Here is a 243793-nt window from a genome sequence, read left to right on the forward strand (position 1 = left end):
TCTCTCTGCCTCTCTCTGCCTTGGGATCTCGCCATTACATTTATTGAATTGTATTGAATCCACATGTCGTGGAAGAGTCGAGTCAGGTGGGACTCTACCAGATGGGTCCCAGTGGGCAGAAAAACAAACCAGACAGCCTGGCTAAAAGTTGTCATTGTCCATTACTCATGTTAATTGGAGCTAATTTCCTTCTCCCAGCACGTGCCGTTTCTTGCCATTGTCTCACAACAGATGGCTCTATCATGTGCTTTTGAAATTCAATGGATAGGCCATCCCCGGGTAATGAAAGGGTTCCGTTTTTACAAATGTCCATAGGTTGATTTTGTCCATGAATTGGAAAAATGACTCGGTAAGGTAACCATAACTCCACAGTACTGCAACGAATGGCATCAGAAGCACATAAAACTGATAAGAAAGAGCAATTACTAAAAGTAGAGAACATGTGGAAGCTAGTTCTGCCATTCTAAACAAAGGCCGTGTGTGCATAATTTCAGACTTTTGAATTTAATGGGATCTCATTCACATACAGGGGTGCCCGTAAGTTGGGTATTTGTGACCTGGGATTACCTGTAATACTAAGGAACACATGCATTGCATCTTAAAATTCCTTAATTATTATAATTTTTGTTTTAGATTGCAGAATATAAAACAGAATCGCACAGTACAGACCCTTCAGCCCACAATGTTATGCTATCCTGTATGAGCCACTTCTGCCCTGGATAAAAGGTACTGGCTGTCCTCCCTATCCCAGTACAGTGCATCCCATTTATTTATTTATTGAGATACAGTGTGGAGAAGGCCCTTCTGGTCCATCCAACCACATTGTCCAGCAATCTCCCAGGTTAATCCTAACCGAATCACAGGACAATTTACAACCAATTAGCCTGCCAACCAGTATGTCTTTGGACTGTGGGAGGAAACACTTGCAGTCGCAGAGAGAACGTACAAACTTCTTACAGGCAGCAGAGGGAATTGATCTTGGATCACCTGTACTGCAAAGTATTATGGTAAGAACTACGCTAAAATTAAATTTTATTATTTAAGTCTGCACCTTTCCCTTCATGTTATTTTTGAGGATTTTCCTCTGATTAAAAACCATCAGCAATTCCTGTGAGGGAGAGTCATCTGACAGGGGGAAAGCAGGTGAATGGGCTGGAGAGGGATAATAAATCATCAAATGGTAGAGCAGACACGATGGGCCGAATAGCCTAATTCTGCTCCCTTGTTTTATGGTTGTTTGGGCTGCAATGTACTTTGCGTGAGCAGTGAATCATAGAGGCAAAAAGCTGAGGTGCTTGGGTCATCAAGTCCATTTTGTCCATCACTCATTGTATATTGATCCCAGAAAGTCTAGAAAGAAAGCATTCAGTCCATTGAGTCAGTACCGTTGTTTGCACTACCACATTCCAAAAAAAATGTGTGGGTTAGGATTAGTAAGTTGTGGTCATGCTAAGTTGGACCCGGAAGCATGGTGACATTTGTGTGGGGCAGATCAGCCGTTAGGGATAGGGTTAGGATTAATGCTCATCAAGAACCTTCAGCACTCAGGGCATGCCCTCTTCTCATTGCTACCATCAGGAAGGAGGTACAGGAGCCTGAAGGCACACACTCAACGAATCAGGAACAGCTTCTTCCCCTCTGCCATCAGATTTCTGAATGGACACTGAACCCATGAACACTACCTTACTACTTTTTGATTTCTCTTTTTGCACTAATTATTTAATGTAACTTTTTAATATATATGTACTTACTGTAATTCACATTTTTTCTATTATTATGAATTTGCATTGAACTGTTGCCACAAAGACAACCCACTTTATGACCTGTGCCATGATATGAAACCTGATTCTGATTCTGATCACATTGAAGGATGGGGTAGGCTTAAGTGGCCAAGTGGTTTACTTACTCCTGATCCTATTTTCTTGCTGTGTTTCTCACCAGCATAGGATAAACCTGATTGCATGATCTGTACCTGACCAAAATCTAACCACATCAAGCCTTTCTTAAAGGCCTCGCGGTTGCTGATGTGGTAAAAGAAGCTTGACACAAGTCAACACCCCACCCTCAGTCTCTGACAATGCTGTCCTTATCTCTGTTCCTCAAGTTTCCTCTTTCCCTTTAGCTCATTTGTAATTTGCGGAGATCTGGTCTGAAAACAAAAGAGAAGGTACACTTACACAAAAATAGTAGGTTGTCACATCTGACATGGAATTCAAGAGAAGATGTAAGACGAACAGGCCCATACATGTAGGACTTATGTATTATTGTTGTGGGAAATGACTCACCCAACCACCTTTTATTTCTGCTCTTTTCTTCACAGAACAGTTGCTTTATTGAGTAAATACTGTATATATATATGTATATTTGTTATATCACAGGATCATTGTACTTACTGCAGAGTTGAAGTGCTGTGGTGAATCTCTGGAGAAATGGTCATTGAAATTATTTTCTCAAATAGAAAATTGTCTAAAAGCAAGGAATCAGATTGCCATAAACCAGTTGCCTTGGACTTCCACACCTAGTCAGATGCATTCCAAGGAATAGAGAGCAGGAGGGGAGAGAGACAGAGTTGGAGAGAGATTCAAGGATCTGTTGTAGATAAAGAAAGCTAGCTAATAGCTCCAGATTCAGCCCAATTATGTATCCAAAAATGGGAAGCATTCAGAGAGTAGGTGGGGGGGGGGGGTTAGAATCTGAGGGGCGCTAAAGGGAACACCTACTGACTATTGAAAGACCTAGAGAGAGTGGATGTGGAGAGGATGTTTCCAATAGTGAGAGAGTCGAGGGCCAGTGGGCCCCGTCTCAGAATAGAAGACCGGAACAGAGATAAGGAGGAATTTCTTTACCCAGAGAGTTGAGAATATGTGGAATTCATTGCTTTAGATAACTATGAAGGCTAAGTCATTGGGTGTATTTAAAGCAGAAGTTGACAGGTTCTTGATTAGTATGGACGTCAAAGATTCCAGGGAGAATGTAGGAGAATGGGGTTGAAAGGGGGAGAAAAATCAGCTATGATAGAATAGCAGAGCAGTCCTGATGGGCTGAATGGTCTACTTCTGCTCCTGGGTCTTATGGTCTTATGGAATATGGAGAGAATGAAATGAGTTCTGGTAGGATTGGTGTAAATGGGTTGTGGATGGTGAGTGCAGACATGTTGAGGTAAAGGGTCTCTTTCCACAGTGCACTTAATTTTGACTCTATGCCCAGTCCATTCCAGACTGTTTCGGTGCTGTATCCATAAAATGGCAGCTGTTTCACTTTTAGGATCCATTGTGCTGCCTTTGAAGTTCAGCCTGAAAGCCAGACAGTGCTGGCATCACCTAGAACGAAGCCACTGAGACAGCAAGTCCCTCTCTTCTGCAACGTCGCCCTGCCGTCTGTCACAAAACCACATGAATGTGCACTGGAAGCTGCCGACAGGCTGTCTTGTCTGCAGGCACCTGATGACATGCAACGCGCAATGTCTCCAGCAGCACCCTGCACCTCCTCAGGCGTGGCCCGTGACTCCTCAGCTCCACCCCTCTTCTGCAGCACTTGGATTAACTGGTCGACCTGTTTTAATTCTGCTGAGCTGGGTGGAAGTTCACAGTGAGGTTTGCCCAGTGTTTTGCACTTACACCTCCGGAACCACTCTGCACTTCGCTCAGCCACAGCTGCTGACGAAACCCGGAGCCCTACGTTTGCTTCACCTGGCCTTCGCTGTTCCAATGCTGGCGATGCAGAGCTCATCCAAAATGGGACCTGAGCTCACCCAGGTCCCCTTCTCCCTTTACACCTTGGCTGGAGTTCCATTGTGGGTTCTGGTGATGTAGTGGATGAACAGAGAGAGGGTCTGAGTCCCACCAGGGCTGCTGGAGAAATGGAATTAATTATACAAATCTGGAATTAAAGTTAGTGTCCCACTAACTCAGTTAGTGTTCTCAGAGTTATCTAACTCTTTATTATTTTTATATTTGCATAGATTAGCTTCTTCTGCACATTGGTTGATGGTTCAGTCTTTGTGTACAGTTTTTCACGGATATTATTGCATTTCTCTGTTCCACTGTGAATGCCTGCAAGAAAATGAATCTTAGGGTAGTATATAATGACATAAATGTACTTTGTTAATAAATTTACTTTGTACTTTGCAGCGTCAGTAATGGTAACCGCAGCACAGCCAGACTGCTGTTAAAACATATCTGCTTCACTGATGTATATCTGTCATCCTATATGTAACTCTATTGTTGTTGTTTTCACGCATCCTCCCTTCAGAGACAACGAAGGGTAGACAACAAATGATGGCATTATGGATAGGTAATAAATGCTTTTGGCTGGCAGGGTGGAGACATGTCTCTACCAAAAGAGATATAAGATGTTTCCTTCCACTAGCCTGCTTAGACGCCTGATCGGGGTCACATGAAGTCATGGGAATAGATGGTGGATGGTCGTATGAGCAGCATGCGCACATCACAAGCCCTGGTTTTGTGACCACTGATGCCAGGCAGACAATCTCTGAAGAGTGTTGATAATAGCTGAGAGCATCTGTCTTGTAAAGACACTGCCCAGAAGAAGGCAATGGCAAACCACTTCTGTAAAAACGTTTGCCAAGGCCATGTTCGCCCATGTCATACAATGCAGCACATGCTAATGATGATGATGAATAAATGCTGGCTTTATGGATAGCCAATAAAAACAAGGAGAAACAAGTGGTTAGGAAGACAAGTGCCGTATTGGCCATATTGCAAGGGAATTGGGTTTAGAAATTAGGAAGAGTTGTTACAATTGTACAGAATGATGCTGAGGCTACACCTGGAATACTATACCCAGTTTTGTTCCACTCAGCTAAGAAGGGGTATACAAGCACTGGAGACACCCCGAAAGAGATAAATTAGGCTTTTTTTGTGGGATGAGAGGGTCATCACAAGTAGCTAAATCTATAGGATCTGTGTTCTGTGAAGTTTTGAAGAATCAGGGGAGACTTTACTGAAACATGTAAGATCCTAAGGAGGTATGGCAGGGTAGATGTTGAGATACTTCCACTATTGGAAGAGTGTCAAATGATGGGACAATGCTACAAGGGCAGGTTAGGTTAGTTAATACTGAAGAGCATAGCAACTTCTTCTGACGGTGGAGTTGAGGGAAGGTAGGGGTTAGATCTGTGGAGTTCCTACTCTAGAAGGCTGTGGAGACTGTATCACTGGAGTACACTGGAAAGGCGGATATGTATTTGAAAGATCAGGACTTCATGACTACGCAGAACTGGTACAGAAGAGTGAGGCTTAGTTCCATGATCATATTGAGTAGTACGACGCATTTGAGGGGCCGAATGGCCTGTTGCTGCTCCTATTTTCTGGTTTGCTCCATGCTTGCACCCTGCAAACTACCCCTCCCAAGCACCTTTGCCTCTCTCTTCTTTAAGACATGTAAAACCTACCTCTTTGACCAAGCCCTTTGATGATGCCATTCACTTTCAACTTTCCAAAATCTGATGGTACATCCTGGCATGTATTTTAAAAGGGATTCTACAGATGTTAGAAGTCTTGAGCAGCACACACAAATGGTGGAGGAACTCATCAGATCTATAGAGGGAAATAAACCCTTGACGTAATGGCCCGAGACAATTCATCAGGGCTGGAATGTCAGGCGCCAGAAGCCTTTTAGCTGCCAATGACCTTAGTGAAAAACTGTTCAGTGATCACCATCACCCAGCTACACCGTAGCTCAAACTATTCCTAGCCAAATAGTGTGAAGCTTAAAACTTCAAGAGGTTAGGGCAGTACCTACTGGTTTAACCCTTGAAGAGTAGCCATTCACACCCAGACACCTTCTTCTGAGGTCAGCCAGTCAGAATCAGACTCAGGTTTAATATCGCTGGCAAATGTGAAACTTGTTAACTTCGTAGCGGCTGTACACTACAATACATGATAAACATAGGAAAAAAATCAATTACAGTAAGTATATATATATATGTATATCAAGTAGTGCAAAAACTGAAATAATTAAAAGAAATGAGGTAGTGTTTATGGGTTCAATGTCCTTTTATAAATTGGATGGCGGGGGGAAGAAGCTGTACTTGAATCACAGAGTGTGTGCCTTCAGGCCTCTGTACCTCCTTCCTTACGGTAACAACGAGAAGAGGGCCTGTCCTGGGTGGACATCAGGGGAGGGATCTCCCACTGACAACTCCTTAGCATATGGCAAGCCTCCAATGCTGTTCCTGACAGCAGGTGACAGACAGAAAATAGTCAAGGGAAGAGTTAGCTTTCGGGTGCCAGCCTTCTTTGCTTAGTGGAATAAACACCTGCGGATATTAAGAATGGGATTAGATGCAGACGTGATGCTTCCCAAGGTTGCTTAGTCCACTTTTTCTGAATGTCTAATTTTCCACAAGGAATGACCGTAATAACTTTTGAAGTTTATCTTGGCAAGAGCAGTGCAGCTCATAGACAGACAATTGGGTAAAATCAAGTATTATCATTAGAGACTTGAGGTGAGTAATAAGGAGACTGAATTAACTCATTACAAGATGCCTCCTGTCTAAAAACCTGTTTTTCCTGCCTGTTGAATAGTGTGGGGTCTGGCAAATCCTGTGAGTTTCTACCCTCCTGGGCACCACTCCAGGTATCAGTGGAACAGGATGAGTCAGTCTCTGCGGGTGTTCAGTTGCATGGCTAAACCACCTTTTGAGTTGTTAAAGCTTCTTTCAAGATCCCTTCCCTCTACGACTCTCTCCTCGACGTTTCACTTTCTTTCATTAGCAATTAACTGGAGGAAAATGGCCGCATTTATTTATTGAATGCAAAGAGAATCAAGAGCTTTGGTGGGATTTTCTGGAGGCCACCTGTTTCAGTTGGACTTTCCATTCCCGTTCCGATATGTTGGTCCATGGCCTTCTCTACTGCCATGATGAGGCCACTCTCAGGTTGGAGGAGCAACATACTCCGTCTGGGCAGCCTCCAACCAGATGGCATGAACGTCGATTTCTCTAACTTCTGGTAACTTCTCTCCAAACCCCTTCTCTCTTTTTTCATTCCTCTTTCTGGGTCCAATCTCTTTCCCTTCCCTTTCTCTTCCCTTGTCCTCAGCCAGCTGTCACTTCCTCTGGTATCTCTCCTCCTTCCCCTTTTTTTCCATGGTCCACTGTCCTCCCCTATCAGATTCCTTCCTCTTCACTCCCTTACCTCTTCCACCTATCACCTGTCAGCTTCTTACTTCATCATTATAAGCAACTGATTCACTTTTATCTAACTTCAGTATAATTGTCCAAGAATAATGATTTAGTTACACCACAAGGATCCAAATTCCGTACTTAATGTAAACACTTCAGACAAAATTACACAGCAATACGAATAACACTGATACAATGCAGAGAATTTCAAAGAGTGCTCAGAGATTTCAATCAGTTTACACAGAGCTTTTTACAGGTGTTGGTTCAAAGCACACACTACCTCATGAAGATATACTGGTTTTGGAGGTGGTGCAGAGGAGACTCACCTGGCTGATTCCAGAGATGAGTGGAGAGATTGAGTCACCTGGGACTGTACTCGCTGGACTTCAGAAAATGAAAGGAGATCTTATAGAGACATATAAAATTATGAAAGGGATAGATAAGATAGAGGCAGGAAAGTTATTTCCGCAGATAGGTGAGACTAGAACTGAGCCTCAAGATTTGGGGAAGTAGATTTAGGACGGAGATGAGTAGAAGCTGCTTTTCCCAGAGTGTAGTGAATCTGTGGAATTCTCTGTCCAATGAAGCAGAGGAGTCTCCCTCAGTAAATATATTTAAGACAAGGTTGGGTAGAGTTTTGCATAGTAGGGGAATTAAGGGTTATGGAGAAAAGGCAGGTAGGTGGAGATGAATCCATGGTTAGATCAGCCATGGTCTTATTGAATGGCGGAGCAGGCTCAACGGGCCAGATGGCCCTCTCCTGCTCCTAATTCTTATGTTCTGTGAGTCGCTTTCAGAACGTTTGATTATTTTAAGCTGTGCTTTTTTTGCTGAATGCACCACTCCTAATGAAGCGTCGCGGCTTGAAATATCAACTGTTTATTCCCTTCCATAGATACTACCTGATTTGCTGAGTGTCTCCAGCATTTTGTGTGTGTTGCTCTAGATTTTCAGCATCTGCAGAATCTCGTGTTTATGGATCATATACAGACTTGTGGGGATGAATAACTCTTTACTTGTCTTTCTTAAGTTTGCAAGGATTGCAGTTTTTGCTAAGGACCATAAAAAAATTACACACACTGATGCACCATCAACAACTCTCTGAGATGTGTGGCGAGATATAGGCTTTTATTGGCTTGAAGAAACAACAAGCAGCAATTGACCACCACACTGCATCCTGGAGACTGAGGCCGGGGCGGTGTCTCCAATCGCCTTTATACCGGGGTCCGTGGGAGGAGCCACAGGAGCAGTCAGCGGGGGTGGGGGGGGGTGTCCAGACAGGTATATGTAGTTCCCCACACACACTCTTCTCCCCGATGGCAGAGTTATCTATAACCAGGGGACTTAGATTTAAGGTCAAGAGCAAGAGATTTAGAGGGAACATAATGAAGAATGTTTTCAGGCAGAGGTAGGTTTGAATTTGGAAAGCACTGCCTGGCAGGGTCCTTGAGGCAGAGGCTCTCACACAACATCTAAGAGTACCTGGATGGACACTTGATCTGCCAAACCACTGGGCAGCAGGGTAGCATAGTGGTTAGTGCATCACTTTGCAATGCCAGCTGTAAGATTGGGGTTCGATTCCTACCACAGTCTGTAAGGAGTCTGTACGTTCTCCCCGTGACTACGTGGGTTTACTTCCATGTTCCAAAAATAAGAGGTATGGTTAGGATTAGTGAGTCATGGGCATGCTGTATTGGCACCGGAAGTGTGGAGACACTTGCAGGCTCCCTAGCACAATCCTCGCTGATGGATTTCACTGTATGTTTTGACGTACACATGACAAATAAAGCCAATCTTTGATCTTTAAGGGCTGGTAAATGAGATTAACGTAAATAGCTACAATAGCTCAATCATTGGCGTGGACTTGGTGGGTCTGAATTTGTGCTCTGAGATTTAAGTGAAAAACAAAATCTGAAACAATTTAAGAACAGACAATGTTGGAGCTGTTCAGGAAGGCAGTTAGCATAAATGGGGTCTTTGGAGGAATCAGGCCTGAAGAAGGTGCAGTCAAGGTGGCTGTGGGAGACAGTAGGCTGTCTGAAAATAGCTGTGTTGTTTTTGCTGAGACAGTCGTGTGCAGTGGCTGGATGAGGCACTGGTTATCATCGATAGCCTGGTCATTGGTGTGCCCATTTGGCCTCTCGCCCTGATTGCTTGATGAAAGGCTAAGTCGAAACACGGACAGAAGGATGTGATGAGAGTGATTGCCTCTGACTCTTAGTTTGGCATCAAAGAGTCTTGGTAAAACTGATATTTTTATTTTTATTTATTTTATTTTATCGAGATAAAGCGTGGAACAAGCCCCTCTGGCATATCAAGTCATACTGCCCAGCAATCTCCTAATTTAATCCTAGCCTACTCATGAGACAATTTACAATGACCAATTAACCTACCAACCGGTACATCTTTGGACAGTGGGAGGAAGCCTGATCACCCAGAGGAAACACACACCATCAGGGAGAGATCATACAAACTCCTTACAGGCAGTGGCGGGAATTGAACCTGGATGTCTAGTACTGTAAAGCATTGTGCTAACTACTATGCTACTGGCCCACATCAGTTGTTAAATGGGAGGGGGGAGTGGTGTCAAAGGAAAGATTGCCAATGGCTGAAGCCATACCTCATGAAAGGACGATGATAGTTATTGGGGGCCAGTCACCTTAAATCCTGGGATTATTGAAGGTGGTCCTCAGGGCAGTGTTGTGGGTCCAATTAGATTCAGATTATGGCTGTATCCATCTATATATTTATTTATCACATGTACATTGAAGCATGTAGTGAAATGCGTTGTTTGCATTAACAACCAACACATCCTCAGCACGTGCTGGGGCAGCCTGCAAGTGTCATCACCCACATTCCAGCAGCAACGCAGCATGCCCTCTATGTTCAACAGGACAACAGCAACAAAACAAGCCCCTCGTCCCCCTCCCACCCATCCACTCACCCGCTCACACAGTCCACCAATGGGACTTCAGCCTCCATTGCACCCGCGGGCTCACAGCCATCGGCCTCCGACTTCCCAAGCCGAGTCGCAGACTCGGGCTTCAGCCACTGGGCTTTGACTGTCAAGCTCACGATCGATCTTTGGTATCGATCCTAGCTTTGCCAGTCATAGGACCCCAAACTGCAGGTCTCAAACTCCGGACTTGCTGATGAAGGACCCTGAACTCCAGGCTCACCAACCGGCATAGCTAGAGGGTCACTGGCCCTTCAGCCAGTCCTGCTGACCCTGCCAGGTACTCACTGACCTGGGGTGGGAGGAGGTAATGTGTAGTATCGTTAGCAAATTTAATCAGCAGATTGGAGCTATGGGTGGGAACGCAGTCATAAGTATACAGGATTAAAGGAGGGGGCTTAGGACACAGCCCTGAAGGGTACCTGTGTTGAGGATCAGAGGAGCAGAGGTGAGGGAGCCCACTCTTACCACCTGACAGCGATGTGACAGGAAGTTCAGGATCCAGCTATACAAGACAGGGTGAAGGCTGAGGTCTCTGAGCTTCTTGTCAATCCTGGAGGGAATTATGGTGTTGAATGCTGAACTGTAGTCCAAGAACAGTATTCTCACATAAGCATCCTTCTTCTCCAGATTTGTAAGGACGCTGTGTAGAGCTGTGTCTATTGCATCGTCTGTCGATCAGTTGAGTTGATAGGCGAATTGGAGGGGTTCTAGTGTGGGTGGTAGTATGCTGCAGATGTAGTCCTTGACCAGCCTCTCAAAGCATTTGCTTATTATTGAGGTGAGTGTGACGGGACGCCACTCGTTCAGACATGTTACCTTGATCTTTTTAGGTACAGGAACAATGGCGGATGTTTTGAAGCAGGAGGGCACCTTACACTGGGAGAGAGAGAGATTAAAAATGTCTGTAAATACAGCTGCCCGTTGTGCTGCACACATCCCGAGTACCCCCCCCCCCCCCCGAGAAGCCGTCTGATACCACAACCTTATGGCTCTCCACTCGCAGAGATTGGTGCTGAGAAGGATAATGGATCAGCCAATGACCGAGCAGGCTCGATGGGCCAAATGGCCTAATTATGCTCCTGTATCTTATGGTTTACAGTCTATTCCCCTCATGAATTTATATACTATCGTAAGATTACCTGTAATGCTATGCTATAAGGACTACAGAAGCGGCCTGTCTATTCTCTCTCACTAAAACTCAGGCCCAAGGGTCCTGTAAATCTTCCTAACACTATTCCCGGCTTAATGATGCCTTTTCTATAACAGGGTAACTAAAACCGCACACAGTAATCTGGGTGTGACTTCACCAGTGTCTTGTAGAACTGTCGCATAAAGTCAGAGACTTGAGAAGCTGCACTAAATGATTCACCTCCAGACACCCAGAGCTTTCCACACCTGTGAGGCGCTGGTGAAGAATATGATGAAATATGGGCCTCTGTGAGTGCATTTCTGACAAAACTTGAGAAACTTGGCAACAATTGTCATCCCATTCATCACCCTAAACATTCACCCCTACTACTGCTGGTACACAGTAGCCTTTATAGGAATAACATCACCAGGAGAACTACAGATACTCTGTCTGCTTGAATCTCTATAAAGGAGCACTGTAATTAATCCTATTCCTCAATCCAGCGGTCACTTTATTAGATACCTCCTGCATACCTGCTTGTTAATGCAATTATCTAATCAGCCATCACTCAATGCATAAAAGCATGCAGACACGGTCAAGAGGCTCAGTTGTTGTTCAGAGCAAACATCAGAGTGGGGAAGAAATCTGACCGTGACCGTGGAATGATTGTGGTGCCAGATGGGGTGGCTTGAGTATCTCAGAAACTGCCAATCTCCCGGGATTTTCACGCACAATGAAATAGTACAAAGAATAGTGCAAAAAAAATCAGAAAAAACATCCAGTAGGAGACTGATCTGTGGGTGAAAATGTCTGGTTAATGAGAGAGGTTAGAGGAGAATGGCCAGACTGCTTTGAGCTGACAGGAAGGTGACAGTGACTCCAGCAGAGTGCAAAAGAGCATCTCTGAATGCACAACACGTCGAAACCTGAAGTGGGTAAGTGACAGCAGTAGATGATCATACACCTACACTTAGTGACCACTTCATTATTAGATACAGGAGGTACATAGTGAAGTGGCCACTGAGTGTGGAGTGCTGGGATCATTAATGTTTCTCACTCTCTGTTGTCTGTGTGAAGACTGATTTGCCTTGGTGGCCTACTGCAGCGCCAGTTCAAGGTTCACGTCCCGGAGTGAAGCTGGAGATTTACCACTCGTGACGCAATGCAAACTTGCTGCAATAGATGTGTTAATTGTCAGGTGAGCTAATTCCAGAAGATGATGACAATCCCGTGTAAAGTTCCAGCTCCTGCCTCTGACTCATGACTGTGAAGCCGGTGAGGGGAAGGACCACAGTCTGGGTTCTTTCCGCTACTGCACACAGATGGGCTGAGTCTGGCCAGGAAGCCCTTAATTGTTGAAATAGTGCCCCACCCCAGGGAAAATAGAGTGGCTACACCACTATGTTTTAAAACAGAAATTGAAACTACTCAATTTATTGACCACCAATGTAAAAGGGTTTGTATTATTTTTCTTTTGTATTTATATTTTTATTATGAATAAAGTTGAATTTTGAAATTTAAAATATTCTGTGAAGTTTGAGAGTTTTACCTTACTGACTGGCAAACCTGCCTGCTGTTCCTATTTGTGCACTTTAGTGAGTGAAGGAGGAAAGCACATCGATCCACATTTTTCCGAATTTGTAAATTAAAAAGCAGAAACTTGGCAGTTCAGGCAGCATCTGTGGAGAGGAGAGGGAAGAGGGGAAGAGGGGAGGGCAGGGAGGAGGGGAGAGGAAGAGACAGAGAGTGAGAGAGAGAGAGTGTGTGTGTGTGTGTGTGTGTGTGTGTGTGTGTGTGTGTGTGTGTGTGTGTGTGTGTGTGTGTGTTAATAATGTAGGTAAATAACCCTTTATTTTATCTCAATTATTTTTTCTCAGCTCCTGCTTCATTGTCTCATCGGTGAATTTATAAAGCACAATGAAAGGCAGTTTTAGGAGATACAGCCTCCTAGGGCCTAACCCCTCCAGCAAGATAGCGCCAGAGTGTGGTACCTCATTGCAAGCTACCCTCAGTAGAACCTCCCATTAAATCATTTTCCCTCGTACCACTTCAATGTGCCGGGCACAATTTTACAGTGACTGGAGGAAATTCTAGGGGAGATGTTATGTTTTTGGATCTCCAAAACATTAAACTAATTGAAAGAAAGAATCAGAGTTTGGGGATAATGTGTTTGTACTTTGCTTTACTTATAGTGAGGCGCGCAAGGTAGTGTAACGACATATGCCATTCACGTATTTTTACATGTAACCTGTAATGAATTATGTAAACAACAAAGAATGCTTAATCAAACAATGTATTTACAATATTACTCAAATATTAGATACACAACACTCCTCACCACTTAATTATAAACTCCAACTCAATATAGAATGCATCTCAACATAATTTGTATATATGAACAGTATATATTTTCAGGCCTGAAGATTTAATCACTGTGGAGGGTTTCTTATTCTTGTGGGATAACATCTTTCAGGACTGGGTGAGTCACTCTGCTTGGCAGGTGAGACTTGTGGCTGTGAAGCAATATCAAGTTCTGGAGCCTCCTCTGTGGTGGTTGCAGGAATTGACTCTGGGACTGGAAGAGGTGGTTCTGACAGCTCTGAACACCTTTCTTTGCCAGCAATTGACTCTGCTCTTCTCAACTCTAGACTCACCTCAATGTGTCATCTCCAGACGCAATCTCCACTGTGCAGGAGAGTGGTCCAGTTTTCTCCTTAATCTTTTCAAGGACCCACTTTTGCTCACCTCTGTAGACCCTCATCAGGACTTCTTGTCTAGGAGTGCAACATCGAACATCCTTGTTCAAGGAGCCCTCAATTTATCTCAGCTGTTTGTCCTGCGTACTCCGTCTGGGATTGGGTTTGAGGAGATCCAACTGTGAGTGCAGGGGACAACTCAGGAACAGCAAAGCCGGGGAGCTGTTGGCTGTGGAGTGTGCTGGATTGCAACAGGCAAGGAGGAAATTGGGAAGCTTCTGATTCAGTGTTAGTACAGTGCATTCTGCTGACATTGCTCACAGTGCTTTCTTTAGCTCTGAACAAAGCCTTTTGTAGCTGGGTGGTACAGTGCAGACGTAATATGTCTCATTCCAGTCACTTTCGGGAATGACTGAAACAGTTCTGCAACAAACTGTGGTCCATGGTCACTGACTAAATGATCTGGAACACCAGTCCTTGAGAAGAAGCTTCCCAACATGTTAAGGGTGTGCAACACTGTATTGGAGACTAATGGGAACACGTCTGGCCACTTAGTAGCAGTGTTCACTACTACCAAGAAATTTGAGGCCATGAATGGCCCAGCAAAATCCACAGGAATTCTCTGTCATTCCCAGGGATAAGGAGGCGCTGCTCTTGGCATCTTCTGGATGTGTTGGCATCCTGGACAGTGCATGGCAAGGTGCTTGATTCATTGATCTATCCCAGACCACCAGACAAAGCTGTGAACCAATGCTTTCATTTTGACCACACTTAGATGGCCAGCAGGTAGCTCCACTAACACAATAGCTCTCAGTTTGGATGGTACAACAACTCTGAATACCCACATCAAGCACCACATCAAGGGCAAGTTCATACTGGTGCTGGTAAAATTGCGGGAACTGGAATTTCTGTTGCAAATTCCAGCCATTTTGCATGGCCATGTGGACCTGAAACAGTGTGGGGTCTTCCGGTTTCCCTTTGGATCATTTCTGTTGTAAAAGGGAGACATTCGATTTCTGTTAGGGAGAGTACAACAAGAGCTGGGTCCGCCTTAGTAAATTTTCTCAGTTATTTCCTTTTTCAAGGGTAAATGGGACAATACATCAGCATTTCCATGATCAATTGTCTTCTTAAACTTGACATTGTAATTGTGTCCTTCAAGAAACAGAGCCCATCTCTGCAAGCCTGCCCATCTCTGTTAGTAGAACACCCTTCTGTGGATTGAAAATGGACACCAGTGGTTGATCATCAGTAATGAGGGTAAACTGTCTCACAACAGAGTACTGGTTGAAACATTTCACACCCCAAATAGGCTCAAGGCTTCTCTGCCAATCAGTGCGTAACTTTTCTCTGCAGTGGTAAGGAAATATAATGCAAAGGCAATGGGGCGTTCATTTCCATCGCTCAATACATGTGACATGACTGCATGTAAACCATAAGGCAAGGCTTCGCAGGCAAGCTTCACTGGATGATGTGTTAGTACAGTGTCTGACGTCACCATTTCCTTTACCTCTTTGCAAGCCACACCACACTGCCTTGTCCATTGCCATTTATTCCCAATCTGTATTAATGAGTTCAAGGGATGAAGTCAAGAGCCAGGTTTGGCAGGAACCTGTTACAGTAATTGACAAATCCTGAAGGAGCCACAACTGTGACATGTCCTTTTCCCTTGGGGCATCCATCACTGCCTGAATTTTCTCAACACACTTGTGTTAATCCTTGTTCATCAATGATGTGACTACAGTAATTGATGCTTGGTTAAAGAATTCACACTTTTGCATCATGCTTTGAGCCCATAATCTTCTAATCCTTTTAACACAGTCTTGAGGTTTTGGAACACTCACAAAATGCTGGTGGAACACAGCAGGCCAGGCAACATCTCTTGGGAGAAGCACTGTCGATGCTTCAGGCTGAGACCCTTCGTCTCGGCCCGAAACATCGACAGTGCTTCTCCCTATAGAGGCTGCCTGGCCTGCTGTGTTCCACCAGCATTTTTGTGTGTTGCTTGAGTTTCCAGCATCTGCAGATTTCCTCGTGTTTGCATGAGATTTTGGAGATGTTCCTTGTCATCATTAATGGTAACAAGGACTCAGAGGGGTGGAGGAAAGTCGAGATGGCGCTAAACGGTGACTCCTTTGTTTGCATCTTTGGAAACAGCTTTATTTCTATCTTTGATCTCTCTTTTTTTTCTTTTTCAAGGTTCTTTTTAAGACCCTGACCTGGAGTTACACTCTGATGTTGGTTCTTTGTGGAAATGGGCCACGTTCTCAGGGCCTCAGGACCCGCCGCTTTTTGATATCCCAAGGCCACGGCCTGGAAGACTAGCGTGCCTTCAGGGTTCCTGATTTTCATGGCTTTTGAGGCGTGCTGTTTCTAGGCCGGTGTCCCTGACTGAAGCATTGCAGGAGAACACAGAACATCGGGAGCAGTGGGTTAACAGCCGTGCATTGTGTGTCCAGAGATCTGTGCCTTTCTGGGGCCAACTCTCTGAGAGCAGAGCTCGGAAAAAGCAACGCAACAGACTTTTAACATCGTAAGTCAGTGAGTTGTTTGTTATGTCTCCCCTCTTGCAGTACAACAGGGACACCTCTTTTTCCCCTTTTATGGGGAGAGAGAGAGAGCCTGTGGTATGTTGAATTACCGGGTGAATGAGTAGTTGTTGAGGTACTGCGAGGCCGTGTCTTTATTGTTGTTTGCAGCTCGTTTGAGTGCTCGGTGGAGGGAGCTGATGTTTGTTTGCTGGTGGAGGTGGGGGTTCATCGCCTTGCTGCTGCTTGTGTGTGGGAGGGGTGAGCTGGGGGGTGCTTTGGGGTTCTAACATCTAACTGTCATTCTTTCTTTGGGACTGTTTTCGTGGATGTTTGTGAAGAGAAAGACTTTCAGGATGTATATTGTATACGTTTCTCTGACATTAATGTACCTACTGACCAATCCAGGTAACACTGAGCACCTGGATGCTTTCACAGCACCTGGACAATAGTTTACTGCCAGGGTGCAGGTACAGATGCTACTCTAAAAATAAGCCTGTTATAGCGATAAAGCCCTTGGTGAGTGTTCATGCTGAGAAACACTTTGGACACTTCTTCCTCTCCATCTGTAGGTAGGCATCAGCTAAGTCCACTTTGCTGAAGTGCTTCCCTCCTGAAAAGTTTGCAAGGATATTCTCTATCCTGGGCAGAGGGTACAGTACGGGTCTGATGGCGACCTTGAAATCACCACAGACCCCGATAGACCCATCCTTCTTGGCCACTGGACTCCACTTGGAAAGAATTCCTTCAGCCTCCATATGATGCAGCTCACTGGCTATTTTATCAGAGGTGGTATAAGGAACCGGATGGGCTTTGTAAGACTTGGGTGTGGCATTCTCATTTAACACAATTTTACCTTTGACATGTTTTGAGTTTTCCAATGCCGCTTCTCCAATACTTTGCATGCTGGATGGTGGGAGGTTGATGCTTTTGCTGGAGCAAGTTGGGGGGAGGGTTATGGGGTAGGGCTGATACTTCTGCCTGTGTGTGGGAGTGGGAGGGGCTTTGGGGTTCTATCATTTTAATAGAATAGTTCAGCAAAGTACAGGCCCTTCGGCCCACAATGTTGTGCCGACCCTTAAACCCTGTCTCCCATATATCCCCCCCCCACCTTAAATTCCTCCGTATACCATTTTCTGTCATTCATGCTTTGGGATTCTTTTCTGTTTCACGGATGTCTGCGAAGAGTAAGAATTTCAAGATGTATACTGCATGCATCCTCTAATATTATATTGAATCATTGAATCTTCCTTGAACACATCATCCAGTACCTTTCTTAATTTGCTTTCGGTTGACTCTATTGCAGGTGATGTAGCATGCAAATGGTGGACAGATCTCCAGTTAAATTGTAGTTACCTCAGCCAGTTGCAACCCCACAATGCTGTTTTGTTAGTTGTTGTATTTCACTGTTGCAAATGTCATTCCCATAGGATTTTTTTTCTCCATTATAAGTTCTTATTTGGATATCTTCAGGCTTCAGTTCAGTTTCTTTGAAATACCATTCAAACTCATTTTGTGGAATGATTGAAACAGCTGAGCCACTGTCCAATTCCATTTTAAATAATTTACCATTCACTTCTATTGTAAGCCATATTGCTTGTCTCTTGCTATTTTTCACACTGTAAACCTCAAGGCTACTCAGTCCTGTGTCACTCTCATCGTTATCCAATTTTTCATCACAAGTATGCAGTTTTGTGCCTTTTTTTGAAACTGCAGCTTGAATTTTCATCTTTTTCTCTTCCCTGTGTAGTCAATTTATTTTTGTCTGCCTGACATGCTCTTTGTAAGTGTCCTACTTGATTGCATTTTCTGTAAATTTCAAACCTGCATTGGTCTGGGGTATGCGAGCCCCTGCCACAAAGTTAACACAATTTGTCTGCCCATGCAAGTTTCTGTTTAGAAGTTGCAATTTTGTTCACGTTCACTTTCATTCCTGACTGCAACTCACTTGTGTCTCAGTTTACTGTTTCCATTTATACAGTAATTTCAACTGTCAATTGTGCTTCAGTTAGAAGCCATTTTTGAATGTCTTCTTGTAAGATTCCACAAACTAAACAATCTCTCAGTCCATCATGAAGCCCATCATTGCATTGGCGATACTCAAACCATCCCTTTATATCAGCTATGTAAGCTAAAATGGAGCAACACACAAAAGAGCATCTATGCTCCTTCCACCAGAACAAATGGGATCTCCCAGTGGCCACACATTTTAATTCCACTTCCCATTTCCATTCTGATATGTCCATCCATGGCTTCCTCCACTGTCAGGATAAGGCCACACTTAGGTTGGAGGAACAACACCTTATATTCCACTTGGGTAGCCTCCAACCTGATGGCACGAACATTGATTTCTCAAATTTCCAGTAATATCTCCATCTTCCCCCACCATTCACCATGTCCCATCCCTTTGTCCATCTCTCATGTTATCTCCTTGCCTACCTCCCTCCATCACCTCCCTCTGGTGCTCCTTCACACCCCCCTTCTTCTTTCTTCCATGTCCTTCTGTCTCTTTCACCAACAACTTCCAAGCGCTGTGCTTCGTCCCTCCCCTTTCAAGTTTCATCTATCATCTAGCATTTCTCTCTCCCCTCCCCCTCCTTTCAAATCTACTCCTTAGCTTTTTCTCTACAGTCCTGTCGAAGGTTTCGACCAGAAACATTGAGTGGCCTGCTGAGTTCTTCCAGCATTTTGTGTGGGTTGCTCGGATTTCCAGCATCTGCAGATTTGCTCTTGTTTGTAAGCTAAAAAAGAATTCATTTCCTTTTGGTTCCACTACAATAAATAATGGTTTTGGTTCTCACTGGTGCTGCATTACTTTCACGACATCAGCAAACCTCATTTTGGCTGGTCCGGTTGGAGCAGTCAAACTTCTGGGCAAACCATATGCCTTTTCACCGAATTCTGTCAGCAAAACTGGCACTTGTTTTTAATTGACTATATCATGTGTTTCAAAATACTGCTCAATTTGCTCAGTATACAAAATCCAGTTTTCTGTTGTGCAATCAAACACATCCGTCTTTCCGAAGTAGCCAGTCATTTTGACCTTTAATTAATTAATTATTACCCAATACTCAGTGCTTGTGCAATGAATTTTGTTCATATTCTGCCTTTTGTTTAAAATCTCAACTGTCTTCTCCTTTTCTGAAGAAAAAAATTGTGATATGCTTCTTTTTTAAACTCTAACTTCTTACCGCACTTCAACAGGTAGGTAATTGTCTCGGGTTCGTTTCAAAACTTACTCGTCAATATTGTTATGTTTTTGTCACTCCAAAAACAAAAACTGATCAGAAGAAAATAATCATGGAGCTGGGGATAATGTGTGTATAGTACTTCATTTTATTTTTAGTGGTGCACACACTTGTGATGTGGTAGGATTATGATATCTTCCATTCACATACGTAATTTTACATACGAGGTAGGTAGGTTGTGCGGTCGAGTCCAGTTTAACGTACAAGGTGTTCAAGAGTCTGATAACAGCAGGATGGAAACTGTCCTTGAGCCTGGTGGTACATGCTTTCAGGCTCCTGTATCTGCTCAATGGGAGAGGGGAGAAGAAGGAATGTCCGGGGTGGGTTGAGCTTTCTGATTATGCTGGCTGCTTTACTGTGGCGGTGAGAAGCACAGACAAAGTCCATAAACGGGAGGCTGGTTTCCTGGGATGCGTTGAGCTGCGTCCACAACTCTCTACAGTTCCTTGCAGCCATGTGCAGAGCAGTTGTGCGCTGACCTGCTCAGCAGGTCAAAACTCCAGCGTTTTGTGTGTGCTACGCCCGAACTTTGATCACCGTCTTTCTGAGATGTCATGCGGAGTAAGCGGCATGGACAGAGAGGGGGTGGGTGCCTGCTGGCTAATGCGGAGCTGTGCACCAGTGAGAGCCGCTGGCCTCTGGGGCAACGGACGGAGAAGCTGAAGGAGAGGTGTCGCAACCTGGCCATGGGGCACCGCGCGTCAGACCGACTGACGTCTGGTGCAGACAGCAAGTGTACCAGGAGCAGGTACTTCGCTGCAGGAACATGTCAGAACAGGAGGACCTGGCGTGCAGTGTGCTGACAAAGCTCAGGTGCTTTTCTGCAGATGACATCATGTTGAGACAGTGGGAGAGAATTAACCCTCTCAGCACAGGTGGCAAGTGGAAGAGCTTTCCCACTTGTCTGGCAGATATTTGGCCGTTTTCAGCACGTCGCAGTCTGATTTGAATTAGAATATGTTGCACTGATCAATTGACAAAATGATAGTACTCCAATATAAAGGATTTTTACTGTAAACTTCTGGATACCACAGTGGATGGGCCTTATTACACTTTAACAGTGAAAGGCTTGCATCAGATTAAGATCTGGATGTGCAGGGAATGGAGAGATGTGAACCATGTGTAGGTAGAAGGGATAGATGACAATAGTACAGCACTTTGGGCAGACGGGGCTTGTCAGCCGTGGTTGGCAGTTCACCTAGGAGAAGGAAAACTGATTTCAAACCTCCACTGCCTTATGGCTGTATCCATTCACAGGGAAGGCTTCGGGAGTAAACCCCCTGAGGGAAAATCCTGAGCTGGAGTCCCTGAGGCAGTCCACGTTGAGTTCAGCACTGACGGGTAACTCCTGCGATGCCGCAGGTGCCAAACTGCATCAGTGTCTGCCGTCTCTGTGGATTCATCAGCTGCATGGGGCGGGGGGGGGGGTGCTGTTGCGAGGGTAGCAGCTTGATCTCCGTATCGCACAGCCCTGGGTTGCTGACGTAGATAGCATAGGACGAAACATCCATGGTCAAACCCCGGCCAATGATGGCCTCACAGTTCAGCACAGATTTTGTGGGCTGAAGGGCCTGTTGCTGTGCTGTACTGTTCGAAGGATAGTGTGGTTGAGCCTCTCTGCTGCAGGAGTGCAGGACCAGGTATGACCTCCAGTACCAGTCCAAGGGTTTATGAGGTTATTGACCTGAACCTGACAGGTATCAATACTCATGTTCTGAGACTTGTTAAGACGAAAACACAAACACTCCAGCCTGAAAACACACTCTTCACGCTTGCAAGAACAGCTTTTTCCTCTCTACCAACAGGTTTCTGAAAGGACACTGAACCTATGAACATTACCTCACTATTTTTGTCCACTCTTTTTTCACTGCTTATTTAATATTATATATTTATAGAATACATCATACATTGCACTGTACCGCTGCCACAAAACAACACATTTCATGACATGCAGTACAAGGGGTGATTGATAAGTTTGTGGCCTAAGGCAGAAGGAGATGAGTTATACAGCTCTCGTTACATGCACACGCAGGTCAACTCTTTGAGTGATTATGCAGAAAGTTTGAAGTTAATAACTCATCAGGGGTGATTGATAAGTTTGTGGCCCAAGGTAGAAGGAGATGAGTACCTACCGTAGGCCACGAACTTATCAATCACCCCAGCTGTGGACACTTTCTGCAGGTCCGAGGTCCGTATGCTCCACGACCGCTGGACTAAGTGTGTAAATGCAGGAGGGGACAATGCTGAAAAATAAAAACTAGGTTTTCTAAAATTGAGTCCGTCTACCTCAGGCCACGAACTGATCAATCAACCCTCGTATGTCAGTGGTACTAAAAGGGACTTTGATTCGGTGCACAAACGCATGTATTTTTTCTCTTTCTCTCTCTCTGTCTGTCTCACATTCTAACTCACACACACACACACACACAAATCAAATAAAAGCTCCAGCTCCCTTTCTTCTGGCAGACAATGTCTGCAAGTGCCGCCCTTGCCTGAGGTCTGAACAAGCGCAGGTTCAGTGAGCCGAACCCGCGGTCCGTGCTGCACTTGTTGAGGTCGACGCTGGTGGTCCAACTCTGCTGAGTGTAAGCCCGGCGGACTTCAGCCCGTGGTCATGATGATCCCAAAGTTCAAAGTAAATTTATTATCAAAGAACCTATCTGTACCCTGAGATTCATTTTCTTGCAGGCATTCACCACAAAGCAAAGAAATACGATAGAATCAATGACAAACTACACACGAAGACTGACAACTAATGTGCAAAAGACAAACACTGCAATACTACTAAGTAAACAATACCGAGAACATGAGTTGTGGAGTCTGTGAAAGTGAGCCCATATGTTGCAGAATCAGTTCAGAGTTGAGATGAAATTACCCACGCTGATTCAGGAGCCTGATGGTAATAACGGTTCCTGGACATGGCGATGTCCATGGCTTCTGTACCTCCTGCCTAACAGTAGCAGCAAGCAGAGAGCATGGCCTGGATGATGGAAGCTGGTTTCTTCCGACATCACCCCTCCCAGTCATGACCTTTCCTGCTGGCAGATCCAAGTGGACCTAAGAAGATCTCCCTCAGTATTTAACCCTAAACCAGTATAAGCAGGAAATTAGCTTGGTGCGAGTACATCGTTGCTTGTGGGAGCTTGTTGTAACTGAACCGCTTGTTACTTTCTTAATCCACCAAAGACTGGATTCCGAATATAGCACATCGTTGGCTATCAAGTGACTGGTGATGTTCTGAAGTTGTCTAAGGCCCTATATGAAAGCAAATCTTCCAGAGCAAGGAGGTGGTCTTCTGAGGCGTGTCTGGCTGGCTGTTGGGTGGCATGGAAGCGTAGGGGCAAGCGCAACGCCTTTACAGCACCAGCGACCCAGGTCCATTTCCGCCGCTCTCCGTCAGGAGCTTGCAGGCTATCAGAATCAGGTTAGTTATCACCGCCACGTGTTACGAAATTTGTTAACTTAGCAGCAGCAGTTCAATGCAATACATAATATAGAAGAAAAAAGTAAAATAAGTAAGTACACCAATTACAGTATATGTATATTGAATAGATTAAAAATAATATATATTAAAAAGTGAGGTCGTGTTCACGGGTTCAATGTCCATCCAGGAATTGGACGGCAGAGGGGAAGAGGCTGTTCCTGAATCGCTGAGTGTGTGCCTTCAGGCTTCTGTACCCCCTACCTGATGGTAACAGAGAGAAAAGAGCATGCCCTGGGTGCTGGGGGTCCTTAATAATGGACGCTGCCTTTCTGAGACACCGCCCCCTGTAAATGACCTGGGTACTTTGTAAGCTCTTACCCAGGATGGAGCTGACTAGATTTGCGACCCTCTGTAGCTACTTTCGGTTCCGCGCGGTAGCCCCCCCCCCCCCCTCCCCAATACCAGACAGTGATGCAGCCTGTCAGAATGCTCTCCACGGTACATCTATAAAAGTTTTCGATGTTATAGATAACATCTATGGAAGTTATCTCCATAATCGCACAGGTTTTCTCCGGGTGCCTCGGTTCCCTCCAGATTCCAAAGATTTACAGATTTAATTGGTCACATGGGTGTAACTAGATAGTACGAGCTAGTTGGGCCAAAAGACCAATTACTGCGCTGCATCTCCAAATGGATAGATAAAAAAATCAGCCCAAAGCATGACTGATAATTATTGAAAATACTTTTAGCAAAATGTTCCACGTGGATCAGCACAAGAAATTAGGTTTTCCTTAATGCGTAATGAAAAATCTGCCAGATTAACAGTAAATTCTGTACCAACTTTTCTCCCCCAAAATGTTTCCAGTGCCTGTATTTACTCAAGGATTTCCAGAGGTTCCTGAGAAAATAGGGCCAAAGTCCTCAGCTTCGTGGGAAACACTGCCACCCAGCGGCGAACATTAGAGAGCGCATCACCCTTGGGATTTGCACAGGACGGAAGCTGTGTTCACTGGGGGTGTTTTGAGAACTTTAGTGGAGATTTTGACTTCACCCGCCTTTGATTATGAAACCGGGGGAGGTTTCAATCAGAAATTCAAAGGCCGAACACCCGCGATAAGGAACAGACGATGAACTCACTGACAGCGATAATATGCACCGGTTTTCCTGGGCTGTAAAAGCCACCGACGATTCAAACACCCGTTACAGGCAAGCACAGAGAGGCGGAGCGTGGAACAATTCTAAAACCACCTCAGCTGTGACATGTGTCCACTTGACTCCATTCCACTGCAGCCGATTCAACCCAGCTGCCATTTCACCGTGACAATGCTGGGTCTTAATGCACTTAAGAAGCCCGCACGCTATTAAAGAAATATATTCTTTGTTTACTAGCCTGCTTGAAACAACAATGATCCCTCTTTGAGGTATGACGCTTAAACAACGCCTGTATGTGTTTTTTCCCCCCTGTTTGGAGCCAATTCGCTGCAAAACCCCAGCTCACATCCTGTGCTGATGTTTTGGTGTTTCGATGCTCCGATTAATATTGCCCATGGCCGAACCGCTTTTTCTTCTTCACCTGAAGTGGGTGAAATTTTGCATCCGCTCTGATTCTGTGGGTTCTGAGGCCCTGACGAGGCGAGGGAGAGTCGGACAGACTTTGCCACAGTTGAGGCTGCGGGCTGTGGGCATACTGCTTACACCGTGGTTTTGTGAACTGCCGGTACCTGGTTCAAGGCCCCCCCACCCCGCCTTCCGAAGTGCCCCCCCCCCTCCATCCTGGGAGATCACGGTCTGGGCAACTCACTGGTGCGCTGGACTGGTTAGTTACCCAAGGCCACTGCCACCAGCTCCCTTCGTGGACCCTGCTGTGGAGGGTACACTGTAGCTGAAACTGAGGGGGGGGGATCAGAGTGGGGGAACATCTGGGGAATCGAGCAAAGGAAGAAAGGGAAAGAGTGAGCACACAGAGACAGCGATAGGATCCAACACGTCCCTCCATTATTGCTCCCCTCCTGCCACAACAACCCCAACCCAGCACCTAAACCACCTACAAGCATCATAGGCAGAGTCCCATACAGGCCACCCCTGGGTTACGAACTCCCCACTTGTAGACGTGCCAACACATGAATAAGCTCCTAAAATAACATTATACAGTGTTGAGAATCACGAACATAGAAAATCTTCAGATGCTGAAAATCCAAAGCAACACACACAAAATGCTGGATTATTATTTATTCTTATTGTAATTTATAGTCCCGAAGAAGGGTCTCGGCCCAAAACATCGCCCGTTTACTCTTTTCTATAGACGCTGCCTAGCCTGCAGAGTTCCTCCAACATTTTGTGCGTGTTGCATTAAATTGAGAAATCCCTTTAGGTATGTTCGTTCTTATGAACAACAGAACTCACACTTTCTCTCTCTCTCTCTCTACTTTCAGTAATTGTTTTTTCATATGTGTTTCCTTTCATTAATTAAGGCCTCCCGCCACGTCACCATCTCGGTCACGTCCTCTTCACGCTACCATCAGGGAGGAGGTACACGAGCCTGAAGACACACACTGAACGTTTTAGGAACAGTTCCACTCCCATTTGGCATCAGATTAACAAACAGTACCTGAGCCCATCTCTTTTTGTTCCGTATACACATTTTTATTATAATTTATAGTAATTTTAGCAATTTTTACGATTGTACTGTATCACTGCCACAAAACAACAAACTTGGTGACATATGTCCATGATGATAAACCCGGTTCTGACTGACGCTCTCTTCTCACTGCTGCCATCAGGAAGGAGGTAGCGCAGTTTTAGGGTCCTGAGCCAGCAGGTTCAAGAACAGTTATTCCCCCTCAACCATCAGGCTCACCCAACACTGAACTGATTCCACACCCTATGGACTCACTTTCAAGGGCTCTACAACTCATGCTCTCAATGTTTAATATTTTAACTTGCTCTTTTTTTCTCATTTGCACAATTTGTTCTGACACTGGTTGCTTGCCAATCTTTGTTGTGTGAGTTTTTTCATTGATACAACTGAGTTTCTTGTATTTACCGGAAATGCCTGCAAGAAACTGAATCTCAGAACTTATTTTCAACTTTTGATTCTGCTTCTGATTTGCATGTCTTCCCTGACAACACAGTGGTGATATGGTTACCACGTCACGTGATTCTTTGTCTACTTCCCGACTTAGGACAAAATCCACTTGCGAACATCTGTGAGAATGGACGTTGTTCCTTACCCAGGGATGGTCTGTACGCTGTAGTTAGCAACAAGCACGACGCGAGTCAGTACTTCCTTGCGTTAAGCCCCGCAGTTATTTCAGCAGGTCCTCTCTCAGTGCTGCCACCAGCTTTTTCCCCCAAATTTCTCTGTGGTTGGCTGATGCTTTACAGCTGGTCCAGGACATTGCAGCCAGCGTCAACCCTTATTTTGCGATTGCCCTGCCTACCGTGTTCAGCAGGTAAATCTCGGTAACACCGGCACACTTGGCGTGAAAGGTGGCTAACTGTGAGAAGGCAAGGGTTTCAGTACCAACCCTGCCCCGTACTCGGTAATATAGGGAATTACAGCTGATTTCACTTTCCTTGGGACTGGACATAGAGGTGTATAAGATGATGAGAGGCATTGATTGTGTGGATAGTCAGAGGCTTTTTCCCAGGGATGAAATTGCTAGCGCTATAGGGCCTAGTTTTAAGGTTCCTTGGAAGTAGGTGCAGAGGAGATATCAGGGGTAGGTTTTTTACTCAGAGTGGTGAGTGCCTGGAATGGGCTGCTGGCGACAGTGGTGGAGGCGGATACGGTAGGGTCCTTTAAGAGACTCCTGACAGGTACATGGAGCTTAGAAAAATAGAGGGCTTTGGGTAAAGCCGAGGTAATTTCTCAGGTAAAAGCATGTTCGGCACAACTTTGTGGGCCGAAAGGCCTGTATTGTGCTGTAGGTTTTCTATGTTTCTATGGACAAGGACAAAGGCAGCATTTCGAGGAGCATCGAGGAAATGAACTGCAGACTCCAACTGGACGCACCCAAGTACAGCTCAGTCAGTGGGGCCATCCTGGGTGGTAAAAATCCCTCGGTTCTGCTTCGAAGAAGGTTAGGTGGCAGAGTACTTCCCGGAGTATCCTGGGCCAGGTTAACCCTCAGCCAAGCTCTCTGAATGACCTGAATGTTGCATCGACGCTGGATCCAGACTGGGTATTAGTTTTACCACACGCACGTCCAGGGAACAATTCAACGAGAGGGACTGAGCGAGCACAACTCGCCGTACAGAGCTTGCAGCAGCTCAACCCCTGACCCTGACGTTCCATTCCCTCCTTTCACATTTCAGTTGGGAGCCCCGGCTCGGAATCAGGGCCGCGAAACCTCGGAACCCCGAAGGCATGCTCGTCTTTTCCTCCGCCACCTGGTGATGTCGACAAGCGGCCGGGCGTGAGCCGCAGCACAGAGTGTCACTCCAGGTCAGCAGAACCCCATCCACCCCGAAAAGGAACAGGAGAGACATCAAAGGTAGAAAGCAAGCTGGTGTTTTGTTCTTTTTAAATGAACACGAAGGAGTCGCAATTTAGCACCACCATGATTCTGCCCCCACCTACGTTGCCCATCAGTCATTATGTGCTGTGTTGTATGATGTAGGTGATCGTGGTCTTTCCGCGACCATGATTGATCTTGGCAAATTCTTCCGCAGAAGTGGTTTGCCATTGCCTTCTTCTGGGCAGTGTCTTTACAACGCGTACAACACGCTGGAGGAACTCAGCAGGTCGGGTAGCATCCGTGGAAACGAGCAGGTCTGGGTCTCGGCCCGAAACGTTGACTGCTTCTTTCCACGGATGCTGCCCGACCTGCTGAGTTCCTCCAGCTTGTTGTACGTGTTGCTTTGACCACAGCATCCGCAGTGCCCTTTGTGTTTAGTATCTTAACGGGATAGATGACCTCAGTCATTGTCCAACACTCTTCAGAGATTAATTGCCTGGTGTCAGTGGTCGTATAACCAAGACTTGTGATGTGCACCAGTTGCTCATACGACCACCCACCACCTTCTCTCATGGCTTCCCGTGACCCTGATCGGGGGAGGGGGAAGGCTAAGCAGGTGCTACACCTTGCCCTAAGGTGACCTGCAGGCTAGGGGAGGAGTAGCTTGCGCCTCCTTTGTCAGAGACATATCTCCACCCCACCACCCAAAACTCTGGCAGAGAAAAGGCAATTAATGCTCTGGTATAGAACAAGACCAGCATCATTGCATTACAGTGTCGGGGGTAATACTGCCCCTGAATAAGGACATAAGACAATATGTCATAGCAGCAGAATCAGCCCATTCGGTCCATCTAGTCTACTCTGCTATTCCATCATGCCCTTATTATTATCCTTCTCAACCCTATCCTTTATCCTCATAAACTTTGTCACCATTGCCGAACAAGAACCGATCAGCCTCTGTTTTAAATCAACACCAGAACGGGAGGTTTTGAGATTGGGTAGGCTGGGACTTCTTCCCTGTAGTACTGTAAGAGGCTGAGGGGTGACCTTACAGCGTGAGGTGCATAGAGGAGCTGTGTGGCGACAGTCTTTTCCCCAGGGTAGGGGATTCTAAAACTGACGTGGGAAAGATACGATTTAAAAGGAACCCGAGAACCCATCTTCTGATGCAGGGGTTGGTAAGAACAGGGAACGAGATGCCAAAGGAAATGATAGAGGCGGGCATAATTACAACGTGTAAAATACGTTAAATACGAGGGATAAGGGTCAGACATAGGAAAACGGATCAAGCACAGGTCAGCATGGATCAGTTGGGCCGAAGGGCCTGATTCCGTGCTGTATTACTATAACATTAAGTGAAGGCAAACTTACAACTGAGGAATAAAACTCGTTTTAGCACCACTGGGGTATTTGAAGGCGTTCAATGTAAAATGGTTATTTAATGGGGTAAATCAGTAAGAGGCAAACATGAAGCAGTTGTCAAGAGCAGGAATTCGGTGTCGGAGCAGGGCAGATCCCTCCGAACTCAGGCCAGGGAACGCAGCCGCCCGGGGACTGGTTGAACCGCTGCTTGTTGACTGCTGTTTAGCTGAACTGGTTCCGCCTCTCTCATAGATTATTCACGTCCTTGGTAATTAAATATTCAGCATGGTACAGACCCTGCGGGATTCGGTCAGGAACCGGCGCCGGAGCAAAATGGTCACGCGCAAAAAGTGAAGCGTCGGAAGGAAATGATAATCGAGTATTTGAACAAATACACAAGAGTATAAAATGGTTCTGGACCCCTCGCTGGTCGCTGCCAGGAACGGCGACCTGAAAGCGTTGCAGGCGCTGCAAAGTAAGGGCGCCCTCCTGCAGAAAGTGTCCGATCACCTCGGAGCTTCGCCGGTGCATCACGCCGCCCGCTCCGGGAGGCTCGACGCCCTGAAGTACCTGGTGGAAGAGGCGAGACTCGCCGGGAATCAGCGTGCCAGGAACGGGGCGACTCCGGCGCACGACGCGGCTGCCACCGGCAACCTGTCGTGTTTGCAGTGGCTGCTGTCAGCGGGAGGATGTCAGACACAGGTAGGGAGACTGTGGGCGGCGAGGCCAGGAGAGCTTGTTTTAGTTGGAGTTGATGTCGTAACTCTGGGCTCTAACGGTGGAGTCTGGGGCCGAGGGGCAGTCGGGTTATTATCGAAAGTGGGAGGACATAAGACGGGGAAACAAGCCTGGAGGTCCAGAGTTCCCATCACCTGCACATCCTCTGAATGTGGAGGAGATGAACGCATTCCTTTGGAATATCTCTGCCCACGTAATGAGTTCACCCTCCGTAACGGTAATGGGATCCTCTCGCGTTCTAGTGTTTCCATTAGTCCGCCTCGTGCTAATTACAGTGTGGACAGCAGTGAAAATATACAAAGACTATGTGGCCACTGAAAGAGAGGACCAGGCCATTCAACGTTTTTTTTTGTACTGTGAATGCTTAAGCGTCCAGCAAGTGGAATGACTGGAGTCTGAGAGAACTGGTTATAAAGAGTTTACTCTCCAAGCTGCTTTTCCACTAAGTTAATTTACTTGGTTTATACAATCTTGACCTTACCGATGAGTGAGTCGGCGCAGAAGATGGACACTGAGTGGAACTTGGGCAAAACCAAGTGTCTGCTCCTATTAATCATTTGAGGCATCTCTTGCCGTTTCCCGTTGCGTTCTGCGTTACTTTCCCTTTGATTCTTAAAGTTCTCTTCTCCAGTGCTACGTTTTCCTTTGTGAGATGCCCTCCTGGGTTTCATTTCTCTTTGTAAATCTTCACCCTCCAGCTCCCTGCAAGCTCGCCACATTTCGTGTGACTCCCTGACCTGCTTCCATTATTTCCCATGCAGCTCCCACCTATTGGTTAATAACTGCCTCCTGAATGACCCCCAATCCTGCCCCTTATTTCATGCAGTTCAAGTTCTCATCCCTAGAGTCATAGAAAAGTACAGCACAGCAACAGGCCATTCAGCCTATCTAGTATGTGCTGAGCATTTTAAACGGCCTGCTCCAATCGACCTACACCGGGACTATAGCTCCCGCCCTCCCCCCCCATACCCCTAACATCCATGTACCTATCCAAACTTCTCTTAAATGTTGAAATCAGGCTTGCACGCATCACTGTCGCTGGCAGCTCCTTCCACAAACTCTCAGTCCTCTGAGTGAAGAAGTTTCCCCTCATGTTCCATTTAAACTTCTCACCTTTCACCTTTAACCCATCTTTTAGCCTGCCGGTTACTGCCATCTCCTCCAACATTTTATTTCCGGACTTTCCAAGTTCAGACCTCCTCATCATCCCTGACCCTGTGCCTTCAACTATCAAGACCCTGAAGACTGGAAGTCACTCCTTCAATAAATGATTCCATGTTTAAGAATGTGGACTCTTTACTTAAAGAATTTCTTTTCGGGCAGCCCTAAAAACAAGAGATTCTATGGATAACACACAAAAAATGCTGGAGGAACTCAGCAGGCCAGGCAACATCTATGGAGAACAGTACAGTTGACGTTTCAGGCTGAGAGTCCACATCAGGATCCTGCTGAAGGGTCTCAGCTCGAAATGTTGACTGCAATCTTGTCCATAAACGCCGCCTGGTTTACTGAGTTCCTCCAGCATTTTGTGTGTGTTGGTTGGATTTCTGGCATCTGCAGATCTTCTCTTGTTTGAGATTCTGCAGATGCTGGAAATCCGGAGTAACGCACACAAAGTCCTGGATGAACTCAGCAAGCCATGCAGTGTCTTTGGAGAGGAATTAGCAGTTGATATTTTCTGCTATGAGCCTTTGTCAGGACTCGCTGATCAAGATATCCATGACCATATACTTCCTACCCCATATTCCATCTGCCATTTTGTTGCCGATTCTCCTAATCGGCCCAACTCCTGTGCATTCCCTACTTCATTCACATTATCCTGCCCCTCCCAACTATCTTTGTATCATGGATCTGTATCATGGATGGTCCTGGAAGTCGTGGATGTCTCTACTCTGCTCCTATCCTGTAGCTTCTGCCATGGCTGATGAGGCCAAAGTGGGACCTATAGACTCTGCCCACAGGTGGAGCATGAGGTGTTTCTCGGGACAATTGGCGTGGCAGTTCGGGAGGTGGTACACTTATTCAGCTTCTCTGTGTTTCCAAATAAAGATCACAAGCTTCTCTATCCCACCCGAAATATTCCTTCTCCAGTTGGTGCAGTCATTGCCCAGGAATTCTCGCAAGTTAGTGGGTATAGAACATAGAGCATATGACATTACTGCGCAGGCCCTTCAGCCCACAATGTTGTGCTGACCTTTTAATGGACTTTAAGATCAATCTTGTACTTCACTCCTGCGTGTGCCTATCTAAGAGTTTCTTAGATGCCCCAAATATATCTGCTTCTACCACCACCTCCACTGGCTAGGTGTTCCTCAATCCTACCACTCTTTGTGTATTAAAAAAAATTCCCTCTGAATCCCCCCTATACTTTCCTCCAGTCACCTTAAAATTATACCTCCTCGAATTAGCCATTGCTGCCCTGTGTAAAAGTCGCCAGCTCTCCACTGAATCCATGTCCCTTACCATCTTTTGCACCTCTATCCAGTCGCCTCTCATCCTCTTTTTCTCCAAAGAGAGAATTCCTCACTCGGCCTTTCCCCGTAAGGCAATGTACATTTCCAAGGAAGCTTTGGGAACTGCCTCAGTGCCTGGTAATAGAATGAAGCAACTAGGACTTTAGAACATATCAACAGGTTTCTTTGTCCAACAGTGTTCTGTTCCAAACAAAAGAAAAATATCACCTTCCTTCCCCTTATCCTAACAACATTGTCCTTCCATCCTTGCTCACGGCTTGCTCCATCTCCTCCTTCAATGCGTAAGTCAACATTTCACAAGGGTTGATGTTGGGTCTGCTGTTTCACATGCTATATGTTAATGGTCTGCATGCCAGAACTGATGGCCTTGTGGATGATACAAAGGTAATTGGAGGGGCAGGTAATGTTGAGGAAGACGGGGAGTCAGCAGAAGGACTTGGACAGATTTGGAGCGTAGTGGTTAGCACAATGCTTTACAGTACCAGTGACTCGGGTTCAATTCCTGCCACAGCCTGTAAGCAGTTTGTGTACTCTCCCCGTGACCATGTTCCTCCCAGAGCCCAAAGACGTACTGGTTGGTAGGTCAATTGCTCATTATAAATTGTCCCGTGATTAGGCTAGGGTTAAATTTCGGAGATTGCTGGGAAGTGCAGCCTAGAAGTGTTGGGACGACATGTTTTTCGCTGTACTTCAATTTAAAAAAAGATCAGGAGTGGCAGATGGAATACAGTGTAGGAAAGTGTATGGTTATGTACTTCTGTAGAAGGAATAAATGCAAAGATGATTTTTTAAACGGTGTGAATTCAGAAATTGGAGGTGCATAGGGTCTTGGGATTCTCTAGAGGTTAACTTGCAAGTTGAGTCAGTAGTAAGGAAGGCACTTTACTGCATATTATTTTTCACGGCCTGTGAGAACTTATTGAGGTGTTTACAATTTGGGAAATGGTACAGAAGTATGAAAAACAGGCAACATAATTATTTACCTGTGTTGTGTTGAACACTTGCTGGGTTTCATAAGATATTTTGCAGTTACACTCCCTGTGGGATATTGTATCTTAAAAGCAGTCAAATCTACAGTTGAGATGTAAGAGGAATCATCCTTTAGCTAGTCGGTGACTATAGCTTCAGAGGGATATGGTCCAAACACAAGCAAATGTGACTAGCTCAGATGGGCAACCTAGACCATAAGACTTGGGAGCAGAATTAAACCATTCAAACCATCAACCCTGACATTCAATCCTGGCTAATTTATTTTCCTTGTCTATCCCATTCTCATGCCTTCTCTCCATCATCCCTGATGCCCTTACTAATCACAAGCCTAACGATGTCAGTTTTAAATATACACGATGGCTTGGCCACATTGTTGTCTGTGGCAATGAATTCCACAGATTCACAAGTTTCAGTGAAATCCGCCCCCTCATTCTTTTAAATTCCAGTGAGCTCAGGACTAGAGTCATCAAAAGCTCCGTATATTTTAATTCTTTCATTCCTGGGATCAGCATCTGGACCCTCTCCACAGCCAGCACAATCTTCCTTCGATTGTTTGTTTGTTATGTACCGTGTCGTATGACATGGGTGATCATCATCTTTCCATTGATCATAATTGTTCTTGGCAAATCTTTCTACGGAAGTTTTCGATTTGCCATTGTCTTCTTCTGGGCAATGTCTTCACGAGATGGGTGACCTCAGCCATTATCAATACTCTTCAGAGATTGTCTGCCTGGTGTCAGTGGTCACATAACCAGGATTTGTGATCTGCATCGGCTGCACAAATGACCGTCCACCATCTGCTCCATGGATAACTTCACATGACCCTGATCACATGGGGGTTGGGGCAACTAAGCAGGTGTTAGATCTTGCCCAAGGCTGACCTGCATCTAGCCAAGGGAAGGAACACCTTACACATGTCTCTACCCCACCACCCACTTTTTAGATATGGGACCCAAAACCTCTCACAGTACTCAGCATTATATCCCTGCTTCTTTATTCTAGTCCTCTGGAAATTAATGCTAACATTGCATTACCTTCCTCACCGCCACCAATGTTGATACAGAGCTAAGGTACTCCATCGGGTAGAGAAGAAAAGGCCATAAGAATTGGACTGGAACTCTTCCAACTGCCTAAGTCATCCCTCCTACACTATCTCTCTTCCCCAACCGTCTCACCGGCACTGGGCACACGAACGTCGTCACCAGCTCAAACTCTCACTGCCAATGGGGGGCTTTATGATGACTTGCTGTAGTTTTAATTTGCTCATATCCCTACCAGCTAACTCTGCAGTTTAGTGCTTGTAATGTGCTGATGACACATTACTAACTGTCAGGGTAATCTACTTTACCTATATATAGTTGCCTCCAAATCCTCCATAATGCAGTCTACACTAAAGCAGGATATTGGTTAATGGCAGGATTACACAAAGCAAATTAGTTTCCGAAACCTGTACTGTTTCTTCACTGCCTTGTGTATCTGCCAGACATATGCTCAAACTTAAACGTGACGCACTTTAGAAATTAAAACAGCATCGATACGGTCACCCACTTTTCCCAAAACCCATGTAACAGAATCAGGCTTATTATCATCGGAATGTGTTGTGAAATTTGTTAACTTAGCGACAGCAGTTCAATACAATAAATACTAGAGAAGAAGAGGGGGAAAGTGAAATAATAATAATAAATATATAATTAAATCAATTACAGTATATGTATATTGAATAGATTTTAAATCATGCTAAAACAGAAATAATATATATTTAAAAAGTGAGGTAGTGTTCACGGGTTCAATGTCCATTTAGGAATCGGCAGAGGGGAAGAAGCTGCTCCTGAATCGCTGAGTGTGTGCCTTCAGGCTTCTGTATCTTCTACCTGATGATGAGAGGAGGGTATGCGCTAGGTGCTGGAGGTCCTTAATAATGGACGCTGCCTTTCTGAGATGTCCTGGGTACTTTGCAGGCTAATACTCAAGACAAAGCCGACTAAATTTACAACCCTCTGCAGCTTCTTTCAGTCCTGTGCAGAATACCCCACCCCCCCCATACCAGACAGTGATGCAGCCTATCAGAATGCTCTCCATGGTGCATTGATAGAAGTTTTTGAGTGTTTTGTTGACATACCAAATCTCTTCAAACTTCTGATGAAGTATAGTCGCTATGTTGCCTTCTTTATAATTGCATCAATATGTTGGGACCAGGTAAAGTCCTCAGAGATCTTGACACCCAGGAACTTGAAACTGCTCACTCTCTCCAATTCTGATCCCTCTATGAGGATTGATAGGTGTTCCTTCATCTTACCCTTCCTGAAGTCCACAATCAGCCCTTTGTAAGGGGTGATTTCAGAAATTATTCGTTGGGATTTGGTAAATCAATGCTGCATTTAAGTTGGATGTCAATTAGTCTATCAAAACATAGTCAAAACCTGCCCTCAGTGCCCATTTCCTCTGCAAACTGCTTTGTAATGTGTTGCTCTGTCCTAAGTTCTGCACAAGTTGTTCCGACTGGAAGTTTAGTCACTCAGCCCTACTGTATTTCAGGACTGACCTACTTCTCTCATCTGGCTTTAGCCAGATACTAATTGAAACAGAGGGCATGTTAATAAGTTCACTTTTTGTGTCTCTTCCCCATGCTCTCTCTCTCCCACACAGTCATAAACCTGCTCCAAGCTCCCTAGACCAGTGATTCAGTCACAATGTAACAGAGCTGAAATTGGCTTTTATTGTCCAGTAATATAGAGGGATTACATTGCGCTAAACTTGATCGCTTGCTTAAATTTTCCTTCCTCAAATTTTGCAAGGCTTCAACCAATAACTGTGTGGATTGATTACCTATTTTCAGTAATAAAATTCAGAGAGCAGAGGAACAGGCCATTCAGCCCATCAAGTATCCATTTACACTAATTTTGAATTATTCCCATTTTTGTTCTCTCCACACTCCCACCTACACTGCACTGGTTTGGTAGGTCTTACACTTCATTCTGCATTATTGTTCTTTTACCTTATTCCAGCTCAAGGCCCTGTGTGTAATGATCTGATCTCTCTGAACAGTATGCAAGGCAACCTTATCACTGGATCTTGCTGCACATGACAATAATATACCAATACCAGTTTTTACCAATGGACGAGGGACTATTTACAGTGGATATTTAACCTAATGCACATATATGGGATGTGGCAGTAACTGGAGCTGCTGGTGAAAACACAGGGAGAATATCGAAAGCTGTACGGATAACACCAGTGGCCAGGATTGAACCAGGGTCAATGAACTAGTGAAGTAACTGCAGTCCCTGCTGCCTTCCTGTGCTAATCTTTGCGCCAGTAACTAATAGTAATATTAATCTCTGGGTTGGGTGTCCTGGGAAGGGTAGCATCTCTCGAGGAGGGCTTGTTGTGTCCATTCCGGGGCAGCTCACTCACCTTTGGTCTCCACTGACACTCAGCTCTCACCTGTGAATCTAAGCAGCTGTTTGCATGCCCCATCCCAGCACAGTGTTTCGACAGGTGGGCCTCATACTTCAGTGAGATAGGGACATGCCTGCCCTAGCATGTAAAGTCAACTCTGGCGGACTGGCCACATGAGATCAACGTTGAGATCCAACGCCCAGGAAGGCAGTTCTCCAATGCTGTGTGGAGAGCAAAGGGCATGACAAGGAATACCAGACATCATGGTTATCCAGTGCAACCAATGAAGACCCCAGTTGTGACAACTACTGGACTTGACCTTCCGAGATCGAGAGAGTGGAACTGCCCCAGTGCAATGGCTCTTCTACTTTAAAAGCTCTCCTGTACAGGCTTCCTTTCATTGTTTGATATGACTGAAAACCAATCAATCTTTGGGTTTTCAGATCAATTATATCAATATTATTATCTGTATCCACACCCTTTTACACTCTATGTTTGCATTCTCACTTTCTAACTATTTCATTAACCCATCATCTTAAAGACTTTGATCATTTTATTCTCATGGGAACGTGGGCCTTGTCTTTCACAGTTACCTGTCCCTCACCCTTCTTCTCTACAACTTCTCTCTCTTCTTGCGTTGTGACAAGACATCTTCGACCCGAAACCTGAACTGTTTCCCTTTCCGCAGGAGCTGTCGGACCTGCTGAGTGTTTCCGAAGCTCGTTTTTCCTGATGCAGGAATCGGGGCTGAATTAGCTAGTGTCCAATCCCAGGGAAGCAGCCTCTCCCACCACGTGCATGCACCAGCACACCGTGAGCCCACTTCCACTTGAGAGGGTGGGAAGGACTTTGAGAATCAGCATCTCCTTGATTACAGTGCAAAACTGAGCTACTGAAAGTCTGAAGTAAAACAGAAAATACTGGGAATATTCAGTCAGTCAGCCAGAATCAATGAAGAGAAAATAAGATGACACATGATCGTTGATCAAGAACATTAATTTGCTTCTTGCCCTACAGTGTTTAACTGAACTGCGACGTATTCCCCCACATTTTCTGTTTCCTTTCTGTCAGTGTAGTGTGTGTATGTATGTGTTTTCTATTTAGTTCTAGATTGGTGGCTTGCCTTCTTAAACTTTGAATCATAAATTCATACAGCACGAAAACAGGCCTTTGGCTTTAACTCATCCATTCTGAATGTTGATGGCTTTGTAGCCAAGTTAGTGGATGAGATAAAGATGGGTTGTGCTGCAGGCAACGCTGAGGAAGCGGGATATCCGTAGAAGGGCTTGGCAAGGAGAATCGGCAAAAAAGTCAGAATGTAATGTCGGAGCTCAGAGTTCAATTCCGTCATTGTCTGTAAGGAGCGTGTATGTCCTCCCAGTGGAAGGACTGGGAGGGGACTGTGTTTCCTCCCACAGTCCAAAGATGTACAGGTCAGTAGGTTAATTGGTCGTTGTAAATTGCCCCGTGATTAGGCTGGGGTTAAATTGGGGGTTGTTCAGCATTGTGGCTGGAAGGGCCTGTTCCATGGTGCATAAATTTAAAAAATATATACATCAAAACATTAAAACATACAGTGAAATGTGCCAATGACCAACACAGTCTGAGGGTTGTGCCGAGGCAGCATTCCTGCGTCCAGTGCCAACATACTGTAGCGTGCCACAACTTGCTTACTAACGCTAACCCATATGTAAATGGGATGCGGGCCTTTGTTGCTAGAAGGATTGAGTTTAAGAGCAGGGAGGTTATGCTGCAACTGTACAGGGTATTGGTGAGGCCATTCTAGGAGTATTGTGTGCAGTTCTGGTCTCTTTACTTGAGGAAGGATATACTGGCTTTGGAGGCAGAGCAGAGGAGGTTCACCAGGTTGATTCCAGAGATGAGGGGTTAGACTGAGGGGAGATTGAGTCACCTGGGGCTGTACCCACTGGAGTTCAGAGGATGAGAGGAGGTCTTATAGAAACACATACAATTATGAAAGGGATAAATAAAATAGAGGCAAGAAAGTTGTTTCCACTGGTAGGTGAGATTAGAACTAGGGTACATAGCCTCAAGGTTTGAGGGAGTAGATTTAGGATGGAGATAAGGAGGAACTGCTTTTCCCAGAGGGTGGTGAATCTGTGGAATTCTCTGCCCAGGGAAGCAGTGGAGGCTACCTCAGTAAATATATTTAAGACAAGCTTGGATAAGTTTTTGCATAGGAGGGGATTAGCAAGGGTGAGGGTGGGTAGCCCTCTCAGATCAGCAAATTTTCAGCAGATTCCGGTACCTGAGTTCCATTCAGGCAGGAGGTGCGAGAGCCGGTGATCGCCTAGGTACACGAGTCAGCGAGAGTGGCATTTCGAGGCCGCTAGTTTGGGGTCTCATCATCGGCAAGTATGGAACTCGAGGCCTGGAGTTTGGGGTCCTCATCCAGGGGCCTCATTTGCCTTCAAAGATTGAAACCCAAAGGTCGCTCAGAATCTGGAAGTGAAGGCCCTGTGTCTGGACGCTTGAGTCTCCGAATCCACCTGTGAGTCCGCTGGAGGCTGGAGGCGATCTGTCCTGGGGTTGGAGGACTTTGTGTGCGTGGGTGGGTTGGTGGTAAGGGGGAAAGGGGCTTGTTTACATGGTGTTGTACTGCTAAGCATCGTGGGCATGCTAGGTTGGCATCAGAATATGTGGTGACACTGACGGGCAGCCCCCAGCTCATCTTGGGTTGTGTTAGTTGTTAATGCAAATGGTTAATTCACTGAATGTTTCAATATAAATGTGATAAATAAATGAATCTGATCTGATCTATGACTCTAGGGGTTCCTCAGGGCAGTCATCTTCGCCTGCTTCATCAATAACCTCCTTTACATTACAACGTCAGAAGTGGGAATGTTACCTGATGATTGCAAAACGTACCGGGGTGGCACTGCAGTACAATTGCTTTACGGTGCCAATTGGGGTTCGATTCCCACCACAGTCTGTAAGGAGATTGTACGTTCTCCCTGTGACCGCGTCCGTTTCCTCCCACATTCCAAAAGATGTACGGGTTAGGATTAGTCATTGTGGACATGCTATGTTGACGTTGGATGTATGGCAACACTTGGACTGTGCTGGTCATTGATGCAATACAATCCATTTCGCTGTATATTTCGACATCCATGTTTCCAATAAAGTTAATCATTAAATCTGTAGTTGCACATGTCTCCTCCTTGAAGTAGGAGGCATAGTAGCATAGCAGTTAGCACAATGGTTTTACAGTGCAGGTGACCTGGGTTCAATTCCTGACGCTGCCTGTAAGGAGTTTGTATGTTCTCCCCATAACTGTATGGGTTTCCTCTGAGTGCTCTGGTTTCATCATACAGTCCAAAGATGTACCGGTTGGTAGGTTAATTGGTCATTGGAAATTAGGCTAGGGTTAAACTGGTGGGCTGCAGTGCACTGGGGCTCAAAGGGCTTGTCCCTCACCATCTCAATGAATAAATAAAACAAAGAATAAAAGAAAAAATCTGGTTCAGACGCTGGAATGTTTACTTGTAATTGCTGAACTTGGGGTTGTGTCCAGTCTTTGTGCCCAGTCTTAACACATCAGCGAACATGGGGGAGGGATTTATTTGTGCAGCTTCTATGGGGGAGGTGAGTTCTATCCCTCTGTGGGCCTCGATTATCCACTAATTCCCAAATGGTAAACTGTCACTTGGGTTGACTGAGGACGTCATGAATGAGTCAACGGTACAGAAGTGTTTGACGAATTTGGTCGGATTTATAAGCATTCAAAGGCAGGAAAAGATGCTGTCATTCATCCAACTTATTCCACAGATTTCTGATGCTTCCTGCGCTGCTCAAAGCTATGAGATCTCGGGCAATAAAAGTCAAAAAGGTATGACAGTTTGGGAGGAAACAGATAAAGATTAGCTTTACTTGTCACATGTACATCGAAACTTACAGTGAACTCCATCATCTGCTTCAATGATCACAGTCTGAAGATGTGCCTGGGGCAGCCTGTAAGTGTTGCCAAGCTTCCGGCCCACAACTACTCACCCTAACACGTCCATCTTCATACTGTGGGAGGAAACTGGAGCACCCAGGGGTGGGGGGGGGGGATGGGGAGCACATGCAGCCCTAGGAAGAATGCACAACTCCTTACAAACAACAGCGGTGATTGAACCCTGATCGCTGACTGCTCGTACTGTAAAGCATTACGGTAACTGCTATGCTACCATATGGTGAAATAGATAGTGATCCGATTATAATTTTTCAATATTTGTTCACTCATTATGTGCCAAGTGATATAATGCAGGCAATCATGGACGTTCCATGATCATGATTGTCCTTGGCAAATTTTTCTACAGAAGTGGTTTGCCATTGCCTTCTGGGCAGTATCTTTACAAGATGGGTGACCCCAGCCGTTATCAATACCCTTCAGAAATTGCCTGGCATAATGGTTGCATAACCAGGACTTGAGATATGCACCAGCTGCTCATACAACCATCTACTATCTGTCCCCAGGGGTTCACATGATCAGGGTTGGAGAGGTGGGGCTAAGCAGGTGCTACACCTTACTCAAGGGTGACCTGCAGGCTAACGGAGGGAAGGAGCACCTCACACCTCCTTTAGTAGAGATGTATCTCCACCCTGACAACCAAAAAATATTAGATGAAAACAAAAGGTTTTAGATGCTGAAAAGCCTTAGCTTCCTTAGGAGTTTGTGAAGACTCGGCATGACACCTAAAACTTTGACAAACTTCTATAGACGTGTAGTGGATTGCATATTGAGTGACTTCATCACAACCTGATATCGAAATACCAATGCCCTTGTATGGGAAGTCCTACAAATCATGATGGGTAAAGCCCTCCCAATCATTGAGCACATCTTTATGAAACACTGTTGTAGGAAAACAATGTCCATCATCAGGGACTTCCACTGCACAGGACATGCTCTCTTCTTGCTGCTGTCATCAGGGAGAAGGGACTGAGCCTCAGGACTCACACCACCAGGTTCAGGAACAGTTATTACCCCTCAACATCAGGCTCTTGAACTAAAGGGGATAACTTCACTCAACTTTATTTGCCCCATCATTGAAATGCACCCATAGCCAATGGACTCACTTTCAAGGACTCTTCATTTCATGTTCTTGTTATTTATTACTATTTATTTATACTTCCATTTGCACAGTTCAATGTTTTCTGCATTCTGGTTGAATGTCCTCGTTGGGTGGTCTTTCATTGATTCTGTCACCATTCTATAGATTTGTTGAGAATACCCACAAGAAAATGAATTTCGGAGGTGTTTATAGTGATATATATGCACTTTGATAATACAATTTACTTTGAACTTTGAAGATCAGTAAACTAAGGATTAGGAAATTTAAGAATTCAGTAAAGAGAGCAAATGCATTGGCAGGGAAAAAAAAACTAAAGTATGCTAATGTGAAACAATCTTCTTAAGCCCATCACCCCTACAGGGGCATAGCTGCCGACAGCAGCTCACCGGTGTCCTCAGTCCTGGGTTATTCTCCCATGTTTTCTTTCAGGTGTTGTCCATCTTCTTGGTGCATCCTTGCTGTCCAGGGATGGGACCTTTGGAGCTTCTGCTGACGGTTTCAGTAGCTCTGAATTTTTATGGGATGGGGTTGCCATCTCCAAACCCTGCTCTCCTCCTTTCACAGCTGGGCTTGTGTCCGTCTGTGGCGGAGTTAATGAGAAACAATCACAGACTGTAAAACTATCCATGGACATGTGAAAAGCAAAAATACAGTTGTAGCATAATTAGTGGGTTGGAATAGCTTTTTGCTATTTCATTTTTTATTCTGCATCATGTGGTCTTTAAGATCTAAAGACCACCAGTCCAATGGCTTTTTAATTACTTTCTCCCTGTCCTTGACATTTTAGAACTATGAATATGAATTCCTAATTCTATTTGGCCTCTTTTCTTATGCGTTGGATGGAAATACATTTATTTTCATGAGGGAATGAGAGAAACGCTAGAGAGAGCATAAGCACAAGAGATTCTGCAGATGCTGGGAAATCCAGAGCAATGCTGGAGGGACTCAGCAGACCAGGCAGCATCAATGGAAAGCAATAAAGAGTCCACTTTTCAGGCTAAGGAAGGGGAAAGAAGCCAGAATAAGAAGGTGGGGGGGGGGGGTTGAAAGGAGTACAGGCTAGAAGCCAGCTAAAGGGAAGGTGAATGGGTGGCGTAAGAGGAGGGTGGAATTAATTGAGAAGCTGGGAGGTGATGGGTAGGAAAGGTAAAAGACTGAAGAAGAAATCTGATAGAAAAGGAGAGTAGAGCATGGGATAAAGGAAGGGCATCAGAGGGAGGTGGAAAGGAATAAATAGTCAATGTTTATTCCCCTCCATAAATACTGACTGACCTGCTGAGTTCCTTCAAAACTGTGTGTGTGTCATTCGTGAGGGAACATTGTGAGGAATATCTGGTCATCTGAGAAATATTCTTGGAAATTCCTTTTCACTCCCAAAGATAATTAAAACTAATTGTGATGTGAATGGTTTTATTCTGTATTTAGTGTAACCTGGTCTCTATTGCACACTAAAACAGCTCCAAATTCCCTTTAAAAGAATTCTGTAAAATGCCCATCCACCTCAGGTTGAATTTTGGAGATTTGACCCTGCTTTGGATAAAATCCTCATTCCCTCCCCACCCCCCCAGCTTTAATTCTTGCTTCTTCCCCCTTCCTTAGCCTGAAAAGTGGACTCTTTATTCTTTATTTCTTCCCCCTGCTTCCTCAGTCTTGAAGAAGGGTCCTAGACTGACATATTGACTGTTTACTCTTTTGCATAGATGCTGCCTGACCTGCTGAGTTCCTCCAGTGCTCTGTGTGGTTTACTTAGGATTTCCGGCATCTGAAGACTTTCTTGTGTTTGGGCCCTTTTAGCCCAGCATGTTGACTAGGGTTCTGCAGACAGTGGGCTTTCTGTACACCTTCTTTGAAGCCTCAATGTGGCGCCCACATCATTTTAATTGAAGTGTTAAGCAGCCATTTTGAAAAGAATCTGAGATACTGACGGATTTATTTTTTCTCCCCCTCCACTCTCTGCAGGATAAGGACAGCTCTGGGGCCACAGTTCTGCACCTCTCATCGTGGTTTGGGCATCACAGTGTCACAGAGTGGTTATTGAAAGAGGGGGGCAGTGACCCAAGAGCAGCAACGGATACCGGAGCCCTTCCCGTGCACTACGCTGCAGCCAAAGGTGACCTTCAGTCACTACGACTGCTGCTTGGACAATGTCCCAAGTAAGTAATCATGGAAGACAGACTGAGGCTAATTGCTTGCTGCACTATGGTTGAATCAAAGACTCAAGATTGTTTAGTGTCATTTCCAGTACTTGGGTATAAAGAAAAACAAAATAATTGTAACCCTGGATCTGATGCAGCACAAAAAAGATTAAGAACGCCGCAATAAAAGCACAATAAATATAAATACATAAGATAGCTTATATACATAGATTGATTGTATGTCTACAAAGTGATGCTAGGCACAGGAGTGTCTGTTGTAGGGCGACACTAACAGGAAATGTTTATGTAGCAGTGGTTATGGGCGTGGAGGGGTGAGTTAGTGGGTGGAGGTGTTGAGGAAAGTAATTGTTTTTGAGTCTGGTGGTCCTGGTGTGGATGCTATGTGGCCTTCTCCCTGCTGGAAGTGGACCAAACAGGGTGATTAGGATCCTTTATGATGTTACTGGCTCCTTTCAGGCACCTTTTTATATATATATATATATGTCCCTGATGGGGGTAGGCTGATGCTGGTGATGCATTGGGCAGTTTTTGACTCTCCCTGTGTGCACTGCAGTATGGTTTCTGTACCATGCAGTGATCCAGCTTGTCAGGGTGCTCTCTTCCGCACGCCTGTAGAATGATGAGAGTATGGATGCGCAAAGTCCGGCTGTCTTCATCCTCCTCAGGAAGTAGAGGATTTGATAAGCTTTCCTGACTGTGTAGGATGTGTTCTGTGAGATGTGCATTTCCAGGAGTTGTAAAACCTTGGTTATAAAACCTACAAGCTTCACTGTCTGTTTCTGAGGTGAGCCAAGTCTGGTCAAGTGTAACGACTCTGCATCCTTGCAGTTTGAGACCCATTCGGATCTTGGGCGTTCCATTCAAAGTGGAGAACAAAGCAGAGACTCTGATTTTGGTGCAGCGCTCTATGGAGGAATAAGGACATTAGCAGGGATAATGGCGTCAGGTTAAAGGAATCGGAGAGGTGAATGTGGTTTGGACGGTAACGTGGTTCTGCTTCACCGTTTGGAGTTTAACTGCTCGTTCCTTCAGCAGAGCCTTTTAAAGTTCTATCCATGTCACGAGTTTTCATCTGGACCACATTACTACCCTCTCAAAATCAGAATCGGGTTTGTTATCACTGACACAGTCTATCTCATGAAATTTGTTGTTTTGTGGCAGCAGTGCATTGTAAGACATTAAAAAATGATTATTAGTTCAATAAATTGTGCAAAAGAGGAATAGTGAGCTGGTGTTCATGGGCCCTTCGAAAATCTGATGGCGGAGAGGAAGAAGCTACTCCTAAAATATTAAGTGCCTTTATTAAGGCTCCTGTACCTTTTCCCTGATGGTAGTTATAAAAAGAGGGCATACCCTGGACGGTGAGGGTCCTTCATGATGGATGCTGCCTACCTGAAGTGCCACATTTTGAAGGTGTCCTTGATGGTGGGGACATTAGTGCCCATGATGGAGACGGCCTAGTCTACAACCCTCTGCAGCCTTTTATGAATCATATACTTTGGAGCCTCTGTACCATTTGGTCATGCAACCAGTCAGAATGTTCTCAACGTGACACCTGTATGAATTTGCTAGCCTTTGGTGGGACTCCTAATAAAGAATAGCTGCTGGTCTGTCTACTTCATGATTTCACTCCAGTCTTAAGGATTTGATCTTTATGCCGGTCCAGGCAGGCAACACAGCTCTTATGGATGCAGAGAAATTATCATAAATTCTATTCACTTTCTTGCTGTAAATTGGCTGCAAGAAAGTGAATCTTAAGGTAGTATGGATTGAGTACCCATGTTCCGAAAATCCAAAATTCTTTTTAGTGCTCACAAGATATCACAAATGAAAAATCCCACAAGGTGCAGAGAAGGTTCCCAGGTGATGAACAGGTCTCTGTGCACCACGGACAGTTCTGAGAAGTGACCTGACAAAAGTACTGAACAGAAGTTAATGAAAAATAGGCAAATGCTGCCTAAAGCGAAGAATGAAGATCTCGGTCGAGTATTGAAAGAGGGGATTCCTCAGTGTCGGAGTGAACATATGCTGCTTAATGGTGTGCTGTTCATGAAACAAGCAAAGATCTATCACAATAAAACTGAAGATTGAAGGTATTTGTGAATATTCAGCAGGCTGGTTGCAGAAATTTAAGAAAAGGCATGGCATTTAAAGACTTGCTGTGATAAAGCATCTGCTGATCATGAAACAGCAGAGAAATTTATTGATGAGTTTGCCAAGATCATTGTTGATGAAAGTCTAACATGTTGAGTGGCTGCATCAGTACATATACGTGTTGAACAGGTATAAGACAAAGACTGCTTACCAGTACACTCAAATCCAGAGCCATAAATGATGGCAATTCCAAGTTATCTCATTATATATTCCAAAATACAAAAAAATCCAAAATCCAGCCCTAAGCATTTCAGATAAGGGGAACTCAGCCTATATATTGTAAATGCAACTTTGAGGAAGAGCTATCAAAACTCAAAGCACAACCGAATGGGACTGATTGTTCTCTACAAAATCCAGTGTAGTGACAGCAACAAGTACTACATTGGTCAAACAAAAAGCATGACCCGCTGGTATCAGCTCATGAAGACGAAGAAGGACATCATTTCAACTGGACAGCCAGAGTCTTAACTCAAGCAAGAACTAAAACAGAATGAGAATTTTTTGATGTGTGGTTCTCTACCATCAACGAACACATCAACTTCAATCCAGTGTATGAACCCTTACGGAGAAAAGACAAACAATGACACCAACAATCAATGAATTGCTAGTAATCTAGGGATCTGGAGAGCAAAGCAAACACTTCCAGCGGACCTCCCTTGAAACTAGCCAATCAGAATCTGTTAAACTGTCTGGTGTTTTGAACCAGCCTACCAGATCACGATGTCTCATCTATATCCATTTGGACCCCAGAGGAGTATATAAGCCAGGTTTCTGAGGAGACAACACCCTCAACTGCGTACTGGTGATGGCTTCTCAATTGGAGCCAAAACATCTGAAAGCATGTTGCCAAGCTCGGTGATCAACCACACTTCCAAATATTATAACGTATACGTACATTGATAATAAATTTACTTGACTTGACTGGACTTTACCTGGATCCACAAAATTGTCTCACTGTAGTCATAGTCTCCTGCCTCTCTTCACTAACCAATTCTGTAGGAATTAATCTGCGGCTGTGATTGCTTCTTGAAACAAAATGCCCCCATAATTATCCTCCTCCCCGGGGGATTGCAGTGTCTGAACTTCACATTCTGAGTCTAATTTCCTCAAGCTTCACGCACTAAATCAAAACTTCCAAACTTTTTTATGCCATGGACCCTACCATTAACCAAGGGGTCCATGGACCCTAGTTTGGAAATCCCTGCACTAAATGCAGACTTAGTTGCCATGAATCTGAATGTCTTATATTATCTCTCACATACTAAAGTTGAAAATTAGAGGACTTAGATTGAAGGATGAGACGGGAAAGATTTAAAGGTGTCCTGTGGGGCTCCGATGCTCAGAGGGTCATGGGTTTAAGGAACTAACTGCAGGGGAAGATGTAGAGTTGGGTGCAGTCATAATGCTTAAAACCATTTGGAGAGAAACATGGATAGAAAATACTTAGAGGAATGTGAGCCAAATATTGGCAAATAAGACTAACATTATAGGCATCTTACAGTCATGGAATTACAGACTCCAACAGCATCCATGCCGACCATAATGCCCACCAGCCCCATTTGCCTGCACCTGCCCAATAACCCTCTAAACCCTCCTATCAATATTTATAGAATGTTCTAATGGTACCTGCTACAACCACTTTTTCTGGCAGCTCATTCCATGTAAGCACCTTCCTTGGCATAAAGAAGTTGACCTTCAAGTCCTTTATAAATCTTTCACCTCTAATCTTAAACTTATGCCCATATTTTCTCTGGGGAAAAGACCGTGTGCCCGCACCCATGGTTGGCATGGATGAATTGGGTTGAAGAGCCTGTTTCAGTACTGCTCTGCCTGGCTTAATTTCAGTTATTTAATCTATAAATATTAAATATTAAACTTTGCTGTTGTCTGTAGTTCAGTGAAGTCCACAATCCATATTCCATGAAACTTATACTCAGTTGGTAATACATGGATTTGACTTTATGCATGAGTGAAAGAAGAAGTGTGTGTGTGTGTGTGTGTGTGTGTGCGCACACACATGCACGTGTCTGTGTCCATGTGCATAGGTGAGTGTGTGTGTGTAGGTATGTCTGTGTATGTAGATGCACAGAATTATCAGATGTGTACATGAGAGAATGAATTATCATCTTGTGTGCATGTGTGTGTGAAAGACTTTCACAGGAACAGGGTCAGCTGGAGGCCTGATGGCTGGCCAAATACTTCCCCTCAAATGCATTTACCTGGCTGAACCCCAGAAGGTTTACCAAAACCCTACCTCAGACTCCATGGTATGCAGTTACTCAGCAAGTAGATCCCTTCCTTAAATCAGGAAGGGGGAGGACTGCTTGTGTGTACCTACGAGTTCACATGTCAGAGAGGGAGAGAATTTGTTGAGGGCACATGTGAGAGAGACAGAGGGTGGGGAAGAGTGTTTGTGTGAAATGCTATGCTGGAAAATTCCAGCTGTCAACAAGTCCTCTTGTTGCACTTTGCTTTGCTAATCATGAAAACAAAGTAATTCGCTAACTCACAAGTGACATCAATCTGTTTTGTTTTCACTGCCCTGAGTTCTTTACGTGGCCTGGCCGTCTAGGCTTGAGAATTTTGCAGGGATCCCCAAGCTAGGCCAAACCTTTGCACCATTCATAATAAAGACAATTTGTTTCACCTGGCCCTGCTCTTTGCTCTGTTCCTTCTGGACAAGGACTTACCTCCATATTCTTTCCAGATTAATTTTCTTCTGGAAAAGTCAAATTCTCACCCAGTGAGACACACCGAGAATGCTTCCTGTTTTTCATTCTTCTAACTGGACTCCTGAGGGATTTTGATGAAGCTTCTGCAACCTCCTGGTTTGATTTTGGCAACATTCCCAAAACTTACCCAGCCCTGTCTCTCTAAGGTTTCCACTGATGTTACTAAGGGTGATATCCTTTGGGATATTAACAATGAATTGGTCTGTAACACATTAACAGTTACCTGGAGCTTCAACTGTCTCTTCTTGCGCTTTCGAAGATCTTTCTTTAGCGGAAGAAGGAAAGGTGGTGTGGCGGCATGGTGGTGTAGTGGTTAGTGCGTCACTGTACTGCAGCAGTGGTCGCCATTTAGGGTTCAATTCCCGCCACTGCCTGTGAGGGACTTGTACATTCCCGCCGTGATCACGTGGGTTTCCTCCGGGTGCTCTGGTTTACTCCCACATTCCAAAGACATATGGGTTAGGGCTAGTGAGTTATGGGTATGTTAGGAAGCATAGCAGCACTTGCAGACTGTCTTCAGCACAATCCTCGCCTATTTGATTTGACGCAGATGATACCTTTCACTGTTTGATTTGATGCACGTGTGACAAATAGAGCTAATCTTAGCCACGCCATTGAAATTAGATGAAGGAAGAAAGGCCCAAATCATAGAATTCCTCACTTCATTTTCACAGCTCTACTTGGGAACTGATTTGCAAGGCAGATCACAGGAGAGAAAATCAGTGTATACTTTGTGATGAAAGTGGATTCGTGATGCACAAGCTCTGTACGTGGAATGAGAATTCTGAACTGACTGCCAGATGAAATGTTAAAACAAAACTCCATCTACACTTAGAGAGATTGTACGGCATTAACTTGATAAAGATGGAATGACTTCTCTTTTGTATCTTATCCAAAATCGTTCCCTTAACCAAGATCACAAAACATGGGTGCTCTGATGATTACACATAAGCTCAGTAGAGTCAGACAGCATCCATGGAGGGGAATGAAGTTTATGGAGTGTTAGCTTTCATAAGTCGAGGGATAGAGTTTAAGTGTTTAAGAGTCGCGGGGTAATGATGTAGCTCTATAAAACTCTGGTTAGGCCACACTCGGAGTACTGTGTCCAGTTCTGGTCACCTCACTATAGGAAGGATGTGGAAGCATTGGAAAGGGTACAGAGGAGACTTACCAGGATGCTGCCTGGTTTTGAGAGTATGCATTATGATCAGAGATTAAGGGAGCTAGGACTTTACTCTCTGGAGAGAAGGAGGATGAGAGGAGACATGATAGAGGTATACAAGATATTAAGAGGAATAGAGTGGACAACCAGCGCCTCTTCCCCAGGGCACCACTGCTCAATACAAGAGGGCATGGCTTTAAAGTAAGGGGAGGAAAGTTCAAGGGGGATATTAGAGGAAGGTTTTTCACTCAGAGAGTGGTTGGTGCGTGGAATGCACTGCCTGAGTCAATGGTGGAGGCAGGTACACTAGTGAAATTTAAGAGACTACTGGACAGGTATATGGAGGAATTTAAGGTGGAGGGTTATATGGGAGGCAAGGTTAAAGGATCAGCACAACATTGTGGGCCTTACTGTGCTGTATTGTTCTCTGTTCTATGAAGAAACAGTCAATATTTCATGCCCAAACACTTCAGCAGGATGTTTGCTGGCCTGCTGAGTTCCTCCAGCAATTTGCGTGTCTTCCTCTGGATTTCCAGCGTCTGCAGTGTCTCTCATGGTTATTATCTCATGGACACGCCAATACTGTTTGTGGGACCTTTCTGTGCACAGATTCCGCTGACTTATTTCCCTGTTATTCATTGCTGATGCTTTACAATATCCTCGGGTGATGGAAATTCCATCTTACTATCCATTTCTCCCAATCTGGGCCAACTTACTCTACCTCATTATAATTTATGCATTGGATCATAGGACATAGGAGCTGAATTAGGCCATTTGACCCATCGAGTCTGCTCAGCCATTCCATCAATGCTAACTTATTAGCCCTATCAACCCCATTTTCCTGCCTGCCCCTCGTTTCTGTTGACTGTCTTATTAAAAGCAAACCTATAAGCTCCACTTTAACTATATCCAATAGCATGTCCTCCACAGCCATCCATAGCATTGAATTCCACAGATTCCCACCCTCTGTCTTAAGATATTCCTCCTTATCTCTGTGTAAAGCGATGCACTTGTACCGCCACCTTCTGTCTAATGAAATTCCTCCTCATTTCTGTTTTTAAGTGATGTCCTTGTATTCTGAGGCTATGCCCTCTGGTCCTAGACTCCCCCACTGTAGGAAACATCCTCTCCAGATCCACTCAGTCAAGGCCTTTCAACATTCGATAAGTTTCAATGAGATCCCGCCCCCCCCCCCCCATTCTAATTTCTAGTGAGCACAAGCCCAGAGCTTACATTGATTATTCATTCCAAGCACTCTGAAGACCAATATTCCTCAGGCTCATCACACATATTTTTGAATACAATAATTTTGCACTGTGTTTCTCAGAGTGTACCAAGCCTGTCTTTAGGCCCTGCCATGCAGGACCCTACCTTATTCCAACAGCTTTAAGATCTCTCTAATGTTTTGGACCAGGAAGGAAAGAGTTACTGATGTTGTTGCAAAAGGAGCCAAATGGTATTTATTGTCAGTTACTATCTGGACATGTGTTCCCACTGTTGTACTCCGCAATCAGTCTGTTTTCAGTGGTTGCAGAGCTCTTGTGGTGCAGACAGATAATGGTTCTCTTTTTGTTCATCCTTCAGTCATGTAAATAGCTTTATGCTCCTGAGGTAAAGGGGATTGTTTGAACATAAGAGAGACCCAGCTTTCTCATAGAACCAAGATTGAATGTGAACGGATCATTTCACTTCCGTCTGTCGGCCTTAATAACAAAGAGAAGTTTAAAGATTAGTGTTATTTTCACGTACGATGAAACATACAGTGAAATGTGTCATTTGAGTCAGCGACCAACACAGTCCAAGGAAGTACTGCCATACTTCCCAGTTGAGTGGGCTTGGCCTCTTTTCCTTGGAGCGACGGAGGATGAGAGGTGACCTGGTACAGGTGTATAAGATGATGAGAGGCATTGATCATGTGGATAGTCAGAGGCTTTTTCCCAGGGCTGGAATAGCTAGCATGAGAGGGCACAGTTTTTAGGTGCTTGGAAGTAAGTACAGAGGAGATATCAGGGGCTTTTTTATGCAGAGAGTGGTGAGTGCGTGGAATGGGCTGCCGGCGACGGTGGTGGAGGCAGATATGATAGGGTCTTTAAGAGATTCCTGGACAGGTACCTCGAGCTCAGAAAAATAGAGGGCTATTGGTAACCCTAGGTAATTTCTAAGATAGGGACATGTTCGGCACAGCTTTGTGGGCCAAAGGGCCTGTATCGTGCTGCACGTTTTCTATGTTCTATGCTCACTGCTCACTGACCCGTATGTTTTTGGAATGTAGAGGGCAGTACCCAGAGGAAACCCGTGCGGTCACAGAGGGACTGACCAAACTCCTTACCAACAGTAGCAGGAATTGGACCTGGGTTGCTGGTGCTGTGACGGTGTTATGCTACCACCCTGTGTTGTGTTTAAGTGCTTGGAGTACTGCAGTAATTAAAGCAGTACTTCATCATCTTTCATTTTGACCACAGTTTCAGGTCAGCACCAACTTGGGTGTGTGAGCCCCTCAGGATTGTGGGTTCAAGTTCTTATCCAGAATCTTGAACACTTAAAGCTGGGCTGATGCACTGGTGCAGTGTTTAGGGAATTTGTTTTGTCTTTCAAATGAGCTGTCAGGGGAAATATTAACTGCCCTGTCTTGTGAATATCATATATCTCAAGCCAATATTAATTAGGAGTCTATGGAAGTTATCCACCTCTGCCTAAATCCTTCAAGGAACATGAACAAGAATCAAAATTAGGTGATTATCACATTGCAGTTTACAGGAGCTTGCTGAGTACAAAATGGCTGCCATGTTTTCTACATTTTATCCCAGCTTGTCATTAGAATACCTTACACATTCACTCATTCATACCGAATTGTGAAAGGCACCATAAAAGTGTAAACTTTGCTCATTTTTCAGAAGATTGACTATACTTTGACTGAAACTTGTCTCATTATTTAACACTGGGCAGCACAGTAGCACAGCGATTAGCGTAACACTTCATGGTGCCAACTGTACGACTGGGGTTCAATTCCCACCACTGTCTGTGAGGAGTTTGTACATTCTCCCTGTGACCACGTGGGTTTCCTCTGGGTGCTCTGGTTTCCTCCCACATTACAAAAGACGTACAAATTGAGTTAGTAATTTGTGGGTGTGCTGGGTTGACCCCAGAAGCACGGCAGCACCCCAGAGCATATTCGGACTGCATTGGTCCTTGACGCATTTCACAGTATACTTCAATGTACGTGTGACAAAAAAAAATGCTAGTAAGAACCGGCGATCAGTTTTGTGGTCTGTTGCTGGAAGAGACAAATGGGAAGATCCTTTTGGAATGTGGTAAAGACAATGCAAGCACCCTGGGACCTGGATACAGTTGGCAAACATAACATGTATTCCTGATTCCCCTGAGTGTTTTGGACTGAGATTAGGTCACAGCTCCTGCTCTCTATTTAAGATCAAGTCATCTTGGAGGCAGGACAGGCTTTTCACAAACAGGAGCTGCTGGAAATCCAAAGCAACGCATATAAAACGGTGGAGGAACTCGTATGATGTTCCCCTACGGGGTTATTCCCCTAAGGGAGAACGCCTCTGTGTGACTTTGTTTAATGTGAGGAGGCTGGTGCATGGGTAGCCACTGCGCAGTCCTTGACAGATTGGGGTCAAAGTGCAGTGGAATGGAATGCAAGACGTGCAGGGACTTTTCAGCGTCCTTCCAACTTCACTGCCGTCACGATGTGTCGTCATCTTCTGCCGGCTCCACCCTTGAGGTTTCGGTTGGATCGCTCTTTGAAACCTTCCCCTTGATCTTACCCCCAGGGGTGACCCTATCGTGACCTAAGCTCCAGAAGGCACATCTCTCACGTTCTCAGGAACTCACAAGCATCTCCACCACGACAAGGCGTCAATCCTCAGAGGAGCGAAATCATAAAGACATTACAACCTCAGCGTGTCCCAAAGCATTTGCAGATTTCTACTTAAAATGCAGCACCCCTGGAATTGAGAATTACGGCAGCCAATTTGCACACATCCCTATGCATGTTAAAGTTGCAAGCAAGCTGTTAAGTCCTTTCAGATCTCTGTGAAGCAGGAAAAATGGTAATTACAGGATCAGCAACACTCTTTTAGGAGGTGACAAATTTCCAGATTCAGTCATAAGCAAGGCCATTGGTTATTTATCTTCAGACCAGAACCAAATGGAATTGTACATTACAATCAGCTCTTATATCAGTATGCACATATAATTACTGAATTATTAATTCCAAGGGCTGGACTAATAATGTGAGTTCAAATTCATTATGGATAACCTTGTTTTTTGCTCAGCAAAATAACTAGAAGGAATTTGTGAATAGTTCAAATTTTAAAGTATGCAGTTGCATATTATTCCTCAAGGCTTCAGTACAGACACGATGGGCTGAATATCCTCATACTATGGTGTAACAGTTCCATAGTTCTTTAGATAATTGGCTCGATCATAATAAAGCGATTTTACATGAGAACGTCTCATGTGAAAGGTGCAGCTCAAAGCTACAGAAGGCAGGAGACGGTGAACATTAATGCAGATATAATAATGCATATTCTAATGTGCAATCCCATTTGGTTCTGCTGTGAAGATAAATGGCCTTGTTTACACCTGAAACTGGAGATTTGTCACACCCTAAGTGAGTGTTGTTGATGCTATGATTTCCATTCTTCCTGCTTCAGAGATCTAAAAGAGTTTGACATCTTGCTTGTAACATTGCTGAGCATAGGGACTTTGGAGAGGGATTATAACTCAGCCATGATGGAATGGTAGAGCAGACTCGATGGGCCGAGTGGCCTAATTCTGCTCCTCTGTCTTATGGGAAGAGATTACTGAAGCAGCAGGAGCGATGGGGATCTTGTGCTAAAGCAGGCGGCAGAATAAAATACATGCACTCACTGAGTGTATGTTCATGGTCTTCTGCTGTAGCCCATCCACTTCAAGGTCCAAAGTGCTGTGCATTCAGACATGCTCTTCAGCACACCACTGTTGTGATGCATGCTTATTTAAGTTACTGTCAGCTTGACTCAGTCTGGCCATTCTCCTCTGACCCCTCTCATGAAGAATGCATTCACACCCACAGAACTGCTGCTCACTGGATGTCGTTCAGTTTCTCGCACTATTCTCTGTAAGCACTGGAGACTGTCGAGCGTGAAAATCCCAGGAGATCAGCAGTTTCTGAGATACACAAGCCACCCTGTCTGGCACCAACAATCATTCCACAGTTAAAACCACTGCAATCACATTTCTTGCCTGGTTTGATATTTGGTCTAAACAACAACTGAATCTCTTGACCATGTCTGCATGCTTTTACGCATTGAGTTTCTGCGTTGTGATTGGCCGATGAGATATTTGCATTAACGAGCAGGTGTACCTAACAAAGTGGCCACTGAGTGCACGTCTAAAAGACCTGTCAGTCTAGCTGAATAAAATATCTCTTTTACAACTCATTGAGGTGACGTAATTTACAACTAATGTAAGTTTTGAGATTTCTGGAATTATTTTCACTTTATCGCCGCTGAAGCTGGTTTTGCTCTTTCGTGCCCCTCACCCACCTCATACAGAACTTAGATTAATTATTCAATGATCGGTTATTTCTGCCGCTCTGAGCAGCTGTGATGGGACAGTTTCAGTTACTAGATCTGGAAACTTGAGTGCAGCTCCTCTCTCTCTGCCTTGTGGTTACCAGAAGTTGTGCAAACAAGTGTGTGTGATCACATTTGAACCATTCAGTTTCATGTGGCGAGCATGTAAGGAGTTAATTAAAACATAAAAAAGTGCCCGAACCGCGTGTGGAGAACATTTGGCAGTACATCACAAGCAAATCTCATTTAGGTTGGGCTTATTACTCAACTGGCCCAAATTGCTAATGCTTTTGATTGGAAAATGGTGATATTGTGAATACTCTGAATTCCAGTTAAGGTAGTTGACTCCAAGAGACAGCTGGCTGTGTGTCACTAATGTTCACTGCTAAAGTATTAATTAGGCTAGTTGCAAGTTTGAAACTCCTGATAGAACATTTTAAGTGTTGTATCTGATGAAAGGTCTTGGCCCAATACATCTGTCGTTAATTTCTTGCCATAATTGCTGAGTTCCTCCAGCATTTTGCGTGTGTTACTTTGTGATATGGATCAGCATGGCTGTGGTAAAGACCCCTTCACTGCAGCTGGCTTTTTCACCCCCTTCCAACTTTCAAACTACCCCTCAATGCCCCGCTTCACCTGGTGAATTCTGAAAGTCTCGGTGCAGATTCCGGCTGCCCAATTCTCACTGAGGCTAAAGGTCTCCATGTAACACAGTAAAAAGCTAGAACCTATTTGTGTGAAAGGATATTGCTGAAAGTAATAAACAGAAGAGATTCTGCAGATGCTGGAAATCCAGAGCAACACACACAAAATTCAGCAGGACAGGCAGCATCTGTGGAGAGGAATGTGCAGTTTCAGTCTGAGGCTGTTTATTTGGACTGGAATGGAAAGGGGGTCTGGCTCAACCCCCTTCCATTCCAGTCCTGATGAAGGGTCTTGGCCTGAAACACTGACTTTTTATACCTTTCCATGGATGCTGCCTGACCTGCTGAGTTTCTCCAGCATTTTGTGTGTGTTACTGAAATGGAAGTCAGAATCATGTTAATTGTCACTAAAATATGTCGTGAAACGTGTCATTTTGTGTCAGCAGTAAAGTTACAATAAATAAATAACAAAAAAAAACACAGAAAACTACTAACTGCTTTATTAACCACTTCTTCCGGTAAATGGTCATTGAATTCAATACCCCATAACTTTCCTTTCAGAGTTCAGCCTGTGCGACCTGACATTTTTGTGATGTGAATCGAAGTCTTGAAGGTGCAGCATGGTTATGAAGTGGCACTTACAGGCCGAATCGAGGTGGCTTGGCCCGGGCACGAGAGCAGGGAATGAGCCAATGTTTGCCCATTGTTGGAGTGAACTTGGAAGTGCATGAATGCGGTAGAATCGAGTCGAGGCAGAGCCTGGGCCCAAGAGCAAGGAAAGACCTGATGTTTGATCATTTTAGTAGCAGGCTGAATTGGAAAGGTCAGATATGGGCTGAATTGAGGCGGCAGGGCCCAGCCCCAAGAGCAAGGAACGATCTGAGGTTTGGACGATTTAAAAACTGGGCCAGATTTAAAGGGTTAGGGTGTCGGGACAAGAGGTGAGGGATGGGCAGGTTCAGCTGGCTGTTCCGCAAGGTTTACTCATGTCTGTGCTGAATTGAAACTATGCCCTGCAACTAATGGACTCCTGGATCAGCTGCTGGCTTCATATCTGTGAACTCACCTTTCTGAACTTCAGTTCTGAATGCTATTTGCTTACTTTTACTGTTTGCAATTTGGTTTATTTTTCTGCACACTGGGTGTTTAACAATCCTTTAAAATCGGTTCTATTGGGTTTCTTTATTTGTGGCTGCCTGTAAGGAGACGTATCTCAAGGTTATATAACGTGCACCTACTTTGATAATAAAAGTAATTTGAACTTTGAAACAGTGCGAAAGAGGAATAGTGAGATCATGTTCAAATGTTCCTGGGCCGTTCAGAAATCTGATGGTGGAGGGGAAGAAGCTGCTTGTGAAATAGCTTCCATTCATTGGAGCACAAGACTTACAGCGGTTAACAATTGTCAGTACAGCTGAATTGCCTTTCAGATAGGACATCAGATTCAGATGTTTTTTCAGCTGCCACAATAAGGACCTGGTAACAGGACAGACAAGGGTAATAGGAGAAAAAGAGTGGGCTATGTGTTAACTTACATTTGTTCTGCCCTTCATTTGTTCATGAATGAACACTTACGCCAACCCCACACTCCTCATCTATTTTCAAATCTCTTCCTCTCAAAAGGTCTATTAATCACCGGTTTGAATGCACTCAATAATACATCTAAAAGCGGTTTGTACGTCTCCCTGTGACCATGTGGCTTTCCTCCGGGTGCTCTGATTCCGTTCAGATTCCAAAAACGTGTTAGTAAGTTGTTGGCACTGGAAGCATGGCAACACTTGTGGACTGCCCCAGGGCAGTCCGAGGACTGTGTTGGTTGGTGGGGCAAACAACGTATTTCACTATATTTTGATGTTTTGATATACATGTGAGAAATGAATCAAATCTCTCTTTAGAAGAGGCTCAGTACTGTAGAAATTTTATGTATTGCTTCTGCTGCAAAACAAATTTCATGACATATGTGAGTGATGATAAGCCTGATTCTGATATGGGTCTCTATTGTGGACTGAGAGTGGGAAGGGGGCAGGGAGAGGGGAATCATGGTTGGGAAAAGGGGAAGGGAAAGGGAACAGAGTGGGAAGCACCAGAGAGACACACTGCAATGATCAATAAACCTGTTGTTCGGAATCAAATGACCTAGCCTGGTGTTTCTGGGCTGGGTGTGTCTGTAACTGCGCCACCTCCCATCCCTGGAACTCCTTCTCTGCCACCTGTCCCACACCCCTCTTGCCAGCACTCCACCCTCACCATTCCCAACATCCTTTGCTCCCACTAGGTCTACAAATGTGTTCCCAGCTCCACCTTGACAAATACAGTAGGTACAGAAGTTTTGGGCACCTTTGCTATATATGTGTGCCTATAACTTTTGTGCAGTACTGTAGATATCTCCAGTATGTGATCCCAAGTTATCAATTCTTCATCTTCTATTTGCCCCTCTGTGGGCACACAAAAGCCTGCTGCACCACCTTGTGAGGAGAAGATGGAACTCCCGCTGTTCCTTAGCCGACATTTCTCCCTCAACCAGCAAAAACCGAGCAAACAACATCTCTGCCTCCCTGCTCTGTGTGGGACCTTGCAGAGTGGATGCCGTGCTTCTCGACATGATGGTGACAGCATTTCAGACTCAGTAATCAATCTGGTGCCCTGCCAGCATGACGGGTCCTGTATCAACAATGGCTCGATCTTCCCGCTGCAGTCATCCACAGTCAAATGAAAATCTAAAGTCTGACAGGTGTTAGTGCAGCAGATTAACACTCTACCATTCAACACGCTGACCTCTCTGTCTCCATTGATAACATTGAAGTAGAAACTGTAATCAGAAACTGAAATAGTAATTAATCAGTGTCGTAAAGGAATACAAACCAGGACTGTCACAGCATCAAACAGCATGCAGAAAGGGAAACAATTTTATCGCAGTTCTGCAGTAGTTGTTTAATCCTGCAGTTGGTATCAGTATAAATGCCATCAATTTAAAACGAGGGGAATGGTTTATAACCCAAAGTAACCCATACAGGTGACTGATAGTTTCTGTCTCTGTTCCAGAGTTTTGGTTTACTGTGGCATTCAGAATGTTATAGCATAATCTGTTTGTCCAATTTTGTGGCTAAAGGAGACGTTTTGGAATTGTACAGAACTGTTATACAGTATACGGTTTCTCTGGACTGTCAGAATGGGTGCCAAACATCTTCATTCAGTACACAAACTGCTGCAGGAACTCAGCAGGCCAGGCAGCATCGATGGAAAAGAGTACAGCTGGCATTTCAGACCAAGACCCCTCAGCAGTCCAGATGAAGGGTCTCGGCCCGAAACATCGACGGTACTCTTTTCCATCGATGCTGCCCGGCCTGCTGAGCTCCTCCAGCATTTTGTGTGTGTTGCTTTGGATTTGCAACATCTGCAGATTTTCTCTTGTCTGTGATCTTCATTCACTGCTCAGTCAGCATTTTCAGACCAATTATCAACTAATGTGTATTAATCCACCAAAACTAGATGGGTTCTCTCGTTCTCCCCACCATTCTCAGCCCCTCCGCTCACATTTACTGCCTTCCTCTCTCCTGATTAGATTAAAGATCGGCTTTATTTGTCACATGTACATTGAAACTTACATGAGATCTATCGTTTTGCATCGACAACCAGCATAGTCCTATGCTGTACCTGTACCTGGGGCAGCCTGCAAACATAGCCACACTTCTGGCACTGACATAGCATGCCCACAGCTCACTGGCTTATTGCGATGCAGCACGGAACAGGCCCTTCTGACACCAGCAACCTCCGATTTAACCCTAGCCTAAGCACAGTACAATTTGCAATAACCAATTAGGAAACCCACAGGATCGCGGGGAGAACATACAAACTCCTTGCAGGCAGCAGCAGGAATTGAACCCGGGACTCCTGGACTGTAACGCATTGTACTAACCACTATGCTACCAATCCGCCCTATAGTCTGAGCTGCACTGGGAGCAGCCAGTAAATATCGCCACACCCTAGCACCAACGTAGCATGCTCACAACTGACTAACCATAAACCTAACCATATGTCTTTAGAGTGTGAGGGGAACCTGGAGTACCGTGGGGAAACACACACGATCACGGGGAGAACATGTAAACTCCTTAAAGACTGCATCAGGAGTTGAACCCTGATTGGTGGACACTGGCACAGGCACTCCTGCACCTGCAGAATCTCTTGTGTCCATTGAACTGGAGTTGGGCATCACAGTAGCGTAGCAGCGTAATCCATTACAGCGCTAGCAATCCTGATCGGGCACTCCGTGACCATGTCGATCTTCTCTGGGTACTGTTGTTTCTTCCCACATACCAAAGACACATGGATTACGTTCAGTAAATTGCCAGCACGGTATGTTGGTGCCGGAGGCTTAGCGGCACTTGCCGGCTCCCCCCAGCTCATCCTTGGACTTTGGGGTTTGTTGACGCAAAACAATGCATTTCACTGTATGTTTCGATGTAGAAGTAAGAACTAAAGCTGATCTTTAAACCTCTAGTTGTATGTGGGATTATCAAGGGATCAACACTGGAAAGGTGAGCAATTTCAAGTTCCTGAGTGTCAACATCTCTGAGGATCTATCCTGCAACACAGCGATGCAGCTACAATGAAGGCGTGACAGCAACTATATTTCACTTTGAGGAGATCTGGCATGTCACCAATGGCACTCACAAATTCCTACAGATGTACAGTGGAGAGCATTCTAACTGGCTGCATCTCCGTCTGGTACGGAGGAGGCTACTGCACAGGACCGAAATAAGCTGCAGGAAGTTGTAAACTCAGTCAGCTCCATCATGGGCACCAGCCTCCCAAACATCCAGGACATCCTCAAGGAGAAGGTCAGTATCCATCATTGAAGAGCCCCAATTGCTCTCCTATTGCTACCATTGGAGGAGGGACAGAAGCCTGAAGGTACACACTCAACAATTCAGTAACAGCTTCTTCCCCTCTGCCATCTGATTTGTTGAACCTATGAATGCCCCTCACTACTTTTTCCCTCTTTTAGAGCTATGTATTTAATCAAACTTTTAAAATATTTATAGATATGCTTACTGTAACTTTTGGGTGGCAGGTTAGAGATACACCTTTACAAAGGAGGTGTAACCCTCAGTTAGCCTACAGGTCACCCTTGGGCAAGGTGTAGCCCCCCCCCTCCACCCCCCAAATCAGGGTCACATGAAGTCATGGGAGCAAGTGGTGGATGGTCGTTTGAGCAGCTGGTGCATATCACAACTCCTGGCTATGCGACTGCTGACTCCAGGCAGACAATCTCTGAAGAGTATTGATAATGGCTGGGGTCACCCATCTTGTAAAGACACTGCCCAGAAGAAGGCAATGACAAACCACTTCTGTGGAAAAATTTGCCAGGAACAGTCACGGTCATGGGAGGACCATGTTCGCCCGTGTCACACGACATGGCACTGAATGAGCGACTGAACTGTAATTTACAGCTTTTTTTATTATTATGGATTGCAATATACTGCTGTCACATAACAACAAAAATTTCACAACATCTGCAAGTGGTATTAAACCTGATTCTGATTCTGTTGCAGAGCCTAGGAGGCTGCTGCATGGTTGGATCATTACAGACCTGTGTGTCTTTGGTGTTGAAACTAACTCCATTCCTTGTCCACCCTAATAAGGAAGATGGAAATGCACCCTCAACCCCATAAATATTCCCTCGATCGTGACTTTGACTCTGTTGTTCAGTACAGGAGGTGGCCTCTTGTCCACTGCCTCTGTGCAGACCGACTGAAAGTGTTTCCTTAGGAGCCACACTCGTGTCCACTTTTCCCATTGTCCTGACATGTTTATTCTTTCAAGCACTTGTCCAACACCGTTTGGAAAGGTGGCGCACCGGTGTGGTGTTTAGCACAATGCTTCACAGTTCCAGCGACCCAGGTTCAATTCTGGCCACTGCCTGTAAGGAGTTTGTACATTCTCCCTGTGACCGTGTGGGCTTCCTCCCAAAGACATACCAATTGGTAGGTTAATTGGTCATCGTAAATTGTCCCATGATTAGGCTAGGGTTAAATCGTGGGTTGCTGGGTAGCATAGTTCGAAGGGCCGGAAGGGCCTATTCCACACAGTATCTAAATAAACAAATAAATATATAGTTAGTTAGATAAATAAATTAATTTCTGGGTTTGCTCCCACTTTCCTTTCAGACAAAGCATTCCAGATCATTTCAACTCATTGAGTAAGGATCTGAAATATTTCTCTCTTTATTTTCCTATATCTGTGCTTTCTGGTCACCAGACCTTGCCTGTGAGAACAGTTTGCCACCATCTATTCAATCAAATGTTCTATCAGTATTTAACACCCCTATTGGTCACACATCTAACTCCTTTAGCTTTGTTACGAACCCCGTAACTGGGTCACTTACCAGGAAAGATAGAGAGGTCCGTTGAAGTCTGATGGTACTATTTTTAACAGTATTTATTGGTAAAAATACACAAAAATAATATCAATGCAAACATACAGATACTATACGTCGTCAGTACTAAATCTAAAAGTGCGGGTATAATAATAATCAATAAGAAATAGCTCTATCGTTGTCTAGGGGATAATGTATTGTCCGATGGAAATATAAAAGTCACTCAGTTCATTCAGGCTGCAGCCTTTGGTTGGAGAGAGTCAGATTTTAGAAACTTGCTGGCTTTCTTTTATCCGATCTTGATCCATATTCATCCTTTAGCGAGGCCGTTCCGTGGAAGACTCGTCATCCGGGCAAGGATGGACACACACACAAGTCCCCACCGGTCTCATGCGTTTCTCCTGGTTGTTCCCCAGACCCTCTTTTATCCTTACTCACGGGGTCTCAGATGTCAGTCAGGTTGGGATGATGCAATCCCTCAACCAGCCCACTCTGGTCGTCCCCTGAGGGCTTCAATGAATAGTACAGTACTCAATACACAATTCCGCCTCCAAGAGACAATGGCTGTTATCAAGGGTTCCGCCTTGCTGAGGCCAGGATACATTCCAAGCCTGTGTATTCTGGATGTCTCTCTCTCATTTCCTGGGCCCTTGACCTGAATTAATAGCGGTCTTGCGATTCTCAAAAAGGAGGGGGCTACTTTGTACCCTTCGGCCCCTCAGAGTTGTGGCACATTCGTAACAGCTTGTTCAGCCTTTATTGCAAGAGGGTCTGAAAAGATTGAAGATTACCCCCCTTTTGACCATACCTTGCCTAAGGAAACAGCTTCCTCCTTTTGACATGTAGAGGACCCTAAGAAGATACATCAGACATTCCTATGGGGACTGACACCTTGTGGTGCCAACTCCCATGAATCCAAAAGCTGACAGCAGATTGGGTCACCAAGACTCTCTAAAGGTGGTGAACAGCAACAAGTGTACTGCAGGGGATTGGACTGGCCTGTTTGTTGGGCCTACCTTGTCAAGCCCCGTGAGACTTTTTAACATTTCAATGAGATTGCCTCTCATTCTTCTCAACTCAAGATAACATTAAAGCTTAAATAATTAAAAAGAAGTTAAGAACATAACATACACACTCATATAAATACACAGTCAAAAAATTTAAAAATAAACTAACTTAAATGTTACATGTCTCATGAAGATAGGTTGAGTGAGCATATCTGATGAAGATAGGTTGAGCGAGCACGTCCGATAAAGATAGGTTGAGTGAAGATGTCTGATGAAGATAGGTTGAGCAAGCATGTCCGATGAAGATAGGTTGAGCGAGCATGTCTGATGAAGATAGGTTGGGCGAGCATGTCCGATGAAGATCGGTTAAGTGAAGATGTCTGATGAAGATAGGTTGAGCGAGCACGTCCGATAAAGATAGGTTGAGTGAAGATGTCTGATGAAGATAGGTTGAGCAAGCATGTCCGATGAAGATAGGTTGAGCGAGCATGTCCGATGAAGATAGGTTGAGTGAAGATGTCTGATGAAGATAGGTTGAGCGAGCATGTCTGATGAAGATAGGTTGGGCGAGCATGTCCGATGAAGATCGGTTAAGTGAAGATGTCTGATGAAGATAGGTTGAGCAAGCATGTCTGATGAAGATAGGTTGAGCAAGCATGTCCGATGAAGATCGGTTGAGTGAACATGTCCGATGAAGATAGGTTGAGTGAAGATGACTGATGAAGATAGGTTGAGTGAACATGTCCGATGAAGATAGGTTGAGTGAAGATGACTGATGAAGATAGGTTGAGCAAGCATGTCTGATGAAGATAGGTTGAGCGAGCATGTCTGATGAAGATAGGTTGGGCGAGCATGTCCGATGAAGATCGGTTAAGTGAAGATGTCTGATGAAGATAGGTTGAGCGAGCTGGGACTTTTCTCTTTGTAGTGAAGGAGGACAAGAGGTGACTTGATAGAAGTGTAAAGATGATGGGGCAAAGATCGAGTGGATAGCTGGAGACTTTTTCCCAGGGCAGAAATGGCTACTACAAGAGGGCATAATTTTAAGGTGATTGGAAGAAAGAATAGGGGGATGTCAGAGGTAAGCTTTTTACATATAGAATGGAATGTCCTGCTAGTGGTGGTGGTGGAGGCAGATACTATGCAAAAATCTTATTTATCCTTGCTGTGTATATGTGCCTAAGACTTCTGCATAGTACAGTATACACACTATTATAATAAATTTACTTAGATTTCCAACAAGCAAAAATATGTGCAAATGCTGGAGGTACAAAGCAGTTCAGGTAGCATCTATGGAAAGGAATAAATGGTCAACGTTTTGGGCTGAGACCCTTCATCAGTCCTGATGTGTGTGTTTCTCTGGATTTCCAGGATCTGCAGAATATTTTGTATTTATGAAATATTGGAAATGATAATTAAAAGCAAAACCTCTGGAAGTTTTCAGTGGTCAGGCAACCTCTATGGAGAGGAATATGGAGTTAATGTTTCAAATCAATGAACTTTCATCAGTTCTATTGTGCACCTACTCTCTTTGTTGGTAATCTAACAGATTAAAAGATTTCAAAGTACATTTATTATCAAAGAATGTGCAAATTAGACAAGCTTGAGATTTGCTTGCTCACAGGTAGCCTCAAAGCAAGAAACCCAAGAGAACCCAATTAAAGTAAAAAATAAAATAAGACCAACACCCAATGCACAGAGAAAGGGGAAAAAAACACAAATCATGCAACTTATAGAAGCAAGTAACAACATTCTGAATTAAAATGAGTCCTTAGATCTGAACAGCAGAGCAGCCCAGAGTAGGCCCAAGCTTCAGTATCAGTCCATCATATTAGCGGACCTGGAGCTCAACAGCCAGGGGCAGTCTTCATACCCTCAGCGGCATGGATAAGGAAGCGAACATCATGGGAGAGCAAGCAAAATCAGCACTTGCCTCTGATCCCAATGCCCTGTTTTTCCAGTATATCATTTAAATTGTCCAAACAATGTATTGTACCTTGCAGCTGGGCACCATTGCAGAGAATGGCTCCAGACCTAGAACACTCTGCCTGTTGCCTTTCTCCAGGCCCAGATTTTGCTGCCCAGCCCAAGCCGCTCTTGGTCTCTCCAAAATCGGCTTGGTGATCCAACCTTGCACCTGGACCAGTTATAGGAGCATTGGAACTCCTCAGCCTCAACTTCTCCTTGGTGATAACTTACTACAATTTACTTCAGAAAATACGTTATTAGTAATGTTTTCATCAAATTTTACACCTGTCACATGCATTCTGTAGCATCATGTTAAACCGCAAGTTTAAAATGTCCCTTTGTCTGCTGCCATTATGAAGGGGTGGGGAGAAGGTGATGTTAAACCAGATACTTACTATGACTTTAATCACAGTGTCACTTCAGGTGACAGATTTCCACTGAATGGATAAGTTAGGTGAAATTACTATGGCCCATGAACAAATTCCAAAACACAGTCAGTGCACAAAAAAAGTTATTGCAAGCCATTTCCTTTCTCTAATATATAGAGATAGTAAAATATTTCTTCTTAGAATGAGCTAGATGTGACTGGTCTAACACTTTAAAACCATATCCCTAATGATATATAAAAACTAGAGATTGTGCAGATGCTGGAGATCCAAAGCAACACACACAAAATGCTGGAGGAACTCAGCAGGTCAGGCAGCATCTATGGAGAGGAATAAAAAGTTTATGTTTTGAGCCGAGACCCTTCATTAGGACTGAGAAAGAAGGGAGAAGACATAGAATAAAAATATGGGGGGGAAGGGAAGAAGGTTTTTTGAGAAGGCGAGGAGGTGATAAGTGAAGCCAAGTGGGTGGGAAAAGTGAAGGGCCGGAGATGAAAGAATTTGACGGGGAGGTAAAAAGAAGGAGGAAGGGACCCAGGAGAAGGGAATCCTTTTTTTAATCAATATTTATGCCATCACCTTGAAAGCTACCCAAATGGAACATAAGGTGTTGTTTCTCCACCCTGAGCATGGCCTCATTATGGCATAAGAGGAAGCCATGGACTGACATATCGGAACGGGAATGACAATCGGAATTAAAATGTTGGGCTACCGGGAAGTTCCACTTTTGGCGGATGGAGCTTAGGTGCTCAATGAAGCGGTCCCCCAATTAACGCCGGGTCTCACCAATGTATAGGTGACCACACCAGGAGCACCAGAATAGAGGAGGCGGCATTGGTAGTATCCTGTATAGGTCAGGATATACAGGGAGCTCCTGATCCTCCTGTAAAAATTCAAAAGCTGAGAGGTGCCAAGAAATCCTGTCACTTTCGAAATACAGAAGATGTAGGCTCCAGTTATGTTAGAAATATGTCTAATAAAAATCATATTTACATAGCTATTTGAACATGGTGACAATCCTAAAGATTAACATCAAAATTGTGCTGATACAACTTATCAAGAGACCTCTTTTCTTTAGAAAAGAGGAGGCTTGTTGAATCTGTTTAAAGTTATGAACTACTTCAATAGGGTAAACGGAAAGTAAACATTTCTTCTCGTGAGTAAATCTAAAATCCTGGTCTGTAAAAATGGGTCATTAATAAACCGAGTGAGAGAGTCGGATGAAGTTTCTTTAACCTGGTGAGGAAGTGAAACTCTGTCACGTAGTAGGCAAGTAGCTGAGGTACACAGTATTTAAAAGGAATCACAGTAGCAGCACGGGAAAAGAATAGATGGAAATGCTGATAGTACTAGTGGGAACTGCTTGTGAAGAGCATGAACACTGTTTCTGATTCATGTTTTGGTTTTGATATTGAATGAATCAAAAAAATCAGTTTGAAAGAAAATTTAATTGGAAGAATTCATTGGTATTACTGATTGCCTTTGCTATTCAATCCTGCTATTGATCATTTGTTGCTATTATTGACCTACTGATAGAGGGAGCATTTATAGAGACACTGATAGGTTCAATAACCAATCAATACCGTTATTGGTTGAGTGAACACTCAATGCTATTAACTCATTGACCATTCTACATTTTGCCGATATTTTTAACATTACAGATCAATTAGGAATTTAGTATTGGAAGCATATTGATTATTGATTTATTCAATTACATCACTGATTAATTAGGAATTCAGTAGTGTTAATATTAGCAATTATTATTGATTGAATTTTTACTGAACGACACATCTTTTTTGTTACTCGTTGATTACACATGCAGTGGTTTGCAAAATCGCTTGACACTGCCAGCTATCATCGATTGAGGATCAATTCCTGCCACTATCTGTAAGCAATTTTTATGCTCTTCCCTTGACTGCTTGGGTTTCCTCTGGGTGCTCCAGTTTCCTCCCACTGTCCAAAGTCGCATGGTTGCGGGTGGGGTTAGTGAGTTGTGAGCATGCTCTGTTGGTGCCGGAGGCGTAGTGACACTTTCGGGCTGCCCCCAGCATATTCCTTGGGCTGTGTTGGTTGTTGATGCAAAACGCCCGATTTCACTGTATGTTCCAATGCTGCTTCAATTAATTGATAGATTAATTATTGTTGTTTCTGATGACGTATTGATAGTTCTATAATTTGCTGTTCAGTACGAGTTATTTCTTGAGTGACTGCCAATTCAGACCCGTCAGTCAATTGATTGATATGTTTAACATTCATTGCTGTTAACTGATTTAATTTTAATATTGCCATGTGAAATATTGGTCTTTAGAATTACTGTATGTTGCCCTTAGATTGATTGTCTTCTTTGCTGCTGATGATTGAAAAGTTGTCTGCTCAACACCATTAATAGGGAGGTGGGGGGGTGAGGACTGCCTTTGGCTGTTAGAAGAAAGTATATCGAGGAATGAGGGCATTAGATTGCACGGGAGCAGGGGGTGTTAAATAGGAGGGAATTAACTGACAGGCTTAGTTTGTGAATGTACAAAGTGAGTTACATTTGTGATCAGCTACCACAGATTGTCATATTGAAACACTGTAGATTCCAGTTAATTGGGATACATCAGGACCAGTACATTTTTGCTGAATTATGCGGCTGCCCCAATTAGCTGAAGTTTCATGGAAATAGTTTAAAAAGGTTTAAAAACAAGACAAGCTGAGTGACAAATTATATATATAAATGAAATACTAAACAAATTAGAACACTACTGAACTATAGAACTGTATTAGCTCCTAGTACTTTAATGATGGAAGAAATAATCTACATTGCATTATTTTGACTAAATGACCAAAATCAGTGCCAACACCCAGTACAGATAATGGACTGCCTTCATCTAATGCTTTCGGGTAGATGATTGCATCCTCTGAATCTTCATTTTCATTGTAACATTCAAGATGATTGTTGAAACCAACAAATTCATTATAGTTTCAAACATGTTGAAGTACTGAAATTGTTTCTTTTTCATTCCCGGCCATTTTTAGCATCTCCAGTCCTGAATGTTTGAAACTGCAGTGAGCAAAACGGTTCTGAACTGTCTTAATGCTTAATGATTGCCAACTATCAGTGACAAAAATCACTGCTTTTTGACATGAACACATGTAACTGACAAAATTTAAAAGCTGTTCGCTCAAAGCATGGTGTTGTGTCTAACCATCACGCAAGTGCACGCAACTGTTACAAGTTTGGCAACAGTCTGCTGCCACAATTAAGCAGCATTGTGTCCCAAATAAACAAAGGGAATCACAGCCATTTTCTCAGTTAGATTTTGTTCTCCAAGATTTGTCCCAAGTAAGCAGCTACCCTCTAAGTCGACGGCCAGTTAACCTGAATCCGCTGTATATTGTAGTTGCAATATTTGAAACATGGAGGATGGAATTGGGCAATTCAACTTCCTGGAAAGCAGGTGCTCAGTAAAGATATTATAGTGACAGAGAGGCCATGGGATCTTAAGGCATTTAGGTTGAGTCTGCTCCACCATTCCTTCCTGGCTGATTTATAATCCCTCTCAACCCCAGTCTCCTGCCTTCTCCCTGTAACCTTTGATACCCTTACTAATCAAGAACCTATCAACTTCTGCTTTAAATGTAGCCAATGACTTGGCCCCCACAGCTGTTTGTGGCAATGAATTCCACAGATTCTCCACCCTCTGGCTGAAGCAATTCCTCCTCATCTCTGTTGTACAGGGACATTCTTCTATTCTGAGACTGTGCCCTCTGATCCTAGACCAGGGGTGGGCAAACTTTTTGACTTGTGGGCCACAAAGGGTTCTAAAATTTGACAGGGGGGCCGGACCAGGAGCAGATGGACGGAATGTTTTGGTAATACACCTCATAAGAGAAAATAAAATATCATGGGATATGTAGAAAACATGTGCTTTAATTTCAATTGAAAATGAACAAATGCATTACAACAAAATATCTGTCTTTGAAGTCCCATGGTATTTAGCTATTTATTGAAATGATTTTTAAAACACTGAAAATTAAATGAATAAAATACAGCTTTTTTTAATAGTAACAGTTATTATTTTAAAGCACTGAAAATTCTGTTATCCTTCAAGATATTATCATCATCACTCTCCTCCTGACTGTCTTTATTTCAAAAACAGTAGGAGATGCAGGTCTACTTGTCCTGCTCCTTCTTATTCAATTGTCCCCTGTGCCAAAACTCAACAACGACCGGCACAAGGACAGAACAGTGACAGCGCTCCAGTATGCAGAGCGCGTTATTTGATCTGGAGCGCATTTTTTATTTTGAGAACATACGTGCACCTGCGCACTACTCATGTCCATCACTTTACAGAAATGACATGTAACATGTAAGGCTTATTGAAAAAAATATTTTCAAATGCATTTTTTACATAACACAACGAAGAAACTTATTTTTAATTTCAGTGGGAACAGTGTTGTTGGTCTCCCTTTTTAGCCAGCGCATCAAAGTCTGGATTTAGTTTTGTTATGACGATTCTCAGGATGGATCTGAGGTGTTGGTCAGTTAACTTGGATCTGTGGTTGGCTTTGTTGATGTTCATGACGCTGAACGCCTGTTCACACAAATAGGTCGAGCCGAACAAAGAGTAAAGCGCAAATGTGGAGTAATACGCTGCACCTCAACAAAGGTCAATGTATATAGAGTGCGTCATCTATTGGGAAAACGCCAGAATTGCGGGGAAAAAACGTTAACAAGGTTTATTAATATAATTTCATCAAGTTCTGCGGGCCGGATTAAAAAGCTTAACGGGCCGCAAATGGCCCCCGGGCCGTAGTTTGCCCATCCCTGTCCTAGACTCTCCCACTCCAGGAAACATCTCTCCATGTCCAATCTATCTAGTCCTTTCAGTACTTGGTAGATTTCAATGAGATCCCCCTTCATTCTTCTGAACTCCAGAGAGTACAAGCCCAGAGCCATCAAATGCTCCCCTTACATTAATGTAAGAGTGGATGTAATGGATTTGTCAAGGTTATATTAGGCGATTGATCTTTTTGTGCCATTATTGATTGATCATTTGATTGGCTGCTGTTATTGATCAAAATTCATCTAACAGTGTTACTGATAGTATTCTGATTCATTAAGCGTCCTTTCAGTGTTGGTACTGAGTACTTCATTGTCTGAAAGTTCGTCCTGAACATTGAAAGCTCTTATTGCTCGATTGGACATTCATTGTTGTTACGTGCCAACCAATCGGCATCTCTCACTGACACCTCTGAATTCTTACTGTTTATTTCCCAGAGCTGGGAACACAAGGGAATGTTTTTGAATGCTTTGTCCTGCAAGCTGAGATCTATTGCTTGCTGTCGGAATGAATGAAGTCAGTGTGGAGGTCAGTACTCCAGCACAAAGCGACACAGTTTAAGGACAGGGACTGATTTCTGTTACTGTCTTGAATTATTAATCTAACTGTGCTCATTATCAGCAGACACAATAACTAATGCTCTCCCTGCTGAAACATTCAGTGGTTTCTTGGGGTTTTTTGTTTGGATGGAGAGCTTAGCAGGTCGGGTGAATTTTGGTATTGAGAGATTTCCTCAAGGATTCCTGGAACGTGTGCAAAATTCACACATAGTTAATCCAAACAGGATGCTGCCTGGATTAGAGAGCATGTTCTATAAGGATAGCTTCATGAGGGATGTGAGGGGAAGTTTTTTTACACAGTGTGGTAGTACACAGAACTGAGAAGGATGGTAGTAGAGGCAGATACATTAGGGACATATAAAAGATTTTGATAAGCACAGGGTTGAAAGAAAAATAATTGGGTGGGTCAGGGGAAGGGATTAGATCAAACTATGAGTAGGATTAAGGGTCAGCCAGCACAGCAGAAGGCCTACACTGTGCTGTATGGTTTTATGTTCAAGTTCACATGTATAGATTTAACCACTTTAAAGCTGGTAATGCATTACATACAATGCAGAATGGTCTACAAAAAGATTATGATGGCTCCCCAAGCTATCTGTCTCGTAAAGGACAAAATATTATCAATATACACATACATTTGAAGTCTTCTTTGAATTGAATTGACCTTATTTCTTACATCCTTCACATGCATGAGGAGTAAAAATATTTACATTACTTCTCCATCCAAATGTGCAATGTGCAATTTATAGTAATTTGAAAAAAATAGTATGTTCAACAGGACAGTCAATATAACATAGAAATACAATCGTATCAGTGTGAATTAATCAGTCCAATGGCCTGAGAGAGAAGGCTGTCCTGGAGCCTGTTGGTCCTGGCTTTTATACTGTGGTACAGTTTTCTAGATGGTAGCAGCTGGAACAGTTTGTGGTTGGGGTGACTGGGGTTCCCAGTGATCCTGCGGGCCCTTTTTACGCACCTGTCTCTGTAAATATCCTGAATAATGGGAAGTTCACATCTACAGATGTGCTGGGCTGTCCACACCACTCTCTGCAGAGTCCTACGATTGAGGGAGGTACAGTTCCCATACCAGGCAGCGATGCAGCCAGACAGGATGCTCTCAATTGTGCCCCTGTAGAAAGTCCTTAGGATTTGGGGACTCATGCCGAACTCCTTCAACCGTCTGAGCTAAATGAGGTGCTGTTGTGCTTTTCTCATCACACAGTCAGTAAGACCGCATGAGATCCTCAGTGATGTGGATGCTGAGGAACTTAAAGCTGTTCACCCTCTCAACACAGATCCGTTAATGTCAATAGGAGTCAGCCTGTCTCCATTCCTCCTGTAATCCACAACCAGCTCCTTTGTTTTTGTGACAATGAGGGAGAGATTGTTTTCTTGACACCACTGTGTCAGGGTGATGACTTCTGTTCGGTAGGCAGCCTCATTATTATTTGTGGTTAGGCCAATCAATGCAGTATCATCCTCAAATTTAATTAGCAGATTGGAGCTGTGGGTGGCGAAGCAGTCATGGGTTTACAGAGAGTAAAGGAGGGGGTTAGGACACAGCCCTGAGGGGCTCCTATGTTGAGGGTCAGAGGGTCAGAGGTGAGGGAGCCCACTCTTACCACCTGCTGGCGATATGGCAGGAAGTCCAGGATCCAGCTGCACAAGGCAGAGTGAAGGCCGAGGTCTCTGAGCTTCTTGTCGTGCTTGGAGGGAATTACGGTGTTGAATGCTGAACTGTAGTCCAAGAACAGCATTCTCACATAAGCATCCTTCTTCTCCAGGTGTGTAAGGACGGTGAGTAAAGCTGTAGCTATTGCACCATCTGTTGATGGCTTGTGTCAATAGGCGAATTGTAGGGGTTCTAGTGTGGGTGGTAGCAAGCTACAGATGTAGTCCTTGGCCAGCCTCTCAAAGCATTTGCTTATTATTGAGGTGAGTGCGACAGGACGCCAGTTGTTCAGACATGTTACCTTGGTCTTTTTAGGTACAGGGACAATGGTGGATGTTTTGAAGCAAGAGGGCACCTTACACTGGGAGATGGGGAGACGTCTGAACAACATAAATAAACAAACAATCCTGAATCTTGAATCTCTTTGTGTGAGCCATGTCAGCAAGCTGTTGGTGGTCCATGTCAGCGAGGTGTTGGTGGTCCATGTCAGTGAGGTGTCGGTGGTCCATGTCAGCGAGGTGTTGGTGGTCCATGACAGTGAGGTGTCGGTGGTCCATGTCAGTGAGGTGTTGGTGGTCCATGTCAGTGAGGTGTCGGTGGTCCATGTCAGTGAGGTGTTGGTGGTCCATGTCAGTGAGGTGTCGGTGGTCCATGTCAGCGAGGTGTTGGTGGTCCATGTCAGCGAGGTGTTGGTGGTCCAATTGACATCTCTTTGGGTATTTTTAAATGTTGGTGTTTTTTTTATCTGTTGCCTTTGCATGACAGCAGGAGCTCAGTCGGGCTAAAAGGATCACCCTCTAGTCCAGGTCATCCGGGACATAACTGGACTGTAGCTGAGAACTTGTCGCAGCGCATCGGGTGGTTATAGTCGGTGGATTCCAAGTGCTTGCTTGGTGCTCAGTCACAGTTTGAGGCCATTGGATCAGATCAATGCAACATAAATATGTCCTTAACACTTCTAAAGAGATGATCATTGACTTCAGGAGATCAAAGGACAGAGTACACACCCCCCTCCATATACATGGAGAGGTAGTGGAAAGTGTGGGAAAACCTAAAGTTCCTTGGAGTTATGTTGTCAAAACAGCTGACGTGGACCACCAACACCTCACTGACATGGACCACCAAAACCTCGCTGACATGGACGACCAACACCTCGCTGACATGGACCACCAACACCTCGCTGACATGGACCACCAACACCTCGCTGACATGGATCACCAACACCTCGCTGACATGGACGACCAACACCTCGCTGACATGGACCACCAACACCTCGCTGACATGGATCACCAACACCTCGCTGACATGGACCACCAACACCTCGCTGACATGGACCATCAACACCTCGCTGACATGGACCACCAACACCTCGCTGACATGGACGACCAACACCTCGCTGAAATGGACCACCAACACCTCGCTGACATGGATCACCAACACCTCGCTGACGTGGACCACCAACACCTCACTGACATGGACCACCAACACCTCGCTGACATGGATCACCAACACCTCGCTGACATGGACCACCAACACCTCGCTGACATGGATCACCAACACCTCGCTGACGTGGACCACCAACAGCTCACTGACATGGACCATCAACACCTCGCTGACATGGACCACCAACACCTCGCTGACGTGGACCACCAGCACCTCACTGACATTGACCACCAACACCTCGCTGACATGGACCACCAACACCTCGCTGACATGGACCACCAACACCTCGCTGACATGGATCACCAACACCTCGCTGACGTGGACCACCAACACCTCGCTGACATGGACCACCAACACCTCATTGACATGGACCATCAACACCTCGCTGACATTGACCACCAACACCTCGCTGACATGGACCACCAACACCTTGCTGATATGGACCATCATCACCTCGCTGACATGGACCACCAACACCTCACTGACATTGACCACCAACACCTCGCTGACATGGACCACCAACACCTCGCTGATATGGACCACCAACACCTCGCTGACATGGACCATCAACACCTCGCTGATATGGACCACCAACACCTCGCTGACATGGACCATCAACACCTCGCTGACATGGACCACCAACACCTTGCTGATATGGACCACCAACATCTCGCTGACATGGACCATCAACACCTCGCTGACATGGACCACCAACACCTCACTGACATTGACCAACAACACCTCGCTGACATGGACCACCAACACCTCGCTGATATGGACCACCAACACCTCGCTGACATGGACCACCAACACCTCGCTGACATGGACCACCAACACCTTGCTGACATGGACCACCGACACCTCGCTGACATGGACCACTGACACCTCACTGACATGGACCACCAACACCTCGCTGACATGGACCACCAACACCTCACTGACATGGACCACCAACACCTCGCTGACATGGACGACCAACACCTCGCTGACATGGATCACCAACAGCTCACTGACATGGACCACCAACACCTCGCTGACATGGACCACCAACACCTCACTGACATGGATGACCAACACCTCGCTGACATGGACCACCAACACCTCGCTGACATGGACCACCAACACCTCGCTGACATGGACCACCAACAGCTCACTGACATGGACCACCAACACCTCGCTGACATGGACCACCAACACCTCGTTGACATGGACCATCAACACCTCGCTGACATGGACCACCAACAGCTCACTGACATGGACCACCAACACCTCGCTGACATGGACCACCAACACCTCGCTGACATGGACCACCAACACCTCGCTGCTTGTAAAAAAGACACAACAAAGACTCTTCTTCCTCAGAAAGCTGAAACAGGACAAACTCCCACAAAAGCTGTTGCTTAACTTCTACAGAAGCACAATTGAAACCATCCTGACCAACAGCACCACCGTTTGGTATGCCAGCTGCACAGCCGCTGAGCGACAAGACCTGCATCGCGTGGTGAAGGCGGCCCAGTGAATTGTCAGGATGGAGCTCCCGGACGACACTATTCCAGCAGAATCAGGAGGAAAGCAATCAGCATAATCAGAGACACCACACATCCCGGCCACTCCCTGTTTGACCCGCTGCCATCCAGCACAAGGTTCAGGACACTACAAGCCAGAACAAATAGACTGAGGAACAGCTTCTACCCCAGAGCTGTGGCCTCCATCACACCACTCCCACAGAACAATGACTGAAACTGTGAGCACACACAAGGACTCAAATACTTGCACCAATGGCACTTAGTGCAATACTGTGATATTCTAGTGCTGCTGCAACTTATTTTCTGCTACCTATCTATTTAATACTGTTTTTCTAATACTGTCTTGTTTTTATCTACCGCTTTATTTAATTGCCTGAGAGGAAGCCAAACAGAGTTTCATTGTACCTATGTATTATGACAATAAAGATTATTCAATTCAATATCACTGCAATTTTTTCCCTCAAAAATATATGCCTTATTTGTTGAACTAGCAGTAGTAAGTATTCGTAGACTCAGTTGCCACTTTACTAGGTATCTCCTGTGTCTAATAAAGTGGCCACTGAGTGCATATTTGTGGTCTCCTGTAGCTGTTCAATGTGTTCAGAGATGCTCTTCTGCACACCACTATTGCAATGTGCAGTTATTTGAGTTACTGTTGGCTTGAACCAGTCTTACCTTTCTCCTCCAACTGCATTCATTATGAAGATATTTTTGCCCACTGAACTGCCACTCACTGGATATTTTTTAGTTTCTCGCACCATCCTCTGTAAAACTCTAGAGACTGTTGTGGTTGAAAATCCCAGGAGATCAGCAGTTTCTGAGATACCCAAACCACCCCGTCTGGCACCAACAATCATTCCACGGTCAAAGTCACTTAGATCACTTTTCTTCCCCACTCTGAGGTTTGGTCTGAACAACAACTGAACCTCTTGACCATGTCTGCATGCTTTTATGCATTGAGTTTCTGCCGCATGATTGGCTGATTAGATACCTGTATTAACGAGCAGGTGTACCAGCATACCTAATAAAGTGGCCACTGAGTGTATGTCCATGGTAATAGAGCACAACATCTCTTTCTTTTATCAACAACCTGCTGAAGGTAATCCACAGGTCAAGCAGCAAAGGAATTGTTGGTGATTCAGGTCGGGATTACAAAATACCGCATTAGGGCCTGTGCAGCGGGTGAGATAATGTGACGGGGAGGAGACTCTAGGGGAGTAGAAACACCTACATGAACCACTTGAAATAAGATTTGAGATTGCTTCATGTCATTTCCAGTACACAAGTGTAAAGGAGAACTAAATAATTTTTACCCCAGATCCGATGCAGCACAAAAACACACAATCAGGTAAGGAACACAATAAGTCTAATAGAAGAAACACAATAAATATAAATGCATAAGACAGCTTATATACACGGTAGGATTGTATGTCCATAAAGTGACATTAGGCACAGGAGTGTCTGTACATAAGGTGACTCTGACAGGAGGTAGTTGGGGGTGTGGAGGTGTTGATCAGTCTGACTGCTTGGGGAAAGTGACTGTTTTGAGTCTGGTGGTTCTGGCTTGGATACGTCATAACCTCTTCCCTGATAGGAGTGGGACAAACAGTCCGAGAGCAGGGTGTGTGGGATCCTTCACTGGCCATTTCCGGCACCTTTCTGTACATACGCCCTTGATGGTGGGTCAGCTGGTGATGCATTGGCCAACTTTGACTACCCGTTGTAGAGCCTTCCTGTTCTCACAGTGCAGTTTCTACAGTCGGGACAAGGGCAGCATACAACCACAGCCATGTGCAAGCTGCTTTCAAAGCCACAAACCATCTTAACTTTGAAATAAAATCCCATGAGTCAGAATTTACATGGTTCTAACCAAGCTTCACACAGTTATTGGGAGCTATGATTAGAATATGGTCTCTTATTACTGGGTTCATCGGGGAATATGTTGCTAATAGGAAGTTCACTGGTTTACTAGTGGAACTCTCCCCTCAAGGGCAACAAGACTCGTTAGGTTCCACTCCAGGTATCCTGTGGGGATAAAGTATGCCTTCTGGACATTAGGTTGGGGTTCAATGAGGGTACTCCTCCATGTAGCATACATGGAGGAATGTCATCTGTACACACCCAGCCACTTTGTAAAGGGTATTTGGAGCTCTTTACTCTTGACAAATGTGCTGTGAAGATAAAAATCCCTCACATTACATCTGGCAGAGAGGCATGACACAATGGTTGCAAATGACCACTGCAACTTAGTGCGTGTGTGGGTTTCCTCCCACAGTCCAGAGGCGTACCGGTCATTGTAAGTTGTCCCGTGATTAGGTTAGGGTTAAATCGATGGGTTGCTGGCTAGTGCAGCTCATTGTTGTAGAAAGGCCTGTTTCACTTTCTATATCTAAACACACTACTGTGCAAAAGTTGTAGGCACGTACATACATAGCAAGTGTGCCTGAGAATTTTGCACAGTACTGTATTTGTCAACGTGGAGTGGAGGGCGAGTTTGTAAGTCTGGCAGGAGCAAAGGGTGTTGGGAATGGTGAGGGTGGAGCACCGTGGGAGGGGTGTGGGGCAGGTGGCAGAGAGGGAGTGCCAGGGATGGGGTGTTGCAGGTGTAGACAGACCCAGTTCTGAGACACTGGGCAAGGTCAACTGATTCCAAACAACTGGTTTATTAATCTTTGCAGAATGTCTCCCTGGTCCTTCCTACTTTTTCCCCTTTTCCCAACCATGATTCCTCTCTCCCTGCCCCTTTCAGGTATATCATCACTCAATTTGTGGGGTTTTTTTGTTGCAACAGCAGTTCCGTGAAACACTACAGTACTGTGCGAAAGTCTTAGGCACCCTGGTTAAATGTATGTGTGCCTGAGACATTTACACAGTACTGTAAGTAAGTAATTCTGCTGCTCGGTGTGTTAGAAGGTTTGATTTTGTAATTAAAGAGGGATTAATGAGAGTAGGGAGAAAAAGAAAGGATTTGTGAAAGAAAAATTGCTGTAAAGCTGCATCAGAAAGGCATGGGGGCGGATTGTTCTTCCTCTGGGTGCTCCAGTTCCCTCGACATTCCTACAGAGGTACGAGTTAGTAGGTTACCTGGTCACATGGGTGTGATTGGGTGGTGCTTTGGACTGGAAGGGCCTGTTGCTGGGCTGTATCTCTAGATAAATGACGTTCATATGTACAGGTTATCATTTTACAGGTTAAATCGGGTGTCCGGGGAGGAAATGCAGAGCCTGCAGAGAGACTTAGATAGTTTAGGTAGGGGAATGGGCAAAGAAGTGGCAAATGAAATACAATGTTGGAAAGTGTATGGTCATGCACTTTGGTGGGAGAAATAAATGGGCAGACTATTATTTAGATGGGGAGAGAATTCAAAATGCAGAGATGCAAAGGGACTTGGGAGTCCTTGTGCAGGATACCCTAAAGGTTAACCAGCAGGTTGAGTCGGTGGTGAAGAAGGCGAATGCAATGTTGGCATTCATTTCTAGAGGTATAGAATATAAGAGCAGGGATGTGATGTTGAGGCTCTATAAGGCACTCGTGAGACCACACGGAGTACTGTGTGCAGTTTTGGGCTCGTTATTTTAGAAAGGATATACTGACATTGGAGAGCGTTCAGAGAAGATTCACGAGAATGATTTCAGGAATGAAAGGGTTACCGTATGAGGAAACAGAGATGCGGAGAAATTACTTTAGTCAGAGGGTGGTAAATCTGTGGAATTTGTTGCCAAGAGTGGCTGTGGAGGCCAAGTCACTGGGTGCATTTAAGGCAGAGAAAGCTATGTTCTTGATTAGCCAGGACATCAAAGGGTATGGGGTGAAAGCAGGGGATGCAGCTCATGATTGAATGGCGGAGCAAGCTCAGTGGGCCGAATGGCCTACTTCTGCTCCTAAATCTTATGACCTGCACAAGTGAACCACTTATATAACAGAGGCCCCCTGTAAAGCGGTGGCACAGTTAGCGTATCACTATTACAGCGCCAGTGACCCAGGTTCAATTCCCACCACTGTCTGTAAGGAGTTTGTATGTTCTCCCTGAGACCACGTGGGTTTCCTCTGGGTGCTTTGGTTTCTCCTGTCTTGCAAAGACTTAAGGGTTTGTAGGTTAATTGGTCATGGTAAATTACCCCATGATTAGGCTAGGAGTATATCAGGGGATTGCTGGGTGGCACAGCTCGAAGGGCCAGAAACGTTTGTTGTGTGCTTTATCTCAATCAATTGATTGATAGATAGATGGCAGAGTTTTGTAGGGCCTGAATGATCTGTTACTGTGCCGTAACTCTAAATTAAATAAAACATCAAAAAATGCATATTTCTAGTATGAATTGGTCAAAGGTTGAGTAAGGCTTTCTGTTTTTGTTCCAGCGTTGTAAATACACAAATGAAAAATGGTGCCACTCCCCTCTATCTGGCCAGCCAGGAGGGTCACCTGGAGGCTGTCCAGTATCTTGTGAAAGAATGTGGAGCAGACCCACACATACGAGCCAATGATGGGATGACTGCTCTCCACTCAGCAGCCCAGATGGGACACAACACCGTCATCGTCTGGCTGGTAAGTACTGCTCCAGGAGTCGTGGTCTGGTGGGCGGCAGTTTCTGCTTAGACTACCTGGATCCATTTCCTGTAGCTTGGTGTTCTAACTCAGGTTGGGTTCTTAACGCAGGTTCTCAGATGCATCTTCAGTCTAGAATACATCACAAAATGGTTTGGAGCTATCATTAAATAATGCCTGTAACAAAACAATAGGACATATTCAACAGGTGATATCTCAAAAAGGTGCCACTCATCATTAAGCGGTGGTAGTCATTGCTACCATCAGAGAGGAGGTACAGGAAACATAGAAACAAAGAAACATAGAAAACGTACAGCAAAATACAGGCCCTTCGGCCCACAAAGTTGTGCCGAACATGTCCCTACCTTAGAAATTACTAGGCTCACCCATAGCCTGAAGACACACACTCAACATTTTAGGAACAGCTTCTTCCCCTCCACCATCAGATTTCTGAACGGACAATGAACCCATGTACACTACCTCATGAATTTTTGTTCTCCTTTAGCATAACTTATTTAATTTTTAAAATATATATTTCTTACTATAATTTATAGTATAGTTTATGTTTTGCACTGTACTGCTGCCACAAAACAACACGTTTCATTAGGTATGTCAGTGATAATAAACCTGATTCTGATCCAAGGCTGAGAAACCTAGAAGGAGGTAGAAGGTTTGACTGAAGAAATAGCTGAAGGACTTTGAAGAAGCTTGGCAGGTGGAAAGGGGATTCCCTGAAGTCTGGGGTGCTGGTGGTAGAATGGAGTGAGTTAGAAGCCACAGAGAGTGGGAGTGTTGGGGGAAGGAGATAGAGGACTGAAGGTTGCTGGGTAGTGTAATGCCCTTGAGGGAGTAGAAAAACAGGAACTGGGAATCCCATTGTAACGTGTTGAGGAACATCAAGTTGGTGTTGTGGAAACAAGCCTACTGGGGAAGAAGTAAAGTGGGGTCACTAATGAGTTATAATTGTCAGTGCCATTTAAATTCACTCATCACCCGTTCCTGAGGCTGCTTCGAACAGCCATTAAAAGTGCTGGAATAGTGAAAAGTTTCATTCCGGGAGAATAGGGAGGCATCGGTTTCTCCTCCATGCCATGAAATGCAGAAATGGCACCACTTTAAGGGGAACTGTTGACTGAAGAGATTCCTTCCTCTGAGCAGAAAGCGTGAAGTAAACCCTCAAGGTGTGGAATCCTTAACTCAAGTGAGCAGAGTTTAGCAGAAGAGTGAAGCTTTTTCCGCTCGGAGTCGCAGGCTCACACAGCACGGAAAAAGGCCCTTTGCTCCAACTGGTCCACGTTGAGCAAGATGTCCATCCAGACCTATCCCATCATGGATCCGGCTGTAGAATTGTTATTTTTCCTGTAGTTTAACCATGCTTGCTTGTATTTTAATATAATCACCTTCATCCTTGTCATTTTTCAGTGAATTTTACAGTAATAATGATACAGTTGCCTCATATTTTACCGGAAACTGCTTATTTTCAGCAGCAGGTGTTACATGACTTGAATGTGGCTATCTTACTGGTTAACTATTATCGCTGGAATTTCTGTTACATCTAGTTTGGTAGGAGAAGAACACACTACTTTTATAGCCTGCTTCTTTCTTTCAACAATTCCTCTTTGCCCTTAATAAAATAGTCATCAACACCAAATTTTTTGCTTCATTCTTGACTTCTGAATAGCCTTGGTATCACAAAAACATCATTTGCTAGTGTCTGACCCATAACCTAAACCCTTACTATCTGTGAACTGATAAAACTGCTTTTTAAAAGTTGTTATTTTTATTTATCCATTAAATCCTGGAGCATAGAACCAGTCATTCTGTAAGATCATGTTGATCTGATATGGTCTCAACGTGACATTCCTGGGTAACTTTTCATTACCTTTCCTGGTGCCTGTTGGCTGTTTCTGCATCTTTGCATCTTTCAGTGGGACGGGATATCGCTAAATCTCAGATACATACACAGGTAGGGTTTTGCACATGGACACCGGGGGAAGAGAAGATTATGCACACTCTCAAATGTCGTAGACCAGCGTCTGCTAGGTTTGTGTGAAAGTGGGATGCCTCGAAATCAGAGACCCAGGGAGAACAAGGCAGGGAAGGCTGTGATACCAGGCCTTCCTTATTAATTAATTCCTTAGGAGACTGTGACCATAATATGATAGAGTTCACCTGCAACTTGAGAGGGATAAGCTAAAGTCGGATGTATTAGTATTACAGTGGAGTACAGGGAATTATAGAAGTAGGAGAGATTGGAAGGGTCATCAGCAGGGATGTCAGCAGGACAGTAATGGCTGGAGTTTCTGGAGCAATTCTGAAGGTGCATGATATATACATCTCAAAGGACTATTCTAAAGGCAGGATGATGCAACTGCAAGCGAAGTCAAAAACAACATAAAAGTAAAAGTGAGGGCATATAATAGACCAAAAATTAGTGGGAAGTTGGGAAGTTTTTAAAAATAAACAACTTTTAAAAAACGCATAAGGGAAAAGATGAGATATGAAGATAAGCTAACCAATAACATCAAGGGGATACCAGAAGTTTTTCTTCAGATACATAAAGAGTAGAAGAGAGGTGAGAGTAGATAGTGAACCACTGGAAATGACGTTGGAGAGGTACAGTAGCTGTGGTGGTCAAGGAGGTTATGGCGGACGAACCGAACACGTATTTTGCATCTGACAGCAGCGGTGTGCCAGAAGTTTGAGAATGTCAGCAGTCAGAGGTGGTTCCATTGCTATTATTAGGGAGAAGGTGCTTAGGAAGCTAAAAGGTCTGAAGGTGGATAAGTCACCTGGACCAGTTGGACTACACCCCAGGGTTCTGACAGTGGGTACTGAGGAGATTGTGGAGGCATTGGTACTGGTTTTTCAAGAATCACTAGACCCTGGCATAGTCACAGAGGACTGGCAAATTGTAAATGTCACTCGACTTGTTAAGAAGGGTCGAAGGCAGAAGAAAGGAAATTATAGGCCAGTTAGTCTGACTTCAGTGGTTGGGAAGACATTGGAGTCAATTGTTAAGGTTGAGGTCTCAGGGTACTTGGAGACACATGATAAAATAGGCTGTAGTCAGTCAGCATGGGTTCCTCAAGGGAAAATCTTGCCTAACAAATCTGTTGGAATTCTTTGAAGAAATAACAAGCAGGATAGACAAAGGAGAATAGGAGGATGTTGCGTGCTTGGATTTTTAGAAGGCCTTTGACAAGGTACTTCACAAGAGACTGCTTAACAAGATAAAAACCCATGGTATTATAGGAAAGATGCTAACATGGATAGAGGATTGGCTGACTGGCAGGAGGCAAAGAGTGGGAATAAAGGCAGCCTTTCCAGGTTGGTTCCGGTGACTAGCGATGTTCCACAGGGGTCTGTATTGGGACTGACACTTTTTATGCTATCTGTCAATGATTTGGATGATGGAAGTGATGGTTTTGTGGCCAAGTTTGTGAACAATACAAAGATAGGTGAAGGAGCAGGTAGTGTTGAGGAACATAGAACATAGAATAGTACAGCACATTACAGGCCCTTCGGCCCACAATGTTGTGCCGACCCTCAAACCCTGCCTCCCATATAACGCCCCACCTTAAATTCCTCCATATACCTGTCTAGTAGTCTCTTAAACTTCACTAGGAAGCAGGGAGTCTGCAAAAGGACTTAGATAGATTAGGAAAATGGGCAAAGAAGTAGTAGATGGAATACAGTATTGGGAAGTGTATGGTCCTGCACTTTGATAGAAGGAATAAAAGCATAGGCAATTTTATAAATGGGTAGAAAATTCAGAAATCTGAGATGCAAAGGTACTTGGGAGTCCTCGTGCAAGATTTCCTAAAGGTTAATTTGCAGGTTGAGTCAATGATGAGGAAAGCAAATGCAATGTCCTGACGAAGGGTCTCGGCCCAAAACGTCGACATCGCTTCTCCCTATAGACGCTGCCTGGCCTGCTGTGTTCCACCAGCATTTTGTGTGTGTTGTTGTTTGAATTTCCAGCATCTGCAGGTTTCCTCGTGTTTGCGATGTTAGTATTCATTTTAGGAGGACTAGAATATAGAAGCAAGGATGTAATGCTGAGGCTTTATATGGCACTGGTGAGGCCTCGCTTGAAGCATTGAGAAGAGTTTTGGGCCACTTAACTAAAAGAGAATGTGCTGACATTGAGAGGGTTCAGAACAGGTTCACGACAGTGATTCCGGGAATGAAAGGGTTATCATATGAGGAGTGTTTGTTGGCTCTGGGCCTGTACTCACTGAAGTTTAGAAGAATGAGGGGGATCTCATTGAAACCTATTGAATATTGAAAGGCCTAGATAGAATGGATATGAAGAGGATGTTTTCTATAGTGTGAGAGTCTAAGACCAGAGGGTACAGAATAGAGAATATTCTCAGCCTCAGAATAGAGCGGCATCCATTTAGAACAGAGATGAGTAGTCAGAAGGTGGTGTATCTGTGTAATTTGTTGCCACAAACGCCAGGTTATTGGGTGTATTTAGGGCGGAGACTGATAGGTTTTTGATTAGAGCGTGAAAGGTTATGGGGAGAAGGCAGGGGAATGGGATTCAGGGTGGAAATGGATCAGCCACGTGCAGACAAAATGGGTCGAATCGCCCAATTCTGCTCCTGTGGTCTTATGGTCTAATATATGATCAGTACCTACAATTGCTCATTTGATAACAATATTTCATCTGACACTGAATATTCTGGTTTCTTTCCCTAAGGTCAAAAGCCCACAACACTGAAAGAAAAGAATTTGTTCCATTTCTCTGGTTTCCTCAGTGAGAATTTAAAAAGAATGTTAGAGGGCACCAAAGAAAGAAGCTGATTTCCCCATTGAGAAAACACTTACCCTGCTCAGCTCCTCCTCCGTTTCCCATCATGTCTTGGGCTACAGTCACTGTCTTTACCTCAGAGTCAGGGAGTTTAAAAAATGGGGTGAAGATTTAAAAGAGGTAGGGGCCATATGGAACAAGCTGTCATTGGAGGTGGTAAAGGTGGATACAGTTATAACATTTAGAGAGTACACGGATAGGAAAGGACCGAACATGAGGAATTGGGACCAGCTCAGGTTGACAACTTGGTTGGCACGAACAAATTGAGCTGAAGGTTCTGTTTCCGTGGTGTATAATCCATGACTCTATGAGTGGCTGTTTATGAAGTGCCATGGGATATCATCTTAGATTCATCTTCCTTTTATTTATGGCCCCTTTGCCAAGACAACAAATATTCATAAAGCTTAGATATTGGTGAAAGGATTGAATTAAAGAGTGACTTGGTGGGGAGGGGGATGTGGAGCAGAGATGTTTGCAATCCCTGTGACAGACAATGATTATTTTAACTCTAAATCTAACCTCTTCTGAATTCCAAGAAAATGATCAAAGTTAAGAAAATGCTCTCAAAGAGTCATGGAGTGGTACAGCACAGAAACGGGCCCTTCGGCCCATCTAGTCCATGCCAAGCTGTTATCCTGCCTAGTTTCATTGACCATAGCCCTCCATACCCCTCCCATCCATGTACCCATCCAAATTTCTCTTAAATTTTGAAACTGAGTGATCATTTCTTTGAAAAACTGAACAAATATCTATAACAAATTTTCACCTCAGGTTGTCAGACTCCATTCACTGGTTAACCTATCCTCTCCATTGCCCCATCCAGGTGAGTTTCTCAGACATTAGCCTGTTGGACCAGGATGGTGAAGGGGCCACAGCAATGCACTTTGCTGCCAGTAAAGGACACGCCAAGGTTCTCAGCTGGCTATTGTTGCACGGAGGTGAAATTGCCACAGATAACTGGGGAGGGTCCCCACTGCACGATGCTGCTGAGAATGGAGAACTGGAGGTAAATTTCCAAACACCACACGGATCTGAACTGTGATGCAGATGAAATGAAGTAATTAATAGATAAAGAGCTCAACTTCCTATGATTCTTTATGTTTACTTACTATTTTCCTTTGTGCTTTGACAAACCTAACTCTGCTTTGTTAAAACCTAAGAATAATTTTACTTTGAATTAGTTGGTATTAATTAAAGTCATCATATATAACATCAAGTCACGTATGTTAAAGTGAATGGTTTTACTCTGTGAACATGGATTTAAGGGCTGAATGGCCTCATTCTTTTGTATAAGGATATATGGAAATAATTTAAAGTCTTGCAGAAAGCCCTCTCCTGGTTTAATTTGTAAATACATCAAAAGGTGCACTGGAAGAGAGTTTCCAAACTGAGTTCCCGAATTTGCAGTACTGTGCAGAAGTCTTAGGCACTTAAATGTAGCTAGGGTGCTTATGACTTTTGCACAGTACTGTAGTAACTTTACGTAGTGCACAGAACTGCTGCCACAAAATAGATTAAATTTTATGACGTATGTGAGTGATGATAAATTTGATTCTGATATAGATAGATAGATGCTTCATTGATCCCAAAAGAAATTACAGTGTCACAGTAGCATGACAAGTGCACAGATACACAAATACACAAATATTAATAGAGAAGTAAGAAAGCATAAAAGATAAATTACCTCAAAGAGTCTAACTTCCCTGGCTATAAGTTGACTCAGTATAGAGCCCAATGGCCAATAGTGAGAATAACCTCCTATAGTGCTCTTTGGAGTAGTGCAGTAGTCTTAGTCTTTTACTAAAAGAGCTCCTCTGTTCAGCCAAGGTGGCATGCAGACGGTGAGAAACATTGTCCAGAATTGCCAAGATTTTCCGTAGGGTCCTTTGTTCTACCACAGCCTCCAGTATGACTCCTTCAACAGAGCCAGCCTTTCTAATCAGTTTATTGAGCCTGTTGGTATCACCCGTGTTGATGCCATTACCTCAACACACCATCGCATAGCAGATTGTACTGGTGACAACAGATTAGTAGAATTTGTGAAGGAGAGGCCTGAATATTCCAAAGGACCCCAGTCTCCTCAAGAAGTAGAGGGGACCCTGGCCCTTCTTGTACACAGCCTCTGTGTTGGTACTCCGCTCAAGTCTGTCATCCAGGACCACCCCAGGTACTTGTAGGTCCTCACCACATCCACGTCCTCACCATCAACAGTAACAGGAAACAGTGCAGACTTAATCTTCCTAAAGTCCACCACCATCTCCTTTGTCTTACTGATGTTGAGCTGCAGATGATTCAACTTGCACCATTTAGCAAAGTCCTCCACCAGGGCCCTGTATTCATCCTCCTGTCCTCCCTTTATACACCCAACTACTGCTGAGTCAATAGAGAATTTCTGCAGATGACATGGCTCAGCATTGAATTTAAAGTCTCAGGTATACAGGGTAAATAGGAAGGGTGCCAATCCAGACCCCTTTGGGTCTCTATTGTGGTCTGAGGCGGGAGGGGGCAGGGAGAGGGGAATCGTGGTTGGGAAAAGAGGAAGGAAGAATGAAAGGAGCAGGAAGCAACAGAAAGATGTGTAATGATCAATAAACCAATTGTTTGGAATCAAATTACCTTGCCTGGTGTGCCAGTGCTGGATGCATTGGCACCCATGCCACTCCCTGCCCCTGGCACACCTTCTTTGCCACCTGTCCCACCCCCCCCCCACTGCATTTCAGCCTCGCCATTCCCAACATCTTTTGTTCCTGCCAGATTTACAAACTCGCTATCTGCTCCACGTTGACAAATACAGTATTGTGCCAAAGTCTTAGGCACCCTAGCTATGCATATGTGCCTAAGACTTTTATACAGTACTATAGTGCTCAGATATTAAATAAGTTTTCCCTCAATCAGTTATGGGGCGATAACAGCATGCCCCCAAATTCTCAAAGCAGTGATGTCAATCAAGTGTTCTTTCTTTATAGCTGTCCAGTAATGTCAGTAGTGAATGGCGACCCCTTAGCCAGCAGTGAGGATTTTGCTTGGACAGTCCATTTCCCTATTCCTCTTTTCCTGTAGTTATTAATTTTTTAATATAATACTTTTATGTCTTGTACCGTATCACTGCAGCAAAACAACAGATTTCACAGCAAATATCGGCAATAATAAACCTGATTTTGATTCTGGGCACACATCTGTAGAGTAGACTCCAAAGTAAATTACTTGCTTCTCATGGAATCAATGTTCGTTACAGGCATTAGGAGAATTTGAATTGGCTTATTATTGTCACATGCACCAAGATCCAGTGAAAAGTTGGTCTTGCACACTGTTCATACAGATCAGATTGTTACACAGTGCATTGAGGTAGAACAATAACAATGCAGAATGAAGTGTAACAGCTGAAAAAAAAAAGCAGGGCGTTTGAGAGATGAGAAATATATTTCATGCAATTCTGCTCAGTGTGTGGTGTGTTGTACTGTTATTTCAATAAAGGCAGTGACTTGCGTTATATTCATTTTAACATTTTGAAGCTCATTTAGTTTCTGAGAGTTTTCTGCATGCTTTAAGGTCCCCCAATAAAGTCTCTCAAAGTTGCCATGCACGTTGATAGGATCGTTAAGAAGGCATACGGTGTGTTGGCCCTTATTAATCGTGGGATTGAGCTCAAGAGCCAAAAGGTAATGTTGTAGCTCTACAAAACCCTGGTGAGACCGAGCTCGGGTTATTGTGTTCGATTCTGGGCATCTTATTGTAGGAAGGAGGTGAAAACATTGGAAGGATGCAGAGGAGATTTACCAGGATGCTATCTGGGTTAGAGAGCATGTCTTATGAGTGAACGTCTGTTCTTCTCTTTGGAACAAAGGAGGACGAGAGTTGAGAGAGGTGTACAAGATGATAAGAGGCACAGAACAAGTGGGTATTGAAAGACCTTTTTTCAAGGGTGGAAATGGCTAATACAAGGGGGCATTATTTTAAGAAGATTGGAGAAATTAACACCCTGCCAGGGGTCGTGTGGAGAAAGATACACTAGGGGCATGTAAGTTGAGAAAGATTATAGAGAAATGGAAGTTTAATATAGGAGAGAAAAGTTAGATTGATTATAGGGCAGGTTAAAAGATCGGCACCATATTGTGGGCTGAAAGGTCTACACTTTGCTGTAATGTTCTATGTTCAGTGGAGGGAGGAAGTATTGATGCACAATTTGGAAACTACCTTGTCACCATTTCCATGGACTGAATGAGATAGAGGGTTCTGGTCGTCATCTGTGCTAACCTTGCAACATCCCAGCTTGTTGATTTATCTATCGATTTATTTATTTATTGAGATACAGCACAGAATAGGCCCTTCCAGCTCTTAAAGCTGTGCCATCCAGCAGATCCCCTGATTTAATCCTAGCCTAATCACAGAACAATTTGCAATGACCAATGAACCTACCAACTGGTACATCTTTAGTCATGGGCAGAACATTACAAACTCCTTCTAGGCAGTGGTGGGAATTGAACCCAGGCCGCTGGTACTGTAAAGCGTTGTGCTAACCACTACACTACTGTACTGATGCTGGTCAACTCACCAACTGTCCGGTCTGAGTGCCACATAGAATGAAGCTCAAACGATGTAGAACTTAATGCTTGTATTGAGGATTTGAAGAACAGGCACCATTAGTTGGATGTAAACCTGGGTGTTAATGATGCCCTGAAAGCTAAAGTTGATTTGCTCCACTGCGGTTCAGTGGGTTTTGAGGTTGGCAAGGAGCTCGATGCAGTCTCTGTCACAGGTGGTGCATAGTAGGGGGTTGTGTGGAGAATCACCTCCACCTCCTCCCAGTTGCTTCTTCTCCAGTTTGAGCTCGTCTGGGATTACCCTGAGCCTGGGAGGATGTTTCATCTCTCTCTATGAGAATGACTTTCCTCTATGCTGGAAATCTCCTGCTGTGACACAAATTGGAGCTGACCTTGTTTTGGGTGCTTGGTACCAATGTAACCCACCCATCAGAGCTGGATAGGGCTGGCCTGAAGATTGCCTTTTGCTTCAAGGACCTGAGCAACCATATCTATATCTATTATATGTCATTACATATAATCATGTATTTCAATGTAAACTGGCTTAGTGAAACAGCTCCTCCTACATTTAAGAGGCATTTTGGCAGACATTTAAATAGACAAGGCATTGCAGGACATAATCCTAACGTAGGAAATGCACTCCAGATCACCTGCCTGTTAATGTACATATCTAATCAGCCAATCATGTGGCAGCAACTCAATGCATAAAGCATGTGGACATGGCCAAGAGGTTCAGTTGTTGTTCAGAACAAACATCAGAATGGGGAAGAAATGTGATCTAAGTGACTTTGACTGTGGAATGATTGTTGGTCCCAGATGAGGTGGTTTGAGTATTTCAGAAACTGCTGATCTCCTGGGATGTTCACACACAGCAGTCTCTAGAATGGTGAGAAAGACAAAATGCATCCAGTGAGTGGCAGCTTCGTGGGTGAAAACACCTTGTTAATAAGAGAGATCAGAGAAGAATGTCCAGACTGGCTGAAGCTGACAGGAAGGTGACAGTAACTCAAGTAGCCACAGTGTGTGCAGAAGAGCATCTCTGAAAGCACAACACATCAAGCTTTGAAGCGGATGTACTACAGCAACAGAAATTCACAAACGTATGTTAATGGCCACTTTATTAGGTGCAGGAGGTACCTAATAAAGTGGCCACTGAGTGTAGGATTCAGTAGCCAAAAAGGTTGGCATGTATATGTTGGGCTGAAAAGCCTGTTTCTGTGCTCTCTTTGACCCTGTAACTATGAGATGTCAGGATGTGAATACATAACACCTTAATGCTCCCAGACACTATGTTAGCCTTGATCTTGAACAGGACTGATACTGGGTATCCCACCCTGCTAATGGGCTTGGAAAACTTGGTTGAGATGGCATTGGTGATACTTCTCCTGTGCTCTCCTGCTGTCTGGTTGTCCGTGTCTCTCAGCCCCACAGGGGGCAGAGGTCACTGCAGCTCGGTGAGCCATGAACTTGGTGCCTGGTTTTGAGGTCTTGGTTTTTGAGCAACTTTTCCCTCAGAAAGCTGAGGCCATCATAGAGCACTAGAGCACAGAATAAGGAGACTGAGGTTCTTTAAAATCTGTCAGACGATGTTGAGGATGTTCTACGAGGCTGTGGTGGCCAGTGTTATCATGTTTGCTGTTGTGTGCTGGGGCAGCAGGCTGAGGGTAGCAGACACCAACAGAATCAACAAACTCATTCGTAAGGCCAGTGATGTTGTGGGTGTGGAACTGGACTCTCTGATGGTGGTGTCTGAAAAGAGGATGCTGTCCAAGTTGCATGCCATCTTGGACAATGACTTCCATCCACTCCATAATGTACTGATTAGGTACAGGAGTACATTCAGCCAGAGACTCATTCCACCGAGATGTAACATTGTGCGTCATAGGAAGTCATTCCTACCTGTGGCCATCAAACTTCACAACTCCTCTCTCAGAGTGTCAGACACCCTGAGCCAATAGGCTTGTTCTGGACTTATTTCCACTTGGCATGATTAATTTATTTTTATTTAATTATTTATGGTTTTATATTGCTATATTTCTTCACCATTCTTAGTTGGTACGGCTGTAACGAAACCCAATTTCCCTCAGGATCAATAAAGTCTGTCTGTCTGTCTGTCTTTGGCCCATCGAGTATGTGCTGAACTGTTATTCTGCCTAGTCCCATGGACTCACACCTGCTCTGTAGCCCTCCATAGCCCTCCCATCCATGTACTTATCCAAACTTCTCTTAAATGTTGCAATCAAACCCACATCCACCACTCCCGTTCGCAGCTCATTCCACACTCACGCCACTGCAGTGGGGAGTTTAATAATTTGATGTTTGTTCCCAGAATCATAGTACATGGGAAAATATTGTATCAGAATTATTGTACAGAAAGACCAAGGAAAACTGGAATTAAGCGTTAGGTTGGCATTGTTATTCCCTGCCCCAGGCTCCCCCCCCTTCAGCAATAATGATGACACAGCTGTAGGTATTCCTAAATCTTCCCTCCTGTGGTCTCTGGCAGGGAAGCTCTGTGTATCTGTGCAATCCTTCTTCTCACCCTTTCTGTGTTACACTTCCTGCTGTGATCTCAAAAAGTCCCACAACGACAGGTGTCAATGCTGTTGCTGGACGGATTCAAGTCACATAATATTCCTACTGGAGTTACTCCGGGAGGGCAGACTTTCCTTTGGAAGCAGATGCCAATAAAAAAATTCCTCTTTCAAACATTGTGGGGAACTTGTCTGAATTATTTTCAAAACCTTCAATTCATTGTTTAAATTCAGATGTTGGCTATTATTAATTTTTATTAATGGGAAGGTATTTACCTTTTTTTTCTCCTTATTGAACAGCTTCAGTCTTGGTCAGGGTTAGATTCTTTTTTTGTAATAAATTAGTATAGTTCAATATAACTATTGATTAACTTATATGAATACGGGGTAATGAGATTTTTATTATGGACGTAGGCCACCGTTAGTCTCAATAGACCATGGATTTGCGCCTTGGAAAGTTTCCGAAGTTTTTTTTAATGGAAAATCCTCAGTTGCCCAAGCTGCAAGTCTCCCCTCTCCATGCCACCAATTTGTCCAAGGGAAGGGCATTAGGACCCATACAGCTTGGCACCAGTGCAGCACAAAACAGGCCTTTCAGCCCATCTAGTCCATGCCAAAACAGTAATCTCTCGAGTCCTGTCAACCTCCACCTGGAGCATAGCCCTCCATACCCCTACCATCCATGTACCTATCCAAATCTCTCTTAAATTTTGAAGTTGACTCACATCTACCACGTGAGCTGGTGGCTTGTTCCACACTCTCACTACCCTCTGAATGAAGAAGTTTCCCCTCAAGCATTTCACCTTTCACCCTTAACCCTTGGTTGTAGCCTCACCCAAGACCTCAGTAAGACCTACCTTGGTGGTTTCTCCCAAAGTGCAACATCTCCTTATCAACATTAACCATTAAATTCCATCTAACACTTTCCAGCTAGTCCAGAACCCATTGCAAGCTTTGGTAGTCTTCCTCACTATCCACCTTACCTCCGATCTTGGTGTCATCTGCAAATGTGCTGATCTAGTTAACCATGTTATATAGATGTTAAACAGTAACTGACCCAACACCAATTCTTGCAGTACACCACTGTTCGCAGGCCTCCAGTCAGAGAAGCAATCATTTATTACCACTCTCTGGCTTCTCCCATGAGGCTAATGTCTAATCTAATTTACTACCTCATCTTGAATGCCAAGCTACTGAACCTTCTTGACCAACCTCCCATGTGGGACCTTGTCAAAGGCCTTGCTAAAGTCTATGAAGACAACATTCAGTGCCTTGCCTTCATCAACCTTCCTAGCAACTTCCTTGAAAACTCTTATGATTGGCTAGACATGGCCCACCTCACACGAACCATGCTGACTATCTGTAATCAGTCTCTGTCTATCCAAATACATAGATATACATTCCCTAGAATACCTAGCAATAAATTTCCCACTACTGATGCCAGGCTTGCCAGACTATAATTTCCTGGCGGAACAACACTTACTATCCTCCAATCCTCCGGCATCTCACCCGTGGATAAGGATGTTTTAAATATCTTAGTTGAGGCACCTGAAATTTCTGCGCTGGCCCCCCACAGGGTCCAAGGGAACACGTTGACAGGCCTTGGGGATTTATCCACCCTAATTTGCCTCAAGACAGCAAACATCACCTCCTCTGTAATCTGTATACGGTCCATGACCTCGCAACTGTTTTGCGTCACTTCTATAAACGTCCATCTCCTGAGTAAATCAATTTAGGATTTCCACCATCCCTTTCAGCTCCATGCAGATTGCCACCCTGATACGTCAGAGGATCAACCTACCCCTTGCTATCCTTTTGCTCTTAACGTATCTGTAGGAGCCCTTAGGATTCTCCTTCACCTTCTCTGCAAGAACAACCACTTGCCTTTTTTAGCCCTCCGGATTTCCTTCTTAAGTGCTCTCTTGCATTTCTTATATCCAAGTACCTCATTTGTTCCTTCCTGCCATGCACCTTTTTTTTCCTGAACCAGAGCCTCAATGTCTCTCAAAAACCGAGCTTCTCTAAACCTGTTATCCTTGCCTTTTATTCTGACAGGAACATAAAAACTCTCTACTCTCAAAGTTTCACTTTTGAAGGCCTCCCAAGTACAACTTTGTCAGAAAACAACCTGTCCCCATCCACACTTGCCTGATCTTTCCAATGCCATCAACATTGGCCTTTCTCTACTTTAGAATCTCAGCTCAAGAGTGATCATTTCATGATCACAGGAGGGAATGAGAATGTGAAGAGGGTAAGGGGTACATGTAGAAGGGGTGGGCAAGGGGTAAGTGTAGCAAACTATGTAGACAGGACCAGGGAGAGGATACGTCATTGGGGGAGTGTAGGAGGACAGGGAAGAGGTAGCTAAAATAAGATGCCAGACAGCATGTGACAACCACAACGAAGAGGAACCTTGCGACCACAAGACAATGTGTTCGGCAAAGTATTTTGAGCTATATAGCTATTTCGAGTGTTTTGCTTGCATCCATACCCATTCCAAGTATTACGCTGTGTCTATGCTTATTCCGAGTATTTTGCGTGCTTAGCTATGCAATGGTCAATCAATTGATGGATTTGAATCGGTAACCATATTTGCGAATGTAGTACCCTGCTTTTGGGTATAAGAAAGACCTTTGTAAACCGACAAATTGGGAGTTGGCTACCTTACGCCCGAAGTGCGTGGGGCTGCGAACTCCTCTCTGAATAAAAACCGTTCCAGAGGTAATTTCATGTCTCTGGTGTTTTTCCTCAACTGAGCAGGTTAATAATTTCAGGTTGACGCCAGGACCAGACCAATCCTTTTCCACACTTACCTTGAAACTAAAGGTGTGACGATCACAAGATGCAAAGTATTCCCCTGCACAAGCTTCTGTCACCTGCTCCATCTCATTCCCTCACAGGAGATCTAGTATCCACACTCTCTCTAGCTGGGATTTCTATGGGCTGATTAAGGAAACTTCCCTGAACACATTTAATAAACTCTTTCCCATCCAGCCCTTTTACAGAATGGGAATCCCAGTAAATATGTGTCAAGTTAAAATCACCTACTGCCACAACCTTATTTTCTTGCATCAGTCTGTAATCTCTCTACAAACTTCCTCCTCTAAATCCCACAGTCTGTTTGGTGGTCTGTAATGTAGCCATATTAATGTGATCATACCTTTCTTATTCCTCAGTTGTACCCACAGAGCCTCACGAGATGAGCTCTCCAGTCTCTCCCTGTCAGAGCACTGCCATGATATTTTCCCTGTCTAGGGTCACCATCCCTCCTCCTTTGCTGCCTCCCACTTTATCACGTCCAAAACAACAGAACCCTAGTTCCAAACAAGAGAAAATCAGCAGATGCTGGAAATCCAAACAACACACACAAAATGCTGGAGGAACTCAGCAGGCCAGGCACCATCTTTGAAAAAAAGTACAGTCAATGTTTCGGGCCGACATGGTTGAGGACAACATTGATGGTGGAAGAAGGGAAGCCCCTTTCTTTGAAAAGCCCCAGTCCTGCCCCTCTTGCAGTGTCACCAGTGGCTACAATATCATAATTCCACGTGTTGATCTATGCCGTAAGCTCATCCGCCTTTCCTAGAACACTGCTTGCGTTGGAATATATGCAGTTTAGAACATTAATCCCACCATGCTCAACGATTTTATTCCTGACTTCATACATAGGCTTAACAATATCTTTCTCCACAATCATCCCACTATCTGTTCTGGCTCCCTGGTTCCCATTTACCGGCAACTCCCACTTAAACCCCAACTCCCCACCAGTGAACCTTCCCACTAGGATATTAGTCCACCTCCAGTTCAGGTGCAAACCGTCCCATCTGTACGTTCCAATCTTCCCCAAAAGAAAGCCAATGATCCCTCCCCCCCACACCACCTTCTCAGCCACGTGGTAAACAGTACGGTCTTCCTATTTCTGACCTCACCAGCATGTGGCATAGGTAGTAATCCTGAAATCACAAACACTGGAAGTCCTGTTCCTTAGCCTAGCACCTAACGCCCTGAACTCACATCGTCCCTCTTCCTACTCATGTCAGTGGTACTCACTGGGCCATTACCTCTGGCTGCTCACCCTCCCAGAATGCTGCGGACTCCCTGACCCTGGCATCTGGGAGGTAACGTACCATCCAGGAGCCTTGTTCTCATCCGCAGAACCTCCTTTATGTTCCCCTAACAAACAAATCCTCTACCACTACAACCTGACTCTTCTCTCCCCACCCCTTGCCATCTGAGCCACAGAGCCAGACTCAGTGCCAGAGACTTGACTGCTGTGACAGTGTATGTCCATTCTTTATCCACGTCCAAGCTGAGCTGACCTAGAGAAGGGCACAGTCTCAGAATAGAAGGGCGTCCCTTAGAACGGAGGTGAGGATGCTCTCTTTTCATTACTGCCATCAGGAAGGAGATACAGGAGCCTAAGGTCCAACAGGTTCAGGAATTGTTATTTCATCTCAGCCATCCTGAACCAGAGAGGATAACTTCACTCACCCCAACACTGAACTGATTCCACAACCTATGGGTTCACTTTCAAGGACACTATGACTTTCTTTCTATCTGTCTATCTATCTAATCTTTTTTATTTTTTGCATTTGCACAATTTGTCATCACAAGCTCACAAGACAAAGGAGCAGAAGTAGGCCATTTGGCCCATCAAGTCTGCTTCACCACTCCACCATGAGCTAAACTATTCTCCCATCTAGTTCCAATTTCCGGCTAATTTCCCCATATCCCTTGGTATCCTGACTATTTGGATACCTATCAATCTCCTCCTTAAACGCCCTCAATGATTGGGCCTCCACGTCTGTACGTGGCAATGAATTCCATAAATCCACGACCCTCTAGCTAAAAAAATTTCTCCTCATCTCTGCTTTAAATGGGTACCCTCTAATTCTAAGACTGTGACCTCTTGTCCTGGACTCACCCAACAAGGGAAACAGCCTTTCCACATCTACTCTGTCCAACCCTTTCAACAGTCAATTTTTACACGGAGGTTGTTTGTCTGTTTGTTTGCAGTTCTTCATTGATTCTTTTGTGTTTCTTTGAATGTACTATGAATACCTGCAAAAAAAAATCTCAATTTGCTTTGAATTTCTTTAGGCAGAGGGTGTTTAGTACCTGAAATACACTGCCTGAGAGAGTGGTGGCAACTGGGTCTCTGCCAGCAATTAAGAAGTACCCAGATGAACACTTGAGTAACTTGGGCATAGAAAGTCATGGGCCAAGAGCTGGGAGATGGGATTAATATGGATGAGTGCCCCCTAGTTCACGTGGGTGAGTTAGCCTAAAGAGCCCAGTCCCATGCTGTGTTATTCAGTGACACAACGAGGTTGCTAGCAGTGTTGAGTATCGCTGCAGTCTGGGCAGTCTTTGTGTCACAAAATGGACCAGCTCTTGCAGTCACCTGGTAGTTTAGTGTCTGTCTTTCTCCAGTAGTGGCGGCCGGATCAGTAACGTTTATTACGTTTGTTTGACATGTATTTCTCCTGTTGCAGTGCTGCCAGATCTTGGTGGTCAACGGTGTCGACCTGGGCATTCGCGATGACGATGGCTACACAGCTGCAGAGTTGGCTGAGTATAATGGACACAGTCAATGCGCCAAGTACCTCAAGACAGTTGAGAACATGGTAAGAGAAATCCGCCAGGGAATTACATTTGGAGTCATGGATAAATCCCTCTGATTAATGCCACAAATGCAGACCTCCAGAAGCAGGACGATTGTTCCCATTCTGTGAACTGACTCACTTTCAAGGACTCTAAAACTCATATTCACAGCACTATCTATCGATCGATCTATTGTATTGATGTACACTGGCAATATTGGACTCAAGTGCAGAGGAAAGACAGACTCCAATGTAGAGACAGCGACCAGAGTTTATTCATAATAATTCCAATAGAAAGTTGGTGTCTCAGCTGAGCAACACCGCGAGGCATAACATTCTCAAAACTGGGACCTTGCGATTAACTCTAATCAGGCATCTGCCTTAGTAACACCCAAGACTATCAAAACAAACTTAACAAGTTTAAATGGAAAGCACTAGGAGACCATGTTACAAAGAGCGAGTCGTTTGTGAAAAAAAAACACACGAGGAACTGTAAACAATTAAACAATTAACCAATTCAGGTGGTCTAAAATCTTTGGCACCCACTGCTCTCTGGTGCCCTGCACAGGACTGAAAAGATTATTACAATCTGTCTCCCTATTAGTCTATCAATGCATTTATCTATCTATCCACCAATCTTATGTCATCAATCTTAATCTATCTCTCTATCTCTATGTATCTGAATGTATAGTTATTGATTTCTCTGTATGTATTTATTTATCTATTTATCTATTTATTTATTTATTTATTTAACTCTCTCTACCTATGTATCCATTTTTTTGTGCAATTATTCTTTGTCAGTCTTTATTTTTGTATTTTTTTCGTAAACTCTATTGTATTTCTTTATATTCCTGCAACTGCCTGCAGGAAAATGAATCTCAGAGTTGTATATGGTGACATATACATACTTTGCTAAGAAACTTACTTTGACTGGACTTTGAAATTTATTCATTTACCTGCTCCTGATAGAAGCATCTGTGTTTGGGTAAAATTCCACAGACAGGAGCAACTCCCTGACCCCTGACCTTTGCCCATATTATGAGGCAAACTTATGATTATTTGGCTATGTTGATCACAACTACTAATAGAATATAGAACGTAGATCAGTACAGCACAGGTACAGGCAATTCAACCCGCAGTGCTGTGCTGAACCAGGTATAAAGCAAATCAAAAACACCCAAACACTAATCCCTCCTCCCTACACCATGTCCATATCTCTCCATCTTCCTTGTATCCATATGCCTATACAAACCTCTGGTAAAGTGTCTCTAATGTACTTGCCTCTCCACCATACCAGGCCACGCACCCCAGGCATTCACAAGTAAAAAACCTGCCCCTCACATCTCCCTTGAACCTACTCCCTCTCGCCTTCAATGCATGCCCTCTGGTATTAGACATTTCAACCCTGGAAAACTCGCTCTATCTCTGCCTCTCATAATCTTCTAAGCCTCCATCAGATCTCTCCTCAGCCTCTGGCGATCCGGAGAAAACAACCCAAGTTTACCCAGCCTCTCATGACAGCACATGCCCTCTACACCAGGCAGCATCCTGGTAACCCTCTTCTGGACTCTCTCTAAAGCCTCGACATCCTTCCTGTAGCACGGCGACCGGAACCGTACGCAATACTCCAGATGTGACCTAACTGGAGTTTTATAAAGTTGCGACATAACCTCTTGACTTTTGAACTCAGTGCCTCGACTAATAGAAGCAAACATTCCATAAGCCTTTTTAACCACTGTATCGACCCGTGAGCCACTTTAAAGAAGCGCTGAACTTGGATCCCAAGACCTCTCTGTTCAATAACACCATTAAGTATTTTGTCCTTAACCATGTATCGTCTCCTTGCATTTTCCCTACCAAGGAGCAACGCTTCACTTTTATCTGAGCCATCCCAAGCCATCAGACTCCTTAATACTCAGAGCCTGGACTGACACCAACTTACTGCCCTCTACTGTGCCTATTGTCTTGTTTATTATTTATTGTAATGCCTGCACTGTTTTGTGCACTTTATGCAGTCCTGGGTAGGTCTGTAGTCTAGTGTAGTTTTTTTTTCTGTGTTGTTTTTATGTAGTTCAGTGTAGTTTTTGTACCGTTTCATGTAGCACCATGGCCCTGAAAAACGTCTCATTTTTACTGTGTACTGTACCAGCAGTTATGGTTGAAATGACAATAAAAAGTGACTTGACTTAAACTCAATCTGCCATTTCTCTGCCCGTATCAGCAACTGCTCTATATCACACAATGTTCTTTGCCAATCCTCCACACTATCTTGGTATCATCCGCCAATTTACTAATCTACGTTTTGATCCAGGTCATTTATATACATCACAAACAGCAGAGGTTCCAGCACAGCTCCCTGTGGAACTCCACTAATCATAGACCTCCAGCTTGAATAAGTCCCTTCAATCACTACCCCCTGTCTTCTATGTACAAGCCAGTTCTGAATCCAAGCAGCCAATTTTCCCCAGCACCCATGCACCTTAATCTTCTGGATTAGCACCCCCCCCATGAGGTGCTTTGTCAAAAACCTTACTAAAATCCATGTAAAGAACATCCACTGTCCAACCCTCATCAAGATCTCTCATCATCTTGTCAAAAAACTCAGTCAAGTTGTTATGACATCATTAGGCTGTGGGTTTCCAAGTTATCCGATCCCTCTGAATTTTCTCTTGCAATTTCCCTTCCACTGACATCAGACTCTCTGGTCTATAGTTCCCAGGAACTTCCCTTGCTCTCTTCTCAAATAGAGGTACAAAATTAGCCACGAGCTAGTCCTCCAGGACCTCGCCTGTGGCCAGAGAGGACACAAGGATACCGGTCAAGGGCCCAGCAAACTCGTCTCTTGCCTCCCTGTGGGGTAAATCGCATCAGATCCTGGGGAATTATCCACCTGAATACTAATTAGGAGGCGCTCTTCCTTGACCTCTAAACACACTAACATTTATACACTCTGCACTGATCTCCTGGTGCTCTATAATCCTTTTCCTTGGGAAATACTGAAGCAAAGTACTCATTAAGTACCTCACATCCAAGCAAATGTTCCCCCCTTTATCTCTGAGTGGTCCCATCCTCTTCCTAGTTATCCTCTTGCTCTTGATGTGTGTATAGGATGTCTTGGGATTCACTTTAATCCTACTTGCCAAGGACTTACCATGGCCCCTTCTGGCTTTCCTACTTCCCTTCTTTATTTCTAGCTTCTGGCTTCTTTATACTCCATACCTTGACTTCTGAAGCTTTGCATTCTTTTCCTTTCTCTTCTTGACTACTTTCATCACCCCTCTGGACATCCAAGGGTCTCTGTCTGACCTTTCCATCCCCGTCCTTCCTTCTCACAGGAACATACCTTTCCTGTACTCTGTACAATTGATCTTTAAATCCCCTCCACATCTGATATGGGCTTACATAAAGGTGGTCCTAATTAAAGCATCTTAGTTCCAGCCTAATGCCCTCATAATTTGCCCTATTCCAATGAGTGAAGAGACTGCGGATGCTGATGAGGGAGAGGTGGAGAGGGGGCACAACCTTGGCAAATAATTTTGTGCCATCTTCCTCTGATGGGTGTCAGGGTATCCACCAGTTAGGGGTAATTAACTCGCCAACAGTGTATGGCGCAAACCCAGACGCTCCTAAATACACTCAGCGGCTCAGGCAGTATCTGTGGATAGGGAAACTGAGTTAATGTCATCAGTCAATAAACTTTGTTCTCCTCCCCCACAGAGGCTGCCTGCTTTGCTGAATATTTACCATGTTCTCTGTTATCTCATTTTTCTGGTTTCTAATGTTCTAATTTCACTGTTTTAAATATTACTCTCACCTTTGACATCAAAGGGCAGAGGATCAATTTTATTTGTCCACAAGATTATTTTCTAAATTTTAGCAGCTTATATATATATATATATATATATATATATATATATATATATATATATATATATATATATATATATATATACATACATACAGACAGACAGTGCCTATAAAAAGTATTCACCACCTCCCACAGAAGTGTTCATGTTTTAGTGTTTTACAACATTGAATCACGGTGGATTTAATTTTGCTTTTTTGACACTGATCAACAGAAAAATACACTTTCGTATCTAACTGAAAACAAATCTCTACAATGTGATCTAAATTAATTACAAATAAAAAACACAAAACAATTGTTTGGATAAGTATTCACCCCCATTTAATATGACACACCAAATCGTCACTGGTGCAGCCAATTGGCTTTAGAAGTCACATAATCAGATAAATGGAGATCTGTTTTTGGAGACCTGTGTGCAGTCAAGGTGTTTCAACTGATTTTAGTAAAAATACACCTGTATCTGGAAGGTCCAACTGCTGGTGAGTCAGTATCCCGGCAAAAACTACACCAGGAAGACAAAAGAACACTCCAAGCAACTCTGTGAAAAGGTTATTGAAAAGCACAAGTCAGGAGATAGATCCAAGAAAATCTCCAAGTCACTGAATATCCCTACAGTACAGTTAAGTCAATCATCAAGAAATGGAAAGAATATGACACAGCTGTAGGTCTGCCTAGAGCAGGCCACCCTCAAAACCTGAGTGACCGTGCAAGAAGGTGACTGGTGAGGGAGGCCACCAAGAGACCTACGACAACTCTGGAGGAGTTACAAGTTACAGCTTTATGGGAGAGTGGCAAAGAGAAAGCTGTTGTTGCAAAAAGACTCAGATGAAATCTCAGCCGGAGCTTGCCAGAAGGCATGTGGGAGACTCTGAGGGAATGGCAGAAAAACAACAAAGTTAATTCCTGGAGTGGCCAAGTCAGAGTCCAGACCTCAATCCAATTGAGAGTTTATGGCTGGACTTGGAAGAAGGCTGTTCATTCACGATCCCTATGCAATCTGACAGAGCTTGGGCAGTTTTGTGAAGAAGAATGGGGAAAAATTGCAGTGTCCAGATGTGCAAAGCTGATAGAGACCTATCCACACAGACTCCAGGCTGTAATTGCTGCCAAAGGTGCATCTACTAAATACTGATTTGAAGGGACTGAATACTTAGGCAATCAATTATTTTGTGTTTGATATTTGTAATTAATTTAGATCACTTTGTAGAGATCGGTTTCCATTTTGACAGTAAAGAGTCTTTTTCTGTTGATCAGTGTCAAAAAAGCCAAATTAAATCCACTGAGATTCAGATATTCACCTGTTTGTTAGATTAATGAGGGTGGAAATTCATTGCCAATCTGTATCAGCCTGCTGAGAAGGAGGGGAAAGCTTGTGTTCACATGCCATAGAATACTTAACAACAGATCTATTGCCCTGCTACAAGTGCCACGGTAGCTCAGCAGGCGCGCTGGCAATATCAGAACCCAAATGTGGAGGAAAGGCAGACTCCGACGTAGAGACAGTGACCTGAGTTCATTCGTAATATTTCTAAAGGAACGTCAGTAGTTCAGCAGAGTGACACCATGAGATGTAACATTCTCAAAACCAGGACCCTGTGATTAGCTCTAATTGGGTGTCCTGGTGTGTGTTAGTGAACGGTCCCGGTGCATGTTAGTGAATAGTCCAGTGTGTGTTAGTGAGTAGTCCTGGTGTGTGTTAGTGAACAGTCCCGGTGTGTGTTAGTGAGTAGTCCAGTGTGTGTTAGTGAGTAGTCCTGGTGTGTGTTAGTGAATGGTCCCGGTGCGTGTTAGTGAATGGTCCAGTGTGTGTTCGTGAGTAGTCCCGGTGTGTGTTAGTGAGTAGTCCTGGTGTGTGTTAGTGACTGGTCCCAGTGTGTGTTAGTTAACAGTCCCGGTGTGTGTTAGTGAGTAGTCCCGGTGTGTGTTAGTGAACGGTCCCGGTGTGTGTTAGTGAGTAGTCCAGTGTGTGTTAGTGAGTAGTCCCGGTGTGTGTTAGTGAACGGTCTTGGTGTGTGTTAGTGAACGGTCTTGGTGTGTGTTAGTGAACAGTCCTGGTGTGTGTTAGTGAGTAGTCCCGGTGTGTGTTAGTGAGTAGTCCCGGTGTGTGTTAGTGAACGGTCTTGGTGTGTGTTAGTGAACGGTCTTGGTGTGTGTTAGTGAACAGTCCTGGTGTGTGTTAGTGAGTAGTCCCGGTGTGTGTTAGTGAGTAGTCCCGGTGTGTGTTAGTGAGTAGTCCCGGTGTGTGTTTGTGAACGGTCCCGGTGTGTGTTAGTGAACGGTCTTGGTGTGTGTTAGTGAACAGTCCTGGTGTGTGTTAGTGAATGGTCCTGGTGTGAGTTGGTGAATGGTCCCAGTGTGAGCGCTGGTCTCCTGTGTGATGGGGACAGTTGAGGATGTGGTTCAGTAGCCAAGCCTGACTCAGGCAACCTGGGAATATGATTGTGTAAATGGAAGTGTAAAGAGTTTGTCCATATCTGGTATAAGGGAGCAAGCTGGACTGGTTGGGAGGAACAGGGTACGTTCATGCTGTGTTACTTCATCTCCCTGTCTCCTTTCAGAGTGTGGAGCACCGGGTCCTGTCTCGGGACCCGTCCCTGGACCTCGAATGCAAACAGCCTGACTCGGGGATGTCATCTCCCAACACCACCATCTCATCGCAGCAGCCGACTGGGACCGACTTGGGCTCCCCCTCCAGCACACTGTCCAACTACAACTCCTGCCATTCCAGCCAATCCAGTACCAGGGAAAAGAGGGGCAGCCCGGAGGGGCAGGCCCAGGGCCGGGGACAAGGTGTGGCTCAGTAAAGCATTGTCACTCTGAGAAAGGAGCTTAAGGCTAGAACAGAACCAGGGAAGAAAGGGGCATGGTTTTGGAATTGGAGGGCAAAGGGAAGTCCTCAGGCATGAGGAATTCATTTCCACGGAGAGTGAGGAACCTTTGGAACTTCCTACCTCAGGGTACTCTGGAGGCTGACCCAGGTGAAGATCAGGTTAACGGTCATGTATGCAAGCTGGTGCATGGTTGTGTGTGGTGAGGTGGAGATACGTCTCTACCAAAAGAGGTGTAAGGGACTCCTTCCCTTGCTACCCGGCAGGTCACCCTTGGGCAAGGTGCAGCACAAGTTTAGCCTCCCCCCCCCCCCCCCATCGGTGACGTGAAGCCAAGGGGGGGGGGCAGGTGGTGGATGGTCGTATGAGCAGCTGGTGCATATCACAAGTCCTGGTGATGCGACCACTGACAATCTGAAGAGTATTGATAATGGCTGGGGTCACCCCGTCTTGTAAAGACACTGCCCAGGAGAAGGCAATGGCAAACCACTTCTGTAGAAGCATTTGCCAAGTACAATCAGGTTAATGGAAAGACCATGATCACCCACATCATACATTAGGGCACATAATGATGATGTCATACAACATGGCACATAATGATGATGTTGGTGACAGAGGTGTGATGAAAAACTTAAAAACTTACGGCAACTTTTCAGGCACATAGAGGCACGATGTTCTGAAGAAAAGCATTATTTGTACATAAATGGTGCAAGACAGAACACAATTAGATCAGAAACAAGCAAACTGCATTGCATTGGGAAAGTGGTCAAAATGGTCGCAGTGTGGCTAATAAATGAGGGTTGTGCAGATTAGTTCAAGAAATGACTGGTTGAAGGCATGTAGCTGTTCTGGAATCTGAAGGTTTGGGATTTCAGGCTCCTGCCTGATGGTAGCTATGATTTAAGGCTTCCCACGGTGTAATGTGGAGTGTAAGGTCAACCTCTGTGACCACAGCATAAACACAAGCACATTCCCTATGTGCCATGCCATATGACATCATCATTATGTGCCATGTCGCATGACGTGGGCAAGCGTGGTCTTTCCATGTTCTTGGTAAAAGCTTCTACAGAAGTGGTTTGCCACTGCCTTCTGCTGGGCGGTGTCTTTACAAGACGGGGTGACCCCAGTCATTATCAACACGCTTCAGAGATTGTCTGCCTGGTGTCAGTGGTCACAACCAGGAGTTGTGATCTGCACCAGCTGCTCAGATGACCGTCCACCACCTGCTCCTGTGGCTTCACGTGGTCCTGATCGGGGAGGCTGAGCAGATGCTACACCTCGCCCAAGGGTGACTTGTAGGCTAGCAGAGGGAAGGAGTGCCCTTCACTTCCTCTGGTAGAGATGTATCTCCACCCGGTCATCCTATAAGCACAGGACATTCTGCTGATACTGGAAAAAACAGAGCAACACACACAAAGTACTGGAGGAATTCAGTAGGTCTGGCAGCATCTGTGGAAAGGGGAAAAGAGTGAAGGTATCGGGCCAAGACTGCTGTTGGACTGGGTTACTGCGTTAGTCAGACCTGTAGAATGGCTCCTTTTGGTTTGTTAGTGAAGCTGTGTCTCCATCTAGTGGTAATGATAAACATTACATGTTCTGTCATTTTTTCGGGTTCAACCAGGTTCTGTGCTTGAGAGCAATTTGAATGTTGCCTGAGAAATTTGATTAACTCAACAAGGGAGGTTTTTTTTAAATGAAAAAAAAAATATTTCATTTATGCTGAGGTCCTGCCCTTCTTGCAAATTGTAATAGTTAGGTTTTATTGAAATTGCTTCAGGTCTGAAGGGTGAGGAAGCAAATTGCTCGTTCCATTTGGATTCCATCACAGAAGGGTTGTGGACAAATGAGGATTTGGGTAGTTCCACTAGATGGCGCCCAGAGCCTCGAGGTTCATCTCAGAATGGGGACCTCCACATACTGTGCCAAGTTTTCGTAAAGCTGCCGAGTCATAAGAATGTTAAGGGGAGATGTCAGAAGTTAGGCTTTTTATACAGAAAGTGGTGGGTGTGTGGAACACACCGGTGGTAGAGACTGAAACAGTACAGATATTTAGAAGATTCTGCCTCCTCTACATCGAGAGACTTGCCATAAATTGGGGGACTGCTTTCACGAGTTCCTCTACCCCATCCACCAAAAGCAGATCTTCCTGGTGGCCAAACATTCCCGTTCTGAAATGTCGGTCCATGGCCTCCTCTTGTGACACAATGAGGCCACCCTCAGGGTGGAGGAGTACCTGGTGACCCAGGCAAGGTAGGACAACGTCAGCACGGTTCCTTCAAGTGAAAATTTTGCCTGATAAATCTGTTGGAATTCTTTGAGGAGATTACATGTAGGAGAGATGAAGAGGATTCAGTGGATGTTATATATTTGGACTTAGACCATAAGACCAGCTGCCACACATGAGGGTGTTTACTAAGTATACAGGAAAGTTACTGGCATGGTTAGAGCATTGGCTGATTGGTAGGAAGCAGCAGGTGCAAATGAGAGAATCCTATTCTGACTGACTGCCGGTGACTAGTGGTGTTCCATTGGGGTCGGTGTTGGGACCACATCTTTTTATGCTGTATATCAGTGGTTTAGCTGATGGAATAGATGGCTTTGTCGCTAAGTTTGCAGACAATGTGAAGATTGGTGGAGGGGCAGGAAGTGTTGAGGAAACAGGTAGGCTGCAGAAGGATTTGGATAAATTAGGAAAATGATCAAGAAAGTAGCAAATGAAATACAATGTTGGAAAACACATTGTCATGCACTTTGGTAGTAGAAATAAATGTGCAGACTATTTTCTAAGCGAGGAGAAAATCCAAAAATCTGAGATGCAAAGGGTCTTGGGAGTCCTTGTGTAGAACAACCAAAAGGTTAACTTAGACCATAAGATACAGGAACAGAAGTAGGTCATTCAGCCCATCAAGTCTGCTCTGCCATTCAATCATGGGCTGATCCAATTCTTCCAGTCATCCCCACTCTCCTGCCCTCTCTCCATATCCTTTGATGCCCTGGCTAATCAAGAACCTATCTTTCTCTGCCTTAAATGCCTCCAATGACTTGGCCTCCACAGCTGCTCGTGGCAACAAATTCCACAGATTTACCACGCTCTGACCAAAGTAATTTCTCCGCATCTCTGTTCTAAATGGATGTCCTTCAATCCTCTTGTCCTAGACTCCCCTACATGGGAAGTAACTTTGCCATATCTAATCTGTTCAGGCCTTTTAACATTCAGAATGTTTCTATGAGATCCCCGCTCATTCTCCTGAACTTCAGAGAATACAGTCCAAGAGCTACCAGACGTTCCTCGACGGTAATCCTTTCATTCCTGGAATCATTCTTGTGAATCTTCCCTGAACCGTCTCCAATGTCAGTATATCCTTTCTAGAATAAGGAGCCCAAAACTGCACACAGTACTCCAAGTGTGGTCTCCAAGTATAGTTCCTTATAGGGACTCAACATCACATCCCAGCTCTTATATTATATATAACCATATAACAATTACAGCATGGAAACAGGCCATCTCGGCCCTTCTAGTCCGTGCCGAACGCTTACTCTCACCTAGTCCCACCTACCTGCACTCAGCCCATAACCCTCTATTCCTCTCCTGTCCATATAACAATCCAATATTTTTTTAAATGACAACATCAAACCTGCCTTTACCACTTCTACTGGAAGCTCATTCCACACAGCTACCAGTCTCTGAGTAAAGAAGTTCCCCTTCATGTTACCCCTAAACTTTTGCCCCTTAACTCTCAACTCATGTCCTCTTGTTTGAATCTCCCCCACTGTCAATGGAAAAAGCCTATCCACGTCAACTCTATCTTATCCCCCTCATAATTTTAAATACCTCTATCAAGTCCCCTCTCTATATCTCTAGAAATGAATGCCAACATTGCATTCACCTTCTTCACCACCAACTCAATCTGGAGGTTAACATTTAGTGTGTCCCGCGTAAGGACTCCCAAATCCCTTTGCATCTCTGCATTTTGAATTCTCTCCTCATCTAAATAATAGTCTGCCCATTTATTTATTCCACCAAAGTGCATGACCACACACTTTCCAACATTGTATTTCATTTGCCACTTCTTTGCCCATTCCCCTAAACTATCTCAGTTTCTCTGCAGGCTCTCTGTTTCCTCAACACTAGCTGCTCCTCCACCTATCTTTATATCATTGACAAATTTAGCCACAACTCCATTAATCCCATAGTTCAAATCATTGGCATACATCGTAAAAAAGCAGCGGTCCCACCCAACACTGACCCCTGTTTAACTCCACTAGTAACCGGCAGCCAGCCAGAATAGGATCCCTTTCTGCTTTCTGCTGATCAGCCAATGCTCCACCCATGCTAGTAACTTCCCTGTAATTCCATGGGCTCTTATCTTGCTAAGCAGCCTCACGTGCGGCATCTTGTCAAAAGCCTTCTGATAATCCAAGGTTGAGTTGGTGGTGAGGAAGGCAAATGCAATGTTAGCATTCACTTCAAAAGGTCTAGAATACAAGAGCAGGGATGTGATGCTGAGGCTTTATAAGGCACTGCTGAAGCCTCACCTTGAGTATTGTCAAGCGTTTTGGGCTCTTCATCTAAGGAAAGATATGCTGGCATCGGGGAGGGTCCAGAGGAGGTTCATAAGGATGATTTTGGGAATTAAAGAGTTATCATACGAGGAACGTTTGATAGCTCTGGGTCTGTACTCACTGGAATTTAAAAGGATGAGGGACAATCTCATTGAAAACTTTCAATTGTTGAAAGGCCTAGACAGAGTAGATGTGGAAAGAATGTTTCCCATGGTGGGGGAGTCTAGGGCAAGTGGGCACAGTCTCGGGGTAAAGGGGCGTCCATTTAAAAGAGATGTGGAGTATTTCTTTAGCCTGAGGGTGGTGAATTTGTGGAATTTGTTATCACAGGCAGCTGTGGAGGCCAGGTCGTTGGGTGTACTTAAGGCAAACCTTGATAGGTTCTTGATTGGACACAGCATCAAAGGTTACGGAGAGAAGGCTGAGGAGGGGAAAATGGACCAGCCATGATTGAATGGCAGAGCAGATTTGATGGGCCAAATGACCTAATTCTGCTCTTATGTTTCATGGACTTATGGTCTTGTATTCTGTTTGGGTAGCCTCCAACCTGATGCTATGAATATCAATTTCTCATTCCAGAGAAAATATTCTCTTCCCTATCCCTTCTTTCTCTATTCCCCACACTGACTTCTTGCCTTTTCTCACCTCCCCCCGTGCCCCTTTCTCCTTCCCTTTCTCCTGTGGTCTACTTTCCTCCCCATTAGATTAATTCCTCTCCAGCTTTTTACCTTTCCCACTCACCTGGCTTCACCAGACCTCCTCACCATTTTATTTCCCCTCCCTTTCCAGTCCTAATGAAAGGTCTCGCTCTTTATTCATTTCCATCGATATACTGCCTGACCTGCTGAGTTCCTCCAGCATTTTGTGTGTGTTGCTCTGGATTTCCAGCATTGGCATGTCACAGCATGTCACAGGTAGTCTCATAGATATAAAAAAACATGTAGGGTAATGAGTCGTGTAGGAGGGAAGGGTAGTAGGTTTATGTAGATAGGTAGAATATTGTGGGCCGAAGGGCCTGTACTGTTTTATGATTCATAAAAAACAAATGGAGCTTCAAATACTGATGGCATCAAACCTGAAAATGCTTATGTTCTGCTTCAAGTTTTTAAAAAAGACAGAGAAAATGTGTTCCTTTAATGAGCGAAATAATTGCGAAAGGGGTTTACCTTCTTTCTCTTTTCCCTGGTGGATTTCTTCCTCAACCCTCCTCCGTGACAGGGGGGTGGGGGTGGAGACTGTTCCTCAGTCAACATCAGTGTTGGCAGTTTGATGAGAAAAGATCACGTCACGGCCCCTGATTGACTGGAGGTCAGCCAGTGGGGGTGGGGGGGGGGGGGACGTGATTAATGCACCCAGCGTGATTCCCACTGCTCATCTTGCAGTCTTGAAGTTCAAAGTAAATTTATTATCAAAGTACATATATATCACTGTATACAGCCCTGAGATTCATTTTCTTGTGGGCATTAACAGTAATTACAATGAAACACCACAGCATTACTGAAAGATCCCACACATTATGGACAAACAACCAGTCTGCAAAAGACAACACATTGTGCAAATACAAAGGAAGCAAAAAAAAAATCAACAAATATCGAGAATATGAGATGAAAGGTCTCCTTTATGAGGTTGTTCATTCTGTGACCAGCTGTTGGCCTCTGGTGAGCAAGACTGATTTACAAATGTACAAATCCTGAAGCCCACTTAACGTAAAATTAATTATGTCGAATTGACTGCCGGCAACACGCACACAAAATGGTGGAGGAACTGAGCAGGTCAGGCAGCATCTACTGAGAGGAATAAACAGTTGATTTTTTTGTTGGGGGAGGGGTTGCTGAGACCCTTCATCAGGACTGGAAAGGAAGGGGACAGAAGCCAGGATAAGAAGGTGGGGGAGGGGGGGAGAACAAGCTGGCAGGTGACAAGTGAGACCAGGTGAAGGTGGGTGAGTGGGGAAGGATGAAGCAAGAAGCTGGGAGGTGATAGGTGTAAAAGGTTGAAGGGCTGAAGAAGAGGGAATCTGATTGGAGAGGACAATGGACCGTAGAAGGAGGAGGGGCACCAGAGGGAGATGATGGGCAGGTAAGATGACTCACACATTTATATTTGGGAAGGGAAGAAAAGAGCAGCCTTGCATTTATATAGCACCTTTTCCGATCTTAGCACACTCCAAAATATTCTCAACAACATTGCACACACTGAATGCTGGAGGAAATCAGCAGATGAGGCTGCGTCCACGGAGATGAATGAACGGTGTGTGTTTTAGGCCGAGGGCTTTCATCAGGTCTGGATGGGCTGCTTATTTCCCTCCAGAAGTGTGGCTTGATGTGCTGAGTTCCTTCAACATTTTGTGCACTTTGCTCAAGGTCTGCAGGACCTCTTGCGCCTCTGAGGAATCACCTGTGATGTTACAAGCTGCACAACGATTATGAAGCACAAAAAGCTGGAAATGATATAAATCCAAAATAGAACAGAACGGGTGAGAAACATTCAGCAGGCCTGGGACACCTGTGGGGGGGAGGGCAAAAGTGAGAAAGATAGAGACAGAGAGAGAGAGAGAGAGAGAGAGAGCCGGACCTGCTGAGTATTCCTTGCAATTTTTACTTTTATTGCATGGCAATTATTGCAACACTCCTTAAGATTCATTAATACAACCAGTGGATTCCCCTTGCAAACTAGAGTTTTATAGCCTGATTTTTTTTCCCCCAAGAGTTCCGAAGTTTTCCTTGGATTCTGATTGAACTTCCTTGTTCCCAGGGCCATCAGCGAATATGGACATGGACACTTACATGGACATGCTGAACCCGGAGGTGAGCCCTCGGGAAAACCAGGCACCTGGAAGCAAAGCTCTTCCGCTACCTCCTACGTTCCCGGCTCCGTCTCCCCCGGCGACGTCTCAGCCGCTGCCACCTCCACCCTGTTACCCGGCACCACACCCCCCGGTGGAAGAGCCCTCGGCGGACGTGTACCCGCACACGAGGAGTAACCTTCGGGACATCAAGAACGAAGCATCGAATAAACTGGAGGTGAGGATGGTTGATAAGTTGACATGACCACCAGAGCTCAGATCTTCTCTGGAAAACAATACAGCTGTACAGGAGGCTGGCGAAACCTTACTTCGAGGATCTTGTGCGGTCTGGTTGCCATGAAGGATGTCATGAAGTGAGGGAGGGTGCAGGATAGATTCATGATGGTGTTCCAAAGGGGTAACAGAGAGCGAGGATCTCACAGAACTCCCGCTAAACTGAGGAAGCAAACATCTTCAAGTTTGGCATGCCTTGGAGAAACTTTCCAAAGGAGCCACAAAATGGATCAGGACTGGGAAGGAAGGGGGATAAAGCCAGGATAAAAAATTGGGTGGAGGAGGAGTGCAAACTAGCAGGTGATAGGTGAGGTTAGGTGAGCAGAAAGATAGATGGCTGGGGGCTGGGGGGTGGTGAAGTAAGAAGCTGGGAGGTGATAGGTGGAAAAGGTAAAGGGCTGAAGAAGAAGGAATCTGATAGGAGAGGAGAGTGGACCATGGGAGAAAAGGAAGAAGGAGAGGCACTGGAGGGAGATGATGGGCAGGTAAGGTGAGGAGAAGAGGTAAAAGAAGAATAAAAAAAGAGAGAAGGGGGAGAGGGAAGGGATTACTGGAAGTTAGATTAATCAATGTACATGGTGTCGGGTTGAAAGACTATAGTCTGGGAGTTATAACAGCCAAAACTAGAATCAGAGCAGAAAGACATTTGGCCTGTTACACTGATCCTAGCTCCGAGAGAGAAATGACAAGTCTTTGAGGAATACACAAAGTAGAATTGGTGGATGTTGTGTACTTGGATTTTCAGAAGGCCATTGACAAGGGTCACATGTGAGGCTGCAAAACAAAGTAAAAGTCCATGGTATTACAGGAAAAATGCTAAAATGATGGATGATCGGGTGACTGGCAGAAGGCAGAGAATGGGAACAAAGGGGACCTTTTCTAATTGGCTGCTGGTGATTAGCAGTGTTCCACAGAGGTCGGTGTTGGGAACGCTACTTTGCGTGTTATACGTCAATGATGTGGTCAAGTTTATAGCGGAAGTTGATACGTCCTTGACTGGTAAGGGTGTCAAAGACTACAGGCAGAAAGCAGGGGAAGGGGTTGAGTGGGAAAATAAAGCAGCCACAATCAAATGGTAGAGCACGCCAGATGGGCTGAATGGCCTAATTCCGCCCCTCTGTCTTATGAAAGAACTATCTTTTTATTTCTATCCCATGTGTTCTTTCCCACAGCCCTCCAATTTTATTTTCCATGATGTGTGTTCACACACAATGAAAATGACACCTAAATCCCCTTGCAGCACCCTTTCAGGCAGTGTTTGATAACTCAAGGTCAGATATTTGGTATTTTCAGATCAAAGCTGCTTTAATACTGGTGTTAATCGACTTATTTTAAATCCTTTCTGACAGCGGATAAAGTAACACCACAGCAGGGTGTTAAATCTTTGTTCCCCACCGACTGTGGGTACTTGAGTCTCCACTGTGAAGATTTATACCTCAAACTCTCTCAGTGATCCCCACGAGTAAGTACACAACAAACACAATCCAGATGCATCACAGGGGTAGATTATTACTAGGTTTGTCTTCAAACCTTATAGAGCGATGTTTGGATATTAATATACACTCAGTGGCCACTTTATTAGGTACCTCCTGTAGCTGTCGAAGTGTATGTTCTGTGTGTACGTTCGTGGTTTTCTGCTGCTGCTATGACCCATCCACTCCAAGGTTCAAAGTGTTGTGCATTCAGAGACGCTCTTCTGCACACCACGGTTGTAACGTGTGGTTATTTGAGTTACTGCAGCCTGAATCTATCTGGCCATTCTCCTCTCTGACATTTCTCATTAACGAGGCATTTTTGCCTACAGAACTGCTGCTGGCTGGATGATTTCTGTTTTACACACTATTCTCTGTAAACTCTAGGTGCCGCTGTGCACGAATATCACGGGAGATCAGCAGTTTCTGAGATACTCAAACCACCCTGTCTGGCACCAACAATCATCCCACTGTTAAAGTCACTTTTCTTCCCCATTCTGGGTCTGAACAACCAGCGAACCTCATGACCATGCCTGCATCCTTTTATGCACTGAGTTGCTGCCACGTGATCGGCTGATTAGATATTTGCATCAACAAGCCGGTGTACAGGTGTACCTATAAAATGGCCACTGAGTGTACGTCTCTAGGCTGTGGGATAGGTGGTGAGCTAAACCAACCAAGCTATTCATCAAATAAATGGACTCACTGAGAGAAGGGAAGGGTTTCCTTCCTGTGCATCTTGTTTTAGTCCTCACAATATTGGCAGAGCATGTCACTGCACACAGGTATTACTGGGAGGTACTCTTTAAACCTCTTTGTATCATTTGATAGTATGAACACATTTCTATACTTAATGCCATCCTGTGGCCCTCTGGGGTGAAACCCCTTCCACTGCCCTCGATGATGTGTTGTAATATCAACTAGACAGCCAGCCAAACTCCATTCAAAGATGACAGGAGAGTCAGAACATAGCTTCCTAGCTTCTTGGTTTTATCGCTGACTCAGTGGCATGACATAGCGAACAAGGAGTGAAAAGACGATGCTTCTGTTCAGGACGGTTTTAGATAGAAACTCCTTTCACTCCTAACATAAACCTCCAGCCTTCTGCCAGCCAATGTGATTTCCTACTTACTACTTCCTGTCTGCACAGGAAGTGGCCTAATATAGATCTGAAACTGCTCATTTCAAAAGAAAAGCCAAATGTGCTTAATCACGTGGTAAAATCAAACCAATAGCCCAAAAGGCAGAACACCCCTTGCTTGAGGGGCTTCAGCTCCTGATTCCAGTCACTCAGCAGTAGAAGAGCACTAGGGCTGTGGTCCTGCCCCACCTGTCCCAGCTCCTCCCCATTCAGTAGTTGTAGAACACCAGACTGTGCTGCTTCCCCACAGAGCCCTTGGCGTTGGCTGCGCCAGGCTTCGGTGTATCATTCAGCACGTACTGCAGCCCAGGATATGCCAGTTGACAGCGTTCCTTTACGGACTTCTCACTGTGCTGGAAGGCCCAGCAAGTTTCAGGAAGACGAAAAGTCGGTCTTTCAGGAGTTAATGATCTTCCAGCAATATCTGATGTTCTTCCCAGCATTCCATTCATGTCTACAGAAGAACCGGGGAGAGGCAGATGATTTGGGAAAGCGAACAGACCACAGGAGACATGGTTTAGTGCCAATGTCCCACACCTTCGTTGACCTAGATCCAATTCCATGTTATCTGTGTGCATCTACACATTCACACATTGTTATCAGACTCTTGAACGAAGCTCTCATACACTAAACATTAACCCTCAATCTCCCAGTCACTCTCATCATGTTCCTTGAACTTGTTTACCGGCACTGCAATTACCCCGTGGCTGTAACACCATTTTCTGCATTCCGTTTTACTTTTTCCTTCCTCAATGTGCTTATGCATAGCACGACCTGATTGGATGTTACGCAAACTTAAGCTTTTCACTGTATCTTGGTGCATGGGACAACAACTGTAAGATCAACCAAAGAACACTTCTGTTGCTTTCTCTTGGGTATTCCAATTTCCTCCCACGTCCCAAAGACATTGGGTTAATTACCTCTACCCCATCTTAAGAGTTTCTTCCCCCATGCAGTTAATCTGATCCACCATTCTACCTAGCCCCTCCCATCCCCTCGCTCTGTTATCACCATGACTGCACTGGGTGGTGGGGTGGAGATACGTCTCTACCAAAGGAGATGTAAGGTGCTCTTTCCCTGTATGGACTACACTACACTGTAACCATTTAAACCACTTTTTTTTTTATAATGCTGTTTGCCTTGTAAATACACGCTGGTATTTATGTATTTATACACATTTTACATCTTTCTATAATTATTTATAATTATTGAAGTTGTTTCTTGTTGTATGTCCCTGACCAACAAACCACAGCAAATACCTAATACATTGAAAGGTATACAGCGAAGCAAGTTAGCCCTTAAATCTTGATCCTAGTAAAGTTGGGAAAGATAGGTGAGTGGGGGAAGAGGGGAGTGAGAAGCAGGGAGGTGATACGTGGAAATGTAAAGGGCTGGAGAAGGATCAATATGATAGGAGAGGACAGTGGGCCATGGGAGGAAGGGCAGGAGGAGGGGCACCAGAGAAAGGCGAAAGGCAGGTGAGGAGAAGAGGGGGATAAGACGGAAGCCAGAATGGAGAAGAGAAAAAGTGAGGGGAGGGGGAAAAATTCTGGAAGTTTGAGAAATTAATGTTCATGTTGTTTGGTTGAAAGACGACAGTCTGGGAGTTATTTCGGCCATTATGCTGGTCCTAGCTCTTTGAAAGCATGGTTTCCTGAAGGAAGTCTGTTGAAATTATTTGAGGAAGTAATAGTTAGGATGGGCAAAGGAGAGTCAATGGATGTTGTTTACTTGAATTTTCAGAAGGCTTTTGTCAAGATGCCACGCATCAAGCTGCTAAGCAAGATAAGAGGCCATTGTATTACAGGAGAGGTTCTAGCATGAACAGACTGCATGGCTGGCAGAAGGCGAAGTGTGGGATAAAGGAGAACTTTTCTGGTTGGTGGCGATCCTTGATCCCAGTCCTAGTGGCTGATGGGAGGATGAGTGGATGTTAAGAGGCACAAAAGAGAGATTGGGTTGTGGGAAATAAAAGTGCAATGGGAATGATAGGATTGCTCTGAGAGCCAGCATAGACACCGATGGGCAAAACAGCCTCTTCGTCTATCTGAAGGATGTGGAGTGGATTGAAGGGGCCGTGTTGCCTTCCCTACTCCGATTTCTTGGTTCCTTTGTGAGCAGACTTAACAAGATATGTTGTTATGTTGCAATTAAACTAATTATAAAAACTGCAATTACAAACACATTTTACAGCTGAACGCCCGTGTCAAACCCTTCAGCGCTGATTAAACTTATTAGGTGTTGAAGGAAGCATAGTGCCCCATTGTGTGAGTTCACAATTACCTGCTCTCTGATTGCTGTTATTTACTGATCCGAGAGCACTGACTAACCTGTCTAATTAGCAAAACCTTCACTGTTTAATGAGCATCAGACTTGTGCTGAAGACTATCTCAATGTAACAAAATAATTCATTCCTTTTAATAATCGCCCTGGGAACTTTGGCTGTTTTTCCCATTTGTGGACGTAGAAAGATTTTTTTTTAGCTTGCCTCACCTTTCATATCTCAAAGTCTACCGCTAATGAAGCATAGTTGCCATTGTATTGGAGCAAGCACAGAGAGTAATGTGATATTAATACCGCATTATACGTTGCTAGATTCATTTTATTAACCCGCAAGAAGTGGGTGTTATTATCTAAGGCAGAATTTATTCCCATCCCTGTGGGATTTGTTTGTCATTTTGGAAATCAGTTACTGCACAATGAGTTGTGAGTCTGGAGCCATGCATGGGCCTGTCTAGTAAAGCTGGTGCATTTCCTTCCTGGACAAGAGTCAACCAATGCACTCATGCATCAGCACGCTGTAGGAACTCAGCATCTATGGAGGAAAATGAACAGTCGACATGATTGGGCCAAGGCAGGATTCCTACATCAGCTCATGTAATTCTTCGCCCGGTTCTAAGGATTAGAATTTAAAGCCCAGTTCTTAGCTCATTCTAAGAATGCAGTGTGCATTCTTACATTAGTTCAGTAATCTCAGGATTTCAGTTGTATGTAAGTTAAATATTTCTTTAATTACCTGAACTTAAATTCCTCGGCTGTGATATTGAGATTAATACTGGTCACCAGCTGCTCGTCCCAAGCTCCTGAATCGGCCAAGCACTAAGGAAGAACTAAACACAAGCAATACTAGAAACACTCAGTAGGTCAGTCAGCATCTGTGGAAAGAGAACAGAATAATACTTTATTTATTTAAAGTAATATTTCTTTTATACATTTCTTACTGTAATTTGCGGTATTTTTAATGTATTGCCCTGCAATGCTCCACAAAAGAACAAATTTCCCAACATGTGTCAGTGATAATAAAGCTGATTCTGATTCTAGGCCAATGTCCTTTCATCAGAACATTTTTCATGAATGATCATCAAAGTGAAATATTATTTCTGATTTACTCTGCACAGATGCTGAGTATTTCTAGCATTTGTCCATTTGTCAGTATCTCGGACAGACTCTCCCTCACTAGCGAGGGAGAGAGCGATCACTCCTGCAACAACGAGAGCGGGAGACCAGCTCTCCAAGCACTCCCATTCAAGGACCTACAGGCTTTCACTCACCACAAAAGAGAGAGAGAGAAAGAAAGAAAGTCACCCGACTACAGATGCCTGCTTCTGACAATAGCGCACACCGCCTGCTATCTCGATGTTTCAGTCTCCCACGACACTTCAGTTGCCGACATCAGTGAGGAACTGGGTCACCTACAGGGTCGCACCCTGAAGACACAGACCTTCCAGGCCGCACCTGGAGATATCGAAATGCCAGGCCGCATGGCCGGTGTGAAAACTCACCGTTCACAGAGAACCGTAGTTTGAGCTGCAGCTGTAGATCACAGTCTCAGACAGGACCCCAGCCACCTTGAAAAGAGAAAAATAAGCTGTTGCATGGACAAACTGGACAAAATCACCCAGTTCTACAAAAACCTCTGGCACCATCTTTTCTCACTTCCCCTCTTATTGAAGAAATGTTTAAGGGAAACACGAGGGGGCAAGTTCTTCACTCGCAGGGTGGTGAGAGTGTGGAAGGAGCTGCCAGAGGAAGTGATAGATGCAGGTTTGATTTCAATGGTTAAGGAAAGTTTGGGTAAATACATGAATGGGAGGGGTTTGGTCCAGGTGCAAGTCAATGATAGTAGGCATAATAACAGTTTGGCACTAGATGGGCTGAAGGACCAGGTTTCTGTGCTGCTGTGCTCTGTGGCTCCATGACTCAAATGAGATCACCTCCCATTCTTGTAATCTCAATATCCTAGAGCACTTAATCTCTCCACCTGCCAGCCATGAATCAATCTGGTGAACATTTGCTGTAAGTACAGTATGTCCCAGGTAGTGAGATTGTACCTGTACCCAGTGTTCTAGGAGCACGCACATTTGGAACGCAGAAGCTCTCCTGGTCTTAGATCCTCTATGTTCACGCACAAGGGCACCCAGGTCCCTCCTAATATACTTCCAATATTGTAAACACTTCTTTAAGAACCCTGAATTGGGGGAAGTATTTTGCCTTTATTTGAAATAAAAATCAAAACGTAAAAATGTGTTAGAAACAGTCAGAAGGATGTGTGGCATCCATGGGAGGAGAAACAGTGAGAGTTGTGCCAAGTTCAAAGTCAATTTATTATCAAAGTACATAGATGTCACCATATACAACCCTGAGATCTTCTTCTTGTGGACAGATTCAATAAATCTATAGAAAAATAACCACAACAGAATTAATGAAAGACTGCCCAACTTAGGCATTCAATTAGAGTGCAGAAGACAACAAACTGTGCAAGTACATAAATTAATACTAATGAACAAACAAGCAATAAATATCAAGAACATGAGATGAGGAGTCATTGAAAGTGAGTCCACTGGTGTGGGAATATGTCAAAGATTGGGCAAGTGAGATTAAATGAAGTTACCCGCTTAGGTTCAAGAGCCTGATGGTTGCGGGGTAATAACTGTCTCTGAACCTGGTGGTGTGAGTCAGGTGAGAGTCCTGTGCCTTCTTCCTGATGGCAGGAGTGAGAAGAGAGCATGGCCTGGGTAGTGGAGGCCCCTGACAATGATTTCCTGCATTAGCATTTCATGTAAATACGCTCAATAGTTGGGAGGGTTTTATCCATGATGGACTGGGCCATATCCAGAACTTCTTGTGGATTTTCCAACCATCTTGATTGAGATGGAGGTATAACAAATCCAAAGAGCAAGAGTGATTATTGAGGGAAAATAAAAAGAGAAAGAAAACAGTCCTGATGTGGGGCCTCTACCTGAAACATCGACTGTTTATTCCTCTCCATAGATGAACCTTCTGAGTTCCTCTGGCATTTTGTGAGTATTACACTGGATTTCCAGCACCCACAGAATCCTTTGTGTTTCAGTGTGTGTTTCTTTTAAAACTTGATTTCATGTTTTATTTTATTTAGCGATACAGCCCAGTAATAGGCCCTTCTAATCCAATGAGTCTGTACCGCCCAATTACACCCATGTGTTACCTATTAACCTAAAAACCTGTACGTCTTTGGCATGTGGGAGGGAACTGGATGACGAGGAGAACGTCATTATCTTTCTTTTTCAATCTTTTTATTGAATTTCATATATAAAAAACATATCGTAATATTGAATAGGTTATGAGTGCACTAGACTTAAAGTTGAATTAGTAATAAGATAGCAATATCTTATTAAAATATCAGCAAAAAAATAGTACATTAATCAATCTAACCTATATTAATTAGAGAACGTCATTATCACTATCATTATGTGCCACGTCATATGGCATAGGCAAACATGGTGACTAAGATTATTCTTGGCAAGTTTTTCTACAGAAGTGGTTTGACATTGCCATCTTCTGGGCGGTGTCTTTACAAGATGGGTGAGTCCAGTCATTATCAATACTCTTCAGAGACTGACCGACTGGAGTCAGTGGTCACATAACCAGGGCTTGTGATGTGCACCGGCTGCTCATACAACCGTCCCCCACCTGCTCCCACGGCCTCACGTGACCCAGATCGGGTGGGGGGGAGGTGGTTAAGCAGATGCTACTCCTTGCCCAAGGGTGACCTGCAGGCCAGCGGAGAGCAGGAGCACTTTACACCTCGTTTGGCAGGAACGCATCCCCACCCCACCATCCAGGGACGGACTCCTTACAGAGAGCGGCGACAATTAAACCCGGTCACTAAGTCGCCCCCAATTTAAACCTATAGCATATAGAACCCTTTTCAACAACCCAACATTCCAAGTTGTGTAAAGCTTTGTGGGGTAAAGGGTTGCAATCGCAAAGTGCAGCTGCAGCAATCCCATGGAACATCCCGAAGAAAAGCAGAATTCTCTTGTAGTCAAAATTCTGGAGGAGCTCAGCAGGCCAAGCAGCATCCATGGAAAAGAGAAAACAGTCAACGTTTCAGGCTGAGATCCTTCATCAGAGTACTTACTTTCCAGTCTTGATGAAGGGTCTCGGCCTGAAATGTCGACTGTTTACAATTTTCAATAGACACTGCCTGGCCTGCTGAGCTCCCCCAGTGTTTTGTGTGTGTTGCTTTGGATTTCCAGCATCTGTAGATTTTTTCCTGTTTGCAATTCTCCTGCTCATCTTGGCCAATATTTATCTCTCATGCATTAGCACATTGAAATTCATCCGGAGTTTGATTTCTAGATTTTGCCCATTACAGTAGACTGTGCTTTGAAACAATATATCTCTGCATGGGTTTTTTAAATGACTGAAAAGAAAATCTGGTTAGTGAGAAGTGGTCCATCTTGTTCAAACCCACTTCTTCGCAAGCACTCTACTTGATTAAGACTCCACTTGAAAACGATGTTTGGTCAGATTAGTCCTTGGATTAATTGTCTGTTTTCTGTGTGGTTTGGTGTTTCCCTTGTGATTTTGATCATGGCTCCAGCAAGCTATCAACTCATTAAAAATTGAAGCTCCCTCCTGCAAGTATTTGGTGACAATTCATTATTCGGGGAAAATGATACTTTTAAATTAGGTCATTAGAGAAGAAAGCTGTGCAAAACTGGAGGCAAAACAAATGCAGAGAGCAAGAGTGATTATTGAGGGAAAACAAAAGAGAAAGCAAACAAGTACAGTACATATTTCTTTTTAAAGTTTAATGAAACCTATAACATATCAAACTTCTTTCAGCAGCCCAACATTTCAAGAATGGGCAGGTGTGGGTGCATAAACACAAGAGATACCGCAGACGCCGGAAATCCAGAGTAACACACACACACACACACGCACACACACACACATGCACACGCACACTCACACACACACGCACACTCACACACACACACACACACACACACACACACACACACACACACACACACACAAAATGATGGAGGAGTTCAGCAGGTCATTTATGGACAGGAATAAACAGTTGCTGTTTTGGGCTGAGACCCTGCGTCAGGACTGGAAAGGAAGGGCAAAGAAACCAGAATAAGGTGGTGGGTGGGGGTTTGGGGGGGGGGGTTGAGAAGGATGAGAGGTGAGAGCAGGTGAGAGGCTGGGAGAAGAAGGAATTTGATAGGGGAGCACAGCAGGTCATGGGAGAAAGGGGAGGAGCACCAAAAGGGAGGCAATGGCAGGTAAAGAGAGGAGAAGGAGTAAGAGGGGGGCCAGAACGGAGAACAGAAAAAGAGAGAGGCGGAAGGGTAGAAATTACCAGCAGTTAAAGGATTCAATGTTCATTCATCAGACTCGAGGCTATTTGGACAGAATTGGTGGGGGTGGGAAGAGTTACTACTCTTTTTTATTATTGAGTTACAGTGCGGAATGGGCCCTTCCGGCCCTTTGAGCCAGACCACCCAGAAACCCCTGATTTAACTCTCCCTAATCACAGGACAATTTACCAATTAGCCTACCAACTAGTACGTCTTTCGACTGTGGGAGGAAAGCGGAGCACCCGGAGGAAACCCACCCTGTCATGGGAAGAACATGCAACTTCCTTACTGCCAGTGGCGGGAATTGAACCCAGGTCGCCGGTACTGTAAGGCGTTGTGCTAACAACTACACTATTGTGCTGTAGTCTTACTGTTGTGGCTGGGAAGGTTGTGGGTTCAAATCCACCCCTTGTAATAAACCATCTGTTTGGAGTTCTGTGCAATGTTAGACAAGATCATCTACCAAGGCCCTGTCCTCTAACAGGTGAACATAAACAAATGAATCTTGTCATCTCATTTAACCGGAGGTCAGGGAATGATTTCTAATATTTCCAGAAGTTATCCTTCTTTCAACCTCTTTGAATCTGGTTACTAAACTGTTGTATTGGTGCTAAGTGCTTATTGGTGTATAAGGTGCTAGCAGTCAATAGACTGACTGCAACATTCCTTAGTGCCAGCTCTTCAAGTGGTTTTAAGATCAGTAAAGTATTAATGTATTTCAACAGCTGAGGCATACTTTGGAAGAGTCCTATGTAAAATTGTCTCTCTGTACTTACTTTAGTCATTGGCTGAAATGATAACTATTTCTCCCCATGGCTGCTGTCTGACTTGCTGAGTAATTGTATGATTTTGACTGGATGCTTTCCAATTCATAAATAAACATTACCAATTAGAAGATGCAGAAAAAGTTCAGAGGAAAGCAACCAGGGCTGGTGGGCTTTTGTTAAAAAGTGAGGTTATTTAGGCTGGGATGGTCTTCCCAGGATCGAAGGAGGCTGAGGGGTATATGGAATTATGAGGAGTATAAATAAGTATAGCCATATATAACCATATAACAATCACAGCACGGAAACAGGCCATCTTGGCCCTCCTAGTCCGTGCCGAACCCTTAATCTCACCTAGTCCCACCTACCCGCACTCAGCCCATAACCCTCCACTCCTTTCCTGTCCATATACCTATCCAATTTTACCTTAAATGACACAACTGAACTGGCCTCTACTACTTCTACAGGAAGCTCATTCCACACAGCTATCACTCTTTGAGTAAAGAAATAACCTCTCGTGTTTCCCTTAAACTTCTGCCCCCTAACTCTCCAATCATGTCCTCTAGTTTGAATCTCCCCTACTCTCAATGGAAACAGCCTGTTCACGTCAACTCTATCTATCCCTCTCAAAATTTTAAATACCTCGATCAAATCCCCCCTCAACCTTCTATGCTCCAATGAATAGAGACCTAACTTGTTCAACCTTTCTCTGTAACTTAATTGCTGAAACCCAGGTAACATCCTAGTAAATCGTCTCTGCACTCTCTCTAATTTATTGATATCTTTCCAATAATTCGGTGACCAGAACTGCACACAATATTCCAAATTTGGCCTTACCAATGCCTTGTACAACTTTAGCATTACATCCCAACTTCTGTACTCAGTGCTTTGATTTATAAAGGCCAGCGTTCCAAAAGCCCTCTTCACCACCCTATCTACATGAGACTCCACTTTCAGGGAACTATGCACAGTTATTCCTAGATCTCTCTGTTCTTCTGCATTCCTCAATGCCCTACCATTTACTCTGTATGTTCTATTTGGATTATTCCTGCCAAAATGTAGAACCTCACACTTCTCAGCATTAAACTCCGTCTGCCAACGTTCAGCCCATTCTTCTAACCGGCATAAATCTCCCTGCAAGCTTTGAAAATCCACCTCATTATCCACAACACCTCCTACCTTAGTATCATCGGCATACTTACTAATCCAATTTACCACCCCATTATCCAGATCATTTATGTATATTACAAACAACATTGGGCCCAAAACAGATCCCTGAGGCACCCCGCTAGTCACCAGCCTCCATCCCGATAAACAATTATCCACCACTACTCTCTGGCATCTCCCATCTAGCCACTGTTGAATCCATTTTATTACTCCAGCATTAATACCTAACGACTGAACCTTCTTAACTAACCTTCCATGTGGAACTTTGTCAAAGGCGATAGTCACTGTCTTTTTCCCAGCATAGAAGAGTCTACAGAGAGATTAGGATTAAGCTGAAAGGGCAAAGATTTAAGTGGGTCTGAAGGGCAAGTCTTTCACACGGAGGAAAGTAGGTAAATAGAACAAGCTGCCCGAGGTGGCTGAGCCAGATATTGTGAGCAGTTTTGGCCCCCTTATCTAAAAAAGGATGTGCTGACATTGGAGAAGGCATGGAGGGGGTTGACAATGATCCCAGGAATGAAAGGGTTAACATATGAGAAGGATTTGATGGTTTTGGGCCAGTTCTCACTGGAGTTTTAAAGAATGGGGGGTGGGGATCTCATTGAAACCTATCGAATATTGAAAGACCTAGAAAGACTGGATGTGCAGAGGATGTGAGTTTGGGACCAGAAGGCACAGCCTCAATAGAGGAACATTCTTTTAAAACAGTGATGAGAAGGAATTTCTTTAACCAGAGGGTGGAGAATCTGTGGACTTCATTGCCACAGACAGCTGTAGAGACCAAGTCATTGGGTATATTTAAACCAAGTGTTGATAGGTTCCAGACATCCAATTCTCTCCGTGTTAAAAGTCTACATCTGACATCCCTTCATTCAACATCTTTAAATCCAGTAACAAAATTATTTTGTGAGAACTAGCAGTCTACAGTGAACTGCGGGGTGGAAATATGTCCCTACAAAAGGAGGTGCAAGGCATTCCTTCCCTCCACTAGCCCCTTGGGCAAGGTGTGGTTCCTGCTTTCCCCACCCCACCCCACCCTGCCCCAGGTCAGGGTCAGGTGAAGCCAGGGAGCAGGTGGCAGATGGTTGTATGAGCAGCTGGTGCATATCACAAGTCCTGAGACCACTGACACCAGGCAGACAATCTCTGAAGGGTATTGATAATGGCTGCAGTCATCCATCTTGTAACGACGCTGCCCAGAAGAAGGCAATGACAAGCCATTTCTGTAGAAAAATTTGCCACAAACAATCATGTTCATGCAAAGACCATGACAGCCCACGTCACACGACACAGCCAATAATGATGCTGATGATGAGCGGTCTACCAATTGACTGCTGTTATTTATTACATGATCATAGTACCATACTTTTTAAATAGTTTTAAATGCAGTCAAAAACCCTACTTCTGTTACTTTCCTCCAGTCACCTTAAAGGGATGTCCTCTACAATTAACCATTGCCCTCTTCGGAAAGAGGTGCTGGCTGTCCACTCCCTCCATGCCTCTCATAATTTTGTACACGGCGATCAAATCACCTCCCATCTCCTTCACTCCAAAGAGAAAAGCTATGGCTATATATTTAACTGATTATAGATACAGTTCATTCGTCCATTTTGTGTCATGATGTAGTGATAGTCAAACAAAGGAAGCCACAGGCTTTGATTAACCCTTTACATCCAGCTCAGTGACACCATTGAAAAAATGGAGCAGGCCCATGGCTGGGTTAGAAATGAGGGGGAAAGGAAATGTCTCTCTCCTCTCAGTCCTCCAATGGACTTGGTCAATGTGGTGGAGGACATGGTTGGTGGTCATGGCAGACCAGAATACACCGATACATGTATTAAAGTACGTATATTGGTTGCTCCCTCTCTCTCTCAATCTTCTAACAACGAGGAACACAGTCTGGGCATGTAGAAGATCCCACTCCACTAGTCAAGTAACAGTAAGGAACATCCTCCATGATCTACCCGGTGTTCTTAATTCAACTAAAGCACAAGTTGCTCTGAGAGTTATTGTCTGCTTATATCTGTCCCACCACAGCCAAATTGGAGTAACCCCAGATATTCACGCCTATCTTTCTGTAGTGCCAACTGTAACTGGGTAAGTCACACACCTGCCCTTAAACTAGAGTGCTTTGGCCAAATTGGCAGCTGTAGGTGAGACAATAACCAGGAAGGTGTCATGGATCCGATCAAGATCGTCTGAAACAATAGTTATCCCTTGGTTAACTCCATTATTTGGATATTGTCCATGGCTGCTTGTGGGACCGTGGGAGTGGCACAGCACAAAATCCCTGCCGTACAATCACCCGAGACACTGAGGCAACTTTTCTTGTGGCGACAGGAATCCACCACTGTATTACCAGGAAGAAATTGTAGTTTTTTTCAGTAACAGATTGCTTTAATGAGGAAAACCCATATATTTATATAATACACAAAACGCTGGAGAAACTTAAAGGCCAAGCAGCATGTTTGAAAAAAATCTATGGAATGGTGTTAACCCGAGATGTCGACTGTACTTTTTTCCATCAACGTTGTCTGACCTGCTGAGTTGGTCCAGCATTTTGTGCGTGTTGCTTGGATTTCCAGTATCTTCAGATTTTCTCTTGTTTATTTATATAATACTTACCTGTAGAACGCCCTTAAGCATCTTATTCTCATGAAGTACATTTCGAGTGGGTATTCATTGGGTACAGTTGAAATTTCCTGAGGAAAAGCCTTACAGTATATCAGTTTTTTTTCTTTTCATTTCAGCAAACACAGAAACAATCAGGCCTTTCAAACAATCTATTAGAGTTCAGCACATCCTGGCCATTGAGATAAATGTTGTCTTGATTCCTCAATAATTTGACTGCAGAAACATACAGAAGTTAAACAGTGTGAAGTTTCAGTAGCATCCTCAGAATGATTATTTTCCCGTCTTTATCACAGTGCGTGGTGTGCATCAGATCAATGATAAGTTGCTGGTGTTTGTCTTCCTTGGTAATTTTAATTGGCTCATGGATGGAGTTGTAGTGGTTCCTCCACACCATCTACTTGCATCTGAAAAAGTGAGCTTTGCAAAGATGAGCCAGGTACCTACCTAGAGTTAGAGGGTAATACAGGGAGAAGTTAGCCCTTCGGACCAACTGTCCTTGCCAATCACGGCTTCCATCCTACTAGTCCCAGTTAGTTGTGTACGGTCCATAACCCTCATTCATATATGCACAAACCTTTGCACATTGCTATGTTTCTCAACATGGAGCAGAGAGTGAGCCTGTAAATCAGGTGAGAGCAAAGAGTGTTGGGTATGGTGGGGTGGAGTACCGTGTGGGACAGGTGGCAGAGAAGGAGTGCCAGGGATAGGGGGTTGATGCAGGTGCAGACACACCCATCCCTGAGACACCAGGCAAGGTCATTTGATTGCAAACAATTGGTTTATTGATCATTACAGAATGTCTCTCTGGTGCTTCCTGCTCCCTCCCCTCTCTTTTCTCCTTTTCCCAAGCATGATTCTCCTCTCCCTGCCCCCTTCCCACTCTCAGTCTACAATAGAGACCCAAATCAGAATCAGGTTTATCATCACTCACATATGTCATGAAATTTGCTTTGTGGCAGCAGTACAATGCAATGCATAAAATTATTACAGTACTGTGTAAAAGGTCTTAGGCACCATAGCTATGCACAGTATATGCGCCCATGACTTCTGCCCAGTATTATATACAGATGTCTCCTAGATGTTGCAGTTGTACCCACCTCAACCACTTCCTCTGGCAGCTCATTCCAGATACTCATGGCCCTCTGCTTAAAGAAATTGTTTCTCAAATTCCCTTTAAAACTTCCCTTTCTTATCTTGTAAGACCATAAGATACAGTATAGGAGCAGAATTGGGCCACTTGGCCTATCAAGTCTGCTCTGCCATTTTATCATGACTGATCTATTTCCCCCTCAGACCCAATCATCTGCCTTCTCCCCATACTCCTTGATTCCCTGATTAATCAAGAATCTGTCAACCTCTGCATTAAATACACCCAGTGACCTGACATCCACGGCCACCTGTGGTACCAAATTCCACAGATTCACCACTCTCTGGCTAAAGAAATTCAACCTCATCTCTGTACTAAAAGGACATCCCTCTATTCTGAGGCTGTGTACTCAAGTCCAAGACTCCCATACCATGGGAAACACCTTCACATACATTCTATCAAGGCCTTTCAACATTCTGAATTCTGGTGAGTTCTGACCCAGAGCCATCAAACACTCCTCGTATGATAAGCCTTTCAAACCCAGAATAATTTTCGTGAGTCTCTTTCGAACCCTTTTCAATGTCAGCACAGTTTTTCTTGGATAAGGGGCCCAAAACAGCTCACAATTCTCAATGAGGCCTCACCAGTGCCTTCTGGGCCTGTAAAGCACCTTGACTAGAAAAGAAACTAGCTCTGACTAAAATGATACCAACATTCTAGTTACGTATATCAATTTACTATAAAATAGTCAGATTATAATCTTGTGGAATCTGTTGCAAGAAAGCTAAGAAACTTCTAGAAAAATACAGAGAAAAGCACAGGATGTATAGATCCCAAAGGGAAAGAAGTATTCCAAAAGAAAGATGACACAGCTCTGCCTAACAAGAGAAGTCAAAGCCAACATAACAGCCAAAGAGAGGGCATATAATAGGGCAAAGAATAATGGGAAGTTAGAGGATTGGGAAGCTTTTAGAAACCAACAAAAGGCAACTAAAAAAGTCATTAAGAAGGTAAAGATGGAATACGAGAGTAAGCTAGCTAATAATATTAAAGAGAATGCCAAAAGTTTATTCGGTTACATAAAGTGTGAAAGAGAGGTGGGATTGGATATCGGTCTGCTGGAAAGCAATGCTGGAAAGGTAGAAACAGGACACAATGAAATAGTGGATAAACTGAAGAAATATTTTGCATCAGTCTTCACTGTGGAAGACATTAGCAGTATGGTGTACGTTCCAGATGTCAGGGGACATGAAGTGTGTGAAGCTGCCATAACTAGAGAGAAGGTTCTTGGGAAACTGAAAGGTCAAAAGATAGATAAGTCACCTGGACCAGATGGTATGCAACAATAACAAAGCAAAAAAAAAACAATAACAAAACGAGCCCCTCTCCCACCCTCCCATCCACTCAAACACCCAGAAAGGCCCCTGAACCCCAGGACAGGCCTCCAGCCCTTGTCTCTGGACCCTCAGACATAAAAGAAAGGCCTGTATTTTGTCGCGCCTTCCACACCCTCAAAATTTCTGGAGGATCAGATGCTAGATCTTGGAATGAATGCTGCAATATTGGAAACCAGCCTGCACACATATGCACAGCAAGATCCCAGAAAGTGCAACACGATAATGACTGCATCATCTGTTCCTGGCATGGCAGGTGACCAGGACGCATTCCTGTCCTTCTTCGAGAAGTGCGGTGGAATATTTCACATCTCCTGCTGCCAGCCAGGGAAATTTAATGTTTTGCCTGACAGTTGGCACCCCCGACCATAGAGGGTCAGCATGCAGCAACCTGCTTGAGCTCCACAGTGGGAAGCAACTCTCAGACTTCTGACCCTGAGGAAGGCGAAGGCACTGTCGTAGAATGAAGCAGACTTTCCTGACTGATCTTTTCTCTCATTAGTGATTCCAAGTTTTGTCCCTCTTCCTTCATACCCTGATTTACATTACCATCTCAGAACTACCTGGAGGTCAGACAGGGAGGCCTCTGACTCCAACAGCCTTATCCCAGTCAGCTGGATTCTCACCACTGGCACAAAGGGAAAATAACATAGAAAATAGGTGCAGGAGTAGGCCATTTGGCCCTTCGAGCCTGCACCGCCATTCAGTATGATCATGGCTGATCACCCAACTCAGAACCCTGTACCTGCTCTCTCTAATGATCTCTTTTCCTTGAGGTCTTTTCAGAAAAATTATTTCAGGCAGTTGACAAACATTCAACTTCCAAAAGACACCCAGTGCTTTATAAACATTCATATTAATTTGTTGTTATTGGGGCTTTTGTTCTCTACAGTCCTATCCTGGTTTCTACACGTTTAGCCATAAATGATATTTACCTAGCTCAGAGACAATAATCTAACCATTACTTATTGTTCAGTATGTAAAGAATAAAACCCACACACAGAGAAAGCGGAATTTGATTGGCAGTGACAATGAATGATGTCACTTGCATTACAGCTGATAGGTTTATATAATTTATTAAAGGTCATGGTAACAGTAGAAGCTAGCCAGAGTGTAGCTGGTGAGTCAGGTATCAACTCTGGGCTCCAGTGCCATCCTCATACTTGGGACAGCATCGGTCTCTTCTCAGCTGTGCTTATGCAACCTCAGGTAAGTGGAATGTTTTAATTTTCAAGCCTGCTCTGTGTTTCAACATGATAACTGTTTATATCTGATGTGGAGTTATCAGTTTCTGAGTTCTGTAGGACTGGAGACATTAAAAAGAAAATTAGAAGTGTCTTTTGGAAGAACCGTTCAAAACCAAAATATCCTAGTTAGGAATCAGAAATTTTGACCCATTCAAACTGAAATATTTGTCCTTACTCCCAATTTTATCCTTGTCATTCAAAGACTTCCCAACAACATAACACTTAAGAAGAAATTTTATTTTACATTTAACAGACTTACTTACTATGTGATTTAGTTAAGATATCAGCAAAGTTCACAGTAGATAAGATGCATTACTTGCTGTTCTTTCACATTGTGCTCCATGTTTATCTAAAATTTCTCTATAATATTATTGGTCTGAATCTTAGCCTCTGTACTCTCAGCATTCAACTACTTCCCCTCAGGTGAGGAATGTATTTGAGTAAGCCACCCCACTTAACATGTTGGGAGTAAAAACGGGGATTGTCTGTGCTTTTGAGTAGGGACTTTGATCTGTGGTTTATTGCAGGTCTTCTTCCTTCATTTAAGGGGGCATAAAGACAAAGAGGTTAGGGGGTAAAATTGGCATTCTGAGAGTGTGCAGTACCAGCCGAGGATGTGAGGGCCATCCCCCCAATCAGCATATTACCAGTGGGAATCGGTCAACTAGAAATAGCTAAACAAGAGAAAATCTGCAGATGCTGGAAATCCACTGGCAAAACACACAAAATGCTGGAGGAACTCAGCAGGCCAGGCAACATCTATGGGAAAGAGTAAACAAGTCCCGATGAAGGGTTCCGGCCCAAAACTTCGACTGTTTACTCTTTTCTATAGCTGCTGCCTAGTCTGCTGAGTTCCTCCAGCATTTTGTGCGTGTTACCTAGAAATGCCTCACTAATCCCCATCATCACCTGATACAACAATAATTATAAAAGATGACTTCTAGTTAGGCTGCGTGCAATAGTGAAAATAACTCAAGTTTCTAAGATGGTGAGTTTAAAAGAGCTCTTTGTAGCTATCTGTTTTAAATTTGGTCCTTAATGAATAACGCAGGGCACCTTACAAGTTGGGACAATCTCCCAGCACAGAATATCTCCTTACATGTTATGTTGTGGACTAAATGATTCCATGTGAACTAAATGATTTCGTGTGAACAGCTCATTCCTGCTGGAATTTGTAGGTTACAGTGGAGCAGCAGTGAATTCACAGCCATTTCAGGTTGAATCTGACACCTGCCTGTAAGTCTTCAATAGACGCATCCACAGATGTATGCAAATTGTCTTTTCAAAATCAGATCCCCTATTGTAAAAAGAAGGTTGCGCAGTGGCCCTGAATACTGACTAAAGAATAGAATGCAGCCAAGCAGGTGACAGGCTGTCAGTCCCACTCCTAATAACATTGGCTTATTGGAATGGTTTTAACATCCAATCTGTTTGTTTTTCCTTATCTACATTTGTTATAAGGTCAATGCTGTGCTTTCAAATTGTAATGTTTCCACAGAGGAAGGCAAAGTGATAGGAAAATGGAGAGCTGTGGGGTGGGGAGGGTTAGATTGATCTTAACAGTAGGTTAAAGGGCCAGCACAACATTGTGGGCCAAAGGGTCTGCAAAGTAACATCAAAGAGAAGAGGGGGAATAAATGTAACAGGCTAGTCTCAAAGGGAATTAGATCAATACTCACAATCAATGGAGGGGTTTCGTGGGAAACAGATTCAGAGTCCAAGAGTTTAAAATAAATTTATCATCAAAGTAAGCTATGCCACCAAATACAACCTTGAGATTCATTTTCTTGCAGGTAAACGCCGTAAATCCATAACAGAAACAATGAAAGACCACACCAACCTGGGCATTCAACCAGTGTGTAAAAGACAACAAACTGTGCAAATACATAAAGAAATAAGTAAAAATAATAAATAAGTAAGCATTGAGTACATGAGATAAAAGAGTCCTTGAAATTGAATCCATAGGTTGTGGGAACATTTCACAGATGAGACAAGTGAAGTTGAGAGAATTATCCCCTCTGGTTCAAGAGCCTGATGGTTCAAAGGTAATAACAGTTTCTGAACCTGGTGAAATGGGTTTGGAGGCTCCTGTACTTTCTTCCTGATGGCAGCAGCGTCCTGGGTCAGTGGATTAAATGAGATGGCCCTTTCTGAGTGCTGGCAGAAACAAGATGGGCTGAATGGCCTCCTGAGATGGTTAATCCAATGAAACAGTGTGAAAACAACACTGCTGGTTTGCACGAGGAGGTTCAGAGCCCAAATATTGAGTGGCATGGAGAGGTTGTTGCTCGGACCAGAAAGTAGACCCTCAGATTTCAAGCATGCCCCTTTAAAAAATAAATGAGGTGGAATTTCTTTAGGTGAATCTGTGGAGTTCATTACCAGATGGTTGTGGAGGCCAAATCATTGAGTATATTTAAAGCAGAGGTTGATAGGTTGTTTATTATCAAGGATGTCAAAGGTTACAGGGAGAAGCCATCAGAATGGGGTTGAGAGGTGTAATAAATCAGTCATGATGGAATTGTGGAGCAGACTTGATGGGCTGAATGGCCTAATTCTGTTCCCATGTCTTATGCTCAAAATGCCTAATTACAAGATTACATTGAGGCCGATATATATCACTGTTTATACTTGGTCAGATGGCAAACCCAGGACAGAATTTCTTCCAAGTTATTGGTATTACTGTGACATTTTATAAACTGTCTCTATGATTGAACCAGTGACAAGGAGACAGAACAAACACATGTTTGATTCACTTTCTCTTTGGGTCACCATCCTCATTTTAAATACAGGAATGCCTCAGGACACAGATGATCTCTCTTACAGATATTCAACTTTACACAAGTTTGCATATTTTTTAATACAAGAAGTATAATGAACAAAGCAGATGAGCTTAGAGCATGGATCAGTACTTGGAGCTATGATGCTGTGGCCATCACAGAGACTTCGATGGCTCAGGGGCAGGAATGGTTACTTGGTTTCAGAAAGGACAAGGAGGGAGGCAAAAGAGGTGGGGGTGTGGCACTGCTGATCAGAGATAGTGTCACGGCTGCAGAAAAGGAGGAAGTCATGGTGGGATTGTCTACTGAGTCTCTGTGGGTGGAAATTAGAAACAGAAAGGGGTCAATAACTCTACTGGGTGGTTTTTGTAGACCACCCAATAGTAACAGGGACAAAGGGGAGCAGCTAGGAAACAGATTTTGGAAAGGTGTAATAATAACAGGGTTGTCATGGTGGGAGATTTTTAATTTTCCAAATATTGATTGGCATCTCCCTAGAGCAAGGGGTTTAGATAGGGTGGAGTTTGTTGGGTGTGTTCAGGAAGGTTTCCTGATACAATATGTAGATAAGCCTACAAGAGGAGAGGTTGTACTTAATCTGGTATTGGGAAATGAACCTGATCAGGTGTCAGGTCTCTCAGTAGGAGCGCATTTTGGAAATAGTGATCACAATTCTATCTCCTTTACCATAGCATTGAAGATGGATAGGAACAGACAAGTTAGGAAAGTGTTTAACTGGAGTAAGGTGAAATATGAGGCTATCAGGCAGGAACTTGGAAGCATAAATTGGGAACAGATGTTCTCAGGCAGAAATGTGGCAAATGTTCAGCAGATGTGTTGTGTTCTGTCTAGGTACGTACCAATAAGACAGGGGAAGGATGGGAGGGTACAGGAACCATGGTGTGCAAAGGCTGTTGAAAATCTAGTCAAGAAGAAATGAAAAGCTTACAAAAGGTTCAAAAAACTAGGTAATGATAGAGATCTAGATAGAGAGCTAGCAGGAAGGAGCTTAAGAATGAAATTAGCAGAGCCAGAAGGGGCCATGAGAAGGCCTTGGTGAGCAGGATTAAGGAAAACCCCAAGGCATTCTACAAGTATGTGAAGAGCAAGAGGATAAGATGTGAGAGAATGGGACCAATCAAGTGTGACTGTGGAAAAGTCTGTCTGGAACTGGAGGAGATAGCAGAGATACTTAATAAATACTTTGCTTTAGTGTGCACTACTGAACAGAATCTTGGTGATTGTAGGGATGACTTACAGCGGATTGAAAAGCTTGAGCATATAGACATTAAGAAAGAGGATGTGCTGGAGCTTTTGGAAAACATCCAGTTGGATAAGTCTCCGGGACAGGATGAGAGATACTGCAGGCTACTGTGGAAAGTGAGGGAGGAGATTACTGAAAATCTGGCAATGATCTTTGCATCATCAATGGGGATGGAAGAGGTTCCGGAAGATTGGAGGGTTGCAGATGTTGTTCCCTTATTCACGAAAGGGAGTAGAGATAGCCCAGGGAATTATAGACCAGTGAGTCTTACTTGAGTGATTGGTAAGTTGGTAGAAAAGATCCTGAGAGGCAGGATGTACGAACATTTGGAGAGGCATAATATGATTAGGAATAGTTAGCATGGCTTTGTCAAAGGCAGGTCATGCCTTACAAGCCTGATTGAGTTTTTGAGGATGTGACTAAACACATTCATGAAGGTAGAGCAGTAGATGTAGTGTATATGGATTTCAGCAAGGCATTTGATAAAGCTTATGCAAAGCTTATTAAGAAAGTAAGGAAGCATGGGATCCAAGGGACCTTGCTTTGTGGATCCAGAATTAGCTTATTCACAGAAGGCAAAGAGTGGTCGTAGATGGGTCATAATTTGCATGAAGGTTGGTGACCACTGGTGAGCCTTAGAGATCTGTTCTGGGACCCCTACTCTTCATGATTTTTATAAATGACCTGGATAAGGAAGTGGAGGGATGGGTTTGTTAATTTACTGATGGCACAAAGGTTGGGGGTGTTGTGGATAGTGTGGAGGACTGTCAGAGGTTACAGCAGGACATCGATAGGATGCAAAATTGGGCTAAGAAATGGCAGATGGAGTTCAACCCAGATAAGTGTGAGCAGGTTCATTTTGGTAGGTCAAATATAATGGCAGAATATAGTATTAACGGTAAGACTCTTGGCAGTGTGGAGGATCAGAGGGATCTTGAGGTCCAAGTCCATAGGACACTCAAAGCTGCTGCGCAGGTTGACTCTGTGGTTAAGAAGCCAAATGTTGCATTGGCATTCATCAATTGTGGAATTGAGTTTAGGAGCCGAGAGGTAATGTTGCAGCTATATAGGACCCTGGTTAGACCCCACTTGGAGTACTGTGCTCAGTTCTGGTCGCCTCACTGCAGGAAGGATGTGGAAGCTATAGAAACGGTGCAGAAGAGATTTACAAGGATGTTGCCTGGATTGGGGAGCATGCCTTATGAGAATAGGTTGAGTGAACTCGGCCTTTTCTCCTGGAGCAACGGAGGACGAGAGGTGACCTGATAGAGGTGTATAAGATGACGACAGGCATTGTTTGTGTGGATAGTCAGAGGCTTTTTCCCCAGGGCTGAAATGGCTAGCACAAGAGGGCACAGTTTTAAGGTGCTTGGAAGTAGGTACAGAGGTGATATCGGGGTCGAGGCTTACGCAGAGGCTGGTGAGCGCATGGAATGGGCTGCCAGCAATGGTGGTGAAGGTGAATACAATAGGGTCTTTTAGGTACACGGAGCTTAGAAAAATAGAGGGCTATGGGTAAGCTTTGGTAATTTCTAAGTACATGGTCAGCCCAACATTGTGGGCCGAAGGGTCTCTGTTTCTCTGTTTCTCCCTTACATTCTTAAAGTATTTTTAAGCTGGTAATAATGGGCAGTGGTGTAGAAGCAACAGCACCGGACTTTGATGCGAATGGTCCCAGGTTCAAATCTGGCCCGCTCCGTGTGCACTTTCCATCCATGCTGGGTTGAGAATCGAGCTAGCAACTCGGCCTCGTTAAAAAACAGACAAAAATGCTGAAGAAACAGCAAATTCCGCCTGATGTGCCAGAAGGCACAGAGAGGGATAACTAATAATAAGAAAACTAAAACGTTTTGTTGCAGTCATTAATTTTAAAACAGCTCCTTGCCATCCAACACTGAATTGCTGAATGGTCCATGAACACATGAACTTGTACCAGAGTAAGTTTTATCTCTTGCACCGTACTGCTGCAGCAAAAGAACAAATTTCATAACATATTTCAGTGATAATGATAACTGGATACAATATATCAATTTACACTGTATCCAGTTACGGATAGTGGCATGATAGTGTAGTGGTTAGCATAATGCTTTATTACACCAGCGATAAGCAAACCAGGTTCAATTCCCACCGCTGTCTGTAAGAAGCTTTGTTCTCCGTGTGACCACGTGATTTCCCTCCAGGCGCTCCGGTTTCCTCCCGTATTCCAAAGATGCACTGGTTAGAATAAGTAAGCTGCGGGCATGCTATGTTGGTGCTTGAAGAATGGTGACACTCGTGGGCTGTCCCCCAGCACATCCTCGGACATTGTTGGTCATTGATGGAAAAGCTGCATTTCACTATATGTTTCGATGTGTGTGACAAATAAAGCTCATCTTTAATTGTAATTAGTATTAGAGTGATTATTGGATGGAATGAAACAATTATGGCAGGGGTATGTAAAGTGACATGATAGGGGTTAGTACAGAAAATGGATGTTTCTGACTTAAGTCAACATGCAAACAATCCTCGGGAACAAAACCCTTATATAAAATGGGGACTGCCTGTATTTGATATGCTGGTGATAAGACAAAGTTGCATTTATGTCCATCTGTCCTCACAATGGGTGCAAAAGTCCCTTGAGACAAAGAGAAAGGAACTGATGATTATCTTTGAGGGGGCTTGTTGTGTGAAATTTGGCAGAATTTAGACATCTATTGTATTCCGTTGACTGTCGTACTGTACAAATCCATGTCTTTTTTGTAGCCTGCTTCCTCATTTCGGTTTATTGTATTGCTCGGGTGATCTGGATCAAATGGAGGAGACAGCTGTATTTGTTTTCACACACAAAAGCCATGCTTGATAATTTAACCCTTTGAATGCTGCTTGTGCTGCTGGGGCAGCTCACAGGCTCACATGCTTCTGGCGCTGACGTTCTATTTAGAGATACAGCACATTAATACGTCCTGTGACACGCAATGACCTCCCTCTGACCAACTAACCCACTAACCCATACGTCTTTGTGGGAGGAAGCTGGGGGGGCCCCACACGGTCACAGGGATAGCGTACAAACTCTCTACGGTCTGTGACGGAAATTGAACCCGGGTCGCTGGTGCTGCAATAGCGTTACGCTACCGTGCCGCCCAGCACATAACAAGCCCGCAACTTACTAACCACGCACTGTTCGGCGCAGGCAGTACAACCTTGCTTCAGCCTGAACCTTCAGGGGAGGACGTTATGAAAGAGGTTTGCTGCTACCTTCCCTGAAGATGCTGGACCATTCTCCGTGTTCATTGTTCGTGGATTAGTCCTGGTGGTCGTCACTGGAAACAATGGGGAGATAATCAGACTCAAGCCAGTTTCTATCCATAAAACATAGGTGCAAAATTAGGCCAATCGGCCTATCAGTCTGCTGCGGTATCAATCAAGGCTGATCCATTTCCCTCTCAATCCCATTCCCTTGTCTTCTCCCCATAACCTTTTATGCCCTGATTAATCAAGAACACATCAGCCTCTGCCTTAAATACACCCAATGACCTGGCCTCCCCAGCCACCTGTGGCAATGAATTTCACGGATTCACCACTCTCTGGCTAAGAAAATCCCTCCTCATCTCTGTTCTAAGAGGATGTCCCTCTATTTTGAGGCTGCACCTTGCCCACACATGCTCTTCCTGTGGAACCCATCGAACAGCAATGATCCAAGTTCTTGAGGTAAGTTTCATAGAACATAGAGTATGACAGGCCAGTACGGGCCCTTCACCCTATGATGCTGTGCCAACCTTTTGACCTACTCCAAGATCAATCGAACCTTTCCCTCCGACTTACCCCTCCATTTTTCTATCATCAATATACCTATTTAAGAGTTTCTGAAATGCAAGTTTCATGCAAGCCTTTTTGAAATCAATAGGTTTTGAATCTATTTCAAACCAGTACACTAGGCAAAGACATTTCAGTTTTCAACTCAGCTCTCCGTGGGAGCCTGAGTGAACATATTGGAGCAGAGGTAGAGTGTGAGAAGTTAGCCGTTGGTTTTTTAGCTTCTGCTTCCACCTGGAAAGATGGAGGAGTGGGGAGTTATCAGGTTTACCTCGACAAGCAACATGGTTAGGGGGACATGAGGGGAAACTTTTTCACTCAGAGGGTCGTGAGAGTGTTGAAAATGCTGCCAGTGCAAGTGATGCATGCAAGCTTGATTTCGACACTTAATCAAAGTTTAGATAGATACATAGATGGCACAAGTATGGAGGGCTATGGACCAGGTGCAGGGAGCAGGCAGTGTAAATGGTTTGGCTCAGACTAGATGGGCCAAAGGGTTTGTTTCTAGGCTGTACTTTTCTGTGGCTTTATTACAGTGCCAGTGACCCAGGAATAATTCCACCAATGTGGGCAGGAAGTCTGCTGTTTTCCCTGTGACCTCATAGGCTTCATCCGGGTTCTCCGGTTTCATCCCACATTCCTAAGACATATGGGTTCGTGGGTTAATTGGTCACTTGGGTGTAATTGGACGATGCCGGCTTATTGGGCCTGGAGAGCCTGTTACAGTGCCATATCTCTAAATAGAAGTAAGATAGCAATAAAAGACTAAGTGAAACAAATTGTGGAGTCTAATATCAATAAGGGATTGGAATATGCAGTGCAGTAGAACAGAGATGATTCACACTTCACTCTTGCTGAATCTAGTTGAAGTGAAATACTCCAGAATACTGAAGGGAGCATGATGACACTTAAGTAACTCTTAGATAGAAACATGAATGAAAGGAAAATGGAGGACTATACAAGGGGGAAGCATTAGGTTGATCTTAGAGCAGGTTAAAGTGTAGGCTCAACATCATGGGCCGAAGGGCCTGTACTGTGCTGTCATGTTCAACGTTCCATGTTCTGAACAGCACATTTCTATTTGAGGGATCCCCATATGTTCATCCTACACTGCTGCAAATGCACGAGATTAATATTGGCTGATGTAGACAGGGGGACTGATTTAATAAAATGCATGCCAGGAATCTGCAGAGCCACACTGAAGAGGTTACTTAAATCACAGGTTAGGATCCTCCATGGTATCTTAGAAATTATCTTCTCCAGTACTGAGAGGAATGCATTTGAGGAATAGCTGGGGCGCTCACCACTGTTAAATGATGATAGAATATAGAACGTAAAACATTACAGCACAGTGCAGGCCATTCGGCCCACGATGTGCTGACTTCTTAACCTACTCTAAGTTAATCCAACCCTCCCCCTCTACATAGCCCTCCACTTTTCTATCATCCATATGCCTGCCAAAGAGTTTCATACAACAGAAAACGTCACTACATCAATAACCATATTGATGATTTTACCAAAAATTTCTTTTCTTTGGTCAGGAGTTTGTCTAAACCCATAAATATAGGTAACGTCAAGAATGGAGGCAACCTCAGCTTTTCCATCCAGAGGCCTGCATCCAGTACCTAAAGGCCATTTGGCCCTTTATGCTGAATAGGCTCCATTGAGTAGAATATAAAAACATAGATGTAATACTTAGAATTTATAATGCGTTGGTCAGACCACACTTGAAGTATTGTGAGCAATTTTGGGCCCCTTAACAAAGAAAGGATGCACTGCCATTGGAGGGGGAGTATAGAGAAGGTTCATGAACTGATCCCAGGAATGAAATGGGCAACATATGAAGAGCATTTGATGGCCCGGGCCCGTATTCACTCGAGTTGGAAGGAGGAGGAGATCTCATTGAAACCCATCGAATATTGAAAGGTCAGGATAGAGTGGACATGGAGAGGATGCTTTCTATAGTGGGGGAGTCTAGGACCCGAGGGCACAGCCTCACAATAAAAGGATGTCCCTTCAGGAGGAATTTCTTTAGTAAGCGGGGTGGTGAAACTGTGGAATTTGTTGCCAGACACGGCTGTGCAGGCCAAGTCATTGGGTACATATGAAGCAGAAGCTGATAGGTTCTTGAATAATAAGTGTGTCAAAAGATATGGGAAGAAAGCAAGAGAAGGGGGTTGAGAGGGATAATAAATCATCCATGATGGAACCGACTCAATGGACTGAATGGCCTAATTCTGCACCTAATTTTTATGGTCTAATGGTCTATTTAGTAACTTTAGCTGCAGAGTCCTTGCAATCTGGCAAAAATCTGTCAGTCTCAGACTTGAAAGCTTCAGATATCACCCAGCATCCACAGCCCTCTATGGGAGAAACTTTACAGAGCTTCCCTAATCTTTTTGGAAATTGCCAGCTGCTTTTCCTCCAAACGGCCGACAGGTGAGACATTGGTGTACTAGCAGCCACAGCCACAGGTTCCATCCTGACTCCTGCTGCTGTCCGGGTAGAGTTTGCATGCCTTCCCTGCTGATCTCCCATGGGTGCTTTGTTCCATGCCACTTCCCTTAAGACACACTGATGAATTAATTGGCTTCTGTGAATTACCCCGCCCCCCCTCACTGTAGCTGGATAGTGAGAAAATCAGAGATGGACTATGAGAGGGGATTGGTTACAGCAAAGTAAATGGGAGAATGGGGTTGATGGGATTGCTCTGCAAGCTGCTATACTCAAGGGGCCGAATGGGCTCCTTCTACACTTTAAGGAAATATCTATGATATTAAGCAAATGACTCCTTTATTCCTGATTCCCTGGAAGTAATAGAACATAAGAGCATTACAACACAATACAGGCCCTTAGCCCATGATGTTGTGCCCACCTTTTAACCTACTCCAAAGTCAATCCAACTCTTCCCTCCATTTTTCTATCACCTGCACCTCCACCAAATAAGCATTTCAGTATAATAAATCAGTGCAACAGATAATTCTTCAATCTACAGGTCTCAAGGGAAGACAAGTCAGGTTACTGAAATGTTTCTTCAGGGTTTAGCTTGGTGATCTGCATCAACTATGCCAGCACTCTGATCTGACCGTTCTCACTGCTCGCTCTTTCCGTTGTGGTCTAAACAAAATTTTCTTCCCTGACATTGCGGTCTGAAGCTGATACTTGCTGACCATGTCATGCTCCTTCGATCCCTTCTCCAATCTAAAACCCTTTCCTACTCATTGCAAGATTCTGTACTGTGCAAAAGTTCTAGTCACATATCTATATAGTTAGGGTGCCTAAGACTTTTGCACAGAACTGTATTGGTCAATGGGAAGTGGAGAGTGAGTTTGTAAATCTGGGTGGGAGCAAATGATGTTGGGAGTGGCGAGGGTGGAGCCCTGTGGGAGGGATGTGGGACAGGTGTCAGAGAAGGAGTACCGGGGGCATGAGTGCAGACACCCAGTCCCACGACACCAACAAGGTCAGTTGATTCCAAACAATTGGTTTATTGATCATTACAGAATGTCTCTCTGGTGCTTCCCACTCCCTCCACTCTCCTTTCCCCTTTCCCCAGCCATGATTCCCCTCTTGCTACCCCTTTTCCACTCAGTCCACAATCCCAGGACCCATATCAGAATCAGGTTTATCATCACTCACATGTCATGAAATCTGTTCTTTTTTTGTGGCAGCAAAAGATTACTACAGTATTGTGCAAAAGTCTTAGGCACCCTATACATAAAACTTCTGCACTGTATGTTTTCTTTTAAGTTCACCTGCAGTGGAAAGTGTCACAAAAATCATCTGTGGCATCATGACTGCATTAGAGTTATCTCTGTACTAAACCCTACACTGCAAAATAAAGGAGCAACACACACAAAATGCTGGAGGAACTCGGCAGGTCAGACAGCATCAATGGGGAGGAATAAACGGTCAACATTTTGGGCTGAGACCCCCCGTCATGAGTCTTCCCATAATCCTGCCTGACCTGCTGAGCTCCTCCAGCATTTTGTGTGTGTTGCTCTGGATTTCCAGCATCTGCAGATTCTGTGTTGTTTTAATGACTGCAGAATAAAATACAAGCCACAAGTAAGGTGAGAACCCCACCAGCATGGAGTTGTGCCTCGTATTTGATACGTGCTATGAAAGGCGTGCATTGTGTCATGTTTTGAGCTTTTGTTGCTCATTTTCCTCTGCTTGTGGTGTTCAATACAGCAGCCAGAACTGGGAAGGTTGATGGGTGAAGAGGAACTGTGGAGGGAAGCAGAGTGCTGGGGTGGGGGAGAGGAGCCCCATGGTAGAACCACCCAATAGAGTCCATTTATTGGTTTGCACTCAGAGGGCTCCATGGGGAGCAGGATCTGAGACAACAGACAACAGCTGCTTGATTTGCATGGAGATTGACCTTCACCTGAACCTCATTCCTACGTCTGCTCCATTGCCAACAACATTTTCATTTTTTGCAATCTGACCTGACTCTCTGCCGGTCAGTGTCAAATTTCTTTAGGATACAAGAGGCCATTCACCTCTTCTGGTAATTCTGTCAATCCAGCTCCCCCTGCTAACTTCCTTGCAACCTGTTCTCTCCCACGCACACCAACCATTTATAAGATTCCATGCAGCCCATGTTTAGGATGTGGGTAGAAACTGGAGAACGTAGGGGAAACCCGTGTGGTGTTTGGTAGAGAGCCCATGGCCAGGAATGTTGATGGTTGGGTGGAAAGGGGTGGTGGAGGGAAGCAGAGTGACAGGCAAGGGGTGGGAAGGGAGTGGAGCACGCTCCAGACACAGTAGCGTCAAAGGTCAGAGCTGTAAGGTAGCAGCAATACTATTCTCACCTGGTTCCACTGATATCACATGCATTGATGAATCACCGTCACCCTCCTCATCCTCACTTATAAAAGCGTTGCCCTTGTCCTGACCTCGTGCAATAATTACTTACACCACACATTCTTTCAGCCACACAGCCTCGCCCGCTGTTCTCATTTCCTCCTCATCCTCTGCGAGGAACTCCCTTTACGTCTAACACCCGTACCCTCTGGAGCTCTTCCCAAAATCCTCCGCCATAACTCCCCTCTTTTACTTTACTTTCGCCTTCCTCCTCCTTTCCAAAAACCAAGTGAAATAATTAAAGCAACACACACAAAATGCTGGAGGAACTCAGCAGGTCAGGCAGCATCCATGGAAATTAATAAACAGTTGACGTTTTGAGCCAAGATCCTTCTTCAAGACTCAAGAAAATTAAATCTTTTCATAGGCTCAAACCCTTGTTCATTCCATCTAAGTTCTTAACTTGCACTATCATGACTATTGCTAAGAATTTCTCAGCAAAACCACAGAAACCACCTCTGGATGACTGAAGTAACACTGGTAGGCCACTGCCAACTTACCATTTTATTTCCTCTCATTAAGCCCTTTCCATGGTGGTTTTTAAAAGATGGGATTGGTTAAGTGCCTAGACTACATGATATATCAAGTGACTTGTGTTATTCTTAGTTTCCAATGCAAATCTATGGTAATTAATAAATAATTAAAATATATGCTAAATAATTTCAGTTCATGCCTTGCTTGAAACTTGCCCTCTCCTGAGGTCTTACTCATATAATTTATACTGTTTCATATTTGCTTTCTACTTCCAAGCACATGGGACACGCTTTCATCGTGCTCAATGGGACTATGAAAGGTTTGGTTTCTCAGCCTATGTTCAGAGATGAGACTGCCTCATCTGCTTTATATACTGTGAGAGAGGAAGCACAGAATGAAAGTACATCTCAGGAATGTAACTTCCATGTTTCTATTAATAACTGTGACATGGCAGTAACAATCCAAATTCCAGGAAGTCCTAATGTCAAGAGGCAAACTAATTTATAAATGGGACTGCAGTTCAGAAATCCGAGGTGCAAAGAGACTTGGGTGGGAGGGGGGTTTCCAGTGCAGGATTCCATGAAGGTGAACTTGCAGGTTGAGTTGGTAGTGAGGAAAGCAAATGCAATGTTGCATCTATTTCAAGAGGAATAGAATATAAAAGCAGTAATGTTATGCCGAGGCTTTAAAAGACATTGGTTTTAGGCCCCATGTTTGAGAAAGGTTGTGCTGGCTTTGGAGGAGGGTCCAGAGGAGATTGATGGGAGTGGTCTCATGAATGAAAGGGTTAACATATGAGGACATTGGCTGATGGTGTAGTGGCATCAACACCAGACTTCGAGGCGAGTAGACCCAGGTTCCAATCCGGCTGACCCCTTGCACGCTTTTCATCCGTGGCAGGTTGAGCGTCACTCGGCCCTGTTTAAAATAAAAAGACAAATAGTAAAGAAACAGCAAAAGTTACCGCCTGATGTAGCACGAGGTGCGGAGAGGAACAACAACAACAACAACAACATAGGAGCATTTGATGACACTGGACAATTACTCACTGGAGTTTAGAAAAATGAGGGGGATCCCATTTGAAACCTATTGAATAGTGAAAGGACTAAGTAGAGTGAATATGGAAAGGATGTTTCCTATAATGGGGGAGTCTAGTTCCTGAGGACACACCCTCTGAATAGAAGAGCATTTGTTTACAACAGATAGGAGGAGGAATTAATTTCGCCAGAGAGTGGTGAATCTGTAGAATTCATTCTCACAGACGACTGTGGAAGCCAAATCATTGGGTATATTTAAAGTGGGGGTTGATAGATTCTTCATTAGTAAGAGCATTAATGGTTTTCGAGAGAAGGCAGGAGGATGGCATCGAGGAGGATGATAAATCAGCCATGATTGATTAGAAGGGTTGAGAGGCCTAATTCTGCTGCATGGCATATGGTTTTATGGCTAGTGATTTTGCAACAGTGTTTGATTTCTTCAGGAAGGGGCTAATATATTTTGCAGATATACCCTGTTATATTGAAGAGTTTCTTAAATGTCCCTGATATAATTGCCTCTACTGCCACCCTGGCAGGGCGTTCCACACACTCACCACTCTGCATTACCTCCCAATCCGTCCGTGGATGAGTTTGTAGCTCCCACATTGATATTGTCAGCGGTCTGGGAACTTACAAAGTTCAAAGTAAATTTATTATCAAAGTATGTACATGTCACCTTATACAACCCTGAGACTCATTTCCTTGCAGACATTCACAGCAGATACAGAGAAATACTATAGAATCAGTGAAAAAGAACACACAAAGAGTGGCAAGCAAGCAATGTGCAAAAGGACATAAACTATGCAAATACAAATAAAAGAACACATATAATAACAATGATAAATAAGCAAATAAGTAATACTGAACAAGTAGATGGAGCTCGTCAGCCTGGAAAGGCAGTCCATCTAAGAGAGGGAAAACTCTGATTTCAAACCTCCGCTGCTTTGCGGCCATACCCACTCATGGGAGAGGCTTCGGGAGTAAACCCTGAGGACAAATCTGGAGCTGGAGTCCCTAAGGCAGTCCAATGTTGTCTTCAACCTCACTCTGGTAACTCCTGCGACGACACTGGTGCTAAGCTGTATCGGCCCTTGCCCTTCCCTTGGACAATATCGGTGTTGAGGTGAGGGGAGACTTGCCACATGGGCAACAGCTGGTCTTCCATACAACCCTGCCCAGGCCTGCACCCTGGAGACCATTCCAGGCACAGATCCATGGTCTCGTGAGACGGATGCCACTAAATAATACTGAGAGCATGAGTTGTAGAGTCCATAGGTTGTGTTCGGTTATCAGTTCAGTGTTGAGGTGAGTGAAGTTATCCACACTGGTTCAGGAGGCTGATGGTTGAAGGGTAATAACCGTTCCTGAACCTGGTGGTGTGGGACCCGAGGCTCCTCTACCTCCTGGCCGATGGCAGCAGTGAGAGAGGACCGTGGCCTGGATGGTGGGACGCCGATGATGGACACTGCTTTCTTGTGGCAGTGCTCCTTGAGGATGTGGGAAGGGTTTTTCCAGCGATGGACTGGTCTGTACCCACTACTCTTAGTACAGAACTGGAGTGGAAGGAAGTCATCCTTGATCCTGAGGGGACGACCCAAAAATGGATTCCTGCAGATCACGTTCTGACTGCTTTTATACTGACACTTTTCCATGATAAGATTGGAACCGACCTGAACAGCCATACAGAAGCTGCAGTACTGAATCACATCGTACAGGTTAGACATATCTACCAGGACACAATTCTACTAGGGAGTTCTTGACTGCTGAAGCCTTTACTCCTCACGAGGAGAAAACACTAGGAGTCCTAAAGCACCTATCAGATCACCTCAGAGTGAGTTGCAGCTGATAAAGTAATTCAGATTGAGATTCCAATTTATTTATCACATCTACAGTACTGTGCAAAGGTCTTACACACATATATATAGCTAGGGTGTCCAAGATTTTGGCACAGTACTGTATAAATTTATGTATTGCACTGTACGGCTGCTGCAAAAAAAGAACAAATTTCATGACACATGTAACCTTTCATGCCATGACTTATCAAGAATCTTTCAAACTCCACCTTAAATACACCCAGTGACCAGGCCTCCAGAGCTGTCAGTGACAATGAATTCCACCGATTCACCACGCTCTGGCTGAAAGAAATTCCTCCTCATTTCCATTCTAAATAGATGCCCCTCTATTCTGAGGCTGTGCCCTCTGGTCCTAGACTCTCCAATTATAGGAAGCATCCTTTGCACATTCAGGCAACTAAGACCAGTTAGAGCACCAGTATCAATTTGGTTACATTCAACTAAAATCAGCTATCTAAGATCTGCTGGCAGTCAACAGAATAATTCAAATGTTTAAATTAAAGTTTAAATGGTTCAGCATGGATCAGATTGGCCAAGGGACTTTTTTCTGTGCTGTATTTCTCTATGGCTCAATTTACATTTATGACAGTTAAAATTTAAAATGGCGAATCAAAAAAATACTTCCTCATATTGGTAGGTGTATTTCCATTTCACTATTAAATACTATTCTCATCAGTAATTCTCTGGATTTGCCTTCTTCATGAATTCCGTTCCATTCCCCCAGTTCTTCTATGTCTGGTACATCTGCTCTAATATACTATACATATACACACTGTGCCCATTTTATTTCAGTCGCTTGTTCACCTAATCATCAATGCAAATATCTAATCAGCCCTAGGAATGAACTGCTTACTTTTTGCTTCATATGTCCCAGTCTGCATGCTGTATGTTAGTCCCCACAGCCTACCAATTGCAGCTGACAAGCATATACAGTCATGATGATTTTTTGTTTTTTTTTTCACCATTCTTTGTAAACTCTACAGACTGTTGTGCATGAAAATCCTAAGAGATCAGCAGTTTCCGAGATACTCAGACCACCCCATCTGGCACCAACAATCATTCCACAGTCAAAATCACTGAGATCACATTTCTTCCCCATCCTGATGTCTGGTCTGAACAGCAACTGAACCTCTTGACCATGTCGGCATGCTTTTATGCATCGACTTGCTGCTGCATGATTGGTTGATTAGATATTTGCATTAATGTGCAGGCGTACAGATGTACCTAATAAAGTGGCCACAAAGTGTATACCATTTGTGACGAAATGGCTTCTTTCTCCATGCGGCTGAGTCTGTTCCAGCATCTTCTGCTTTTATTTCTGGCCTCTCCTTCTAGACACATATGGCTGACCAGGTTGAGTAACAACCGGTCAGTGAAGAGCTCCAGGATGTTGACGATGGAGCAGATAACACCATCTGCCCAGCCTCATTATCTCCTTCACCAGCATTCTGTGCTTAGCCCTCTAACCACATGACTGATTGTTCAAAATTGAGTTAATTTTCGCTCATTTTCTGCATGTCCATTCATAGCTGACCCTTGAATTGCCTGCTCGAACCACCACAGTACTCTTAAAGGAAGTACTCCGCAACCGGGAGTAAGTTCTGGGAATTACCCCCAGCAATGCTGATGCAAAGATGATAGACTTCCAAATGGAGATGATGTGCTTTTTAGAATTGCTCTCGGCGGGCACTTCATTAGGCACGGGAGGCAGCTCATAAAGTGGCCACTGAGCGAATGTTTGCAATCTTCTGCTGCTGTAGCCCATCCGTTTAAAGGCTCGGTATGTTGTGTGTTCAGAGATGCTCCTCTGCACACCACTGTTCTAACGCGGTTATTTGAGTTACTGTCGCCTTCCTGTCAGCCTGAACCACTCTGACCTCTCTCATTAACAAGGCGTTTTCGCCCTCAGAACCGCCACTCACTGGATGCTTTTGCACCACGACGGAAGTACTCCGACATTTGGGGAGTAACGCAACACTACTGAACGTCAAGGATTAGGCAGTTTGATTCTCCTTTGCTAGAGGTAATCACTTCTAGAACAGAGAACAAGTTTATTTATCAAGCGTGCATCGAAGCACACAGTGAGATATCTTGTTTGTGTTGACACCCAACACACCCAAGGGTGCGCTGGAGGCAGCCTGCAAGAGTTGCCTCGCATTTTAGCGGCAACAAAGCATACCCACAATGCTTGGCAGAACAGGACAGAAGACAACAAGCAGCGAAACAACAACTGCAAAACAAGACCCTGTTCCTCCCTCTCACCCGTGCACGTGCACATTTCCCTAAACCCGGTTCTTCAGTCTCCAGCCTTCAGCAGACTGGGATTCAGATGCCGACACGCAGACACCAAGCCTTCGGCTACCCCAGCGGACTTGCAGAGATTCGTGGACCCAAGGTACAGATTCTTTAGCCCACGATGTTGTGCAGACCTTTTAACCTACTCTAAAATCAACCTAACCCTTCCTTCCCACATGCTCCTCCATTTTCTTTCATCCACATGCCTATCTAAGAGTCTCTAATGTCCCTAATGTATCTGCCTCTAGCACCACCCCTGGAGTGCCTTCCATACTCCCACCACTCTCTGTCTGAAAAAACCTCTGACATCCCCTCTATACTTTCCCCCAAACACCTTAAATTTATGCCCCCTCTTATTAGCCTTTACCACCTTTGGAAAAGGAGTCTGCTGTCCACTGTATCAATGCCTCTTATGCACCTCTCTCAAGTCACCTCTCATCCTCCTTCTCGCCAGAGGAAAGCCCTAGCTCGCCGAAACTCTCTTCATAAGACATGCTGTCTAATCCAGGCAGCACCATGGTAGTTTTGTGGCACAGATGTCACCTATCCTTTCATGCCTAGGTGCCGTGTAAGGCTTGCTGCATTCTGGCACCAAGAGTTGCAAATAGAGTTGAATATTGAACGATTTTCAGCAATGGTTCTAACCTTGTGATTGAAGGAAAGTTATTAATGATACAGCTGAAGATTGTTTGTCCGGGGACATTACTCTGGCAAACTCCTAGACATTAGATGCTGGATATCTAGAGAAACACACACAAAATATAGGAGGAACTCAGGAGGTCAGCCAGCATCTATGGAGAGGAATAAAGATTTGCTGTTTTGACATCTTGATACCTGTCAAGTCCAGATGAAGTTAGAAACCAACTCTCTATTCCTCTTCATAAATACTGCCTGACCTGCTGAGTTCTTCCAGCACTCTGTGTGCGTTACCCAGGAAACGTGTGTACTGTTATCCTGGTGTAAGAATGTTTTGGTGTAAGAATGTTTGGCCTCTAACAATCACCACCATCTTTCTCTGTGTGAGGTGTTATTCCAGGCATTGGTGCCATACTCCCCCATGATGCCATACTTGGCCAAAGGTTCACACTCTCCCTTCACCTCTGGAGTTCGGTTCTTGGCTCCCTGTTTGGACAAAGGCTGTTAATGAAATCTGGATCCAGTATTATAGTGAAACCCAAACTGGTGAGCAGATCGCTGGGAACTAAGTGCCACATGATAGTACCATCAATGACATCATTTCACTGATGATGGAGAGTAGATTGAATCAGTGGCAATTAACCCAATTAGTTTTGATCTGCTCATTATGAACCGGATATAGCTGGGAAATTATCCACATTGTTGAGTGGATATCAATACCGTACTGACACGGGTTCAGTTCCGCCGTTGTCTGTAATAATTTTTTACATCCTCCCCTGACCACGTGGGTTTTCTGTGGGTGCTCTGGTTTCATCTACGTTCCAAAGAGATATGGGTTAGTAAGGTAATTGGTCACGTGGGTGTAACTGGACAGTGCGGACTCATTGGATGTGAAAGGCTTGTTACTGTTTTGTGTCTCTAAATAAATAAATATATACAAATGACACTTTCCCTTTCTGGAGATGAATAGAAACACTGTGAAAGAAAAATGATTGGCCATTTGAGACAAGTGAAAAGGAGCTTCTTCATCTGGAGAGCAGAAAATGCCTGAAATTCTTTAAACATAAAGGAATAATTTGAAGTAAAGATTAACTTATTTTTGGATTTTGATGGATATGAGACTGGTTCTGGGAAGTGGTGATTAAGTGAAAGGTTCCGCTGAATGGCAGGAAGGCTTAATCCTTCCAAGAGCAAAATCCTAAAGTTGAACTTGTAAGCGTGCAGTAAAGTTGAGGGACCAGGTTACAAGGAGAGATTGCACATGCAGGGACTTTACTCAAAGGAGACCAAGGGGTGACCTTTAATCAAGGACCAAGGAACTGATTATTAACTTCAGGAGGAGGAAATCAGAGGAGTCCTCATTGGGGGATCAAAGGTGGAGAGGGTCAGCAACTTTAAATTCCTCGGTGTTGACATTTCAGGGGACCCGTCCTGGGCCCAGCAGGTAAGTGCAATTACCAAGAAAACACGGCAGTGTCTCTACTTAGAAGATTGTGAAGATTTAGCATGACATCTAAAACTTAGACACACTTCCATAGATGTGCAGTGGAGAGTATGTTGACTGGTTGCATCATAGCCTGGTAATGGAAACATCAATGCCCTTCAACAGAAAATCCTACAAAAATTAGTGGATATGGCCCCGTCCATCACAGGTAAAGCCCTTCCCACTACTGAGCACACCTATATGGAGCACTGTTGCAGGAAAGAAGCCTCCATCATGTACACACAGACTTCTCCCTCAGGTTCAGGGAATAAAGAATTGTAGGGCACAGGTTTAAGGTGAAGGATAAGATTAAATAGGCAACCTTTTCACTTGGAGAGTAAATTGAGCAGGCTACCAGAGGAGGTGGTTGAGGCAGGTACGGTAACAACATTTAAGAGACATTTAGACAGGTAAATGGATAGGAATGGTTTAGAGCAGGGGTTCCCAACCTTTTTTATGTCATAGACCAATTCAGTGGACCCCAGATTGGGAAACCCTCATTAAAAGGGATGTGAGTCTAGATTAGATGGGCCGGCATGGATGAATTAGTGACTGTGATTCTATGTAGGATAGAGTTTTCTGATTTTCTTAAGTGCATGGGCAGTTTCTGGCCGGAGGACACGAAGTGTGTGAAGCTAACGTTTTCATGGCTGTAACGTCTCTATGGGTTAGGTTTATGTGATGCATTTACTTATCAGAAAGGCTCTCTCCTGTGGCTTTTTATTAACCACCAGTTTAAAGGCATTGCCACTGTGCGGCCACAAGAGAACATTTTATTCCCATTGAGAAGCAGAAGTTCTGAAGTCGTACCCACATTCCTCTCTGACTTACAGTGTTTTATTGAGACTTATTTACTGTCATCTAGGGCAGCAACGAAGGTCCTCCATCTCTGGTGGTGTTCAGGGCTTCCTTCATCATGTCAGTAGCTTCCTCTCAGTTTTCACCACTGTCAGTCATGCAAGTCCTGGGCGGAGACTCAGAGATACCATCGCACTCAGATATAGATGGACTCTTTGTTGATGTTCCTATAACAGTTTTGTTCTATCAGTCAGGGGTGTTAGCCCTTAGCTGAGCCCCTGAAGCTGGAGGACTGGTGGACCACTTTTAGTCTGGCCTCTACCCTTTGACCTGCTTGGCATGGGTGACCCTAACCAAAGCATAAGATCCTGACTCCAGCCAACATAGATTTCTGGATCATTGAGGCATGCAAGCCTCCAACCCACAACAAGGTTGTGGTCCTCTTAGAGGTTTGTTGGGCACAATTAATCCCCAGACCTTTCCAGTGATTGTGTTGTATGTGCATTGGATGAGGAACTTGTTCAATATTTTGTATCTAGATAAGATTCCATACCTTGAATGACTTTAGATTTATTATATCAAAATACTAAAATGTAGTTCCTCCTGAGATTCTAGGATGGACAATTCACATTTCCTGAACTTTATTCCAGTTATGAAAACAACTGGAATAAGGGAGGTTTTGGTTTATTGGTAACACCCCAATCCAAAACTGGTTTAGCATCTGGTGTTTTTTTTTGACGGAGCTGCCCCAGTTTTGTTGAGCAGTTTATAGTATCTTGTCAGGCTGTAGCAATTAAGAAAACTGAAGCCCATAAGACATGGGGGAAGAACTAGGCCACTCAGCCCATCAAGTCTGCTCTGCCATTCTGTCATGGCTGATTTATTATCCTTCTCAACACCATTCTCCTGCTTTCTCCCTATAACCTTAGAGACTCCAGCTTCAGATTTGTCCTTGGGGTTTACTCCTGAATCCTTCCCAATGAGTGGGTATAGCCCCAAGGCAGTGTGGGGAGGTTTGAGATCGGAATTTTCCTTCACCTAGATGAGCTACCGACTATGGCTGATAAGCCCCATCTGCCCAAAGTGACTGGTTTTAAGTGCCTGTTACCCATCTTTGCTATTTCTCCTGTCAGTAGAAATGGTTCCATCGGGGTTAGTAGCAAAGCGACAGGTGAAGGCCAGGAGCTGGATAGTTGTCAGAGGCTATTGGGAGCATTTAATAGATAGTGGGAGCTTATCCCTACTATCTCCCCCAGCTATGACAACCTTAAGTACACCCTCCGGGCCTACTACTTACCGATATGTTAGGGTCAATTTATAGGGGCCAGTTATCCTAGCAACCTGTATATTTGTTGGACGTATGAGGAAACCGGAGCACCCAGTGGAAGCCAGGCAGACACAGGGAGAACATGCAAACTCCACAAAGACAGCACCAGAGGTCAGGGTTGAATCAAGGTCTCTGATGTTGTAAGGCAACAGGTCTGCTTGCTGCACCACAGTGCCACTCAGTCCCCACTTCATCAGTGAGGAAATGAGAGTATTGATTGTAGGGGCTTTTACCAGAGGTATAATCTTCTGGCTGATGACGCAAATGCTGTGTGTGAATACAGGAGCCTATTTGAAACCAGGTCAATGGCTCTTTGCATACGTGCAATGTATTTTCTTCTCTGTAATCGCAGTGTTATTTCAAGAATGCAAGCACAGACAATGGAGAACAAGACAAGTGAACAGGTGGAAGGAGAGCGAGCCAGGAATCACTTTGGCAGAGCCAAGTTTCTTCCATTCTTCCCAGTGTACTTCGAAAGAAAAGTCTGGCTGCTATGAAAGTGTCCCTTAGAGAGATAGTAACACAAAATAAGATCTTCCAAAGTAAATGCTGACTGAAATAGACACACACAAATTGCTGGAAGGACTCAACAGGTCAGGCGGCAGCTATGGGAATGAATAAGCAGTTGATGTTTTGGGTAGAGACCCTTCTTCAGGACTGGAAAGGAATGGGGAAGGTGACACAATAAAAAGGTGGGGGTTGGGGAAGGAGGATAGCTAGAAGGTGATGGGTGAAGCCAGGTGAGTGGGAAAGGTAAAGGGCTGGGGAGGAAGGAATCTGATAGGAGAGGAGAGGGGACTATAGGAGAAAGGGAAGAAAGGAGGGGACCCGGGGAAAGTGATAGGCAGGTGAGAAGATGTAAGAGGCCAAAGTGGGGAATAGAAGAAGAGGGGAGAGAGAGGAAATTTTTTTTCACTGAAAGGAGAATAAAAGGACCACAACGTCAGGTTGGAGGTGAGCCAGACGGAATATAAGGTGTTGCTCCTCCACCCCGAGGATGGTCTCATCGTGGCACAAGAGGAGGCCATGGACTGACATGTCAGAGTGGGAATGGCAATCGGAATTAGGCGTTTGACCACTGGGAAGTTTCACTTTTGGCGGATAGAGTGGAGGTGCTCAAGGAAGCGGTCCCCCAATTTACAACAGGTCTCACCAATGTAGAGAAGCCCAAATCGGGAGCACCGGACACAATAGAGAGCCCCAGCATACTCGGAGGTGAGATGTTGCCTCACCTGGAAGGACGGTTTGGGGTTAAGATATTGCATTAGCAGTTATGATTTTAAATAACACTATAGGCATTTAAAAACTTGAATTCAGTAATCCAAGGGAACTGTTTTAGGTGTCAGTTTGAGATTATTTCAAATATTTTGTTCTACTTTACATGTGTATGGGAAATGACAATCTTGAGTTGGCTCCATGCTCTTGAATCTATAGGATGTTTGGGAAAGGGGAAGTGATTTGTTTGTTACTTGTTCATCAGATGTGGTCTGAGGCATCATTTAATTATCTATGCCTAACACCCCTGAGAAGGTGGTGGTGAGTTGCCTTCTTGAACTCCTGCAGTCCTTGAGATCTGATGAAGATAACGATTAGCTTTATCTGTCACACGCACATCGAAACATATAGTGAAATGTGTTGTTTACGCTGGGGGAGGGCAGCCCACAAATGTTACCACACTCTTAGTACCAAAGTAGTACTCCCACAACTCACTAACCCTAACGGTACATCTTTGAAATGTGGGAGGAAACCAGAGTACCTGGAAGAAACCCTTGTGGTCACGGGGAGAACGTACAAACTCCTTACAGACGGCAGCAGGAATTGAACTCCGGTCCTTATAGACAGAGCTGTAATATCATTACGCTAACCACTACACTAGTATGGAATTCCATGGCTTTGACCCATTAACTGCAAAGAAACAGAGATACATTTCCTGTTTGGATATGACCACAGTCCCATCGGGAAGGCTTAATTCAGATGCCACTATGAGGTATTAGTTGCTTGAAATCCACCCATCAGCTCAGGAAGTAGAAGACAATTGATGTAGTATGATGCTTCCTAAAAACAAATTGAACTAGGTAAGTTTACTTAACGGGCAGCAAGGTAGTGTAGTGGCTCGTGAATTGACATTGTAGTGCCAGTGACCGCCGCTGTCTGTGAGGAATTTGTACGATTTTCTGGTGACCACATGGTTTCTCCAGGTGCTTCGAAGATCAAAGTAAATTTTATTATCAAGGTACATATATGTCACATTATTATCAATAAATTTATAGAATAGTTTTCTCCCACATTCCAAAGACATACGGGTTAGTAGGTGTAATTGGACAGTGGGAGTTACATTGGCCAAGAAGGGCTTGTACTGTACTGTGTCTCTAAATAAAACAAAATCAACGTACACTCTTCAGTCAATCCAAGTGATACAATTTCTATTTTACTGTTTGACTGTACACAGTAAATTATTTTTGTGGACCAGTAGTTCAGTTCTCTCATTCATAACCTCTGACCTCTTTTTGCTTCCACATACAGTTAAATCCCAATGAAATAAATCCAGACAGACTGAAGAGGGTTGAATCAAATCGAAAGTCAAGAGGCTTCAACAAGGAACCCAGCACGGCTGATTATTACAAGTCCCTTGGAAACAGTGCACAGCAAAGCTCTCAAATGGCACCTAATGAGGAGGTGAGTTTCAGCCATTACAGTAATGACTCTGGCAACCTTTTACGTTACTGCCAGACTCGGGAAGTCAAACTGATTTAGTGCTGGAAAACAATATAGTCTACTGAAGCAAAAAACTCTTAAATGAACAATGGTGTCTTGGTTCAACAATGTATCAAAGTCAAATCATCAGATAAAAAGTTAACAAAGGATATTTGGTAAATTACATACACCAATTATAATATAAGACATAGGAACAGCATTAGGCCATTCAGCCCATTGCCATTCCATCATGGCTGATTTACTATCTCTCTCAACCCCATTCTCCTTCCTTCTCTCCGAACCTTTGACACCCTTAATAATCAAGAGCCTATCGACCTCCACTCTAAATATTTGCTTAATAAGATTCAGCGCGAATAGGCACTGCCACCCAGCAATCCACGGAATTAATCTTATCCTAATCATGGAGCAATTTTTAATGTCTACTTAACCTGCTAACCAGTATGCCTTTAGACTATGGGAGGAAACCGGAACACCCGGAAGAAACCCACATGGTCACAGGGAGAATGTACAAACTCCTTAAAGGCAGAGGTGGGAATTGAACCCCAGTCGTCTGTACTGTAAAGCGTTGTGCTAACCACTAGGTTACCATGCCACCCCTTACCCAGTGACTTGGCCTACATAGACATCTGTGACAATGAACTCCACAGATTCACCACCCTCTGGCTAAAGAAATTCCTGCTCATCACTGTTCAGTGGGCTATGCCCTCTGGCCCTAGACTCCCACACTATAGGAAACATCAGCTCTGCAACCACTCTATAGCCCTTTGAATATTCGAAAGGATTTTCCCGTCATTCTTTTAAAGAAAATTAGAAAATAGAATATACAGAAAATACAGTACTCAGCAAGTCAGGCAGCTTCTGTGGAAAGGGAAACAGGTCAGAGAAGCATTGCCCTTCCATTACCTTCCCATGTATATATGATAAATAAATAAATCTTTATCCTTTACATTCCTCACACCCTCTCTTAAAACATTTCACTTTTCCAATATTTATGGACGGTTCAATCCTTGCCACTGCCTGTAAGGAGTCTGTATGTTCTCCCTGTGACCGTGTGGGTTTCCTCTAGGTGCTCTGGTCTCCTCCCACAGCCCAAAGATGTACTGGTTGGTAGGTTAATTGGATATTGTAAGTTGTCCTGTGATTAGGCTGGGATTAAATCGGAGATAGTTGGCCAGTGAGGCTTGAAGGGCTGGCAGTGGGGGGCGGGGGGGGGGTGTTGGAGGGGTTGCCTGTTGGGTGCTGCATCTCAATAAATAAATAAATATAATGTCTTGTAAGGTGAAGAGATGCCAGAGTTTACAGAAGGACCTGGTAAACGAGGGAGGCCTGTGGAACATAGGTGAGAGCTGTTACAGCAAAGAGGAACTAGATACAGGTTTATTTATCATGTGTACGTTGGAAGGGTATGGAGGACTATGGTTCAGGTGCAGCTCGATGGGACCAGGCGGATTAACAGTTTGGCATGAATTAGATGGGCTGAGGGCTCGGTTTCTGGGTTGTGGTGTTCTATGATTCTCTGAACATACAGTGAATTGCATCATTTGCATTAACAACCAACACTCCCAAGAACGTCAGCACACATTCTGGCACCAAAACAGCATTCCTACCATGTTCAGCAGAACAGCACAAACAGCAACAACAGCCCACCTAGTCACCTCCACAGCTTCCACCGATTCACTACTCTCTGAGGGGAAAATAGCAGTTTGCCTCATCTCCATCCTAAATCTACTCCCTAGAATCTTGAAGCTTTGGCTCTTCGATCTCTTGGGTGGAGGGGTTCAGTCGATTGGCAGGTCCAGCGTGACTGGCTGGGTTCAGAAGAAAGCGGGGAGAGAGAAACATCTGCCCCATTTGAGGAACCAGTGGACCTCTGGGTCCAGGTCCAGGGTCTGCCTGCCACCTGCCTCCCTCAAGCTTGACTATGCACGTTTAGTAACTTTGAAACAAGCAATTGTATCACAAGATTGTCACCAATGTAGACACAGAGTCTAAAATTTCAGGCCACAGTCAGTTTGGAGGCTTTGGACATCCGTGTTCAGTCTTGAAATGTTGTGGTTTCAAAGCTGAACGGCCTCAGCTCCATGCACATCTACCGTCCTTTTAATGGATCACTGAGGCTGGTAACTTCAGCAAGACGAATTTCTTCCACAATTATGTTGTTAATCAAGACCATTGGTATCAGGTTTATTATCATTGGCATATGTCGTGAAATTTGGTGCTGTGCAGCTACAGTGTAGTGCAATACATTAAAAAACTATAAATTCCAATAAGAAATATATATTTAAAAGATTAAATTAAATAAGTAGTGAGGTAGTGTTCATGGATTGGTTTATTGTCTGATGGTAGAGGAAAAGTTAAGAGATTGGTGCTGAGATGGAAAATTATAATTACCTTTTTATCATTGAGTCATTGTCATTTTATCATTGAGTGTAGACTCAATGAGTCAAATGGCCTAATTCTGCTCCTATATCTTGTGGTCTTAGGGTCTAGGCTGTTGATTGTGTGTCTTAAGACTCCTGTACCTTCACTCTGATGGTAGAAATAAGAAGAGGGTATCTCCTGGGTGATGGGGGTCCTTAATGGTGGACGCTGCCTTTTTAAGGCATCACCTTTTGAAGATGTCCTCGATGCTGGGGAGGCTAGCGCCCATGATGGAGCTCTGCAGATGGTAATGCGACCAGTTAGAATGCTCTCCACGATACATCCATAGAAAGGAGTGACATACCGAATCTTCTAATGGAATATAGCCACTGACATGCCTTCTTCATTATCGCTCCTTGCCACACCTTGTGGTGAATTGGGCGGCAACTTTTCCATTTATTTAGTTGCTAGCTCAACGCTCAACCCAGCATGGATGGTAAGTGTGCAAGGAGCTGGCCGTATTTGAACCCGGGACCACCACATTCGGTCTGGATGTAACTACATCACTGGCTGGCTAACATGCCACAATATGTACACTGGCTCAAGAAGACATCAAGAGATACCAAGGCAAGATTCAACCTGGAAATTTCCAACAGTGTAGCTAAGATTTTCAGTAGTTCTCCCGACTCTTAGAAGCGGTTTTCTTGCTAGGTTACCCATTACCATCTTGAAGACTGTTGCCGTTTGATAAGTATTGACTCAGCTCTTCAGGGGAGTTAACAGCCAACCACATGGGTATGGGCCTGCTGGCCTGACATGCTAAGAATGGCTCGGTCCCCTTCGCTGAAGAGAAGAAGAGCATCATTTGGGTTTGTCCAACAATCTGACAACAGCCATTCTTGCTGCTACTTGAGGCTATGAACAGGACTGTAAGACTGCAGTGAATTATTTCAGATTGCTTTATAAAAAATACAATCTTTACCCACGGTAGTGTAGTGGCCAGTGAAATTCTATTACAGCTCGGGGCATGGGAGTTCAGAAACCTGGCACCGTCCATAAGGAATTTGTACGTTCCCCCCACATAGGTTTCCTCCAAGTGCTTCAGTTTCCTCCCACAGTCCAAAGGGTGGCAGGGACTGCAATCTGGAGGCGTCCATGGCTCTCAGGAGCGGAGTGGATGACAGCGCGATCTGCGGTCTGGAGATGGGCAATCTTCTGATCCTTCCTGGACGCAAGGAAGGTGAAGAACTGCAAATTGCCCTGTGATTAGTCTCGTGCTAAATAGGTGATAGGTGGCCAGTGGTGTAGTGGCATCAGCACCAGACTGAGGTGAATCGTCCCGGGTTCAAATCCGGCTGAACCCTTTCATGCTTTTCATCCATGATGCGTTGGGTGTCGAGCTAGCGAATCTGCCTCATTAAAAAAAACAGTCAAATGCCATGAAAGTGTCAAAAGTGCTGCCCAATGTGCCACAAGGTGCGAGAAAGGAACAACAACAAATAGGGGCGGAAGGGCCTGTTCGGCACTGTATCTAAATAGATAGACTGACTGACTTCCCATGTTGAGTTTGCAATTAACTATAGTATAACTTGTTGAAAATTTTACACCTTGCACTGTATTGCTGCCACAAAAGAAATTCCACAAATTTCACGACATCCGTTGATGGTAATAAATCTAATTCTGATTCTGCTTGCCCAATATAATGACTTGTTTACAACCGCAGAACCATCTTAAATGTCAGAAATTGGCATCATTTCTTTGTAATTTTTTTTATTGAAGTTCATCAAAAAAATAGGCATCATTTCTTTTCAACTTCAAACTGCCTTACTTTGTCTCTTAAAAACACAAAATGCTGGCAGAACTCAGCAGGCCAGACAGCATCAACGGGAGGAGGTAGTGACGACGTTACGGGCCGAAACCCTTCATCAGGCCCGAAACGTCGTCACTACCTCCTCCCATAGATGCTGTCTGGCCTGCTGAGTTCTGCCAGCATTTTGTGTTTTTATTTATTTCCAGCATCTACAGATTCACATGTGTTATTTTGTCTCTTGCTCAGTTCTGAAGACGGGTCTTCAACTTGTAACTTTCATTCTTGTTTCTTGTTCCACAGACGCTGCCTGACCTGCTGGTTGTTTCCAGCATTTTCTGATTTAATTTTCAGATATTCATCATTCACTGTTCATTGAATTAAAACATCTTAAGGTGTGCCTCCTCATCTAGAAAGGATTGTGGCCTACCTCTGAACTAAGCTGACATAAATAAACTACTGATGCATTTCCTTTGGACAACTCCAAGACAGTACGTTCTGCAGGAACACTAATTTTCTGTCTTCCCAACTCAAACTTTTATTCACAGTTCACTCATTATTCTTCCTAGGGCTCTCTTGCACTGGAGGGAGGTCATAGGAATGGAAGCATTCCAGAAAACCAGCTCATCAGCGAAATACCTGCTCCCCCACCCCCTCCCCCTCTCCCAGAAACTGTGTCAAACCCCGTTCCTCCACCTCCACCTCCACTGCCAACAGAGACCACCGTGTCTAGCAGCAACCAGCGAAGACCTTCTTCATCCTCTGCAGGAAGTAAGTACTTGGTGACATCGTAGTCCAATTGGACAGACCTTGGCTGAGGGCTAAAGAATTTAATGTTAACTACCTGCCTGATAGGCAGCCAGTGGTATAGTGGCATCAGCACTGGGCTTTGAGGTGAGCGGCCAGCCCCATGCGCACTTTCCGTCCGTGCTGGGTTGACCGCTCAGCTACCAACTTGGCTGTATAAAGAGCAGACAAAAATGCTAAAGAAATGGCAAGGTTTCTGCCCAATGGGCCACAAGGAACAACAAACAAAGTAACAAGAATTTGCTTGCTAAGGCGTGCGCAAAGTAGAGATCCCACTCATGAAGGAGTTCATAGTAAGAACCATGAAACATAAATTCAATGAAGAATTCAGGAAGAGACCTTTTTACAACAAGTAGGTAGAATGTGGAGCTTGTGAAGCTGAACAGCACAGATGCCTTTAAAGAGCACATGGATAGGGACCTGAAGGGACCTGATATACAGATTGAGAAACCTTTCGTTGCTGAACTTTTCTCTTCTTAAAATGACTGAGTGCCCACTGTCCCCAATCTGGCCTCTTCTACATTGCTGAGACCCAAAATAAATTGGGGGACTGCTTCATCGAGCACCTCCACCCTATTTGCTAGAAGCAGAACTTCCCTGTGGCCAAACATTTTAATTCCCATTCCGATATGTTGGCCATGGCCATCTCTTGTGCCACAATGATACCACCTTCAGGGTGGAGGAGAAACGCCTTATATTCCATCTGGGTAACATCCAATCTGATGGCATGAATAACGATTTCTCCTCCTGGTAAGAAAAATCTTTTCCCTCCCCTTCCCATCTTCTTCTGTTCTCCACTTTGGTCTTTTACCTCTTCCAACCTGCCAGTTTGGTGGTGTAATAACATCAGCACTGGACTTTGAGGTGAATTGTCCTGAATTCGAATCCAGCCGGGTCCCAACCTGGGCAGCAGCAGTATCTGCGTGGAAGAAAGGCCTGGCAATCTACTTCCGTATCCTGCCACGAACACCCCATGGACAATTACACTATCCATAGGGTCGCCATGAGTCAACGACCACTCAACGGCACTCAGCAACAACAACCTGCCCATTACTTTCCCCTGAGTGCCCTCCTCCTTCACTTTCTCCAACAGTCCCTTCTCCTCTCCTAGCAGATTCGTTCTTCTCCAGGCCTTTACCTGTCCCAGCCACCCGGCTTCATCTTTCACTTTCCAGTTAGCCTCCTTCCCCTCCCGCCACCATTTTATTCTTTTTGAGTTCTGAAGAAGAGTCTCAGCCCTAAATGTTGTCTGTTGGTTCATTTTCATAGATGCTGCCTGACCTGCCGATGTCCTCCAGCATTTTGTGTGTGTTGCTTTGGACTTTTCAACATCTGCAGACTTTCTTGTGTTTATGGGTTTAGGTCATTCGTTGGCTGATGCTGTCATCTGGTCTTACACCCGTATGTTCTAAAGCATCAGATTAAATGGGTTTTAATATTTATGCAACAAGAAGCTATTGGGTCCAGATTTTAATAAGATGCTTACTTCTAGGCTTATTTTTAAGAAGACAGTAATGGAAACTATTTTAAAGATCTCACCTGATTCTGAACGAAAAAAATGTTCAGGCCAGATAAAATCAAAAATTAAGTAATGAGATACATTCTGCTGAATAGTATGTGGAATGAAACAAACCTCTTGCAAAGAAAAACATTTGGCCTGGATATCTTGCCAGCACCTGGAAGTTCTATAAAGACCCGGTGATTAAAACCAGCGTAATCATAAATCTAAATCTATTATTTCTAAAGTTGTCATGCTCAATACCTTTTTTTTTGTTGCTTTGCTACAATGTGGTAGAATCACAAAGCAAGAAACAGTTTTTTCCCAAAAGAACAATACTGTCTATGAACATTCTTGAAACATCCCAAAAAGAGATAACTTAATGATTTGTGTGGCTTAATGAGGAGATCTCGTGGGGGCAATATTGCAAATCGCCTTCCAGAGATTTGAGTTTTAACTCTAGACAGATGTACCCTTGAAGGATTGAGGGATCGCTGCCTTATAGGAAGTCCCATTGTTCATTTGGGTGTCTCAAGGAAGGAAAGTTCTTACTGATTTTGTGATTTTCCAGTCCTTCAAGCTGTGCTGCCCAGTAACCCTCCGATTTAACCCTAGCCTAATCACAGGGCAATTTACAATAACTGGTAGGTCTTTGGACTTTGGGAATAAAATGATGCCCCTATTTGCCTCGACACACAAGCCAGGGCAGAACAATATGGGGAGCAAGCAGTTGCCCATGTAGCAAATTCCTGCTCTCCTAAGGATGAATCCTAAGGAACGGCAGAGACCGATATAGTTTGGCACCAGCAGCATCGCAGGAGTTGCCAGTCAGCATCGAACTCAACGTAGGACTGTCTTAGGGACTCCAGTTCCAGATATTCCCTTGGAGTTTACTCCTGAAGCTTTTCCCATGAGTGAGTATAGCCACAAGGCAGGGGAGGTCTAAGATCAGAGTCTTCCTTCTCCTAGGTGAGCTGCCAACTACCAGAAGTAATTGGTTTTAAGCCACTTTTGCCCCTTCTTCTGTCAGTAGCAACATTTCCACCAGGCTTAGTAGCTAAGCCACACATGAGGGCCAGGAGCTGGACTTGGTTGTCGGAGGCTGTTTGAGACACATGCCATTGCGAGCAATTAATAGGTAGTGGGAGCTTGTCCCCACTACCACTTCCGGCTATAACAACCTTAAGGAGCCATTCTACAACCAGTCTCAGTAAACTAATAACTGATCTGTGTCATTATCACACTGCCATCTGTGCGACCTTGCTGTGTTACACCTAGTGTCCTCTCAGATGGGATCTTCACTTGCCTGATGTCACAAGATCAAATGCACCTAAAGTTTGCATCATAGAGTAATAGGGAGATACCATAGAGGAACAGGCCCACATCGGCCATCAACCATCAGACGCCCATTTACAGCAATTCTACATTAATCCTTTTTTGTTATTTTTAAATCAACTACAACCCATCTAATTTCTAACAGAGTACAGGCTGCTTACTATGTTAAAACCTATGGCTGTGATGTTTGCTGTAAGTAAATATTTTACTGCATACATGTGCTGGTGCATATGACAATAACTTGACTTTGACTTTGAGTTACACTGATCGATTATCCTAGCAACCCACAAATTTTTTCGATGTGGAGAGAAACCAGGCACTCAAAGGAAACTCACGGGATTGCAAATACAATTTTCAAATTTCACACAGGAAGCAGGATTCAGTCCAGGTGAGAGGAACTGCAATGAAACAACAATGAAAAAGACCCTAATGTGAGTTACCTACAGGCCCCTAAATAGTAGCCTGGATATAGGGTGCAAGTTGAATCAAGAGTTAAAATTGGTGTGTCACAAAGGTAACGCTACAGTTGTAATGGGGGATTTCAACATGCAGGTAGACTGGGAAAGGCAGGTTGGTCTGGACCCCAAGAAAGGGAGTTTGTGGAGTGCCTCCGAGATGGATTCTTAGAACAGCTTGTATTGGAGCCTAGCAGGGAGAAGGCAGTTCTGGATCTAGTGTAATGAACCGGATTTGATAAGGGAACTCAAGGTAAAGGAGCCATTAGGAGGTAGTGGCCATAATATGATAAGTTTTAATCTACAATTTGAGAGGGAGAAGGGAAAATTGGAAGTGTCAGTATTACAGTTGAACAAAGGGAATTATGGAGGCAAGAAGCAGGAACTGGCCGAAGTTGACTGGAAGGATACCCTAGCAGGGATGGCAGTGGAACAACGATGGCAGGTATTTCTGGGAATAATACAGAAGGTGCAGGATCAGTTCATTCCAAAGAGGAAGAAAGATTCTAAAAGGAGTAAGGGGCGACCGTAGCTGACAAGGGAAGTCAAGGAGGTACAAAAATAAAAGAGAAGTATAACATGGCAAAGATGAGGGGGAAGCCAGAGGATTGGGAAACTTTTAAAGAGCAACAGAAAATAACTAAAAAGGCAATACAGGGAGAAAAGATGAGGCATGAAGGTAAGCTTGCCAAGAATATAAAGGAGGATAGTAAAACCTTCTTTAGGTATGTGAAGAGGAAAAAATTAGTTAAGAGCAAAGTTGGGCCCTTGAAGACAGAAACAGGTGAATTTATTATGTGGAACAAGGAAATGGCAGACAAGTTGAACAGGTACTTTGGATCTGTCTTCACTAGGGAAGACACAGACAATCTCCCAGATGTAATAGTGGCCAGAGGACCTAGGGTAACGGAGAAACTGAAGGAAATTCACATTAGGCAGAAAATGGTGCTGGGTAGACTGATGAGACTGAAGGCTGATAAATCCCCAGGGCCTGATGGTCTGCATCCCAGGATACTTAAGGAGGTGGCTCTAGAAAATGTGGACTCATTGGTAATCATTTTCCAATGTTCTATAGATTCAAGATCAGTTCCTGAGGATTGGAGGGTAGCTGATGTTATCCCACTTTTTAAGAAAGGAGGGAGAGAGAAAACAGGGAATTATAGACCAGTTAAACTGACGTCAGTGGTGGGGAAGATGCTGGAGTCAATTATAAAGATGAAATAGCAGCACATTTGGATAGCATGGATTAATGAAGGGGAAATCATGCTTGACTAATCTTCTGGAATTTTTTGAGGATGTAGCTATGAAAATGGACAAGGGAGAGCCAGTATATGCAGTGTACCTGGACTTTCAGAAAGCCTTTGATAAGGTCTCACATAGGAGATTAAAGGGCAAAATTAGAGCACATGGTATTGGGGGTAGGGTACTGACATAGATAAAAAATTGGTTGGGAGACAAGAAACAAAGAGTAGGGATTAACAGGTCTTTTTCAGAATGGCAGGCAGTGACTAGTTGGGTACCGCAAGACTCAGTGCTGGGACTGCAGCTATTTACTACATACATTAATGATTTAGATAAAGGGATTAAAAGTAACATTAGCACATTTTCAGATGACACAAAGCTGGGTGGCATTGTGAAATATGAGGAGGATGTTAGGAGAATACAAGATGACTTGGACAGGTTGGGTGAGTGGGCAGATGCAGTTTAATGTGGATAATTGTGAAGTTATCCATTTTGGTGGCAAGAACAGGAAGGCAGATTACTATCTGAATTGTGTCAAGTTAGGAAAAGGGGAAGTACAACGAGATCTAGGTGTCCTTGTTCATCAGTCACTGAAAGTAAGCATGCAGGTACAGCAGGCAGTGAAGAAAGTTAATGGCATGTTGGCCTTCATAACAAGGAGAGTTGAGTATAGGAGCAAAGAGTTCCTTCTGCAGTTGTAAAGGGCCCTCGTGAGACCACACCTGGAGTATTGTGTTCAGTTTTGGTCTCCAAATTTGAGGAAGAACATTCTTGCTATTGAGGGAGTGCAGCGTAGGTTCATGAGGTTAATTCCCGGGATGGTGGGACTGTCATACGTTGAAAGATCGGAGTGACTGGGCTTGTGTAAACTGGAATTTAGATAGATGAGAGGGGATCTGATTAAAACATATAAGATTATTAAGGGATTGGACACGCTACAGGCAGTAAACATGTTCCCAATGTTGGAGGAGTCCGGAACCAGAGGCTACAGTTTAAGAATAAAGGGTAGGCCATTTAGATCTGAGTTGAGGAAAAACATTTTCACCCAGAGAGTTGTGGATCTATGGAATGCTCTGCCTCAGAAGGCAGTGGAGGCTAATTCTCTGGATGCTTTCAAAAAAAAGGTAGATAGAGCTCTTAAAGATAGCAGAGTCAAGGGATATGGAGTGACGGCAGGAATAGGGTACTGATTATGAATGATCAGCCATGATCTCAGTGAATGGTGGTGCTGGCTCAAAGGGCCGAGTGGCCTACTCCTGAACCTATTGTCTAACTATGGCTGACCCACCCCTGCTTCGGGGACTTCCAAGGGTTATGGGAAGCAGGGCACATAAATGCAATTTCATTTGAGAATTTAAAATGGAGCAGGATGTAAAGTCAAGAGCATTAAGAAAAAAACACTCCAATGGCAAAAATTATACTTTGCAAAAGTCAAAGACAAAGGAAATCTATTGTCAAAGTACATGTATGTCACCATTTTATACTTTGACATACATCTTCTTGCAGACATATACAGGAAAGTAAATACAGTAGAATTTATGAAAAACTATGCATAAATAAAGATTGGTAAATAACTAATATGCAAAAGGAGAGAATTTGTGCAAATTGGAAAAAATAATGCTGTGAACATGAGTTTTAGAGTCCTCAAAAGTGAGTCTTTTGGTTGTGGAATCAGTTCAGAGTTGAGGTGAGTGAAGTTATCCATACACTATGCCATCTATGGTCAATGGTTGTTCATCCCAGCCTCAGAACTCACTGCAGGAGGTCCTCAACACAGTGAACTAGGCTCAGCCATTCCTGGCTTTCTCTTTAATGCCTTTCTTTCCATGTCAGAAGGGGGAGTGTTCGCTGATGATTGCATAATGTTAAATTCATTTGCAGCCCCATTGAAAAAGAACCAGCCCATGTCCAAATACCATAAAACATAACACACCCAGACATAGAGTGCCACAGCACATAAACGGGCCCTTCGAGCCATCTAGTCCATGCTGAACTATTATTCTCCTCAGTCCCATCAACTCACAGCCTGACCATAGTCCTCAATACCCCTCCCTTCCATGTACCTCGCCAAATTTATATGTTGAAATCAAACCCAAATCCACCACTTCTGCTGGCCGCTTGTTCCACACTTGCACCAGCCTCTGAGTGAGAAGTTCCCCCTCATGTTCCTCTTAAATATTTCACCTAACACCCTTAACCCATGACCTCTAGTTGTACCTCTGCTTAACCTCAATGGGAAAAGCATTTACCCTATCTATACCCTTCATAGTTTTTGTATACCTCTATCAAATCTCCCCTCATTCTCCTATTCTCCAGGGAATAAAGCCCTAACCTGTTCAACCTTTCCTTTTAATTCAGGTCCTCAAGTCCTAACAACATCCTTATAAATTTTAATCTGTCCTTTCAATCCTATTGATATATTTCCTGGAGGTAGGTGACCAAAACTGCACACAATACTCCAAATTAGGCCTCATACTGATGTTCCCCATAACTTATAATGACCAGTGTGAGCAAAAATCCAGTGACAACAACATGTGCGCTCTGAATAATTTCTTCAATAATAACTGCATAAATAAGCCAGTTCTAAAATCTGCAGGCAAATCATAACAAGCTCCCCATAGTCAACATTGTCCACATCAGAAACCAGAAAAGGAAATATGATTATGTACAATCATGAAATACACTTAACATGCCAAGAATGTAGAGGGCGACAACATTTAGTGCGCTATTTACATTCTTCTGTGTGCTAGTAGCAAAAGATGTCTGTATGTGCACACGCCTTAGAGGGAACTTTGTCTCACACCAACGTCTTAACAAGTCCATCATAACATCCCAACTCCTGTACTCAGTACTTTGATTTATGAAGGCCAATGTGCCGAAAGCTCCTTTTACAATCCTATCTATTAATGACACCGTTTTTAAGGAATTATGGATCTGTATTCCCGATCCCTCTGTTCTACCGTACAACCTTGTGCCCTCCCGCTCACTGTGTACGTCCTACTTTGTTTTGTCCTCCCGAAGTGCAACACCTCACACTTTCTTGCATTAAAGTCCAGCTGCCATTTTTTCCAGCTGGTCCAGATCCAGCCACAAGCTTTGATATTTTTCCTTGCTCTCCCTAAAAAATCTAGTTCAAGTTTATTGTCATCTGACTGTACACATATACAACCAAACCAAACAAAATTCCTCCAGACCACAATGCACCCACAAAACTTATGTCACACACAGCTCATGAAACATAATATTACCATAAATAATGTAAGCCAATAAAATATAATTAAAAAATGCATGTAGTGTACAGCGCAGGTAAATTGTAAACAGCTCGCTGTCCCAGTGATGAGATTTCAGTGCTGGCAGGATATTCATTAGTCTCACAGCCCAAGGGAAGAAGCTGTTACCCAGTACACCCCACCATCGTGTTTCCATATATTTGCTGTTCCAGTTTACCACATCATCTTTGAGATCATTGACCAGTTGATTGGCTGATAAGTGGCAGATAACATAAACACAGTGGTCCACCTACATCAAGCCATTTACCTTGGTCTTCAGTAGCATTACCATCACCAAGTTTCCCGCCATGAATATCTTGCAGTCACAGCAGAGGAGATCTACCAGTATGCTGCTTGGTTCAGAGAGCATGTCCTATGAGGATGGGTTGAGCGAGCTAAGGCTTTATACTTTGCAGTAAAGCATTGACTGTAAGATGGGGCCAGTTTACAGATCTGAGCTCCACCATCCTGCTTGACAGCAGCAAGACTTTGCTCAGATGTTCAAAGGACAACGTGTGTAACATGGAGAGAAACCTGAGCAGGTGACAATTAGGTATGTCTGCTACCCTGGTCCTTCTTGGCCACTTTGGAAGGGCCTGAATATTGTCATTGATGTAGTCTGAACCCACTGTTCATTGCTGGTGGTGGGAAGTAGGTTCAGGCAGCAGATGAGATACCACCATGGAGTGCAGTTGTCTCCATGGTGTAATCAGTCAGCGTGTTCAGCTGTTAACTGAAAGGTTGGAGTTCGAGCCCTCCCAGAGACGGTGAGTTGAGGTATTCTATTCAATTATGAGTATTCTGGGGGAGGGGATTGCTGAATTTTAGGGTGCCACAGTAGTGTAGTCGGTAGCATGATGCTATTATAACCAGGGGCATCAGAGTTCAAAGTTCGTTTCCGGCAACTTCTGTAAGAAGTTTGTACATTCTTCCCGTGACCACATGGGTTTCCTCTAGATGTTCTGATTTCCACCCACAGTCCAAAGACATACCGGTTAGTAGGTTAATTGGTCATTGTAAATTGTCCCGTGATTAGGCTAGGGTTAAATGAGTGGGTTGCTGGGCAACGCAGCTTAGTATTCCATACTGTATCTGTAAATAACATAGAACAGTTCAACACTGTACAGGCCCTTCGGCCCACATGTTGTGCCAAATTTGGTAAGATCAAACTAAAGAAAGAATACCCTGTTTTCATCAAATTGCTGGTTTAGTGCCAAATGGATCAGCAGAGCATTTGTGGATTAGCAAATCTCACTGACATTGAGTAATGAGTTTCTTCGAATGCAGACCTCAGATGTTGTCATAAGTATTGTATAGTGAAAGAGGACACACTGACGGTTTTCCACATTTGCAGCTCCAAGAACCTGGTCAAGCTGCTATCTCCACAATAAACCAGCCTAAGAGTGAAAAGGTTGTAGAGATGAACATTGAGCAAGTTAAGATGAGCTTTCCAGGTCGCGATTCGGTACGGTTGTTAGATTAATAGAGCACTACAACACAGAAACAGGCTCTTCAGCCCATCTAGTCCATGCTGAATTGTATTCTGCCTAGTGTTATTGACCCATGCCTGGACCATAGCCCTCCACATCCCTTCCATCCATGTACCTATTCAAATTTCTCCGAAATCTGTTGAAGATATTTTCTTGACCATTTTTATAAATTATATATGAGGTGATGCCCACTCCAAATTTATCATAGTTGATGGTGCCAAATTGGGTGTTATGGTGGCATACCAGTTGGTGTAGCACTTCACAGCACACTGATCTGGATTCCCTTCCTGTCACTGTCCGACAGTGTATGTTCTCCCCGTGACCGTGTGGGTTTCCTCCCTCATCGTATGGGTTAGTAAATTGTGGGAGTGCTATGTTGGTGTACAGGCAGCCCCCAACACATCCTTGGACTGTGTTGGTCGTTGATGCAAATGATACATTTTCCAGAATGTATATTTCAATGTAAATGCGACAAATAAATCTTCATAACTGGAACAAGGATGTAAAGGGAATATTATTTAAATTTATTTTAATAGATTGGAAGTTGAAACTCCTTCTGTGAATGTAATTCATCTCCACCCAGGAATCACATTTCTGTATTGGCCACTAAATTATATCCCTTTTATACTGATCTGTGACATAAGTTCACTGACCTTGTTTCAAATTCTACAGACATTCAAATAAAGTTCCCTTACATTCATTGTCCTGATAGAATCTAGTAACCATTGTGTTCTTTGCATTTGATTTTTCTGTAGTCCACTTTTTGACTTCCTTTTTGAAATTTTGCTGTTTTGAATTTTTCTCATTCCTGGTAATCTAACATTGTATAAAGTGTGTGTACATCTGTAGTCAATGCCCATTCACACTGTATTACAGAGCATGAGTGTATAGTGCTCATTCACATTACATGACAAGGTAAGGCTGATGAGACTTTCTCCAGTGTAAAAATGGTTTCTATATACCTGTACCTAAAGTTTGGAATGGTTCCAGAAGATTGGAACATTTCAAATGTCATCCTATTCTTCAAGAAGGGAGAGAGGCAGAAGAAAGGAAATCATGGGCCAGTTAGTCTGACCCCAGTGGTTAGAAAGATGTTGGATTGTTAAGGAAGTGGTTTCAGAGTAATAGGAGGCACCTGATAAAATAGGCCATAGTCAGCATGGTTTCCTCAGGGGAAACTCTTGCCTGATAAATTTCAAACAAGAGAAAATCTGCAGATGCTGAAAATCCGAGCCATACACACACAATGCTGGAGGAACTCAGCAGGCCAGGCGACATCTATGGAAAAATGTACAGTCGACATTTCAGGTCCTGCTGAATGGCATCAGTTTCTTGTATCCCAGTGTAATTGTGTCTGTTTATCTCAGCCTATCTGCAAGAGGAATGGACTGAAATTACAAAGTGGTCAAGTGTAGGACTGAAAAGCCACGGGCAGTGAAATGGGTCCAGTGAGGATCTCTAGCCCATGACTGCACTGCAGAATCACTCCCAGAACTCAGTGACAGCAGTCACCAAAATGGCAGGGTAGAGATATATCACTACCAAAGGAGGTGTAAGGTGCTGCTTCCCTCCACTAGTCTGCAAAGCATAGCATCAGCTTAGCCCCCAATCCCAGTCACATGCAGCCATGGGAGCAGGTGGTGAATGGTCATATGAGCAAGTCCTAGTCATGTGACCACTGACACCAGGCAGGCAGTCTCTAAAGAGTATTGATGAATGTCAGATATCACCTGTCACATACAGGCACTGCCCAGAAGAAGGCAATGGCAATTTTGCCAAGAACAATCATGGTCAAGACCATGATCAACCATGTCATATGACTCGGCACATTATGGTGATGATAATGAAGATGAAATTTACAAAGGAGTGGATATATTGTTTATTAGTTAAATAAAATTTTGTTTAGTCCATTCATTTCTCTCCAAAACTTTATCAATTTTGCATGTTATATTTCTATGCCCCTGCTTTCTCTAACTGTTTATTTTTCCCCTCCTGTCATCTCTTTTTGTCTCCCCCTCTCTCTCTCTCTCTCTCTCTCCACTGTTGTGTATTTGTTCCATTCCTGCTGCCTGCTCTCTCCACACTGTACTGACAAACAACGCTCCCTCGTGTCATCCTTTGCTGCGGATCACGGCACCTCCTGCCTCTTGCCATGTGATTTCCCATTGTGTAACGTTTCTCTCAATGATCGGTGTGCACGGAACCGGCAAATCCCTTGCCATGGCTACTTCTCCTCTCTTAGATGTGTCTCACCATCCAGAAGGCAAAGGACCAAAGCTAATGAAGAGTAAGTAATTTGATCGAGGTTGTACCTTGTGTTAGTTAGTCCTTAGTAAGACAGTGAAACCAGATGAGTACACGTCAGCAGAACCAGAGGAAATACTGAGCTAACAGAATCCTTATTGACTCCTGTAATAACAAAGGTGGGTGGAAATCCAAGTACTGTAGATATTATACTTTTGTTTTGTGATCAATTTATTCAGAAGTAGCCAAGATTATTTTCATCAGGTTTTGTAAAGTTTCTCTCAATGGTCAATGTGCATTTATTGTTCCAACTGCCCCACTAAGTCTTTGCAGTGTAAGACCTTGCGGGAGACTGATGATTGATTTTAGTGAGTTACACTGAAATATTCCAGAGTGAATATTCTGTTACTTGAATTTTCAGTCCTGATGAAGAGTCTCGGCCCAAATCGCAACTGTGTATTTACTCCTGTAGATGCTATCTGACCTGCCAAGTTTCTCCAGCATTGTGTGTGTGTGTGTGTGTGTGTGTGTGTGTGTGTGTGTGTGTGTGTGTGTGTGTGTGTGTGTGTGTGTGTTGTGTGTGTGTGTGTGTGTGTGTGTTGTGTGTGTGTGTGTGTGTGTGTGTGGGTGTGTGTGTGTGTGTGTGTGTGTGTGTGTGTGTGTGTGTGTGTGTGTGTTGTGTGTGTGTGTGTGTGTGTGTGTTGTGTGTGTGTGTGTGTGTGTGTGTGGGTGTGTGTGTGTGTGTGTGTGTGTGTGTGTGTGTGTGTGTGTGTGTGTGTGTTCACCTGGATTTCCAATATCTCCAGAATCTCGTGTTTTCTTGATGATCAGTTGTGCTATGTCTTTTTTTCAAATGTAGTATAACCAAAAGTCCAGCTTATGTATGGATGCAGTTACCTTTGCAAGGGTTTTTTTTTTATTAAAGGATTTATCATGTAGGACAGTGCAATATTATTTGAGGGAGGCGTGATACACAGTGAAATTATCGATAAGTTGTGGAGTTGTCCTCTGTTGAGAGCTAACTAGAGAAACTGTAAATGTTTTGGAAGAACAATCCTTAGGACTTCATTAGACTTTTGGGAGTCACTCATTAAAAGTTATCAGTTATTAAGTTTTGTGAGAGACTTAGTGTTTCTCACAGTTATCTTGGTTATACCACTTCCCACCATGTCACATGTAAAAATGCTGTTCTATCAACTGTATATGCCCCTCCATTGGTGCTGCCTGTCTTGCTGAGCTCCTGCAGCAGTTTGTGGATGTTCCAGCATCTGCAGAACCTCTTTATGTGACCGATTAGGAACTCAACAGGTCAGGCGGCATCTATCAGAGTCGATGTTTTGGGCCGAGACCCTTCATCAGGACTTCCTCCGGCATTTTGTGTGTGCTACTCCAGGTGCCCAGCATCGACAGAATCTTTTGCTTTACGCAGATGGTGGTTGGAGCTCAGAATAGTTAATAAAAGAAAAAGGGATTAGTCTTATTTGTCAAAATGTCGAAACATGAAAACCTACAGTGAAATGTGGCTCCTTTGTCAAATCAAATCAACATGGGCTGCATTGGCAGCAGTCTGCAAGAGTTGCTGCATTTCCAGTGCCAACATAGTATGCCTACAACTTACTAACCATACGTCTTTGGAATGTGAGAGGAAACTGTAACACCCAGAGAAACTCAAGCAGTTAACAGGAGAATGTACAGACAGCGGGGGGAATCAAACCCCAATCCATGATTGCTGGCACTGCAAAGCGATTGGAGACGTAACGTAAAGATTTCTACTCCTCACATACGTGAAGGATGTAAGAAATAGTCAATTCATTTCAATTCAATACATGAGAGGCTGTAGCAGAAAAGATTTCATTTTCCTAAGGAAAAGTGAATGAGTTATTAATGTTATCAGTAGTTATTAATGTTCGCAAAATTCTAGATCAAGGAAAGAACACAAGGCAACAGGCTTAGACTTGGATTACTCTGGCAAAGTGTCAGCCTGGGATCAAAAAATTCCTTCTGTAAATGATTGTGGTTTATGCTGCTGAATGCCAAATGAACAGAGTTTTCATAAATGCATTTATAATGACACTTCCCGTGTGTCTTGTTACTGGACATTGTTGCAGATAAAAATTGTCTGGTGTAAACTGTCCAACTTAAAAACTAGAATGAGCAATGCCAATAACAGGGGCTGATGAGTTTCCCAGGAGAGGTATGTTGATGCACCGACTCTGTTTGAAGGAGAGGTTGTTTGTTTGAAGTAAGTTTACACAGTGTTTCCCATACAATACACTGTGCTGTAGTTCTGCTTTTTTTTCTCCCTATCCAGGTGCACAATGTAACTTCAGGCGGCATGTTATTTTAGCCTGGGGCACTTGGAGTTCTAAGTTTAATCCTGGCACTGTCTGTAATGAGTTTGTACATTTTTGCCATGAACCGCATGGGTTTTGACCTGGTGCTCTGGTTTACACCCACAGTCCAAAGATATACAAGTTAGTAGGTAAATTGGTCATTGTAAATTTTCTGTGATTAGGCTTGGGGTAAATAGGTAGGTTGCTGGGCAGTGTGGCTCACTGGGCTGGAAGAGTCTGGTCTGTGCTGAATCTCTAAGTAAATACGTAAATAAGCATACCCTAGCATAGTTGACATTGGTTCAGCACTGGTACAGGATAAGTGTAGGTGAGCAGGTGTACATAGGACCTACCTGGTTCAGTATTTATTTTAAAACATGATTGCCACAGTGCTAATATCGTTCATCTTTAATTCAATCACATGTTGAGTGTAATTGGACAATAACTCTGGAAATCCCCATTCAAATCTCTCCACCTATCAAGGATTCAAAGATTCAAAGTACATTTACTGTCAAAGTGTTCATGCAGTATACCACCCTGAGATTCATTTTTCCGCATTCAACCCCAAAACAAAAGAACACCATGGAACCCATTCAAAGATAACAGCGAACCCCCAACGGGCAAAAGAAAGAACAAATCGCACAAATGGCTAAGAACAAGCAAGTAAAAAACAGCATATAAAACATTAAACCACAAGGTCCTTGAGACAGTCTAGGAATGTTCGGTTTCGTTCAGTTCAGTTCACTTTAGTGCTGTGTCGGCCCTGATCAAAATTGCACAAAGTAGCAATGAGAAAAGGAGTAACCGGAACCCCCAAAAAAACTACAACATGAACTGAAGAGTGTTCTCTAAATGTGTGTTCAATCCACAAACCACGCAGGTCAGACCTTGCCTAAGGCCCAAGACTCCTAGACCTTCCTCTTAAGACCTTCCCGAAAACTCCTTTATCATAAAAACTTTTGGTCTCCTCTCCTAATCATGTTTTAAATGTCTTTAAAGTCGTAATTTATTTAATAACTTCCTGGCATATATTTTGGGATATTTTCAAAGTTCAAAGACCAAAATTAATTTAGTATCATATACTCACCATATACAGGTCCCCCCCCCCACCCGCTTCACGAATGTTTGCTAGACGCCACTTTGCTTCTACAAAAGACCTACATTAGTAACCTACAAAGTAACCTACATTACAAAGAGGATTTTTGCTTATTTTCGCCATATAAATTGATGGTTCTACACTTTATGCCATTTCGGCTTAAGAAATGTAAAGGGGGTGGGGAGACATGTATTCATTTTCTTGCACTCATTCACAGTAGGACAAAGAAGTACCATAGAGTCAATGAAAAATGACAAATGACCAATTATGCAAAAGAAGGCAAGTTGTACAAATACAAAAAAAAACACAAATTTTAATAATCATAAATAAATAATGCCAAGCACATGAGTTGTATAGTCCTTGAAATTGGGCCCGTAAGTTGTAGATCAGTTCAGAGTTGAGATGAGTGAAATTATCCACACTGATTCACAAGACTGATGGTTGAAGGGTAATAGCTGTTCCTGATGCTGGTGGTGTGGGATCTAAGGCTCCTGTACCTCCTTCCCCATGGTAGCAATGACAAGAGAGTATGGTCTAGATGGTGGGTGTCCTTGATGATGGAGGCTGCTTTCCTGTGCTCAATGGTGGGGAGGACTGGGCTGTATCCACCACCTTTTGTAGGCTTTCTATTCTTCAGCATTGGTGCTTCCACATCAGAATATGCTACTGGCATTAATGGTATTACATAGATGCATGGCATTGTTATTCATGGCCTTGCTGTCGCCTACACTTTGGCTTGAATGCAGATCACAACAGGAGAGCAGCCATTTTCATCGACTAACAGAAAACTGGCCATCCTGCTATGTGAGACACTCACCACACTTTGATTCTGAATATGCCTTCTTGCCTCTGTGACAAACTTACCCTCTTTGCTCGGGACCTGATGAAGAGTCTCGACCCAAAACATTGATTACTTACTCCCCTGCATCGATGCTGCCTGACTTGCTAAGTTCCTCCAGCATTTTGTGTATCTGAAGAATCTCTACTGTTACTGTTAAGCTATTTAATAATTGAGACAACATGAAATGTGTCCTTTCAGCCTTTCAGTCTGTGCTGCCCTGCAATCCTCAATTTCTGAGATTCTGAGGCCTGCATTGGTCTGAGTTGACCATGGATATTGCGAACTACCTGTCTAGGTTTGCAAGTCTGGGCAGTACAATATGGGGAGCAAGCTGTTGCCCAGTAGCAAGCTCCCCCGCTCCACGCATCTGATGCACCCAAAGGAATGGCAGAACCGGATACAATTTGATATCAACAGCACCGCAGGAGTTGCCAGTTAACATTGAACTCAATGTAGGACTGCCTTGAGCGGGTATAGCCACAAGGCAGTGGAGTTTTGAGATCAGGGATTTCCTTCTCCTCAATGAGCTGCTAACCACAGCTGACGAGCCCCATTTGCTCCCAAGTGACTGGTTTTAAGACACCAGTAACCCGCCTTGGCCCCTTCTCCTGTCAGTAGAAATAGTTGCGTCTGGCTTAGTAGCTAAGCCCAACGTGAAGGCCAGGAGCTGGAATTGGTTGTCAGTGGCTACTTGAGACTAGCTCTCAAATTTAACCCTAGCCTGAACGCTGGACAGTTTACAATAACCGATTAACCTCCCAACAAGTACATCTGTGGACTGTGGGAGGAACCGGAGCACCCAGAGTAAACCGTAAACCCAGGTGGTCATGGGGAAGAACATGCAAACACTTTACTGCCAGCAGCAGGAATTGAACCCAGGCCGCTGGTACTGTAAAGCACTGTGCTAACCACCGCACTACCGTGCCACCCCATACAAGATGACTAGTTCTAAAGCCAGAACTAAGGGACATGGTCTCAGGACAATGGGTCTCTGGAGTGGGATGTGGAATCATTTCTTAACTCAGAGGGCTAACTCTTTGTAGTTTTAGAAACCTGGTGTATCCGCCAAGACGCTTATGAAATAGATCTACATTGAGATTCACTGATTTCTGGGTAGAATCTGTGTTTTTTGCAGCAGATTTCTTAATAGTTCATTGGTTTGGGGTGGCTCAATGGAGCAGCGGTTGGCATCACTGTCTTAACGCTTCAGTCCATGCTGTCCATGTGGAGTTTGCACATCCTCTCTGTGAGCATGTGGGCTTCCTCCCGCATCCCAAAGGCGTGTGGGTAGGTGGTGTTGGATCTGGTGATGTCGATCCTGAGCTTCTTCAGAGGTCAAGAATGAGGCATGAATCTTAGTGGCTGCATTTTATTAAGTGTTGCAAGAACAAGGAACACGAGAAGAGGACAATCGAACAGAAGCTGTGCTCGTCTCAAACTCAGACATTCCATGATAACAATTAACATATCAAATTGCAGATTCAGGGGGCGTGACATCTGATGCAGGAAAAGTAAGAAGCTTCTAGAAAAATACAGAATCAGCTACACAACAATGACTGGAAAATCTACTGAACAATTGAACATATATAGGTGATAATATAAAAATTATAAGTAAGCATAAGAAAGTTAAACTACAAGGAAATTACTAGAAAAATAACAATTCTGCAGTCTAAGCCAGCAGTGGATTAATTGGTTGCTGTAAATTACTCCTAGTGGGGAGAATCTGAGAGGAGATCATGGGAGAGCATTGTGAATAAAATGGCTTAGTGTAGGATTGGTGTACCTTAATTGTCAACATGAACACACTAGGCCATAAGGCCTTTTCTTGTGCTGGGTGACTCTATGACTAAAAGATCCAATCAATGAAATTCTTTTAAAAGCTTCTTATACAGGAAGTCTAAAATATGAGCAGAAAATGCTGGAGATACTCAGCAGGTCAGGCAGCATCTGTGGAAAGAGAACCAGAATTTCAGGCCAAAGACTCTTAATCTTGGATGAGAGTTCTTCAACCAGAAGCATTAACTTTGATGACAAAAGAGACCGCAGTTGCTGTGCTTAAACTTAACAATGTGCTGGAAGAACTCAGTGGGTCAAGAACGATCTGTGTAAGGAAAAGAATTGTCAACGTTTCAGCTCAAAACCCTACATCAGGACTCTTGATTAAGTTTGATGCATTTTGAGTAGATTTGGGCCCCGTATCTGAGGAAGGATGTGCTGGCACAGGAGGAGGTCATGATGAGCTTCACTAGAATGATCACAGGAATGAAAGGTTTATGGTAGGGGATCTTTTGATATCTCTGGGCCTGTACCCATTGGGACTTGGAAGAATGAGGGGGGCATTTCATTGAAACCTACCTAGTATTGAAAAGCGTGGGCATGGAAAGCAAGTAAACAGTACTGAGGGAGTCGAGGACCAAAGGGCACAGACTTGGAATAGAAAGAAATCCCTTTAGAACAGAAGTTTAAAAGGAATCTGTGGAATTCATTGATACAGATGGTTGTGGAGGTCAAGCCATTAGGTATATTTAAAACGGAGTTGATAGGTTCTTATATAGTAAGAGTGTCAAAGGTTTTGGGGAGAAAGCCAGAAAATGGGGTTGAGAGGGAAAATAAATCAGCCCTGATGGAATAACTGAGCAGATTCAATGGGCTGAATGGCCTAAATCTGCTCCTATGTCTTATGGTCTTAACTTCGATCCTCTTTCTGCAGGTGCTGCCTGACCTGTTGAGTGTTCCCAGCATTACTTTTGTGTTAACTTTACAAGTAATAGTTGGACAGAGGCTGTTGCTTGCAATGTTTGGACGAGTAAATAATTGATGAGCTCTATTCTGTACAACTAAAGCAAGTTCTTGTCAAATTAAGTCAGGTACCAGGTTGCTTTGAATATCCTATTTGAAAGTGGTTAAGGAATGAATTATTTAGTTGTGTACTAACAGCAGGTTAATAGAAGTGTGAGGGTTGAAACAGCAGTGGAATAAATGAACTGTATTTTTGTGTGCATAGCAGCTTAACAAACACTCAGTGGCAACTTTATTAGGGATCTTCTGTACCTAATAAACTGGCCATCGAATCTGTTCATGGTCTTTTGCTGCTGTCTCCCATCCACTTCAAGGTTTGATGTGTTGTGCATTCATATACACTCTTCTGCACATCACTGTAGTAACGTGCGGTTATTTGAGTTCCTGTCGCCTTCCTGTCAGCTTGAACCAGTCTGGTCATTCTCCTCTGACCTCTCTCATTAACAAGGAGCTTTTGCCCACAGAACTGCTACTCACTAGATTTATTTTTCGTTCTTGCACAATTCTCTGTAAACTCCGGAGAATTGTCTATTAAAATCCCAGGAGATCAGCAGCTTCTGAGAAACCACCCTGTCTGGCATCAACAATCATTCCACAGTCAAAGTCACTCAGATCATATTTCTTCCCCATTCTGATGTGTGGTCTGAACCTCTTCACCATGTCTGCATGCTTTTATGTATTGAGTTTCTGCTGCATGATTGGCTGATTAGATATCTGCATTAACAAGTAGGTGTACCTAATAAAGTGGCCAGGAAGGATATATTTCCTAGCATGGGAATGACTAAAGGTAGCAGGCATGATTTTCATATAATTGGAGGAAAATATAGGGGGGAATATCAAAGGTAGGTGCTTCTTATACAGAGAGTGGAGAGCGTGTAGAATGTGCTGCCAGGGCTATTGGTAGAGGCAGATATATTAGGGACTTTTGAGAGACTATGGATAGGCAAATGAAGGGCTAGGTGGGAGGGAAGGGTTAGATTGGTTATTGAGTAGGTTAAAGGGTCCTGGGTGTACAGTTCTATGTTCCATTCCACAAACTTGTTGCAGGTTAAAACCAGTATTTGTAAAACGTCCTTCACAATTCCAGCTATTTTTTTTTTGTTTGCATTCAAGTGGAGTCACAATACTAAGGTGGGGTGCAGTATCCACATTGCACACAGTCACAATTTGTTAAATTGTTCCATTTAGATAAGTTATGCGCAGCAATCTATATGGCGATCAGTTAGAGGCCCTTCATCACAACCCATTTACCCAGGGATATGTGTACGGCCCCTGAACAACGGCTGGCACCTTGCTCAGCTGTGGGAGTTGGCAGGTGAGATACACCGTCAGCTAAGCCACTCCCTTTGGTCAAGCACATACTGTTTGATTCAAACAAGCTGCTGGAAGAACTCCGTGGGTCAGGCAGCATCCAGTGAGGGAAAAGGATGGTCAACATTTCAAGACACTACATCAGTCATTGACCAACCGTCTGCCTCCACACATGCTGCCTGATCTGCTGAGTTCCTCCAACAATTCGAGATTGATGATGTCTTCTTGTATGGTGGTGGAACAGTTGCAAATAGATGACTGAGATTGGCGAATAACATTTTTTGAGTTACTTCCATTCCAGATCCTGTGTGTCTCTTGACTGATCTATTGAAGGTTCCTTGTAGGGTTAACAATTATTGAGCATCTCCAATTGTCCCTGAATGAGGCAGTTATGAGTCAGTCACATGAGTGGGTTTGGAATCACAAATGCATAAGTAAAGACTCCAGACTTCCTTTAATATTTCCATATTTCCTAGTAACGTAGGTGGAGCCCATTTCATGCCATCAAGTCCATACAGCTCATATACTCTGTCATACACACAGGAGATTCTGCCGATGCTGGAAATCCAGAGTAACACGCACAAAACGCTGTAAGAACTCAGTAAATCAGGCAGCATCTATGGAAAGAAATAAACAGTCAAGTTTTAGGCTGAGACCCTTCATCAAGAGCTGTGGAGTTCAGCCAGCATTTTGTGTATGTTACTCTCATATGAGGGTGGCGGGTGGAGATACGTCTCTACCAAAGGAGGTGTAAAGCGCTCATTCCCTCCACTAGCCTGCAGGGCACCACTGGGCAGGGTGTCGCACCTGCTTAGTACCCTGCATCTCCCCCCCACCCCAAAATCAGGGTCACGTGAAGCCATGGGAGCAGGTGCTGGGTGGTCATAAGAGCAGCTGATACATATCACAAGTCCTGGTTATGTGACCACTGACACCAGGCAGACAATCTCTGAAGAGTATTGATAATGGCTGGGGTCACCCGTCTTGTAAAGGCACTGCCCAGAAGAAGACAATAGCAAACCACTTCTGTAGAAAAATTTGCCAAGAGAGATCATGGTCATGGAAAGACCATGATCGCTACGTCATACGACACGGTACATAATGAAACTCTCATATACCCTGTAACCTATTTTCCCATCAGCCACATCCATTCCCATCAACTGCCTTCAGTTTCTACCTATACACGTTAGGGATATGTACTGTACGGTATTGGTTTATTATTGTCACATGCACCAAGATACAGTTAAAAGCTTGTCTGTCTTAAAAACAATAACAATGCATAATAAAGTTCAGTGCAGGTAATCGCTGAAGTGCATAACGAGCCAGTCTGGGAGGCCAAGAATCCATATTATTGTACAAGAGTCTGATAACAAAGGGATGAAATCTGTTCCTGAGCCTGGGGTGCATTCCAGCTTTTGTAACTTTGGCTCAGTGGAGTAAGGAGAAAGGGGATTATCTATGGTGGGTAGGGTCTTCGATTTTGCTGGCTGCCTTACTGAGCCAGCAAGAATCATTGACAGAATCCATAAAGGGTGAAGCTGTTGCTATGATGTGTGGAACTGTATCCACAGCGCTCTGCCGGTTCCCATGGAGCAGTTGCCACGCCAAGCCATTGTGCACCCAGACAGATTGTCTCCTATGGTGCATCGATATAAATTAGTAAGTGTTGACAGCGATGTCCCAGCATGCGAAGTCAGCTCCAGCAGATTGGGCGGATAAGAGCTACAGTCAGATCCAACGACCAGGAAAGTGATTCTGCAAAGCCCCATGGAGAGAGCAAAGGGCATGACAAGGCATGGAAGACGTCATGGTCATCCACCGCCACCAAAGGTGATGTTTGTTCATACTACTAGACCTGGTCCACTAGGGTCAAGAGAGTGGAACTGCTTCAGTGTAACAGCTGTTACACTTTAAAAACTCTCCTGCCGTCGTCAGATACAACAGACAACCACCATATTGATGCACCATCAATAACTCTCTCTGAGACGTGAAGGCGAGATATCGGCTTTTATTGACTGGAAGAAGGAACAAGCAGTGGTTGACCACCATACTACATCCTGGAGACTGAGGGCCGGGCTCAGGCCTCAATCGCCTTTATACCAGGGTCTGTGGGAGGAGCCACAGTCAGTGGGAGGGGCCCCAGGAGCAGTCAGCAGGGGGCGTGTCCAGACAGGTATATGTAGTTCACCACATTCGCCCCCCCTTTGTTTTAAAAGAGAGTCCCCATGGGGCGAAGTTTCTTACAAGTATATTTACAGGTTAAGTCTATCAGGTGGTCGAATCTGTCGCTGCGATCTACGTAGCACCGGCTGTGATTGCACAGGTGCCGGTGGCGATTGCACCAGAGACGGAGGTTGTGCTGGTTCCAGCCTAACTGGAGGTGTCAGCCCACTAGGGGTCAGTGATCCCTCATGCGTGTGCGAGGCGCCTGGTATATGCGTGTATGAGGCGCCCGGTATAGGAGTGTCGTGAGGAGTCTGTGTAGGACTTGATGTGCGCGGTGTCACCTCGGGTACAGGGTTCATAGTTACCGTGGAGTGCTTGAGGTAGTGGTCTGCTGCTCCTGAGGGCGCCAGGTCGTGGACGGAGACCGTGTCCTCCTGCCCATCGGGTAAGACCACATAGGCATACTGGGGGTTCGCATATAGAAGGTGAACCCTCTCGACCAGCGGGGAGTATTTACTGCTCCTCATATGTTTCCGGAGCAGCACTGGCCCTGGGGTCGTCAGCTAAGCTGGTAGGGTAGTCCCAGTGGCAGACTTCCTGGGAAAAGAGAATTGGCGCTCGTGAGGGGTGGCATTGGTGGACGTACATAACAGGGAGCGGATAGAGTGGAGTGCCTCAGGGAGGACCTCCTGCCATCGCGAGACCGGCAACCCTTTTGACTTAAGGGTTAAAAGTGTGGCCTTCCACACTGTGGCATTCTCCCTCTCCACCTGTCCATTTGCCCGGGGATTATAGCTCGTGGTCCGACTAGTAGCAATGCTCCTAGCCAGCAGGTACTGGCGCAGCTCGTCACTCATGAAGGAGGACCCTCTATCACTGTGGATATAGCAGGGATATCCGAACAGAGTGAAGAGCTGGCGCAGGGCTTTTATGAGGAAAGCCTGAGGAAGTAGAGGCATTGGTGAGTTTTCTTGGCCGTCTCATCTGTGTGGTTGAATCAGGACAATCTATGAGTGATGCTCGCACCCATGAGCCTATCAGTCTACGCGTCTCTGGGATGTGGGAGGAGTCCTGCCCAGTCACAGGTCACACCACTGTTCTGCCCTGGGGGGTAGTAGTCCAAGTTAAAGTTCAAAGACAAATGCCCAAGTACATGTGTGCACAGATGCAATGAAAAATATGGTTGCAGCAGCATCTCAGGCACTTAGCATTAGAGACATAACATTAGAGAAACACATAAATAAAACATAAATTATACAAGAAAACATAACTAGAGCCAAAGATACAAAGTCCTTTGTAATGCAGGTGGTCATAGAGTTGCCATCCTGAGGTTGTGATTAGGGTTGTGCAGATTGGTTCAAAATCTGATGGCTGAAGGGAAGTGACTGTGCTTGAACCTGATGTTGTTGGACTTTGGGCTTCTGTACCTTTATTCCAGTGGTAGATACAAAAAGATGGTATGGCCCGGACCGTGGGGTTCTTTGATGGTAGGTGTTGCTTCTTGAGGCAGTCCCTCATGAAGATACAATCGACTGGTGGGTTCAGATATGTTTTGTGTTACATTTCACTGTGTCCACTACTCTGCTGCTCCTTATGTTAAGACCATAAGACATGGGAGTAGAGTTAGACCATTCAGCCCATCAAGTTTGCTCTGCCACTCCATCGTAGCTGATTTATTATCACTCTCAACTCCATTTTCCTACCTTCTCCCCAGAGCCTTTGACATCCCGAGTAATCCAGAACCTTTCAACCTCCGCTATAAATATACCCAATGACATGGCTACTACAGCTGTCTGTGCCAATGAATCCCAGAGATTCACCACCCTCTGGCTGAAGAAATTCCTCCTCCTCTCCATTCTAAAGGGATGTCCCTCTATTCTGGATACACCTTTGGATGCATCTATCTCTAAGCTAAGGTCGCATACTTTATACAGCAACTTAGCTTCACCACAAGCAGGCAGCCATTCAGTGCCTGTTTCAATTACTGTTGGTCCTAAATAGATTGAATGATAAACTTACACCTAATGACTTTTCCCATTCCCCTTGGTATTATATTAGTTATCGTGCAATGTGCAGAGATCTGTTGACACTCACCTTATATTCCAATGTATTTAGGACTGAGTCTCTCTACACCTTTTTGAACACAGAGCTGACTGTTGAAAATTCAGTCTGTTTGACAGCACATATAGACGGGGTTTTCTTGTACCATGATGGCAAGTTATATTGGAACAGTAGAAATTGACTTGCATTGTATTTTGCACAATTAAGCTTGGAGCTCTAGTTGCTTAATAAGTTAACTGCGAAAGTCTGACTAACTTTCTGACTGAGTGGTGCCACAACATCAGCCTCTCATTCAATGTCAGCAAGACCAAGGAGCTGATTATTGACTTCATGAGGAGGACACCAGAAGTCCATGAGCCAGTTCTCATCAAGGGATGAGAAGTCAGTAACTTTAAACTCTTCAGTGTTATCATTTCAGAGGTTTTGTCCTGGGTCCATCACGCAAGTGCCATTATGAAGAAAGCACAGCAACACCTGTACTTTCTTAGAAGTTTATGAAGATTTGGCATGACGTCTAAAGCATTGACAGACTTCAACAGCTGTGAGGTGGAGAGTATATTGACTGTTTGCATCGTTGCCTGATAGAGAAGTGCCCATGCCCTCGGGCAAAAAGCTTACAAAAGGGAGTGGATACAGCCCAGTCTGTCACAGGTAAAACCCTCCCTGTCAATGAGCACACTTACATAGAGAGTAAATGTGTTGTCGCAGGAAAACAGCATGCATCATCAAGGATCCCCAACACCCAGGCCATGATCTCTTCTCACTGCTGCCATTTGAAAGAAGGTTCAAGAGCCTCAGGATCCATCCCACCAGGTTCAGGAAGTTACTGCCCCTCAGCCATCAGACTCCTGAACTAAAGGGGATATCTTCATTCAACTTGGCTCTCCCCATCGCTGAACTGCTTCCACAATATATGGACCCCCCTCTCAAGGACTCTTCATCTCATGTTCTTGATATTTATTGTTTGTTTTTTATTATTATTACTATTTCATTTTGTATTGCAGTTTGTTGGCTTTAGTACACTGGTTATTGTCCATCCTGCTGGGGAGGGGGGGCAGTTTTTCATTGTCCCCATTGCGGTTTTTTGTACTTACTGTGTATGTGCGCAAGAAAATGAATCTTAGGGTTGTTCACTGCCCACTGAAGCAGTGGAGGCTACCTCAGTAGATATATTTAAGACAAGGTTGGGTAGATTTTTGTATAAAGGGGAATTAAGGGTTATGGGGAAAAGATAGGTAGGTAGGCAAAGCGCAGAATCAAATATCGCTGTGATGATTGTACGCTGTAGTATCAATTGTTTGGTGACAATAAAGTAAAGTAAAGATGAGTCCATGGCCAGATCAGTCATGATCTTATTGAATGGTGGAGCAGGCTCAATGGGCCAGATGGCCTACTCCTGTTCCTTTTTCTTAGATGGTGACATATATGTACTTTGTGTGACATATATGTGACCAAAAAAAACTTGGAACTTCAATGACAGGTTTTGTAAAAGTGCTGGAGGAACTCAGCAACTCAGAAGAGGAGTAAACAGTTGAAGTTTCAGACCGAGAGCCTTCATCAGGACCTCAAATGTCAACTGTTTATTCCATTCCATAGATGCTGCCTGACCTGATGAGCTCCTCCAGCATTCTGTGTGTGTTTTTCTGATTTCCAGCATCTAGAGAATCTCTTGTGTTTTAAATATGTTTCAAGCTCTGTCTCTGTTTCTGTTGATTTGCTCAGATGACAAGAGCTTCCAGTTTCAATCTTGCTATTCACACAAAAGGCAATCAATCCAGAGCTATTACTAGTTTAAATTTGCTACCTTTTGCCAGAAGGTTTTGGCTAATCCTCATGTTTGATTAAATTGCAGATCTCCATGCGGACCACAAGCTTCTCGTTGGGTTTGGAGGCTTGCATGCCTTAGTGGCCTGGAGAGCTTTGTGGGCTGGAGCCAGGGCCTTGGGCTTTGGATCATGGTTGGGTTACCCATGCCAAACAGGTCAAAGGGTAGAGCCTGGACCAGGAGAGTTCCACTGGTCCTCCAGGTTTGGGGCTACAGCTCAGGGCTAACAACCGTGAATAACAAACAAAAATTGTCACGGAAACAGCAATGAAGAATTTTTCTCTATCTGAGTGTGACTATATGCACAGGCAGAAATGGGGGACCTTCATTGCTGTCCGAAATGTCAGCAGCATGATCGGACAGTAAGCAGAGGCTTGCAATGAGTCAGTAACTGGAGTAAGCTATTTAACATAGCTTTCATTCCCTGAATTATCATTTACCATCTCATTAAAATCCTTTGATTGATTAACACTGGGCGATATTTGTAATGGACACACTAAATCAGTGTTCTTAAAATTCACTTACTGATTATTTTAACAAAGGCTCTTTACTTTAAATAAATTAGCCCATTCAGTACCACAATTAAATAAGGACTATTCTTTTTAAAGGTGTGTAGCTGCCATTAAGGCTAGTATTAACTATTGTTATCAATGATATTGTTTGCTTGGCACTGTTTATTCATGATTCTTTCACACTGGTTAATGTTTACCAAACACAGATGAACCCAGAATTTGCACATTACGTTTCAGATTGTGATGCATTTGAAATGCTCTTTTTCCACACAGTTTATAGCTTTCCAAGGAATGAACGGTGCAGAAATGGCCTTAGGCCCAACCAGCTTATGCTGGCACGTCTGCTCCACTATACCCTTCTCCCATCTTTCACCTCTGTCTCCTTCCTCCTCATTTGCCACTCCTGCTTCTCCTTAGACACTGGAGGAACTCAGTATTAGTGGGGAGGGGGTGGTGGAAGGGCTTGTCAAAAACTTCTCTCTCCTCCACAGATCTGCTGAGTTTCTTCAGCAGAGGCCTACAGGAGTGAGGTAGTTCAGCGGGTTGAGTGGTGTCACAACGATAGCCTTGCACTCAACATCAATAAGACCAAGGACTTAATTGTGGATTTCAGGAAGGGGAAGTTGAGTGAACACACACCAATCCTCATCGAGGAATCTACAGTTGAAAGAGTAGACAGAATCAAGTTCCTGGGTGTCAACATCTTCAAAGGTCTAACCTTGGCCCAACGTATTGATGCAATTACAAAGAAAGCATGTCAACAGCTATATTTTATTTGGAGTGTGATGAAATTTAGAATGTCACCAAAGATGAGCAAATTTCTACAGATGTATGATAGAGAGCATTCTAACTGGCTGCATTTGGTCTGAAAGGTCACTGCACAGGATCAGAAAAAGCTGTGGAGGGTTGCAAACTCAGCCAGCTCCATCATGGACCCTAATCTCCCCAGCACCAAGGACATCTTCAAAATGCAATGCCTCAAAAAGCTGGCATCCATCATTAAGGACTCCCTTCACTCAAGATATACTCTCTTCTCATTGCTACCATCAAGGAGAATGTACAGGAGTCTGAAAACACACATTCAACATTTTAGGAACAGCTTCTTCCCCACTGCCATCAGATTTCAGAATGAACAATGAACCCATGAACACCACCTCACTATGTTTTGGTCTCTTTTTGTGCTACGTATACATAATTTATGCTTTTATTGTAATTTATGCTTTTTCTATGTATCGCACTGTACTGCTGCTGCAAAACAACAAATTTCACAACATATACCAGTGATATTAACCCTGATTCTGATTCAGATTGTTGCTTCAGATTCTAGCATCTATAGTCTCAAGTTCAAGTTTAATTGTCCTTCAATCATATGTGAATACCCATACATACACCCAAATGAATCAGCGTTACTCTGGGAGCCAAGATGCAAAACACAATACCAACAGTCACACACAGCACAATGCACAAATAGCACATATAAGAATCAGTAAAAAATAGGCACACAAAGTCCATGAATGTTGCAGCAGTCTGAAGTTGAATATAAAGCAATCTCCTTGTCTTTCGCCAAGCAAATACTGGGGACAGCACTGGCTCTAGCATGGATGTCTGCCACACCACCACTGTCACTCCGGCAGAGAACCTGATTCCAATGCCTGCCCCTAAGCGGCTGCAAACTGGTGAGGCCACGGCTTGAGGCCCAGTCCTTTCTACGACCGAGGCCACACTGCTCCCCTGCCATTCACTAATAAGCCAATGAACTGGACATACAACTTCACACACCACCAAAGTCCAACAGGGGTTTGCAATCACAAGAAAAGTGACTAAGATGATCACTTGCTTATTAGAATGCACACCTCCTTCGCGCACCAATGCCCCTCCGTCGTAGGCAGCATCATGGTCCACACCAAATCCAGTTTCTTTTCCAATGAGCAACTCGCTGATGGGGTAGACCTGCAGTACTTTAAGTTCTGAATGTCCCGCTGGGTCTTGTGATCATAAAAAATATGCTTAAGAAAGGGCAATAACAGCTTTGGTTGAACCAGTCGAGTTCTGCGTCTGAGTGTGCTGCCATCTGACTATGTTCTTTTAACTGCTGCTCACTTCAGCCACCACCTGTGGGAGTGAGTTTCACATTCTCACCACCTTCTGAAAGTTTCATCAGTAGTCCCAGCTGGATTTCTTTGGAAAATTTATGTATAGTGTAAATATTTCAAGAGCACTGATGAAACCTACCGAATGTTGAAAGGACTATGTTGAGGGTCAGCACAACATTGTGGGCCGAAGGGCCTGTAATGTGCTGTACTATTCTATGTTCTATGACTAGACAGGGTGGGTGTGGAGAGAACGTTTCCTGTGGTGGGGGTACCCAGAACTAGAGGGCACAGCCTCAAAGTTGAGGGGCGACCTTTTAGAATTGAGGTAAGGAGGAATTTTCTTTTAGCCAAAGAGTAATAAATCTGTGCAATGCTCTGCCGCAGACTGCGGTGGAGGCCAAGTTCAGGGGTATATTTAAGGTGAAAGTTGATCATTTTCTGATCAGTTAGGGCATCAAAGGATATGGTGAGAAGGTAGGTGTATGGAGTTGAGTGGGATCCAGGATCAGCCATGATGGAATGGCGGGGAAAGCTCAATGGGCTGAATGGCCTAATTCTGTTCCTATATCTTATGGGTACACGTAGAAATGTCACAGCTCATCCTGCTTTTTGTGATTTCCTGCCCTGTTCACCTGGAAATTGGATATTTATTATTGGAGTTCACCTTTTATTGGGAAGATAAATCTTTGCTGTGCAAACAGCCATTGGATCAAAAGACAATAAGGCACAGGAGAAAAATTAGGCCATTCAGCCCATCGAGTCTGCTCCACCATTCCATCACGACTGATTTATTGTCCCTCTCAACCCCATTCTCCTGCCTTCTCCCTGTAACCTTTGACTCCTTTAATAATCAAGAACCTATTAAACTCTGCTTTAAATATGCCCAAAGACCTGGCCTGTGGCAATAAATTCCACAAATTCACCACTGCCTGGCTAAAGAGATCCCCTTTCATCTCAGTTCTAAAGAGAACAGAGGATTTGTGTGAAAAAGCCGCCAAGGCTGATGGTAGAGGCGGATACATTCGGGATATTTAAGAGACTCTTAGGTAGGTGCACAGTTGAAAAAAATTGGAGGATTATGTAGAAGGAAAGGGCTAAAATGATCATGGAGTAGGTTAAAAGGTCAGCATAACATCGTGGACCAAGTGGCTATACTGTGCTGTAATGTTCTGTGTCAAGGTTGTAATGGTTTGAAAAATGTGGAACTAAGCAGAGTAAAGGTCAGGTGCAGTATAGATGGGCAGAATGGCTTGTTTCTGTGCTCTTGTAATCCACGACTCTGTGTCTGCAGAAGTTCAACATAACATTGTGGGCCTAAGGGCATGTACCATGCTGTACTGTTCCACATTCTATAATGTATATCTAAACATGCTCCGAGTTGTACAATGAGCATATAGCAATAGCCTTAAGTTACTGCCTAGAGCTTCAATTAGTGTTATTGAGGTTGGGATTTTTTTGTCAGATATTTTGATACTCTACAGTTCAGGAATTGAAAGGAGAAAGGAGTCTCACCCCAAACTGTAGTTTATTCCCCTCCATAGTTGCTTCCTGACTTGTTGAATTCCTCCAGCATTTTGTTATGCTTAAAATTTACCACCTTGTGTTTTATTGCCTCTTCTGGTCAGGTGTGTGAATAATAGGGAGAGAAATACAGTACTGTGCAAAAGTCTTTGGCACATACATATAGCTAGGGTACATAAATCTTTTGCACAGTACTGTAGTAATTTAATGTATTATACTGCACAGACACCACCAAAAAAACAAAATTCATGACATATATGATGGACGATAAAACTGATTCTGATATGGGTCTCTATTGGGGACTGAGAGTGGGAAGGGGGCAGGGAGAGGGGAATCATGGTTGGGAAAAGGGGAAGGGAGAGGGAAGCACTAGAGAGACAATCTGTAATGATCACTAGACCAATTGTTTGCAATCAAATTGACTTTGCCTTCTGTCTCAGGGCTGGGTGTGTCTGTACCTGTGCAGGTCTCCACCCCTGGTGCTCCTCCACCACCTGTCCCACACCCATCCTGCAGCACTCCACCCTTACCATTCCCAACTTCCTTTGCTTCCGCCAGGGTTACAAACTCGCTCTGTGCTGCACATTGACAAACACAATACTGTGCACAAGTCTTAGGCACCCTAGCTATATATAAGTCCCTAAGACCTTTGTAAAGTACTGTAGAACAAGTGAGAAACTGAACTTGTCTTGGGAGCTCAGTGCCGATGATTGTGAAGCAGGTGTGCAGTTTTACATAGAACAATGCAGCACAATGCAGGCCCTTCAGCCCACAATGTTGTGCTGACCCTTAAACCCAGTCGCCCCGCCTAAAACTTTGAGAAAGTTTTCTTAAAACTCATTTGGTTCAGTTGCTAATATTCCCACTAAACATTTTGAGGGCAGAGGGATTCTGTACAATTACTTGTTGATGTGAAAAATCAGAATGAAACTGTGCAAGATTAACATTCCTCAGACACGGCTTGCTACTCTGCGATGTTGCATGAATTTAGTGTGCGTTCAGGCATCACCTGCTTCCACACATTGGAGCCAGATGTGTAGCCAGAATACACTGATACAGGTTGTATATCTACAGCATTTACAGCCTGGGCCTCCACTGTGTGAATCCTTCCTGCACCTCTTCCACTCTGTCCTCTAACCCACAGCATCAGTTTTTCATTTCCAAATGTTCTGTCGGTGATACAGTTGAGAGGTTATTATACGTGTCTCAGCCCACGTTCAGTGGTGGGACAGCCCTGTACCTTTAGAATTGCAGACCCAAGCATGAATAACTCCAACTCCGAACAGATTTCACAACCTATGGACCCACTTTCAAAGATTCTGCAACTCATGTTCTCAGTATTAATTATTCACTTACGTATTATTTTTTGGCATTTGCACAGTTTGCCTTCTGTGGCTGTTTGTTCGTCTTTGTGTGTTGCTTTTCATTGTTTTTATTGCCTTTCTTTCCTGTGAATGCCTGCAAGGAAATGAATCTCAGGGTAGTACTTGGTGACATATACGTACTTAGATACTACATCTACTTTGAACTTTGAACAAGACACTGCAGATGCTCTGATCAGGACCTGCGCATAACCTGATGGAAGAATTCAGTGGGATTGAGCAGCAGGCTTTCAGGGTTTTGACCCGAAAGGTCAACACTTCCTCCAACAGACGCTGCTCGACCCGCTGAGTTCTTCCAGCAGATTTTGTGTCGACACTTTGAGGTGGTTGCATCCAGCTTCAGTACATCCCTCAGCATGTAGGCCTCGACTTTGGAGAGTGCAACAAATAGCGGCCATGCTTGCAACACCCACAACCTAAAACTGGAATCAGAGAAAGGTGATCAGCTGTTTTATTGTCGTAAGTCAGTCATGTCCTCGTGTTCTCATGTGGCATTTGTGATTTGCATCACCGTTGTGGATCGTGGCTTTCTTAGAACTCTGCTATTTGCATTCCTGAGGATTTGATCTGAAATCTCAGTCAATTTATGAAAATTTATGAATAATGGTTTTTTTTTGGAAGAAATAAAAGTTTGTTGTCCACCTCAAGTCACCATTAAGGAGGGAGTGGGAAGAGAAATTTCTGGGGCAAGGGAGCTTTGGATGTGGTGCTGTCCCTCCCCAGTGAGAACTGGAGAAAGTAGCCAAAGAGGATAATGTTTAATAATTTAGCATCAAAGAACCTGTGTCTATCAATTCCACGGTGCGTTACAGCATTAATGTGCAGTACACAGTAGAAGTATTTGGCAAACTGATAAGTAAATACAACCCAAGCTTATCGCAAATATCCTGTAGTCCCTGCCTTTCTTCTTGTATCCTCAGCTGCTTGTAGGATGAGTGTGATACCATTCAGAGGCACTTGCCATTTTCTGCCTCCGCCTTCTCTTTGTCATTCCTTCCAGAACATCTAAATTTCGCTCATCTTCTAAGACATAGTTTTAAATGTTTCTTGAAGAGCTTTTATCACCATATGGCTCAAAATCAAATTTGGTTGTTAATAATACTTCTGTAAAGAGACTTGGATGTATAGACCTAGCATTGTTTGGGAGAGCTGGTAGTGAATAAGGACTCTTCCAGGTTGAGGAAGACTCCTTGAAGGTCAAAGACTAAAGTCACCAAGTCCAGAGGTTGAGGACCAAAATTTGAAGCCCCTAAATTGGCTTGTCTGGAGTGGCCCAGGGTCTGTTAGTCCAGGAAGGGACTGGAGGTTGGAGGCCAGAAGTCTGCAGGCTTGAGAGTCCGTGGCCATTGACTGGAGGTCAGAGGCCCGGAGATAGTGTGTCCTGTGGTTGGAGGCTCGTCTGTGTGTGAGAGTGGGTTGGTATTTTTATTTGGAAGAAATAATGTTGGTTGTCCACCCCAAGTGAGGGTGGGAGGGAGTGGGAAAGGGGCTCATTTTGCTGTTGTTGTCTTGTTGTTGTTGTTGTTGTTGCCTAGTGTGTTGTTCTGCAGAGCATTATGGGCATTCTAGATTGGCACCAGAATCTGTGGCAACACGTGCAGGCTGAACCTGGCACATCCTTGGGTGTGTTGGCTGTCAATGCAAATGCCACATTTCAATGTACAGCTATGAATAAACCTTAAATGCCACAATTTACATTGTAACCCTGCTCACACATAAGATTGGGAACCACCATAATCTCTTAAGGTGCTGATTAAATATGAGTTCATTGCGTATCATTGGGTACTTTATGCTCACTCCTACGTTGCTCGAAAATTGCATTTAGATATCAAAAACAAAATAGTTTGCATTTGCTTCCTCCAGGTCAGATGTGAGATGTTGTACCTAGGAATGTTTGTGTGCAAGTGGACCTGAAGACATTACAGTCTCCTAGGGGCCAGGCTGAGTGAGGAAGGCCCTCAATTATTGTAGAAGTATACCACCCCAGTGGCAACAGCCCGATTGGTTTTAGGGAAAGTATTATGTGGTAGGGTGGAGATATGCCTCTACTAAAGAAGGTGCAAGGCACTCCTTCCCTCCCCTAGTCTGCAGGTTACCCTTGGGCAAGAGGTAGCACCTGCTTAGCCCCTGATTATGGTCATACAGAACATAGAACATTACAGCACAGAAACAGGCCTTTTGGCCCTTCTTGGCTGTGCTGAACCATTTTTCTGCCTAGTCCCATTGACCTGCACCTGGGCCATATCCCTCCAAACCCCTCTCATCCGTGTACCTGTCCAAGTTTTTCTTAAATGTCAAAAGTGAGCCTGCATTCACCACTTAATCTAGCAGCTCATTCCTCACTCCCACCACTCTCTGCATAAAGAAGCCCCCCCCCCAAGTTCCCTTTAAACTTTTCCCCCTTCACCCTTAACCCATGACCTCTGTTTTTTCCTCTTCCCTGGCCTCAGTGGGAAAAGCCTGCTTGCATTCACTCTATCTATACCCATCATAATTTTATACACCTCTGTCAAATCACCCCTCATTCTCCTACGTCATGAAGCCATGGAAACAGGTGGTGGATGGTTGTATGAGCAGCTGACAATCTCTGAAGAATATTGCTAATGGCTGGGGTCACCCGTCTTGTAAAGACACCGCCCAGAAGCAAGCAATGGAAAACCACTTCTGTAGAAAAATTTGCCATGAACAGTGTCAGTGGTGTCACCCTGGTGTCAGTGGTCGCATATCCAGAACTTGTGATATGCACTAGCTGCTCATACAACATGGCACGTAATGATGATGATTAAAACACTGCTGAATGCATTGACAATGAATATAAGAATGGAAATACATAGTGTGGTTTATATTTTTTCTTATTATTAATAAAAACAGAGAAACGTAGAAAACCTACAGCACAATACAGGCCCTTTGGCCCACAAAGTTGTGCCGAACATGTCCCACCCTTAGAAATTACTAGGCTTAGCTATAGCCTTCTATTTTACTAAGCTCCATGTACCTATCCAAAAGTCTCTTAAAAGACCCTATTGTATCTACCTCCACCACCATTGCCGGCAGCCCATTCCACTCACTCACCACTCTATGACTGAAAAAATTACCCCTGACATCTCCTCTGTACCTACTCCCCAGCACCTTAAGCCTGTGTCCTCTTATGGCAACCATTTCAGCCCTGGGAAAAAGCCTCTGACTATCTACACGACGAATGCCTCTCATCATCTTATACACCTCTATCAGGTCACCTCTTGTCCTCCGTCGCTCCAAGGAGAAAAGGCCAAGTTCACTCAACCTATTCTCAAAAAGCATGCTCCCCAATCCAGGCAACATCCTTATATATTGCCTCTGCACCCTTTCTATGGCTTCCACATCCTTCCTATAGTGAGGCGACCAGAACTGAGCGCAGTACTCCAAGTGGGGTCTGACCAGTGTCCTATAGAGCTGCAACATTCAATCCCAGAATTGATGAAGGCCAATACACCATACACCTTCTTAACCACAGAGTCAACCTGCACAGCTGTTTTGAGTACCCCAAGATCCCTCTGATCCTCCACACTGCCAAGAGTCTTACCATTAATACTATTCTGCCATCATATTTAACCTATCAGAATAAACCACTTCACACTTATCTGGGTTGAACTCCATCTACTACTTCCCAGCCCAGTTTTGCATCCTATCAATGTCCTGCTGTAACCTCTGACAGCCCTCCACACTATCCACAACACCTCTAATCTTTGTGTTATCAGCAAACTTACTAACCCATCCCGCCACTTCCTCATCCAGGTCATTTATAAAAATCATGAATAGTAGGGCTCCCAAAACAGATCCCTGAGGCACACCACTGGTCACCAACCTCCATGCAGAATATGACCCATCTACAAGCACTCTTGGTCTTCTGTGAGCAAGCTAATTCTGGATCCACAAATCAATGTCCCCTTGGATCCCATATCTCCTTACTTTCTCAATAAGCCTTGCATGTAGTACCTTATCAAATGCCTTGCTGAAATCCATATACACTACATCTGCTGCTCTTCCTTCAGCAATGTCTTTTGTCACAAAATTCAATCAGGCTCGTAAGGCATGACCTTCCCTTGACAAAGCCATGCTGCCTATTCCTAATCATATTATGACTCTCCAAATGTTCATAAATCCTGCCTCTCAAGTTTAATTTGGAATTTAACAAAGAAAACTGACCCAGAGTTGGAAACAAGGTGTGCTTACCATCTGTGGAGTGGGTAGGGATACTGAAATATTACCAGAGGCTACGAATCAGGTTCTGAGAGTTCTCAGGAGTGCAAATGGTGTGGTTCTTAGCAATGCACAGGTTCTTTAAGGGAGTATAAATCATGCATGACGTCTGACAAAGCATAACTTACTATAAGGAGGTCATCATACTTTCTTTTAATTTACTCTTGGGTGTTGTGAGCTGGGGCACAGTCAGAGGTCCAGGACTAGATGCTGAGGGATACACTGAAACCCAGTGCAGCATCTGTGAGGAAAGGCCACAGTCTGGTGTCCTCTCACCGCTGGACCTGTGTCTAAAGACCTCTGAACCATATTGCTGATGGGACGTTTAGGAATGACAAATAATTCCTATTGACACAGAGGTTCATGTGAGGTTAAACCAGATTGGGTAGAGGTACTATTCCGGCAGAGACAGAGATTTGGAGTCACAAGAGACTGCAGACACTGGTATTTGGATTTGGGGGCTGTACGTTAACGTAGTGGTTAGCGTAACGTTATCACGGCGCCAGGCACCAGGGTTCATTCCCCACCTCTGTCTGCAATAGTTTGTATGTTCTCCCTATGACCGGGAGGGCTTCCTCCTGGTGTTCCTGGTCCCTCTGCCTTCCAAAGCCGGATGTGTCAGTAGGTTAACTGGTTATGAAGTACTGGGCGAAGGTCTTGGGCTTGTACTGTATATATAGCTAGGGTGCCCAGTACTGTATGGGTTAGAAGGTTAATTGGTCACGTGGGTGTAATTGGGCATTGTGGGCTGATTGGACAGGAAGGGCCTGTTACCAAGCTGTATCTCCAAACAAATAAATAAATAATATGCAGAGACTTTAGGGAGACTGGGGATGCTCTAAATCCGGAGTAACACTCGCATATTGCTGGAGGAACTCAATAGGTCAGGATGCTTCTAAGGAGCATTTTGGAGTATACAGGAATTTTCCCAGCTAGCAGAGGGTGATAGGTGGAGTACCCCAGGGAAAAGTTGCCTGGGTCACAGCTATTGACAACACCATCAATCATTTGGGACTAACTAAAATAACTCCAAGTTTACAGAAGACATAGAACTGGGGAAGATTGTAAGATGTAGGACAACATGGTAGCATGGTGGTTAGCACAATGCTTTACAGTCCAGGTGACCCTGGTTCGATTCCCGTCATTTGTACATTTTCCCCTTGACCACGTGGGCTTCCTCCGACAACTCTTTGTAAATTGTCCCGTTGTTAGGCTAGGATTAAACCAAGGGTTGCTGGGTGATTATTTACAAGAACAATTCTTGCCATAGGTGCCTGTGGAGGCCAAGCCCTTATGTATATTTAAGGCAGAGTTTGATAGATTCTTGATTCGTCAGTGCATGAAGGGAGAAGGCAGGAGACTGGGGCTGAGAGGGAATTGGATCAGCCATGATGAAATGACAGAGTAGACTCAATGGGGAAAATGGTCTAATTCTGCTCCTATATCTTATGGTCTTATGTACTAATAAACTGTTCCCTGCCTTTTCATTCTTTACATTCATAGCCAATGCTTTCTGTACTGTTATATTGCAGTCCTACACACCAGTAGCACTGCTGTCATTCACTTGGCCTTCTGGAGTTGGTATACTGCTACAGTAATAATCGAGAGGCTTTCTCCCCCAACCCGCCCCTCCCTCTCCATTCGTGCTCCTTCCCCACCGAGCCCTTGTGGTGACTGTGCCAAGTTTCAGTGCGTCCCTTGGCATGTACTCAAATGTTGGTCTTGCTCGCAACGCCACATCCCAAAGTAGAGAGAGATGATTGGCTGTTTTATCGTGGTGCTTCACATGTTCTCACATAGCATTTGTGATTTGCATTCGCTCTGCGGAACTGTGGCTTGCTTAGAACCACACCATTTGCATTTCTGAGAATAATGTTGCATTCCACACCTCAATTTATGAAAATTTATGGAAAAGGGATCTTTTTCTGGAAAAAGATATGCCGGTTACCCACCCACGTTGTGGAGTGAGTGGGAGGTGGGTGAGGGTTTCGTGATATAATCAAGCAATTCTGCGGATGCAGAAAACCCGTAGCAATGCACACAAAATGCTGGAGAAACTCAGTAGGGTCAGGCAGCCTCTGGAGAGGAGTGAACATTCGACGTTTCGGGCTGAGACCCTTTGTCACTTTGTTAAGTGAGATTTGGTGTGTTATTGACTCTCTCCCCAATGGAAGTGAAGTTTAAGGAGTTTATCTGAACTGAAACGGACATTGCATTGGCTTAATGTAAATGGAATGGCAAATAGTTTAAATTCAAATCAAATAGTTCAAATTAACATCAAAGAATGTATACAGTATACAATGCGAAATTCTTACTCCCCACAAAACAAGAAACCACAAAGAATGAATATAGAAACATCAAAACTTTCACCCCTCCCACACACGAGCAGTTGCAGAAGTATTGACTGTCCCCTTCCCCTCACTTGCCCCAGCAGAAACCCCAACCTTCCAACATGCAGGCAATAGCAAAAGCCCCAAAGAGATCTTGATCTAGAGTCCATCAGAACTATAGTCCATGACCCAGTGCTTCAGCTAATACTGAAGTAGTACATGAAAATTCTGTGTATTTCTTGAATAGATGACAATTTTGAAAGTAGAAAACTTTCAAGCAACTTGCGAAGTGTCTCCTGTTCACCTAAGACTTCTTCTCTGATACACACAGGTACAAAGTCCTTCAATATGATGTCCCCAAATGGAGATAACACTGAGTTACTGGCTGAAATCAAGGCTGGAAGAAATCTGAAGCCAACTGCCCAGAGCAAGGGGACTACTGTGGTCTTTTCAAACTCTGGGAATATGGTGAGTATACCACAGACATACCAGTGCTGATCAGAAATCCAACGAAAGCTCGATGCCTCATTGCACCTTTACCCTGCTCCATTTCTTGCATTTCAGCCCAAAAACACAAACGTGAAGCATAAGGGCGGCAGTCCGACCGAACCGTGTGTAAATGGGGTTGCTTCGGCTGCGGCTGATGCCGAGTCACTTGTACCGACTCACGATGAGCTGGGAGTTCCAATACCTGAGTGGAAGAGGCAGGTGATGGTGCGGAAGCTGCAGGTTAAGATCCAGGAGGAGGAAGAACAGAAACGAAAAGTGAGTTTTCAGAAGTAACATGGCCTTTACCATATTTCCGTCTTTAAGTGCCCCCTCCGCTGTGGTTTTGATCAACTTCAAAAATTTAAGAAACCTTGGCACCCAAATCTATTTGAAGTTGGACAGTACAGAACACATCGTGAAGGGGCAAACCTGTCTGAAGTGGTTTTGTCATGGTTATGCCAAGTAAACACATGTACAGTAAATATCAATCTTTTGATATATATATAAATATTCATCTTTTGAATTTGCAGAATTGTATTCTAATACCTTTAACGATAATAAGGCCACTGGGCCTGTCTAGTCTATGCCAGCATTTTAGAGCAAGCCCATTAATTCGAATTGCATCTCAAGATTATAAGTTAAAATGAAAAGTTGTATATATTGTATAAATTATATTATAAATTAATATTTAGGATATAATACATTCTATAATAATTGGAACAAGATTATTTGCCACTCCTGTTTGTATCATCTTTTCCCATTCATAGTGGTTCTTAAGACTTTTATCTACCTTGTTCCTTTTCTCCCATCCAACAAATAAGGAATATTGACTCTGCTCAGGATTGAACCACTAACCCTGCAAGTAAAAACCGTAAGACCATAAGACTCAGGAGCAGAATTAAGCCATTCAGCTTGATTCTACCCCACCATGCCACCATAGCTGATTATTAGCCCTCCCATTCTCCTGCCTTCTTCCCATAACCTTTGACATCCTTACTAATCAAGAACTTGTCAACCTCCACTTTAAATATATCCAAAGATTTGGCCTCCACTGCCATCTGTCGCATAGAATTCCACAGATACACCACCCTCCAGCTAATGAAATTCGCCCTCTTCTCTATTCTGAAGGAATATCCTTCTATTCTGAGGTACAAGGCTCTCCCGCTATTAGAATAATCCTATCCACATCAATTCTATGTAGGCCTTTCAGTAAACTTAGCAGCCTTGCAAGTCTTAGTATGGGAAAAAGAATTGCTTAACTTTGATACCCATTCAAGGTGGGGAAGCAGATTCAAAGCTGATTCATAGAAAAAAAATAAATAGACATAAAAATTGCAGGGCTATCAAGCAAGAGCAAGCAACTATTTGGATAAGCTCCTCCGCAGGATCAATACTTCAGTGATGGACTAAATGGGTATCTTCTGCTTGGCATTTAGCGTAGAGTGACCATGGGCAAACATATCTCCATGGAGTACTGGGGTCCCCATTGTACTTCCTACTTGTGATGCAACTCCACAACAGAGTAAAAGGCACAAGGGGCTGAATGGCCTCCTCCTGTCCTTGAGCTTTTATGTTACCGTTCTTGCTTAGACTATGTTGTTCACACCAGCAGTGGTTCTATGTTCCTGCAGCTTGTGAGCTTCCCTGTGATTTACCAGTGGCAGCGAAGTTAATAGGGTTTACAGTCCCATAGCAAGTTCAAATCTCGGGAGAACAGTACAGGCCTACAGACTTATTTACATAATGTCTCCTTTGCAAAATCATAATAGTCCTCAGTTTTTTTTAATTGATCTGCGCCAAAATGATCTGTGCAAATGCCACAAACTTCCAAAATTTTATTTTTGCTTCCCAATAAAAGCAATGAATAACAACTTCAGATTATTTGTAAATCATGATCAAGGCACACCATGGACCATAAGGTTTTTGATGGAAAATTGATTTGTTAATGTTTGCTTGGCATAGCTGTTTGTGGGTGCAAATTGGATTGCTGTGCGATATGTAATATTTCAACAGTGAGATATCTGAAATATTAAACTTTGTATAATAATGTAAGAACAGATGTAGTTCTATGCCCATCAGTTCTTTAAGCCTGCTACGCCATTCAATATGATAATAGCTGATTTAATCTTGACCTCAATGATACTTCCTTGCTCTCTCCCCAACACTGCATGAATCCCTGGTAGCTCAAGTATCTGTCAATCTCTGTTTGAATATCTCCACTGACTGCACCTTCATTGTTCTCAGTTCAAGGACTCGCGACTCTCAGAATAAAGGAATTCCTCCTTTATCATAAAGGAGCAACTTCTTATTGTGAGCCCATACCCCTAATACCAGATCCCCCATAAGGAGAAGATTCCTCTTTGCAACTGATTTGTCAATGCCCATCAGAATATTGTACAACTAATTCTTTTAATTCTCCTTTATTACTTCATGCCACGAACTAACTTGCATGTTTACAATGCAAATATTTTCTTTGAAATATGGAGTCCAAAACTTTTTGCAATGTTCATGACAGGTCTCACCACAACTCTATACATATGCATCAAAATTTCACTGCTGTTATGCTGTCCACCTCTTGCAATAAAGTCCAACACTCTGTTACCCTTCCTCATTACGTGCTGTGCCTACATGCCAATCCTTTGTGTTAAATGAACTATGACCCCGTTGTATCACAATACTTTGTAGTCTCCCTCATTTAAACAGTAATTTCCATTCTCCTTCTACCCTCCAAAGTGGGCAACCTCATTATATTCCATCTTGGAACCTCTTTCCCACTTACATAATTTACCAATATCCCTCTGCATCTGCCTCATAAGTCCCAAACCAACCTGTCTTTGTACCTTCAGATAATTTGGCTCTTAGTTTGATTAGAATGCAAAATTATTTTTCCTCATAGTTCATCTTTTACTATGCTTACTCATATTTTTATATTGACACCAACAGAACCGTGCAAAAGTAAAATAATACTGTTAAGCAAAGGTGCTTTCAAAAATAATGAAATGGAAAGTTTTAAAATATCAAACATTTACTAAACACAACAGTCAACAGTAAAAAAAATCTACCCCGTCAAAAGCAACACACACAAAGTGCTGAAGAAACTCAACGGATCAGGTAGCAACTATGGAAATGAATAAATGGTCGACATTTCAGGTTGAGACCCTTCATCAGGACTGAACAGGAAGGGAGAAGATGCCAGAATAAAAAGGTGGAGCGAGGGAATGGAGGCTAGCTGGAAGGTGATAGGGGAATCTAGGTGGGTGGGAAAGGTCAAGGGCTTCTGAAGTAGGATTTTATAGGAGAGGAGAGTGGACCATAGGAGAAAGGGAAGGAGGAGGGGCTCAGGGGAAGTGATAGGCAGGTGCAAAGAGGTAAAAGGCCAGAGTGGGGAATAGAAGAAGAGGGGAGGAGGATGGAAAAAAATTACCGGAAAGAGAATTTGATATTCATGCCTCACACACAAAATACTGGAGGAACTCAGAGGGCAGGCAGCATCTGTGGAAAATAGTACAATCGACATTTTGCGATAAAAACCCTTCAGAACGACAACTGTACTCTTTCCCATAGATGCTGCCTGGCCTGCTGAGTTCCTCCAGCATTTTGTGTGTGCTGCTTGGATTTCCAGCATCTGCAGATTTTCTCATGTTTGATATTCATGCCATCAGTTTGGAGGCTACCTTGGTGAAATATAAGGTGTTGCTCCTCCACGCTGAGGGTGGCCTCTTCTTTGCACAAAAGGAGGCCATCAAGTGACATGTCTGATGGTGCAACCAGCCTTTACCTTTAAAACTGCAGCAATTCTCTTACGTACACAGTCATGCAGTTTACAAAGAAAATTGGCTGGTAGGTAGTTCCAAGCACCTTAGAGATCTTGCTACAGTACTTCTGCAGACTTTGGCTGTCTTACTTGCTTCTGTCACTCCAGGTAATCCCAGACAACCTTGACGATGTTGAGATCAGGGTTCCATGGAGGCCATAGCACCTGAAAGCATAAAAAAACCTAGAGTGCTTAAGACTTTTGCACAGTACTATGTATACGTGTAATTGCTCAGTGCAATATCTTCTAATTGTAGTATAGCTGATTCTGTATTTTTCTAGAAGCTTCTTGGTTTTTCTGCAGCAGGTGTCAAGCCACTTGAACCTGGCTTTTTCTCAGGTTATTTGTTTATTCATTGAGATATAACACAGAATGGACCAATCGGCCCTTCAAACCACCCAGCATTTTCCTGATTTAATCTGAGTCTAATCATGGGAAAATTTACAATGAGTACTTAACCCACCGACCTGTACGTCTTTGGATTGTGGGAGGAAACTGGAGCACCGGGAGGAAACCCACGTGGTCACAGGGAGAATGTACAAACTCCTTACAGACAGCAGTGGGAATTGAACCCATGTTAACTTGTTATATTTCTAGTTTGAGTTTGGTTAAGACGACCACAACTTCTTTGTTCTTCATTTTTGTTTCGTTCTTCATTCTTAATAAATGGCCATAAGTACCAAGTTTTATTCTTCTAAAGAACCTCTGGACCTCAAAATCACCAGATCCAGCACCATGTATGTAGATCACAAATAATTGAGGGTATCCCACTGGTTACTGATTACCAAGCCAGAAGGAAAATGATCAATTTCACCCAACCATTAATTAGCCACTTTCCTACCCATGTCAATATTTGCTCCCACAACACTATGCACTCTTGTATTGTGTTGTCACCTTTTATGTGGCCCTTTATCAAATTGTTCCTGGAAATCCAAATACACTATGTCACCAAGCTCTCATACATTAATCCTGTGTGTTTCATTGTCAGGAAATTCGAACAAATCCGCCGAATCTTTTCTGTTGACTCTGCTTGATTATCCAACCCTTTTCTAAATGTCCTACTTAATAATCAAATCCAGCATATTCCCAAAGACAGAATTTAGAGCTAATACTTTATAATTTCCTACTTTCTGTCTCCTTTTCTTGAATAATGGCATTGAATAAGCATTTTCTCAATCCTTTGGAAGCTCTCGAGCACCAATGAAATTTAGTAGCTTCAAACCAATGTGCTCACTATGTCAGTAACGACATGTTAAAGCACTAGAACGGTGGCCATCAGAAAAGATTGAAGAGATAAAGATTAGCTTTGTCACATGCACATCAAAATATTGAAGCATGCATTGAAACGTATCATTCGTGTCAAATCAAATGAACGAGGATGGTGCTGAGTCACCACGCTTCCCAGCGGCACCATGGTATGCCCACAACGGAATAAACCAAACCATATCCTTGGAATATGGACGAAACCAGAGCACTTAGAGGAAACCCACACAGTCGTGGGAAAATATACAAACTCCTTACAGACAGTGGCAGAATTAAACCCAGTCGTTGGCACTCTAGTAGTAGCACGCTAACCACTATGCTACTGTGCTAGGTCGAGGTGACTTTAGCGCCATTCATTTGGCCAGCATTTTATTTCGAAGGTGGCGATTATTTTAAAGTGCTCCCTTTGATTCTCTAAAATATTAAGGATTTTTTCCCATTCTTCTACCGTAAAGAGTGATGCAAGGTAATTATTTATATATCTCTATTTGTCGTTATTACTTTCCCGGTCTCATCTTCTGAAGCACCTACGCTTTCTTTGCCTTTTCTCTTTCTTTTTATTTATCCGTGGGATCAATTACTGTCTGTTCTTATGTTATTTGCAAGCGAATTCCCCTTTATAGTAACACAAGGCTCTGGAGGAACTCAACAGGTCAGGCAGCATTTATGGCAATGAATAAAGAGTCAATGTTTTGGGCCAAGATCCTTTGACTTTTTATTCCTCTCCATTGATGCTGTCTGACCTGCTGTGTTCCTTCAGCATTTTGTGTGTGTTACTCTGGATTTCAAATTTCAACCATTAGGCTTTTGAACAAAAGGGGATAACTACTGAGAAGTTCCTAAAATCAATTATCTCACTTTAAGGACTCTCTATCTTGTTATTTCAGGCTCTTGGTATTGATTGCTATTTACTTATTTTCGCATTTGCACAGTTTGCTGTCTTCTATGCTTTTCTTGATCTTTCATCGATCCTGTTATTATTCTCAGATTTTCTGAGTATGCACGCAGGAAGAAGAATCTCAGGGTTGGATGTGGTGACATACATGTACTCTGATAATAAAATTTACTTTCAACCTTGAACTTTGAATTTCCAGCATCTGGGAAATCTCTTGTGTTCTCCTCCTTTATAATTTCTTCTCGTCAAACTGCTGTTCAATAACCTCCGGACCCTCTGACCTCCCACTAACCTAAACAATACTGCATGCACTTACTTTCCATTTTATGCCTTTTTCTAAATGACCCTTCAAAATATAACTTGTATTGTGTTCCATTTGTAAATTACTGACATTCAATCCTCTCAGGATTATACATTGCATCAGTTATAACTCTGTACTTCACCATACAATGCAACTTTGCAAAAGGATTTCTTAGGAAACTAACCTAAAATGTAATGTTTAAAAACTATTCAGAAAATAGAAATTCCTCAGCATCTGATAGAGCTATTGTTTATCAAAATGTATGATGGTTGAGCATTAGAAGTGAAAGAAAATACTTAGATAACTATATTGTATTGCAAGGATATACGTAAGTTCCTGCTTGCTTTCATATGAATAATTATGGAATAAGTTTCCACAGTACTTCTTGTGATAAATTACAAAGCTTTATAATCCACGTTATCTAGGCACAGCTCAGGAATTATCAGAGTAGTGTGTTTACCCAACAAATGAGCTGATTAAACACTATTAATGAGTTGGTCTAAAGAAGCAATTTGTTTAATCTAAAGAAATGTGAGACAATGTGTATTGGAACAGGAGCAGCAAACACGCCAATGATTAAAGGGCATCAAACTACAAGGGAAATGGAACTATGTGTATTTGTTAGTTATGACTCCTTGCTGCTAAGCAGTTGATATAACATAGGCTACACATTGCAGTGATTGGCATATAAATGCTGGATAAGCTAAAAAAAAACTGAAAATGTGAAAGGACTCAGCAGGACAAGCATTATCTCTTGAGAGAGACATTAATAGTTCAGGTCCAAGACCCTTCTTTCCTCAAACCTGAAACATCAACTCTATTTTTTCTCTGCCAATACTGCCTGACCCGAGAGTGTTACAGTATTTTCTGTTTCGTTTAAATTTCGGGTTTATAGCATCTGCAGATTTTTGATCTTCGCCAGATGAATTTACCCTTGGCTGGTATATGTCTGTGCTGATGTCAATTTGAAGCTCTGTGTGGAGGCTGGAATGCAACACACAAACGTTATTTGCAGGAGATAAATATTGTGGTGGTTTGCTTGAATACCATTAGCGGGCTTTCATACAGAAATTTCCATTAAGAACACAAAACATAGAACATTACAGCATAGTTCGGACCCTTCGGCCCACAATGTTGTACCAACCTTTTAACTTACTGTAAGGTCAGTCTAACCCTCCCTCCCACATAGCCTTCCATTTTCCTGTCATTTATGTGCCTAGGAGTCTCTTAAGTGCCCCTAATATATCTGCCTCTACCGTCAATCGTTCTACATACCCAGCACTCTCTGTATTAAAAACTACCTCTGACATCCCCCCCCCCCCCCCCACTATACTTTCCTCCAGCCATCTTAAAATTATACCCTCTGACGTGAGCTATTTCAACCCTGGCTGTCTACTCGATCTCATCATCCTGTACACAAACTGATTGTGCAGTGTCTTGAAGTTGTGTTGTGTAGCTGCATGCATTAGTAAGTAAATGGATAGACCTGTTGACAGAACTTCCTTTATTGAAGGCAATGACTCTCAACTAAGTGGAAGTGCCTGGTACAACAATGTATCAAGTGATTCCACATTCTGCACTCAATTCTTAAATTAAATTATATTATATTCTTTATAATATATTATAATATAAGTTTATAATATATATTATATTATAAGCTAAAATTATACTCTCTAAAATACACTTGGGATCCTACATATAATACATGTCCTTGTAAAATATGGACTGGAGATGAATGGAAGTACCTTTAGAGTTGTAGATAGTTGTATGTGGCTGGCAGGCTGGAGATATCTAGAGTACTGTAGTAATTTTATGTATTGCACTTTACTGCTGCCACAAAAAAAAAACAAATTTCATGACATACGTGAGTGATGATAAACCTGATTCTGATATGGGCCTCTGTTGTGGACTGAGAGTGGGAAGGGGGCAGGGAGAGGGGAGAGAGTGATCAATAAACCAATTGTTTGGAATCGAATGACCTTGCCTGGTGTCTCAGGGCTGGGTGTGCCTGCGCCCGTGCTACCCCACTGCTCCATCTCTTGTGTATGTGATAAGTAGCTGTGGCTTTTGCTTGGAAGCTGCTTCTAGCATTCTGTGGAATTCGTCAATATTTCCCAGTGAAAGCATCACGTTTTCAGGGGAACTCAGGGAGAATATTAACGTTTGTAGGGGTTCCCAGGGAGAGTGCCGAGTGATCTCAGGAAACGTGTTACATTTGCCAGAGATTACTGAGACTTTTACATTGTTCTGGGAATGCCTTAGGATTTGCAGTGCTACCATTAGATAGATAAATAGATACTTTATTGATTCCAAGGGAAATTACAGTGTCACAGTAGCATTACACGTGCACAGATATAAATATTAGAAGAGAAGTAGAAAGAATTAAAAATAAGTTACCGCAAACAGTCTAACAGGAGGGGATCATCACCTCCCTGGCTATAGGTTGACTCATTATAGAGCCTAATGACCGAGGGTAAGAATGACCTCACATAGCGCTCTTTGGAGCAACACAGTTGTCCTAGTCTCTTACGGAATGTGCTCCTCTATTCAGCCAAGGTGGCATGCAGAGGGTGAGAAATATTGTCCAGAATTGCCAGGATTTTCCGTAGGGTCTTTTGTTCTGCCTCAGCCTCCGGTGTGTCCAGTTTGACTCCTATAACAGAGTCAGATTGTCTAATCAGTTCATTGAGCATGTTGGCATCACCCGTGTTGATGTCATTGCCCCAGCACACCACTGCATAGAAGATTGTACTGGTGACAACAGACTGGTAGAACGTGTGAAGGAGAGACCTGCACACTCCAAAGGACCTCAGCCTCCTCAGGAAGTAGAGGTGACTCTGGCCCTTCTTGTACACAGCCTCTGTGTTGGTGCTCCACTCAAGTCTGTCATCCAGGTGCACCCCCAAGTACTTGGAGGTCCACAGTACGTCCACATCCTCAGCATCAATAGTAACAGGATTAGTCTTCCTGAAGTCCATCACCATCTCCTCTGTCTTACTGATGTTGATGATGATTCAGCTTGCACCATTTGTCAAAGTCCTCCACCAAGGCCCTGTATTCATCCTCCTGTCCTCCCTTCATACACACAACTATTGCTGTCATCAGAGTATTTCCGCAGAGGACATGACTCAGTGTTGTATCTAAATTCCAATTTATGCAGAGTAAAAGGGAAGGGAGCCAATACAGTCCCCTATGGGGCCCCAGTGCTCCTTATAGCCATGTCTGATACACAGCTTGGAAGTTATTATAAAGGGTGTATGGAGCACTGACCTGGTATCAGATTGATGGTAGCTAAAACTATCCCACGTGTACTGAATCTGCTGTTTAAAATAAAGATAAAATATTTAGTTTGCCTGAAGTAGTATAAGAGATCTTCACACATTGTGACAGCAATGGACTGAATTTCCTCTGTGTAATAAGTGTAGCATAGTTGTTCATTGGAAACCAGATTATCATTTCACTTTGCTCCGTGTGGTCCAGCTTCCCTGCAATATTCACAGACTTGGACAACCAGCTTCCAAGTCACTTTTAAAATGAATAGTTTTGTTTTCAAAATAAAATCCTTTCATTCTGGAAACTAAGAGGCCCAAAGGGAAGAAAAGTTCAAGTTTAAAGTTCATTCAACCATGCAGGAATACCCATGAATACAGCTAAATGAAACAGCATTGCTCCGGGGCCAAGGTGCAGAACACAGTACCAATAGTCATACACAGCACAAAGCATATATAATACATATGGCAGGAAAGTAAAGTCACACACTAAAAGATAGTCCAAGTCCCTGAGTCAATGAATGTTGTAGCAGCCTGCAATCGAACACAATACAGCCAAGTGAACACTGAGGAGCAGCTCTGACTCCAGTATGGACGCTGCACCACACTGCCTCCAGCACTGCAGTGGAGCACCTGACTCCAATGCTCCCCCTGGCAGCTGTAAACAGGCGACACTGCAGCTTGAGGCCAAGTCCTTGCTATGATCGAGGCCATACAGCTCCTCCACCAATCACCAATCAGGCAATGAATTGGACTTGCAACATTGCACACCACCGGCGTCCAACAGTGTCTTGTGATCACAAGAAAAGGACTAAGGTGACCACTCACTGTTAGGCAGCTCACCTCCTTTGCACACCGACACCCCTCAGTCGGAGGCAGCATCACCATCCACACCAAGTCCAGCTCCTCCAGGATCTCCACCAATGGGCAACTCGCAGCTGAGTTGGACCTGCAGTACTTAGTCCCAGCAGAGCCTTGTGATTGTAAAGACTGCATTTAAAAAAGACAGTAACACCTTTGGTTGACCTCACTGCGTCCAAGCGTGCTGCCATCTCACTGAAAGGAGTCTGATCTGAATCCCATTCTGGACATGGTTAATAAACTTTCGAAAAACTGCAGATGCTGGAAATCCAAAGCAAAGCACACAAAATGCTGGAGGAACTCAGCAGGTCAGGCAGCATCTATGGAAAAGAGTAAACAGTTGACATTTCAGGCCAAGACCCTTCTTTAGGACTGGGAAGAAAGAAGTCATTCCCCTTTCCTTTCTAGTCCTGAAGAAGGGTTTTGTTCTGAAATGTCGACCGTTTACTCTTTTCCATAGATGGTTGAAAAACTGGTGTAAGTGAGAACAGATTGGTCCACGTTCTAAACAACAACTTTGAGATCCATTTTGTTAGCTGCCAGAGGCAAGTAAACACTGGTGCTGGCTTGGTCACCGGCACTGGTCCAAATGTTTTTGCTTAGCTTCATTACTAGTAACACCTGAGGTATGTTTTTGTGGAAAAATCTGCCGGCATCAAAATTAAAAACAATGCACTCAGGTACAATAACAACTTGCATTTGTATGGCCCCTTTAGTGCAATGGAATGCCCTGAGGTGTTCAGTCTCTCCTTGTCGCAGGGCAGTTTTAAAAATCACAATCGGTTTTACTACTGGGTGGCGTGGCCTACTGCTGATGTACTATTGGCAGATACAGTACTGTGCCAAAATCTCAGGTATATGCCTAAGATTTTTGCACAGTACTGCAGTGATTTTACAAATTGCACTGTACTGCTGCCTTAAAAAGAAATAAATTTCATGCCACATGTGAGTGATGATAAACCTGTACCAGAGGACATGGATTGAGAATAAGAGGTCAGTTATTTAAAACAGAGTTGAGGAAGAGCTTCTTCTCCCAGAGAGTTGTGGAGGTGTGGAATGCACTGCCTCGGAAGACGGTGGAGGCCAATTCTCTGGATGCTTTCAAGAAGGAGCTGGATAGATATCTGATGGTTAGGGGAATCAAGGGATATGGGGACAAGGCAGGGACTGGGTATTGATAGTGAATGATCAGCCATGATCTCAGAATGGCGGTGCAGACTCGAGGGGCCGAATGGTCTACTTCTGCACCTATTGTCTATTGTCTATTGTCTAATATGGGTTTCTATTGCGGACTGAGAGTGGGAAGAGGGAAGGGAGAAGGGAATCATGATTGAGAAAAGGGGGAGGAAGAGGAGAGAGAGTGGGAAGCACCAGAGAGATGTTCTGTAATGATCAATACACCAAATGTTTGGAATGAAATGGCCTTGCCTGGTGTCTCAGGGTTGGGAGTGGATGCACACACGCCACCCTCCCATGCCTGGCACTCCTTCTCTGCCACCTGTCCCACACCTCTCCTGCGGCACTCAACCCTCACCATTCCCAACATGCTTTGCTCCCACCAGATTTACAATCTTGCTCCCCGCTCCATGTTGACATACACTGTACTTTGCAAAAGTTTTAGGCACCCTAGCTATAGAGGTACGCCTAAGAGTTTTGCACAGCACTGTACAGTTCTAAGTGAACTGAAATGATAAGAATCATTAAAGTCAAACCAGTGCACATGGAGGCAACGGACAAACTCCTTAGAGACAGCGGCGGGAATCGAACCCCAATATATAGATGGCGCTGTAAAGCATTATGCTAAACGCAATGCTACTGCAGTGTCTGCTATACTTTCGGGATGTGGGAAGAATTTAGGGTAGCACAGTACCAGCGACCCGAGTTCAATTCCTGCTGCTGCCCGCAAGGAGTTTGCACGTTCTCCCCGCGACCGCATGGGTTTCCCCAGATGCTCCGGTTTCCTCCCACAGTCCAAAGATGTCCCAGTTGGTAGATCAGTTGGTCATTGTAAATTACCTTGTGATTAGGCTGGGATTAAATTGAGGGATTGCTGGAAGGCATGGCTAGAAGGGCCAGAAGGGCCTATTTCACACAGTATCTCAATAAATAAATAAATAGAAAAAGAAAATCCACACTGCTTCTGGTAGAGCAGGAGAACTCCACACAGGCAGCACCGGAGGTGGGAATCGAACTCAAGTTTAAGGAGCTGTGAGCCAGGAGCTCTACCACTCTGCCACTTATTATGTAGCTGATTAGCCTTCTAAACATCAGGAATTTAGTAAACAGATGAAATATTATAAAGCTATGTTCTTCATTAATGGGCTTTTAAATAAGCAAGATTACTAGGCTTTTATAATTTAAAGTCATTAAATCAGAAAGTATTCTTTAAATTTTCATGAGTGGTGATTGTAGTTCTCTGTATCAAGAGTTGCATAATTGGTGCTGTAATGCAACTTCTTAACGATCTAAGTTGTTAGAATCAGGTTTATTGTCACTGACGTACACTCATTAGTCACTTTAGTATATATACCTGCTTGTTAATGCAAATATCTAATGAGCTAATCATTTGGCAGCAACTCAGTGCATAAAAGCATGCAGACATGGTCAAGAGGTTCAGTTGTTCAGACCAAACATCAGAACGGAGAACAAATGTGATCTGTGTGACTTTGATGGTAGAATCATTGTTGGTGCCAGATGGAATGGTTTGAGTATCTCAGAAACTGCTGATCTCCCGGGATTCTCAGAGACTGGTGCGAAAAACAGAGAACATCCATTGAGCAGCAGTGGTGTGGGCAAAAAATACCTTGTTAATGAGAGAGGTCAGAGGAGAATGGCCAGACTGGTTCAAGCTGACAGGAAGGTGACAGTAACTCAAGTAGCCACCCAGAACAACAGTGGTGTGCAGAACAGCATCTCTAAATCCACAACACATCAAACCTTAAAGTGGATGGGATTCAGCAGTGGAAGAACACACTCCTGCACCTAATAAAGTGGCCACTGAATGCATATCACGAAATTAGTTTTAATGTTGTACTCTTCAATAATGGACCACTGTTATCACAAGAGATTGTGTTGCTGAAGCAGTGTACGTTGTTTCACAACCTAGCTATTCTTAGGCTTATGAGATCCCTAACACCCTTCCAGCAGGCAAATCCTTGCTTGAGAATTGTACTCCTTCATTTGAATTTTTATTGACGCTCAGTGAAAGCAGCAAAATTTTGTATTTAATTTCTCCAGATATTGTGTGGATAGGATTAAGAGAGGGATGAGAATGTACAATCCATGGAGGCGAAGGTGTCAATTGCAACGATAAGAGGATTTGTTCAACAGATTATTACCCCACTTCTTTGATATTTTAATACCAACCAAAACAGTAAGTTGCAAAGAAAATGGAATAAGAAATCTGAAGATTTTTCTCACAGATAAAACTTCAATTCTTGGAGTCTCCGGGTCAATCCTAGCAATTCTAAAGGCAGGGGCTGCTGTCAGCATGGATTTAGAAATGTCAGACCAGAGTCTTGGAAAGGGAAGATCGAGTTACATTCCTTTGTTGTCCATTGTCTACTTCACACATTCTCTTTCCAGGTGCAACGAGCATAATACTTAAGCATTTCTTTTATTACATTTTTTTTCAAAATGTATGTGTGTGTGTGTGCGTGCGTGTGTGTGTGTGTGTGTGTGTGTGTGTGTGTGTGTGTGTGTGTGTGTGTGTGTGTGTGTGTGTGTGTGAGTGTCTGTTTGCATTGCATGAGTTTGGTGGTTTGGTGCTGTTTGGAGTGTTGAATTAAAGCTGCAGTATCCATTTTATATCAAGTTCAAGTTTATTGTCATTAACTGTAAACACCACCAAGCAGAACAACAGTCCTGCAGAACAAGGTGCACAACACAGTACATATCACTGTTAAAAAACACATTAAATAATATTACCACAAATAAATTAACAATTAATAAAATGTACTGTATTCCAGAATAAGGTGCATTTACGACACAAGTTAAAAAATAAACAGTACAATGCTAATGGCGCTTCATCATAATGAAACCCAGCAGGGAGTTCAGTAGTCTCATAGCCTAGGGGAAGAAGCTGTTCCCCAGCCTAACTATCTTTGTCCCATGGTGTGGTGCCATCTGCCCGATGGTCGGGGACCAAAGTGATTGTGCATTAGGGTTAAGGTTAGGAGGGATTGGAGGGATCCTTGATGATGCTAAGGGCCCTGTGTAAGGGCAGCGCTCCTGATGCTGGAAGTACCTTGGAAGGTTGGGAAGAGAGATCCTGATGATCACCCCAGCAGTCCTTTACATTGTGGCCCTTCACTTTTGTTCCTCCTCCATTATTATAAAAGAGCCATCAAACCCCATGAAACCTGGCAACAACAGTGAAAAATGTTGGCAACTAAACTGACCTTTGAAACCGAACGATAAACACACATGCAACAGATGCATTGACCACCACACTGCTGCGGAGAAGGGAGTAATACTGAGTTTTGCTTTGACTACATCTTAAGACCTTGCCAGAAAGGTTCTTATTATTGAGAATGCCGATGCTAAATTTTCCTTTTAAGATGTAACTTGGTATATTGAACACTATAGGTGGATATCCTGACCTTTGTCCATTGGGACCAGCAAGTCTTTTGAGCACACGTTTCAGGATAATGGATCAGAGACATAAATTTGCTTTGCTGCCAGCTTTATCGGCCCTGGGAGTTCTGGGCTTTTGCTGGGCTTACATCTAACATCGGCTCAAGCCAGGGAGGCCTTCTCTGTCCCTTGCCTTGTCTCCCGATTTGCTTCACTCAGGCCAATGTGAAATGTCACAAGTAAATTTGTGACGTCTCTCATTGCCCATGAGAAGCAATCTTTGAACTTTGAAAGGCAGTGTAATCATTCTTAGGTATGTAGTTCAAAAAGCTCCTGTTACAGGTTATATTAAGTCTATAAACTGGACGAAGGAATTGTTGATTCAGATGTTCAGAGACTGACCCTAATTGAACTTACAATCTGCATCTCCTTAATTCAGCCTCTGAACTTCCAAAGGCCAACATTTCTACCCTCTATTCCAGTGCTGTTCTATATCTTCACATTGTTATGGCATACTATCATTTCCAATGGAAAATACTCAAGGTAATCAAGAGTAGTACAGAATGCTTCTCTTGGGACTACAACCATAAAATCTATCCGTTCATTACCTGCTGGCACAATGAAAGTTCTAAAATGTCAATTGCATTGTTATGAGCTTCAGCGTCCACCTCATAGTATAGAATTACTTTATACCATTAGACCATAAGATATAGGAGCAGAATTGGGCCATTCAGCCCATCGAGTCTACTCTGTCATTCTGTCATGGCTGATTTATAACCCTCTCAACCCAATTGTCCCATCTTCTCCCCGTAACCTTTGATGCCCTGACTGATCAGCCTTCACTTTAAATATATTCAATAACTTGGCCTCCACAGCTATCCGTGGCAATGAATTCCACAGATTCACTAACCCCTGGCTAAAGAAATTCCTCCTTATCTCTGTTCTGAATGGATGTCCCCAAACTCTGAGGTTGTGTCCTGTGGACCTTGACTCCCCCACAATCCTCTCCACATCCATTCAGTGTAGGCCTTTCAGCATTCGATAGGTTTCAGTGAGATTGCCCCCCTCATTCTTCTGAACTCCAGCAAGTTCAAGCTCAGATACATCAAACACTCCTCATATGTTAACCCTTTCATATCTGAATGTATTTCCTTCAGCTATTAGCATTCATGAGCTAATATGCTGTATTTGTAACATGCCAAATTCCAATTGAATTACAAAATTAGGATACTGCAACTTTAAATGGTTTTACTTGGTGAGTGGTGCAAAGAATATTTTTAATGGCAAAAATGATCATCAATATTTAATTCTGCTAATTGAACAGTAGCTCAAAAGGATTAGAATATCTTTAATGGAAATCCAAGCAACCACCATTCAGTCTGTATAAAGATTGATAAGTTAACACAATGATGATCAAATATTTTAAATGCTAACTTAATTTACGTAGCTAAAAATGGAATTTAAAGTCTGATGGATGTTATATTGCACCACTAACCCTGTGAAAGATTATCAGTGGAGAGAAAATCAGGTCTTCCATTTGCTCAGAGAGATATTTTTGCCCTGTGTTTTCTCCTGAGGCAGTTTCACGACAGTAATTATTACCAGCCCGAGGGGTGGAAATACTCCCATGCACATAATGCTATCCTGGGACCATTTGGAGAACTGATGACAGAGGACGATATCATCCGTATAGAAAAGCAGATCGAGAACCTCCAGGTTATGCACAAGGTGCAGAAGGTGGAGACGGAGCTGGAGCAATTAGAGCTGGAGCTTCAGCAACTGCTACCCGTGTCCACTGCGTTAGCGCACGAGCATTTTACCGTGAACCCAAAGCAGGTCCATGGCCAGGCAGAGGACCTGCCTGCCTGGTGCAACAAGATTTCAATTCTGCTGAAGAGCATGGCCATTCTTCTGGCCACCTTAGGTGGGAAGGAGGTAAGCCTTTTTGACCTGATGCCTTCGAGAGACCAACACAGGGGTCCGGCGGCTGAGCCGGTGAAGGTTTCCTCAGCCAAGGAGTCAAACTTGTGCATAGGGAGGTCACAGTCGTTCAGTTCAACTAGAGAGGATGTTCAGAAAGAAATCCTGCAATGCGGCGTGTCGGTCAAAAATATAAAGGCAAACTACGAACTACAACTGCAGTCAAGAATGACAGAGGAGGCACAACAGAAGGTCTACAAAAGGAAACGATCGCTGCCTGTTGGACCTCATTGTACAGAAACCATTCTGGAAGAATCCCATAATTTTTGTACCAATGCATCTAAAAACACCAAGTCAAATTGCAGCGTGCAACAGTGCCCAGACCAGCATGGGTCAGGAATAGTGGAAGAACCACTCATTGTCCCAATACACATGCCATTACTATATTCAACAGACATCAGCAACAATGATGTAAACCAGTGTTTATCTAGAGATGACGATGAGACGTACTTTAGTCCAGACCTCATGACCAGAAGTCTTCCAGTCCAGACGGACCTCAGTTACATTCAGCAGTATACAGACTTGAGGAAGGAACGAATTGTGTTCCTCTTCCTCGAACACTGGAAGAAGTGGACATTTGTGGAATCTTCCAGGCAGAATCAGATGAGGTCAAGTATTTCAGGTGCTCTGACAGAGGATTTTGAAGATATTCAGCAGCACGATGGACTCTTGTATAATAATTCTGAGTTACAGTCAGAATTCATGAGGGGACGAAGTGATGATGATCGACTCCTCTATTTCATGAAGCAGAGACAAGTGGTCGGCAAGCTGATAGGCCATTGGAGGACAATTATCTCGCAAGTTCCAACTCGACAAATCAGACGATTGAGTCGGCATCACATGATATATTGGCCAGAACATTTTCTTCCTCATGTGAATGGTGTGCCTGTTGATTACAACAGCTTGAGTCTTGATCTCTTCATGCTTGGGTACTTCCAGTTACTGGACATGAACATGTCCCGAGCCGAGCGGAAGTTTCGGCACATTCTTTGCTACGAGATGTTTGATCGCCTGGGGAGCCACCCTTGGGAGCTGATTCGGCGATTTCACAAAGTGGTCATGGAAGAGGTCGAGTCTGGGAATCGAGACTGGAGCGATGGATTTGAAGATATTAAGCAGCAGTTCTTTGGAGAGAGAGTTGAATTAGATGTTTCTCACCAGCACAATGCAACCTCCCAGAACAAGCAGGCAGAGCTGCAGGCAACAGAGCTATCTGCGCAGGAGTCATTTATGAGTAACACAGTCAATCTCCCTGCCAGTGATGATACTGGAGATGACACGATCGAAGGAGTCAAAATTAGAGAAGATTCAATTCAGCTCATCTCCGAACTTGGAGAATTCTGTAACAAAGAGATTTGTCGATATATTGATCGAAGTTTTTCATTCTGGAAGGCGAAAGAAGCAGAGTTATTTGATATTTAAACTGATGAATTTGTGTTCTTGGCTTGAACCAGGTAGCTCATGTGGTAATGGAAAGGGCAGCTAATTTCCAAGAAGGGGAGATTATGCTCGGGGAAGGATTGAAGATGTGAGTAAAACCATTTTGAACATAGCAAATGGAAGCAGGGCTGGGCAATTCAGTTCCTTATGCCTGCTCTACTAGTGAATAGAATCATGGCTGATCTTTTACAATAGTGTAATAACCAACTGGCCCAAATGCCCAAATACCTACCGTCTTCTGTCCTGACCGTACTCACCAACCTAGCCTCTGCAGCCCAGAGACTCACTGTCCTATGGCTTTTTTCTCTCTTCTTCCTGAAAGGCTGATCCTTCACAGCGAGATGGTGACCCCCTCGCTCTGGAGCCATTGGTGGCCAAGGATGAGAGGCTTTAGTCTGCATCAGTTTCAAGTATCTATTTAATTTGGAAGTAGACAGACACAAGTTATAAAAACTATTCCAACAGTTGTAAAACTTATTTTGTTCTGAGTGAAAACACAAGTCAGTGGTTTTTAACTCCATCCTTAGACACTAATTAAACTGTCTTTGTGTGGATAAGCCAAATACCAGTAGTAAAATTTCCAGGTTTACACTGACTACACCAACAGTACCCACATCTTCTGTCATTGAGAGAAGTTCGCCTTATTCCTGGTTTGGTGAGAATTTTGTGGACAAACCAGTTTCACAGGTATCCTAATCCACTACTGTTCCAGTTAATTCCCTAGTTTACTCTGGTTATTTGGCATCATGTATGGCCACAGTGAACTAACGACCTAAGTGGCTTGGTCTCAGTAAAGGGAAAATCTGCAGATGCTGGAAATCCAAGCAACACACACAAAATGCTGGAGGAACTCTGCAGGCCGGGCAGCACCTATGGGAAAAAAGTGCGGTCGCTGTTTCAGACCGAAACCCTTCAGCAGGACTGGAGGAAAAAAATGCTGATGAGTAGATTTTAAAAGTGGGGGAAGGTAGCCTCCAGCCTGCTGGCACACAACACCTTATATTCCGTCTGGGTAGCCTCCAACCTGTTGATTTCTCAAACTTCCAGTAATGCCCCCCGCCTTCATCGTTCCCCATCCCCTTTTCCCTCCCTCACCTTCTCCCCTTGCCCGTCCATCGCCTCCCTCTGGTGCTCCTCCCCCATTTTCTTTCATCCATGGCTCTTTGTTCTCTCCAACCGGACTCACCCTTCTCCAGCCCTGTATCTCTTTCACCAATCAACTTTTCAGCTCTTAACTACATCCCTGCCCCTCCCAGTTTCACCTATCACCTTATGTTTCTCTCTTTCCTCCACCACCTTTCAAATCTACTCATCTCTTTTTCTTCAGTCCTGCCGAAGGGTTTCAGCCCAAAACATTGACTGTACTTTTTTTTCCATCGATGCTGCCTGGCCTGCTGAGTTCCTCCAGCATTTTGTGTGTGCTGAACGTGACTTGGACTGCATTCCTTCCTTGGGTTTGCTTTTACAGCAAACACATCACCCAATGTGGTCCAAACCAAATGAGGCCTAGTTATTTCTTCCTGTCTTATTTTGAAATAGATCCATTTCCTCTTGTAAAGAACTTAAAACACCCATCATTGTATTATGGGGATGTGTGTGAGTGGATTGTTGATCCCACACGCCTTCTCTTTGAATCCAGATGGAGCCCACCCATATAGAAGAAAGATGCAACATGATTCTTCAAGGTACGCAGTGGTGAAGAAACAAAGGAAAAGAGAACGCTGAAAATGGTGGAAACACGCGGCAGGTCAGCCAGTATTTATGGAAAAAGAGTTAACATTTCAGGTGAATGCCTGTTCGGACAAAGGGACTTTGACCTGAAATGTACCTTTCGCTCTTTTGACAGATGCTGCCTGACCTGCTAAGTATCTCCCATGATTTTCTGGGTTTTTTTCTTGGATTTCTGACATCTTCTGTTTTATTTTCATGTAGACTGGGAGGAATGAATTACCAAATGTAGTAGATTAGACAAGACTGCAGCAGAGAAAGATCTTGGATGGACCTTGATAAAATTTCTGAGAGAGACTCTTCGGAAGCTGGCCACCAAATACTGGAAATGGTGGGAAGTATTGAGTGGGCAGGCTACTGTAGACAGGGAGAGGAAGTCAGGCAGTACCAGATTGGAGGGGACGTTGTATCAGAGGAACAGCCCTGGCTTGGCGGGGGGTGGGGAGCAGGAAATTGGTGAGAGAGGATCACAAACATAAACCATCTCAGCACTGAGTTCCTGTGTCCACACGATTGCTCCAATTAGTAATTTCCCTGTCCAGACCCAATTATGTATTGTACCTACTGGTAATAGTTCATTAACGTCCTCGACAAACGTCCACTGTCCGTTGTTTCAGATCTTTCAATAAGCTGTGGTATGGTACCTTATGGAACTCCATTATATAGTTCCCCTCAGTTTGAGGAAACAAACACATCACAGCTCTTTGTCTTCCATTTCCTGGCCAATTTTGTCCCTTTGTTGCTGCAGTCCCTGGCGTTATCTGAAAAGCCTTCAAAGCAGTGGTGGGAGTCCATCCTGCCTTGATCTGGTTTCTCTGTGAATGTCCTCACACGTGATGCACAGGAACACCGAGTGTGAAACTGGAGAACTGTTTCACCCTCTCTGTACAAAGGCGCAAGCCCTTTGCAAGCTTCACTCGCCTCCCCTTCTCTGAAGCCTTCCTTAATTCGGACGCAAAGTGAAGGGATAGTTATGGAACTTCCCTCTTTTCAGGATTTGAGAAATTCTAGGCCAGTGTTATTTATTCATTTATTATTTTAAAATACAGCACGATAATAGGCTTCTCCAATCCAACAAGCCCAATTACACCAATATGATCAATTAACCTACTAACGTGGGCGTCTTTGCTATGCATCCAGTGCCAACATAGCATGGCACACAACGTACCAACCCTTACTCATACAGCTTTGGATTGTGGGAGGAATCCAAAGCGCCCAGAGGAATCCTACACTGTCACAGGGGAGAAGTGGAACTGAAGCTGGGTCACTGGCACTGTATTAGGGTTATGCTAAGTGCTGCACTGTCAGGCTGCCCAAGTTGTAAACTTGCCCACTATTCTCAGTACTCAAACATCAGGTCATTTATAACTTGGTTTCCTTCTCGTATAGTCGGTGGATGTTATAATCTCAGCTCAAGTTTATAACATTGAGGCAGTGCTGATATTTTGGGGAAACACATCACTGTATCACCTTACAGGGCATCTGGCTTTCTGGATTCCGCCTCTGATGAGAGTGCGCACCAGAAAGTCCGATGGATAATCCTGTTTTCTGACCAGTGCAAATTTAAAACATTAACTTATCTGTTATTGTTAAAGGACAATTCTACAATTGAACCATTAATTGGAACCATTGAATTATTGAAGTTTGACATAAATGCTGTGGTATAGTTTCTCAATATATTCGTTGACCAACGGATGTTAGAGAGATGAGTCTTATTTGTCATGTTACATTGAAACTTTGAAATGTACAGTGAAAGGCATTGTTTGCATTAACGAGTAACACAGCAATGAATGCAGCCTGAAAATACCGCCACACTTTAGGCGCCAACAGAGCATGCCACAAATTACTAACCCTAATCTGTACATCTTTGGAGTGTGGGAGGAATCCGGAGCACCCGGAGGAAACCCATGCGGTCACGGGGAGAACATACTAACTTCTTACAGTCAGCAGCGCGAATTGAACCCAGATCTTGGAGCTATGCTGCCATGCTATCCCCTCAGGCTGGAATTGTGATCTGAGAGTGGACCTTGTGAAATGCAGAAAAGGTGGGGCCCCTTTTTTTTTAACCCTTGAAGTACACAGTGTTGGTTTAGTGGTGTATGACATCAATCAATGGATGCCGAAAGGAAAATAAAGACAGCATTAATGCATAAAAAATATAAAACTTGTTTCAAAAATACTTTATTGATAAAATACATAAAGATAGTCCTCACTGCCATCTAAATGTTGCTGTTTACATACATGGATGTTCTAGCAGTATCACTCCACTTCCAGTGTAGGTTCTGTGATATTACATTTTTTTCAAGGTTTTGCATTGATTCCAGCTCCTTGATATACAATGATAGGAGGGTTCTATCCTGTGTTCCCCAACCAAGGCTTTGTAAAACTGCACCAAACTTTGGTACACTTCTTAGTGTCTGTTCCTGGATTTTGCAACAGCTGAATCTCAACAAAAACCACTGCAGCCCTTCCTCGTCTTCTTTATGAAAGCATATTCCTGAGGCTAAGGACTAATTAGTCAAAGATTCTTCTCAAATCATTCATAAATGTAACATGTTCTGTAGATGCTCGAACCTGAGGGTGTGAACATTGATTTCTCTACCTTCTGGTACTTTTCATCTCTTTTATCATTCCCCATTCTGGTCTCCCACCTACACCTTCTCTTTTTCTTACTAGCCCATCGTCTCCCACTGCTTCCCCTCCTCCTTCCCTTTCTTCTGTGGTCCACCGTCTTCTCCTATCAGATTCTTTTTTCTTCAGTTCTTCACTTTTCCACCTATCACTTGCCAGCTTCTCACTTCATCACCCCACTCCCGCCCCACCTAGTTCCACCCCCTCCCAAACCTGGTCTCAGCTGTCACTTGCTAGCTTGTACTCTTTCCACTCCCCCACCTTCTTTTCCTGGCTTCTGCCCGTGTTCTCTCCAGTCCTGATGAAGGGTATGAGCCTGAAACGTTAACTGTTTATTTCCCTCCATAGATACTGCCCAGCTTGCTGAGTCCCTCCAGCATTTTGTGCATGTTCCTCCAGTAATTCAGTTCTGCAAGGGTCAGGTGCAAGGAGAGCTTGTGTTGTCCCTAATACACTCTGCTGATAACCAGTCTGTCAAAACTTGCTCTCAGGAACGTGATTTCATCCCTGCTCTCTAAGCTTAGGAGAGAGGAAGGAGAAAGGAGAACCTTGAGGCAAAGGAAACTAATAAAATGTAAAAGGACCATTAACGCAATTATTGTAACGTGAATTAGACCAGTGTGTATATGCTCAGGGATCCTGCCCCTGCTTTTTGCCCCTCATTTCCTTTCCACAATTCAGTCATTCCTTACTTGAGACGCATTGCTGAAGATTGGTATTAGATTGAATGAGAAACCGTTTAACAGAGCAGTGAAATAGAAGCCTCCGCTGTTTGCAGTCATCATCCGCGTTGTTTTGTACCTTCTCACACTGCTTGTCATTCTGCCTGTTTTTATTTAAGGCGCAGTTTGTAGGCAGAGAAACGTCTTTTGGTGTCTGCACTAAATAGTGGCCTCTGGTTGGACGGCTCTCTGCAGGTTTCATCACACAGAGGTAGAAGAAAATATTTAGATGAGGGGTTCCCAACCTTTTCTTATGCCATGGACCAATACCATTAAGCAAGGGGTTTGTGGACCACAGATTGGGATCCCCTGCTTTAGATTGAAGGAACCGATGGCTGATGTTCTCACGTGTCCTCCATTAACGGCGAAAGGCAAATTTCTGCACCGAAGGTTTTGCTTTCAAATCATAAATCTAATGCAATTTATTCTGTTTTTGTCATAATTGCATGCTTTGAATTGCTTATGAGTTTCCTTTATCTTCGTTATTTTATTTAGAAGAATGAGCTTTGATTAGTATCTGAAACATATGTGTTACATACAGTGTCACTTTTTGAAAGGATGTCAACTGGATTATTTTTCAAGATAAAGTTAGGGATTGTTTAAATGGATAAAATGAATCTTACCTAATTCAATTACCTGTGCTCCTCATCAAGGTATCTCTCTTGATTCTTGAGACTTTACAAAATCTTCCTTTGACTAAAACACATACAGTTGGATCATAAAAATTATTTGAGCTTTATAGAGAAGGCTGCACATTGTTTTAAGTTAGAATTTGTGGGGCGTTATGTATCAGGGCAAAACGCTACAAAAATATTTTGAAAGGAAAGCATTGGCCAGTCGGACCCAGACAGAGTTATGCTTGAAGAGCGAATCAATGTCATCTACTGTATCTGGTAGTCTCAGTGCAGCTTCCTCGACGTCAGTGAGACACAGCCTGATGACCGTCCACCACAAAAGGTGGGATTTTCCAGTGGCCACCCCTTTCAATTCAATTTCCCATTTCATTCCGATATCTCAGTCCATGGTCTTCTCTGCTGTCACGATGATGCCTCGATGAGCAACACTCCATATTCATTCTGAGTAGCCTCAAACCTGATGGCGTGAGCACTGATTTCTCTAACTTCCAGAAATTTCTTTCCCCTCCTCCTTCTCTCTGTTTCCATTCCCCATTCTGGTTCCCCTCTCATTCCTTGTCCTCACCTGCCCATCACCTCCCTCCTCCTTCCCTTTCTTCTGTGGTCCACGGTCCTCTATCTGATTCCTTTTTCAGGCATTTAAGTCTTCCACCTATCACCTCCCAGCTTCTCACTTCATCCCCTTCCCCCACCCATCTACTGTTCCCCTCACCTGGTCTCACCTATCACCTACCAGCTAGTACTCCTTCCCCTCCCTCACCTTCTTACTCTGGCTTCTCCCTCCTTCCTTTCCAGGCCTGATGAAAGATTTCAGCCTGAAACATCAATTATTTAATGCCTGACTTGCTGAGTTCCTCTAGCATTTTGCGTGTGCTGCTCAAGATTCCCAGTATCTGCAAAATCTCTTGTGTTTATAAAGCTTGAAGATGTTTATTTGCTCTAGATGGGGAAGATCATAGGTCAGTTTGCACCTGGCCTACACACATGCATCCTTTCCTATAATTTAGTAGGTTAGGAGTTGACCTCACCAATTGGGCTCCTCGCTCCAGTGTCAGTGCTGCCACCTGGTGTTTATTCTCTGAAAACCGGCTCAGCCTCCACAATGTTCCATCCTTGAAGAGTTCTGTTGCTTTTGTGTACGGCTGCTTCCGAGTGTTAACAACGTGGCTCCAGGGGCTAAAGATTCTGGGGACAGACTGGGACGTGGGTGAACACAATAAGTATATTGCGCAGAATGATTTGTAACCGCTTGGACAGGTATCGGGAGTGTAGGTGAGGTGTTGCCTTCCCTCCACACAGTGGTTGGCTACGTTCCCAGGACAACCTGCATTCCTGACTTTACCAGCTGTGAAAAGGCTTGAATTCCACTGAGGTCCCTTAATCCTCCAAGATTCATCTTGAGGCAGCTTGGTTACCTTTACATAAATTCATTACAATTCCCTCTGGAGCTAAGGAATAATTTATTTATTGTTTGTTTCAGTACGAGAAGGACTTGGGATTTTCCTGTTGGGAACTGGAGTGAAATTATCCATCTCCACTGGAAACCACCTTTCCATCAATGCCCTTGAATAGGGAGGGTAAAGGGGGAGGAGGAGGGAGCTTCACCTTGCCACAGACTCGTCCCACATTATCCAGGTTTCCTGAACCTTTTGTCTTGACAACTTGGAATAAGGAGAAGGGAAGATTTCAAGAATTGCAACATTTTCCCTTTTATTGACCATTTATTTTCAGTTAAATTAAAAGTTGTTGCTCTTCACTCCCACAATGAGAATAAATCTAGAAAAATCCTTTGAAAGCCAAGTATAGTTTTCATTTATATCGCCCCTTTCACATCTTTTGACACCTCTTGTCCTCACCCACGGAGGCTCAGGATGAACGCATGATCGTGTGTGTTTCCTCCGGGTGCTCCCTACAAGAATTTGGATGAAACTGAAAGTGGCCTTAACCCACAGGACAATAGACGTTGTGAGTTTGGGAGAGGCTAAGTGCTGTACTCAACAATGTACAGCAATGGGAGATAAGCTAAACACTTAGTACGGTCAAGGGGATGACACCACCAGGTTCAAGAACTGTTATTACCACTCAACCATCAGGCCCTTGAACCAGAGGGGGTAATTTCATTTGCCCCATCACTGTACTGTTCCTACAACCTATGAACTCACTTTCAAGGACTCTTCATCTCATGCTCTTGATTTTTATTGCTTATACACTTATCATTATTCTTTTTCTTGTTTTTTTATTTTGTTTCCTTGTACTTACTGTGAGTATCTTTGAGAAAATGCACCTCAGATGTACTTTGATAATAAATTTACTTTGACTCTGGCTTTGAATCAATGGGGCTGCTTTGTTCTGGAAGGTGTCAAGCAGAGTATTGTCAGAGTTGCAGTCAACGGAAAAGGGTGGAGTATTCCATCACACCTCTTGCTGACAGATATCAATGAGTTCCTTCCCCCACCCCTCCTTACACGGCCTCTTTTGCTGGTTGCCACAATGTGGTTAACAGCCGGCACATCAGTAAAGATGATTATTAGCTTCTTTTGTCACATATACATTGAAGCCTATAGTGAAATGCTTTATTTGTGTCAACAACCAGTCCAAGTATGTGCTGCCCACCCACACATGTCACAACGCTTCCAGCACATGCCCACAACTCACTAACCCTAACCCCTACACCCTTGGAATGTGGGAGAAAACCAGGGCACCCTGGGAAAGCCCACGCGGTCATGGGGAGAACGTACAAGCCCTTTACAGACAGCGGTGGGAATTGAACCCTGATTATTGGCACAATCAGAGCATTACATTCCACACCTATGAAAATGGCAAAGCTTTGAACCCTGCCAGTAGGTGGTTAGACACAACCTTACTGAAGCTAGTTTCTGGCTGACAACTGTAAGGTGCAAATGATACGTGTAATTATATATTTTATTAAAATATACAAATAAGTTTGCAGGGTACAGTGTTAAACTAAATAGGCCTAAAGGCTCCATATTTAATTCTCAGTCTGCACACTGAATGATAGACTGTACCCAGGATCAATGAATTCATATCAGGATCCCTACAGTTAGAAGCGATGATCAGGCAGGATTTCCATCTCAGGGGATATCCAGTGACCCTGGCTAGAAGAGACGGAGGTGAGGTAGGCCCGATGCCCTTGTTTTATCCCACTGATAGAACATTCAGGTTCATGTGCAGATTCATTCATCACATATACGTCAATGCATACAGTGAAATGTACCGTTTGTGTTAGTAATCCAACACACTCCAGGGTGTGCCGGGGGGCAGCCCACAAGTGTGTCGCCACACACTCCGGCACCGACGTAGCGTGCCCGCAGTGTTCGGCAGAGCAACAACGACAACAGAACGACGGCAATGGCAAAACAAGCCCCTTTCCTCCTCACACTCAACCACTCACACACGTCGACAGCACTACAACCTCAGGCAGGCCACCTCCAGGCCTCCAGTAGACTCACAGAAACTGGGCCTCCAAGTTCCTCAGCGAACTTGTAGACTTACAGACCCAAGGTCAGGATACCACCATTGAACAGACCTCCTGTACAAATAGATGGACTCTTGACCTCACGATCTTCCTCATCGCAGCCTTTGCTCCTCGTTGTCTGCCTCCTCTGCACTCTCTCTGTAACTGTAACACTGTATCCTCCATTTGATTTTGCTTTCCTTTGTGCACCATTGCTGTGGAACGACCTGTATGGAAGGCACGCAAAACCAAGTTCTTCACTGTACCTTGGTACAGGTATATAAAAGTACGAGGGGTATAGAAATAACTGCAAGCACCGAGCTTGGATGAGACCAGAACTAGAGGTTAAGGGTGAAAGGCAAAATGTTTAAGACGAACAATGAGGGGAGAATTTTTTAATCAGAGGTTGGTGAGAGCGTGGAACAAGCTGCCAGCAGAAGGGGTAGATACGGTTCACTTTAGCACTTAAGAGAAATTTGGGTAAGTACCTGGGTGTGAGGGGTGTGAAAACTTCCAAGGGTGTTGAATACTTTTTAAAGGCACCGTATGGGAGCAGAATTAGGCCATTTGGCCCATCAAGTTCTCTGCCATTTCATCATGGCTGATCCAACTTTCCTCTCAGCTCCAATCTCCTGCCTTTTCCCCGTATCCCATTCAAGGATCTATCAACCTCTGATTTAATCATGCATACTTGGCCTTCAAATTCTACAGATTCACCACTCTCTAGCTAAAGAAATTCCTCCGCACCCCTCTATCTGAGGCTGTGTCCTCTAGTCTTAGTCACTCCCACCATAGAAAACATCCTCTCCAAGTCCACGTTTTTCCATAGGTGCTGCCTGTCCTGCTGAGTTTCTCCAGCATTTTGTGTGTGTTGCCTGAAGTATAATGAAGTATGCTGACAGCATTATTTGTCCCACTGATCTTATTAGCATCACTGATCTTATTACAAAAATCACATCGTATTTTCTAAGATATGAACAGTAGGTTCTGGAAGTATTTGTAAAAATAGTTTGATATGAATGATCTTTCATCAAAATCCTCATGGGTTCATCGCAGGTAAGGCCCTCCCCACTATTGAGCACACCTACAACGGGGCATTGTGACGGGCAAGCAGCATCCATCATCAGTGAATCCCACCACCCAAGTCATGCTCTCTTCTCACTACTGCCATCAGGAAGAAGGTGCAGAAGCCTCAGATCCCACACCAACAGATTCAGGAACAGTAATTACCCCTCAACCATCAGGCTCCTGAACCAAAGGGGTTAAATTCACTCACCCCATCACAGAACTGTTCCCACAAACTGTGGACTCACTTTCAAGGACTCTTAATCACGTGTTCCCGATACTTATTGCTTCCTTATTTATTATTATCATTTTATTATTTTATTTCTTTTTGTACTTGCACAGTTTGTTGTCTTTTGCACACCGGTTGCCCGCCCTGTTATGGTCTTTCATTGATTCTATTATGGTCATTGGGTTTATTAAGCATGCCCGCAAGAAAATGAATCTTGGGGTTGTACACGGTGACGTTATGTACTTTGATAATAAATTTACTTTGATCTTTGAACCTTGAACTCAGTCTGTAGCTGGTGGTTTTCTGTATCTGCCAATCTGGTCACCTGATGTCACTTCAGGAATTCAATGACATCAGCTCAGCTCATGACATTTTATATTGTATGGCCAATGGGATCAATAATCAGTGGATATTGGATATCACTTGTTCAGAGGAACATGGTCAGTCCTTTCTATAGACTTGATCTTTGTTTCATAATTTGTATTGAAATGTGTTCCACATACTTAGCGTCCTCGCAGTTAAAAATGCAATTCCCATTTGACTTAGTTGTTCATGAGATCACGAAAGCCTGATCAGATCCAGTCTGCGCATGGCAACTGTTTTTTTCCTCTTATTCCATCTCATTCTTCGCTTTCCCAAAGAGGAGAGCACAAGCTGGTAAGTTCTCTTCTTGTGCCTTACTTTTTCAAGTTCTGGGATACACAAGGGGAGGAATCATCTCTATCAAAAACCGGTCACGGCCGGAGAAGAGTAAAGGGAAGACCTCACCAAACGGGCCTGTCTGTGAAGAGGTCATCGACAAGGTAGAACATCTTGGAGCCCTTGCCTCCGCCAAACTGTTTGTAGACTAGAAAGTGGAGATCTCTATGATCTGGGGAGCTGGAAACAAAGACAATGTTATGAAGCAAGACGTCCGGCCGAAAAGAACATGCAGTGTGGAGGATCTCTTTTCCAGGGAATTTCCGGCCATGTAAACACTTCCTCAGAAACTGGGAAATCAAGTCAAGTCAAGTCACTTTTATTGTCATTTTGACTATAACTGCTGGTACAATACATAGTAAAAATGAGACAATGTTTTTTCAGGACCATGGTGTTACATGACACAGTACAAAAACTAGACTGAACTACGTAAAAAACAACACAGAAAAAAAATACACTAGACTACAGACCTACCCAGGACTGCATAAAGTGCACAAAACAGTGCAGGCATTACAATAAATAATAAACAAGACAGTAGGGCAGTAAGTTGGTGTCAGTCCAGGCTCTGGGTATTGAGGAGTCTGATGGCTTCGGGGAAGAAACTGTTACATAGTCTGGTCGTGAGAGCCCAAATGCTTCGGTGCCTTTTCCCAGACGGCAGGAGGGAGAAGAGTTTGTATGAGGGGTGCGTGGGGTCCTTCATAATGCTGTTTGCTTTGCGGATGCAGTGCGTAGTGTAAATGTCCGTAATGGTGGGAAGAGAGACCCCGATGATCTTCTCAGCTGACCTCACTATCCGCTGCAGGGTCTTGCGATCCCAGATGGAGCAATTTCCAAACCGGGCAGTCATGCAGCTGCCTGAATCAGAACCAGAATAGATTTAATATCATTGTATGTCATGAAATGTGTTAACTTTACAGCAGCAGTACATGATAAATGAACATAGAGAAAAAAACTGAGTTACCTTAAGTATATATATGTCTATTAAAGTAGGTAGGGCAAAATAACAGAAATAAAAAAGGAGTGAGGTAGTGTTCTTGGGTTCAATGTCCATTGGATGGCAGAGGGGAAGAAGCTGTTTCTGAATCATTGAGTGTGTGTCTTCAGGCTTCTGTACCTCCTTCCTGACGGTAACAATGAGAAGAGGGCATGTCCTGGGTGATGGGGATCTTTAACGATGGACACCATCTTCCGAAAGCACCACTCCTTGAAGACGTCTTAATACTGCAGAGGCTGGTATCCGTAACGGAGCTGACTAATTTTACAAGTTTCTGCAACTTCGATCTTGTGCAGTAGCCTCCCTCCCCACCCCCATACCAGACAGTGATGCAGCCAATCAGAATGATCTCCAAAGCACATCTGTAGAAGTAGTGACAAACAAAATCTTCTCAAACTCCTAATGAAATGTAGCCACTGTCTCATCTTTGTTATAGCTGCATCAGTATGTTTTGTCCAGGTTAGGTCCTTAGAGATATTGACACCCAGGATCTCAAAATTACTCACTCTCTCCACTTCTGATCCCTCTTTGAGGATTGGTTTGTGTTCCCTCTCTCTTACCAGGGATGTGTCAGACCAATTGTTACCAGTGTTATCCGTGTGTTTGAATCTCCTGGGTTTGTAAGTCTTATCGAGAATAGATACTTTGACCACACCTCAAACTATTTGGAGAAACAATTTTTTTCTTAATAATCCCCAGTTATTTCTTTGTGCCATTAAGTAAGTCGACACATATCTACAAGGAACAATCACATCCTCTTTAAATTGTGAGTTGTTTGTCTCCACTGGCTTGATAGGAATTCTTGCTGCTGTTCAGTAGGAATCTCTGCGACCTGTGAATAATAGAACTTCTCTAAGAGTTGTGCTCGAATTTCTTCTTTGGCACAGATTAACCACATACTGGAGGCCCTAGAATCATAATGTCTCTCTTCTTCCCATCATCAGCACACCAATAGAGAACAGTATTTCAATCCCTTTTATGCGTTTCTAGTTCCTGGTGATTTATTTTGTGCGATTTTGATCAGGGCGGACTGGTTCTGTGGCCTGCAGTCAGCAAAAACACAGTTAAGTTGAACTGAACTGAACATTTCTAGACTGTTTAAATGACTCTGCAGTTTGATGTTTTATATTCTGTGTATTTTTTTTCTGTGTTCATTTTTTTGCGTTTTTGGGTTTGACATTTTCTTTGAAAGGGTTCCATGATGTTTCTTTGTTTCATGGCTGTGGGAAGACGAATCTCAGGGTTGGATACTGCATACATACTTTGATAATAAGTGTACTTTGAAACTTAAGCTTTCCTTTCCATCTCATTGTGAAATTCTTGTCACTAGCATACACTGGCATGGTGAACCAAAGCACGCATCAGATTACCAAGCTTGTTTGGAAATATTTACAGTATTTACAAAGTTGTGACTACATTCTTTGAAGTGTTCAAACTTAAATGGACTAAAAGTTGTCAAGAGACATTAAAGCAGCAAATATCCAAAGCATAAGCTACAGCAGTTAGTTGTGGGTTGGTCAGACTCTGAACAGTGGCCATAATAGTGGCACATTAGCCTTTGTCCGTATGAGGGACCAGTTAAGGTTAGGATGTTTCAAGCAATTGAAGAGTCTAGGACCAGGCAGCAAAGCCTCAGAATAGAAAAATGTCCCTTTCAAACAGAGATGAGGAGGAATTTTGTTAGCCAAAAGGTGATGAATCTGTGAAATTCATTCCCACAGGTGGCTGTGGAGGTCAAGTCATTGGGTATATTTAAAGTGGAGGTTAATAGGTTCTTGATTAGTAAGGGTGTCAGAAGTTACAGGGAAAAGGCAGGAGAATGGAGTTGAGAGGGAAAATGGATCAGCCATGATCGAATGACAGAGCAGACTCAACAGGGAAAATAGCCCAATTCTGCTCCTACGTCTCATTGTCTTAATGTGTTATCTGAAAGGTGGGATCCTGGCAATGCAGTGGTTCTTCAGCATGGCAATGGAGTTGTAAGTGTCATTTGCCATTCACTGAAGGGGGCTTGAAGGCAAGAGTGTGTTAATCAAGCAAAGCTGACAACTGCCTAACAACTGGTGTAGCATTGTTTACTCAAAGCAGCCTTTTGTGGACTATCAGGAGATAAAATTGACTACTGGAGGATTTCAGTGAGTCAGACTGCATCCGTAGAGGAAAACAGTCCACATTTTGGGTCGATAGTCTTCAATCAGGTCAGATGAAGAGTCATAACCCAAAATGTCAAATGTCCATTTTCCTCTTCAGGTGCAGCCTGATCCATTAAGTTCCTCTAGCAGTTTGGTTTTTGTTTGCTCCAGATTCCACATCAGGAGTCTCCATTCCACAAAAGTATCTGAGGTTTGTGATTTCCATAGGCAAATCTTTGAAGCTTTCAAGTATCTTTTTTATCAAGATGAACCATAAATAAGAGAACTTCGAATTGGGATAGAAGCCTCTGCATTGACTAGACTCTTTCTAAGCCTCTGAGATCTGCTTTCCTCCTCTTCTGAACCCTTGGACATCCCTAAATGCATTTGCTTCACTGACAGTGGCCATGCCTTTGGGTTAAGCTCCAGTATTCCCTCCCAAAGCCTCCCTGTTGTTCCTCCTGAAAGATATTCATTAAGGCCCACCACCAGGCTTTTGCTCAATGGCCCTGATGTACCCTCTTGTGTCTCTCAATTAATCTTGTCTGACAATACTCCTGTGAAACAAGGATGTGTTTGCAGTTTGAAGTGGAAGAAATTTGCATGCAGTTTAGCAAAAAAAATTCAGAAAGTGTATCGGGCCTCCGTTTAATAAATAATTATGATCTATAAAAAAGATATCTTGCAAAAGTTAGGAAGAAGTTATTGTTTTCATGATGTATTGTAGTAAAGTGACTGTCATTTGATGTAAACCTGGTCTGTAATTTTGAAATAAAGTTAGACCTAACTGGTGGCCTTCCTTATGGTGGTCACTTGAGTCTTTTTTTTTACCTTATTTCAATTCCCAGGGGAATAATTAATTATTGAAAGACCAGTTTATCTTACTGTCAATTAATCCATCAAAAAGCAGTGGGGGCTGTCCAAGTCTGGCCTCTGTAGTGTGAGGTTAAGTCAGTCAGTACTCACAGCATAATGGCTTATCACTGAGGTGTCATCTTTCAGAACAGTCTCATTAATTATTGTGCTCCTATTAATTAGGTCATTGAAAACACCACAGGAGCTTAGATTTCTTATCGACTTGAAATAAAGGTACAACAAATTTGGATAATTTGCATTATGTGTTCTTAATATACTAACTGAATATAGTCAATTAACTTTTAACTCATTCCAGTGTACAAACATTTGTACTTTCTCTCTGGGTTCTCCACATTCTTTATTTTATTATGTTTAGAAGAAAGATTCTATCAATAATAGATAATATGGTGTTAGCCCAGGACAAGGGGACTGGATGGGCAGTGAATTAGAAAAGCAGTGGGAAAACCTGGTCTTAGAGAAATACACTCAGTATCACTTTATCAGCTACACCTGTACACCTGCTCGCTAATGCACATACCTAATCAGCCAATCATGTGGCAGCAACTCAATGCATAAAAGCATGCAGACATGGTCAAAAGGTTCAGTTGTTGTCCTGACTCAACATCAGAATGGGGAAAAAATGTGACTTTGACCCTGGAATGATTGTTGGTGCCAGATGGGATGGTTTGAGTATCTCAGAAACTACCGATTCCTTAGGATTTTCACGCACAACAGTCTCTAGGGTTTACAAAGAACGGTTTGAAAACAGAAAAAAACATCCAGAGAGCGGCAGTTCTTTGGGCAAAAATGCCTTGTAATGGCAGAGGTCAGAAGGGAATGGCCAGACTGGTTTAAGCTCATAGGATGGTGACAGTAATTCACATAACTATTAGTTACTACAGTGGTGTGCAGCAGAGCATCTCTGAATGCACAACACATTGAACCTTGAAGTGAATGGGCTACAGCAGCAGCAACCATGAACGTACAGAAATAAATTCAGTGGCAACTTTACTAGGCACCTAATAAAGTGGCCACTGAGTGTATGCTATGGCTTGCCCTGTTAATTGTGTCCTCAATTTGTAACATTATTGTGTCAATATTAGGAGTTACTAAACACACACAAAATGCTGGAGGAACTCATCAGGTCAGGCAACATCTATGGAGAGGAATAAACAATCGATGTTTCAGTCCTGATGAGGGTCCAAAACGTCGATTCTTTATTCCTCTCCATACCTGCTGAGTTCCTGTATCACTTTGTGTGTGTTCTTCAAGATTTCCAACTTCTGCAGAACCTTTTGTGCTTATTAATACAGTAGTTGCTGATAGATTCACTATGCAGGGGGTTCCCAGGAATTTTTAGAATTTATTTAGAGATACATCACGGTAACAGACCATTCCAGCCCAATGAGCCCAATTACACCCATGTACCCAATTAACCCACTAACTCACAGGTCTTTGGAATGCGGGAGGAAACCAGAGCACCTGGGGGTGGTCACAGAGAGAACATACAAACTCCTTACAGATAGCAGGGGGAATTGAACCAGAGTCGCTGGCATTGTAATAATGTTGTGCAATTAGATTTGCTACATGCCAGCCCCTTCTTTTTCCATTCCCCATTCTGGCTCCCAGCTTACCCCTTCTCTTCTCCTCATCTCCCAATCATCTCCCTCTGGTGCCCCTTCTCCTTCCCTTTATCGAGTGGTCCACTTTTCTCTCCTGTAAGATTCCTTCTTCTTCAGCCCTTTACCGTATCATCTCCCAGCTTCTCACTTCATCCTCCTCCCCCACTCACCGACCTTCCTCCTCACCTGGATTCACCTACCACTTTCTCATTTGTACTCCTTCATGTCTCGCCATCTTCTCATTCTAGCTTCTTCCCCCCTCCCTTCCTTTTTTTAATCCAGATGAAGGCCCTCGGCCCAAAACATTGACTGTTTATTCCTTTCCATAGATGCTGCCCCCTGCTGAGTTTCTTCAGCATTTTGTGTGTGTTACTCTGGAGTGCTCTGTCTGAAAGTCTGGGGGAGTTGATCTTCAGCAGAGAATTGGGATAAATACCTGAAAAATGAAGCAAAGACTGCAAACAGAGAAAGATCGGAGACGAGTAGGAGCTCACGTACATTGGGCTGAGCTGTAAGATTCCACAGTTAAATCTGTAAGCTAAGCACTAAACTCTCCAATTCTCCTATGCAGGAGGATCAAGAAGCAGCTCGTTTAGCCAGCCTGCCCGCATGGAGGAGAGACATAGTGAAAAAGAAAATGAACGAAGAAAGGTAATTGATGTTGGAATTTCTGAGTGAAGCATTTGTCCAATATTTCAATGTGGCTTAAAGTATTTTTGCAAGAACTAATCTTCTCTTTTTTTTTCCTTTTCCTTCCAGGGACCAGAAAAGGTTGGTGTTCTTTCATTAACTTTCAGGACCAGTGTAAGTCTCAGAACAAAACTATTTCTGGTAAAGGGCAAATCTCACTGGGGGTTTACTTGGACAGGTTTCACTGCCTCCTCCACAAAACCATGATCCAGTTAACAAGCGGATTACCAACCAGAAATCCAAGGGAGGATAAAGAGCCATATTGAGTTGTGTTGGAGTTTCAGTGATTCATTCATAGGGAGTTTGCGTATTAATTAATTTTAGTGTAATTTACCCGATGAGTTGTGTATTTCAAGAATCAAAATTCATGAATCTTGAAATTTATAAACACAGAACAAAGTGATTTGTTTGTGGCCTGGTGTTAATGGAACACTCTTAATTCCTTATTAAAGTTCAAAGTTTATTGTCATCTGTAGAACCAAGTGAAATAAAGTTCCTCTAGAGCACAGTGCAACCACAATATCTCACACAGCACACTAGACAAAATATTAGCACAAATCAGTTAATAAAATATAATTCAAAATGCATTTGAAGTGCGCAGCACAGGTAAACAGTAAACATCTCACAGTCTTAGCAATAAGACCTTGGTGGTGGCAGGGCATTCATTAGACGGTGTGGAGTTTGCACTCCATGTTCGTAATAGTTTTCTTTCTTTTTAAATTTTTTTATTGATTTTTAAACAAACATAAATTAAACATGAATACAAAGTGTTTGAGAGTACGTAATTGATAGTTTAAGTAGGCATTCAAATATATAATAATCAATATATATAGCCTCCCAAACTCATAGTATTTATGAACTAAAGAAACAAAAAGAAAAAAAAAACAAAAAAAGAGAAGAAAAAAAAACACTAACCAACATGGGCCATTGCATAATGTTAAACACATACAGTAGTGCCAATAACTCTGAAACTCCATCCAAATAATTAAGGATAATAAAAGTAAGGTTTAGGAAAAGACAATTTAACTCAAATGAAAATGTTGAATAAATGGTCTCCAAGTTTCTTCAAATTTGACTGAAAGATCAAAAACAACACTTCTAATTTTTTCTAAGCTCAAACAAGAGATAGTTTGAGAAAACCACTGAAATATAGTTGGAGGATTAATTTCTTTCCAATTCAATAAAATAGATCTTCTGGCCATTAATGTAACAAATGCAATCATTCGTCAAGATGAAGAGGATAAACGACTATTATCCACCATTGGTAAACCAAAAATTGCAGTCAAAGGATGTGGTTGGAAATTGATATTTAGAACTCTTGAAATAATACTGAAAACATCTTTCCAGTAATTTTGTAAACAAGGGCAAGACCAAAACATATGGGTCAATGAGGCAATATCAGAATGACATCTGTCACAGGTTGGATTAACATGAGAATAAAATCGAGCAAGTTTATCCTTTGACATATGAGCTCTATGTACAACCTTAAATTGTATTAGGGCATGTTTAGCACAAATAGAGGACGAATTGTCTAATAGTAAAATTTTCTCCCACTGCTCAGTGGATGTAAGACAATGAAGTTCTTCTTCCCATTCCTTTTTAATTTTTTCTGAGACATCTGGCTGTATTTTCACAATCATATTATAAATGACAGCTACTAAACCCTTTTGACAAGGATTCAGAGCTAAAATTCTTTCCGTAATGTCCAATGGACGTAGTTTCGGAAAAGACTGTAACTCATTATACAAAAAATTTCTAACCTGCAAATATCTAAAAAAAATGGGTTTTAGGTAAATTATATTTATTAGATAGCTGTTCAAAAGACATAACACTATCATCCAAAAACATATCACGAAAACATGTTATACCTTTTGTTTTCCATAAAAGAAAAGCTTGATCCATAAAAGAGGGCCAAAAGAAATAGTTAGATATTATAGGGCATGATAAAATAAACTTATTCAAACCAAAAAATTTATGAAATTGAAACCAGATTCGCAATGTGTATTTGACTATAGGATTAGTTGTTTGTTTATTCAATTTAGATAAAGAAAAAGGAAGTGAAAATCCTAAGATTGAAAACAATGAAAAATCTTGTACAGATTTACATTCCAAATTTACCCATTGTGGGCAAGCAGCTGTAGTCAATTCTTGTGTCCAAAATATTAAATATCGTATATTAACTGCCCAATAGTAAAATCTCAAGTTTGGCAAAGCCAAACCACCCTCCTTCTTAGGCTTCTGTAAATATTTTTTGCCTAGTCTAGGATTTTTATTCTGCCACAGATAAGAAGGTATTTTGGAGTCAATAATATCAAAAAAAGATTTAGGAATAAAAATTGGTAATGCTTGAAATAAATATAAGAATTTGGGTAATACCATCATCTTAATAGCATTAATTCTACCAACTAATGATGAAGATAGTGGAGACCACCTGATAACAAGTTGCTTAATTTGGTCAATTAAGGGTAAAAAGTTAGCTTTAAATAAATCTTTATGTTTTTTAGTAATTTTAATACCTAAATAAGTAAAATAATCTGTAACAACTTTAAATGGTAAATGTTTATAAATTGGAACTTGCATATTTAATAGAAATAATTCGCTCTTATTAAAATTCAATTTATAACCAGAAAAGTTACTAAACTGAGCAAGCAAGGATGAAATAGCAGGAATAGACCTTTAAGGGTCAGATATGTATAGTAACAAATCATCAGCATATAATGATAACTTATACGTCCCCTACCCACAAGTAATACCCAAAATATTAGGTGATTCACGAATGGCTATAGCCAAAAGTTCTAAAGTGATGTCAAATAGTAAAGGACTTAAAGGACAACATAATAGTTTTTATCTAACCAAGAGGGTATATAATATCAGCCAGGGACCCTGTTACCAAATGTTGGTCCTGGAGTATGCCCAGAAACTTCGAATATATGGGAAAGTCAAGAGGGCTGGGTTGACCATCGCCAACGTTTCCATTGTAAGTAAGAAAGTTTCATGACCCCCCCCCCCCCCCATGTCCTACAACATAAAACAATAATCATGACACAGCGACTGGTTACTGACTCATCTCAGCAATCCGTCAGTCTTGTGGTCTCTGGTAGATTCAAGTACCTGGTTATAGGAAACTGTAACGCTGTGTTGGGGCCACAATTAGTGTTGTCACCTCTCAGCTCTACGGACCCAGGTTTGATCCTTACCCCCAGAGCTTCTGTATGGATTTTGCGCATTCTCCCTGTGATTGTTCGGATTGCCCTGGGCCCTCCCATATCCCAAAGACATGCTAGTTGATGGATTGATTACTTACTGTCACCTATCTCTAGTGACTGGTGACTGGTGGAGCATTTGAGGAGAGTTGATAGAATCGAAATCCGAATCAGGTTTTATATTACAGGCAAACATCAGGTAATTTGTTTATTTATTTATTGAGATACAGTGCGGAATAAACCCTTCCAGCCCTTTGAGCCACTCCACCCAATTTAATTCTAGACTAACCACAGGACAATTTACAGCGACCAATTAACCTTCCAAATGGTACATCTTTGGGCTGTGGGAGGAAACCGGAGCACCCAGAGGAAACCCACACAGTTCACAGGGAGAACGTACAAAACTCCTTACAGACAGCGATGGGAATTGAACCTAAGTCACCTACACTGTAAAGCGTTGTGCTAACCACTACGATACACAATGCTATACATAAGAAGTCATAAATTACAATATGAAGTATATAATTTCAATATTAGTATTAATAAAAGAACAAAAATTAGTGAGGTAGTGTTTATGGGTTCATTGTCCATTCAGAAATCTGATGGTGGAGGGGAAGAAGCTGCTGCTAAAAAATATTGAATGTGTGTCTTCAGGTCCTCCTCGCAGATGGAAACCACGAAAAGAGGATATGCCTTGAGGATAGGAGTCCTTAATGAGGATGCTGCCTTTTTGAGGCATCACCACAAAACCAGAAGACTATAAGATATAGGAGCAGAAGTAGGCTATTTGGCCCATCGAGACTGATCCACCATTCAATCATATGCTGATCCAATTCTTCCAGTCATCCCCACTCCCCTGCCTTCTTCCCATACCCTTTGATGCCCTGGCTAATCAAAAACCTATCTATCTCTGCCTTAAATGCACCCAATGACTTGGCCTCAACAGCCGCTCGTGGCAACAAATTCCACAGATTTACCACCCTCTGACTAAAGTAATTTCTCTGCTTCTCAGTTCCAAACGGATGTCCTTCAATCCTGAAGTCGTGCCTTCTTGTCTTAGACTCCCCCTACATGGGAAATAACTTTGCCATATCTAATCTGTTCAGGCCTTTTAACATTCGGAATGTTTCTATGAGATCCCCCCTCATTCTCCCGAACTCCAGGGAATACAGCCCAAGAGCTGCCAGACGTTCCTCATACGGTAACCCTCACCGATCACCTTTTGATCCTGGGGAGTCTCTTGCCCACGATGAAGCTGGCTTTTCTGATCCTGGTACAGTGGCCCTTGCATACCAGGTAGTGATGGTGGATGCTGTCCATGGTGGAGAGAGCGAACAGGTTATAGGTTATTGATTGGGAAAAGGGGATGAGTGGGATGAATTGAGCAGGCATCATTCTATGCCATTATCAATACAATGTGATTATAAGGCCATAAGACAGAGGGGTAGAATTATGCCATTCGGCCCATCAAGTCTGCTTTGCCACTTGATCATGGCTGATCCATTTCCCTCTCAACACAATGTTCAAAGTAAATTTATTATCAAAGTACTTCTTTGTCACCATATACTACCCTGAGATTCATTTTCCTGTTGGCATCGACAGGCAAATGAAGAAATAAAATACAATTTATGAAAACTATAAATTACAAAGTTTGACAAACAACCAATGTGCAAAAGAGGATAAAGCATGTACATAATTTAAAAAGTAAACAAGTGTTACTGAGAACGGTGGCGCAGTGGTTAGCGTGACGCTATTACAGCTCTGGAGTTCAGAGTTCAAGTTCAGCGCTGTTCTGTATGGAGGCTCTGAACGCCCTTGCCATTGAGCGCCTGGGTTTTCCCCGGGCACTCTGGTTTCCTCCCGCAGTCCATGGATGTACGGAGTAGGTTAACTGGGCATTGTAAATTGTCCCTGTGATTAGGTTAGGGTTGATTGGGGTTGCTGACTCAAAGGGCCGGACGGGCACTGTATCGCTAAATAAATAAACAAGTAGGTTGTGGAGTTTGTTTGGCATTCGGGTGAGTGAAGTCATCCACTCTGGAAAGGAGCCTGATCGTTGTAGGTGATAACTGTTCCTGAACCTGGTGGTGTGGGACCTAAGGCTCCTGTACCTCCTCCCTGACAGTGGAAACCAGAAGAAAACTATCATAGAAAAAGGGCCCTTTCAGTCCACGTGTCTCTGTTGACTGTGATCCCTACACTACTCCATTTGCCTGCATTGTCCCTTGTCACCTTTCTTATCTAAGTACTTGTCCAAGTGGCTTTTAAATGTTGCACGTTGTAATTGTATCTACTGCCTTTTGCCACTGTAATTGTATGCATGCATGCATCAATTTTATCTATGATATAGTTGTGAGTATCTCTCACGTGTCTCACTCTCTCTCTGGGAGGTGGGCTTGCTGGGGTCATAGAGTAACACACAGATCGCCCTGTGATCTTAGGAAAGAAGAGGAGCAACAGAAGAAAATGGAGGAGGAGAAGCGAAAGGAGCAGTCCGAGAAACTCCGCACTCTCGGTTACGACGAGTCGAAACTGGCACCTTGGCAGCTGCAACTCATCCTGAAGAAAGGGGATTTAGTGAAGCACGACTGAGACTCTCGCTTCAAATCTTCAATCGTTTTTGCTGTAGCGTAAAGCACGGTGTTCAGTAGTAGAGAGATCCCCGAGGGTTAGTTCACTGCTGAACATGCCAGGCCTCCACAGCAAAGCCCAATGTTAGTCAATAGCTCTTTCTTTGGTTGGTATCTCCTGTGTAATACACAAGCCAACGCTGAGGAAATATTTCAAGCTTCCGTCTACACCTGCACATCCCTCACTCTAACCTTCTTACCCCCAACTTTCTCCAAAGTATTCACTAGGCGATTGCTTGATTTCTATGGAAAAAGCTCTCTGCTATCATGGTAATTGTGATTTGTAGATTTGCTACCCAAAAATAAAACCCAGTTATGATATCATGTGTTCCAGGTATAAAATCTATCCATTCCTTTTGTAAAATAACAATGCAGTTTTAAAGTTCTGGGGACTGTTAATTAAAATCACATGTTTTGGGCGTCGGCTCATTTTGAGTGATTGGTTTTGAGCTGATTGTCAAGCAGAGTTCTGGAGGTTTACCAAGTCAGGAGCTGAGTCGCCTTGCGAGTGGGAGTCCATTGCCCAGCGCAGAGCTGAGGTAAGGAGACCAGATTCAGATTCACAATCGGGTTTAGTATCATTGATATACAGTATGCCGTGAGGAACACACACAAAATGCTGGAGCAGCTCAGCAGGCCAGGCAGCTTCTATGGAGAGGAATAAACAATCAACGTTTTGGGCTGAAATCCTTCATCGGGATCCATGACTCAGAAGTTATGATGAAGGGTCTCGGCCCGAAATGTCAGCTGCTTATTCCTTTCCATAGATGCTCCCCGGCCTGCTGAGTTCCTCGAGCATTTTGTGTGTTTTACTCTGGATTTCCAGCATCTGTGGGATCTCTTGTCTAATTGATATACTTCATGAAATCTGTTATTTTGTGGCAGGAGTACAGTGGAATACATAAAAATTACCATAAATTACAATAAAAATATGAGATATATATTTTAAAAATTTTGGTAAATTTCGGAAAATAAGACTGGGAAGGTTTGTGCCTTGTGTCCTCTGACGAAACCCCCATCATTTCTCTTAATTGGGCCAATCTCAGCTAGGTCTGTACCGGATTGCCTAGCAACTCAGAGACAACTGAGGAAAATTAATAGAAGGGGTTTCCAGACTCTTGGGGCAGAATCAGATGAGGTGTGGTTGTGATGCCTTCCACGGTCTTTTATCTGAACCTAACAGCCTTGGGCTGCAGCAAAGGACTGGCAGCAGATGTAGATGTAAACGTAGGTACCAGGGGACGTAAGCCAGTCGACACATCAGCAGCCGGCCAACCCGTGTCTCGAAACTGGTAATTCCGGGAAATGAGAAGGACCGACCAGTAGCCCTATGGCAGAATGTGACTTCCCACTGCCCACCCCAGTTACATCAGTCACGTTGCCTGAACCCACTTCCACTGCGAGTGGGGGGAGCCCCTCACCGAGCACTCTGTTACACAAACACAATTGTACGAACTCCTGTCCGGACTCTTGTCGCTATCAGTTTTGTATGTAATCACGCGGAGGCCACCTTATTTCCCGATGAGCAGCTCTTCATCAGATTTTAGCGTGTGCACAAGGGAACTACCTCTGCAAACCCTCTGTAAATGTATGCGATGTTACATGCCACACTGTTCATGATTATTATTATAAACTTTCTTAGATGCCATATGACTTAAGGAATGAGACGAATGTCTCTGCCATTAGCCTGTTTTTTTCACAGATCTAACACCCTAGTTTCTCAGCCACCATCTCTCTACTTCCTGGAACATCGTGACTAATAAAAAAAAAAGAAACAATACCCGAGTCGTTGTTTTTCTGCAGCATTTTGTTGGGGGTTGTGAGAGAGTGAAGGGGTTTTATTACCGAGAAAAGGGGAGTATTGACGATAATTCAAACATCTCTGAGACAAGAAAAAGGGGGAGCAGTACCTCCATCCCACCATTCAAGGCCACAAACAATCCTTCTAAACTTCACCTGTTTCATCTACTGTATCTGTGTAGCCTTCTCTACATCTGCGAGACCCTCTTTGTCAAGCATCTTCGCTCTCTCCACCACAAAAGGAGAGAATTCCGTGTGGCCACCCTTTTCAATTTGACTTCCCATTCCGTCATGTTGGTCCATGGTCTCCTCTGCTGCCACGATGAGGCCACACCCAGGTTGGAGGAGCAACACCTCACATTCCTGATATTCACTTCATAGTCCCGATGAAAGGTCTCGGCCCAAAATGTCGACTGTTTGCTCTCTTCCATTGATGCCGCCTGGCCTGCTGAGTTCCTCCAGCATTTGTGTGTGTGTGTTGCTCTGGATTTCTAGCATCGGCAGATTTTCTCGTGTTTGTGAAGTTATATTCTGACTGGGTAGCCTCCAACCTGATACCATGAACATCAATTTCTCCAACTTCTGGTAAGTTCTCCCCCCCCCCCCATCTCTTTTTCCTTTACCCATTCTGGCTCCACTTTTACCCCTTGTGCTCACCTGCCTATTAACTCCCTCTAGTCCTGTTCTTCCTTCCCTTTCTCCCATGGTCCACTGTCTT

The 243793-nt window shown here is 43.7% G+C and overlaps 1 protein-coding gene across 1 annotated transcript; it reads left to right on the forward strand.

The window, feature by feature from the left end:
* Window positions 1-27572: 27572 nt before the first annotated feature.
* On the forward strand, window positions 27573-243022 carry espn (espin). The gene is given in 14 exon segments (XM_059952222.1): window positions 27573-27627; window positions 29206-29655; window positions 43589-43782; window positions 80177-80363; window positions 86006-86188; window positions 97753-97884; window positions 104284-104515; window positions 111871-112139; window positions 155867-156019; window positions 160796-160997; window positions 199407-199840; window positions 235324-235403; window positions 235512-235523; window positions 241087-243022. Coding segments are annotated over 13 exon segments (2523 nt in total). The 5' UTR covers window positions 27573-27627; window positions 29206-29361; the 3' UTR covers window positions 241238-243022.
* The last annotated feature ends 771 nt before the right edge of the window (window positions 243023-243793 follow it).

This window comes from Hypanus sabinus, chromosome 27 (genome assembly GCF_030144855.1).
Source record: "Hypanus sabinus isolate sHypSab1 chromosome 27, sHypSab1.hap1, whole genome shotgun sequence".
In the NCBI taxonomy this organism is placed as follows: Eukaryota; Metazoa; Chordata; class Chondrichthyes; order Myliobatiformes; family Dasyatidae; genus Hypanus; species Hypanus sabinus.